This window comes from Lontra canadensis, unplaced genomic scaffold (genome assembly GCF_010015895.1).
Source record: "Lontra canadensis isolate GAN:19392208 unplaced genomic scaffold, GSC_riverotter_1.0 scaffold11, whole genome shotgun sequence".
Lineage (NCBI taxonomy): Eukaryota > Metazoa > Chordata > Mammalia > Carnivora > Mustelidae > Lontra > Lontra canadensis.
Genome location: NW_022631005.1, coordinates 10963470 through 11251827, shown reverse-complemented (window position 1 = coordinate 11251827; position 288358 = coordinate 10963470). Strand labels below are relative to the sequence as shown.

The following is a 288358-nucleotide window of genomic DNA, read 5'->3' as shown; positions in this document are numbered from 1 at the left end:
ATTATCCTTGGGGAAGGGGGTCAAGAATAAAACTTGGTAAGCTTTAGGCACCGGGATATGGAGCGTTACAGAGCACACTGGCCATATAGTGGGGATATTCGAATCTCGCTTCAGCTTTACACATGAAGAACAGTAATTAAGATTGTGGGGGAGATTTACCTAACCCTTAGGGAAGAGAAACTTAGACTTTTATCTTCTTGTTGCTGCTACTGATTCTGAAGGTAGGATTTATACAATTAATTGATTCCTTGTGGAGTAGCACTTCTTGACTCTGCCAAAGTACTGTTCTCAGAATAAAGTGAATGTCTAAATAATCAGACTTGTTACACTGTAGATATTCCATAATTGTTGAGTTAATTATATTAAAGATCATTTCAGGATAAATGCTATGTGTATATTAACAATGGAATATTACTCAGCCATGAAGAGAAGGGGAATTCTGGTACATGGTACAACATGCATGAACCTTGAAACCTTTTTGGCCTTGCTAGTTGTGGTTTGGCCTCCTATCCCCTGAGAGGTGCAGTAAGAAGCAGTATAGCAGACTCCCTACTACATATAGTGAGAGGCACTTCTAATTAATTACTTTCCCTCCTGACCCTTCAGTGTGAGTGATAAAGGATGCTTTAAGAACATACCCTAGGAAGGAAAGGTTAACCCCTTGGGAGAAATTTCTTAATAACAAGAAAATGCTAACACTCTTGAAGTGTGTATGTTATACTTTATATCTTCAAGTTAGTGTGATTGTGTCTCTTCATTGCTTTGGCCACTAGGATGCTCAGAACCTAATTTATGAACCACGTCAAGTAATACTTTAATACTTACAAAATGCATTTCTGTGGACTATTCCTCATGCTCTGGCCTCTTTTTTGTATTGTCTGCTTCACGTCATATATGTGTTTTATAAATTAACACATTCTTTTTTGATGTCAGATGGTGTATCAAGGTTCTCCAAAGAATCCTGACCCATAAGGTGTGTGTGTGTGTGTGTGTGTGTGTGTGTGTGTGTGTGTGTCTAGTGATTGACCAGTAGATAGATCAATTTTTTTTTTTTTTTACAGCTTTTATTTGAGAGAGAGAACACACACAAGAGCAAGAATGAGCAGGGGCAGAGGCAGAGGGAGAAGCAGGGAGCCTGACGTGGGACTCTGTCCTAGGCCCCTGGGATCATGGCCTGAGCCAAAGGCAGACCCTTAATAGACTGAGCCACTCAGGCACTTGATTTTTAAAGAATTGGTTCCTATGATTATGGAGGCTGGCAGGTTTAGAATTTACAGGGCAGGCCAACAGGCTGGAGACCAGGGAAGAGTTGATGTCACAGCCTTGAGTTCAAAGGCTGCATCAAGGCCGAATTCCATCTTCCTGAAGGAAACTCAGCCTTTCCTCTTAAGGCCTCAACTGGTCAGATGAAGCCTATGCACACTATGAGGGGTAATCTCCTTTACTCAAAGTCCACTGATTTAAATGTTAGTCACATTTAAAAATACCTCTACAACAATATCTGGACTTGGGTTTGACTGAACAACCGGGTACCATAGCCCCGTCAAGTTGATTAAACACAAAACCATCACAGATGAGGGCTATAAAAATACAATAGAATTTCCTTAAAACAGGCCATAATTGGGGTCTTTTACATGTGCTGCTTTGAGTGCATGTAGAAGAAGGTTGCATTTCCCTCCCACCCCCTCATCTAGGTTCAAGTCTCGTGTTGTCATCATTTCATCAGCTGGTAGGGCTGTCTTCCAAAGAGCAGGGTTAGTTCCATGGCATAGAGTCTTCATTGTGTGTGGATGTGTGGAGTGTGAGAATGTGTGAATGCTCTGACCTGCCGGCCTACACTGATGTATGTAAGTGTTACACAGAGTTCTGCCAGCTCCTTGGTAAACAGCCATTTTTGTTGAGGGACGTGATGAGGTAAATGATTTCACCAATTATTACCATTCCCAATTAGACGGCCCCAGGTGTGTGTGAAGAAATGTTAGCTCACTCTCTGCAGCTCGAACAGCCCCACCTGACTTGATTCCAGGGATTTCGTGCAGATGATATTGTGCAGTTGATTATGTTGCTGCTGTTGTAGTCTGAAAGGTCTTCAGACACCCGGAGACCTGCTTTGGACTAGGAAGCATTCCAGTTGTTTGAGGAATGTAATGCATCGCCTACTGTAGTTCTTACCTTATCTTTTTATCTCTGGTAGGCTGGTTACCTTGTGTGGGCAGAGACCTCTTCACGGTCAGTCGGAGAGAGGAGCCTGACTGCCGCGCTCTCTCTGGAGGTAAGGATGGAAGCAATTACGGACATTGGCTTTTCATTTGGGAGCTCTGGGTTAGGTGATCAGGGATCTGGGCAGACTCTGGGAATCTTGGGACTCTGTCCTTTACCTGTCTCCTGGGTGATTTGCCAGACTTTCTAGCCTATCTTCACCATGTACTGCTCACTCTGGTCCTGGGACTTGGGAGGCAGATTTTGGCTTAAGTTTTATTTCTGGTGAACCTAAGGAGAGAGTCCCTATGCCCAGGGAATGATCAGTGGGCGAAAGACTCCTCTGTTTCCGACATAATACACTAATTTGGTCAGTTACAAGAGAATGTTCCAGAGTTACTATCCCAGCGATGGGGGCAGGAATATGTGGGGGATACGGAGTAAAGCTCAGAGGTGTCTAGATCGGATGAAACACATTGCTGAGTCTACTTAGGAAGTGCATACACTAATTATTCAGCATTTGTAATTATAGGACATTTGAATATTAAGGATTAGAACATTTTTCCTGATCCAAAATAGAATGAAAGTGTTACTCCAACAGAGAAGAGGAAACAGCATCTATTTGGGCATGTTTAAAGTTGTATATTTTACTGATGACTGCTTTTCACTTCATTCATGTGGCCTTTCCATTTTAGGTGAGGTGCTTAATACACATGTTGACCAGATTCAGTTGTTGGACCTGTCTTTTTTTTCTCAGTGAAAAAACTGTATCTGAGGTCTGGTTTTCGCTGGTCAGGCTGCCACGGCTGGAGAATGTCTTTTTGAGGAATCAGGGACCTGAGTCTGGACTGCTAAGAAGTCTTCTTCCTGGTGTGGGCTATTGGCTCCCAGCCCAGAAGCCCTCTGCTTTGCAAACAGACCTCCCACCTTGCATCTAATGGGTGGGAGAGGCATCTTGTAAAGGAAGATGTCTGAGCTGATTGGGTTGTGAGATGATGGGCCCAGAAATCTTCTTGTTTCTTGTCTAAAGAGCAGGTAGAATTATTAGCACTCATGTTTGTTAAAGATAATTACCAGTTTCAAGCACAAAGCAGAATTCTGTAGGATATCTACTGAGATGGTTTATTGCTTGCCTTTTTTTTTTTTTTTTAAAGGATGACATTGTATTCTTCTAATGAGGCCTAAAAAAACAAGTAGGAATCTGTATGTTATCACCATTTCCCTTCAGGCATATTGGGTGGTATGCAAGCTGTTACTTCCACCCAAGAGTCTATTATTAATAAACCCAGAGAGTATGGAATTCAGAGAAGGGACGGTCCAGCAATGAGAGGTGTGGAGAGCACTGGGCTGTCTTCCAAAGCAAGGAATCTTAATGCCTTTTTAGTTACAGCGTTAAACACAGTGCTAGGAACATCCTAATACGGATAATCATAAGAATGATGATAACAGTGGCAATAAAAAATAATAACTGAAATTAGCCATCTCTATCACCATCATCGTGACAGCTATCATTTGCTGGCTCCTACTTTCTGCCAGGGACTGGATTAAACATTTCGTTTGCATTATTTTCAATCTGCATGGCATTCCTATGAATATCCACCTTTTAGGGTTGAGGAAACTGAGGTTTAAAGATTGATTTGTTTGAAATAGAGAAAGAGTGTACATAGGCATGTAAGTGAGTAAAAGTGGGGCAGGGGCAGAGGAGAAGAATGTCAGGCAGGCCCTCTGCTGAGCATGGAGTCCCATCTCACAATCCTGAGATCAGGACCTGGGCCGAAATCAAGAGTCAGGCACTTAACTGACTGAGCCACCCAGGCATTCCCAGGAACCTGAGGTTTTAAAAGAAAGAGTAGGTATGTTGCCTAAAATTGGATCGCCAAGACGAAAGGGGCAGATCTGGAATATGAAACGACTGAATAGCACAGAGCAGGGGCCAAGCACTGTGAGGTTTTGAGGCACATGCCGATATGCAGGGCCAGCACTCTACTTGACTTTCACACTTGCTCCTGCTCACATGCCCTCTGCCCTCTGACCACCATTGACATTGTCTCTTCTTCATCGATGTAGCCAAAACATTAAAAAATATGTAAGCAGTTCAAGAATGTTGAAGGATATTTGGCGTGTAGGGAACAGCAGAAAGAATGAAGAATAAAACTTACCTAGTGATGGGCGCTTGGGTGGCTCAGTCGGTTAAGTGTCTGCCTTCAGCTCAGGTCATGATCCCAGGGTTCTGGGATCGAGTCCTGCATCGGGCTCTCTGCTCACCAGGAAGCCTGCTTCTCCCTCTCCCCCTGCTTGGGCTTATGCATGCCCTCTTTCTCTCTGTCAAATAATAATGATGATAATAATAATAATAATTAAAAAATTCACTCAGTGTTAAAAAAAAATGCCAGCTTTATAGTCATGAACATGTTAGTGTGTTTTGCTGCTATTTTTACCTTTGTGTAGTTTGTTACTACAAACTTTTTATAGTTTGTGTAGTTACTACATATTTAAGTTTTGAAATTTAAATGTAACCTACATGTTTTCTTGTGCCTTTGTCTTATAAGCATGTTTTAATGGCTGCTTGAACACTCAAGTGTATATGGTTAGAGGGCTCTTAAGTTTTTTCCACAAGAAGTTGTATTCTTGAGTTGTTCCCATGTGACAAGTGCATAGTTGCTGTTGTTGTTGTTGTTGTTTTAAAATTTATTTATCTCAGAGAGAGGGAGAGAGAGTATGTGCGTGTGTGCATGCATCAGGGGAGGAGCAGAGGCAGAGGGAGTGAGAATCTCTAATAGACTTCCCACCGAGTGCAGAGCTTGATCCCACAACCCTGAGATCATGACTTGAGCCAAAACCAAGACTTGGAGGCCCAACCGATTGAGCCATCCAGGTGCCCCAAGCACAGAGTTTCTCCCCACTGTATTGGATGGTCAGTGACTGTCTACTACCAGAGGGGTTGGAATTGTGGGGTGTCTATGGCCCCTTACACTGTAAACACCTTGTATCTTGAGAGGGTCTCTATGGGGTTGGTCCAAGTCCTGCTGGCCTGGAACCCAGAAGACCCAGGTTTGGGGCTGCATTGAAACCGGTTGTTGAGTCCTTGTGTAAATTACTTCATTTTAGCATCTTCATCTGTGGGCCAGTTATATCTAGTTAGCTCTGTAATTCCATTCAAACAGGGTTTTCTGTAGCCTCTTCATTTATAACCGGATCAGTTCCAATTGATGTAGCAATTTGGGTGGGCTTAGCTGGGTTACTCTGAATTACTTCAAGCAGGGAATTTTGTTTTTCAAGTTGATGGGTTCTGTAATCTCTTGGGACATGAAATGTCTTGACTACCTTTATATAATCCTTGCTGTCTTCACTTCTCTGCTTTCCCCCTGCCCCCACTTTCTTATGCCTAGATACCCACAATACTAAATGGTACAAAGTATGTGCCCAACAAATATGGGATGAATAAACAAATACACGGACAGATGAAAGCTACTAATCTTCACCTAAGAAGCTTTAGCACTGTGGGTCATCCAGATGATCCAATTAAGAAGACTGTTTTCATTTAGCTGTGGTGGCTTTGCTTTTAAAGGACAGGAACTTAAGCTTCCAGAGCTTCTCATAATGTATTTCAGGCTGATTTTCCTACAAAGTTAATTATCACTTCTTCCCACATGTTACAGATGATAGAATACTGATCCATGGAACTTGGTATTTTTTTCCCCTTTGTGTTGTGGGTTGGGAGTGGTTTTTTTTGCTTAGGTCACAGCAAAATCAAAGCTTGGAATATAATCATTCGTTTGTTGTGAGCAGCAGAAAAAAATGAAGATGTTCTGGGCTCCCTGCTTTCTTGGAGCCACATAGCTAGACCACGGGGATCACATGGTTGGTTCTGACTGGCTCTCCCTGATTCTCACTTGGTGAGGTGGACCTTGAATTAGTTTGCTCTTGCCTTGAAGACATCTACCTACCTCACTGTGCAGTATTTAAGACACATGGTATAAAGCTACTACTTCCAAGGAAGCCAAATCTTGACATTTTAGGGCCTGGATTGTATTGGGGGCTAAAAGGAACAAAATCTTCTGTTCCCATACCTACTCCCCTCCACTTCCACAGAGACCTAATTTGGCACCTACCTTGGCACAGAAAGCTTGCCTCTATCTCCCCAGATTTGGTCATTAATCAGCCTTAGCTTTTCCCAAGTTTGTAGGCTGACTGTGGTGGCTTTAGTGGGCCTAGGTGAGTGGGATGAGAGCTTGGCAGCACCAGGTCGTTGTTGGAAAGCTGCTGACAGACAGACAAGTGGACTGGTTTCCTGTGTATGTGTGTGTTGGAAATGCTGTTGGTAATAAAGCCTCATTTGTTTGGGGTTCTGTAGCAGTTATCTGTTGCATAATAAGAAACCACCAGCAACTCAGTGGCTTAAAACAACCACTATTTTACTTGCTTATGATTCTGCGGATCAGCAGTTTGGGCTGGGCTGTGCCAGTCTTGCCTGGGATCCCTCATGCCAAATAGACTTCTCCTCCTAATGGAAGAGCTGCAAAGAACTCGTGGCCATGTGAAATTTACCCGAGGTTCTTAACTTTGGTACAAAACCAATCTGAAATTAATTTAGTTGACAATTATTTTGTCTCAAGCCATCCTGGAGTAGGGATGGTGTTGTCAGCCTATCTGAGAGAGTTCTGGAAAATGGAGGTCTGCTGTGTAACATGTTCAAGAATATAATGATAATAATAAAGTAACAATAATAACAGCAAATGTTAATATTGTTCTTACTAATATCAAACACTGTTTTAAATCCTTTACATGTGATAACACATTTGGTCATTATGCAGTCTTATGAATATGATTTTATCCCCATTTTTTAAAAAAGATTTTATTTATTTATTTGACAGAGAGAGAGATCACAAGTAGGCTGAGAGGCAGGCAGAGAGAGGAGGACGCAGGCTCCCCGCTGAGCAGAGAGCCTGACGCAGGGCTTGATTCTAGGACCCTGGGATCATGATCTGAGCTGAAGGCAGAGGCCTAACCCACTGAGCCACCCAGGCGCCCCTATCCCCATTTTATAGGTGAGAAAACCAAGACACAGAGAGGTTAAGTAACTCCCACCAAAGTTATCAGGCTACTAAGTGGCAGAACTGGGATTCTACCCAGGCCAACTGTCACCAGAGTCTGCATTAACCCCAAGTGCCTCTCAGGTTAACGGAAGTGAAATCCTCCTGACTCTTAGTTGAGTTCTCTCTTGGGCCACGTACTATTTCTAGAGGCAGGGGATTGGCTATTTGGAGAGGGACACAGCCTTTCTGGGTAGACCCATGTGGCCCTAAGTGGATCTGCTTACATTGTAGGAGACCCTAATTAGAGAAAGTAAAGACACTCAGATCCCACGGAACAGAGAGGGATTCTGAGTGCGCATGTGTGGAGGTGTCCGTAATGCTGGCACTCACGGCCATGGTGTCACTCTGTTCATTTTCTGGGGAGATGTTTGAAGAATGAGAATATTTAATAATGTTGCTGCTTCAGGTGATCAGAGAACATAAGCTCTAAAGAAAAAAAATATATTTAGCTTCTTGTTTAGGGATGACCTCAGGGAAAGGGTGGGCTCATAGCTCTTTTACATAGTGTTTGTGGAACAGCATTCAGTCCAGTCTCCAGGGGTCCCAGGTGGCACAAGGAAAGTAAGTGACAAGTCTCACCAACATTTATAAGGTTACCCTTGTTGCCACAGATGAAGTGGCCCATAGCCCCCTCCTTAGTCTGATAGGCATGGGGCACATTTAGGGGCCAGGACACGCAGTTGCCACTAGAATGGGAGAGAAACTCCCAGTCTAAGATGGGAGGGCAGTTATTCTAGCCATCTAGCATCTTCTCTCCATCAAATCTCCTTGTTGCCTCGGGGCTCCGCAGGTAGCCTCCTCCTTCTGATGTCCTTGTCCTCCTCCTAGGACTCAGTTAACTTCAGTGACTCTTTCCCTTGCTCAGGGGTATTTGCCAAAACTTCTGTGTATGTGAGAAGCTGCACGTTGGCCCTAATACGAACTCCAGCTAGAATCTAAGCTGGAATATGGGCAGTTGAAACAGGTACAGCACCACCAGGTAGGGCAGAACACAGGGTAGGGGATGAGGGAGAGGCTGCTGTTGGCTGCCCTCCCATTCCATCTCCCCTTCCCACACCAGGAACTTCCCAGAAGGCCAGATCTCTTGATTGTCAAACAGGAAATCCTAGGGATGCTTTCCCCATCCTGGTAGAAACTGTTACCCTTATAATCTTTTCCTTCCGCTAATCTTAAAGAGTTTATAATCCTGTCCTGCCTGGAGTACTTGCTCTTTTTTGGATACTTGCTTGCTTTTTTTCTGATTTGAACCAGCTGGGACAGTTTATCCCCTAGCATAGCAATGAAAACCTGACAGGCAGGTCTCTAAGCAGACCTTCTCTAAACAGTGCCTTACTGTCCGCTGTTGCAACTGAATAACAGCCTGCCTTTATGGCAGAATGAGTGAGCAGAACACAGGCAGGAAGCTTCTCTTGTTTCCAAGGCCTCTGGGGCTGTTCTTTCCTGGCTGTAAACTTAATTGCTTCCTGGGATGGTTCTGTCCAGCAGACCAGTACCCCTCCAGCTCCCACCTGTTTGGTCAATCAGGGCTACCAAAGCCTGCACTTCTGTTGTCCCATAGGCTTGGTGGATGAACATTACTTTGCCTTTGGCTCTGGCTAACATTGCCTGTGCCGGGGGACTGGCGGTGTCCGGGAGCGGGCGGTGGACACGGGGGATGGAGGAGGTGGTGAGAGGCGTCTGGGCCTTCTGTGCCGGTGGTGTTCATGATGAACCTTGTAGACTGGTTCACCACAGGGGCCTTGAGTGCCTGCAAAAGTCCTCGTGTTTCCTGAATGGGAGGTTAAGTCACCTTAGCCCCACAGAGGCCATTTCCGACCTGGTGTTTACTTGAATCCACTGCAGTTCTGACTCACCCTAGGACTGCTGGGTTTCATTGTTCCCCCTTCTCATCGGTTTTGTGACCAGTGTTGTAGGACAGCAATGCCTGCAAGTCTGTGTGAGCCCCTCCTTTCTCCCCCTCCCCAGCAGTGAGGAGGATTGCTTAATAATAAACACAGAAAGGGAATTTAAAAAAAGAAGAAAGGATTTTGCTCTAGGCTGGCTCTCGGCAAGGAAGTCTGAGCTGAGGAAGGCCTTTTAAATGATAAGAATGCGTGTTTACCCATCTGCACACGCATCCCTCAGCTTCTAATGCATGGCGCCAGGTGCTTCGGTGACTTTCTTATCCTCAGTGGCCCTTTCTTGGAAGGTTGTTATTAGCGAGCCAACTAAAGCACAGCTTTTCAAATGGAACCTTAAGCAGCTCTTGAAATTTCGTCTTCAAGAAGTCTTTCTAGAATAGACATGAAAACTTCCTCTATGTCTGAGCATGGCAAGCCCGTGCATGATTCTCCTGTTTTCACCATGATCACTTTCCATATTTATCCTGTGAATATCGAGTCCTGACTACTTATTAGCCAGGTCCCGCCCCCCCACCCCAAACCCCGCCACGACCTTTTCCCAAATGTGGATAACTGCTAAGAAAAGAAGGGCAGAGAAAGATGGTTACTCCAATGTGGGAGATCTGCACGAGCCACAGTGTGGTACCACCAGATGGGGGAGGAGCCAGTGTGTGTGGACAGTGACGTTACCTGCAACAGCCTGTACTTAGTTACAAGCCCTCGCTTCTCTCCCGCTAGTAACCTTCAACTATGCTTTGATCAGGTGTGTGGTCAAGCCTCAGATTATTACCAATCAGATCAGATTATTACCAAAATCATGCATAGTATAAATCTATTCAGCTATTATCCAGAGGAACTCTAAAATGAGGGAATAATGTGGAGGGTTACTTGCCGTCTATTTAATCAGTTTACTTTTTATCTTTCTTTAGTAGTAGCATTTCGTTTGGAACGAAATCATAATGTTAAGTTTTTTTTTAATTGAAATATGTTTGACATATAACATTGTATAAGTTGAAGGTACACAACATGTTGAGGCATTTGTATATTGTAATATCACCATTGTAGCGATAGTTAGCATCTCTTTCATGTCACATAATTACTGTTTCTTTTTAGGGGTTGGATTCAGATTTAGTCTTTTAGCAAGTTTGGTTATAATATAATATTGTTGTCTGTATTCACTCTACCATGCACTGGCTCCCCAGGACTTACTGCTGTACTAGTTGCAAGTAAACTGTACTTTTTTTTTTTTTTTAAGATTTTATTTTTCAGAGAGTGAGAGCACACAAGCCAGTGGGGAGCGGCAGGTAGAAGGAGAAGCAGGCTCCCTGCTGAGCAAGGAGCCCAGTGTGGGACTCAATCCCAGGACCCTGGCATCTTGACGTGGGCCGAAGGCAGATGCTTAACCGACTGAGCCACCTAGGCGTCCCACAAGTAAACCATATTTTGACATGTGTCCCCATAGGGTAAATAGGAGTAATGTGACATGGAAAATAGTGGGGTGATGCAGATAAATTAGGAAATGAGAATCCCTAGTGCAATTATGGATTTACTCCTGGTTTTACTCTGAAAGGGACACATTTTCAATTTTCAAGTCTTTAAATGAACTGCCATGTTAAAGGCTTTTATGTGTCAGCACGTGTGTTCCCCCTGTTAGAGTTAGGCATCGTATTAGTTTTATATAAAGGATCCCTAAAATAACTGAGGCAGTGACCAAGAGCAGAGAGCCAGGTGGTGTTTCTATAGGATTTTTCTCCACAAAGGTTACAAATGTCCTCTCTGCCACCTCTACCCTATCTCCTCAGTAAGGGAGAGGCCGAATGGATAATTCTGTGGATAGATTTTCTTGAACTGTGAGCTGAAATGCAGACTTTATAAATAGAGAGTTCTAAGGTGTTAGGGAGGAAAGTGACATTGATTTATTTGTTCTGTTTTTGGCCAGCTTGAGAAACCTGTCCTGTCAGGTAATGAACAAACTGCTTTTATCCTAACTAGTGACTTCAAGAGAACGATTACTCATCCCATCATTACCGTTCTCCTGAGTCATCCAGGCTGGCTCATATTGGTTCCAAATGAATAAGAATCCCAGGCAGTGGACTCCAGGGCCAAGGTAGCTGTTTAGTAATATTAGTTATCTAAATGTACCTTGGACAAGGAGTGGTGTTGCATCCTGGGAAAATACTTCATAAGTGTAGGTTTGCAGCCGTGCGTCTTTTTGAGGCCTTGGATTGTCTGGTAGGGTCAAAAGTGGCCATCCTGATGGTCAGTGTAAAATGATTCTGTGAATTACCAGATCTCCAGCCAGCCCAGTGTGGCTCTAAAGTGCAAAGATAGGGCGATGAAAATGGTGATTTGGGAGCACATTTTTTGGCCTGCTCCTTGTTCTTCTTCTTCTTCTTCTTCTTCTTTTTTAAGATTTTATTTATTTATTTGACAGAGAGAGAGAAATCACAAGTAGGCAGAGGCAGGCAGAGAGAGAAGGGGAAGCAGGTTCCCTGGTGAGCAGAGAGCCCAATGCGGAGCTTGATCCCAGGACCCTGAGATCATGACCTGAGCCGAAGGCAGAGGCTTAACCCACTGAGCCACCCAGGCACCTTTAGCCTGTTCCTTCTTAGTAGCGCTGCAGGTTAATCATATTCAGTGACAGTCTCAGTCAAGCCACTTTAAGGCCTTGTCCTTGTGATGGTGGAGAAAGCACCTTGACACTTAAGACTGGGGCATCCTAGATGGGTACCACTGCAAGGCAGCTGGAGTTGTTTCCAGTTTACAGATACTACTTGTCTCCCTACGGTGTCGCTGTTCTAGGCACTGCTCTCGGGTTCAGTTGTAGGTGATTCGGATGACAAACTTGAGACTGAATTGTCCCAGATCAAACTTGGATATATGTGTACTTGTGGAGATGAATATTGACTGGCATGCGTGTTTAGTTCCAGTTCACTCCGAAGTTCAGCTTATTTCTGAGTTCTTAGTATGAATATTCATTACAACTCTGGAAAAACTGAGTTTTGAGTCTTAACTTTAAAGACTTAGTGGAGCCATCACATGCTTATAGGAGCACTTGACATATAGAAGAGAGAAAGAAAATATTCAAGGTAAAAGGCTGAATGTCTGTGAGGTAGCTGAAAATCCTACCTCTTTTACAAATTCTTAACTAATCCTTCTGGGGTTTAAATAAAATCAATAGTTGCTTTTATAGTGGCTACTCTGTCACCTTTCTCAGCCTTTCAGGCACTTGAAATGCATCATTAAGCAATATCAGAATTCATCCAGGGCCCCTTAGACTGAGCTGCTTGGGGACGGAGCCTTGCCTTCTTCATCCTGAATTCCTAGGACCAAGAAAAATAAGGACACCCCCTCCAACCCTGTTTTATAAGTAGGTATATATGAAGTAATCAGTAGTCATGAAAATAAACCTGAGGCCCTGGCATTTGACAACATGTCCCGTAGCGTCCGTGTTCAATGGGAACCCGAGCTGAGGTGGGGCGCAGCTGCTTGGGGATCCTTGGACAGGACCAGCCTGGAAAGGCAATAATGCCTATGCATGCCCTGTGGCTGGCTGATGGACTTGAACCATTGCACCTGAGTCCTTTGTTGCAATAGGAAGGCTCAGCCTGACCAATGCTAAGGAAACAAACCCAGCTCTTTTATTACTCTCTACAACATTTATAGCCAAGTCCTATTCGATGCCCTTCTCCTTGAGGCATTCTGATAGTCATCTTAATGATTTATTTTCTTTTTCACAACCAAAAAACAAATAAAATATTTTATCACCTTTTGGGTAGACTTGATGTCTTTCTCTTCACTTCATCACTTTCTGGGTCTATAAAATTTCCCATACCTTTCAGTTTTTATAACTCAAGGATAGGAATCCTGTTTTTCTCATTTCTTATGTGAAGCCTCCCCTCGCTCCCCAGGCCTCAGATTTTTTTTTTCCCCTGGGAGGTTCTGTAGCCTCAAGCCTGTTGTTGTATGTGGTGGGGGTGGGGGCAGAGGATGGGAAAAGGGGGACTCAAGAAAGGCCGCATGTTTGCAGTAACACATGAATTGCACGGAAACATTTTAAATAGGAAAAAAGTATTTTTTCAGAGCTCCTCTCCTTTATTGAGAGGTATGAGAACATTAAAGCCATTGGTGAAGTGGTGGTTGTGCTGGTTTAAGAAGAAAATTCTCTACTACTGAAATTTGCTCTCTGATTTCTTCCCCAGATCTACAATAAAAACCAATGATGTGTGTGAGCACCCACAGCACTGTGATTACCCCTCTCTATTCTGAATCGCAGGCCCACACCCCAGCTCCCTTCTGTATAGCTGGCAGGCTCAGCTTTTATACTCTTTCCCCTTTTGCTCCTTCCTGCCTCATTTTCTATATGGCTGCTGACATTAAGGCGTCAGCAGCAGGATACTCAGACCAGTCATCATGAGCCACAAAAGCTACTGGACCACGTGTGGATTCCTAAGGGGCAGGCTCTTCTGGGGGAAGCAGTTTCCAGTCTCAGCAGACGCAGCATAGAGGGTGTTGAGTTTAGTGGAGTAACTGAGTGGTCTGAGATCTGTGTCTCTTGTCCCTTTGGTTCCTTCCCATCAGCTCCAGTAAGGACCAGAGAATTGGAATGCATTTCAGGGTCCTTGCTATCAAGGATCCTTCAAGGAGTTATGATTAGTTTTACAAGGAATGGAAGAGCACTCAAAGGAATAAGGCTTCCATTGATAAGTGTTTGGTGTCTCGATCCCAGATCCTGGTATGCATAGGCCCCTCTGTCTGCCACCATAACCTCTGGACTCCCACACCTGTGACTTGCACTTGGTCATATTAACTACTGCTTTTTTGCCCTTACTTTAGCTATTTGATTCACAGACTTCAAAGTATGTCTGATTCTTGGCTTTGGAGGGGCATTTAGGCTAATCAGGTGACTGGAGACAATTTCCAGGACTTGTCTGGTGGTTACTTATGTCCTAGCATGATGGCCAACCCATAGCTTCTACGGAAGGCAATACAATTATGACCCTGAGGGAGGTCACACCCAGTCCTGTAGGATCTGCACCCATTAGGATAGCACCTCTGCTTTAAACTAACAATAGCTCTTCTATGGGGAGACTTTGCTCTATACACACACACACTACCCCTGTGCCTTAAGACGCCCAACCATCTTCACTTTGAAATGTCTGCTCTGCTTTCATCCTCAATCGAATTGTTTGAGGAGATTTGAAGTGGATCAGTTGAGCTGTGTTTGTGTTTTTCTGGAGCATGAAAGATAACGTTTGCATTATTACGTGTGGAGAGAGGAGGGAGCAAATGGGCAGCCCAGTTTTTAGATTACAAGGTGGAATTGGCAGCATTGGTAGTTCGAGAAACAGCCCCCAAGCATGGGAGCTGTGTAAATGCATCCATACCATGTGGAGAGAATAAATTCAGGACCCCGCGACAGCAGTTTTCTTTACATGTATTTCTGACCCCTCCCCATTTGATGGGAAAGAGATTTCCTTTTTCTATTGTTGGGCCTCTGTTTTCATCCCATGTGTAGCCAACTGGCTAAGATAGCAACTTACAAAGCTGGCTGACCTCCTGTTTTTGGTGTGCTGGCAGGAGAGAGATGTTTGTTGTAATTGGGTACCTTAACTGGTCTTCCATCTGGCCATTTCCTCTTCCCTTTTACCCATTTTCACCTCATTTTTTTGGGAGTCCATCAGGTTGCCTTTTCTGTGATAAACCGATGTGAATGACCAAGGGCGATGAAACAGCACTTGCATTGCTTTTTGGCTTTGAGGGCAGACATTTTGGGAGACATTAGTAGCAGGAATCTTTGCCATGGGATCCGGGAGGGGTTGGGATAGATGGCTGATGGTCCGAACAAACCTTCCACCACGTCGGGCATGTCACGGTGCCTTCCCCGTGCTAAGATCCTTCAGCAGGAGGTACGCAGAGCCTGTTTGGAGGACTGAGAATGTGGTTCGGCCAAATCCGCCATCCCAGCAGGGAGAAAGCTCAGACGGTGTCAACTTCCTACACTGCCTGTCGCTCTCTCCTCCCTCCAAGAGTTTCTTGGACACCATCAAAACTGAAAACAAAACAAAACAAAACTGGAAGGGAACTAATGTTTATTGAGCACTTACTCTAGGCCAGGCATTGTGAAACACACTTTACAGTTAATTCACTTCCTTCTCTGTTTCTTACCGTTGACGTCTCACCACAGCCCTGCAATTTAAATTATGCCTTCGTGATTTACAGATGAGGAAACAGAGGCTCTAAGAAGTTTACCAACTCACTCAAGTTCATCCATTTCTCCCGGTGGTGAAGAGAACCTAAGCACAGGACCTGAACAAGGGTTCCCTGGCTCCAGTTAAATCCAGAACACACTGCGCCTTGAGAATGTCTCGTGCTTTGCTGGGAGCTAGGGATTTAAGTAACTCTGGCTGAGAAGCAACTGGGCTTCCAGCACAGGCTTTTAATGAAGCATGAAGTGTAGAGGCGGTGGTTCCTTGTTTTTCCCTTTCTCGCTAGGCAGTGACGTGGGAGCTTTATTTAAATTGTAGAGTAGTATAAAGACAGCGTCTTGTCCCCGCTGTGATCTAGAGGTCAGTGCAAAATTAACTCTGTTTCTGATCATTTTACCCTCTCCTGCCCTTCTCCAATGAGACCAAACAGGGCTCCCTCTAGGTCCTGTTCTTTAGCCCATGACGGACCCCATGAGTGAGGAAACAATGCAGAAGCTAACCCCTATTCACACAGCAGAGTCTGTCAAAGTTAAAGGCTCCGCATCTCCACTGTCTTCAGGCACTGGCAGCTAGCTTCCTTTGCTTTTGAAATTTTGTTTTCCTTTAAACTTGAGAAATGCCTTTAATGCTTTCCTCCTGATACTGATACATTGTAGACATGATCTTCTAAGCCCAGTGACTGTTTGATGAGGTCCCGGAAGCCCGTCGGTGGTGTACATTCCTCTTTCTCTCTGTACTTCCTGTAGCCAGTAAGTCTTGTCAATAAATCCATCAAAGGCCGGGCCATTCGGCATGAGGCAGGCTTCCCACCTTCCCCAGTGGGATAAAGGGCAACCCTTTAGAGCTCCCTGGGATGGAAATTACTTTTCCTATCCAACTCTAGAATAAAAGTATACATTTCGGGGTGTTCATTCTTGTCCGGCTATCTAGGGGTCGGGAGATGGTGATTTCTTCATTAGCCAGCTTGTAAATATCCAAGTTTGGAGGTCAGGAAAGAGAGTTCCAGCTGTGCCTTGTGATTCTGGAATCACTGACTGGTGACAGGTGAGAGAGGGGTGCAGGGGACCTACTTCCCCTTCCCACACAGATGCTCGGGGCTGTGGTTCAGAACAATTCAAAGGGAGATTTGTGCATCTAGTTACTGGACTGGGGTTCGGAGAGACTTACTTGATCCTGGGACAATTATGGGTCTTCGGTTGGGATTAGAAAGCTCTGCAGTTATGTGGCTGACTTTCAAAGGCACCAGGAGATATTTTACCAAGGCCACCCATCTCAGTAACTCTCCGTGAGCAGACCATGCCCATAACTGCTTCATATTGTACGGTCCAGAGCTTTCATGGCAAAGTGCTCATGAGGCACAGAGAGCTGCATTACATGTTCTAAGGAGATTTTATATTTTGGACAGGGGTGCATTAAAATAACAGGCTCTGTTGCTCAGATCAGCACACATGCCACCAATATCATTTTCTCCCCCCACATTTCCAACTGGGATCTACTTCTCTTTGGAGTGTTGGTGAGTGCTGGAAAGGTCATTTTGATTTGTTATTTTTTTAAGTGGGCATTCTGAGTATGGAGGCATTAATCAGTTCCCAGAGCACTCTTGTTAATTCATAACTTACAGCCCCTTTTGGAAATGTCTCTTGACACTAATGTCATTGCAAGCAAAGTCACAATCCTCTCAGGAGCCTCCACCCTGAAATGGTCCTGCAGGGGAAAGCTCCTCTAGCACTGCTGGATTATATACCATCTGTGTTTGCTCCAGTTTTCCTAAATTTACAATCAGTAGTATAGTTATTTTAGGGGTTCCTTTAGTTAGGTTAGGTAATACACAAAACTGGTAAGAAACAGTCGAACCTAAGTTAAAATGGAAACAGCTCTATCTTCAGTAGACATTTTCTACAAAATTCTGTCACCATTTTTTTTTTTTTTTAAAGTAGGCTCCACACCCAGCATGGAGCCCAGTGCAGGGCTTGAACTCATAACCCTGAGATCAAGCCCTGAGCTGAAATCAAGAGTTGGATGCTTAACTGACTGAGTCACCCAGGCGCCCCCAGTTCTATCACTTTTATTTATTTTCCTTGACAGTAAGAGAATTGTAACTACCAGAACTGTAAAGTCTGTCCTTTTGTGCCTGGCATGAAGGTGGATTCTGGTCTATTGAAGTTTTCTCTGGGAAGATTTAATCAGTGTGTGCTGTCAAAGAAGAGAAATGTTCCAGCTTTGGTGAAGACACTTGGTCTGTCTTGATGAACACAGTTAAGGTGACGTTAGGCCCTGTGTGAGAAAGTGAGGGGAATACTTTTTATGATTAGAAAACAAAAAGACAGATTTACTAGGGGCTTTGCTGGCCCTTCTGAACTTCCCGATCTAGCAAGCACTGCAGGAACGGGTACAGCGTTGTGTGCTGTTGTACATGTGAAAGCAGCGGGTTTAAGGATTCTCTGCTTCTGGATCATAATTCTTCTTAACCGTGGAAATTCCAAACCTATAGTCCTTCTTGATCATCCTTAGGGCACACACATCCCTTTTCTTAAGGTGGCTTTTTTTGGGTGGTGGTGGTCGGTTGGCTTTTTGTTGTGGGGTATGGAGGGGCGGCTAGCTTTAGATAGTCTTCAAAAGGTGACTAAAGGTAGGGTGCCCGGGTGGCTCAGTCTGTTGAGTGTCTGCCTTTGGCGCTGGTCATGATCTTAGGGTCCTGGGATTGAGCTCCGCATCGGGCTCCCCACACAGTGGTGAGTCTGCTTCTCCCTCTGTCTCTGTGATCTCTCTCCCTCTGTGATTTCTTTTGCGCTCTCTAAAATAAATAAAATCTCTTAAAAAAGGTGGGGGGGAACAGAAGGGAAGGAAAAGGAAAAGCAGCAAATATTGAAATATGAATGAGTTGGAGAAAAGTTATTAAGCAGGCCCTTTGCTTAAGTTTCATTCGTTGGTGGGAGGCTCTCCATGGGAACAAGCTGCTGCAGCTCTGGTTCAGCCTGGCCATGTGTGTCTCCACGTGTCCCTGTCACTGCCCTTGCTGCCTGGGCTGGCCTGCTGCGGGCCACGGGGACTGCTCTGCCATAGGCACAGTAAAGGGCCTGAGGGAAGCCTGGGTGTGAAAAGCCATGGAATGAGTTTTGTTTGCTGAGTTCTCAGTTGCCCCAATTCTTCTCCCCCACACCCTCAGCCTTATGAAGGTCAGATTAGCAAACGTAGTTGTGTGTAAAATTGACAAAATCGTGTCAAGGTGCACAGCGTGAATGTGATGTTTTGATATTTGTATCCGTCATGAGGTGATGACCACAATCTAGTCAGTTAATCCCTCCATTGTGACCTCACAGTTACTTTTTTTTTTTTCTTTTTTTTTGGTGAAAACAGTTAAAATCGACTCTTGGTCAGTATGCACTGCAGTATGATCAATTCTGGTCACCACACTCTACATTACAGTCCAGAACTTATTTCTCTTATCACTGGACGTTGGCGCCCTTGGACCAGCATCTCCCCATTTCCTTATCCAATCCCCCGCCCCCAGTTCTGGCAAACAACCACCATTCTATTCTCTGGTTCTATCATTTTGACTTTTTTAGGTTCCACGTGTAAGTGATGACATACAAGATTTGTCTATATTTCTGGCTTATTTCACTTAGCAGAATCCTTCCACTTCCATTCATGTTGTCACAAAGAGCAGGATTTCTTTTTTATGGGTGAATAATATTCCGTGCGCATACACCAAGAAAAACACATTTTTTTCCTCCATTCATCCATTGATGGACACTTTGGTTGTTTCCTGATCTTGGCTGGGGTGAATAATGCTGCAATAAACGTAGGAGAGCAGATGCCTCTTCAAGGAAATGATTTCATTTCTTTTGAATATATTCCCAGAAGGAGAATTACTGGATCCTATGGGAGTTCTATCTTTAATTTTTTGAGAAACCTCCATACTGCTTTCCATGGGGGCTGAGCCAATTTGCATTTCCACCAAGAGTACATAAGGGTTCCTTTTTCTGTATATCCTCATGACTCTGGTGATCTCTTATCTTTTTGATGAAAGCCACCCTAGCAGGTGCGAGGTGATATCTCATTATGGTTTTGATTTGTATTTCCCCAATGACCCACTTTCTTAATTGGAGTATTTGGTGTTTTGCTCTTGAGTTGTAGGAGTTGCTTATATATTTTGGATATTAATCCCTTAGCAGACATTGGTTTGCAAATGTTTTCTCCATTCTATAGACTGCCTTTTCATTTTGTTGATTGTTTTCTTTGCTGTGCAAAAATGCCCCTCAGGTGGCCTCCTTGACCTGTGACCTTGGAGAAGGCACTGCATGGGCCTTTTTCTGCTGCTTTCTCTGGGTTGAGATTAGACTAGATCAATGGCTTTTCAGATGTTTCAAGCTGTGGACCCCTTTACCCACATGCAGTGTTGTGATCTATCGATAAAAGCAATTTTGCAAAATCTGACCTATTCTCGTTTAAGTGTGTGTGAGGGACCCAGAGTTCCCCCTACCCCACTCAAATCCCCTTCATCTGCTGGAACTCCAACAGACCTGCGGTCCACCTCCAGCTCTCTTGATAACAGAATGCAGAAAGTCGCACTAATAGAAGGCCTAAAAATGGAGGTGATTTTACCTTTGTCAATCCTGAAGACAGCATATTTTACAAATTTTAAGTCAACCAGCCTAAAATGACTTAATCCATCATAAATTTGAAAGCATCAATCATTCTTCTCTTTTATATGCCCTGTTCCTTATAACCCAAGTATTTTTAGCTTTGCTGTTCTTCAGTGATGTGTAAACAAATGTGGATGATGAATTCTGGAAAGCATACCCACCTCAACATTTCAGAACTATGCTGGCCCTTTGCTACCCTCTCCTGGATTCCAGAAACCCTGACTCTCTGCTTCCCCTCCTCCCACCCCTCTAACCCTCAACTATACAAATACCATATCAACTTTCTTAACCTCTGTATTTATCATGTCCATCTCTTTCACAAAATAGCCCCATTGTTTGAAAGACCAAAACTCAGCTCCTGACACTGACTTTCTGAAAGTTCCATGATTATTTAATTTCCTTTTAAACCCTATTCCCTGCTTTGTTCTAATATAATTCCATTTCAGTAAGTTATTCTCTCCCTCATCTCTGCCTCCAAACCTGTGGTCATGCTCTTTGCCCATCTCTCTTCCTTTCCCCATAAAGACCCTTCATCCTTTCTGTTGCCTACCTGTATCCTCTATAGCTCACCCCTCATGTCCTTCCATGCTTCCTCTTCTCCCTCCCATGTGACTCGGCAAGGAGGCAATGTGGGGTGGCAACAAAATCACACAACAGGACTACTATCCTGGGATTTTCCCACTTATTTGCAAGATACCCTTGGCTAAGCTTCTTTGGGTCTCTGTTTCCTCATCTGTAAAGTGGGGTTAGTAAAATATTATCTCCCTTGCCTACCTCACCATGCAATTGTACAAATTAAGAGAAGAGTTATATGTGAATGCACTTTGTCTAATTAAAGACCTCATTTTTCAGGTTTTGCTCTTACATAGTAGTAAGGTGGTATTATTCCTTATTGTCTCCTCCTAGAGCACTTGTTTTCATTACTAATCAAACTCAGCCCTGTCCTCGCTGCAGTCATTTCACGTGTGATACCGAGTCTGGCCAGTTTAGGTTAAAGATATTTCCTAAATGTAAAAAGTTGACTTCAATACAATTTTACAGTGTTTCTCACAGTGTAATCCCATATTAGGTAGCTCGTGGGGATTTGTTTAATAGAATTTTGATCTCTGACGTTTTCTAAGAACTGACCATTTTTGGTGTGCTAGCTGTAGAGGTCACTTAATTATCAGAAGGGAGACTTGGCTTCTGGCATCCTCTCAAAATAAGACTAAAATTGTAAGAATTTCGAATGGATGTGGAAGGCCTTAGAAACAGGCTAACTATATTATCTGAGTGAGACATTCTCCTGAAGATTGATTTGAGGCAGAAGTCTGGTTCTGGGACCAGTTGTAGTGAGTCTGGCAGTCAGTCCTTGGTCAGCATAGCCTTTTAAAAACTCTGGATGTGAACTATGGAAAGAGTCAAGATGCCCTTCAACAGACAAATGGATAAAGAAGATATGGTCTATATATACATTGGAGTATTATACCTCCATCAGAAGGGATGAATACCCAACTTTTGTATCAACATGGACAGGACTGGAGGAGATTATGCTGAGTGAAATAAGTCAGGCAGAGAGAGTCAAATTATCATTTGGTTTCACATACTTGTGGAGCATAAGGAATAACACGGAGGTCATGGGGAGATGGAGAGGAGAAGTGAGTTGGGAGAAATCACAGGGGGAGACAAACCATGAGAGACTGTGGACTCTGAGAAACAAACTGCGAGTTTTGGAGAGGAGGGGGATGGGGAATTGGGTGAACCTGGTGGTGGGTATTAAGGAGGGCACATATTGCAGGGAGCACTGGGTGTGGTGCATAAACAACGAATCTTGGAACACTGAAAAAAAAAATTACCAAGAAACCCCCCAAAAAGCAAAAAACCAATCTCTGGATGCTCATAATGAGTAAGGAGAAGCTTCCAGTGAGTGAGGGACTTCAGAACCACACTGGGATTCACCGAGGAGGCCGTGTGTGTCCAAAATAGCAAAAGAGGGCGTTGCAGGCTTCAGATGATGTCTTTTAGCAACTCACATGACTTTGCAGCCAACTTTTTCCGAGTCAAGTATGTTCCAGGAAAGTAAGTTCTTATGTTATATTCATTGTTAAGAGTGAGTACTCTTACTGTCTCTGTAAGTGGATGGCAAATACTTCTTCATGTACGTAAAAATTACTTCATTTTGAATCCTAGGGAAAGATACCATTTTTTTAGATGACTAGAATGCCTTCAGGAAGATAAGGTGGGCATGCTGTGATAAACTCTCAGGGGGCAGGCGGGGGCATGCCAGGTAGCGCCGGGTGGATCTTACTACACTGGAGGCTTAATTTGGGCTAAACTGGCCATCGGTAAAACTTGATTTTCCCCCTTTCAGGCTTGACTTATCTAGGGTATCGAATGCTTCTGGAAGAACTGAACTTGTTGGCAGGTGAAATTGCTGAGCCAAGAATAGGGACATGGGAGCTCTAAATTTGTTGGAAATCCTCAAAGTACCAGGCTATCCAATTCCTAGTTTAGGCGGTGGAGACAGTGTTAATCTGCACCCATTCGTTTATTCTGGGGATATATGCAGAAAATCTTCTCCAGCCTGCTTTTTTTAAATTTTTTTTTTTTAAGAAAAAAAGTTTTTCCTGGGCATTTCCTCTACTTGGCCAAACTAAACGTACATAGATCTGTTCTTTTCAGATTTGCTTGTTTCTCGGGTCCTCCCTACATGGTTTCAGCATAAATAATATGCCTCCTTCCCTACTACAAGCTATAGGAATCACAAGCATTTTAGAAAAGTAAAGGTGGGGGGCTCCTGGGAGGCTCAGTCAGTTAAGTATCCAACTCTTGATTTTGGCTCTGGTTGTGATCTCAGGGTTATGAGATTGAGCCCTGGGTTGGGACTCTGGGCTCAGCAGGGAGTCTGCCTGAGTTCCTCTCACGAGCTCTCTGCTCTTCCACCACTCAGGCTTACACACGAACTCTCAAATAAATCTTAAAAGTAAAGGTGGTAGCGTTAGTAACACTTCATAATCCATTGTTTCCATAGCAACTGGCACATGTTTGCTGTCTGTACATGAGCAGCTTTTATCACTATATTCAGACCACTTTAGGGCATGGACCAAGTTTTAAATTTTTATTTCTGGTTCCTCGTATGGTACACAGTAGGTGTTCAAGAATGCTTATTAAATGAGTAAAAGGAGTGTACATATTTTTGTATGGATATACGTGTGTGTGTGTGTATGCATTTTCTTTTTTTTTTTTTAAGATTTTTATTTATTTGACAGATCACAAGTAGGCAGAGAGGCAGGCAGAGAGAGAGAGGAGGTGGAGGCAGGCTCCCTGCTGAGCAGAGAGCCGAATGTGAGGCTCGATCCCAGGACCCTGGGATCATGACCCGAGCTGAAGGCAAAGGCTTTAACCACTGAGCCACCCAGGTGCCCCTGCATTTTCCATTTAAAAAGTTTATTTGATTAATACTTTCTTAGCTAAGAAAAACCCCCCAAATAAATGTGGGTTGATGATATCAAACATGACACTTCTAACCCAGTGTTCAATGTAATTACCTACATGAAAGGAAACCTAATAAATGAGGACTCCATCATGCGGCTATGCTGCAGCTGCAGGACGTTGCCAGATTTTCGTAGATTTGTCTGCAGGGCCCAGTGAACCCAGACCCAGAGGAATTCTTGTGACAGCTCTCTCAACTCTCCATCATGAGTTACCATTGCTAAAAGCTATAGGAAGATAAGCAAAAGCCTAAGCAGGGTAGCAATATTTAAATATACAACCATCCTGTAGCTCTTATTTAGCTAGGAGACTCCTGAGGTTCTGGAATTTTCCTTGAAGGCGTTCATAAGCAAATCAAGCTTATTAGAATGTTGATTATTCTTGCCACTGCTTTTTTCCTGATGAAAGTTCCTGATTGGATGTCAATTTGGTCTTCTCTTTCTCATATATACTTGAACCCTTAACTGTTTCGAGTTCATGGTGAGAATCAGATGATGTTTGCTGTAAAGTATGTACAGAGCACTGGCCATGTCTTTTCTACATTCTCACTTTAGTGTAGCATATAAGGTACACATACCCTATGCAAGTATTTTTTTTCTTATCAAATCCATTGTCTCATGAAATGATCCTTAACATAAAATAGGACTCTCACACCTCCTTTCTCCATTCCACAATATTCAGCAAACATTTGAACACCTGCTCTGTCTACGCCCATTGCTGGAGATGGAAGATGACTCCTGCCTTCAGGGAGCTTGAATTTGGTGAGAGAGGGAGATAGGAACCTCCCTTTGCACACACATTCTTCTCCTTATTGAAGAATCTGATGTTGTGGTCTGAGTGGTTGCATGGGCTTCTGGAGCATTAAGGGATTAGCCAAGCATTTTTCAGTAGACCAATTAAAAGAAATCATTGAGAAGAATAATTAGGGTCCAAAGCCCCAAACTTAATCTCACATTAACCTGGAAAAATAGCCACAGTGATTGCCATCTGCTGACACACCACTGCCTGACAGGGAGTGAATGTTCTAGGCCAGCTGGGTCTCCCTCACACAGGGCCAGGGAAAGCACCCCTGATTACAGCAATTAGAGTGACTCCCTGAGCCGGTTCTTAATTTGTTTAATCACACTCACTTGACTGGACTATGCTTTTGGCTTAGGGAGTTTTAGAGGAAGAAAAAAAATGCAAGGTTTTGGGAAAAGGAAAAGAAGCAATTAGGGAGACAGAATCCAAATTCTCCTACTTAGTCAGTTTCGGGCTGGCAGGAAAGGAGAATGAAATCAATGTCCAGGTGTAAATACGAGGAAGCTGATTTGGGAAATGGGTCCTCTGCGTCTTGTTTGGGCGAGAATCATTGAGATCACAGAAAGAAGCAGCTGGTAAGTTCTGGAAACCTTTTTGTGTAAGCCCAGAATCTGAATAATGCACTAAATGGAGTGTAGTACATATATTTAAATATTTAGTATGATTGGCTGTTCTTACCTGTTCTGCCGTGTTCCCATGACTTGATAAAATTGCTTTTAAATGATCATTTTCTAGATGCTAGAAGGGGATTGTATAGAAGAGGCAAAGAATCGTAGCAAACCAAACACAGAAAATGCAGAGGAGACCATTTTAAGACAGAAATCCATCATAGAGAGCTATGTTTAGGAAGTTTTGAAGGCACGGTCGTGTAGGGATTAAAATGGAGGAGTTTGGAATTGGAACCTAATTTATATTCTATCCATGGTTTACTAACTTTGTAGTGTCAGGCAAGTTACTGATCCTCTTTTAAAACTCCAGATTCCTCATCTGTAAAGTGGGGGTGATAAGAGGACCCCCCTCACAGGGATGTTGTAAGAATTAAATGAACTGGTGATGTTATGTACCTTACACCCAGAAGCCTCTTATAAATGTTAGCTTAGGAAAGGATGTTATCCTGCATGAGGACACATGGAGAAAAGCCTCAGCAAGTCATTGGAAAGCCAGATCTCTGAGAGCAGGAACTTTATTCTAGGGACAGAAGCATGGCTGTGAACCAAGCCATGCCTGGCATTTGGCAGGTGCTCCATAAATATTGATTGAATAACTGAATAAACGTAGTTAGTCCAAGTAGAGTGTATAAATTGGATTATTTTATGAAATTAATGTGCATTTAAAGAAATAAAGTATAAGGAAAGAAATAATGGGTGAAAATTTCAAAAGTGGCAAAGATGTATTTTTGAGACCTGTAGCCGGGAAAATATTCACCCTCTCGTTGCCCATCAGGGACATAGAGTGAGATTCCGTTTTCTTCCCTAAGACCAAATGATTTGGGGGACCATTTTTGTAATGTTCTAGATTGTCTCTTCAGGGGAGCAGAGTCCCAGTTCTTCTGCTCTCGTATTTGGATAGTGTTAAGAGGAGACCCTATAGGAGAGAGAGAAAGAGAGGCACTACTGATTATAGACACACTTTTCTCCAATTTACTTCGGGAGCATGACTCTTGAGTATCCTCTTGTGATGGAGAACAGAGGCTCAGAGGGGCTAGATGCTGGGGGGAAGCCTTAACTGCATCACCGCTCTCTCGTTTGTAAATAGAGCGGGACCATGACTAGTTGGTTCTGCCCTTGTCTGTGGACAGTATCTTCCTCTGCTGCCCAGGGTTTCAGGCCCTGGCACAGAAGGTGGGGAAGGAGATTGGCATTCTCCTTCTAAGCCTAGCCTGCAGTTCTTTCTCAGACAAGGCGTGATGAACAAATAAATACTGCCTTTGGAGGAAGGTGTACACATTTGCCAAAGAAAGGAATGCAGTTCTGGGACCTCCTAGCTACAGGATTATGTAAATCATTCAACATGAGTAAAGTTGAAGTTATGAGAGTAATTTCCATTTGTACCACAACTATTTGGTTGAAGGGAAATGGTGACAGGGGATGTGTTCTGTAACTTCTCAGGAGGTAGCCTTGGAAGGCTGGCTCTAAAGAGTGAGTTTTAAACATAGCTCTAAGATGTAACATGTGAGTAGCTAATATTTACTAAGTTCTTACTATCTTCCAGACATTATTCTATGTGCTTGAAACATATTAACTCACTCATTGAGGTCATTATTGTTTGTCATCTCCTTTTTACAGTGAGGAAACTGAGGCACTGGGAGGTGAATTGACTTGCCCAATGTTAGCAGTAACTTTTAACATTTGATTACATCCAGAGAAATAGCCTAGGTATGGCAAGATACGTAGCTAGTCACTCAGCTAAATAGGGGCATTTCCCCCTTGCTGTAGGTACACAAGGAGCCATTGCTTCCTTTCCTGCAGGAGTGAGTCCTAGTCCCCTCTTACCATGAAGCCTTGACACTAGGGGTTAAGAGAAAGGCTTCCCAGGCTACTGCCCCTTTTCTACTTGAAAGTTGGAAATCTAGGATCTCAGAACCTCTAATGGAGTCACAGGAAATGAGCTTTTTCTAACATTTCAGAGAGCATAATAGAAATTGTTTGTCTAGTGGGACGCCTGGGTGGCTCAGTTGGTTAAGCCGCTGCCTTCGGCTCAGGTCATGATCCCAGAGTCCTGGGATGGAGTCCTGCATCGGGCTCCTTGCTCAGTGGGGAGCCTGCTTCTCTCTCTGCCTCTGCCTGCCGCTCTGCCTGCTTGTGTTCTCTCTCTCTCTCTCTCTGACAAATAAATAAATAATTAAAATCTTAAAAAAAAAAAGAAATTGTTCGTATAGAGAAAACAACATATAGGCTAATGAGTGTATAAAAACTTTTTTTATTTGTCAAAATTATATACTACATTGATGTAATTTATTTTGTGGCAGTTGCACATTTTTAATCTTAGAATAGGTAATGAATTATCTCCTACGTACAGTTTAGATAAATCCTTCTCAACATGGAATCTGGGGTCTGGAGTCAGGGCAAAATAGAAGTGGACTTTGTAGATGAAAACATTAGCCACTATTGGCCTGTCATGCAAAAAGATGGGTTGCTTACACTCAACAATCACACTATACTCAAATGGATAAAAAACACTTCTCATCTGAAGAATGCTTCTCTTCCTTGTCTGCATTCTCTGCTTTTACTGCAGACCACTGTGACTGTGTTCTCACCAAGATCTCAGGGTACTTTGCTGATGGAATTTGTAAAGTGTAATCAGGGTGGTGAATTATCTGGTGCCTCCTTTCCTACCACAAAATGATTCATTTCAAAGCCAAATTAAAAAAAAAAAATGCTGCTCTGTGTCATCTCTTCTTTCCAAGCCCTGGGTCAACAAGAGAGAACTTGAGCTTTAACTATATGGCACATGCTTAATCATAAACTATAGAGTCAATTGAACTTTTTTTTTAACTTTTAATTTTGAATAGAGGCACCTGGTTGACTCAGTTGGTTAAGTGTCCCACTCTTGATCTCAGCACAGGTTCTGATCTTACGGCTGTGAGATAGAGCCCCATGATATACTCTGTGCTGGGCATGGAGACTCTTAAGGCTCTCCCTCTCCCCACCTCCCTCTCTAAAATTTTTTTTTAATAAGTTATTATTTATGTAGGTCAAAAATCAAAACAACAAAATGAGGTGTACTCTGAGAAGTCTTCTTCCTACTTCTGTCCTCTTTTTACCATTTTTTGCCTTGTTCCTTCACCTACAGGTCCTCAGTTCTATTAGTTTCCTGTATATCGTTACTGAGTATATTTATACATATATAAGTAAATACATATAGTAATTTTTATTCTATATTCTCTCCAACATAAAAATTACATTATATTCATATCTCTGTATCTTTTCCCATTCATATATATATCTGTATTCTAGAGCTTTTTTCATAGCAGCATATAGGGAACATCCTCACTTTTTTAATGACTGTGTTATATTTCATTGTGTTTTGTGTGTGTGTACACACATACACACACTCCTTTTGATGGACTTGGATTATTTCCAGTCATTTGTTATTAATAGTGTTGTGATGACTATCATGGCAATGTATCATTGTGCATGTGTACAGGCTATCTGTTGAAAAAATTATAACAAGTGAGATTTTGGGTTAAGGGTAAACGCATTTGAAATTTTAATGTTACCAAATTGCTCCTAAGTGGTCACCTTTCCACCAGCAATATATGAAAACAATTGATTTCCTATGGTCTCCTTAAAAGACAGCATTAGAAAATATTTTTACCCGTCAGACTCATCAAAATCTGGAAACCATACAGTATACCTCAGTTTGCATTTCTCCTATTTGAAAAGATGCTTAACTTTTCTCCTGGTGTTTCAAGACTATTTATTTCCTATATCCTATGAAATGTCTATTAGTGTTCTTTGGGTATTTTTCTGTTAGGTTGCTGATAATTTTCTTATTGATTTCCAGTAGCTATTTCCTTGTTAGTGAGATTTCCATTATTTTGTCTGTGATATAAATTAAAAATATCTTTTTCTAGGTTGTTGTTCTTTGACTTTGCTTATGCTACTTTTTTTTTCATACAGAACTTATTGTTTAATGTAATTGAATTTATGAAATTTTAATTTTACAATTTCTCGGTTTTGAGTTATAATTGGAAAGGCCTCTCCCACTCCAAGGATGTCACTCATATTTTCTTCTGGTATTTAAAATAAACAACAACAACAAAAGCATTTTGTTATAGGAAATTTTAAGCATATACAAATTAGGGAAAATAGTATAATAAATCCCAACTGCCCATCCTCCAGCTTCATCAATTAGGAATATTTTGTAAATCTTTTATTTTACCTATTATCCCATCCATTTTGAGAATATTTATTTTTTATTAACATACAATGTATTATCATTTTGAGAATATTTAAAGCAAACCTCAGGTAACATATTTTCTTTTTTTGAAGATTTAATTTATTTATTTGACAGAGAGAGAGGGAGTGAGTGAGGACACAAGCAGGGGACATGGCAGGCAGAGGTGGAAGGAGAGGGAGAAGCAGGCTCCCCACTGAGCAGGGAGCCCTATGTGGGGCTCAAACCCAGGACCCTGGGATCATGACCTGAGCCCAAGGTCAATACTTAACCAACTGAGCCACCCAAGTATTCCAACATATATTCTTTTTATCAATATACATCAATAATATATAAGAACTTTTTAGAACATAACTCTTATGTGATTATTACACCAGTAATTCCTTATGATTATCTAATGTCATCCTGTGTTCAAAATTTTCTCTTGTGGAACTGTAATGGCTTTGATTTTTTTGTGTGTGTGGTATAAGATATGTATCCAGTCTTATGTTTTTCTTGGCTATCCAGTCGTCCCAACTCATTTTCTTTTTTTTAAAAGATTTTATTTATTTATTTGACAGAGAGAGAGAGAGATCCCAAGTAGGCAGAGAGGCAGGCAGAGAGAGGAGGAAGCAGGCTCACTGCTGAGCAGAGAGCCCGACGTGGGGCTCGATCCCAGGACCCCGAGATCATGACCCGAGACGAAGGCAGAGGCCTAACCCACTGAGCCACCCAGGCGCCACCCAACTCATTTTCTTAAAGTAAAATCTTACCTTACTGGTTCGAGGAGCCACCTTTACCATATAAGAAATTCACACATGTATTTGAGTCTGTTTCTGGACTTTCCGTTCCATTTGTCTGTCTACTCATGTACGACTACTCATGTTTTACTGTGGCCATAGCAAATGTTTTCATGTCTGTCAGGAGGAGTCATTCTCTAAAAGAAATAGTCATCTACTCCAACTCAAGCTATATAAAAATGGCAGAAAATTATAGTTGGTAGACCAGCCTCCTCAGGTCAGGGATGGGCCTGATTTAGAAACTGACAAGGAATGGGAGTTGAATGCGTGAGAGTGAATGTGGTCCCTAAGGAGAGTAGTAGTAATAACACACTATAGGGAGGTAAATAGTAATTACAGAAGAGCGTGAAACTCAAGGCAGGTCCTCATCTAGAAGGTGGGAGGAGGAAGATGAACCTACAAAGAGAAAAGGACATGATTCTGATGGTTGAAGCTTTGCCCTGGTAAATAGCCAATCCTGGTTCTCTTTGCAAAGTCACGAAGGCTGATAATTAAAAAGGTTGAGATGTGTGCTGTGTGCGTGCTCCGGGGAACTGATCAGAGACAAGAAATATGCTGTAGAGCAGCAAGAGCCCGGGTGAATGAAGCGTGGAGAGGAGACCATGCTGTCATTCTGCTGTGGGCACTTCAGAGACTCACAAGGGGAGCAACGTGAATGCCACAGCAGCCTGCACGCGGACCGAGGGTGAACCTCCCTGTGCATTTCCCAGGAAGAGCAGTGAGGATGTATCTTTCCAGCCTTCTTTCCAGGAGACAGTATGAAATCTATCTAACAACGTATTTTTGCTGGAAAAGATCTGAATGTGAGATGACTTCGGAGAGGCGTTCTCCTCAGAAAGATATCCAAAAGTATTTATTTAGCAGGGCCAAATCATGATTTTTTTCTCCCTCTGAAATGCACATATCTGCTAGATACAGTCTACACCTTCCTGAAAGCCCAGAGAATGAGAAGGTGGTCAAAGCACGGGGAAAAGGCCTGGATCCAGAGTGGGTGGAGGTGCTGAACCTGGATCCCTGCTTTGTGACTTCATTCCCCAGCAGACACCCTTAATAACCTTTGGCACAGCCCCAAACCTTCTCGTCTCCAATTTCCTCTTCATAACCTGCAGATGAACACAGGGCACTTACCTCACAAGAATGTGTGGGCAAGATTAACTCGTTTCAGATGGGAAAGTTCTTTGCCGATGAGTCATAGGGGATAGTTGCTAATTTGAGCTTACACAGCCACAAGCTGGGGTCATCGCCTGCTGCCCAAGCCCTGACACCAGAGGGGAAGGGGAAATAAGTCTTCCTCAGAGTCAAGGAAATGGACTTTAGAAACTGAAGGAATGGGTGAAGCCCATCTTAGGCATTTATTCAACAACTACTAACTGTCTACCCTGTGCACACATACAGGCAGTCGTGAGGGGTGCTGGGGTGTTGGATTACTGAGGAGTGGTTACTCTGAAGTGCAGGCACTGTGCTCACTGCTGGAGTGGTCATCACCCATGGTGGGATGTGGTAGCCCAGAGTTGTAACTCTGCGCTAGAAGTCCGTCATCTTTGCCATCAGAAGTGTGAGCTGGGCATCGTTATGGCAGGCTTCACGTTCTGGCAAACTCTGAATAGTAAGTAGGGGCATCAGCGCTTCCTTAGTCCATCACTTTCTGGTTGCCATCCTTAACTCATCCCTAAGCTAGTCTTCTCTCTCAGGTGCTTTCAGCGAAGGGAGTCTTTGGGTCCACTAACAAGAAAGTACTAGAAAAGAGAAGACTTCCTTACTTGGCCTCTTTTACTTCTTTTGTTATATGCCAGTGTTTTAAAATCTGCATTCAAGGTGTACTTTAAGTACAAGGTAAAAGGGACTCTTGTAGGCATCATCACAGAACACTTTCTCTGCCAATAAGGAGTTTTATGGTCTGGAAATTAGTACAGAATATGGATGAGATCTCAATGTACATTTCGAGCTGAACTTTTTTCTACCCTCTTTCAGTTGTCCTTGAGTGAGGGTAGCAGGGAATGGAAAGGGAGGAGGAAAGAAAATTAAGAAAGGTGGATATGAGTAACCTTGCAAGGTGAAGGGAAGTGTTTTTTGGGCAAATGAGGCTACCAAAAACATTATCTCTGTAGAAAGGTTTGGGACTGCACAAGATGAGAAGTAATCAGAAGCCTAACCAAAGTGGGGCGGGTTGAGAAAATTTCTTCAGTGAGAAGCCCATTGTCATGTAAAAATTCATGGTGTTTCTCAAAATATAAGATCTTAGGAAGGAGACTACAGGGCCAAGCACCATTGTATTAATACAGGATTCCAGTTTATAGTGGATTTATTATATTTAAATAAGCTTACATCTCTGTGCAGATATTTGTAGGTACTATAATGCAGTAAGAGGGTACAGCCTGAAAATAGCAAAGCTTCAGTGGGTTTCAGTACTATGTCCATAACAACACGTGTTCTGTTTTCTCAGCTCTTTTATTGACGTTCAAGAATTTGCCTATCTCTTTACTTATTTAATGTTACTTCTCAATGACAGTAGGAGCAGATAAAGCTAATTTTGATGGACTTGTGATATTTGCCTGAGATTGTAACATTCTTCAGATAGATTTATCTTCTATATAATATTCTCATTTTCTTTCTATAGCCTTCATTCTTACCTAGGTTTATAGAATAAATTTAAATGTTGCTTTATTATAAGCCAATGATAATACTTGCTCTTACTCTTACCTAGTAAAGGAGTAATGTTTATTCACAATAGCTGTTCCTATAAGAAGTATAATAAGTCCGAGGTGCCTGGGTACTCAGTGGGTTAAGCCTCTGCCTTCAGCTCAGGTCATGATGTCAGGGTCCTGGGATTGAGTCCCTCATTGGGCTCTCTGCTCGCTCTCTCTCTCTCTCTCTCTGCTTGCCTCTCTGCCTGCTTGTGATCTCTCTCTGTCAAATAAATAAATAAAATTAGAAAAAAAAGTATAATAAGTCCAGTATAATAATAAGCCATGATGCTTTGGTCCAAAGTGACTCCTGGTATTTTAGGACCAGATTCAAGGCTCAGTCAGGGTCCTGGCTGGGACTCGGCAGGCAGACATATTCAAGGGCATATTCAGACTGGTATAATTGGAGAGAATTAATAGGGTGCTGTTTATAATGGTATGGGTAGATTTAGGAAAACCAGCAAGAGGTAGTACCATGCTCCAGGGTCTGCAATAGAGAAGAGTTTATTCTATAGGCTCACAGGGCAAGGAGAGAGAATGGCTGTCAGAACCCAAGAGAAGGTGGCTGTGGAGTCAGCTATGAGACAGAAGCTAAGGGGTGTGATAACAACCAGGCAAAAGTGAATCAAGGGAATATGTACCCCACTCCCAACTTCTTCCTGTCCTCCAACCTGCCCGTGTCTGCCCTTAGTCAAACTAAACTAGAAGTCTGTGGAAAAAAGAACTGTGTGAGTGATCTTTATTTGGCTTTGCAGGGCACAGAGCAGAGTGGAGAGGGATAGAGGGTAGGTCTGGAAGGACAAAAGGTGAAAGCCTGGAGGGTTCCTTTCCCTTCCATCCTGCGAGCATAGCTTGGGAAGATGGTGTGGTCATAGCATTTTCTGAGCTTGCCATAGTGTGTGTCAAACAACACGTGAATACACTAGGCGTAGTTGGGTAGACTTACATTGCTGAAAAGAGAGTTCTCACAATGTCCACAGGGTTAGCCTAAAATCTGTAGAAACAGTTGAAATGGGAATTCTATGTTCGAGATGATGAAAAAGGTTTTTTTTTCCTCCCAATGTATTTGTATCAGTGATGCCTGCAATTGTGTGAGACATTTAGAAACTCTCAGCTCCTCTAAAAGCAAGGACTAAGAACTTGCTGTGCCCAATCCACTGCTAACCAAGGAGGGATATAGTCTTCTGTCCCCAAACGAACCCCAAGCCTTTTTCAGAGTAGAGCCTAACCCATGGGCGGGAGCAGATATAGTAAGGTTGAATGAATGAGAAATATTTGAACTAGGCCTTTATGATTTTATTTATTTATTTGACAGAGGAAGACACAGTGAGGGAGGGAACACAAGCAGGGGGACTAGAAGAGGGAAAGCAGGCTTCCCGCTGAGCAGGGAGCCCACTGCGGGATAAGGAATGTGATACAGGATGAGGGATGTGGGATGTGGGGTTCAATCCCGGGATGCTGGGATCAAAGGCAGAGCTTAACGACTGAGCCACCCAGGTGCCCCATGAACTAGGCCTTTAAAGACGAGTGGCAAGTACAGGTAAGGACCCATGTGGTGCACAGAGCTTGCTGCTTTTGAAAGCAAACTTTGTAAGAGCAACTGCCTATTGTGTAAGTAAAGGCTAAGAATATAGATTTATCTGAAAATAGATAAATGAAAATGCTAAACTTAGGCTTCTTGTTCCCACATATATTCTAGAGTAGTTTTCCTAAAATTGGTCTTCAGAGGAATTTTACACCCTTCTCTCATATATGCTCAGACAATCATAGAATTTGAGAGCTAAAAAAATGTATAATGAATTTCAGTCCTAATCAAGTAGGTGTTGCATGAATTTAGTGATATTTGCCAGCCTGTAATCTATAGAGGAACCAACCATAAATCTCTACATTTCACTTCCCATTGATAATTTGACAACAATGGCAATGGGTAAGGACTTATTTATTCTCCAATTTTCACAACTTTCTGCAAAACAGATATTTAGGGGGCGCCTGGGTGGCTCAGTGGGTTAAAGCCTCTGCCTTCGGCTCAGATCATGATCCCAGGGTCTTGGGATCGAGCCCCACATCGGGCTCTCTGCGCAGCGGGGAACCTGCTTCCTCCTCTCTCTCTCTCTCTCTCTCTCCGCCTGCCTCTCTGCCTACTTGTGACCTCTGTCTGTCAAATAAATAAATAAATAAATCTTAAAAAAACAAACCCAGGTATTTAGTATCTCTATTTTACTGATAAGGAAACTGAGTCTCAGAGAAATAGAGGGAATGGCTAGAGATAGTAGATCCAACAAGTGATGGGTCAGAATTCACATCCAGACTGGACTGCCTACAAAGGCCATTTTTCTGCCATTATACTTGGTAATATTTACACTTGACTTTACCCTTGTGCAATCATGAACTATTGCTTAAATGCAGTTTTTCATGTTGCAATTAAAACACTATTTAATGCACACAATTCTTCAGTTTCCTCTGGGAATATGAAATTATGCACATATATATCTTTATATATGTACATTTCCTTCTGCTCCAAGTGGTAATAGTGACAATTTATAGAGCAAGTGAAATGCTGTAACTTTGTTATATATGCAGAATGCAGATATTTTTTATTAGGATTGCTTTTATAAGCTTGTCAGCTTCCAGAGAGTTCTTTGACTTATCTGCCCCGGATTTTGTGACTATGCAAAAGTCAGCATGATATTCTTTTGCTATAGTGTGCAGTTTGTGGTTTTTTTAAAATGCCCTTCTGTTTTCAGAATGATATCCACAAACATGTTGTTTACTTGTGTGATCTATTTCAGCTGTAGAATCAAGAATGAAGTTGAGTTAGTGAGGGCTCTATAAACAACGGTCAGTGACATAAAACCCTAGTGCAGAAGAAAGATGACAGACCAGACATAGAGTAACAGTTTTGCATCCTAACCCTCTCCCAATTGGAAGATAACCGTGTGGGTGCTGAAAACAGCTGACATGATGGGTAATACAGTCTTTCATACAGAGTTCTAGGGACACTTTCACAACCTGGCATGTAGTTAACACTTAAACAATCAAATCATTCAATAAAATATATCTGTGTCTTTGGGGCGCCTGAGTGACCTAGTGGGTTAAGCCTCTGCCTTTGGCTTAGGTCATGATCCCAGGGTCCTGGGATCGAGCCCCGCATCTTGCTCTCTGCTCAGCGGGGAGCCTGCTTCCCTTCCTCTCTCTCTACCTGCCTCTCTGCCTACCTGTGATCTCTGTCTGTCAAACAAATAAATGAAATCTTAAAAAAATCTGTGTCTGTGTATATGCACACACGTACATGTATGTGTGTGGGAGTGCGTATATGCATGCACACATATCCAGATGAATTGATTGCCTAAGACTTCTGCTTTGTAAAGACATTCTCTCCTGTTAGAATAGATACAGAAAGATTCAAATGAGGAACACATCTCTATGCACACTTTGTTTTTATGGTCCCTTTTCTATGTCAGCTGAGACCAAATGAAGTCAGAAGTACTAGCCGTCATCTACACGCTGACCCTGAAAGCTACATTTTCTCAGTTGAGTTGTGTATGCGATATAATATGAGGATGTGCAATTGGCAAGAAACATCCCTCCAACAAATGTAGAATAATGGATTCTTAGCCAGCTGTTGGACATTTCAGCCTTGATTTCTATTATGAGAGCCTTGATTGGTTATTAAAAGAAACGGGTTCAGTAAAGCAAGCAAGGGTATGGGACATAAAAACAATGTCTTCCGTGCCCAGCCTGTGCTGCCGCTTAGTTTATGTCTGTGTAGTTCCGCCAGTGGAATTGCTCATTAACAGCACTAAACACCTGTGTGCCCGCAGCTCTCTTGCAGAACGCCTGTCTGCTGGTATCTTTCTCTCAAATTTAAAGACCCGCTTCTCTCATGGAAAAGAAAATAATCTCTCTCATTTGCCTCCCCAACAGCAGAAATATCACTATAGAATTATCTTTTAATATTATGCCCTTGGCTTTTTTTTTAGAAATGGCCAATTGAAGGATGCGTCTGGAGCTCTTTGAAATAAATTTCAGGCATCATCCATATGTTGTTTGGTGCTCTCTGTATGATGAGACATAGGGCCCATCAGTTTGAGAATTAAGTATCAGAAACAGTTTGCTTTTATCAAATAATGAAAATATGTGTCCCCCTTAGTCCCTAAGAAGTACAGAGTGGAAGGTAATGCACAGTAGATGAACAAAGTTTAGCGGTTAAGATCTTTCTCTCATCTAATAAGGTATTTACTCTGCATTTTGAGAACCTCAATGCATAAGTGATTTGGCATAAGCCTCCTAAAAATCATTTATGGATATAAACTGGGCAAAAATTATTTCACCTGTGTGAAGGATACTCTCGAATTTCATCAGTTAACATCTATTTATTAGGTTCCCACCATTTGTCCAAATAGTTCAATAAAACCCGGCAAACCAATCTTGATTCTTTTTAGAAGGAGCACATTATCCAATTCCTAATCATCTAAGCTTTTTAATCTTGTTCACATGGCATTCTTAACCATCTCTTTCAGTGTCATCAAAACCTTCTCAAAACATGTAAACTCATGTTTTTGACAAAAACTCAGTAGAAAAGCTATTACTTGGGAAGGTTTTTATTTTTTAGTTTTTTTTTTTCCTTAAAATTTGAATCACGTTCAGATAATTGTCTTTAAAATTGATTTGACTATTTTCCCACCCAAATTGCACACTTATTGCCTTGTATTAACTCATGATTAGATTTAAGGTTCATTTGCATAATGTTATTTTAATATTAGCCCTGTTTTAGACATTTTATCAGGTTGCATATAGTAGAAAAAACTTTTTAGCACTGTAAAATGTGCAGCCTGCTATTTAGAAATGAGATATTCATTTCTGTGAATTTTTGATCCTATGATGAGATTTAAAAAAGTTTTTATCCTTCTACATATTATAGCAGGAATCTGAAATATGGGAATTCTGTATTACATTTATGACTTTTTATGGTATAACTGGAAATTTCATTAGTATCCTTCTATAAAAATCATAAAATATTAGAAGTGGAAAGAACCTTGGATTCCTTCCAACTTTTCATTTGGTTGCAAGAAAGATAATTCCTAAATATCCTTTAGAAATTAGTGCAAAGAAATCAATACTGTTTACCAGATTTGGTCCAGCTAGTATGGAACAGAATTGGACAGTTCTATCCCTTAATCTTATCTCTGTTCTCCTGCTAATGATGTCTGAAGAAATGGGGAGGGAAGGTAAGGACCTAACATTTCTTCAACGCCATCTAAGTAAAAGCTGCTTTACCTGTGTGATTACACCCAATTCCTACAACAGCTTAAGAAATTTACCTACATGGCTCTAAGCCTCCCTCATCTTATTGACAAATGGGGACAGTATTTCTTAACTCTGTGGTCACCTGGTTAGTAAATGTAGAAGCAGAATTTATAGTTTTCATAAGAAATTGAACATGACACAAAGAAATGAAAATACATTCCATGCTCATGGATTGGAAGAACAAATATTGTTAAAATATCAATACTACATAATGCATTTAAAGCAACATACACAATTAATGCAATCTCTATCAAAATACAAATACCATTTTTCACAGAGCTAGAACGAACAATCCTACAATTTGTGTGGAATCACAAAAGACCCCAAATAGCCAAGCAACCTTGAAAAAGCAAAGCAAAGCTGGAGGCATCATAATTTCAGACTTTAAGTTTTATTACAAAGCTGTAATCATCAAGACAGTGTGGTACTGGCACAAGAGTAGACACACAGACCAATGGAACAGAATAGAAAACCCAGAAATTGAGCCCACAACTCTATGGTCAACTAATCTTTGGCAAAGCAGGAAAAAATCTTCAATGGGAAAATAACAGTTTCTTCAACAAATGGTTTTGGGAAAAGTGGACAGCTACATGCAAAAGAACGAAACTGGACCACTTTCTTAACCATACACAAAAATAAATTCAAAATGGATGAAACTCTAGATGTGAGACCTGAAACCATAAAAATCCTGGAAGAGAACAGAGGCAATGACTTGTCTGACATCAGCCATAGCAACTTCTTTCTACATAGGTCTCCTGAGGCAAGGGAAACAAAAGCAGAAATGAACTATCAGGACTTTATCAAGACAAAAAGCTTCTGCACAGTGAAGGAAACAGTCAACAAAACTAAAAGGCAGACTATGGAATAGGAGAAGATATTTGCAAATGACATATCAGATAAAGGGTTATTATCCAAAGTATACTATAAATAACTTAAAAGATCCAACACCCCAAAAGTGAATAATCCAGTTAAAAAATGGGCCAAAGACATGACTAGATTTTTCTCCAAAGAAGACATCCAAATGGCCAACAGATATATGAAAATATGCTTACATCACTGTCAACATCATCTGTCAGAGAAAGACAGATACCATATGATTTCACTCATACGTAAAGTTTAAAGAAACAATGATACGTAAAATACGTAAAGTTTAAGAAACAAATGAACAAAGGGGGGAAAATAAGAGGCAAACCAAGAAACAGACTCTTAACCATAGAGAACACACTGATGATTCCCAGGGGGGAGGTGGGTGAGAGGATGGGTTAAATAAGTGATGGGAATTAAGGAGGACATTTTGGGTGATGAGCACTGGGTGTTGTATGGAAGTGTTGAATCACGACATTGTACACCTGAAACTTATATTACACTGTATGTTAACTAACTGAAATTTAAAAACTTTTTAAAAATGCTGATCCCATTTAAAAAAAAAAAAAAGTAGAACCAGAATTTTATTCTGGGTGCCCTTTCTGAACCTAAAGTCTGTTGTTTTTCCTACTTTTTAAAATGATTATATTAACCCTTGACAGACACATCCCACATTGAGTTTTTGGCCCCAATGATATGTGTGAGTACTGGGATTATGTCTCTTATTTGTTATTTTCTAAGTGCTCAGCAGAGTACCTGGTATAAAAATATGACTTATAGTCCTACTACTTTTTAAGATTTGGACAAGCTGGTAATGAGAGGTTGAGTCATAACCCTATTTTTCCTTAGTGAATGTTGTTGTCCATGGAGATTTTGTATTTTCTGATGAAAATAATAGATTGGGCGTAAGGTTAATTTCTCTCCTGTATTTTGCTCCAGGCACATAAAAAGGCTAGACTAAATATCTTTGAAGAGATTTATGTATTTTTTTAAAGATTTCATTTATTCACTTGCGAGAGAAAGAGGGAGAGAACAAACAAGTGAGCATGGGTGGGGAGGGGCCGAGGGAGAGGGAGAAGCAGGGTCCCTGTGGAGCAGGGAGCCCAACGCGTGGCTTGGTCCCTGGACCCTGGGATCATGACCTGAGCCAAAGGCAGACACTTAACTGACTGAGCCACCCATGTGCCCCAAGAAATTTATATTTAAACTTAGGGGGAAGAAAGATTTTTCATGTACCAGAAATAGAATACTGATTAGAGAAGGTAGAAGCTCTCATCTTAGGAGTGGGGTTCTCAATGGCCAGGCAAGGTCAGCAGTTGAGAACTCAGTCCCCCTGCAAAGAAGGGAACTGGTACAGAGTCTGGCACAAGTCCCATGAAACACTGGTCTTGAATTTGATGGGAACCAGAGTATCTCCATTGGCCCACCTGACCCAACAGCCAGAAACAAGTAACATAACCTTTTTTGGGGATGGTAAAGTTTTCTGGCAAGTTTCTCCTCTTGAGAGCAGTGTTTTCATCGAGTCCATTCTTTCTGAGTAAAATTTCAGCACTCATTTTGAATCTCCACTTTGCCTTCCTTCTTTTTACAAGAGAAGCCAGGCCTATTAAAGTTTGTCATTAAAGTGTCTTACTGCGGGATAAGTGATGCTTTCAGGAAGGTGTGAATGTGAGTGTTGATGGGCATGTTGGACTTAGCAGAGCTGCCTCCTTTAAATTATCCATTTCATTTGTTTTATTGGCAGCTGGAGTTAGCCTTGGCTTGCTGACTCATTTTCAGCAACTGTGCAGGAAGTACCAGTATTTACCACATCTATCTGGACTCTTCTTTTTCATCTCTCCTTGTGAGTCCATTTCTTTATCTTTGGACACTCTACCAATTCCTTACTGCCCACAATCTCTGTCTTACTTGCTAAGGGAAGCGTTCCTTATAGGTCATAGCTAAGTGCTTGGTTCTATTCAAAAAGGTGTTTATAGGGTATTTACCATGCACTGAGCCTTGACCCAGGTAATTTTAAAATAACATAGGTCATGTTCCTGCCCCCAGATTATTAATGATGTCAAGGGCATGCTGCTTCTTGAAGCTCCCATCAGCTTTGCACATTTTCTGTGGATACATAAAATGCCACGTATAGGACATGATGATGATGACTACTCAGACCTGGGACATAATCATGCTTCTGGACCAAGTGCTGTGTAGGTCCTTTACTCTGGGCAGTAGTAGGCCAAAGTCTCAAGCAGGTTTTGTAAGTTTATAAATCTGGCTACCTACCATTTCCTGGAAGGCCTGAGAGTTGCCCATCCCTGTGGTATCCCTATAAAGGTGCTTTGCAGAAAGCACCTCATCTTTTGGCAAAGAAGCACACTGCCTTCTTCTGGAGCAAGAATTATCATACTTCCAGGGGCGCCTGGGTGGCTCAGTGGGTTAAAGCCTCTGCCTTCGGCTCAGGTCATGATCCCAGAGTCCTGGGATCGAGCCCCACATCGGGCTCTCTGCTCTGCAGGGAGTCTGCTTCCTCCTCTCTCTCTCTCTCTCTCTGCCTGCCTCTCTGCCTACTTGTGATCTCTGTCTGTCAAATAAATAAATAAAATCTTTAAAAAAAAAGAATTATCATACTTCCAAAGAGAAGATCATAAAACAAATGGAAGGCCAGCACCGCAGGTGAGGGGTTTCTGACCAGGCCTACTATCTGGGAAAATAGTATAAAAATAATGTGCTCTGTCTGGGAAGGAATGTTTTTGAGCTACCCTTGAACTTGAGGAGTGTATACCACATCCCTGATGTATGTACGGAATTTTCTTAGTGCCGAACATATAAACATCTAAGTCAAAGGAAGCCCAGTCATGACAGCTGTATCCTGAAACAGCATGCAGCCTCTCTTCACTATCATTTGGGTCTGATTCCTTTGAGATGCTCAGCCCAGGGGGAAAATATGTATAGACACAAAATTTTGCAAATAACCCTAAGAAGCTTATAGGTCACCCCTCCCCGCTATGAAGAACTCTGCTTTATATGATGGTTCTGGAGAAAGTAACAGAATGAAGATTTTTTTGTTTTCCTTTTGGAGCAAAATACAAGCTCTACTGTAACCTTGTTTTGTAACCGAGATGGCACTGAAAGCCTACTTAGCAGAGTCCCAGCAGATGATTTTTAGTTCAGAGTCTCTGTGAGATGATTCTAAATGTAAAACAACTTTCAGATACCATACTTAGTCATTTGCTTTTTCATTATCCTAATGTCTTTTGGTTGTGAAAGATAAAACAGTCATGTTAACAAAAACCCACCCACTGCCAAGCAGATAGAGATGGATCTGGGCACTTAGGGGAAAAGCAGGATAGGGGAATGGATTATAGAGCTGGCTCTGGAAAATAGGCGATGTTTTTATTTAGTGTTTTCCTCATTTGACAGGTAAAACTTCTGCAGTTCTAGAGAATTTTGATGGAATAAGGCTGTGCTGTTTTAGTTGAAAACAAAATGAAAAGACACCAGTCCATTTGGAAGCAATTTTCCTACAGTTTGTTTTTCACTACTGTTCAAGGGTAGCAGGCTAGAGGAAACTATGTGGGAATATTTTGAGGGGATGTTCCAGGCAGTGTGCTAGGGTCTTTATGCGCAGTCTCTGAACCTTTCTTGTATAATGGTAATGAAGCCACCTTTCCTATGGTGCTGTTTTGAAGAATAGAGAAACCCAAATACAAATCTAATCCTTGGGTGTGTTGTTCCTTTGGTTGATTTTAAGTCGTCTGCCATCCACCCTTTTATTCAGAGATGCCTTTGGGATTCCCAGATAGGTGAATTTTACATTCCTCTATATTCTCTATTATAGGCATCCCTTTATTCTGGGAGTTAGAAATAAGGCTAAGGATTTGGGACTTATCAGTCTGCAGAGACAAAGCATTTTTTTCAAAATTAGAGAAATCTAAAACCAAATCATTCCTTGATTTTCGTTAGATCCCAAATCCTTGCCATGGCCTGTAAGTGCTTGTATGATCTGGGCTCCCCTTCCGGGAACACGCTGGTCACACTGGCCACTTTCTGAGTTCCTCAACAAGGCACACTCCTTATCTTGGGACCGTGGTATCTTTTCTCTTGATTCTTTGCTTGGACGCTTTCTTCTCATCCTGGGCCCACCATATACGTAAAGTAGCTCCTCCTGTTCTAATACATCTCTTTATTGTACTTATCTCAGAATTAGGATTATCTGAAATTATGTTTTTCCCATATTTATTGCCTATCTTCTCCTTCTAAAATGCAGACATGATGAGAGCAAAGACCTTTTTGGAGATCCAGTAATAACAAGGTCTTTCTGTGCACTACAAAGTCTTTCTATGCAATAGCCACATTGAGTGAAGGAATGGGCTTCTGTCTCATATAGAGATTACTTGAGGCAAACCAGGGATTCTGGCTTGTGATTTCTGGTTCATCAGAGGGCATGTTTACCTGGGGAGTAGTAGGAAATGGCAAACATAGCTGATGAGATAGTTCAAGTGCTTCATAATATCAACTAATTCAATTCCCACAACCCTATGAGGTAAGTGTTATTACTTCCATTTTATAGATGCATAAGTTGTTGTATGGGAGGTTAAAGAACTTGCATGAGGCTCTATGTTTGGAAAGATGTATTTGAGCCAATGCTCTTTACTACCAGATAGAAAGTGCCCATGTGCCCAGCACTGGGTAAAGTAATTCATACACGTGGTGTCATTTAGTCTGTGCTTCAACGCCCTGGGGTAGGGACAGTTGTTATGCCTCTTCTACAGATGGGTAAGCTGAGGCTTGGGAAGTTTAATCGACTTGTCTGAAGTCCCACCTTTGCTTAGTGATGGAAAAGGGACTGAATGTAGACAATATGACTCTTCAATCTAGAATCATAGACATCGTACAGGGTGGCTATTGGAACACAGTAAATTTGAGGTTTTTGAAAGAGGGATTAGTCTCCCCTACTCAAAGACTCCCCACTGGTGTAAAGCAGGGGTCTTCATTCGTGGGCTCCAGATTCATAATGAATATGGAACTGTCCAACTCAGAGAAATGAATAGGAGAAGTAGAATTTGTACCAGTGTAATGACTTGTTTGTAAGGAGTAATACAGTTAGCTGTAAGAAATGTCTATTTCTTCAGAAAGAGCATATGAATAGGATTTGGAAATCTGGTAACTCTGAAAGGTCAATTTTGGTTTCTGAAGTAGAACCAGGAAAATATATATATATATTTTTTTTCTCATGTAAAAGATATATAAAAAATATATAGAAACAGTAGGTCTCATTCTGTCCTGAACTGAAATGAAATGCAGTATATAAAGTTTAGCACTATTGATTTTTGAAGCTTGCCAGGTTTTCCTTTACGCTGAGTACTTCCTTAGAGATTCAGTTCTCAGTGGCAGAAACTGTTTGTAGGGATGGGGGTGCTGTGGCTGTATGTTGTCTGTTATCCAGTTCCATCTCCATAGATAGACATTAGCCACACATGGAAAACCAATCTACTCCCAACACAAGAAAAGTAAAATCCCCAGATTCCATGCATTAGTAGCCTGGCTTCAGACAAAATCTCCATGTGAAGGATTATGCTCATATGTGCAGAGATCACACTTTTCTTCTTTGAAAAATTCCCTAAACCTACTGAGACCAGCTGATTCAGCAAGAAGAAAATGAACTCAGGCAATATTATTGAACTCTAAGATTCCAGCATTTTCACAGACTCGTATTACAAGTGCTGTTACTACACTATCCTATGTGAGTCTACCTGAGCCTATATTTGATGCTTACAATTACCCCGACATGTGGGCAGAACAGGTGTTATTAAGCCACATTATAGATGAGGAAATTGAGGTTAATAGAGCTTCCAGAGCTTGCCCAAGTTCAGGCAGCTAATAGAGAGCGAGCCAATACCTGAACCAAAGTCTTTGGACTCCAGTTATATTCTTTTCCACTTCCCACACCTCCCCCTTGCCAAAGAGAACAAGTTTGTGGTGACACAATAGGTTCTTAGCATCTCTCCTGAAGATCTTCTTACTACCAGGTTGCTTCTAGAGGGTAGGACCTCTGGGAACTTAAGATGAACCATCTTACTCAGTGCTCTGTGGACATCTGTTGTTTCATGGGTACCAAGCCTGCCTACTTTAAGTCTTTGAAAGCTGTGAGTAGTATTTGTGGGCTAGGACTAATATTATATGGTTTTCAGCTTTTCAAAGAACTTTTATTCTGCTTCCTCTAAAACCTACTGGCAGCTTCTTGCACCAGGTATGACAGACTCAGGTGGGGGATGGTATTCTTATTTATTTATTTATTTATTTATTTATTTATTTATTTAACAGAGAGGGAGAGAGATCACAAGTATGCAGAGAGAAAGGCGGGGTGGGGGTGGAGGGGAAGCAGGCTCCCCGCTGAGCAGAGAGCCTGATGCGGGGCTCAATCCCAGGACCCTGAGACCATGACCTGAGCTGAAGGCAGAGGCTTAACCCACTGAGCCACCCAGGTGCCCTGGGGATGGCATTTTTACAGTGAATCCTTTCTCTTCTCCATGACTTTGTGCTCTGGGATCCAGCAGAGACTCACTTTCTCAAATTCACTGTTCTTTTACGGACCGTGCTCCCCACTGCTCCAACTCTTATGATTCCTTCCAGGTTCTGAAAATGTTGCAAAATTTCTCAAACTCGAGTGTTTACTCAAGGAATGGTGTTGACAGAAAGGTGGCTTGGTAGAACTTCAGGGGACCATGCTCTGAACCCTGGCCAGTAAGAGATTGGGTGATTCAGCACAAAGAACCCCGGTTAGCCTCAGGCAGTGAGAGAATGGGGTGCAGCCACACCCCTGCAGCTGCTTGTTCTACTGGAGCCTAAAAGGCCTTTGGGTGTCTGGCCCCAGCTCTGCTGGCTGGTGTCAAGGCCTGACCAGTAGAAGGCAGTAATCACTTAATTTTCACCTGTGTGGGGGGCACGTTGGTGGCTCAGTCATTAAGAGTCTGCCTTCAGTTCAGGTTATGATCCCAGGGTCCTGGAATCGAGCCCTACCTCAGGCTCCCTGCTCTATGGGAAGCCTGCATCTGCCTCTCCCACTCCCCTGCTTGTGTCCTCTCTCTCACTGTGTCTCTCTTGGTCAAATAAATATATAAAATCATTTAAAAAAACAAAAACAGGGGCACCTGGGGGCTCAGTGGGTTAAGCTACTCCCTTCAGCTCAGGTCATGATCTCAGGGTCCTGGAATCGAGCTCCGCATTGGGCTCTCTGCTCGGCGGGGAGCCTGCTTCCTCTTCTCTCTCTGCCTGCCTCTCTGCCTGCTTGCGATCTCTTTCTGTGTCAAATAAATAAATAAAATCTTAAAAAAAAAAACTAAAAAAACCAAAAACAGCAGCAACAACAACAACAAAACCTTTCACTTGTATGGGAAGAATGCCGTTTACCACAGGTATGGGCCCTACAGAACAAGGAGATGTTGGAATATATTTGAATAATCAGGATTTCCAAAGGGAAGCAAAACATTCTCCTACTGATAAACAAAATGCAGATAACTGTGACCAGTCTCTCTCTTCATCGTAGATATGTGAGGCTGGGATTTTCCCACAGCCAAGGTCAGAATGCTGCCCCTCTGTCATGCTCTGGCTGTCGCTGCTGTCCAGGTCTTCATCTTGTCAGAAAATTGGGCGTTGGGCAAGAACATCAACTTCTACAACGTGAGGCCTCCTCTGGACCGTAAGTACTGGTCGAGTCAGAGTTCATGGCTGTGGGGTCAGGGTGACCTTCAGAGACCCTCTTTCCACCTATCGTAACTTTGCCTGCTCTGGAACGTTTGGTTTACACCTAGAATAAACCAGGAAGTCTTCCCTACTTCTGTGGGGAGGGGTAATTCATGGTGACAGAAGTTTGCTCTATTTCTTTACAATGGTTTGGCTTTCTGCTGAAGTTTCCAAGGGGTTCTTGTTTAAAATAAGCTCTTGAATATTGTTCCCAAGAATGGCTTAGCAGAGAAAATTCAGTGTTCTTTGTTGATCTGTTCCTTGTAGAAGAATATTGGCTATAGGAAATTTCTCCATATATGATACATTCTTTCAAATGGTCATTAACAATTTTGGAACAGGTTAGTTTGTTTGAAATTTAGAGGGAAAGATTACTTGGATTTTTATTGATAATGTGAAGTCACTATTAGAAAGAAAACTTTCCCACTAATTTCTTAAAAAAAAAAAGTATCAGTGAATATCATCTATAGGATAAAATAAATATATATATATTTTAAAAAGATGTTATTTATTTTAGAGCGAGAGCACACAAACACGGAGGGGTCAAGGGAGAGGAGGAGAGAATCTCAGGTAGACTCTGCACGTTACATACATATGTATATATATGTGCATATATGTGCTTGTATACAGATAGCCTCTGTCTTCCTTTCTCTTCAGACAAATAAAACTTCTCTGATATGTTTTAATAGGGAAAGATTGTTGTAGATAACAATTGTTTGGTAGAAACACCAATGCCTGGGGTTCCCACACCTGGAAGAGTATCAGAATCATGATAAAAGACTTTAAAACTACATATTCCCTGGTCCCTTCTGCAGAGATTCAGTCGTCAGAAGGGTGGATGCAGATTATTTTTTTCTTTTCTTTCTCTCCCCAACCCCCTCTCCTTTTTAGAAAAGCTTTCCTGATATTATTGATGCACAGCCAGGTTTAGGAACCACTGTATTTATACTACTACTTTTTTTTTTTTTAAGATTTATTTATTTATTTGAGAGAGAGCATGCATGCAAGCAGAGCGAGGGAAAAGGAGGGAATCTCAAGCAGAGTCCACGCTGAATGCAGAGCCTGATGCAGGGCTCGATCCCATGACCCCGAGACTATGAACTGAGCTCAAATGAAGAGTCAGACACGTAACTGACTGAGCCACCCAGGCACCCCTATACTACTTTTAAATGAAGCCTATATCATTACTTTACTTTGCTTTTTTATTATTTAGGACATTGTGTGTGCATGTGCATACACACATATATCACACACACATGTACACATGTGTACCACACACACACACACCTTGAACTATCATTTATTATACATTTCTAAATTGGTAATGATCATATTATGATTATATTACATTATGACATGGCACAGTTTTCATAAAATCTAAATTACACATTTTCAACTTTTTGGGTCTAATACAATTTTATGATAAGAAAAAAACACATTTAAAAAAATGAAAAAAAAAAAAACTGACCAATACGTAGTCAGGTTACTAGGATGGTTTGGGATTCTCCTTGATCTTTATCTGTTTTATTCCCCAGAAATGGAAGAATTGAAAGTTTTACACAAGGCTTTATATCATGGCTTGTAAAGACATGTCAAATTCATTATACTTTTGACTTCTTGCCCATTAAAACAATAAGGTACAAGGTAGGGGGCAAAAAGGATAGAGACAAAAAGGACATTCTAGTTGCTTTCAATGCAGATAGCCAGCAGTCATAATTCCTGCTTTCTGTAACACTCTAGCCTGAGTATTAGAGCCTGAGAATTACTCCCATCCCTATAGGAAATGTTACATTCCTGACTGAGGTCTAATGCTGTGATAATTGACATACACCAAGTGAGATTGCTGTAATAGAAGGGCATGTGGACAGAAACTAGCATGATTTGACAAGGGGGTAGGGTCTCTCCTAGATATTTTTATTGCAACCTCTTGTTTAATATTCAGGATTCCTCTGCATGTCCTGGGGATCTTCACTGTTAGTGTTGCTGTAAATATTATTATTCTTTGAAATATAAAAACCACACAGCTACTTCGTGGGAAGAGTAGAAATCAAGCTTACACTTACCTGACTCTAGTTCTTCTCAGGGGCCACTCTGTACCAAGTTATTGGTTCTGACGCCATCCCCACCCTTGCCCGTTCTCTCAATTTGCACTTATTCCCAAATTATAAATTGTAATGGAGCGATATTTCAGAGTGGCTTATGGAATCATTTTCCGTACTCTCTAGTAGATAAGTAGGCAAAGTATTTAAAGAAAAGGAAATAAAAAACATGCCTCGAAGTCTGGCAGTTACATCCAGCTCGCTAGCAACAACAGTTCTCAGGATGATGGCTTGTACGTTTTGTTTGATCTAACAAAAGTTGCTAATTTTGTGCCATCTTTGACGTTTGAAAGTTTGTCCTTTGTAACCTTTCTGTTTCACCATGCATTTTTCTTTAAAGCTACGCCATTTCCAAACAGCTTTAAGTGTTTTACTTGTGAAAATGCCGGAGATAATTATAACTGCAATCGATGGGCAGAAGACAAATGGTGTCCACAAAGTAAGTGTGCTGAATTTGGAAGACGCTCTTGTGATCCTACCTCATTTAGGTCTCTCATGTCTGGCCCTGAGCAGACATGCCATATATAATGGAATTAGCATATCAACAGGCTGATGATGCTCTGTATAAATCAGAGATTTAAGAGACTATGCAGATATTAGACTATTCTGACAGTATTTGGAAACTGATGGCATATCCTCAATTCGTCGATGTGTATGTGTCTCCAAGGAGAATTTCTTAAATAGTGTTTATCAGGCAGAACAAATAAACCACAATATTGTCTAAGGCATTCCAGGAATTTCAGAAATGCTTGATGATACCTCTAGGAAAGTCATACATACTGGCTGAAGCAAAGAAAGGTTTTTATACTCTTGAGATACATTGATGCTTTATTAACTCATCCATTCATTTGACAAACATTTGAGTATCTTCTTAGTTTGCTTAGTTCACTGACACATCCCTTGTGCCCGGTCCAGTTGCCTGGCCCATGCTAAGCACTCAGTAAATATTTGTTGATAGAATGAACACATGCCTTTGATTAGGTGGTCAGGAAAATCTCTGAGGAACTAACACCTGACTGACCAAAACAAGGCAGCCATGCGGAGATCTGTAGAAAGAACATGCTAGGAAGAGGGAATCCCAAATGCAAAGTCTGCAAGAGAACAAGATTTGGCCTCTTCAGTCAACAGGAAGAAGACTGGCCATGAAAACTTAGTGGGAGATAGAGAAGGGATCTCATGGAAATAAGGACCAGGGCACATAGGATCTTCTTTTTCTGGTCGAATTTGGATTTCATTATAAATGTGATGGGAAGGCAGGAGGGGGTTATATGCTAGGGAAGTACAGGATACTAGTTGTGTTCTAAAATACTGTTCTGCTGCTATGTGAAGAACGGATGGTTGAGGAAAAGAGTAGAAGTGGACACCAGATGGGGTCTTTCATTGTCTTCAGGCAAGAGAAGATGGCAACTGGGACTAGGGTGGTAGGAATCGAGGGACAAGAAGTTCAGTGATTTAATATATACAGACTTGGTGGTAAGGCAGACCGGATGTGCTGACAGGGGATTTGGAATTGGAAAGCTCTACTTAGAGCTATCAGAAGATCAGGTTATTCACATTTTTTAGGAGGTACTTTTTTTTTTTTAGGTTTTCAGACCTAAAAGCCCGAGAAAAACCAACCAGCCAACTGACAATCTCTTCCAGAGTTAAAGATGACCAGTTTTGTTGTTCTATTACCTTGACTCTTTTGGAAATTTCTGTATCGTATTCTACAAAGCAATGAAATAGCCTTACATCTTCCAGAGAAAGCCAGTGTGTGGCCCCAAGAAATAGTCCATACTGCAGACCTTTTTGGGGCCTGGGTCCCTGATTCTGTAAATTAGCACAAGTGGTTATGATATCTACTTGGACAGTATTTGTCATGATTTCTTTTCAAAAATAATTATTATAATTTTTTCTTGAGGTTCTTTTATGTTTCCGTAGAGTGACCCTCAATTGGGTACGTGCTTGTGAATACATGACTGTATGTTATGCATTTGGAGATTTCTACATTTTGCACAGAAATATATCTTAGTTATTTCACAGTTTTCAAGATTGACCAATCCTTGCTTTATTACCTTATTTCAGAAGGTGGGTATCATTCTTTTGCTATTTGCTTTAAATTCCCCTGAAACACTCGGTGGTAAGGATGAACACAGTAGTAAATTGGGGCATTGATGTCTAACTTCTTGTGCTTCATCTTCACAGACCGTATTATTTTGAATTGTATCAAAACACTATTCCCCCAGGTCTGTGCATAACACTCCAAATTGTCATTTATTCATCAAAGTCATTTTTAATGGGAACATGCATGGATATTTGGGGTTTTATCTCTGTTGAAACACGTGAACAAAAGAGGAATGCTGCAGCTTTCTACCACCAAGCAAATGTCAGAGATGGGAAAGCTAAGCCCGTGGACTCTTCCAGGTCCACCCTGAACACCTGCTGTTTAAAGAGCTCGCCATGAAATAACCCCATGTTCCAGTGTGCATGAGGGTGCAATCTTGATTGTTCTCCAGTCAAGCCCCAAAGATACTAACTAACCATCTGGAATTCTAACCGAGGGTATAATTTCATACAATTTACCATTATTTAGGGGAGTGATAGTCAACCATTTCTTGGGGCGAACAGGCCCACAACTATTATTGGATATCATCTCAGGTTTCCTTTTCACCTTTGAGTTTTCCTTCTGTGGTCTGTCAGTGTTGTTAAGAGCGGTTCTCTGTGTAACAGGATATGACAAGAATGACATTTCTTGTTTTATTTACCCTGGCTTCTGTTCTGACTTTCCAGGGCTGCTTTAGCACGGGTGACATTTTATATGAACAACACAGCTACCAGTTTTCAGCTCTCCTTTGTTTGAAGTCTAGGTTGAAATGCCTTTCCAAAACATTACAGTCATTCCTTTTCCTTCCGAATGCGGAAGTCAGCTACTCCTGTCGAGCGCCCCACACCATCATCTGGTTTCATACTGAGTATGTTGAGAGGCAGAATAGTGTTCTGGGGAAGAGTACAAAACCCTAGAAAATGGCCCAGGTTAGAATCCTACCTTCCACCACCTTCTACCCGATGTAACTGTGGGCCTTGGATTTGGGTTATTGTTGTTTTTAATCTGTACGATGGTATTAATATGACTTGTCTTAAGGCTTATCGTAAGGATTGGCTGGGTGAATACATGTTAGATTGTGTAGCTGCTGGTACCCACTTGGTAGGTGTTAGTATTATTTGAAGTTACAAGAACCCTATCGAAATGTCAGCATACTTTTTTTTTTTTTAAATATTTCATCTATCTACCTGACAGAGAGAGATCACAAGTAGGCAGAGAGGCAGGCAGAGAGAGAGAGAGAGAGGAAAGCAGGCTCCCCACTGAGCAGAGAGCCCGATGTGGGACTCGATCCCAGGACCCTGAGATCATGACCTGAGCCGAAGGCAGCGGCTTAGCCCACTGAGCCACCCAGGTGCCCCCAGCATACTTTTTATTTAACATCATTTTATTTAAAAGAGAGTGAGCTTGAAGGACCTGAAGGGGCTCACTTGTGACTGAGGCCGTTCTGTGAAGCTGGGTGTTCTCCGTATTCAACAAGTCTCCCCCTCCCCCCATCTTATGATATTGCCGCTGTCGTCCCTTCTCATTAACCTAAGGAGCATTGCAGTGACCTGAGATCACTACAGAGAGATGCGAAACCAAAGCGGAAGGTCCTCAGACAGTGAATGAGGTCACTTTCTTTCAAAGTAGTAAAACATGAGTCCTTAAAGCCCTAAGGAAAGTTGTAGAAATGAGCTAGGCACGTAGCAGGGAGGGGACAGAAGGAGTAAGTAAGAGTAAAGAAAGAGGAGAAAAATGGGACTGCTCGGGAAAAGTCAGACATGCTTGGGGGTATTAGAGCGTGGGTAGGAACTGGGTGCGTCAGGAAGCTGGTCTTGATGGATACTTTGAAGCATCTGCTTTTCGTTTCACCGCTTGCCTCTTGGTAGATAAGAAAAATGCTGAATAATACACCAAAGTGCTCTAGCCCATTGCATTTACACCGTTCACTTCATAGAGTCCTAGAACCTGTGTTTCGTGGGGGAGAGAGAGATACAGCCACTTTGATATGAAATAGCAGACCTAAGGTCAGCTTTAGCAGACACCAAAGGCGAGGCGTCTGCTCCTCCCACTAACGCTCTTGCCCGGAAACCTAAGGCTCGTCCTGAAGTTTAGTCCTTTCTGAAGTGATTTTCAAGCCTCTCTTTTGCAATGTGATACATGAGGTTGCTTTTTTTCTTCTTGCCTAGATACACAGTACTGTCTGACAGTCCACCACTTCACCAGCCCTGGAAGAAGTACGTCCATCACCAAAAAATGTGCCTCCAGAAGTGAATGTCATTTTGTTGGCTGCCACCGTAGCCGGGATTCTGAACATACAGTAAGGAGTGGTGTGTGTAAAGTTTCTGTCCCGAGGTTTTTTGTTCCTGATGGCGAGTTACACATAATGGAAAGGCAGGAAGGATGAATGAGATGGTGTATGTGTTTACTCTTTGGGGAAGGACTCCCTGACAGTGATGCAACGGAGACCACAGAGAAGTTGCAAACTCTCTGTCCTTCAAGGAAAAATAACATTACAAAAAACGACCAGCAATTCCCAGGCCACACAACTACACCCCAGACCTCGGACTTTGGGTAGATTGAAGTCTGCTCTGGAAGCCTGAGAGCAAACCAGCCATGAGAGAATGACAAACCCACAGAGCCCCGCTCACAGGTTTTGCTTTTGGCCAGGTATCACCAAGCACACTGCCCAGGGAAGCTGGAAGGTGAGGAGAGGGAAATGGGGACCCTTTGACTAAGGAGTCCTGGTCTTATCCCCTACCTCAGCTTAGATGAGGAAGCGAGAGTCTGAAAGAGTTCATCTCTTGAATAGGATGAACTATAGATAGATTTTGTATCACCCGATCTCGACTTTCCCGTCCTAAATGAGCAATTTTCCTCTTTTATCTGCCTGGAATTCTGAAATGTTTGTGAAAAAAAATTACTTGAAAAGTGTGTTAATTTCATGAGATTGTAGAGTTTGATTTAGTTGATGTGTATAGAAAGTCGTTCTGACACCAGTGGCTTCCGGCTCTGGCTCCATAGGATAGTCTCCCAGGGAACTTTCACAGCTATGTCGTGGGGGATGGGGATCCCAGATGGGCCAAAATGGAACTTCAGGCTGGGGTCCTGGGCATCAGCATCTTTCTTTTTTAAAGCTCCCCAAGGAGATTCTCCTGTACACCCAAGGTTGAAAGCTGCCAATAAAGGTATTTCAGAGCTGCTGCCTTTTTCTCCGCTCGCCAGGCTGGAAGCCTCTGTGAATGGCTGGCTAGCTTTATCAGGTTGAAGCATCGTTCCAGGTATTATGACAGGAGATTGCTTCCCCTGAAAACATCTTGTGCTGGGAGGGAGCAAGCCTTTTTCACCACCCAGCAGCTATAATTAGCAAGCCATTGCTGCTGTAATGATAGGAATCAGGTGTTAGTATAGACAATAGAGAGCCATTACTATCCCCTAACGAGTAGTACGGAGAAAGAAAATCAATGACCAGTCCAAAAGGTTCCTCGCTTTCATTTTTGTTTCAGTGTGTTTCCTTTCAAACCTTAGAGGGTTTGTTGACTCAGTCAGGCAGTCTTATTCAATTCCCCTTCGTCTTTTTTTCCAATGTGCTTATGCATGGCTCGCTGCAGATAAATCTCTGTTAAATGAGAAGATTTGTCCTTAATTCAAGATCATCCGTACTGCCAGGTCAGTCGGGGGGGAAGTTACTTCAGGGGGCCTGACGCTCTCGTAGACTGGATGAGCTGGTGAGCTCTAATTCTGTCCAGTCTCAGCGCTGAAGAAGCTTGCTTTGGTGGCTCTTTGCTTCAGCCTTTCCTCTCTTTCCCATTGCTCACTCTCTTTCCCCTGTCGTCTTGCTTTTGTGACAGGAGTGCAGGTCCTGCTGTGAAGGCATGATCTGTAACGTAGAGTTACCCACCAACCACACGAATGCGGTCTTCGCCGTGATGCACGCGCAGAGGACATCTGGCAGCGGCGCCCCCACGCCCTCCTTACCCGCGCTTGCCTGGGTCTCTGTGCTTCTGCTGATGCAAAGCCACTGTTCCTAGGAGAGCAGAAACCGCCTCCTGAAGCACAGGCCAAAAACTGCGTGAACTCTGAACATTTGAGTGAAGACCAGTTTCGCACTGGAAGACTGCAGTTTGGACCCCGAAGCGGAAGCCAGTTGTTTGCTGGGCTAGAGCACTCCTGCATCAGGCCACGGGATCAAGGAAGGGGACTGAGGAGATCATCTGGCTTCCCGGCTTCCTGGCCAGAGGGGCTGCATTTTGTCACTTGCAGCGGGAGGAGCCTGCCAGCATCTGTGACGGGTGGGTGGCGATAAGCCTGTGTTGCTCCTGCCTGCCCAGGCTGTTAGCTGAAGGGATTCGTCAACCCCAAGACTCTTTCGGAAGCTGCTGGGCCAGACCGTCTCCTTACTGTGCATGACGAGCTCAGAGTGTCTCTATGAAATCTCACCCTTCCCCCATGAGAATGCAGTTTTCCCACCAATGACATAGTCAATGAGAAAGACAACTAGCTATAGGAAGAAGACTTCTAGTTGAACTAATAAGAAACCCATTTGCTCGTGTTGGGAGGGAAATAAAAGCTTTTAAATTATACAATGTAGAATGCATGCTTGTGTGTTTCTTGACTGACCTGGTGACCTCAGATAAAACATTTACCAGTGTTGTAAAGGAGGTCACTGAAGTCATGTTTCCATGTACCATGGGTGATATATTCTGGCTTAAATTATAAAATTCCATGCCAAAGTGACCTAGCTTTTTTCTTTTTTGGAAAGGACACTTCTTGGGATGTTCAATGCAAATTAGTGAATTGAGAAGGTCGGGAAGCCTTTCCTCTCTCTTTTTTTTTTTTCTTAAAGATTTTATTTTATTTGATAGAGACACAGTGAGAGAGGGAACACAGCAGGGGGCGTTGGAGAGGGAGGGGGCTCGATCCCTGCCATGGGGCTCGATCCCAGGCTGAGCCACCCAAGCGCCCCAAGCCTTTCTGATGCAGAAGCAAAACAACTCCTTCTAGGAGGCCTCCTCCCCAGTAGCAGCTAAACTTCAAAGAAACTGTCAAGGGGCCCCCTCCCCCATAGAATCAACTTTTCTCTGAATGTCAGGATCACCGAGAGATCCTTTCTAAAAATGTGCTAAAATGTTTGGTCCCTTTGTCTCGTCTTTCCCTTTTTTAACAGTCTCAACAACTTCTATTTCCAGAATCCTGGATTTCCTGCCTTTGCAACTGGGGTGATCTTCAAACACTCTACCCTTGTGTGTTCAGGGGATGAGCAAATGGAGTTTTTTGGTTTTTGTTTTTGGTGTTTTACTGAGCATCCACCCTCAGAACACTGAGCACTCCATAGTATCCATTAATGATGCTATCCTTGCTGCGTGGGCTCAACAATGGTGGGAGTCAGCGAACTATTGTCCATGAACCAAACATGTCCTACCACTTTTTTTTTTTTTATTATTGTCCTACCACTTGTAGTCTGCTGGATTTCTGTAATAAATACATTGTTGATTATGTGGCTTAAAAACATTTAATCTTTATAGTTCTAGAGGTTGAAAAGTCCAAGATTAAGATGCTGGCAGGTCAGAGATCTGGTGAGGGCTCTCCTCCTGGTTTGAAGACCACCATCTACTTACATTCATCCAGGGCAGAGAGAGTCTGGTCTCTTCACTCCCTTATAAGGGCTCTGGTCCCATTCATGAGGACTCCACCTTCGTGATTTAACTAACTCCCAAAGACCACACATCCAGATACTATAAAATTGGGAATTGAAGTTTCAACATATGAATTTTGAATGGACTCAAGCATTCAGTTCACAGGAACCATGTATTTTTGTGAGTCAAGTTTTTTGGAAGACAGTCATGTCTTCATTTACAAAGTGTCTATGGCTATTTTCACACTCAACAGTAAGAATGAGTAGATGCAACAGAGAGTGTATGGTCTATAAAGTCTAAAAGATTCATTTTCTTGTCCTTCACAGTAGAAGTTTGCTGCTGACTAACCTAGGAAATGGCAGAACAACATCAAGAGAAATTTGCTTGCTTTGGAGGGACCATGGTACTAATGGTGGTTATGCAGGCTGTGTGGTGGTTTGAATTCTTTGTCTTCTGCATCAGTGAATTTTTCTTCTCTGTTTTGGTTTTGTTTCACTCATTCGATTCAGTTTCTTGGTTATGTGCTGATGTCAGGTGCTGGGCTGTATGTTTGTTTCTTCTCGTCCTTGATGCCCTGGGAGCATCTCCTCTTAAGGCTCTTCAGCTTCCAATAAAACAGGGAGGGAGCAGACATCATTATCTCCCTGTCTCTGTCTTAATCTTGGACTCACCTGGAAGCAACAGTTTTGAAGCTTGATGTAGATTTATCCCTCCTTTCACTCAGCACCTTGAAGTATTTGAGTTTTCATAGCTTATGTTTGTTTGAAATTAATTATATATGGCTTCACTTGGAACATTTTAATAGCATCTTTGGTGTCCTTTTATTCCCCAGGGTTTCTTTTGACTGTATAATTGACAAATCGTCTGGTAAAAAACCATTAGCAGACAGTAGTTTTTTTCCTGATTTTGTTTCTGCTGTCTAGATTAATGAAGTTTCGTCTGTGTGTGTGTGTGTGTGTGTGTGTTTCTTTCCTGAGGAAACATCTTAATTTTCTCTTCTTCACCCAGTACATCATGTTTGCATGGATTTCACTCCTTACCGCCACCCCCTTGAGCATTTAAAATGGGGTTGTGTTGAGCAAAAGATGGAACACACAGAGGAAATAAATTGTTCACAAATACAGCTGAGTAAGCGTGCAAGATGCACAATTGAAAATGCGGGATGCCCCATTAAAATTTAATTTCAGATAATTTTTAGTGTAAGTTAGTTTGGCTTGTCTAAGGCCATGTTCTCGAATCCATGTAATCAGAATCTTCTGGGTAACTTCAAAACAATATAAATTACCAGGGCATTCTGGAGACATTGATTCAGTAGTTCTGGGGTGAAGCATAAGCCTAATCCCAGTAATTGAATGTTAAATTAAAGAAAATAAAAGCTCCTGGGTGATTATGACGTTCAGCTGGGTGTGTTACCCTTGAACTGAAAGGATAATTCCTTCCTCTGAAGCCCAGTCCTTGGCTACATAATAAAAAAAAAAACCTAATGACTAATAAACATGTGTACAAGTAACCTGGTTTAGAGCTGTGGTTCTCCAGGTGTGGTCCCCAGACCTGCATCGGCATCACCCGGAAAGTTGTTAGAGAAGCACAGTTCTCAGGCTCCCTCCCAGATCTGTTGAACAAGAAACTTTGAGGGTTTAGTCCGTAGTTTCATAAGGCCTTCAGGTGATTCTGATGCACATGTAAGAACCACTAGGGCCAGAGAAGTGCTTCCCAAATGTCTTCAGTAAATGAATCCTTGGGTGGTTGCAATGAGATTCACTCAGGGAGCTTGCCAAAAAACAAAAAAATAAATAAAAATAAGAAGGAAGGGAGGGAAAAAGGAAGGAAGAAAGGGAGAAAATCAGATTTTTTATGTTAGACTTGTGTCAAAATCTATTTTGAACTAACTCCTCCAGTGATTCTGATTCACATCCACTTTGGGAACTACTAACCTAGAGAATAGAGATGGGAGTGACATCGGTGATCAGAAGGCCCAGATGTTGACACCTGAATTTGAGTTCTAACATGAAAGCTCTGTGTATTATCAATTAACTCTGGTGTTTGCAATGTAATTTAAAAACTAGAATCTAAGAACTCAGTTCAGGATTAGAATCCATTACATGAATTTTTTAGACCATTGCATAGGGCTCGGGAATGGTGGGCAAGTGTAACCTCAGACTGATTTGCCCCTAGTGAGCAAGAAAATGAAAAATAGTTTTGGTGTCAAAATATCTAAGGAGGAGGCACCTGGGTGGCTGAGTTTATTAACCACCAACTCTTGATTTCAGCTGAGGTCATGAGATCAAACCCCCGTGTGGGGCTCCCTGCCCAGTGGGGAGTTTGCTTGAGATTCTTTTCCCTCTGCCCCACCCCACTGCTCATTCCTTCCTCCCTCCCTCTCTGTCGTCGTCGTCGTCGTCTTCTTCTTCTTCTTCTTCTTCTTCTTCTTCTTCTTCTTCTTTTTAAGATTGTATTTATTTACTTGATAGAGAATACAAGCAGGCAGAGCAGCAGGCAAAGGTAGAGGGAGAAGCAGAAACTCCCATGGAGCAGGGAGCCCAATGTGGGACTTGATCCCAGGACCCTGGGATCATGACCTGAGTCAAAAACAGACACTTAACCAGCTGAGCCACCCAGGCACCACTGCCCCCCTTTCTTAAAAAATCTTTAAAATGAAAAATACCCAATGAGAACGGGAGTAGTAGGGGCAGAGAAGAGGATGTAGGTTTGTTATAAAGGAGAAAAGGGGATTAAATCTAGGTATGTGGAGAGTCTGAGAGAATGAACTGTAAAATATCTATTTTGAATAGACTCCAGAATAAACAGATTCTAGAATAGATTGTTTCAATTTCCATTCCATTATTTTCTGAAAAAGAAAAAATGGTGCTGAACACTTTCTTCCCAGGTGTGTCTACAGTCTCCCTAAAGCCAAATCTGAGTGAAGTTAGCAGTCCGAAGTTATAGGCATTATTCCCCATATAATATGCATTCTGTTGTGTCAGTCACTGTGTAAAATATATTTCATAAGAAAAAGGAAGGAAGTGGGTGGTCTTCCCTTTTTCACTGGAGAGAACTTAGAAAGCCACACAAAGCGTGAAATGAGCACTATGAACTGGTGCGGACTTGGGAAATGAGGTGTGCTGTGGGACTGGGAAATATATTTCACATCTGTGGAAGTACTAACTCTCATGCAAAACTTTTGTGACATGTAGATTGCCATTTTATAAAACTTCGCTTTGACCTTTCGGTCTTGGACATTTTATCCTTCACCTAGTTCTTTGTGATCAGCTCTACGATTTGTGGACAGATACATCATGATGCTGGGTATGTCTGGGTGCAAATCATGCCAGAAGCAAAAGCTAGTAGAGCATGCATGAAGGTCAGAGTCATGGAAGTTGTGAGGCAAATGACTGTCGTAATTTGCATCTGCCTCCAGGCACAGTTCCACTCCAAGTTTCCGAAATCATTTAGCACCTTCCCATCACACTTCCAGGTTGTCCCTTTGACTCCTAATTCTTTCCCCAGGTTCCTGCTCTCACTGCTGCGGTCTCTGTTTCATCAGATGCTGAGGCTGGAAGCTGAGCTGTCTTGGGGTAATGCAGAATGTGAGATAACGGTGGGCTAGGCTGTGAACCCAGGAATACTACTCAGCAATTCTGGGAACCTGCATTTCTAACAAGCATCTGATCATGAGACTGGCGATTTGGATACTGGTCATCTGAGGGAATTATGTTAGAAACAATAACTAAGGTGTAAGCAGAGACCACCACACAACTTCTAAAAAACCTCCAAACTTGTACTTTTTTGGTCTAAGAAAATTGGTCTCTGGTAAAGGGCTGGGAGTACTTGGACCCTGAGGCTTGGCAGAGCTGCTGTGCTGGGAATGGTCCTGGGAGGCTGGGATGAGTGGGAACTCTGGGAAAACTGGGGCCTCTTTCTTACAAGCAGGATGTCCGGGCTTCTGACTGCTGTCTGAGGCAGGAAGAAGTAAGGCAAAGTAAAGGACAAGGTGAGCTCATCCACAGTGGCTAAAGATTAAAAACAAAATCCAATGCAAATATTCTTTAAAGGAGGATAAGCAAGACAGCGTAAGTACGTCCTAGAGACAGATTCTGATAAGGTTGTTGAGGGTCCCCAAGGTGTGTAGCTTTTATAGAGTGTCTTATCTATCAGGATGACCTCAACTATGACCGGCAGGGTCCCAATCAAATTGTCATAAATACGTGTATTGGCTTACACAACTGAAGTCCAGAGGAAGAGTTTCAGACTGGGCTTAAACTGACAGTTCTAGCTCTGTTCTCTGCTGTGCCTTTTTTTTTTTTTTTTAAGATTTTATTTATTTATCTGACAGAGAAAGAGAGATCACAAGTAGGCAGAGAGGCAGGCAGAGAGAGAGGGGGAAGCAAGCTCCCTTCTGAGCAGAGAGCCCAATGCAGGACTCGATCCTGGGACCCTGAGATCATGACCTGAGCCGAAGGCAGAGGCTTAACCCACTGAGCCACCCAGGCGCCCCCTCTACTGTTCTTTTAACTCTCACATCCCACCTGTCTTCTAGCTCTTCCATACAGCCCTCCTGGTGTCCAGAGGAACAGTTGGAGGGAAATTAAAAGACAACTTCCAAGGAGAGAAGATGGTCTTCACCCAGGCTGCCAGCAAATTGCAAACAAGATATGATGACTCTTGGGTTAGTTCAGCTAAAGGGAGCTCAGTGGCCTGAGTCCTGTGTGCTGCCTGGCAGAGGGTAGCTCTCTGAACCAAACAGGAATTTAAAAGGAGGATCCGGTGGGCAGCCAGAAATGTCTGTTCCACAGTCAGGCTATGTCTGGAGGCAGTTGTTAAGGTGGTTGAGAAAATACCATCATGTCAGAGATGAGAGAGCTGAGCCCTCTAGAGCTGTGCAGACTTGCCCTAACCACACGGCCAGCTAGACAAAGACCCAGGCAGAGAAACTCTCCTACCTACTGCAATTTCCACCACAGTTTTGGTTAATGTACATTGTAAATCTGCAAGTAGTGGAGATCCTGAACTGTTCTGTGAGAGAAGCTTTTCTTGAGCAACTGGGTTCCATAGAACACATTTTGTTAAGTCAATAGTACTTTGCAAATGTAGAGAAAGAGGGGAGGAGCTGCAGACCATGGCAATGGGTAAGACATAACTCCTAAAATGTGTAGTACATCCTGGGGACTTAATGAATGTGTTTTCAGTGCAAGAACCTGGAACCCTTCAGAAACACCCATTTCTCCAAGATTTTGGGCTCTGTCCTGTACAGATGTTTCTAATATCCTTCGGTGAGCAGAAGCAGAAAATTGAGAAACCCACCTTAAAAGGGAGTAGCTTCAGATACTTTTTCTTTGGTATTGTTCTTAATATTTGTTGAGTGATTCAGTGTCCTGAATGGATTTTAATCCCACTCATGGCATTTCTCATTAGGTCTGAGGGCCTACTGCTCCTTGCTCCTTGGGACTCAACTCTAAATCAATCTAGAAGACAATGTTTTCTCAGGAGCATGCTTTCTTGTTTTTTTTTTCTTTCTATATGCCCTCTGAAGAGTCTAAAGTAGTCATTTGTTATTTCTAAATATTTTAAGACTTATTATGAAATCAATCTTGAGTTAGAGATGGTCTTGAATATTAATTATCTTCATTTCAACTAATTAAACTAGAATTCATCAGTGCTCCAAAGAGGCTTTTTGTCAGGGATATGATCAGATTCACAAGGAAAGTCTTTCCATATGTTATCCAACAAAAAAACATGAAGCTATAACTGAGTTGAAAAGTAAAGGAAGAACACAGTGTTTTGCCTCCCTTATATAAGCCTACATTCCTTTTGGTGGATCTTTTCTTGTAATTAATCAGAAATCCAAATGTCTGACATTGATTTTGGAAGATGTTTTTTAGCAGTGTTTGCGATCTGGGTCTTTTATACTTACTTGGCTTTAAAAATTCTGGAATTTGAAGAAAGATATGAGAGAGATTTTGATCAACAATGTCTCATCTTTAACTACCTGGGGGCAGGGAGCAATTATTTGATTGATATAATAGATTAGTAAAATAATTCTACGTGACATCTGTATTTTTCTTTTTAATACAAAGTTTCAAAGTGAAAAGTGAGTTTAATTAAGTGGAAAGATAATCCATGATTAAATAAGATAATGAAGCACATATTGCAAACAAAGGAACATGGTAAAAACTTAAGAGTTCTTGGTTAGGGAGAAGACAGTCAAATAGTTTGAGGCAAAACTTTCTTGATTTTTTTTTTTTTAACAGAAAGAATGCTAGAATTTATCTAGTTTGGAGCAAGGCAAGGGGCAAAGCCAAGCCTTCCCCATTTCAGTATCAAGTGCTCTGGAAACACAGTTACCTGAAGTGGTTGGGTGTTGCTTGTCAGACGTGGATGCGTGTGTGTGCTAACGATGCAAGGACAACACTGAGGCATGTGGGGTGCAGCTCTCAGTGCGCATGTGCAGAATCCTACTAAGGGCTTACCTCTTCTACTCAGCAACCTGCAGTGCCTTGAGGGAGGTACTGTCTGAGATTTGCACAGAAAACCCATGTGCAGAGGGACTTCACAGTACTTGCTCTCTTGGGATCTGTGCTGGCGTTCAGTGGCACCTGGCCCAAAAGGTTACACATGCCTGGGGAGCTGCAGCCATTGTGGCTCTGTTTGGAGAATTGAGCTCAATCGAGGAGCAGTCAGGGTCCGAATGACGTCGGCCCTAACATCCTAAACATACTCGGGACCAGGTGGTTGAATGAGGATGGCTCTTATTCCCTGTGGTTCTCTGTGACCAAGAGTGAGTGGATGGTATTGTGTGGGTTGATAGGTGTGAAGGTGAATTATTTATAAGACAGGAGTAAAAAATGACATTGCAATCTATTATCCCATTTGAGAATCAGATTCTTCCCACCCCTTGTTTTGCTCCATGAGACTGAAGTCCTGCTAGATTTTTATGATAAATTTCTAAGAACTCTGATATTGTATTCAACTTTTGATGTACTTGTCTTTGTTGAGAGCAGGGAGAAACCAACCTCTGGTAGAATCCTTAATAAAAATGAACAAGCAAGAAGGGAGGAAGAATAGAGGAAGAAGCCTAGAGCCCAACAGTCCTCAAAGCTTCTAACTTAGCTCTTAAAGAACTGAAGGTGGCCAGGGCGTGTGACAAGAGATATGATTTTAAACAAAAAAATGGACATAAGAAGGTCCTCAACTTCCTTCCCCTCCCCCACACTGGGTATTAATTCCCGTTAGAGCCAAAGGCAGGCAAACCATGGTGGGCCCAACACTAAACATCTATGGAAATGAATCCATGAAATCCTTTTCACATAGTACTTCATGTTACCAGTATTTAATGTCCCATTTGGGCTTATTACTTATTCCTCCCCCTCCTCCTGGGCATGGCAGGGAAATCAAGTTATGACCCTTAAGTACTGGTCATCAGCAAAGGGCTGTAAACAAATGTGGACTTAGTTATCTCCGTTTTATTTTCAGTCATTCAGTTACATTAAATACACTACTCTTTATATTTTCTGTGGTTTTAAAGTCACTAAGATGCTCTTTCTGTTTCCCCATCAAACTAGTTTCATCTTACTGGCAAAGGGATTCTCAGTTTTCAAGGACCGGTTGGATTTCCTGAAACTTCAAGTGCTTGTTTTCATTTTTAAAAACAGTAGGACATGTATGCTGTCTGTTACACAATGTGTGGGGCTTCCATATAATTAATTGTTTGGTGAATTTTCTTTTCGGCAAATAAGCAAATTAATTTATATAAGCTATTAATACCAATTATTAATGCTCTTCATTTGGTTGGTTTCAGCAATCTCTGCATGACACACATTGCAACAAAATGGAAATTGATTTCACCAAGTTTGGCATGACTGCAGTGTTTTGTAACCTTTGCAATGATGCTTATTTGAAAGGCTAGTTTTAATTATCCTTTTTTTTTTTTTTTTGGCCTTCATCTCAAGATGCTGATGGGTAATAGTTCTATCGCACTTGACAGTTAAAAGTAAATTCATCTCAAGTGTTCCTATACTGTCCTTGATGCTTGTCATATAAGGAGACTTTAATATGCCTACCACCAGAAGAGCATTAGCCTAACTCATCTGCTTCTTAGCTTTTAATATGTGGGGAAAAGAAAGCTTCTCACCTATAAGGAGTGTGGGAAGCAGGCCTCTTGGCAGAATATAACCTGGCTTAACCAGGTCTCTTTGAGACTGGAACTAAGGCCCACTGGGATTCAAGACCCTTGTAAAGCAGGAGAATTTGGATCTCCTCTCTACTATGTTGCCTTTTAATGTGACTTTCCAATTATACCACTTTTTGATGTCTTCTCATTCTGCCCCTCCTCCTAAGGACTGGCTCTCTGGCTTGGTCTGTTGTGTAGCTTCTGCTTTATTCAGACATTTGAAGCCTTCATGACTCTGGCTTTCTGGGCCCTTATCTCTTCTTGACCTCATGACCTTTCTGCATTGACTTCTACTGCACAATCTGAGTCATTCAGCACTTCCTTGCTCTGGAAGTCATTTCTCCGCCAGACTCCTACACAGGCCCTCATCCTTTTAAAGGTTGGCTACCCTGGTCCAGGAACGGCAGTCCAAGTGTGGGTAGGGGAACTGTGGCTCACAGTTGCAGGAGCAGTGCTCCCTGGGACTCTCTCTCTGTAATGCAGTGAGGCAGGGCTATTTCCCTCATAAGCTGGGTAGTCTAAGTACTCTGGTCAGGACCCCCAGAAATATGTGAGGACACACCTTGGAGGATCTTTATAAAGCTAAGTATAACAATACAGGGACCTCTTCCGCTCTTGATCTTTCTTCTTACCTCCACATCCCAACCCTTCCAACATCAAATTTATTCCACCAGCAGCTGGATTTCAATTAAGAAGACCATGACTTGCCAGCTACCACACTTCCAATGGCTTACAGTTTTGAAGTGGTGTGGGAAACATTCTGTGTCCTAATGTTCTGCCCAGGGAGGTTGTGTTTGTAAAAGGATAAAATCCACAGAGACACAAGGAAGATGATAGAGGTGACAGCTCAGAATGCTTGATTTTCATTTGGGCCTGACCCTTTTATTAGTTGTTCTCAGCTTTAAGATCAACACCTAGTCATGCAACAGAGTAAGAGGCTGTAAGCCCAGGATTACTCTGACTAAAGCAGGGAATTAGAATGTGTGAGATTATTTATATGCATAGCATTTAATTAAATCTCATGGAGGTGAAGTCCATCTTGAATGTATTCAAGCTGTAACTCACTGTTTGCTGATATTGCCGTTGTGATAATTGATTATAACATTTATTGGTCTCTCCAAGTATCCATACTAAATTGGGAGACAGATGCGGTTCTACTTTTGGAGACTTATGATCTAAATATTTTAATGCAGCATTTCCAATTTCCTGTTGATATTGCTGGTGGGTCTTTCTAACTGAGAACAAAAGCCAGACTGAAAAGGTTTGCTTTAAGAAAGAATATTAAAGTAAGGAACAAATAAGATAGCTTTGTTTGGTCAATATTCAATTAGGCCTTTTTGCCTCTATCCTGAATTTTTCGACAGTGGGGTTGCCTTTCTTTATTATGCTCAAGTAGGGTTTAGTTTTCCTAGAAGGAGATTTCTGAGAATTATCTGGCTACAAGATAACCAGATTTTTGAAGAACAAACCACAGGGATAAAGGTGTTCAGTAAAATGATAGAACTTATGAAAATCATAACCTGATTAAAAATGTAAATTCTTGTCTCTGCCTGACCCTGTGCTGTATGCTTCAGTAAAGCGTCGGGGCAAAGACCCGAGGAACAGCCTGGATTTTAGAAGTTAAGTTTGCACCAGAAAGGATCTAAATAGCATTTCTCATTTAAGGGGGGAGGGTCTCTTTCTACTCCCACCATGATATTATTACAAGGTCTCCATGTCACTTATCACCGGACATGCCTGGCTGGCCCTCTCCCCTTATTCTGCCTGGACTTGCTCTCCCTTATAATAGATGAGGGTCTTCCCTGTCTTCTGGATTTACCAGTGGGTATGGGGGGAGTGGCAGTTCAAGTGGAGGTCTCATATAATACCAGTTTTCTGGATCATTTGATTTATTTAAGTACCTACAATGCCAAGGCCCCTGGGCATTCATCCAACCAACTGCTTATGTTTCAATAAATAATGGCAGCTCTGGGACTCAACAGAATTAGGCCAAGTGCTGGCTAAAGGGTTGTCTCTTCTGCTCTCTGAAGTCCAAGAGATTTGGACTATCTGTGTATAGGACCTTTTTGAGAAAAACATTCCAAGATCAAAATTTCAGAAATGTTGTCTCATTCAATATTCAAATTCTAATGCATTTCAAAATCTATGTGTAGGTTTTGTTTTGGATGGTATAGAAAAAGAGGCTCTAGAAATTGATCAAGAAAATTAGAATTTGACACCCACTAACTAACCTTAACAGATGTAAATAAAAGGTAAAATCCAAGAAGTTGATGTCCAAATGGCAGTAAAGAATTCATGGATTGATGAATTACATTATCAAATGCCAAGGTCAAGGAGAAATTCAAGTCGATGTTTGAAAGTTCAAATTCCTTAATATTTGCTCCTGGACCATAATGGTTAATACAAACACATCATACTATTTAAATGAACAAATCATTAACCTTGGTCATTGCAATGAACCGGCACCATAATCAATAAATCATATTTGTTCTTTCTCACCAAATTATTGGGAGATGAGAAGTGTCTAGACAATATTTGCAATGGACACTCAAGAGAGAGAACAACCCCTTCTAGTTTGCCTGCTCCTGAAGGTTTCTCTTGAGTAATATTATGTTCACATTGCCATTCAAAACAAATCTGTGACTGCATGTAACCAAAGACATTCATGAAACGCTCAGCACACCCACTTGGAGGGGACTTGGGGACCAACCATGAGAGAACAATTTTAGCTATTTCCAAGAACTCTCCTAAAGTGCTATTTTCTGTAGGAACTGGTTCTCTAAGTCCTTCTGCTCTATCTCCCCTTTGTCCCCCACCCCCAAAACAGTCTGCTCAACTGCCTGATCCTCTTAACACCACTCAGGACTTAGCAGGGCATGGTCCCCCGACATGAATCCTCTCCCTTAATCCTCCAGAGCTAAGACCATACTAACAGGTGTGAACAAAACTTCATTGCAAGTTAGATGATCTTGGAGAAGAAGTACAACACAGAATAACTGACCACTGATACTCAAAGTGGCTGCATAGGGTCACACCATGGCGTCCCAACATGCCCCTGGCTTGCTTTCCTGGGCCAGCAGCCAGCTGATGGGTCACATCCCATTCTCTACCTGGCCCACAGCATCTCAGCCTCCAGAACTCCACTGGATATATCCGTGCTTGAATTATTTGAGGATCCATTTGTACCTGGCACAGAGAAAGGATGGAGTCTTTTCTTCTCTTTGGTTTATAGTCTGCTTCTTGGGACTCCATGCCTACTTCATTTAAGAGACTCTATCCCCACCTCCTCTGGCACATTATGGTTGACTTTAAAAGTAATTATATGAAACATAGTGTTAGCTAAGGCTGAAAAACCAAGAATGTACTGATGTTGGACCATTCTTTAACTTATTCCAGATGTTAATCTGGGAGAGTGGTAAAAAGAGAAAGACGCAAAAATGAGGAGAGCAGGAAGGGATAGAAATTATTTTTGGAGCTTTTTATTGTCTTTTAACACTGGGTCTGAGACATTTTCCACTCTGATAGCTGCCAGTCAATTGAGAGGGCAGGTATTACCTGCTAGAATATTCTCTCTGAGTGTCTTCCACCAGCCAGCATGGGCTTTGCTGAATGTTTCTGTATGAAATGAAAAGGCATTTTGCCTTAACTGTGTTGTACGTCTTTATTGCACGTATGGTGTTGTGTTGCCTTGTACATCACTGGAAGGTTGTGTGTGTGTGTGTGTGTGTGTGTGTGTGGTGCGAGAGTGTGTGTTGAATAATCCCTGAGGGAACTCTTGGTAGGCCCAGACTCTGAGGTCATCTTTGCTTTTCATTGTAAAAATCTAAGTGGATGTCTTTTTTCAAAGTAGCTACCACTTTTCATGGGCTGCAATAATTATCACCAGTTTGCTTTTACCCAATAATCTGAGCATTGTGCTTATCAGAAGGGAAGTATGATAGCTTATCCTTTCTTCTTCCAAGTTCAGAGGGAATCTTTATGACCATTTCTTTAAACTCTTTATTAGGTAAACTACTTATCTTCATTTCATTAAGTTTTCTTCCTGAGGTTTTGTCTTGTTTATTCATTTGGAGCATATTTCTGTGTTTTTTTTTTTTTTTCTCCTTTTGCTTGGCCCTTTGCTTGTTTCTGCACAGTAGAAGAAACAACCACCACTCCCAGTCTTGAAGTCTTGAAGGGGTGGCCTGGTGTCAGAGGTGAACCCTGTCGTTCAACCCACCTCAGTTCTTGGTTGTCTCTTGAATTTTTGTGATTGTCCAGGCAGCCTACTTTATTTTTAACAGCACATTCCCAATAGTTGAGGATACGCTAATACCTGTTGATGTATCCCTAGGGGAGGATCTCAGCACCTTGATTCAGGCTAGGTAGAAGCCAGATCCTCAGGAAGCAGGTTTTAAAGCCTGCAAATATATACATTCTTGTGGGGCCACAAGCATAAGTCCCTTTGGTAACCTGAGCCAGGTGATCTGGGGATGTCCCTTTGGGTGGCAGTCACAGAAATTGGGGCTGTGGATGAGTGTATAAACTTCTCTCTGGGAGATACAGGTGAGCTCTAGGAAGGCAGAGGATTATGGGAAGGTGCCGTCGACCAGCCTAAGTTCCCAGAGAGCAGCGAATTAGGCTCTTAGATGTGAGCCATGCTAGAGGCCTGCCCTATAGACCAAAGCTCCTGGACAAACAAATGGGCATCTTTCACAGAAAGACAGAGGGTGTGTTTCAGTCTCCTGTCTGCGCCCAGTGCCTTGGGGGTGGTAGCCTGCCAAAAACAGTCTGTAATAGATACAGCCCCTTGGGACCCAGAAGGCAAGTCCACCTGGCCCCCAGAGAGTGGCTTTAATAATGGGGTGTCCCTGGGTGGCTGCCGCAAAAACCAGGGCACCAGATACGTGTAAGAGGTTCTCTCCATGAGACACCGGCACTCTGGAGCACCATGAGAAATGAGGCCATGAGGGAAAGCCCGGCACTGGCTCCGAGGTCTCTGGAAAGGACTGCCACCAGCACTGAGATGAGGGGTTAATGAGAAGCCTGCCCCACAGGTGCAGGCCGAAGCCCTGAGGATCAGCTAACAGGCCTCCTTCCCAGGAAGGCCAAGCCCCTTGGACTGCGGCCTCTCACTGCGTCCTGGAGTGATAACTGTGTAAGAACTCTTTCTTCCTTTGTTATAGTCCTGTGGGACCTGCAAACAAACCATGCCAGCCTCTAGAACCAGGCTAGGTGGAGTGTTCCTGGTGGCAGCTGCGAAAAGTCCTGGTATCAGACAAGGGTGGAAGCTTCTTTCCCACTGATGCCGATTGTTATATTCCCGCAGACAGGCAATCTAGGGCTGTGCCCTGGCTGCAGCTGTAAATATTGGGACACCAGATGGGTGTCAGAGCTTTCTTCTGGGAGATACTGGTGCTCTGGAGCATGGCAGAGGGAGAGTATGAAGATGGCACCCACTGGAAAAAAAGAAAAAGAAAAGAAAAGGAGAGAAATGAAAAAAGAAAAAGAAAGTATTAAGGGGAAAAAGATGGTGCCCGCCAGTCTCTGACCTCCGGAGAGAACTCCAGCAGGCTCCTATAAACGTGAGTTAATTCAGCTGTCTGTCTCTTGGGCTTCGTGTTAATAATATAAGCAAATGAGCCTCTTTGTTGGGCTGACTCCTTTGTCGGAGTTGGGTGGGCCCTGGGGCAGGTTTCCCAGATGGCTACAGTCTTATGGGCCTTGCAGTTCTCGTGGATGAGAGCTCTGTTGGTTTTCAAAGCCAGATGTTTTGGTGGTTCATTTCTCTGGTGCAGGTCTTAAAAGTTGGGGTGCCTGAAATGGGGTTCAAACTTGGCTCCATAAGGAACAACTCCAGGTTTTGAGTTCCTTTCCAATTGAAGATTGCTGTGCCAGGGGTGAGGTTTATGCCAAGATTGTGTCCCAGCCTCTTCTCCCTTTTCAGTGGTCTTTAGATATTTTTGTTTGTTGTTGTTGTTGTCGTCGTTGTTTTTTCTCAGAGGAAACTTCTGTCTCTATCAACTCACTGTGTGTGTCTGTGGGAGGAGGTGAGTCAGGCTTCCAATGTCGTCTTCTTGAACCGGAACTTGAATTGGTTCTAGCTTAAATGGTTATTTTCTGGTACCTCATTCACTTATTCAGCAAATATTTAAGGACCTGACAAGTATGAGGTTATGGGAGGTGCAAGAAATACAGACATGGTTCCTTTCCCCAAAGACTGAAATCTTGTAGAGAGCTAGATGTATAGGGAGATTAAACAGATACATCCCTTTCTACTGTTAACAATTGTTTTAACAATTTAGCAATTGTTTTAAATTTTATTTCCCTAAGTTTTAATTGTTTTCCCAAAAGCAAACTCTGAAAAAGGAATTTGGGTGGTAGTCTCTCCTCTCTCCCTTACCAGCTAGTCCCAGGAAACACTGAGGGGGTGGGGAAGCAGGACAGGAAGAAGGCAAAGCCACCCAGGAGAACACAAAGAAGGAGGTTACCACTTGGGCGACTAGGGTGCAATCTCCCTGGAACCTTATGATAAATGGTGTGGGTCACACCTCAGAATGGTCTCTTTGAGGAGTGAGGAACCTGAGGCATTTTTCCAATAATTCCCACCCTTTGTTGGCTGAGGTCACCCTTGGATGTGAACTTGGGCCCTTCTGGGCTGCCCTGTGCACTGACTGAACATGTTCCTTCTCCTTCTGGAGAGAGCTGCCTGGAGCTCTGCTGTGGACAAGATTTGTCTGCACGTGACCTCTGGGCCAGCCAGGGGCTCTCGTCTGGGCAGCCGCAGCTTCAGCTCAGGCCATGGAATAGCAGCTCATTACTTTAAATATTCATATTAAATGCCATGGAGTCTCATTCTGTCTATCACAAATAATATCATTCTCTCTCACCTGCTCTCCTTCCTGGGATCTCTCCAAGAACTCCAGCCGTAGTCACTCTGCCCAGGATGTGAGCCTAATTTAATAATCTTTTTTTTTTTTTCTTGGATAATCTTCTATTTGACAGGAATTCACGAAACCTGTTTAGTCCACTAATATGCCTCTTATTTTGGGGGTAGTTGTTGCTGCTTTTACACTGCTGAAACACTGATGATCAGGCCACTTGTGTCATGCCAGCCATTGCTTGAAGCTGCAGTGACGTGGAGATGTGCGCAGAAATGAAGTCCAATAAGCTGGCCATCCGGGATGATAATTTCCCACTAAGGAAAGAGAGTTTGGGTGATCTAGGGCCACTGAGCATGTCTTCATCTTCATCCTATGTCATATCTTTTTCTGAAGTCTTCATTTTCAATTGTTTTCCTCATTTAAGGTCATTCCAAGCCTACCCAGAACTGGGGTCCAAAAGTGACCAGCTCTTTGGGGTTTTAAACACATGTTTCCTCAGGCATTGCTAAGGCGACCCGATAGGTAGGTAGTTCCAAGGGATTTCTAGTCTTGGCTACATGCAACATCTAGCATGAGCCCTTTTTTTCCCACCTTTATGAGAGCAGGTGTGATCCTTTGTTTTTCAGTCCGTGGCCTGAGACTCTTTTCCTGCCCTGGGGTGAATGGGGTTTTCAAACAAAACCACCATTTCCTCACAGGGCGGCACTGAAGAAGACCTGGCATTAAGGGACTCCTACCCCTCCTCTAAGATCAATTCTTGCTGTTCCTTCTGCATCAAATTCTTTTCCCTTAACCCAATAAAGTCTTCAGATTCTCAGAGCACTGGGAAGTTGACAGTGAGGATGAGGATCTGGTAGCAAATAGAGACAGGAATTAAGACAAGCTCTTTGGAAACTAAATAAAGAGAAAGTTAGAAGGCTGGAAAGACAAAGGAAAGGCAGAGACATAGAGGAAAGAGAAGAAAAGGAGGAAGCACATCTCCTCCTTTTGTAAATTGTTATGATAATGAGAAAAACAAGAGTCATGTATGTGAAAATATGGTGATGTCCACCAGGACACCAGGGAGTGCACAAATCAGTACAAAGTGCTAGGGCTGCAGAGGGCCACGTGGGGAAGTATTTGTGATGATAGTCGTGTGGTCAGGCACAGGTGGTGTTTTACCACAGTTCCTACGCGGAGCTGTATCATTTTTGGAGGTAAAGTCTGGATTTTGTCCTTTACAATTTCTGATACACTAATTTTTGTATGTTGACTACATTGCCAATTCACAACCTTTTTTCTTTTCTTTTCTTTCTTTATTTTTTTGGTCAGAGAGAGTGAACACAGGCAGACAGAGTGGCAGGCAGAGGCAGAGGGAGAAGCAGGCTTCCTGCTGAGCAAGGAGCCCAATGTGGGACTCTATCCCAAGACGCTGGGATCATGACCTGAGCCGAAGGCAGCTGCTTAACCAACTGAGCCACTTAGGCGTCCCAACATTTTTTGTTTTAAAAGTGTATGTTCATACACCAAATTCCTCCTTCCCTTTCAAATGAGATACAATGTGTCTCTTTTTGTTTTCTGTTGAAGTGGAAAAGCCATTAGTATGCGCAGCCTTATATGAAATGGCAGCCATGAAGAGAGGACTGAACCAGAAACTCCAAATGGTGCAGCTAGTGTCAACTGGGACATCTCAATTTTGTCATCCTTGACCAAATCTCTACAATATGCCAAGAGATCCTATGCTCAGTGTAGTGTCCCTAGAGAGAGTTATAGATTGAATATGTCCCCACCGCACCCCAGATTCATATGGTGAAATCCTAATGGCCAGTGTGATGGTGTTTAGAAGGGGCTTTTGGTGGATGATTGGTCATGAGGGTAGAATCCTCATGAATGGGGTTAGTTATAATTTATTAGTTATACTTAGTTATAAACCGGTAAGATTATTTATATGTTAGTTATTAGTTATTAAGGGAGCCCAGAAAGCTCTCTCACACTCTGCCATGATAGGATACAACAAGGATACAACCCCAATCTGAAGGGCCATTACCAGAACCTGACCATGTCAGCTCCTTGATGTTGGACTTCTAGATTCCAGAACTGTAAGAAATAAATGTCTGTGGTTTATAAGCCACCTAGCCAGTCTGTGGCCTTTTGTTATAGGAGCCTGAGCCAAGACAGAGACCATATTTCTACAAGTCCTGCAAGAACTCTTACAACATTTTGATCTAGTCAACACCTTAGCACATTGTTGGGAGTTAGTAAATTCTCTTCATTTTCTTTGTCCAGTAGCAGTAAGACTCTCTTTTTCAGGGCAGCGCTATTCAAAACTTAGTTTTAAGAGTGGAACTGACCGTTTTTCTTACTCATGGCATTATTTTAACTCTTACTTTTTATGAGAAACAGATGGAGGAGGCAAACTATTACTCTATCAGAGATCTTGGATTTAAGAGTTTATAGCTTTAGTTTCCTTCCCAGACATTAGTTGTCTTCTTTACTTGTCTACATTCATTCAGTCAACAAATACATGTTTACAAATACTTTCTTAAATGCATGTTATTGGTGAGACACTGAGACCATGAACAAGGTTTGATTAGTCTTTGTCACAACAGGTTCTGCCCTAAGGTGGCAGGGAAGATGAAAGAGAAAGAAAGAAAGAAAAGAAAAAAAAAAGGAAGAAAAGAAAGAAAGAGAGAAAGAGAGAGAAAGGAAGGAAGGGAGAGAGAGAGAACAAAAGAAGAACTCTAAATACAAATTGTCAAAAAAGTTGGAGTAATGGAATAAGCACCTATTTTATTATAAACGTGATTGGTTTCACTTTCAAAGCATTCTTTCAGGCAAATGAGATGATGAATTTATTGTTCTTTTGTGTAATAAAGAGATTTTTAAAAAGCATGCTGTAGTTTGCTTGTTTAGCATGCAAGCATGAAGGAAGCTGGGCTGTTTTCTTAAGGAGCTGCGCTGGACATGTTAAGTTCAAGTTCCAACATATATGTTCCTCTTTGATTTTACTTCATTGCTCCAAAATATGAGTACAGTAAGTTTCTCCAGACTATGTTTGAGTGCGATACTCTCTTTGTGATAGGGCTTCTGGGTACATGCTGCTGCTTTGTTCCTGAAAAAACCCAGATGTGTGCTGATTGATAAAAATAGTTCTAAGACTAATTTCTCCTTTATTTACATTTTTAAGATTTCATTTATTTATTTGACAGAACACAAACAGGGGGAGCTGCAGACAGAGGGAGGGGGAAAAGCAGGCCCCCCACTGAGCCAGGAGCCCAGTGCAGAGCTCAGTCCTGGGACCCTGGGATCATGACCTCAGCTGAAGGCAGATGCTTAACTGGCTGAGCCACTCAGGCACCCCTAATTTCTCCTTTAAATAGAAAAATCTCCATCTGTACATTTATTAAATTTATTATGTTACCTGGTTTAGGGGTGGTTGGGGAACCTCAAAACTATACACAGGCCATGAGTTTAAAAACAAAAACAAAAACAAAAAAAAACTTTTGGTAGATTAGCTATCACTATTGAAGTAGAGTTTATCATCAGCTTACTCAAGCCTGTGTCAGAGACCTTCAGAAGAATTGCTCATTTTTTCACAAATAATTTTCTGCCAGACTGCTTTTGAACAAAAGGAACAAAATGTTTAGGTATATAATTCTAGAAGTGAGTTCTCACCTTCTTAGGGACCTTCAAAACCTGTCCTGTCATGTTTCATCCCTATTTATATCAGATTTTTCCAGATGTCCCATTCTCTTTTTCAAGCATCCATTATAACCTGGACTCTTCTACACACTGTTTGGTACCTCTAGCATCTCTCCTCCACCCAATGTCCTTCTCTGGTACCCAGTTTACCTTTTGCCTCATAGTTCTACCTCCCCAAGCCCTATTATCCACATGCCCCCCAACAGCTCAGTTCTTTGATTTATTCCACCACAAATGCCTCTCATGTTCATAGCCTGAATGTCTCATCACTAAAAACTGTACCAAATTAAAATTCTCAGTTTTAAATACCCCATCCTTTGATGGCTCCCAAGGCTTCCTGGTGCCTCCACCCTCACCACCCCATGTCTTTGAACCCAGCATGAATTTCACTTCAGTGATCCTAACACTTACGTACAAGTGGAAAGTTCCTTTGTGTCTTCATTTTGCTCTCTCTCCATTTTTTAGTTTATCCCTATCCAGGGTAACAAGTGCACTCAAGCCTGTTGCCACTGTCTGTCTCTGTCACGCCTGTCTTCAAAACTTTCGATTCTCTCCATCCATGTAGTTCAGTACTGTGAGAAAATCATGAAAACAATCTCCGCATAGCAAACTGCACTCAAGTACCTAATAAAGAAAACTTTCTACAGTTGAAGATAGCAATTCATTACCATCTTCTATCTCAAGCTTCTCCCTTCATTTCTAGTTGACAACATGCTTCATATTTCACTGAAAAATCAGAAGCTATTGAACAGAGTTCTGAAATGTCCTCGTGATAGAAGCTAAAATTCAATTTTCATCTGTACCTGTCTCCTCTTCTTACTCTCTTTCATTTTGGAATTGCTAAAGGTAAATCTCTCCTCTTTTTCACTAGATCCCATTTCCCTTCTCTTCTGCACCTTCCATCTCTTCTTCTATATTATATAATTTTTGAAAATCTAGAACTAAAAAGTTATAATAATTTAAATAGAAAAATCATCAGGTGGAATTAATATCAGATTGAAGATAGCAGAATAGAGAGTCAGTGAGATTAAAGACAGATCAATAAAAAGTACTCAGTCTGGAGAACACAGAGAAAAAAAGATTGAAGTCAAATGAACATAGCCTTGGGGAGTACACAAAACATATCAAATGGTCTAATATATGTGTAATTGGAGTACAAAAAGGAGAAGAGTATGTGATAGAAAATTTTTTTTTTTAAATAATGGTCTAAATTTCTCAGATTTGATGAAAAACATCAACTTAGGTATTCAAGAAACTCCATGATTTCCAAGCAGATAAATACAAAGAAAATCACACCTAGGCATATCATGGTCAGAATGCTGAAACACAAAGATTAAGAGATAATCTTGAGAGCAGCCAGAGAGAAATGTCATATTCCAGAGGAAATGAGATAAGTGACAGCTGGTCTTCATCAAAAAACAATGCAGACTGCTGTATGATGAAATGCCACCTTGAAAGTTCTGAAAATGAGGAGGGGGGAAACCCCAAATTTTTCTCTCTCTCCCTTTTTTATTTTTTATTTTATTTTATTTTATTTTTTTAAGATTTTTGACAGAGAGATCACAAGTAGACAGAGAGGCAGGCGGAGAGAGAGGAGGGAGCAGGCTCCCTGCTGAGCAGAGAGCCCGACACGGGACTCGATCCCAGGACCCTGAGATCATGACCTGAGCCGAAGGCAGAGGCTTAACCCACTGAGCCACCCAGGCGCCCTCTCTCTCCCTTTTTTAAAAGATTTTTTATTTTAGAGAGTGAGTGAGTATGTGTGGGGGGAGGGGCAGAGGGAGAAGGAGAGAGAAACAGATTCCCCATTGAGTGTAGAGCCAGATGTGGGGCTCAATCCCAGAACCCCAAGATCCTGATCTGAGCTGAAGCTGTGAGTTGGAAGCCCAGCTGACTGAGCTACCCTGGCACCATACAACCCAAATTTTCTACTTTGTATCTTATATCTAGTGAATATATTTCTTAAAAATGTGAGTGGAATAAAGACATTCTCAGGTAATTGAAAGCTGAGAGAATACGTAGCCAGTAAATTGTATAATGAGAACAGCTTAATGTTTCTGACTGAAGAGAAATGGAAACATTTGGAAACTTGTGCATAGAAAGTAATGAGAAGCACACAAAATGGTAAATGTATACATATAAAAGAATATGACTTTTCTAATTTTCTTAAAGGACATTTGACTCTTGAAAGCAAAAATAGTAACATTTTAAGGTAGAGTTTTTGAAGAATGTAGAAGTAAAGGATGGGTTGACAATGGCACAAAGGGTATGGGCACAGGCCAATAGAATTATACTGATACAGAGTTCTACACGTATCAGAGCTGAGATGTGGCATGATGCAATATTAACTCTAATGAGCGGTTAAGTTTGAAAATGCTGTTCTCAAGTCTCTCCTCCCTGTTCTGATCTGTTTCCAAAGCTCTAATAGTCATCTCCATGTTGTTTTAATCCCAGATTTTTAACTCTGCTTCAGATCTTTCCTCTGAAACCTAAACTTGCATTTCCAGTTGTGTACTTGACATAGTATATGGCTCAATGGCTTTTCAAATGTAAACAAACTAAAATGGAATTCTTGATTCACTTCCTTTGGTCTCTCCTCAGTCTTATTCACCCCCTTCATTAAATGATGCCACCATCTCCTCAGCTCCAGCCAGAAAGGAAGAGTTACTGTTTGTTCTGCCTTGTTGCATTCTCTCCAATCTACTACGCCAGGAAGCCTTGTTTCTATCTCTGAATATACACTTCTACCACATCTAGCTAGGGCAATGCCTATGTAAGTTCCTCTCTAGTCAGTCACTCCACTTCTGCTCTTATACCCACAGCACATCTGATCTTGTAAAATGCCAACAGAAGCTTGGCATGCCTTTGCTTAAATCACTTCCTTGACTTCCATGGCTCCAGGAGTAAAATCCATACATCTGCAAGGGCCTGGAGCTTTTGGACCCTGCTTCCCTCCGCTTTCACTTATTACCCTCCAGTCCCACTTCCTTGCTTTTATTTCTCACTCCCAGGGCTGGGACTAGTGTGAGGTGAATGACTCATAAAATATCAAAAATTTAAAGATAGGATCAGTACCAGTGTTATGCCAAGTTCTATTGGAGCTTCTGGCAAAGGGAAGTCAGTAATACTCAACCTGTCTTTATTTCCCACACTGATATTTTGTTCCTTATGGTTTTTTTTTTTTTTTTGCATTAATTTTATTTTGAAAATATTGCATTAAAATCTCATTTATCTCAATTACTGAGGTTGTTGGCACTCCCTTTAATTCTATAACCTCGGTGAGTGTCTCATGCTAGTCCTTGCCCTGCTCAAACCACCAAGTTCATTCCTGCTTCGTGATCTTTGTTTATTCTTCTCCCTCTGCATGGAATCTCTTCCATCAGCTCACCGCATGGATGCTTCCTTTCTGTTCTTCAGGTCTCAGCCTATAGATCTGGCTATCCATCTATTTATATCTTTGAGGGAGTTTTTGAAGTTTTTGTTAAAGCAATAGTAGTAAACCAGATGACCTGTCCACAAATGGTTATGTGTCCTCATCTTCTCAGAGGCCCCACATCCATGAGAGAGAGAGAGAGAGAGAGAGAGAGAGACTGTGTGTGTGTGTGTGTGTGTGTGTGTCTTAAGGAAAGTCTTAAGGAAATAAAGTCTTAAGGAAAGTGATTATCGTGTTTTAACACTAATCCCACCCTAGCCCCATTTACTCTTCATCATAGATAGCACTCTAATTTTTTTCCTAAGAGGATTTTGCTTTGCTGACCTGTTAGCTTGTCTGTTCTCTGTCTCCCCTACTAACATATGCTCCACAGGAAGTAAGGAGTCCAGCATTATGCTCAGATCACAGGAGCTCCCAATGCATTATTTTAAATACATATTTTTAAAATGAATTAATGAATAGACCAAGTTCACATTGAATAACACTCCACCCTTCTCTTTCTGGCCATTGCTTTTCTTTTCTCTTATGATCTCCCTTTCTAGCCCAGGAGAGAATGAGATCTTCCTGAAACAAATACCCTTAGAGTTTTCTCTAAAAACAAAACAAAACACAAAGAGTTTACATGGAAGCCAGACAAAACTACAGAAGGGAAGGTGGATGATGGTCCTCTTAGGTCTGCCTCAGATTTTTATTTGTTCGGAATTTATGAATTAGTAATCATTTCCATGATTGCACAAAGGCTTATAGTCATAACTGTTGAATCCAATTAACTGCTGAGACGATTTGGTACACTCAGTGATTTTTTTTTTTAATTCAACCATAGAAAGAAACTCTTATTAAAATTTCAATATATGGAAACTGGCTTTTAGGTTTTTCCTTTATGTTTCGAAGATAATAAATCTAGCAATGGTTTATTCATTCAATAAATATTTATCAAATGCCTACTATATTCCAGGCATGCTCTCAGGTGCTGGGCGTACAGCAATGAACAAGTCATAGTCTTTGCTTTATGGAATTTATCTTCTAGTACAGGGAGACAGTAAGCAAGTGAACAATCCAGGAAGAGAGATTGTTAGGAAGAAAACTAAAGCAAACTGAGAGGGACGAAGATGGGCAGAGGAGGGGTGAGTGACAGAAGGAACCTATTCTGGGGAAGGGGGGTCAGCAAAGGCCTCTCTGAAGACCTGACATTTCTGCAGAAACTATAAAAGTGTTTGGCCTTGAAGTCTGCTTTGTCTTAGATTTTAGTTCCAGGCAGTTGTGGGTTGAATTCTCTGGAAGAGGGTGTTAAAACAAGCTTTGTGTACATGATGTTGATTTGGGGTCAACACCTGTGAAAGGAAGGGAGTGGAGCAGGACTGGGGCAGAGGGAGACATTGAAGTGTCACGCCGTGAGTAACCTGTGTCTATCAAACAGTGCTTTTTAAAAAAGTCTTTTCTTGTTACAGCTTTGTTTGTCCCAAAATGCAAATAATCAATACCACTGTGAAGTGAGTGATTGAACACATATTTAAGAATATCAGCTGTGCACTAAGCACGCTGATAAGGACTGGATGGGAAGGAGAAGCAAGGGTTCAGCCCTCATGAAGCCCTCATGTCCCAAGGGATAGATATCTGTGAATAATTTCAATTCAGTGTGGAAACTGTATTTAAAAGAGGCTCTTGGAATGCATCGAAAGGCAAATCATTGGCTAAATGATTTACCTGGAAGTACCTTTTGTAGCTAACTGATGTGGCAGCCTCGTTGGTATGCAGCCTCTCTCAGAAATAAGGTGTTGTATGGGAACACTATTAAAGTTATATTTTGGAAGAGGCAGAAAGTTGATAATCCCTGACCTCAGAATCTCACAGATCTAGAACATCTCTTCCATACTTTATCATTCAGGACTCTGGGGCTTCAGCTAATTAGTTTTTGGAACATTTGGACAGATAATGAATAAATAAAATTTCCAGGTAAGAGAATAGGACCTATATTATTTTTCCACATAAGCCCTCATAGTTACAGCTGCACACAGTGCATAGAGCAAATAATTCCCCTGCTTGCAAAACATAGATGCTTGGAAGATATTTATATGTTACAACACAGTATATATAATCTATTTGTATTCAGCTAATGTCTAAGAGTTCTGTTAAAGGGGCCCAAGGAGACAGCTCTTCCCAACCCAAAATAAAATTAATCTGGAAAATCTAAAGAAAAAAAGTGAAATAAGGAGCTGAGTAGAAAATTAACCTCCTGAAGGGAACTCCATAAGATTTGCATTAAGAAAAACCTAGACGCTTTATTTTAGAAAGAGACCATATCAACAATACAATTATTGTGACTATTAGTTTTCTGTGCATTTTTAGAAGATTTATTTATTTATTTACTTGAGAAAGAGCACATGTGCCCATGCGGGGGGAGGAGCAGAGGGAGAGAGAGAGAATCCCAACCTGACTCCCCAGTGAGATCAGAGCCCATGTAGGGGGGGGCTTGAACTCAGGACCCTGTGATCATGACCTCAGCTGAAATCAAGAGTTGGACTCTCAACCGACTGAGCCACCTAGATGCCCTAGTTTTCTGTGCCTGTTTTATGCAAATAATACACTTATTGAAGAACTCTAAGAATATTTGAAAAATAAGAGGAAATATAAATACCACCTATAGTTCTATAGCCAAGAATAACTACTCTTGTCTTATAGTGTTATTTCTATGTATCATATTTTTCATTTAATTAAAAAAACCCTGACTTTTTTCACTGTGTAATGGAGACATGAAAGAGGAACTCAAGTTCTGGGATGGAAGAGTCCCACAGCAGCAGAGGACACTGTGTTGGAAGGGTAACTTGGCTATGAAGCTCTTAAATTAAGTTTTGGCATTTCTAGCTCAAGACACCCCAATCTATGTTTAGTCTTCAATCCTGTAGGAGAGACTTGATTAAAAAGAGGACCAAGTGAGCTAGCATACTGAGCACAACTTATTTAGAGATTTTAGTTTTAATATATGGGTGTGGAGGAAGCTCAAGAAGGAAAGTCTCCTGGTTACTGGAATTGTTTTGTCTTCTAACCCCTGCCTCCTCAGGTGCGTTCCTGAGCCAGGCGTGCCTTTACGGAGAACCCCATAGAGCTGACTGCTGCCTGGGAAGCTTGAGGCAAATCCTCCATTGTCTGATGGAATTTGTCCTTGGGCTAAAATAATAGGCCTGTTTGCCAAGCAATGAACAGTTTTAGGCTAGGTCAATGGGGCATGTTAAAAGCATACTCACAGAGCATGTTCCTGTGACTTTCTGAGATCATTATTGAAGAAGAGGAAAGATTTTACCTGCAAATCTGTTTGACTGTCAACCTTCTAGTATGCTTGGACAGGATCCTAAGACTTCTTTTTACTTCTGTGCCCTTCCTGGGATGACACATTTGATGTGTGATCTTTGCATGAGGAACTACAAAGTACAGAAATCAACAAGGGTTTCCAAGCTACACGGTGGACTTTAGCTGGTAAGATTAGGGTTCTCTCTGGGACCTTAGCAAGAGACTATAATGAGTTCACTTTGTAATGTGCAAAATGAAACTCCTTTTGTCTGATATGTACAGAGTTGCCTTTCTTTTCTTTTCTTTTTTTTTTCTTTTTTTCCCACTTCGGCAAAGATTTAAGCCAAGAAAATCACTTTTCCTGGAAAGCACTTTCTAAATTACTATCTTTCTCTATATATCATTTCTTTGTTGTCCCATGAAAAAAATCAGCCACAAAGGGGATCACTATAACGGTACAGCTGTCTTTTTCTTCCTTTCATGAGGGATAGAAAGGCTTCTGATGTGTGAGTTGATTTTTTGTTGTTTCTGAGCAATGCAATATGGACAAAAATAATAATGAAGTAGTATAGCTTTGGTTAAAAATAGACTAGATTAATTAGAGTATATACACTATCATTTGGAAAGCACATTTATGATAGTACCAATTCCCCTTGGTAAATGGTCACAGGAGTCAAAGTAAAAATATAGTTAGGTCTGTCTTTTCCTGGATATTTTATACATTTGTGGAAAAGGAGTTTGTTTGTTTGTTTATTTATTTATTATTAGAATAATGGGATTATAATTCTGCCCCAAACCCAAGACTCTTGTCTGATTTCCATTGCCTTCTACTTAATTAGAGGTTTTCCATATTTCACAAGGGGAGAGCCTCAGCAGTTGACATATAGATTAATTTCCTCTGCTGGGAGATTTTGGAAAGGATGCTCGTAGAGGTGTGGAGATTAGGTCTAATTCTCCCCGAGTGACCATCATCATCCCCCCACCAACACATGCGTATATGTAAGCAACACAGCCCAAACCATTCTCCATCTCCATTTGCCCCAGCATCTGGTCTACGCTGTCTCAACTTCCTGAACAAAGTCAAGCATGAGACTTAGGCAACTCCAGGAACGCCTTAGTCCGTAAGCGCCTGCCTTGGGCTCAGGTCATGATCCCAGAGTCCTGGGACTGAGACCCCCCATTAGGCTCTCTGCTCAGTGGGGATCCTGCTTCTCCACCTCCCACTTCCCTTGCTGTGTTCCTTCTCTCGCTGTGTCTCTCTCTGTCAAATGGATAAATAAAATCTTGGGGGGAAACAAAAAGACTTAGGCAACTCTAAAAAAATTTCTCTTCATCCATACTTTTCATTGTCAATTATTCCAGATAGAAATGAAGATTAAATAAGAAATATAATAAGAGTTTAAAGGATGTTTTTTCATTCTGAATGACAAAGCCTTGGGTATTGGACCTTAGCCATCATTGTCAAAATCTGACAGTGAGTATTTCTTTTTTGGTTGTGAACATATTGAACTTGTACTAGGTCAGTGCCTCCAGCACTTAGTTTTTAGGGCAGGTTTCGTATGTGTTGCCGCCATAAAAACAAACGTCTTGGAACAGAATGTTGACTTTGTTTTTAGATGTTTCAGATGCTGTCAAAAAAGGATGACAAAGATTTTAATTGCACATCTATTTGACTGCTTGCCAATCTTCTGAATAACCTTTTGGGACTCTGAGGCATTTTGGTAAAAAGTGCATCAACTGATTTAAAAAATGGAATGGCTAGAGATTATGTAAGAGGCAATACTTCATTGTTATGACTTGGAGAATGAAACTAAAGTCTCAAGGTATTTATTCTGGAAATCTTGACTTTGAGAATATAAATGCCATTCAACCTGACACTCCATTTGAAATATGTCTCTTGGTGTGAGGATCCTCACCTGTATGTGGATGTCTGTGCTTTGGACTAAGGAAGGCCCACTTATCGAAAACCAATTCAATACTTGTGCCAAGTATGGGGCACTGCTCTGTGAGATTTGCAATACCAACTCAAGTGGGACAGTAGAGAGTTTTGTGTCTAATGATAGGATTTGTGAGGATGTAAGTCTGGAGGAAGAATGGTAACCACCAACAACAGCTCCACTTTCTACTGTAGCTGTGTTCTCAGAAAAGCGAGCCTCCTTTTCCATTTCTAAGATCTGAAGAAGAAATTCAGTTTTAGTATCATATACCTGGATTGATGACAGATATGCTTTGTTGCCTACTCAACAGCTAACCCACCTTCTTTCTTGCTCATGTAACAGAAGTCTATGTGGGTGGCAACATGCTCAGGAAAGGGGAGCTCCTTCCAGACTGCTGGGACTTCTGGGAAATGCTTTGGTCTCTAATTAAGTAGAACCAGCATACATCCCAGTTTTTCTGGTGGTGCTGGGATATGTGTATTATCCTAGCGAAATTATTAATAATGTTCTCTTTCACTTTGAAAAATTCTAGTTTAAGTGATAAACTATATGGTCTACCTATGAATATGAGAGAAATCTCTGCTCTCCTTTCCTCCAGTCTCTGGCTGCATAAACCGAGTGATGCTTGGAGGTGAGGCAGCCATTTTATGACTATGAGGATGAGAGCCAAGATAGAATCAGAGAATCAGATCCAAAACTACAACTGATGCTAGAGCTCCAGTGCCTCTGGATTTGGCAGTAAAAGTGAAATCTTGTTTTTCTCACTTAAAATACTGTGAAAAACGTGGTTACTTGTAGAGGAGAATATAGAAGAAGGGAGAAACAGGGATGAATTCTTTCCATGAAAAGGATTTTGAATCATTTTGGATAAGATTTCTGAGTTATATTTAATATTATTTTCTCCATTTCTCCTTAAGAATTCTGGAAATTATGTTCAGTCAAACAGTATGGTAGAGAATAGTCCCATGGTCTGCTGAGTGAAGAAGAATGGAAATTGAAAATGAGTAACTGTTCTTCTCACTCCTGGTGGGCCCCTCTCGGGACTACTGGAAATTGGTAGCAGTATGTTTAGGACAAAGGTTCTCACGGGATTGGACCACCATCAGCCCTGCTCCAAATGTCACCAACTAGATCTGGGGTCTAAAAAATTTGACTTGTGCATCATCAAAATGGCTATGTGCAGTATTTATATTTACTTTACAGATATGACATGCCTTGTACACTACTTCAGAGGAAGATATTTGTTGAGAAACTCTGAAAACTATTCTTGATTCTCTTTAACTATATGGAAAAGAGAACAGATTTCCATTCGCTTACTTGAGATTACTTTAGGCAAATGATGACGAAAACCCAAGAATTCCATATGGCTTGGATTGAGCACTGATTCATTGCATAACTAACCTGTGCTCACCCAAAGCAAACCAAAAGCCCATTTAAACGTTGTTTTAGTGTTGATACTAAACATCAAATTGTTCAGCTCTTCTCCAATATATATGTAGGTAAATGTCTATTATAACTTATAGAGCAAAGCTACTGAGTTTCAAGGGAGAAACTTGCAGGGAGAAGACCACTCACTCCATACACAATCTCTGGGACTATGGCTGGCCTCTAGTTTAATGGGGGCATTCCGATCTTACTCTCTACCATACCGTAGTGTGTGATTCCATGGGGTTTGGCTGGCAAGACCTGGATATTTACAGGCTGGTTTTCTTTGCATCCTTCTTAAACAGGACAATGTTCTTTTTGTTTCTCCTTCTCCAGATATCCACTGAGAATGCTGCACTTACAGTAAGTGGAAGAGTGCTATAGTGGGTCATTCCTAGGCTATCGATCTGTCTGAATGAGTTTAGCATTTTAAATATCTGTAGTGATCTGCAGCATCCAAAGAATTAATCTTCCCAGGACCATTTCCTACCTTTTCCTGGGTGCTATGGTTATCTTGGGCTAACCTCTGTGGCAGGACAGACCTCACAACTGAGAGTCTCCTCCAGAGATGAGACGGACTGAAAAGAATGTCTAAGATGTGACAGTCCCACTAGCAGCACATAAAAGTGTTCATTTCACTGTACGTGCCCCAAAATGGATATTCCTCTTCATATCCAAGTGGCAGAGATTTTAAAAAACTGGTATCTCATGACTATTTTCGATTTATTTCTTTAATCACCACAGAGAATATATGTTTGCTCTTTGTTATCTTTCCTTTTAATTGCCTATTCCTGTCTTCCCACTTGTTATCAGAATATATATTTTCTTTTTTTAGCTTGAATTTCTTTGCATAAGCAAAATTGTGTGTGTGTGTGTGTGTGTGTGTGTGTGTATGTGCGCATGCACATATGCACACGCAAGACAGTGCTTCTAAATTGGGCTCAGGCATGGGAAGTAATGTCAGCATCACCCCACCTCCACAACAGTATGTCTGATGGGTGAAAAAAAGCCCAGATAGTAACATTTTGAAAAAGCAAGATCTTTTGATACCCCAGCTATTAATTATTGAACCAATCAGCTTACCCATTGTCCTTCCACAAATCTACACTGAGGGCCTACTGTTCTAGGCACCATTTTAGAGGAGCTGGGGGCAGAGCTGCGATAAGATGGCACCCCTGCCGCATGGAGTTTACATTGCAGAGAGAAGATACATGGCAAATAGATAAATAATACATGCTAATTTCTAGAAATGGATGAGCACAGTGACAAAAATACAGCAAGCGTAAAAGGATAAAATATGGCAGTGGTGGGCATGTGTTAGACACTATACTCTGAGCCTCACCACAAACATCATAGTGTCTTTTGGACAAAGAAGGAAGAATTGTCGTTCTTTCTCTCTCTCCTCCCTCCCTCCCTCCCTCCCTCCCTTCTTTCCTCACTTCCTCTCATCCCTTTTTCCTCCCTCCGAACCCTCCTGCTCTCCCCTGCCTTCCCTCTTCCTTTTGGACAGACAAGGCAGACTGAGTGAGGACTTCTAGGATTATGTTCTTCTTTTCCTTCATGAAAAAGGTTATTTCTAATGAATACTTTGTTATCACTTCCAAGGAGATAGTTCAACCTTGGTGAAACTGGTGTATACTTGAAATGAATAAATATCCTTCAGGCCCCATCAGCCCTCTTCCTTCATTGCCCAATTCCCGAAGGTGAGTGAAGTCTTCACTGAGTATTACATGACCTCAGTGCTTTTGCATCAACACACTCAGCTAACAAGCCTTTCCAGGCCTATGCATATTGGCTCATCTCCATTTTTGAATATATGTGTAATTAATTTTCAAGTGGTCTTTTTTTTTCTTTTTTTTTCCCCAAGTGGTCTTGATTCAGTCACAGGGCTAATGATGTTGAGGATAAAAATATTTCTTCTAAAATGAAATTCCTGCCTGTTCACTTCTGTACAGTAGTTCTTCACAATCAGACTTCTTGCAGCTCATTTCAAATGAAGCCGTTTAAAATCTCCTTATGGTCATTTGAGCCTGTTTCAAAGGAGCAAATTGTAGTCACTCTCACAGTGACCCTAACTTACCCTTCCTGTTAAGTTTAAAGCTCCCGTTTAGTAGACTCTGTTTATATGTACGTGTATACATTAAAATAATGTTCTCAGTGACTCCTTGGACCTTAACTTTTTCTCCTTTCTTGAAATTGCTGCTGAGTCCTATCTATCTGGGCATTTATCATAGTCTTTTCAAATTAAAGCACAATCGATACTATTAACATTAAAAAATGTGGCTGGCACACTAATCTTGTTATCTTCTTACTTGAGACTAGAGAATAATAGGAAAAAAATAAAGTAAAAACATAATTGAAGGTACCTGAATATGTCTGCCTGCATATTTTTTGGCAAGCAGTAATGTCAGAGCAGGATCTCATGAGCTTGCAAGAGTGAAGTCGGACCAGAGGGGAGTCTTTTCTGTTCTTTTCTTTGCACCAAAACTTTGGGCCAAGTGTATTTTCCAGCTACTCTTTAAATTGCTACTGTTTACATTCAAACCTTGATTACCGAAACTAATGGTGGAAGAGTAATCTAAGAGTGGCCCCCAATCCAAAAAGAAGTTAAATTTAGCTTCAACATGCATTTTGGTGCTTTCATTTTAAGATAAGATAATTATGATTCATAATATTTCACACAATATGATGAATCTAGTTTAATTATTTAAGGAAATTAAATAGGCTTGGAGGGGGTAGTAATATGTTAAAGAGTATGGACAGTAGCAAGCACTCCTGGATTCATATCAAGTCTCTGCCATGGGAGAGGTAGGTGAACCCAGCCAGGTTGTGAAACTTGGAAAGGTGTTAGTACGTACCTCCTGGGATATTTGAAAGGATTAAATGAGACCTAAGCAGGTGATCACTTAACATGGTCCTTGATATGTGGTAAGCTCCTGATGTTATTGTTGTCCTTATGTGGATAGGTGTCAACTATTGGGCATATGTATTGGATTTTCAAAGGTCATAGACCAGGTTTCATGTACACTGGGTGTTATATGCAGCTAATGAATCATTGAACACTACATCATCAAAAACTAATGATGTACTATATAGTGGTTAACTGAACATTAAAAAACCCCCCAAAATAAACAATCAAACAAAATCTTGCTGCATATTTTCCCAGCACATATTCTACTCATAAAAGCATATATTCTAAATTTATAAAAAAAAACTTTAAGAAATATATTATTATGGACTTTGGAAATTATGTTATCAAGGAGGAGAAGCCAGACTAATGCCAGGAAGTGTAAACTTAGAATTATAGACTTATGTCTCTGGATCAATAGGGCTGAATGTGGGGTCATGTATGGAGTCAACGCTGGGCCCATGCATTTGAAGCCACTTTATAATGATTTTGAAGGCAGGGATACACACTGATGTTGTCAACTTTGCAAAAAGAGTTAAGAAACTCCAAGAATCTTTAGTAGTAGTTATTTTGGAAAGCTAATGGAAGGCTCTGTGAAAGTTCTAAAATAAGGTAGACAGACGAGCTTCAATGTGGCAAATCCAAATAATACATTTCCCCATAACATATATGGAAGGTGAGCTAAGAGGCCGGTCAGGCTGGCTGCCATTATCTTCCTTAAAACTGTCAAATGGGCATAAGGAAAAAGTGGGATGCTCACCTGCTCCAGGGCTCACCCACCTGCTATAGGAATATTGCATATTGGGACCTTAGGAAAGACATAATCTACTTGGAACAGGTCCAAAGAGGGCAGCTAAAATGCTCAGGAAGCCAGAAGGACATGTGTAAAAAGAAACTCCAAACATGAGGTCTAACAACAGAGACTAAAACCTTAGAACTGTTGACTCTGAAAATATGAATGTGGAAAGAATGTATCAAACACATTGATAAAATTATGAAATCTGAAAGTGAACATAATTGATACAAATTTTGGTCTACTAAGATGGGTGGGATACCACTTGAGGCTTAAAAGACATCATTTGATACATAGAGGGAAATATTTTTCATAGCAGTAATAAATATATGAAGCTTATTAAATCAGATAAATAAAAATAATTTAGCTTTAAGAAGTAATAGTAGATCATTATATTAGAGCTTCAGAACAGGTTATTTGGACAAAAGGAGGAGATTTAACTCACTGATGACACCATAGGTAGCAACTCCAACCCTCACCTCCTAATTTATTATAAGAAAGTTAGGTTAATTGTCCATCAGTCTGATCCAGTAAGGCAATTTCTCCATTCTTCATATTCGTCAATTTAGGAAAGATCTATTTTAATACATTTTTAAATTAAAGTACATTATGCATCTAGAAAAATGCCCAAATAAGAGTGGCAGTTTGATGAATTAGCACCAAGTTAACCCACCCATATAATGACATCCTAGGTCAAGAAATAGAACATTACCAGCTGGGCACTCTCCTAATGACTATCCCCTCCCTTCCCCATAAAGATGATCACTCTCATAATATCCAACATCATAGATGAAGCTTGCCAGTTTTTGAGCTGCCAGTAAAAGCAATCATAATGTATGTATTCTTTGACATCTGTCTTCTTGACTTACTGTATTTGTGAGATTCTTTCATATTATTGCATGCAGTGGTAGTTCAATCATTTTCATTGCTGATTATTATTCCTTTACATGAATATACCACAATTTATTTTTCCATTCCAATTATGGATATTTGGGTTGTTTCCACTTTGGGCTCTTATGAATGAAGCTATCTTGACTGTGTGGTATGTACTTTTGGTACTCATATGGATAACAGTATTAGGGATACGCCTAGGGTTTAAATTACTGGGGCATACATTATGTCCATAAAATTCAAATTTTGGAAAAACAGGGAAAATTGTATAAGCTTTCTTCCTGACATCGACTCCTTGATGTTTTCTATCTGTTGGAAACTGACTTTTGTGCCAAATGAAAACGAGGAGCCAACTGTGGCTCCTGGGTTGATACTAAGAGGAACCTGTATTTGGAAGCTGCCAGGTGTGAGGCATGTTGAGAAGTTTTAGACTCTTAGAATTTAGTTAACTGTGGGTTTCCTGCTGTTTTCATGCCACTTGCCTTCCTCGGAACCCGAGATTGGTTTTCACACTTGGATAAATCTACTTCTCATTAGCAGCTTTAGAAATATTTTCCATTCGTCTCGAATTTGTGATGTATGGATGTGGACTTCAGTATTTTCCTTCGCTAATAGATACTGCTATCTAATTAAAGATGAATTTCAAGGACCTGAGACTCCAGATAGGGTTGGTTGCTATACCGCTTTATTAATGCTAGAAGGTTGGCTTTTGGAAATTGTACATCCTTTACCTTGCACCCAGGAATCAGTCAAAGGTTTAGAGTAGGAGAGATGGGTGTCATCTTGCTACTGACTGAATGCAGCTTTCCTTTTTTAAAACGGCCGATGTCCTTATAAAGAAACTGAGTTGCTACTCCTCAGTTGCTGATGTCTGACCCTCACAGGGTTGCTATGCCTTGAGCACTCCACAGAGATGTCATTTAGCTTTACCACCATGCATGTTTAAGGTCTAGAAACACTGCTAAATTTAATTTTATGGGTATGATTTCTGAGTACTTGCTAAGTGCTTTATGTATATTATCTCATTTAATTTCTCAAGCCAACTTACGAGTTATAGAGACTACTGTCATCGCTTCTTATAGATGGGACAACAGAGACTTGTGGAGGCCAAGCATCCTTCCCAATGATAAGGAAGCAGTACTAACTGGTGGCAGAATCAGAACTCAGACCCATGTTGCAGAGATGCTGCTGGTCATGAGTCACTCTGCATGCTGTCTCCTACTCTGGGTTCCCTAGTCAACTCTTTCAGTCTTTCGCTCGTGATCCATTTAGCCTTGCTTCTCTGTTAATAACTTGGCAACACTGAGGTGTCTTTCCACAGGACTGTCATTCACCATGTTCAGCATTTCTGTTTCCCTCAAGGTATTTCCTCAGGATTCTCTCAGTCAAGAAGGTTCACTCCACCTCTGTTCCCACTTGCATCCGATTCTAGCCTGCCGCTTTTGTGCAAGGACATGGGTAGCACAGACATTAATCTTGAAAGGTTTCTGTGTCTTGGTCAATATTTTCAGACCAGGGCCTAGTGAGGAATGATGCTGCGAACTATAGCGTGTTAGTGGTTTGCGGTAACAGAGTTTACAGGGCATGTCAGTGCCTGAGAATGGGGTATGATGTGAAGTGAGAAAGCAGAACATCAAGTGGTATGCACGAGCTGATTCCAGTACAGAACTGTGTGTGCATTAGTCAAGATTGGAAGATAACTCGCATGAGATTGGTATTGTTTATTATAATCTTTGCCGTGTGCTAAATTGCTTAAGTTAATAGAACTACTAAATAACAGATTGACTTGGACAAGTCATGTAAAAATAATTGAAGGCAATATAAGCCAAGGATCATAAGTGGGAATTACACTGAATACCTTTTTTTTTTTTAAAGATTTTATTTATTTGTTTGACAGATCACAAGTAGGCAGAGAGGCAGACAGGAAGAGAGAGGAGGAAGCAGGCTCTCCGCGGAGCAGAGAGCCCGATGCGGGGTTCAATCCCAGGACCCTGGGATCATGACCTGAGCCAAAGGCAGAGGCTTTAACCCACTGAGCCACCCAGGTGTCCCTGAATACCTTTTTTGATCACATCTTATAGTTTATGACATGTATTTGCATATATATATATATATATATATATATATATATATATATGCTTCATAGCAACACTAGGAAATAGAGAAGAGCTATTATCTTCCCCAAGTACGTCTTATACATCTTGCCCTCCTGGGTCTGTTTGTCTTTGATTCGCCACCCTTCCCTCTGCTGTTTTCCACGTTCCCAGACCGGTTGGCTTCTGGCTCGGTTCAGCTGATGGGAGACACTGGCTGGAGGAAGAAAAAAGCAGGCGTGTTTCTTCCTGTTCTTTTCAGCCTTGGACAGTCTCTCCCCCACTTGTCTGCTTCAGACAGGGCTCTGAATCGACAGCCTTCCCTTAAAGAGTGAGTGGACTGAGGGGTCATCTTGCTCTGTTCTCTCCAAGGAGATTTTGGAAGAGTCACATCGTGGGACCCTCAGTGGCCAACTTAACCTCTTTACAGCCTAAGGCTGATGCCTGCCTCTCCCATTGTTCTTTTGGGAGGAGAGGATGTAGGATGGTCCTGGCAGCCTGAGAATGACAGCCCCGAGAGCCCCTGGGAGCCTGCTGCCGTGGCAGTGGCTCTGTGTGTTTAGCTGTGTGTGTCTAGGATAAGCAGGCTTTAGCGGTGTCCACAAGGCCTGGGCTTTGGGCAGGGGAGGCCCTGCTGGGAGACCAGCTGACGTCTGCCCCCAAGATCAGAGAGCAGGCCTGTATAGGTGAAGGTTTCAAAGCCCTGGCTTTGATTACATTTTAATGACCAGAGTCATAATTTATTCACAGAGCTCAAGCTGAGCACCCTGGAGTTAGCCAAACACAAGGCTTCCATTTTACCTTCAGGCCAGCCTGTGAAAAAGTATGAAATAGAAGGGAAATTTAGGGTTGGGTATCCTCATTAAAAACGAACATGAAGGATTTTTTGAGCATCCATAATAGCATATATGGGGTCACATTACTTATGAAGGCTTGGATAGTTCATGTGGACTGTGTCAGAAAGTTACATCTTTTTGGCTAGAGACCTAACCTCCTATGAATTTGTATTCTCAGACCTGCACAATACACGGGTGGTAGGATGTAGCTGTCCCTGAATTCCTCTCCCACTTTGAGTTTTGGAACAATCCGTGTTTTACCTTTTCCTTTTTGAGGGATAGAATGAGAGAGAGAAAGAGAGAGAGAGAGAGAGAGAGAAGTAGTGAGTTGTGATCTATTTTTACATAAAACGTGGAGAAGATTGAGTGAGGTCCTAATTCATTTTGTAAGAAAGAATGAAGAAGAATTTAATTTCCTCTTTACTCTGCTGCTAGATGCAAGCCATGATAGGGGGTGATTAACTTTTATGTTTCTGAAGCATTTTCACATGAAAGTCATTTTCAAAGAAACAGCAAGGAATCCTGGTAATTTAGGGTTTGTTTGAGGCACTTTCAAAGTGACCCCTGTGTTTGGGGGGAGATTAAGACAACACCCATGGGTGAGACTCTGATGGATAACTGGCATCTGGTTGGGAATGATTGGTGTGTAAATTCACCTTGGACTCTCTGGCTGGAAGACAATGCTGTAAGTGTGGCCAGTGTGGACTTTTGTCCTTCTTTGTCACTTTCTGTGTCTCTACTTAAAGATCAAAGGACGGCTCTGGAAGGAGACCCTGAGGTGAATGATGACAACAACTGCTCAACATCAATTCAGCATCACAGTTTTCCATGATCTACCTCTGCTGAGGGCCCGATTCCCAGGTACTTAACAGGTTCTGTAACAGGTTCTTAACAGGTTCGCAGAGTGAAAAAATGAACGAGCAGAGGAAAAGGGAATAGGAATGAAATACTTCCTAATAGCAGATAATCTAAAAGCCATTTCCTTGGACATTGCAAAGCATTATATGGTTTTTTTCTCAGTTGTAGATTTACTTCCTTAATTACCTTTTGCTTAAGTTAATACTGAAGTTCATGGTTTTGGTTTTTTTTTTTTGTGCTTTCACACTAATTATGTGAATTTAGAAGCCTAGAGGGTGCTGAATAGCAAGGAAGCATCAAGAGTAAATGAAAAATGTTCTAGTGATAACTCTTAAGTGGGTAAACCAGTGAAGTTTTCTCAATGCCGGCATATGTCACCTTTGTGTTTTCCAAGGGCTGCCCCTCCGAAATGTCTGGACTCCAGTGGAACCGCTTCATGTATGTGGCTTGCACATTGTCAGTGCTTGGCCTGAAAAAAGGAGACACTTAATTTCAAATGTTTTAAAATGATTTTTTTAGACTCCTTTATTCTCAAAACACCACAGTTCTGGGGATTCACCTTATTTGATGACAGTAGGACTCACTCTCAAGCTTCCGTTCTCTTATGTGTAAAATGGAAATAAATGGATCACTGCGAGGACTAAAAGAGGTAATCCGCATAAAGAGATTTGGACAGTTCGTGGCTCAACTACTGGGTATCTTTGTTATTACAGCCTGTCCCTGCTCAGAAGAATAAATTAGTATCTACTTTGGCTTCCCTATGAAACTGTAAGTGGTGGAGATATCTTCATTGATAGTGAGCACCCAGGCTAGTGGTTTGCAAACTTTTCATCACTAAGGCACTCCCCATGCCTTGCAATACACTAAATGAACGCCTTTAATGAAGTCATCAAAAAAAATTAGACAGGCTTAACTGCCAATTGGAGCTTCTGATCGCCATAACATAATCACTGCTATTATGGATTGATGGAATTCCAGCTTTTTAGCAAATTCATCTATACTTTCTTTTAGGCTTTACAAGCTGTGACTTACTAGCTCAAAGACCTTCATTTTTACCTCCTATAGACTATAGCCATATTTAAAGACCCTGATTTATCTGTTGGCTTGTATTTTTCTGGGGCTGAATGTTGGACAGAACAAGGGAGGGCAACCAGTAGTTCACCTACTCTAACAGATGGGCAAATCGGCCCAGAGTGGGCATGTGATCTCTAACGTTAGTTAGGGGTGGAATTGGAACTAGGACCAGATCTCCTAGTGCCAAGTGTTATGCTTTTCCCAATGTACTACACGCATACCTACATAAAGGGAAACTAAATCATCCTTTGATGTGTTGGCACATTTTTATCCAGAAGGAAGGGAACTAAGGTCCTTTGCCCATAATGGAGGTGATAGCCAAGAATTACTCAGCAGCTGCTAAGCATCATTCACAGTACTAAGTGCCTTGTAGGTATACTCTCATTAAATATTCCGAGCAACACTATAAGGTAGGTACTATTGTTATTCCTATCCCTATCTTATGGCTGGAAAAGTAAGGCTCAGAGAAGTTAAGAACTCAGATTGTAAACTGGGAGCCAGGATGAGGTAGCCCTAACTCTACAATAGTCTAGGGCCTCCTCTTTGTCCACATCACTGAACTGCCTCCACACATCTGATCCCTGCACCAGAGAGATGGAAGACAGTGTTTGGTGTCCATGGCTGCTTACCTCAGGAACTTGGGACAGGTATGTAAATGAGCACAAAATCATGGTTGCATAGTCTGCATTCTCAGCTCAAGCTATTTGTTTTGTAAGCGTAGTCTTGGCTTAATGGAAGCCCAGGGAAAATGTGGCTCCATCAGGGCAAATCATTCTATTTTCAGGAGCATATAGCTGGCAAACTCAACCATTCAAGAAGCAAGAAGGGAAGCTGGGAAGACTTAATTTGGGTCCTCAAATGACCCAAATAGCAGTCATAAGGTCTGCGTCCACTATGTCTCCTTTAGGAGAGTCCCTGTAATACTTCACTCTCGGCAGACACATTTCCTATGTGAATTGTTTTTGCAGGTTCTTTGTCCATTTTCCATTTTTGTAATTTTAAGTTGGTTGGCTGGATCTCATTACATACCAAACTTATCGGTCCTTTGGCTGTCATAAATATACAGCTATTTTTCTGTTGATTGCTTTATAATTTTATTCATTCTTTACATGTAAAATTATTGTAGTTTTACATATAAAATCAGCATTTTTCTTTATTATTTTTGCCTTGTATGATAGTATAATAGTAAGGGCCCTCCCATCCCAAGAATATATTAATATTCTTTATATATATGTAAAATATATATATAAGAATATATTAATATTCTTTTGTTTTTATAGTGTCTTTTTTAGTGTCTTTTGTTTTTATAGTGTTTTTATAGTGTCTTTTTTGTACTTTTAAAACTTGAATCAAATTGGAATTACTTGTGTGTTTGGTGTAGAATAGGGAGACTTCCTCGTTCCCCCCAACTTTTTAGTCTTTTAACCTAACCACTTGGTGAAAATCCACCCCTTTCCCACTTACCTGAAATATCCTAATTTCTGATATTTACAAATTTCTTTGGTGAGTTGTGTGATATTTCATCGATACACTTTTTCATCAGTATTATAGTAGTTTCGATTATTATTTGGTATGAACTTCATTTACACTTATTCATGTAATACTGGACTCAGCTTCTACTTTCCTAGAAGAGGCCCTTAGCAAATTCCAGATAGAACCACAAAGCTCTTAAAGGGAGCCTGGGGACAAGAAGAAGTGACTGTGGTCAGCCTGAGTGAAAGGTGGGGGGCGGAAAACACCACAAAGTAGTCTTGAAAACCTAATCAGTTATTTGGGAATATTTAATATAAGTCAAAATTCTTTAAAGATCTTGATAACCTCTGCGACTTTCCCTAAGTGACTGATATTCCTAAAGAACTCAAGTTATAAGAAATAAATATTCACATCTTCATTGCCACGTTTCCGTAGTGTAGTGGTTATCACGTTCGCCTCACACATCTTCATAGACTCAGAGCCAGTCTCTTGGACTGAACTGGGTCACCGTGAAGTATGGGGAAAACCCCGATGCTGCTCTGCCAACTGCCTGTCACGTAATAGATTTCAGCCCCTACTTACGATCTGTGCAAAATATAAAGAAATAAATATGAATTAAAATTTAAATCAGCTCACAAAATGCTCAAATCAATGATTTTGCCAGTGGACATTTTTCTCTTCAGAAACTACTCGTGTGAACATTCAAATTTTGTACAGATTAGACAATGCATAATGACTTACACCAGGTTATTTTAACATTGGGTGCAAGTGATATAGCCAGAGTCCTGGAAGAACCAACTCAGCCATGCTGTGTCCATAACAACTCTTTCTACCTTCTCTTAAAATTCTTCCTTCCTCTGCCTGCATCAGCACAAAGTCTAAGAATGAGTAGCAACACCCAATCAAGGGCTTGGGATGTTCACACTCAGCTTGTATAATTTTGATTGCTTTGAGGATAATCTTCTGATAGTGCTGAGAGAACAGAGAACTTTCAGTTTCTGTGGAAGAGGAAGAGGCTGACCCTGGCTGGTTTTATAGTTCTATTTTAAAATAAAGGAGTATTTTTCATTCCAGAAAATATGCAGATCTTTAGTGAAGAATTGGATGGATTTTGACAAGGACATTTATAGCCATGTAACCAATACCCAACTCAGGATATAGAACATTTTGTCACCTCAGAGAATCCCCTCATCATATGCAGTGACCTCTACCTCACTAGAGAGGCAATCACTCTGACTCTCTAACATCATAGACTAATTTTGCCAGTTTTTGTAATTCATGGAATTGGAATCGTAGTATGTACTTTTTTGGGAGGGCAGTCTGGCTTCTCTCAGTTCACAAGATATTTCTGATAGGCATCTGTGTGGTTGTGGGTGTCCATTTGTTCCTGTCTATCACCAAGTAGTATTTCGGTGTATGAATATGCCACCATTGGTTTATCCTTTCACACATTAGTGCAATTTTGAGTTGCTTCTAAGTTTGGCTGTTGCTAATCAGGCTGCTATGAATATCTTTATACTTGTCTTTTTGTGAACCTATATTTTCATTTTTCTTGAAAAAAATGTCTGAGAATGGAATTTCTTGGTTAAATGGAAGATGTATTATTAACTTAATAAACTATTGTCATGATTTCTTATAGTGGTTATCCACTATGGACATCTTCATGTCTCAGTGGAAATGTGTGAGAGTTCATGTTATTGCACATCCTTCCCAATATTCGGTATTATCAAATTTAATTTAATTTTAACCATTCTAATGGGTTTAAAGGAATGTCTCATGGGTCTTATTGCACTTTCCTGATGACTAATTCTGTTAATGACATTTTCAGGTGCTTATTGATTATTTTTATGTCTCTTTTTATGAAGTGATTGTTCGACTTTGGTCCATTTTGAAAATGGTGGGAGGGAGCACCTGGGTGGTTCAGTTGGTTACGTGTCTGCCTTTGTCTCAGGTCATGGTCCTGGGGTCCTGGATCAAGCCCCACATCAGGGCTCCCTCTCCTAGCATTCTCCCCACACACACCTCCCATGCTCTCTCTTGCTATCTCTTTGAAATACATAAATAAAATCTTTTTAAAAAATGAGTTATCATTCTTTTATTGATTGCAAATATTTTCTTCCATTCTGAAACTTGTTTTAAATTTTCATAATGGTTGTTTTAGGAGCAGAACTTAAAAATTTTGATGAAATTTAACTTATCAATCTCTTCTCGCTACCATAGGTGTTTTGTCTGTTTTTATTTTATTTTATTTTATGTATCCAATCTAAAAAATCTTTACCTACTTTAAGGTGGTGTAGATATTCTGCTATGTTTCTTCTAAAAGGTTTCAGTTTTAATTTTTACAATTAGTTATATGTTGCATCTCAGATAAATATATGGGCATGGTAATTGTTAGGAATACAGGTTTACTTTTTTTGCTCATAGATAACTACTTCGAGGAACATTTATTGAAAAGATTTTAATTTCCCTATTGAATTATTTTGTGCCTTTGTAAGAATTCACAGCTAATGTGAGGAGCTGTTTCTGAGATCTTTCTCCAGAGCTCCACACTCAAGATATTCAAATACTTACTTGACATTGTCATTTGAATGTCTAATAGAGATGTCAAATTCAACATATCCCCAAACTGAACTCCTTCTTCCCGGTTCAGACCTGTTCTACATAAGCTTTCCCCATCTCAGTTTATTATAACTTCATTCTTTTAACCAGGCAGGCCAAAAATCTTGGAGTCATTATGGATACTCTCTCTTGCAACTTACACTTCCAAAGTGTAGTTGGATCCAAAGATCCAACAACAAGACGACTTCCAAACTACATCCAGAATCTTACCACAATACTGATCTCTGCTTCCACCCTTGCCCCCTAGAGTCGACTTTCAAAGAGTTGAAGTTTCAAGAAATTTTGAAACTTTGGTCTAATCACTCTTCTGCTCAAAACACTCTAAGCATTTTCCTTTTGCGCAGAAGATAAGGCACAGTCCTGGAAATGACCTTCCTATCCTCCCAACCCTTTCTAGCCTCATTTCCTATCACTTCCTTCTCCTCTTACTCATCAACAGCCCCCCTGCCCTACTGCTGTTCCTTGTCTGTTGGTGGCCCTACCTCACAGCCTTATAGTTGCTGTTCTGTCTGCCCAAAATGCACTTTCCCAATAATTCTACGTAGTTCCCTCCTGCAGTGCCTTCATGGCATTCATCAAATGACACCTGACCAGTGAGAGCTCAGCTGACTATATATTTGAAAGCATAATCCCCCCAACACTTATTAATATATTTTTAATATCTAATAATTATTTTGTGTATTGCCTGAATTTAGCTCCAACCAGAATGCAAACTTTATGAGAGCAGGGATCTTGTCTATTTTGTCTCCTGCTCTTTATTCAACATGTAAAGAAATTCTGGACCTTAGTAAATGCCCAATAGATATTTGATAAATGGAAAAATTAATTCCTTCCCTCCAGGGCTTGCAAGATGTTTTAGGGGTATGGAAACAAAGACTCAGACTGAAACAAACATGGTATTAATTTTGAGATGCTTAGTTCCTGTCAGAGTCCTTTTGGGATCTAATTTCTAAAACATATGGCAACTAAAAATCTAGAGCTTAAAGTGCAAGTACAACATCCTTCCCACAGAGCTCCCTATGCTCTGTTCCTAGAACAGAACTTAACTCAACTTTAGGAAATTAAGAAGAAGACAGAAATTTATAGAGCACATTTTAGAGACATTTTCAATAAAGACAATAAAAAATTTGAGTTTTAACACAGAATTTAGTTACTTGCAAAATACACTATTATTTCCAAACAATGTTGCAAAAATGAGTTATTATATATCTTAACAATATATAGCTGTGAATATTAAAACACTCACTGGATGTCAGGCAATATGCTGAGGACTCTGCTTGAACAATCTCATTTAATCCTCACAAGAATATTGTAAGGCAGACTCTGACTGTAAGCACATGCATTTTAGAGTTGAGGAACCTGAAGCTTAAAGAGGTTGAATAATTTGACAGCTATGCCTATACATCTCCTCAGGGGCATCACACTGAAAATAAACTTGTGCTGAATTCCCAATTCTGGTCACAGATTCCAGAGTCTCTTCAAACCTTCAGTTCCAGGTTTGAGTGTGGCCAGACCTACAGTGGTTAAGATGTAGTATTTGCTGACAAACCTCTGACCCCAATGTCCCCTACCATAGAATATGTTGTGTAATCATATGAATAGCAATTTTAGGATTGCCTTATTACTGTACAACTACTCCTAAAGGAAAATCCTCTTGGCACTTTGGAGCCCATAGGAACATTAACTTCTACTCATGGATCTCCAGACTCACGTCAAATTGAACGAAAGATGCGTGAATTTCAAGAAAAAGAGAGGAAAGAATTCCCAAGACATGGGTCAAGCCTAGCTATGCTACCTTTAGGATTTATAATAACGAGCCCACCATTACCATCCCCACCACGCATACACATAAGTGGAGGTAAGTTGCATGTAAGCCTAGAACAGTTCCTGCAGTTACACAAAGATGCGGGGAATCATGAAATTGAGCAGATGTGCCCTCTATGAAAGGAGGAAGTAGTCTCATGTTCTGGCCTTTTTAAAAGCTGTTGAACCAATCCTGGGAGTTTCAGTGCTATGATGCTCTATTTGGTGTCCTGACAGTATCATTTTCTGAACTTTGCCGTCTGAGTTACTTCACCCACAGGTACCAGAAGACCACTCATCAGCATCTCTATGTCTACTTTCATGCGAGGAGACTAGAACTCTCTCTACTTGGTTCAGTGACTTCTGATGATCCCTAGTTACTTCTCAAAGTCCCAGAAATAGGCTTATGCTTTATTTTCCTAGGACCTCATCTCTCTCTTTCTCTCATCTTTGTTCCAATAATTCTAACACTGGTTTAACATTTTTGCATCAGTTTTTTCCTCCCCCACCCTCTTTCCAGTCCTCATCCCTTCTGGGCTTATCAGGTCCTATGGCATCACAAGTCCCATGGGTTTTCTTGGGCCTTCTTCAGGCTACCAGGTGTCTGGTCCTGAGGTCTTGCTATCCACCAACAGGTCATCCCATCGCCCACACATTCAGTTATGAAACGTGAGTGGGATGGCAGAAGCCACACAGCTGTACTGCAGAGCTGGGACCCAGGCTATGTAGCACAGGCTCCAGGGGAGACCAATGAAAGAACTGACCTTCCTGGGGTGGCAGTCTTGCTGGAGAATAGTGAGAAAGGTCTTTGATGGAGGCAGAGCTCAATTTCAGAGAAACCTGGCAATTAGACTGAGGAATTTTCTATCTGATAGAATAGACAATGCTCAGAAATGCCTGTGCAAGGGGGTAAAAGGATGAAAGCAAAGCTTTAAAGAAGAGTAGCCTGGCTATTATGGTGTATCAGATGCATTGAAGACAGAGAAAGTACATTTAGAAAGGGTTTAGAGCAAGAAAAAAAATGAAAAGCCATGGACTGGGTTTATAAGAATGGACAGGGAGAGGCAAAACCAAGGAATTCTTTGAAGGAAGAACAAACGAGAGATGATGACAGACAGCATTCATATTCCCAATGTTAAACAGCTGGAAGAAAATGGAGGCATGGGGTTGAAAATCCAGATGTTCTCAAATACATGTCCCGTTATTTAATGTCAGGTGAGCCACACATCTAAATTGTAAAAAGATTTTTTGCATTCTGATGGTTGCTAACTATTTCATAGACACCAATATCCTACGTACACTCAAAGTCAACAGTGGTCAAGAACAAGCGAATAAATTTTGACTAGATTTGGGAGCTGGTTAGAGATGATACTAAATTGCAAGGGGATAGTTTAGACAGAGGTGTAAACAAACTTTAAGAATTAAAGATAGAAAATGACTTTATAAAGTCTTTCTATCACGAACCCTCATGGATTGACTTACTTGCCTCCGCTCGCCTGGGAATAACATATGAAAGGACATTAACAAAGAATGTGAATTTTATTTTATTATTCCGACTGGCAGAGAAAGTGGGTTGGTAGGTCTTACTCTTCTGTTTGAAAAGGTAGAATTTGTTTAGAGACAGAATGATATGGTGTATTGTAGATAAAACAGCTATTTTTGAAATCAGGCCGACTTGGGTATTAATTCCACTGTTTAGCAACTATATAGTTTGGGCAAAGTCACTCCACCTGTGAGTTGATTGATTTCTTAATTGCAAAATCGGGATAATAGTACATAATTCATGAGACTGTTTGCAACGCTTAAATGAGTTAATGTGGTAATAATGACAGCTGCCTGAAAGGCACTCAGGAAATGTTAGGTTCCTTCCTTAAAAAACTTCAATGTAGGCCCATTGGCTTTGCCAAGGACTAGATGGTTTAGACTGATGAAACCTTAAAGAAGTAGTGCAGAATTTACTGGGGCTGGAAAAATGTATGTGTAACCAATGCTTCCTGACACTTACCGAATTGTTCTAGGGTGTTGACTCTAGTAGACAAGCAAGGACAAAGAGATAGTGTGTAAAGTCATCCTCTAGTCTTCAAGAAAAGTGAGAAACTAATCAAAGAAGTCAGCCAAAGGAATAAATTATAATTCCATCCCAAGTTTGAGCAGATTTATTTCCATTTCTGAAGGAAAGTAATTGTATCAGTGAGTACATGGAAGGGTCAACAACACAAAGATGAAGAAGGGACCAAATCATGGTAATGGGGCAATAAATCCAGAGCTGCTGAGGAAGCCAAAAACTAAAATATAAAAATCAACAAAAGTAATATGTCTGCCTTTGTTTTTGGAGACAGACGTTATTGTGGATAGATGGCAGATCCTTAACACAATGTGAATAATTGTGTCTTTTGCAGCACAGGAAATGCTGATTTGGGAGATTTTTACTAAGAAATTTAATCTAAGTTTGGTGGAAAACAAGGACAAGTGATTAATAATCAAACTGAAGGATGAAAAAGGAACAAAGCAAGTTTGAATAAAGGAAGAAAAATGAGGCAGAAACTTATTTAAGGAAGCTAGACTAAATTACGTCCTTCAAGCCTGCATAAGTAGCTCCAAACAAGAATAGCAATTAGTGAGGTAATGGTCTAGTATTTAGAAAACCAATAACTTTTTTTCTGTGTGTTTTCTGAGTGTAGACATACCAGCACTATGATACAAAATAGCTGTTACAACCTAATGAGTTTTACCTCACAATGAGGACAAAAGCCAAATAGCTTGTGAATATATATATATATATATATATATATATATATATATATAGTTTGTATCATCTAGTTTGTTCATGAATCCAGTTTAAGAGAAAGGAAGGAAGGAACAATATCAAATGACTATGGAAGTTTGTGGAAAACTAAAGAAGAAGCACATAAAAGGAACAGTGAAGACCGTAAAGAGATTTAAGAGGGAGCAGTTCTTTGAAGACATTTTAAGACTGAGATGAGAATCTCTGACCTCATACAGATCCAGGGAGGAAGCCAGTATCACCCTTTGAGAATGGCAAATGAGGGCTAAGGAATGGAAGGGGATGATTTTTGAAGACTCTTTTATAGAAAATTGTCCAATTATGTGTTCCTTGAGAGTAGAAATCATGTCTCTTTAATATGCATCAGTGATGCATTTGGAGTACTCATGTGGTGCTTTTTGAATGATCCTAATTACAGAAATTGAAACCTGAAAAGAGATGGTATGGATTTGGAACAATCCCAGTTCTCTATTTAAAATAATGCCCTCTAGGATGCCAATGACAAAATTAGGCCAAGTCTGAGAACTCAACTCTCATATTCCAGAGCCTTGCCCCATGCTATTGATCCATTTTTCTTTCTACTTTTTGTCCACTTGAGACTAAAAATTGATTAAGAAGTGCACTATGCAGTAAAATAGCTGTGGATTTGCCCACAGATACAGTGTTTTATCTGACAGATTTTATTTTTAGAATTTCAGTGTGGGATTAGTAGGGGAAGGGATCTGGAAAATACTAAGGAGTTCATCGTAAATGGACTTAGTAAATATTGAATGAATGGCTGGCAACATCTGGCTTGGCGCAGGTGCACACGCCAACCTCCAATGCCGTCCCGCTCTCCTCGCACCTCCTATCTGGTCTTCTTCTGCAGTTGGGCGGACTGCTCCATGGGCAGGTAGGAAGTGGGGCGCAGCCCCAGGTAAGCCCCTCCCAGGCAAGGGAGAATTGACTTTTACAATCAGAGTCCATTTCTAGCTCACAAAGTTTATGGATATTAACTTAGCTTGAGACCAAACCCTCCAAAGAACTGAGCTGAAATCATCTCGTAAATCCTTTAAGGTAAGTTAGGAAGCCAGGTCTGAAAAGGTTTCATGAGGAGCGATAAAACACAGGTGCCTGCCCTGCATGCCCCTGAGGAAAGACCGTGGAAGATGTGGCATGAGAATCGAACGTTGTGGGCACCTAAAGGATCACAGCAACAACCACCACCCCCGCCCATGACTCTGCGGTCATTGTTGTTTCTAATGGCTTGTTTATGGCGGCCCGTGTTCCTTATCATTAGGTACAGAAACTCGAAGACGCCTTCTTCTCAGTGAAGAAGCAAACTTCCTTGCTACAATGCTGTAGTTTTGCCTGTCATCGGGTTACCGAAACCAGTCATTATTTTCAGGGACTGCTGAAATTATTGAGGAATCCCCTGTCCCCGGGCAGATAGACCTGAAGTTTCCAGCTGACCTTCACTGCTTCTGCCATTAGAGCAGTAAATCTCCCTTGAAGGCAGACAGCACTTGGGTAATTTTAGAGAGGGCAAAGGAGCAGAATTATAGGTTGTCTGGGAAGGGTAGAAAGATTAGACCTCTAGAGGGAAAAAAATAAAATGAATCATCTTGAAGGGCAACTACTACTTAGGGTCAGAGTTTAAATGTCTATAACTAGTGTTTTAGTTTGACTTGCTGCTGGGATAATTAATGCACTCAGTTCTTGAAATAATTGAAAATAAAGCATCACATTTAGAATAGATGAATTGATTTCATCAAAGGGACATTCATTAGAACAAACAAACAAACCTGCCTATCAGTCATTGAAAATATGAAGACAAATACAAATGATCGAACTTTGCTATTCTGAAATTGGTAATTTCTTTTTTTTTAAACTATAAAAAGAAACGATGGATTTCTTTACAACAGGAATGGCGAAATAATATTGGGGTACGTCTTCAGCTTCTTTTAATGTGTCTCTCTGAGTATAGTTTAATTTGTATACTTTTTAAAGCTTTGATGAAAAGAGCCTCGGATTTTGAAAGGAATTAGAGGCATCTGATCCTGTTGTCTAGGGAGGTGGTTACAGACACCATGCTTGAGGCAACTTATTGTAAATGTATGTCATGTACTGTCTCGTGTACACATAGTTTAACCAACCAAGATGGTGCCTTAAAATCATGCTTCTTCTTAGTAGCAAGAAGCCTGGCATTGCATGTTTAACAGTTTACTTTGACAGACTTTAAATATTTCTTAAATTAAAATAACAATATGATGCCTGTTAATAGACAGTTTAATCCAGTTAAACTGTTAACTGGAGAGCAAGAATGCAAAATATTTGTTATCTCAGAAAAAACAAATTTTTCTGTAGTCTACCAATAATATGGGTATTTGGATCCTAGTGTTATCTGTGAGTCTGACTGAGTGATACTGGGAAGATAGATTTAACATTCAACCCTTAAGAATGGGAAACTTTTGAATCTTCCAGATATTCCATCCAGTATTCTCTAAGCATTTTAAATCAGTTTGATAATATATACATATAAAGTCTGAAATAGAAATCCATGACCCAGGAAGGTACTTGTAAGTCCCAGAGAGACTCACAAACATTAGTTGTCATTTTCAGGTGTTTGCTGAGAATCCATTTGATGACACAGTGTGCATCTTTGTGAGTGGCTGATCCCCAACTCTTCTGCTGACAAAGATGTACCATGGTACCTGGGATAGTTGGCTCTACCAGTTCTCTGATGTGGGACAAATAGCTCTTCAACTCTGCCTTAGTTTCCCCATCGTTCAACTTCTCAGAACAGTTATATTTTTCAGTGTCATGTGGGAAAGTGCAGTGAGAATGAAATCTCTTGTTATAAAGGCTTTCTCGGGGACTGTCACTCCCTGTAAGCCAGAATAGCAGAGGAATGTGTGGCTTTGGTCATAGTCAAAGTAGCTGCTGCCTTATCAACCCTGGGTTCTAATGAGTTCCCTCTGGACCCTAAGAAGGGACCCAGATGTCTGGTCTGTCACCACCAAGATCTGGGAGATGGAATCAGAAGCAATTATGCAGATAAAGCTAAAGATAATAAATAAAAAAACCCCATTCCTCATTTTTGCCAGTTAATTTCATCAGATAGCTTGAAAGGAAATATTGAAAAGTTTTTTCCTCCACTATTGCTCTATTGCATCAGTTCTTTCTTTCTTTCTTTCCTATTTTTTAACAATTTTCACAAATGTAAGCTAGGGGGAGTGCCCGTCTTTTAAGGGTCAGTAGCCGAAGTAGAGTTTTAGGGAGGCTGCCGAGAAGAGCTGTCATTCCCTGTGTTGAAGACCCATCTCTGGGGAAAGACGTGGCCAGCACAGTGATCCAAACCCAGCTGTCATGAAATGCCTGGACGATGACTGTGGTCTCAGCCCATCCACAGACTAACTCGTTGCTTGAATGTATGTGTCCGATTGGTAGCAGTGAACTTTCATCGTCTGGGACTCCGTGTGTGTTTCTTGTTCCATTCCAAATCTTTCTTCATCTTGTTACTGTAATAACCTTCCAAAGAGATTGTACCTTTCAACAATCTAATAGTTAGATCTCCAGCTCTGAGGGATGTGTGATCGACTTGCAAATTATGTTTGTTTGAAGCTTGCAGAGCTAAGCTCTCTACACGCTCATTAGAGCTAATTGTACACTGATACCTCACGTGTGTGGTGCCTGCAGCCCCATGCCAGGCATGGCATATTATTTAAATCCTTTGATAACATGATTATTGAGGATTAAAAAGTAATTAAAATGACAGCCCATGACTGTCAGCTCATCGACAACACCGAAGGAACCCTGCCTTCTTATAGGCACAGAACTGTGCAGCAGGAGCCCGCAACCACCTGATGTTAGGGATTTGCTGGAATGGCTAAACCCTCCTCCTTCCCAGAGCAGGGTGTAATGTCATTTGGCTGCAAGTGGATCTTTAATGATGGCGAGACTGCTCAGTGCACCCCAACAGCCTTAACTGCTTGCTCTTTCCCATTAATTTAAAAGTTGTAACCCAAGTCTGGAGTTGCTTCAATGTGACCCTGAGGTTACCTGAGTTTTCTATTTGAGTTTAAGTAAATAATTGGGATCAGTAATTTCCCTCTGGAACTCTTAGAGTATAGCAATTACATGAAATTTGCTTGACTCTTTCATGCATGCCAAGAGAGAAAAATAAATGCATAAGGCATTTGGAATGATAATTTCCAAGATATGCCTGAGCCTGTCAATAGCTCTGTGTTCCCTCTCTGGCTCATCAATATTCTCATTGTGACTCCTAACTGCACAAACTCAAGGAGATAAGGCAAATGGAGGGTATATTCTTTTAAGCCACAGAGAAAAGATGGTTTCTATTCTCTCCCACAAAGCTAAAATAATATATTTGCTCCAAGTAGAAAAGCTAAGCCTTAGGGCAATGTTTTCTTGTTTGACTTTTTTTTTTTTTTTTGGCTGAGAAAAACATATTGATATTTCTAAAGTAAATTATGCTGTAGTTAGCTAGGAGACAGGCTGGGTTTGGGAAATGAGTTAAATAAAGTGTTATGTCTGAGTACCCATTTGGAAGAGTTTCACATTCTCAACAGCTCTTAAGGAAAGACAATACATAATCAATAATGATGTACTGTTTGGTTTTTCCAAAAACCAAACTCTTTGTGAAGCGAATGCACAGTTTTCTGAGAAATCAATGGACATTAATTTTGCAGAACCACAAGTCAAATTTTGAATAAGTGGAGAGACATATCTTGACATATCAACTTCACAGAAATTAGGTAATGTTTAATTATGCGGCTTATTTTGTTCAGTATCTTGTAGAAATTCTAGAAAGTCTTGTATTCCAAAATACAAATTGTACTACAGGGTTTTATGATGACTAAGCCATAAACTGATGGTATAAACTCTAAAAACTTAGAAAATGACCAAACATGATAAAGTGGATAATATAGGCAAGAAAGCAGAAAAGCTTCAAATGTGCTAAAAAAAAAAAAAAAAAAAAAAAAAAAACCAACAAAACCTGTCAAATCTTCACTATGCACCTTAGTAACTATCAGACATTGATCAAGTTCCTTAATCTCCCTGAACTACAGTTTCTTCATTTATAAAACAGGGATCCCAATACTTTACTCAGGTCACTGGGTTACTGTGAAGACAAACTATTTTATGATAGTGTGTTATAAACTATTATGTGCAAAGCAAATATTATTGTACTAGTAGTTAATATCACATGGCCACATTTCGTTCAGGTCGTAACCTTAGAGTAGTAAAGAGGTTACTAATGTCTTTCTTGCTGTATTAACTTGCTCTGTGATTTCTGCTAAATCCCTTCTGATTCTCAGTTGCCTGTGAAGCTTGATGAAGACAGGGGGTCAGGGCTAGGGCGGTGTTCTTTAGGAAAAATTTAGGAAGAAAGTGAAGAGGGGAGATTGAGCCAGGATGTGGTTTCTGGTAGAGTTGAGCCTTGGCCTCATGTCTCTGGTGTAAACCATTACACCATGGGGGAGGGGTTTGGGGAGGTGTGAGAAGGGGCCCTTAGTAGACAACAACCACTTAAAGCAGCTGTGGTGGAATGTACCGGCCTGGTTAGGACATCGAGGTGGGGCACCAAACAGTACTTATGACAATTGGCCACATAGTTTCTTAATGAAAAGCTTTTTTTCTCTAACAGAAAGTCAAGTAAATGTCCATTATGAAAAAATTCTTCCTGAAAGTGACTTTCTTGCTTTCTGTCTCATGTTTTTCAAACCGCTATAGACTTTGCCTTAAAACCTGGTAAGTATGTGTATCTTCCTCAAGCACATCTACCCATGGTCATTTCAGATCATCTCACCTTATGGGGTAGAGGCTAAGAAAAGTCTATGCTGCAAGGAAAATGCTAAGTTGATTTAAGTGGCTTTGACAACTAAGATATTGCTTCTCCTTTTTCATGTTATCTTCCCATTACCCATTTTCCATAAATATCAGATTTATTCTCTGATTGACTGCCTAGGGCCCGCAGGGTGAAAGCTGTCATCAAAAACTAGGTATTAGGCATTTAATTATGTATATTTCAGATCAAAATATGCAACTGATAGTCAAGGAAAATCTTAGAGTGGACTCTCGGAAAGAGAGCCTTTCACTCCCTAAAAAATGTCTAGAAACAAAGATTCCCGAAGCTAAATACTTTTGTTTGAGACATGCTGTACATTTTAATCCTCATCTGGGAACTTCATTATAAACACGTTGTACTTAGTCAGCTTTTTGTTTACTGTTTATTGTTTGCTCTCCATTTGATTGCATATAATCTAAGTGTAGGTGTTTGTCCTGTTCGCCATTGTATCCCCAACACCCAGCCCGGTACCTGGCCCATCATAGCTCTCAACAATTATTTACTGAAAAACACGACAGACCTTGGTATACTGCAGCTTTGAAAACTTTTGGAGAGTGAAGCTTGTTTAAATGTGTTAATCCTGTGTTTCCCAAGTGAATTTATGCACAGACCTCCCCCACCACACATACACAGAGCCCCCATGTGGACTACATTTAGGAACAAGGATCTTGATAAGACCAAGAAAAGACAACTCAGTGGAGGTTGGTTTTTGGTCTAGATCTAGATGGTGATTGTGCTGGTCATTCACTTTTTGTCCTTCCCCAAATCCATTTTCCACCTTTCTCTATCCTGACCCCTATAGGCTACACCCTACGGGCTCTATTGACCTCTGGTTTCTGGTTGGATTTGGCCAATGGGGAGGCAATGTAAGAGATCAAAGGACAGGAAGAGGAGGAGGTCAGAGTTTGCTCACCCCACTCCCTCTACTTTTGCATTGTAGTTCTGTCTGGGCTACATTCCTCCATGATGACTGTTCCTTCCCTGTGGACACCTTTCCATTCTTTCAGCTTGCCCCCGCTCCAATACTATGCTCCCTTCCTCCTCTCAGGTATCATGGTGGTAATGACTTCCCCTGGTGCTGTCCTTAGAGCCCTTGAATTTGCCTGTAGGTTTCCTTAATCACACTCCAGCATCTATAAAGAGTCCTTTCGCTATAAACTCTCCAGAATCTACCCAGAGCATTCCTTCTCTTTTCTGTGAGCTACAGTGACAACCTCTTGAGTCTGGAATGGACTGCCAAGAGGAAATTAAACACGCTCTTGGCGGAGGCAGAGTTTCACTTTGTGGTTTTGTTATTTTGATTGAAGTTTTACAAATTCTCAGAATTTCATCCACACCTGAGCAGGTTAGTACAAAAATAAATCCCAGAAACAAAGTAAAGTACTCTTATGAGTTATCCATCTTTCTAGTTCACAGTTGATATGTGAACTATGTACTCAGTGGTTTTAATCTATTCCTTACCCAGATTCTAAGCTTCAAAGAAAATAGGACCTTATTCCTTGGGGCCATCACTCCTCAGTTTTAATATAGTTTGGGACACTGTAGGCACTCGCTGCACATTAATTTAATTCATATATTCACTTAGATGATGGTCACAGCTGCCGAGAGTAGACAAAGTAGAGGCTTTATCCATTAGCTTCAGACTATAGGAGAACATTTAGCAGCACTGTGAGCAAAGGGAAAATGGGACACATTTGTGAAAAGAAGGCACCAAAGTCCCAGGTGTGATGTTTAGTATCTTTTTATGTGGTACAAGGACTGGACCAATATACTTACTTTTTATTATAACAGACTTGGTGATAATTAGGATCTGTCCAGTGGGAGTAGATAATGAGAGTGTCTTTTGAGCCTAAGAACATATGCTCTGTAAGTTAGGGGTGATTATGTCACTGCATGACATAACTAGCTTTTTCTAATTAGTTTTAGTAGATGTATTTGCCTTGGAAATCAATGGATCTGGGATACAGCATATAAAAAAACAATGTTGCAAAATAAAGTTCCTTAAGAGGCATGGAGAGAAAATTTCCTATTCTGGTGTTGGGACTATAGCTGTCCCCACTGGATCTTGTAAGCAATAGAAGAAGGTTATGACTAGGGGAGCACCAGTCATAGATATGTCCCTCCAAACAAGAACCCAGGCTGGCTAGGTAGTAACTTATTGTTTAGTACTTTAGGAAGCCTCCAACAGCATCATTATAAATACATGACAGTAGATTAGAGTCAGTCTTATCAAAGATTTTGAGAGGAATAAACCCAATATAATCACTGCTTCTGTTTTGAATTCTTATACTCATTCTTTTTTCCTAGGCCTTAGCCCTAGTCTTCCTGGCATAGTTTCCATCACTTTGGACATTATTTTGCAGGACAAAGTGGTTGCTTTCTAGTTGTGTGCGTCCTTAATATGGGTTGTGTATTTCCCTTTTGTGAAACTGATTCATAGGATTTCAGGCTAAACCTGTTTGGGCAGCTGAATTGTAATAAAAATAATGATAACCCAGTTCTCCTGTTCTTACTTATAATTGCTTATTTTAATAATCACTTGTTTATATGCTTATCTCCTTTTCAAGGTATTAGTTTCTTGAAAGCCTGTCTCTTTAGTCTTTTTCTTGTCCTAAAGCTGGCTCTTTCCAGGACCACTGAGATTAGAAATGGCCAATTCTTCCCAAGGAAAGCCCTTATCCTGGTTTTTTATCTTCATCAAAAAAATATCAGAACCCACAACTATATTCCCCAAAGTCTGAGGTATTAAGTCTTAACACCATGTATAGAACAGCGACAGTCAAAATTATGCTTTATTCAGCCTGGTTCAGAGGTGACCACCATTACTCCTTCCAAGTGAGATTAGGATCTAGACTTGTACCATCCTCATTTCACATTTTCAGGTCTCAGGCCCATATCTCTTTGGTGTTCTCTGATTCCAACAGAGGTAACATTTTATAGTTTAGCAACATATAGTCAGAGACTCTCAAAACCCTTATTTCTAATAATAGTATCCATCATTTGTATGAATTAATGATCAATTCTGATATGATACCAATCATGCCAGTAGTCTAGTCATTAGAGAAAGGAGTTAGTAGAGTTCCTGATGCTGACATCTTGAGAGGATAGGGTTACTGCTATAACAGGAGGGCAGGGAGAAGTATATTTGAAACATGAGAGATTGACTGGGGAATCTCTTTGTTGCCCTCCAACACTTGTGACTCGATGAAAGGATGTTCCCTGCCATATCCCTAGGCATTCAACATTCCCTTAAAATCTTGTAGCTTTCTACTGCAAGATCTGCTGATTTTTGCTGAGGGTTTTCCTTGGTGAAAACATTCTTGGTCCATACATGGGGCTGGCCAAAATGTCAGAGAGTCAGTGCTTCTGGAGACAGATCTCAAGCCATGATGGATGGGGACTGGAGGATAAATACTCCAGCTTTCTCTCCAACAGAAAACAAATATTGCTTTTGACAGGAAACTGCTGTAAAAATTTAGAGTGGGAATGACCAAAGTGGGATGGACAGAAAAGGTTTCAAGGAAGAGGTTGGAATTTAACCTCCTGAAAGAAAGATTGGATTCTGAGAAGTGGCAAAGAGAAGGGAAAGGATTAAATAGGAGGAATGGCCCGGGCAAAAGTCAAAAAGAATACAGTAGCTTTATTTTATTCCAAGTAGGTAAAACAAGTACTTCCTATCCTCCCTTATGTGCTAGGTTCTTTATCTACTCTATTTGAGGAGAAGTAGATTTATTTGATTGAAATAGAGTATTTGAGTCAAGGAGCATTCAAAATGGTATTAGGAATAGGGCCTGGAAATGTGAATTCCTGCAACAAGATTTTGAGGTATATTGGTGGGGTTTGAGTAGTGGGAATGCAACACACACCATTTTAGGAGCTAATTAGGTAGCATAAGGAACGAAGACTGGAGTAAAACTATATTGGATGGTACAAGACCAGTCAAAGGATCCTTGCAATATGCTAGATAAGATATGACAGGACCTAGCCTCACTAGGGTAAATGCTGTGTGGAATGGGTAGGAATGGTAGAACATGAGACTGTCAAGGCTATGCACTAGAGAAGAGGAAGGAATCAAGGTTGGCCTCAAGGTTTCCTACCTGGTGTTAGAGAAAGTGGGGAGACAACAAATGATGGAGAAGGAACAGTCTGGACAGTGGAATAAATAATTAACTTGCTTTACCATGCTCCTCTTCCTTTTTCTGCAAATGCTCATGGTTAGAAGCTTCTGAAACCTAATATTAAATTCAATCTCTGTGGACTGGAATCACTAAGGGAAGAAATGTTGAACCAGATTCTAAGCATTTCTCAGCTCCTGCCTTTTGTGTTCTTCACGTATCATAGTATTTAGTAGAATGGGAGCTGTGCTATCTAATTCCCATTCCAATTTGCTGTCCTCATGGAGAATTTTACTTTCACAACACCAGGGATTGTAGACCTCCTAAATTTGGAATTTCCCAACTCCCAGTAGGATAAGTGATACTTTTAATATTTCTTAAATATAGTGTTCTGGGTATTTAATTATATTACGCAAAATTAGTAAATAGCTATTTCAAGATAGCGTTGATTAAAATGAATTGGCAAGGTATAGTATTTACTAATATTTTGTTTTCAGAACCAAGTGATATAGTGTCCTAGCTCTTGAAGTTGAAAGATGAGTGGCACCTAGAAAATGATGTAGCAGGGATGTTGGCTGGTGTTTAAATTTCAATAAAATAATTGTTTTGTTGATTTGTAATGGCACTGATTAGTTCCTTGAGGGGCAGACTGACACGAAGACACCTGTACTCTTAGCCTTCTTCTTTCTGTCATTCACATAGCCCCATGGGCATTCCTTACCTCTTCTAGACTTTTGCTCTTTTTCACATGGCTGGATGACATGTTAGATAAAGAGCTACTGACCTGGGAAAAATCCTAGCACTGTGGATGCTGTAGATGAAGGTGGCTGTAGACAAGATACTGGGGAATTGTGGAGGAAAGAGGAGTGGAAGTGCTGAAAATAAGATACATCTTTCTGTGGCTCCTCCAGCTAAAGCCATGGTGATCACCCTTCTGTCACATGATTATGGAAAACACAGTCTCATGGCTACCTGTGCCTTAGGGAATTCAACACATGTTACTATGTTATATTGTACGGGTTTCTTTGTGAAAATAAGATGTCAGTTGCAATATATTCTAAAATCTTTCTCTTGTTCTCTGTATGGCCTTCTGTATTGGCATGCCCGTTCTTATTTTTAAAGGGATTCAGAAGCAAAGACACTTATATGCTTCTACTAGATGGTTTATGGTTTATGAAATCTGCCTTGATTCCAGATATTAATCTGTATAACAGGATTCCACAGCCAGGTTGTCATCCCAGAGATCAGTTTTGATGGACCTAATCAGTTTTGATCAGTTGGACCTCATCAAAAACATTTGGTAAGATTTCTTCAGACTGTATCAAGATCATTACCAACATATAGATTGATTTTTTTTTTTCTGTCTTTAGCCATGCTGGGTATTGTATGTAAAACACTGTATTAGTTTAAGCATATATAGATCCCACTGGTAACCTACTTCAAAGAAAGTGGCCACTGTTGGCCTATTTCCCTTTGCCAGAACTCCTGTGATTATTTTAAAATACAGGTCCCCTGCATAGAAACTTAATTTATAGGAAATAACAGAGGACAAATCTAAAACCTGTGAATTTATTATGGCCACCTTTCCTCTTTGCATCTCAAAATGCAGTCTCTGAATGGCCTTCATTTCTCCCTTAAGACTGAAGGGGAGGATAATGTCTTGGGTTGTATATTCCAGGACCTCATGTCTGAGAATCATTTCTGTATCTTCAGGAAACCATGGGTACCTATACTACTTATGATGTATTCAACTGCATGATTGGCTCCTTGAAATCAACACATTTTCACCCCCCCTTTTTTTGCTTTTGTCATCCCCCCCTTTTTTTTTTACCTCTAGCATTTTTCCTTTCTTTCTAGTTCTTCCACTGTATTCCCTGTGCCTGCACATCCATGTATCTTCTCCATTTCCCACTAGTAAAGTGGGAAAAGTTAAGTTATTAGCTGATTATATACTATATTATATAGTTAAAGTTAAATTATATAATAATATATATTTATAATATATAAATTTATATATAATAATATATTTATATATTATAAACTTATATAAATTACTATATTACATATTATAAAGTTAAAGTTAAAGGAAAAGTTAAATTATTAGCTGATTATATACTATATTATATAGTTAAGTTAAATTATTATATACTATATTATATAGTTAAAGTTAAATTATTAGCTGATTATATGCTTTTCACTGAAAGGGACATAAGTTACTTTTTGTCACTTTAGCATCTTTTCCTTTCAGGAGCTAGCTGTCTTTCCCCTGTGTGGTGGAGCTGTTCAATCACATGGCCTTCACCTCCTCTGGTACCCAGCTCTGGCCACCCAAAATATCCTACCCCTTTAGCCTGAACCCTGATTGATTCAGGTGTGGGCATGTGACTCAAGCCAAGCCAATCATAGTCTTCTCTAGGATTTTTGTGAGAACTTTTGGAAAAGTGGCTCTTTCATCTCTTTCTTTCTTTCTTTCTTTCTTTCTTTCTTTCTTTCTTTCTCTCTTTCTTTTTTAAGATTATTTGTTTATTTATTTGACAGACAGAGATCACAAGCATGCAGAGAGGAGGGGGGGGCGGTGGGGATGCAGGCTCCCAGCTGAGCAGAGAGTCCGATGCGGGGCTTGATCCCAGGACCCTGAGATCATGACCTGAGCCGAAGACCTCTGTCTTCGGCTTAACCCACTGAGCCAACAAGGCACCCCAAAGTGGCCCTTTCTTATACTTCATTTGGGATTGCTAGCTGTAAGGGTTATAAAACACAGGACTGGCCAAGGACTGTCTTTGCTACAACATAGGGGAGTTTACCAAGGGTGAAGCCAGTAGAAAGAAAAGCAAAGCCAGGAGAAAGAGGATTGTATTGAGTCCTTAAGACATGTTTGAGCTCCAAGCTCTTAGCTACTTCTTTTCAGACACTGGGCCAGTAAGTTCCCTTTCTGCATACAGTAGTTTGAGTTGGGTTTCTGTCATAACACCTGAGTGATTTCCGGCTGAAATACAAACACAAAACACCAGTCATAAATCAAGGAATGCCACCTTAAACAAGAAAAGGTCTCACCAGCCTATGACTAGAAATATAATTTCACAGTTAATAAGTAATAAATTATGAACGAGAGGGGCTAGATTCTTGTCATCCTGGAGGTGAAGACAAAATGTCCTGTTAGGTTGGGTCCTCCAGTGTTCTCTCACCAGTGTTCAGAAACGGGTCCCTCAAGGAGGCCCCTAGTATTCTTTTTCTTTCTCATGCTGCCACACCAATGCTTCTGACACTTTTTTAAAGCACCAGGACTTTGTATCCCTCAGGTCACTGACTGAAACATCAGTCTGGTCTTATGAGGTGGGGCAGGTAGCTGCTCTTCTCTATCATTTTCTAAAAAACAAATTTCAACTGAATACATTTGAGGATCTAATTGGCTTTATTCAATGATTCATGAATTTGGTGGCATCCCATCTAGAAGCTAGAGAGGAACCCCACGGAGCTGCACAAATAGAAAGTTTTTATAGACAGAAATGGAGGAGGGGCAAGGAAAGAGCAGATTGTTTCAGGGCACATCTCTAGCCTGTGGGGGAGAGAAGGGGTCTTCTGGGGGGATTACCTCATTAGTTCTGACCAGGTAATTCCAGATTGACTGGTGGAAGGTTACATTTCTGGGACAGACTGAAACTGCAATTAGGTTAGGTATTACGTCTCTTGGTTTGCTTATGCAGGTCTTGGCACAACTTTGCTTGGGGTCTGTTGACCCTTTTATCATACATTCCTTCTCAAATTGGAGAGAAGTTTCTTCTCTTGATTTGGACGCCAAAACTGTGAGCAGAGCATAACTTAACTGTTCTGTTTCGACTGGCTGTACTCAGAGCCCACTGGCCCAGATGTAGAGAGGTAAAGGCGCTCCACATTCGCCAAGTCTGCCCAAGCCCTCAGAGCCAAGGCCCAGGGAATGGATAGACTTTCTAGCTTCTTCAGCCTAAGGTCCACCTCGCCAAACCTTATGTCCTGTTCTAGAAGCAACCTAGACAGTTGACCGTGGAAATGCACTCTCCATACAGGGAAAGCTTGCTTCACCCACAAGAGTGTTGCCCACTGGCACCAGCAGGGTAATGACTCAGCACGTATTGGCCAACACCAGTGATTTTGGTCTCCCGTGACACCTTGTGTGGGAGGGCCCCAGTCCAGTCCAGTCCTGCTGAATTGCTTCCTCTCGTGCATTTGTCCCAGCAAGAAGTGAAGATCACTGCTTCCCATGGTCCACCACATTAATGCTGCCTAGTTAAGACACACCCCTTGACACTGCCTGGAATTAACTTCACATTCTGACTCTGCTGCTAAGTAGCTGCACCCCATGTCAGAAATTACTTAATCACTCTGAGCCTCATTTTCTTCAAATGTAAGATGGAAACAAAGACAGATAACTGAGACAGTATACGTCAGGCTCTTAGCCCAGTGCCTGACTCACTTGTATAAGTTCTTGAGAATGGCAGCTGCTACTCTTTTAATTCCATCAGTCTTCAGGTCCCAGTGAGCTGTACATACCAAAATATTCCATGCATATTCCAAAGGACAAGAGTTAATGGCAGGTAAAGTGCAAGATAAGGTCTGCATGGTAACACAGTTTCCCTATCTATTAATGAAGGGGTGCAAAATACAAATATAGGATCTGCTAGTCAGTCGTTCAGATCACCCAGAGTGCTTCGCATCCAGACTAAAACATTTGCCTTTAGGTAAATGACCACTTCAAAGTTTATTCAAAGAGAACTTGGTAGGTACTTGTTTTTTGTTTGTTTGTTTGTTTGTTTGTTTGTTTTTAATGTCAAAACAAGGGCTCCTTTCTAACAGTTCTCTCAAATCAAGAAAACTGCCTTCCTCAAAGACTAAAACACTCTCTACCCCCTTGAGAAAAACATTTCTTGCAAATTTAAAGCATTCCCCCCAACTTCTATCTATACTGATTCCAAAAGTCTTTGCTCGGTCACTGTGTTTTTTTATATTTAAATTGTTGGTGATGGGGGGCATGTGTTAAGCAGTCCTTTTTTTGTTGGAAAGAAGATAGTTTGACAGGTAAGCTTGTTTACTACACACTTACTCTGTATCTGGCGCTGTGTGAGGTATCAGATTCATATCGGAAATAAAGCAGGCACAGTCTTGTAGCTGACCTTACAGTGGGTAGGCAGGAAAGTCAATATGCACATACAAATGCTATGAAATAAACAGGATGCAATGAAGAGACAGGAAAGGGACAGTACAGGGGGGTATTTAATATGGTGATCAAGGAAGGACTCACTGAAGAGGAGACATTTGATCTGGTCTTTGAAGGACTAGAAGGAGCCAGGAAGAGAAAACATGATGTTACCCTGATGTGCAAAAGACAACATTTTCAAGGAAGTAAGGCGAAGCTGAGTACAGAGGGAGAGAGAAGAAAGGCAGAGAGGTAGGAAGGAATCACATCCTGTGAACAGTTTACGGATATTTTCATTTTATTCTAAATGCAATAAGAATCCATCAAAGAATTCTAAACATGTCGGGTACTTAATCGGATTCATACTTTTAGAAGATGAGTTTGGTTTCCAAATGGAGAATAGGTTAGAGGAGGCAAGAATGAAAAGTAGGGAGCCCAGCTAAGAGGATTTTGTGGTGGTTCAAGTGAACAATGGTAGTGGCTTGGCTAAGATGGTTAAGGAGAGATGGAGACTGATTTGAGATGTATTTTGGAGACAAAGGAGAAAGCTTTATTGATTGTAGGGAGTGAGGGAAAGGGGCATGGAGAATGTCTCCTACGTCTCTGACTTACACCACTGGATGGAGGTGGTACCATTCACTGGGATGGAGAAGAATGAAGAAGGAAAAGCTTTTGATAAGAGGGGGTCAGAATCTAGAGTTCAGTTTTAAACATGTCAGCTTTGAGATATTTACAAGATAGCCACATGTAAGTATCACATAAGCAGATGAATGGACCAAACAGCAATTCAGAGCCTACAGATATACGCTTGGGGAACGTCAGCATTATGGTGATCTTCAAAGCCTTGCAATGGCAATGAGATCACCAGAGGATGTGGTCGGGAAGAGGTCCAGGATGAAGTCTTAAGAATCCCAATAATTAGTGGTGAGGTAAAGGGAGAGGAATTGGCCAAAACATAACTATGGAGGAGCCACTACGGAGGAAAGAGGAAAACCTGAAGAATGCAGGGTGGACAAGGCCAGTGTGAGAATCCCTACAGAAGGAGTGCTCATCAGTGAGAGATCTGAGAGAAGCGATCAGAGAAGTGAGCATTGGGTTTTGCTTCCTAGAGGTGATACATGACCTCCACACCAGCTGTTTTGGTGGAAGAGAGGAGAATAGAAGTGAGAAGGGATCAGTGAGTGAATAGGAGAGGAAGAAGTAGAGGCAGCCTTCATGGAAGACTGACCCAGAAACATGGTAAAGAAGGCAGGGAAAGGGAGTAGTTATTGCAAAAGAATGCGGATCTTAGACCATTTTGATCTTATCAGATAAGAAGTATTAGACTGTATTTGTTCTGATAGGCATTCATTATTATTGCATCAGTAGGAAAAATCAAATGAGGACTCAGGAGAAAGAACGACAAATGGAACAAAGTTCTTAAGAAGGGATAAAATCAAGAGTAGTACTTTTCAAATGTTAGTGTCCTTGCTCATGGAAAACCCCTGCAGGGCCTATCCCATGGCAGACTCTGGTTCAGTAGGTCTGGGGAAGGACCTGACACTCTGCATTTCTAACAGATCCCCAGTTGATGCTGATGCAGCTGGCCCAAAGACCACTGTGACTAGTAAGGATAGAACAAGAGGGGATCTACATTTAACTGGGGGTGGGGGGAGCTATTTCTTCGACTGTGGTAGGAGGTAGTCCTACCTGGACTGCTCCTTGACAATTGCTAGTTTCTGAGTAAATTATGAGAGTGAGGGAGAAGGTTGAATAGGAAACTTGAGAAGAGAACAGAGGGCATGGAAACCATCTCTGGAGTGGAAAAGTAAGCCCTAAAGAAATGTGGTTAGGTTTTTGGGCAGAGCTGAAGGCCCATTTGAGGTTTCCAGCTATGTGCTTAATGTCAAACCACTCTACAACACTGAGCAGCTTGGATGTCCACAAGCAGAATGGGGATAGTTGGATTTCTAGAGTGTTGGGGTTTTGTCAATTGAGTATGTGAGTGGGAATAGTGGTTAGAGAGGGGAAAGTCTTTTCAAAACTGATTGTAATGATCACCATGGACTCCAAGCTGGCCAGGAATGGAAGTGGACTTACTGTTCCTGCCAAATGTGTGTCAGTTGAGATAACAACATTCATTTCTTTGGAGAAACATATCAGGGCCATCCTGGAAAAAAGTGCTGGTTCATTATATGAGTACATGCTATTATCTTAAAAATGCAGATTCTAATTGAGAAATGAGAGCTATGGAAAAGATGTGGGTTTTCTGTGATTCCTGTGTATTTGTTAGGAACATACTTAGCTGTAAGAACAGATTACTCAAGGGACGCCTGGGTGGCTCAGTTGGTTAAGCAGCTGCCTTTGGCTCAGGTCATGATCCCAGCGTCCTGGGATCGAGTCCCACATTGGGCTCCTTGCTTGTCAGGGAGCCTGCTTATCCCTCTGCCTCTGCCTGCCATTCTGTCTGCCTGTGCTTGCTCTCTCTCCCTCTCTCTCTCTGATAGATAAATAAATAAAATCTTTAAAAAACAAACAAACAAACAGATTACTCAACAAACAGTAGCCTAAATAGTATCTAATATAGCAAGAAATCTAGAGTTAGAATCATGGTTATTCTTTAAACTGCTCAACTATGCCATTTTGGTTTCAGTCTCTTGGTATCCTTTTTGTCCTCAGAGTTATATCCTCTGGTTTACAAAATGGCTGCTGCTGCTCCAGACAGCCCTTTCATGTTAAAGTTAGGAAGAAAGGAGGAAGGGATGATGCCAACTGCAATTGCCCCTTTTTATCAGAAATGCAAAAGCTTTCCCAGAAACCCCTCGGCAGACATCCACTTACATTGCATTGGCCAGAATCTCATCACAGATCCTTCCTTTAAGGGAAGTGGGTAAAATGAATATTTCACTTTCCTACTCCCCATGATAGAAGTTCACAAAGGATAAAGGGGTTGGGAGTGGGTGTTGTCTCTGCCTACCTACAATATCTGTCTCATTCAGAGTTGGCCGGAGGGCTTATCCAGGTATCTCTGTTATTTATTTATTTATTTATTTATTTTTGGTATTTTATTCAACTGTAGTCTTGAATTTTTTAAAAAATTTTTTAAATTTTTAAAATTTCTTTTCAGTGTACCAAGATTCATTGTTTACATGGGGAGATGGACAGGTATCTCTGTTTTAGAGTAGTCAGTCCACCAGCAATAACCTATTATGTTAAATATGCTGTGCTCAATAGCAAAGAACTGTCTTCTCTTCCGCTTGATTCCCCTTCTAGTCTCCGAGGTCAGAGTTTGAGAAAGAATGAGAATGTACCCACCCCTGTATTCTCCGGGCTTGCAAACACTCTCACCTGGCTCATGTTCCTAGGTTAATTTGGTGGTTGGTTAGAGGAAAGATAAAGTGAAGAATAACAACTCTTTTTAATTCTAGGGGAACAGTCAGCTCTGGATCATCCACCAGCAGATGATTTGTTTAAGAATTTTCCACATCTAGAGGGGAACTACTTCCTTCACCTAAGTCCCATGTTTTCAATTCTAAGACTAATTCACGGGGTTTCTCAGCACAACACAGAGGGAGTTCTATTGCCTCTCAAGCAAGTTACTTGAAAGCTTTATTCTGTATTTCAGTGGGAGGGCAAGGCTTTTAATCCAAAGCCATGAATTATCGGAGATTCTGAAGAATTCTAAGGAAATCACCAGAAAGCCAAATACATAAACCCCAGTGGTATTAGCTGGGTCTGTGATAAGGTCGCTTATCCCTCTCCATAGCAGGAGGCTCCCTGCAGCCTGGCCCCTGAGAGCCTCTCCAGTTGCAGTCCCTCTCTCTTGGCTTCTTGCTTTCCACCCCCAGCCATTGGAGCCAGTGGCAGTTCCTGAAATGAGCTGGGCCATTTCCCATCTCCTCTGCACACACGATCCTCTTGCTGCAAGTGCTGGCTCACGCAGGGGCCCAACGAGGAACAGAGGTGCCCATGAAAAGTAGACAGTTCTAGAGGTGTAGACAGTAAGGGAGGGTAACTAGCCTGCCATCAGCAACAGCAGGAAGCTGCTAAACGCGCTCCTCTTGGTAACCGTTCCCTTCTGTGCCCAGAACTTGGTAGGGTGTTGTGGTCTTAGATGGAGGAACACAGCTCCGCCGAACCCTCCCAGGCAGAGTGGGAGCTGTCCTCCCATCTCTTGCTTAGCACAGAGAAGGAGGGAGGAGGCAATGTATAGAAGTCCAGCTCCCAGCCTACAGAGCAGAGAGAAGGACTAGAAATTACGCTGGGCATTCTCCATGTACTCCTACAGATGCAATGCCTTTCCTCCTATTTGTTGTCAAAGCAAACTCCTTGACTCTGTTGAGACCTGTGTAGTACATCCCTAACGCTGCTACCTTTCATTACCCCCAAGCCCTTCCTTTGAATCAGACTACACACAGCCGTACCTCTTCTGTGACGCTTCTCACTTACCATCATGTTTACGATTTAATAGGTCAATTCCCCCAGCAAACTGTGGTTTTGAGGTCAGAGACTCTAGCATATTTATTTTGGTGTATGTATTTTTGTATTCTCAGCCTCTGGCCTACTATCTGGCATACAGTCGACATGCAATAAAAGTTTGCCAGAGGTGCCTGTGCTCCTCAGTGGGTTAAGCGTCTGCTTTCGGCTCAGGTCATGGTCCCAGAGTCCTGGGATTGAGCCCTGCGTTGGGCTCCCTGCTCAGTGGGGAGCCTGTTTCTCCCTGTCCCTCTGCCTGCAGCTCCCCCTGCTTGTGTGTGTACTCTCTTTCTTTCTCTGTCAAATAAATAAATAAAACCTTAAAAAAAAATGTTTGCCAAATTAAGAAAGATGGCAGAGTATGAATTAGAGGCCTCTGAAAACCAGTCTACTGAAATATAACTCTATCAGTACTCCTTCCAAATAACAGAGACAGCACATTCGGTGTGGACAAGATGTCAAGCGTTATCTATGTAATTTGTAAGTCTCGGGCTTCACACAGTGATGATTATATGTGTGTCATATTTGCAATTGTAGCTGGAACCTCTGTGCTCCAAAGTCCCTGCCTGACTCACAGCAAGGTATCTGATCTTCTCCTATGATCCTCTCTCCCCTAGTGGCAGAGAATCTCTGAATATATTACAGGTGTCACCTGACTGTCCCTAGTTCCTGCCTTGCTCCTTCCTTACGATTTAAGGGCACAAAACAGAGTTACCCCTCCTCTGAAAGTTCCAGGCTGGAATTTGTCCACTGGGGATCAGAGACACTATGTGCTGCTTTGGGCTCCCTGCACTTCTGCTTTGACCCCTTCACATTCCTGCTGTCATTTGGCCAGCTGGACATAGCCCTTGCTGCTGCCCACACTGGTGCCAGTTCTCCTCAGGGCTGTCTACACCTACACCACCCCCAGAGCTGGGACTCTCCCACTGACCATGCCCAGCCTGCCCCAGAGACCACCGACCTGCCCGCTGCCCACGGGTCCTGTTCACACAGTTCTTGACTCCGTCTGACTCGCCAACATTATTGCTTCTCTTCCTCACTACTGATGAGGGAAGTACTTTCTGCCTTGCCTGACTGGGGCTTCCAGGAGGGCTTCCTAACTCAGAGCTGTGGGGCCTCTAAGGACAAGTTCTCTATTCCACATCCCTCTCTTTTACAAAGATCTCAGACATCCTGGGGTCATGATGGCTTGTACCTGGGTGGGCTTGTGAGGACGTTAACCCCTACTCAGAACCAAAGTCTCAGCCCTTCTTGCTCATTTGGCCAGAGTTAACTTCTTCCCTCAAGGGGATTTTTTTTTTTTTTTCTCCAAAGGTTTGGTTTTCATTTCCTATTGCTTTCTTCTTTTTAAAGAGGCCTAGTCCATCCAGTGGGTCTGTAATATCTAAGGCCTATTGCACATAGGATTCAAGTTCTTTAATGTGAGTCTCCAGGGTCCCATAAAAATCTGGGGAAATTAGTGGGCACCTGTTTTAAATATTTTCAAGTTCTCAGGTGATTAAGAAAGTCCCTGAATTTCTTCGACAGGAGGATTTATGTCCAGAAAACCTCAGTTAATTAAAACCCAGATTTTCAGGGAGAAGTGCTGTTTCACCCAACAGTCTATCCATGGTCTCACACCCAGCCCAGAAAAGATACCCAGTGACATCTGGAAGGGACAGCACTTTTGAAGCCTATGCAGGTGACTTTAGTGATTTTATCTGTTGGCACAGTAGGCCATGCCCAGGCCTGCTGCAGGCCCAGTGACACAGCAAGGGATAGAACTCAGAAGTAGGATTGGGGTTGCAAGAAAGTTCTTGCATAGTACCAGGATGGCACTTACCTGTGGATCTGGCCCAGCACACAGTACTGCTATATTATAAATCTACAAGCCTGTGGGTCCAGGTCCTTCAATGTGACGGATTCGAGTTGTACCACTGATTATCATGGAAAGAACTACTCATTTTGTTTTTTAATCACATGTATGTTATTTGCACTTCTTTTTTGCTAGTTTGATGGGAAAGAGAAGTGGAAACCAACTTAAACTGAGGCAGATTCATTATTCTTGCCCAGTTTCAAAACTGGCTCAGCCCTTCTGGTGTGACCCGGATTTGTCGTTTCCTGTTGGTTCCCACCAAGTCCCCAAAGCTGTGTTGCTCATTTTGATGAGTGAAAGAGATCATAAATATTCAGACATTCGGAATCTTCTGTGCAGGCCAGGGCTCAGGGGTTAGGATGAAGGAGTAGAAAACCACAGGCTTCGGAGTGCACAAGTCTCCAGCCTTGCCATGTTATCTCTTTCATGACATTATGATGTAGGGAGAGAAGCATCTACCTTCTTCCACGTTTCAGGCTTTCGACAAGCGATGGTCCCTAAGTGAAAGGCTATAGATATGCTTTCTCAAATATATACACAGGTATAAGGATTACCTGGGGATGTAAATCGTACAAAAGAAGGAAGTTGGAGAAAGGATTTCATGGCATTAATAACGCTAATCAGAGGTATCCATGAGCAACTTTGACCATCCCCCAAACAAGACTGGCAGCATAGGGAAAAGTGTTAGAACATGGTCTTGGTAGTGACCTGGGGTGTGAGTCCCAAGTGATACTTATCAGTTATAGATTGGTGAGCAAATTAACTAATTCCTCTAACCCACCCTTCTTTCATTGATTAAAAATATATACTCCAGAGACTTTGCTTGTGTGAGGTAGGGGGTAGGTGGGAAATCTCTGTGCTTTTCCCTCAATTTTCCTGTGAACCTAAAACTGATCTAAAGAAATTGTCTTAATGAGAAGAAAATCTACTCAGAAAGACTTATTAATGATATTGATGTATAAAATACCTAACAAAGAATAGGTATGTAGTGAATGATCTGGAAGGGAAAGATACAGTCTTCTCACATTGCCCACACTCCTTTATTAAGTTCCAAAAAGGAGAAGACTTTTGAAGCTCTAGGAGCAGAAACATCTCTTTTTCAGCATAGACAATAAGTTGAATGAAATTATGTTCATTCATCTTATTATCTATAAAGACACAGCACACAAAGCAAACATGCTCAAGGCACACATTCCTGAGACTGACTACATGGGTTCAAATCCCAGCTCTTCTATTTCTGGATATGTGACTTTGGGAAAATTACATAACCTCTATGTGCCTCAGTTTCTTCATCTATAACTTAGAAATAATGATCGTATCTTTCCTAGAATATTGTTTAGACAGATGAATGACTTAATAATACATATAAAGAGCTTCGGGCAGGGCCTGGCACTTAGTAATCCATATATAAGCATTTCCTGTTACTGCTAATACTACCATCTTTATTTATTATTTATTATTTGTATATTTTTAATGACTGACCAGACAGTGCCTTGGACATGGGAGGTATGCAATCAGTACACATCAGTTGACATGTTTTCTGAAGAAAGGAAGATGAAGGCAGTGAAATGGGAGGTGACAGAAGGTGACTTGTGGTATTTATTAAAAGCAATACTAATTTTGAGCCCAAGAAGCCAGAGTGAGTCAGAAGCCATACGTGAATATATTAGAGGGAATGTCTTCTTGCCCACTGACTTACACGATAGTCATCTGTATTCAGAGGAATTAAATCCCACGTTGCTACTTGCTGGATCACTAAAACCCTCTAGCGTGGTTAACGTCTATGCCTCCAGCTCTGCACCTGCTTGGACGCTTGTCTGGGCAGCTACTGTGGGGAGAGGAAGCCCTATGTGCAAGACTGACTGTCAGCCGCCTTACACATTGTGGTTCCACTGCCTTCAAAAGTTTTTTGGTTATTTGTTTGTGTTTTAAATTACCACAGTAGATGCATCAAGAGAAGAGGCAGCTACCATTTAGATTTCTAGTTCTGCTGCTGAGATCTAGCACACGATGCCATTTTCTGGTAGGTGTGACGTGTGAATTGCCCTGTGAATTGGAAGTCGAGTGAATGACATGCTTCTCTAATGACATGCTCCCTCTCCTAACTTTTTATTTCTTCCTGCTCTTTTGTCTACCAGTTATGCTATGCATTTTCTTTTTATGTTTTTATGGCTGCTGGGTTGCTTTCAGAGGGATACTATAAGACAGCAGAGAAATTAATGCATCAGGGGACCTCATGCAGAAAAATCCATCTGACCTGATGACAGTTGGTAAGCATTAGAGAAAATCTCATTTACTTGAGAACCATAAGTTTGGCAATTTCATTTGGCTTACTTCGCTGCCCTTCCCAAAGCTCCGGTTCAATCAAAGAGAAGAGGAAAAAGCAACCTCGCTGAATTTGGTCAGAGAGAGAACTTTGAAGTCTGCAGGACGGCTGTTCAAGAGGAAAGGAACTGTAAGAAAAATATCTCATTGTTGTTGGTCCAAATCCGACTTCCTGACGCCCTATTGCATTTTAATGAAAACTTTAAGCCATGTCCCAGATTTTCCTTTTCAGCTGATGGATGGGGAGTATTGCTCCATAAGAAGGCACACATTCTTTCTGCCTTTTTCTACTTCCAGCTGCTTTATTGGGTGCTTTATCTCAACCACTTACAATTGTTTTATGATGAAGGCTGCATTCCAGCTCATCTTGAAGTGGAATGTGCTCTTCCACATGGGCAGGGCTGAGGAAGAATGTCTTTCTCAAAAGAGGAAAAGTGGAATTTGTCAGTGATGCAAACCAGACAGGAAGGGAAGGGAAGGAAACTGGTTGTTCACAAAAGGATACTAGGACAAAGAAAAGCAAGCCCGACAGGTTCACTCAGCAACTGAGGTCATCTGCCTGTGGTTCAGCGATCTTGTCTCTGAAACACAGAGCAGATAGGACCGGGGACTTTGAAGGTAGTGACAGATACTAGGCTGTCAGTCTCATCAGGCTGAGTAATGAAGCCTCTGTCTCAGGAGGACCTTTGACTAGGGTCATGTTTTTTGTATCTGTAGTCTCCCGACTGCCCCAGATTCAACTCTTCCAAACAGGCCTGAGAAATGATTCTGTCTTTATGAATTTAATCAGTCTAATTCAAGAATTCAAATGAGAATGGGAACAGTTTCATTCCTGTGAGAAAGTCCATTTTAACTTCACCCTCCTATGATGTCACCATCTCTCTGGGATATCGTACTTTCCTGACCAGTGTTTTCCAAAAAACACTCTCAAAAGAATAAAAGAAGATTTTATATGAAATAATCTGTTATTTTGCAGGAACTGTGAGGCTATATCTAATCTGGGGTTTGGTTCTTTTTTTTTAATGTGTGGTTTAAACTGAAGAGTCAGTTAATGATTGATTGTATGATTGCGTAGGTCTTCAGATGGTACCTATTTTACTTCAGATGGTACCAAAAGTTTCAATATTTTTTGTTTGCAAGAAGTTTAACATTAAGTTGAGGAAAGAAAATAATCTCAAACAGTAATTAGTGAGAAGACAATGTGATAATTAACTATACTTTATGCTGACAAAATAAAGTGTAAAGGAATCAAGTGTAGAGAACAGAGTTGGGCAGAAGTGGTGTTAATTGCATAGTTTAGAATAAAAAGGCGAAACGCAGACAACCATGCACCTACTTTGTTAAGAGCTACTGAGGACACAGCTCTTTGGCAACATCGAAAAACTCTTTTTCTTGGTTGTATTGCATTGCTCTGAAGATAGTTCATGATTCTTGATATCAGATCCTATTAGTTACCCTAAAGTCTGGGAATAATAGAAAATACCAGTATTTCTATAATGCATTAGACTGAGTTTGAGTATTCTTGGAAAGGTTTACCATGGGAAAAGAGGTGCTAATTTAAGCTTTTGCCAGATTTTAAGCTTTTGTCCCATTTACTAAACTCTTATCTCTTAGAAATTTCCCTAGTTTCTCCTAAAAAGTCTAACTATATTCACAAGGACTCATGACAGGGGCTTTTAAAAAAAAAATTTTTTTAAAGATTTTATTTATTTGACACAGAGAGTGATCACAAGCAGGCAGAGAGACAGAGAGAGAGGGGGAAGCAGACTCCCCGCCAAGCAGAGAGCCCAATGCAGGCCTGGATCCCAGGACCCTGAGATCATGACCTGAGCCAAAGACAGAGGCTCAACACACTGAGGCACTCAGGTGCCCAACAGGGGCTTTTTTAAAGAGTAGATCTTATTACTTGATATCATTTGCCCTCCATCATATTACTTTAAGTGGCGTAAGGCTGAGCTGTAAGCCCTGAGGTGTGTTAATATCTCCATGTAAGTCACAAGGGCTATTTTTCAGTCTATTTAATAGTGGGGGAAACTGAAGAAAACAAAGATAACATTCTGAGTGACATTACTTGAGGAGGCTATTCCAGCCTTTGGGAAGAGTTCTCATTAGTTAATACTCAGTGCTACTGACCAGACTGCCAAGGACTTATTTCTTACATTAGTCTTTTCTTAGTTTCTATCTCTTTGCATTCCCTTTGGCTCCAGTCCTATCAGGAGCTTCTTGGTAGGCTTGGGTTTGTTATAAAGGATCTAATGGCATTTCTGTAAAAGTCATAATTGATCTGACATTTCCAATTTGTGAACTGGAAGAGAGCAGAGTTGGTGCAATGCTTTTGTCAGCTGAAATTGTTAAAGCACATGCCGATTATTTGATGGGCTACCTGGCACCGCCAGCGTTCTTTGGGTCTCATTACAAGAAACACTGCTCTGGGTCCATTGATAGAATGGGCGGCATTGTGTACAAGAACAAGCATGGGACCTGGTGCTCTGTGGGTGGAAGAAGAAAGAAGTCTGACCCTGCGGTATGGTTGGCTTCCCTGAAACTGGGCAAAGGAACGAAGTGGTTGCAATGCAATGTTCTGGAAATGGCAGAACCTTAGAGGGGAGTGACTCCATGTCTGCAGAACTAGGAGCCAAGCAGCATTGACGTCGGGGCCCAACAAAGTTTCCCTTAGCTGAGCTTGGTGAGGGTGTGAAGGATTGCTTGAGAGACTGTAAGCAGTATTAGTTTTTGTTTGTTTGTAGATCCTTAAGTCTGTGAGGTAAGGGAAAGCCTCCATCCCAACTGGGTTGTCCTCCATATTTCTGGATGACCTAAGCCTGGAATAATTCTAAGACCTGAAAATGGCAATGAAGTCTTGATAACCAAACTCTTTAACTATGATGAAGGAGTGTTGGAAACAGGTTAATTTTATTTAGAAAAATTAAGAAATATAAATGCTGTTGCATTTCAGAAGCAAAGGAGGCAATTCAGATCTGTTACAAGTCTTCAAAGGAAGATCATTGAAAAAAGACTGACTTCTGCTGGGATACAGATTTCACTGATCCTGTTTGAGAACTGGCTTCACAATTAACAAAAATGCAAACCAATTAGGAATTACCTAAGCCGAGCTCCCATTTGGGAAAATGAAAAACAAAAAACCCTAACTAAACCTGTATGTAGTGAGATTTATCACTATGTCTAAGCAAAGGTTACTAGCAACACTGAATGCTTCTCTGGAATTTCAGTAACTGAATCTGGACCATTTTAAAGTCTTTTAGTCCTTTTGACCCTAAGCACTCTTGTACACTTTCTACTCACATCATATCAAGCATATTAAAATGAAGTGACAACCCGCATTTAATTAAATGCAGACTGAAATACAGAGTTGAGTTGTAGTCACCGCTTCCAGTGTTACATTTTTAGAAATAAAAGCGTTAGTTTTAATTTTGTGATTTTCTTTTTTCTATTTGGAAGCAATCAATTTCTTTTTCCACATCTCAAATATTTCCACAGACCCTTGGAAATCTTGAACGTTTCAAGAGATTGTACCTATGGTGCCTAATGGATTAAAGGACCTGCCGAGATGGGGAGCTAGCGGTCAGGTGTATGCTTTCTATGACAACTGACTTGTCCTCCTGTTCCTCATGAAAACCATTTACAATCGGAGATGACTGAGGCCATTGTCAGATTCAGTCACTTAACATGATACAATCCTTTGCCTTTCCAGATGAACTGCAAAAGTATTTTATTTCAGTGGAAAGAATGTGAACAATTTTGTCCCTGAAGTGTCTATAAGGCTAAAAAAAGTTTTTACTAGTGTACAAATAAATGGAACCAGTGGTTGTTTTTTATGGCTTCTGAATGCAAAGGCATTACAATGTTTTTAGAGATTTTTTAAAAAATCTATTTGACAGAGAGTGCATGTGCACAAGCAGGGGGAACAGCAGGCAGAAGGAGAAGCAGGCTCCAAGGGAGCCCGATGTGGAGCTTGATCCCAGGACCCTGGGAGCAAGACCTGAGCCCAAGGCAGAGGCTGAACCCACTGAGCCACTCAGGTGCCCCACATGATGATTTGATCGGGTATATTTTATAAGAATATGATATTTCTCCTTTATAATAGGGAGGTTTGGGGGCAGTTTGAAACAGCAAAATGTAGGGGTGTCTGGGTGCCTCAGCCAATTTAGTGTCTGACTTCAGCTCAGGTCATGATCTCTGAGTCCTGGAATCGACACTCATGTCTGGCTCCATCCTCAGCGGGGAGTCTGCTTGTTCCTCTACCCGTCCTGCTGCTTGTGCTCTCTCTCTCAAAAATAATAAATAAAATAAAATAAAATAAAAACAGCAAGATATTGACAAGAATACTGCACACATTTGAGGAAAAGTGAATTTGGTTTTATTTCTCTCACTAAGGAGATACATGAATTTCATTACATCTCTTGCCTCAGTTACTTCCCCTGTGTAGTAAATGAGTTGGCATACACAGGCATTTTATAAACTTCAGTTACTTACAAAGCACTTTAATGGTTTTTGCCATATTCATGTGAAATCAGGCTAATAATTTTGTAATACTTTTGTTTATATAAATTCCATTTTTTGTTTTTTAAAAAGATTTTAAAAAATTTATGAGAGAGAGCATTGGGAAGAGCAGAATGAGAGGGACGAGCAGACTCCACGCTCAGCGCAGAGCCCAATGCAGGGCTTCATCTCATGATCCTGAGATCATGACCTGAGCCAAAACCAAGAGTCAGATGCTTAACTGACTAAGCCACTCAGGCACCCCGTAAATTCATTCTTTATACTAAAAATGTATTTGAGAAGACTTCTGCTTCTAGTCTAAATGGAATAGTAGGGGGCAGGTTTACCTCCCACCCGAAACAGCTAAATATACAAACAAAATATATGAAGTAAACCTTTTCAAGATGTTGGACATCAGGCAACAAAGACCAGTGATACCTGAGGGAGAGGAAAAAAGTGAAGAGAATCCTACAGTTGATCCAGCTTTTTGCCCAGAAAGAGTTTACAGATCTTTCTAAGCAACAAGTTGGGGGAAATTTTAGGGTTTGTTTTGTTTGTTTTCAGATGTGGTACAGCAAAGGAAAACCTCAATAGATCTTGGAATTCTCCTTAAGTTGAGTAAATAGAGCTGGGAGTCAGGAGGCCAGGAAATAGCTACAGAAAGAAAGTTCTAGAGATCTGAAGATTTACTTCCATTAGTCAACTGAGTATTGATCAGGGCATGCATGTGAGGCTGGGGAAAAAGCCATCTGAAAGTGTTAGAGGGAACATGAAGGGTGGGGAATAATGCCTCTTCTCACCACTCAGACCTCATTATTCACTAAGCTTCAGGTAGTCAGTTGGGTATTGCTTCAATAGTCAGAAAAGTTAGCTAGTAAGACTAGTAAAGCTAGTAAGACTAACTGCTCTGGTATCACCTAAAAAAGCTTAAAACCAGTATCTGATAGGATCGGTTATTCCCAAATAACTGCATCCCAGAACAAAATTCAATATAAGCACCAAATAAAGTAAAATTCTAATTTCTGGTACCCAATCAAAAATTACCAGGCATACAAAGAAGCATAATGAGAAGGGGAAAAAATCAATTAAAACCAACCCAGAACTGACACAGTATAGAATTTGCAGACAAGGACATTGAACCAGTTATTATTAATATTCCAAGTGCCAGTGAAAGTCTAAAGATTGTTGGTAGAGAAGTGAAAGAATGAAAGAGATGCAATTTGAACTCCTAGAGATGAAAACTACAATGTTCAAGGGAAAAAAACATGAGATATGATTAATGGCAGATTGGACATTACAGAAAAAAAAAAAAAAGAAAAAACCTGAAGACAGAAGGAGAATCAATTCTGAATGAAACATAGAGGGTAGGAAAAAAAGGAATTAAAGTAATAAACAGATCTAAAAGTAATTAATGAACAGAGGGTTATGGGAAAACTTTAAGCAGTCTAATATGTGTGGAATTGTAGTTCCTGAAAGGACAGAGGAGGAGACAGAAAAAAATATTTGAAGAGCTGAGAATTTTACAAATTTCATGAAAACAATAAGGCGACAGACATAAGAAGCCTAAAGAATCAAAAGCATAAGAAACAGAAATAGAACTAAGGCATATAATAGTCAAGATGCTTAAAACCAGGGATAAAAATATTAGAAACAGCCTGGGAATAAAGACACATTACACACAGAGGAATAAGGATAAATAAGGGTGACCACAGTTTTCTCATAGGAAACAATGAAAGTGAGAAGACAGTGGAGAAATGAAGTACTAACAGAAAACACTATTCACTTAGAATTCTATAGACAACAAAAACATCTTCCAAAAATAAAGACAGATATACATAGGTGTAAAGAATTCAGTAGTAGATCACCAGTAGTTGTACATTACAAAAAATACTGAAGCCTTTTTGATAGAAAGAAAATGATGGGCAGAAATGTGGATCTACACAAAAGAGTGATGAGAACCAGAAATGAGTTCTCCAAGGGTAAGAATATAACAGTTTTCTTATTCTTTACATACCTTTAATAAATAATAGGTTAGGTAAACAGAGTAATAATAAAGTAATATGGGGTCGTAAATGCATAGAGAAGCACATATAGAAGCACAACTGCAATAGCACAAAGCCTGGAAGGGGAAGATCTGAAACTGCTGTTTTTAACGTTCTCATCGGTAAAATGGTATTCTAGCAACTCAAGATAGACTTTGACAGGTTAAAGACACATACCGTAAACCCTAAACAAACTTCTTGAAAAACAAAGCATATATCCTTGTAAATGAACATGTAGATGAAGCGGGATCAAAAAAAATAATCCAAAAGAAGACAGAAAAAGAGGAAAAAGGGAAAATAGAAAACAAATAGTAAGACAGTACATTTTAAACCTAAGCATTATCAATCATCACCTTAAATAAAAATAAAGCTAAGCATTTCAATTAAAATGTAGAAATGATCAGATTGGATAAAACAAGCAAGGCCCAACTATATGCTATTTGCAAGAAAACAACTTTAAATATAAAGACACAAATACGTTAAAAGTAAAAGGGTAAAAAGATATGGCATGTTAATATGAAAGTAAAAGAAAGTTGGATTGACTGTTTTAATATTAGACAAAGTAGTTATCACAATAAAGAATATTATCAAGGATTTTAAAAAGGTCCATTTCAAAATTATAAAAGGGTCAATTCAAAAAGAGAATATATAAATCCTTAACTTTTATACATCTAATAACAGAGCTCCAAAATATAGAAAGTCAAAACTGATAGAACTACAAGAAGAAACAGACAAACCCACAATTATAGTTACAGATTTTGCTACCCTTCTCTCAATAATTGATAGATCAAGCAGGCAGAAATTCAGCAAGAATACTTGAATACCACTCCCAACCTACTTGATTTGATTGACATTTATTAGAACATTCCATTCATCTACAACAGAATACACAGTCTTCTCGAGGGCACAGAGAACATTTGCCAAGAGAGACTATATTCTGGGCTATAAAACAAGTCTTGATAAATTAAAAAGGATTCAAGTCATATACAGCATGTTCTCTGGCCACAAAGGAATTAAAATAGAAATCAATAACAGGATGATATCTGGACCATCTCCAAATATTTGGAAAATAAATAACATGCTTCTACATTACCCAGAGGTCAAAGAAGAATTCCAAAGGGAAATTAGAAAGTATTTTGTCTTGAATGAAAATGGAAACAGAGCATATTAGAATTTGTGAGATTACAGCAAAGCAGGACTTGAGAAGAAATTTATAGCAGTAAACCTCTGTATTAGAAAAGAAGAAAGGCCTCAAATCAGCAACTTTAAGGTTCTAAGAAATTAGAAAAGGAGGAGGGAATTAAACCCAAATTAAGCAGAAGAAAGAGCTGGGTTTTATTCCATTAACAGTTAGCTGTGTAACCAGCACAAGCATTGTTCCCCCTGGTCCCACCTGGCTTCATCACTTGAAAAACTGAGGATCATAAACAATATCAGAGTTTACCAAATTCTGGGCCTACAGCATTTGAATCACAAGGGAGCTTGTTAGAAACACTAAATTCTAAGGTCTGTGACAAATCTAGGGAATCAAAATTTCTGGGTAGAACTTGAGAGAACCTATGCATTTTAAGTACTGAAGTAATAGGAGTGTTCTAGAGTGGTAGGACCCATATCCCCAACCTTGGCAACATTCAAATCAAGCCAGTGACGTGACTTCTGAGGGCATGAAAGCTAGGAAGACCTGCCCTAGAGAGAAGGCTCTCAGCTTCAGCGCAATCTCTTTCCCCTTACACTTAAGTAGCTGAGTCATCATGGGGGACTCTTGGAGCCTGGACAATGAGGATATTAGCAATGACCAGAATGACTGACGAAGGCCATCTTCCATTTGTCTTATAATGTTATAGAAGCCTCAGAGGTGTAGCACTGCTTCCTAGGTTGCTGATGAAGTCTAATTATCTAATTATGACCGTGGTTGGACTTCCAGCCCTTCTAGCAATGTAGGAACTCAGGATGTGATTTAATGTGTTTCATTTTCTTTTCATTTCTGCCTTGTATTTCTTTGATCATAAACACCTTTATGTGTCTATGTATCTTTTTGAACCTCAACAAATTTATGTTGACATCTTTTCAGACTATTCTCTAAAATGAATTTCAGTTGGAATGAATTATCCTTTTCAAGTCTTTTGCTAATTGGCTGTCCTTTGAGAAATTAGTCCTCCTCCCTGTGTTTTGGAATTTTGGTTTGTAAGCTCATTTAGAGTATCCCCTCCAAACTTTTCCCTCCTTGACAGTTTGAGGGTTGTTTCTACTTAGCCCAGCCCAGAACCAGCCTTTACAATTGAGCTTGGGATATACTGCCCCTAGGGGCCATGAAGGACATGGCCGATCCATTTACAGAGTCTAGGCAGTTCCTGGCAGCCACACTTTGTCTTTGCCCTTTATCTCCCCCTGCTCGCAGCTTCATCTGAAGCCACAGTCCCAGTAGAGAAGGAGTCTTGTCTGTCCCTGGCATCAAACAGGAAGCCTGGCTCTGCTCCAAGTCCCATTCACATTTAAAGCTCCTTATCCCACAGGAACCAAGCTCCCAGTCACCAGTGCCTACTTCCAGAGCCCAGATAACACACAATTTATATTTTCCTTCTGTGTCTGGTCCATGGAGATTCTATCTTGTGCCAAAGCTTGATTGGGTCTTCCTGGTCTCATTCCTTCTTTTCTCTTTGTCTGTCTCTGTCTTTCTTTCTTCCTGTCTTTTAAATATTTCATCTGTCATTGCAATGTGTTCAGAGTGGAAAGTTGAACTCCCTGCCTTTTGACCATCATAAAAGCCTGAATTCATTTCCAAATGGCAAATAAATGACATTTCTTTCAACCCCAAGTCTCTGGAGTAAGATCCACATCCTCTACCATGATTGACTCTTCTTTATTTGTCCATTTGGCAGAACCTGAGCAGTTATTTCTTCTATTAATGCTTGTGTACATTATATAAGTTGGTAATTATATAACTTTAATGACTTACCATTAAAGTGTTCCCCAAATGACACATTCTCTTGTAGACACAGACACAGAGCTTCAACTATCAGATTGATTTACTCCACCTATCTCAAATTTCCTCAATTACTTCATCAAAGGAATGATGATGCTTAATAAAAATACCTATATATTCAAATGTGATGCTGAAGTACAAAAATGAATAGCTATATTCTTTTTTTTTTTTTTAAGATTTTATTTATTTATTTGACAGACAGAGATCACAAGTAGGCAGAGAGGCAGGCAGAGAGAAAGGAGGAAGCAGGCTCCCTGCTGAAGGCAGAGGCTTTAACCCACTGAGCCACCCAGGCGCCCTGAATAGCTATATTCTATTTACAAATATGTACAGATTTGACATTTTTAGTTTCTTTTTTTCTTTTTTTGCTACCAGGCTTGAGAATTAGTGTCTAATGACCTTTCAACTTAGAAAACATTGTGCAGTTGTCTTCTATCCATTTTCCAGTGCTGTGTAGAGAGAAGAATTCTCCGGCGAGAGGGCCTCCAGCCCTGCCCATCAGGAAGTCAGCTACCTGTGACCAGAGAGAGAGTACATTCTTTCTCGGAGCAGGTGTTAACCCACCCCAGCTAGTTAAGAGCCTGCAAGGCCTCTTCCTTTGAGGAATTAAAGAGGCAGCCTGTGTGGGGTCCCTTTTCCTCCCTGACAGAACCATTTGCTACTGGGGATACACCCCCTCCAGGAATCTTTCAATGCTCTTCAAACCCTGGGCATGCACAATGCACCTGACCTTGTTCAAAGACAAGGGCTTCATTGCCCCAGGCAAAGGGTGAAGAAATACAGAAAATTACACCTCTCTCTAGGGTTGTGGGTTTTTTTTTTTTTTTTTTAACTACATTCATTGCATAGAAAGACTCCTATGTCTGTCCACCAAAACACTTATTAGTTCTTCCTTTCTTTTTTCTTTTCCCTCCAGTAAATTAACTAATGCACACCATCAGTTGCTAATGATTTGGCAATAAGAATCTTCACTTTGATAAGGTGCAGCCAGTGTGAAACAAATGCAAAACTTTGTATCCTCTGCATTTTAGGTCATCCATTTACCTCTGAGAAGAATGCTTTTTATGCCCTCCTCATTGAATAGGGAATGGACTTTGTGTGAAGCATGTTTTATCCTGCAGAAGGGCTCTGTGGAAAGTGCCATTTCCTCAAAGGGAACAGATGCCTGCAGGGTGTGCTTACTGAGGTGGGGGTGGCTGGTGACAAGGTGTGACATCTGCAGAAGAAATATAGTCAAGCAGTTTAGCCACTCAGTACTTACCAGTGGACACAGGGCTATTCACAATATAATAGTGGAACTTTGGCTCATGTTCAAAAGGCTATTTACTCAGGCTTTGGCCCACCCAATGGTATCTACATTTTAATTATAAAACGGGAAAAAGGATGTGAAATCCTTATGAGGCCACCACACACTCAGGGACATATGTGCAATTCCTAGCTTGGAGCACAAAGGATATAATTGAAGAAATCCACAGTAAGACATGTGTGTCCATGTGCCTGCACGAGAAAATGAGGAATACTTAAGAAAAACATAATTTGCTAAGTAATTGAAAGATTAGCCTATACTCTAGGTTTTCTTTCAAGTTCCAGCTTTGGCTTATGAAGACAAAGCAGAAGGTTACTACGTTCCTAAATCGCTGTAAAATGGACTTAAAACTGATTGGCAGATTTTAAAGATGTGTGTGCATTAAGGTTGGAACACTGGGAAATGCTTTAAAGTTTTTTTTTTTTTCCAAGCGTGTACTCATAGATGAGATATTTTGACATATGTGCGCATAGTCCTAGAAAAGAGTACTGTTGGCTATGTTTGCCAGGAGATTTAGATTTTAAGAGGGGGAAGGCCTGAAAGGCAGGGGGCCAGTGCTGCTTGACTTGGGAAAAACTTGGGATTTGGAAGAGTTCAATGAAGCCCATTACCCGAGCTGCTACAACAGGGAGTGTTCTGGGTTAAATTTTGTCTGGAAAAAATGATATGTTGAAGTCCTGACCCTCAGAACTCCAGAATGTGACCTTATTTGGAAATACGGTATTTTGTAATTAGTTACAATGAGGTCATATTGGATTAGGGTGGGCATTATTCCAATGAGTTGTGTCCTGTCCTTTTACGGAAAACAGAGGAGAGGGAAGACACACAGGGAGGTTACCATGTGACAGTGGAGGCGGAGATGGGAGTGACACAAGACAATGGGTGGCAAATGTTGTGGGTGGCCACCAGAAACCAGGAGAGAAGCACAGAGCAGACTTGTCTTCAGAGCCTTCCAGAAGGTTGCCTTGACTTTGGACTTCTACCCTCCAACGCTGTGAAGAGTCCATGTTTCCATTGCTTTAAGCCACCCAGTTTGTGGTACTTTGCTCTGGAAGCCCTAGGAAGCCAATATGGGGGTATCCTGTCTCCCAGGCTTCTGATAACTGAGCAGGAAGAAGAGCTGAGATCTAAAGTCAGGATAGGGATGGTCATTTAACCCCTTGTTTTCAGCATGACAGCCTTTGCTTTTCTTCCCTTTCAGCTCTTCACAGAATTGAGGTGATGAGTACATGGGAGTGGGGAGAAGTGTTCACCATATTATTCTAAGTTTGTGTGTGTGTGTGTGTATATATATATATATACATATATATATATACACATATATGTGTATATATATATACATATATATATATACATATATGTGTATATATATATACATATATATATACACATATATGTATATATATGAGTTTTTTATAATCAAAAACCAAGTCAGTAAATATCCTTAGAGCAATAAGAAATCTTGTATCTGTGTAACAAAAACAGGCTACCATAAAATCAGAACAGAGGACTCAAAAGAGCTCTTAGAAATGAAAAGTAGGTTAGTAGAAGTTTTAAATATTCTAAAAGGACTCAAAGATAATGCTGAAGGAATTTCTCTGCAACTTGAACAAAGAAAGACATAGAAGGTGGAAAATTTGAGAAAAGAGATATGAAAATTAGAGGATAGATTTAGGAGGTCCAAAATCTAATAGGCATACCAGAAAGAAATAACATACAAAACAGAGGATAGGAAAATTTCAAATCAATATAATTTCCCTGAACTCGTAAACATGAGTTTCCAGATTGAGCTCTTACCACTCCCACCATTGTTACGAAGCATAGTATAATAAATGAAAAAAAATTAATAACAAGGCATCATTGCCAGGTGGTTTTATTTTATTTTATTAATTTTAAAAATTTCTTTTCAGTGTTCCAGAATTCATTGTTTATGCACCAGACCCAGTGCTCCATGCAATACGTGCCTTCCACAATACCCACCACCAGGCTCACCCAACCTCCCACCCTCCCCCCTCCAAAACCCTCAGTTTGTTTTTCAGAGTCCACAGTCTCTCATGGTTCATCTCCCCCTCCGATTTCCCCCAACTCCCTTCTCCTCTCCATCTCCCCATGTCCTCCATGTTATTCCTTATGCTCCACAAGTAAGTGAAACCATATGGTACTTAACTTTCTCTGCTTGATTTATTTCACTCAGCATAATCTCTTCCACTCCCGTCCATGTTGATACAAAAGTTGGGTATTTGTCCTTTCTGATGGAGGCGTAATACTCCATAGTATATATGGATCATATCTTCCTTATCCATTTGTTCGTTGAAGGGCATCTTGGTTCTTTCCACAGTTTGGTGACTGTGACCATTGCTGCTATGAACATTGGGGTACAGGTGGCCCTTCTTTCATTACATCTGTATCTTTGGGGTAAATACTCAGTAGTGCAATTGCAGGGTCATAGGGGAGCTCTATTTTTAATTTCTTAAGGAATCACCACACTGTTTTCCAAAGTGGCTGTACTAACTTGCATTCCCATCAAAAGTGTAAGAGGGTTCCCCTTTCTCCACATCCTCTCCAATACATGTTGTTTACCGTCTTGTTCATTTTGCTAGGTGGTTTTAAAACATGTTCTCAAATTCCTTGACACCTTTCCCATCAAATAGTGGAATCTGGTGATTCTAATTGTGCTGGATAGTTTGGGCAAATATGCTGGTGCATGACTCCTGAAGCTTAAGTTACAAAAGGTAGTATGTAACAAAGGGATTCCATATGGCTCTGTCTTGGGACAGCCACCCCTGGTAACCAGTCACCATACTGTGAGGAAGCCAGCAGCCACCGAGTGGACATGAGAGCAGATGTTTCCAGCTGCCAGTCCTCCTTCCAGTTGCCCCTGCTGAAGGCCAAGAGGACTAGAGACAAGCTGTCACTTCTTTGCTGTGCTCTATTTTCAATTTATTTTTGCATATTTTGCAAGACAAAAAGTCAGGGGGACAGGCAACACTGTGGAAGTGTTTTCATGTGTTCAGAAAAATAGGATGAATGATCTCATAGAAATACCTGAAATATCTGCTACCTTACTCCACTGGCATCTGAACTCGTCTTGGGTCCCTGTACAGTGACCTATTTGTACAGCTTTTAAGATAGCTTAGTCAACTTTCCATTTTTCCAGGAACTGATGTTTTAATTTCTGGATTTATTTAATTTCTGCTTGCTTCATTTTAAGGTCGTTAGGGTTTTCATTGGGTTTATAAAAATAAACCTTTGCTTATTTGTTTAATCCTTTGGATGATCTGGCAAACTGATGGAGTAAGCACAGTTTTCTCCTCTATCCCTTCTAAGTTATAATTTTTAAATTTTAAATTTTAAAACATGTTCAACCATTAGTGTCTTGACTCTGACCTCCCCCGTATATAGCTGGAGATATGTCTGGCTATCATGAAGCAGTGTAGAATCCCATGAACTGGCAGCAGCAGAGAAGGCCCAACCCAGCCCCAAGTGCCCAAGACCTTTAAACTAAGTGTGCTGTCGTCAAAGTTAGCAAGGACCCGATGACCCATCACACCTGGGATTCTTGGAGATTTGGAAGTAGCACAAGGAAAGATGATGTGACACACAGTCCAGTCTTTGATGATCTCATAGGTCCTGCCCTTCATTCTCTTCAACTTGCAAAAGCCCCACACGTCACCCTTCCTGGTGCATACTTTTTGGAAAATGGGGTCTAGTCCTTCATTTCTACAGAATCTTCCATAGAATAGCAATAGATCTTGGCAGGTCCCACTAAAAATCTGGCAAATAACGTTCTCTTCTCATCAAACCTTATGACTCTCCATGAAATTGAGGTAGAAGGTTACTGCAGAAACAGGAAAAGCATTTGAGATGGAAGGGCAAGATTCAAGAGGAGCTAGAAGTGAGCTCGGCCAGTGAGATAGCAAAGAGATTGTTGTGATAGAACAATCAAAGGACTCAGGAAGGAGAAGGCAGGCATCCTGCCTGCCATGTCGGAGTGTTGGACATGAGATGAGCATTTCCCAGACTCTGTGGGGGCCCTGTGTACCCCTGCAGAGCACAGCAGCCCCGCAATCTGCAAAGTGTCCCAGCACCCCCCACACAGGGCCAGGGGGCTCTTATTATCTCTTCCAGGGAACAGAAGCATGGAGGGCATTTTCTTTGGGGAATCTACATGGAGAGTTTATGTAGCTTCTCCTATTCTATTTTCTGCTTTTTAACGATTTAAAATAAATGTTAGTATAGAGTAAGTAGTACAATAAGTAAAAAGGATTTTGCTTACACATTTTCTTCATGTTTCTTATAGCAAAAGAAAATGATGTTAGCTGTAGGAGAGAAGTCATCCTTTTAAACTGATTGGACAGAGGGGAAGGTGACAGAAGTTGTTAGTTTGAAGAGAACACACTTCACATCTATTTACCTTGTTTGGTCTTTGCAGGGAAAAGCTCTATAACCGCCACCATCTCTTGAGGATGACTTAGCCCACTCTCCTGCAGTACCGTTAGGTTGGAAACGTGGTTTATGAAATAGCCACACTTAACAACTCTTGCATGTTAATTAACGAGTGAGCATGTTCTTAACTGACTCTTAACTCTTAGCTTTCAGCGCCACCACCTTCACTTCCATGCTCTGCATTATGGTGGTTGCTTTTGGAGCATGGCAATCCCAATCCCACCACAAACGCACGCATGCACACATGCTCACATGCATGTGCATACACGCTATGGCTCTGGCGAAGTACTCTAGCAGCAGTGCACCCTCAGTTGGGTGTTTGTAGTACACTAGTACAAATTCTTCTTGTACACAAGTCCTGGGAATAACGTATAAACACCTGCTTAGGTGCTTTGGTTCTAAAGCACTTCTCACATCTCTTATCTCATTTAATCCTTACAGTGATCCCACAGTGCAGGCATTGTTATTAGCACCATTTTATAAAGGAAGGAATTAAAACTCAGAGAAAGTAAAGTATTCGCTCAAGTTCAAGGTGGGAGGGTTGGAGCTCTTGAGCTAAGATATTCTTGCTTTTATTTATCATTGTATTATTTATATATAATAAAATAAATTATATATTATGTATTTCTTCTGATTTTATAGTTCTAATGTTTTACTGTTATTATTTATTTTAAAGTTCAAATTGTCCCAGATTAGGCCAATGGTAGCCACTTTTAGCTGGTTCCTGTGTCCTTTGACATGTCCCCTTCATTCCTTGAGCCATTTTGTCCTTTCTGTCATGGTTGGATGTTCTGAGTTCATCATGTACTTTTCATGCCTTAGCTTGGGAATCAGCCATTTTACTAAGGAGTCCTAGGTGCTTTGGTGGGGAATGGAAATTAGAAATCAACATCTGATGCTAAGGGTACTCACCGTCCATGTGTGCTGCTTGTAATCCAAGTGATTTCTTCTAGGCCCTCTCAAATAGAACCATGGGGCAAAGTCTATATCTATATTGATATGTATATCTGTATCTTTGTCTATATATAAAAAGAAACATACAACCATATACATATGTATCTTTTCTATATCCATCTGAATTTTAAAATAAATTTATATTAATATCTCAGATTCTCATCAGTTAACCTTAGAGTCCACTCTGTCCTTCCCTCTTTCCATATTTATAACTTCCATCCTCAATAGAGAGAAATCTGGCAAGTAAGTAAATATGCTGCGGTTAATATTTCCTGTCCCTCAGGGGTTGCTGTCCTTTGTTGTCTGGTGTTCAGTATCTTGCAAATGATTGTTTCATACAGATATTGTCAATTTATAGGTTGTTTCCAGTGGGAGGGTAAATTCAATCCCCATAGTACCATCTTAGCTGGAAGCAGAGATCCACTAAGGCCCTTTTTGATGAGATTTTAAATGTCTATTTATGAATACTTTCTGCTCAGGCACATTATATGATAAAGTAAATTTGGTGTTTAATCCCTTGAGATTCCTGAGTTTCCTAAATCCTCCTGTTAACATGCTCGTATTTCATATCTTCATGCTAGATTATTTGATCAAGACTTTGTCCCTCACTAGACTGAAAGCTCAATGAAACATGGCATCAGATATGTTTTGTTTTGCTCATCGTTGTCTTTCCAGATTCTAGGATGTACCTTTTGTTCAATATTTAATAAGTGAATGAATTTGTTCTGTCAGCCAAACCCACTGCTATTTTTTTTCCATATATAATTCCAGGGAATTTTAACACTTGCAGATTTGCTTATTCTATATACTTTCACAGTGTCACCCTTAGAATGTCTCTTCATTTACCCAATCTACCTGTCATGGAGAATGGTAGCAAAGAAGCACTTCTGTGTTAGACTTGAAAGACTGTGTCTTATGCCTTTCCACCAAAAAAGAAGGACTGACTGCTGCAATCCTGGGAGTTAGGTCTTAATAGCTTATGATATTCAAGGGTCTCCCAAGGTGTGACAGCCAAATCCAGCATGATGGCCCCTAGTCATAGATGTGTTGCTAGAGAACTCTACGATCTTATTGGAAAATCCTGTTTCCTTGTTGGAAATAATCTCTCATTGGGAAAAAGCAGGAGACAGATCATTATGACAACATCCAACATTTAGTACTAGGTATATGAACTGTTCACTGTTGACTCTTCAAAAGACTATCAGGAAAACCTGTAGATCAAGCAAAGTTAAATTTATTAGCTCTACTGAAGTATGGACACCTCCCGGACAGTCTTAATAGAGACTCAGAATTTGAAAATTAGGCTATGGTATGAGAGACTGAACATAACAAATGGGCAGTGGCCAGACCATATGTAACAATAGAACTGTGACCCACAACTTCTGCAGCAACTATCCCAGGAAGCCAAACCATAACCTCTGCAGCAACTGGCACAAAATGATCAGGACTGGTCCATGACTGACAGCTCCCCTTAATTCTGCCCCTGCTTCCCCAACTCAGGACCAACCGGGGAAAGCCACGTATGCTCTTCAAACCAGTCACATGGGATGCCCTGCTTCTTGTTGGCCCACCTCCAGCTTCTCCATGACAACAGCTTCCAATCACAGCATACTCAAATCATACCCCACACCCCCACTTTTTTTTTTTTTTTTAAACTATAAGGCTTTACCACTGCTCTGTCAGGGCGTAGTCTCTGTCAAATCCAAGCAATGGTGGCTGACTCTCTTGCTATCGCCAGCTGTGAATAAAAGCCACTGTTCTCATCTGGGTTCCCTTCATTTATTTCCACAGGTATTTATGAAAGTTTTAGAGTCTTGGCTGCGATTTCAAGGCAAGTCTTGAAAAGCAGGAACTGGTTAGAATGGGCAGCGTTTATGACATAATACTTTTGGAAGGCACAGTGAGGGGAGAATCTTGAAGTACTCACTCAATGAGAAGGTAACCTTGAAATGCAAGCAGTTTAATATGCTTTCCATCTTGTTTTCCAGGAGTGGTTAATCCCTGGAGCAAGAAGTTAGGCTATTTTTCTCTGGTCTCAGTAATGTTTAACACAGGGGGAGATAAGTATTTCTGGTCCAAGAATTGGTTAACATAAGGACATTGTTTTGGCTTAACTTCTTGGGGTGGACAAGAGAAAAGAAATATTTTTAAGTCCATCCTTGACTTTTTCTTTCTTTATCCAACCCAGACACATTGGTCAATCACTCGAATAATGCCCTTGTCATATAAACAACTTCCTGAGCTATTACCCTATTGTACTAGCCCACTGAGTGCTAAACCTGGATTAATCCTATACTTTGTGATGATCCTAAATTTTGAATCTTGTTCCTACAGCTATCTGTTGGTGGTGGCTATGAGTGATGAACTCAGAAGGGTGCCAAGGCCACATGTGGGCACATGACTGGTTCACAATGTCTGCTATGGACACAAGTGGACACAAGTGAGAGTTTAATTTTATATACAATGCTCAAAAATGTATATCTCTATTGAGTTTTGGACCTGCATATCCAGCCATCTACTGGGTAACCTTATCTGCATGTTTGCAACCCCCTCAATCTGCACATGGCTAAAATTGAAATTATAATTGCTCTCTTCCACCAAAGGTTTGCTAATGGAGCCATCAGATTGCTTTCATGATCCTTGTGAGAGTGTTTCCTGCAGCCATTACCATAGTTCAGATTAGCACTCAGTTCACAATAAACCCTCTTTGCCATCTGGCTAAGGAAATTTGCTCTGATTGTGGAATTATAGGTATCAGCAATGGGGATGAGAGAAGAAGTTGATAACATGATGGAAACCCAACCTCTTGAAATTTTACCTATCTCATTTTTTCTTGGCCCTACATACAGAATTAAGATCAGAGGCAAAAATTTAACCAGTAGTTGATTTTCTCAGGTATGGTGATAGGAACAGGGAAAAAAGGAGGTAATGAAACTTTTAGACCTTTCTGGATTCATTTTTACAATATCTTGTTTACAGATATCTGTCCATCTCACTCAACTTCCTCTCCTTAACCTCTAGTATTTTCATTGTCAGATGGTCATTAGGAGACAACCTTATTTATGTGAAGAATTACAGCATCGATTCCTTGTAGGATCTTTTCATGCTTATGCAAAAAGTGTTCCCTGATAGAAACAAGGTATAAAACTGATTGATGTCTTAAAACAACTGAGGGGGTCTCTGCTGGCAGCCAGGATTACTAGTTCCTGGTAGAAAAACTGGTAGAGAAAATTGAGTTCTTATAATAAATTCCATAACAGCAGCTTAGCTGTAAATGATTTTTTAAAAGTCACTTGACTGTGCAAACTGGTTAGAGCAGAAATATTTTAATGATATTTCAAGAGCTTAATGTCAACCATCAGTGTCCAATAAATGAAAATTACTTTTAGTGATACATCTGGAAATATGATGGTTTTTTGAGCCAAAATCTCTCAAGCTTTGCATAAAATCTGCGTTTTTATTTTTACTGTGTGCTTGTTATATAAATTTCTGATATTTGTGATAGAAGAAAAGAAGATAAATTAGCCACTGGGATATTGAAAAATGAGTAAAATGTTAAAACATGTTAAATTTATTGTTTGCTCATTGAGAGAGAGAAAGAGAGTGAATAATTTATTTAAGGAAAACAATTTTACTTAAAGAAAGGGCAATATTTTAATAAGCAGAAAGGGGAAAAGGAATATATTTTGAAATAAGAGCAGTGTCACTGGAATGAAAAATGCAATGCACCAAAGTAGCTACTTGGAGCGGGGGAAAACACTCATCTGAATGGAAAATTTTGTTACATTCCCATAAAATTGCAACTTTATCCTTATTCTTATCTGTTTATTTATTAAACCAATATTTATCTAGTACCCACTGTGTGTACTGGTATTGTGTGAGGCATTGGTGGTGTTTCAGTGACTAAGAGAGGCTACAGTTTCTTCTTGTACAAAGACCACATTTAGTGATATCTTCATTAATTGATTAATTCCTACACTCATTATATTAGGGAAAATGAGGCTTAGCTCCATGTGACAAGAAATGAGAAATAACAATGGTTTAAACAACCGCCTCATATAAAAGTAGATCATTCCAGATCTCCAACTGTGGCTCTGTCATCGTGAAAAACCTGTAGTGCTTTTATCTCACTGCTCTGCCATTCCTAACCAGTGTGTGCCTCAGCTTTTTGAGTCTGGTTTCTCTCACTTAGCATGATGTGTTGAGATAGACCATGTTTGTACCAATAGTCTGTACCTTTTATTATTGAGTGGTATTCTATTCTCAGGATGTCCTATGGTTTTATGTATTTCCCAGTTGAGGGACTTTGGGATTATTTTGAGATTTTAATAATAAAATTGCTATAACTATCTGTTAGGTTTTTGTATGAACATAGGTCTTTCATTTTACTTGGGTGAATACCTAGTATTGGGAAGATTGTGTTGTATGGCTAAGCATACAGCAAACTTTATAAAAGCTGTGAAACTGTTTTTAGAATGGCAGTACCATTTTGCATTCGCACCAGCAATGTACAAGAATTTCTCCGTGCTCGGCATCCTCATCAGTGTTTGGTATTATCAGTTGTGTGTGTGTGTTTTAAGCCATTCTATTAAGTGTATCTCATTGAGGTCTTAATTAGCATCTTATTAATGACTAGGGATATTGAGCGTCTTTTTGGTTACTATTTGTCATCTGTGTATCCTCTTTGGTAAAATGTCTGTCTACATCCTTTGGCCCTTTGAAAAATTTGGTTGGTTGTTTTTGTTGTTGTTTAGTTTTGAGAATTCTTTATATACATTGGCTATAAGTCCTGTGTCAGATACATGAGTTGCGAACATTTTCTCCCAGTCTTTCTTCTCATTCCCTCAATCGTGTTGTTTGTAGAGCAAATATTTTAAATTTTGACCAAGTTCAATTATTTATTCTTTTATGGATTACGCTTTGTGTCTTTTAGCTTTATGTTTTCAAGTTGGATTTTTATGTGTTAAAAGTCAAATTTATAAAAAACAAAAGAATAAATTTCTTCCAGCAAAAGTAGATTATCTACAAATAGTAAATTAGCTGTATCTTCTAAGGGTGACAACAAATGAGAAGAAATTAGATAATTTATGTTAGGGAGAACCAAATTAGAAAGATAAGGTAAGGACCTAATGAAATGAATTTTGAAAACTGAGAAATGAAGTCTTTCAGATTTTATACAAAAATAGCATGTGAATACATGAAATAAGACACTTCGCAGGGATTATTTATCTGTTTATGTAAAAAAATTTTACTAACCATATACTATGAGCCAGGCACTGTGTTCTAGATGGGGTTACATGGATGAATATGATGGGAGATAAAACTTTGGACAAACAAATCAACAGATTATAACACAATGTGGTAAGAGTTATGGTTGGCGTATGTACAAAGTAAACCACACACTTTTTTTTTTTTGCAGGTTTCATCACACTTATCTCAGTTTGCAATCATTTATCTATGCAACTTGATTTAATGTTTGTCTCTCTCATGGTGTGTTCCAGCAGTATAAATATGATTCGTGTTTGCTTCATTGTGGTTGGCACATAATAGGAGCCGCAGAAACAGTTGCTGGGTAAAGAAAGCACTTGCTATTGAAGTACAGAGAGGAGGAGCTGCTAAGTCTGCCCCTGAAAGTTTTGAGGGCTTCATTTAAAAAGTGATATTTGAAATGAGTCCTGAAGCAGATGTAGGAGCTGCTTGGGGGCCGGGAAGGGGGAAGAGAGGAGGAGAAGAGCAGTATTCCCACACTCTATAGTCTTAGCCATGGACACGCAAAGTCACCTAACACAGAAAACAGAAAGTTGTGGGGGGATAGGGTCATCCTGTGTGGTGAAGTGTGGGGGGCAGGAGATGAGGCCAACATGAAAGGCTGGGGTCAGGCTGGGAAGGAAGGGCTTTGCCAACCAGGCTAAGTTTGAACTTCATAGCAATGGAGGTGGGGGACAGGTGGATTTTCAGCCTTTTTTTTTTTTTGATAATTTTATTTATTTATTTATTTATTTATTTGGGGGGCGCAGAGGGAGAGGCAGAGAATCCCAGATGGACTCCATGCTGAGACTCAGAGAACATGACCTGAGCTGAAACCAAGGGTCTGATGCTCAACTTACTGGGAGACCCAGGTGCCCCAGATAGTAAACTTTTCAGTGACATGATCATCTTAAGGAGAGAAGGCAGTGTTGGGACTGACTGGGTAGTAGAGGAGTTAAGGCTGTTTGCTGAAACCAGTAAGAGATGACAGGGGTGCTGCAATGCTAGTGGGGAGGTGGAGAAGGACAGTTCTGAAAACTATTCGAGGAGACAGAATTTATGGGACTTAGTGATTGATAAGAGTCGAAGGGTAAAGTAGAAGGAGGATTTAATATTTTAGCTCTTAAGATGCATGAAGGGTATTGTGTGTTTGGAGTTAATATATTTAAGTTTTTTCCCTGATTAGTAAGTATTACATGTTCTTTAGAAAATATAGTGAAGTATAAGGAAAAAGACCTTTCAAAAATCCACTAGTATCCTAGCACACAGTGATAACCACTTGCTGACATTTCCGGGACATCTCTCTCATTCTTTTAAAACACATCTTTGAAAAGAGGTCTGAACGATTCCTTCTCCATCAGGAACTCGGTCTCATGAACTGCATGAATGCACTGAACTTCATTTTGAGTGCAAATATTAAGTTTTGACTAAACTAGGAGCTGTACCAGTTTTGTAAAAAATCAAGTGAGCTAGGTACATGGACAGGAACTCTGCAAGAAGGAATGTCTTTCCTGGAAACTAAGTAACTGACAGGAGTGACACCCAAGACATGCCCTTGTAAGTACCAGATTCTAACTTGCAGAGGTAATCTGCTTAGTTGCTGAGGGACATTACCAGTTTCAGTTTGATTAATTCATGTTCAGCTCATTCAGTGGGCGGAGCCTTGCAGGAAGGCAGCACCGCAGCAATCACCTCGTGTGTGCAAAGGTTCTAAAGGAGTGCTAATTATTTTTGCCCATCTGAACCCTGAGCTGTGTAAACCTGAGCACATAAACTAAGTAAGAGAAAAATTTTCTGAGGCCAGGAGCTGTGAATGAAGAACATCTTATCCAAGTTCCTTCCAAAGAGAGGGAATGGGAGGGAAGTTTAAAAAAAAAAAAAAAGATATTTTAGAAACAAAACAGATGAACATAGGGGAAGGGAAGGAAAAATAAAATAAGATGGAAACAGGGAGACAAACCATATGAGACTCTTAACTATAGGGAACAAACTGAGGGGTGGTTGGGGTGGGGGCTGGGGTGGGTGGGAGGAAAGGGGTAAATGGATGATGGACGTTAAGAAGAGCACTTGATGTAATGAGCACTGGGTATGATATGCAGCTGATGAATCACTAAATTCTACCTCTGAAACTAATAATGCACTATATGTCAATTCAATTGAATTAAAAAAAAAAAAAACTAAAAAGACATTTTTACGTTGAGAAGGAGCAGATTAAGGGGAAGAGCCAAGCCAGAAGATTCAGAACAGGCCTACCTGAAAAGAAGCTTGAAAAACAGAAAGTCCAAGGAGGAGAGAGAGGATCCTCATAGCGGGGCGAATGGACCTAAAGCGAAGGTTGTCCTGCAGACCAGGTACCAGGCAGAGGTGGGGCTGCTGTGGGAGACCTTCTGAGGATCTTCTCTAGTCACCGCCCCCACGCCCAGCTCCGGTAATGCTCAGAGGGGGAGAAGGGTTAGGCTGTGCTCCCTTTCCACTTTGAGGCTTTAGATTAAAAAGCACAGGAGAGTGAAACCTGATTTACAACAAGGAAGAGAAAAATCAATACCTCCTGAGAGATTGGCGGGGTCGGGGATTTGGAGGTGGCTTTACCTGGGAGAAAGGTTTGGCAGAGGGTGGGAGAACTATGCCTACCAAAATCACGATTAGATTCCCACTTTCTCAGAAAGACCTGCCTCCCGGGCTTTCTCCCACCGCTCCATCACCCACCCCGCGGTCTCTTCTTCTATTGCAAACGTCAAGCGGTCTAGATCTGCCCTGGGTTCGGAAAGGGACTTGATTTTCAGCTCTTAGGTGCTGAAAATGCAGCCTTGGGGGCGGCCAGGAGTACGATTTGGCTGGGGCCATTTCACATTGCCAGGTTTCCACCACTCAACTGCTAGCCAGGGTGCGGCGAGCCGCCTAGGGGGTCGCTCACAGGAAGGAATCGGTGCAACCTGAGCAAACACTGCTGGTTTGGAACGCTCACTGGGAACGGGCTTCAAGGGCAGGTCTCAAATCCTCTCTGTTCCGCCCGCCGAACGCGGACCCCCCTGCCCGCCAGAGCGCGGAGCCGGGAGCCCCACCTGCAACCGGCGGTCGGCTCCTGCGGGCTGGAGTTTGCAGACTTGGCGCTCAGGCCGACTCTCCCGGAGTTGGGTCGAGCGCGCCGGGCCAATGAGCGCGCCCGGCGGAGGGCTCGGCTCCCCCCGCGCGCGTTGATTGGTCCCGCGGCCCGCGAGGCAGGGCTGTCCGACCCCGGCTGCAGGCGAAGGCGAGTGCCGAGCGCGAGTGGGAGTGGCGCGCGCGCCCCCCGCCGACCCCCGCCCCTCCCCGCCGCGTTCTCTCTCCTTCCTCCTCCCTCCCTCACTTGCTTCCTCCCCGCACTCCACGGCTCCGGCCGTGCGCTGGTGGGGCTCCGCATTGCACACTCTGGGGGCGCCGCAGTGTTCGTGGGATGGGGAAGCGGGCTGCCGCTGGCGGCCGGAATCCGCGCTCAGCCCGGGTGAGTAGAGGCGGGCTTCCCGGGAGAGCACAAAAGGAGACTGGGTTGGTGCCAGCGGCCCTAACTAATGCGGATTCTGGGCGCCCCAGCAGAGGGCTTAGTCCCCGGAACTACCCAGTGCTAAGACACGCACCCCCACCCCTTCCCGGGGCCGGCGGAGCTGGGGTTCTCGCCTCTGCATCCCGCTCTGGTGTTCTGTCCCCGAGTGGGCAGCCAGTACTGAGCGCAGCCTGGGCAGGTCTAGAGGGGCGTGTGCGTGCGTGTGTGTAGTGCTGGCGCACAGGGGGTGGCATGGAAATGTCAGGAGCTGCCAAGTTCAACGCAGGAGGAATCTTTCCCAAGAGTAATTCAGCACCTTCTCAGGGCCAAGTGTACGTCCACCAGGAACTCCAGCTGGAGGGAGTTCATGCGGCGGAGTGGCAGCGCCCCACATGTTGCTGCGGGGGGTGGGGGGGTGTCGATGGCCTGGCTGCGCCCACCCGGGGCCGCTGCCCAAGATGCGGTAAGCTGGGGCGCCTCCAACCTTTGCGGGAATTCTCCAGGCCCTCCGACCACCCACCCAGGCGACCCGCAGAAGGGGCCGTCCACCCACAGAGCCAGGGCTTCGCCTGGGCTTGACTTGGCGATGTGTTTTTCTCTCTGGTAACAGCAGTTCAGTTGATATACATTTCGCTAAACAGTTTTAGCCTAGAGCTCTCTATCTGTGGGTCTATCTGACCCGTTCCGACCCCCACCACAATATCATTAGCTCTCCTCCCCTCCCCACTCCCCGCTCCACACCCCCCCCACCCCCGCATCTACCCCTCTCCTCACTTGGCGGTACAAAACTTGATGTTTCTACATGATGGCATCTGGCGTGGTCTCAGGTATCTTAAGTGTCACAATCATTTGCCATTTCCTTGGGGACTAGGAGCACTCGTATAATTTGGGGGGGGGTGCTGTTGAGCGGGCAGCAGATCTTAGGTAGCGATTTGTTGGTAGGATAGCACTGACCTCCCAGAGCATATGACAAAAAGAATGTCAAGCTTCTCCCTCTGGTAACCTACCCAAAGTGTGACCTCCAAAATTCAATTTTCTTTGTGGGAGACTAGGGAGTTTAGATTCTCCAGGGAGCAGCTTATTTCTTGTTAAATTGAACTATGGTGACATACACTCTGTTCGGCTCTGCTCTGGCCAGCCATTGCAGATGCCATGATATTATTAGAGCAATTCCCTTAAAGCCATTACATTTTCTTTCGAGTGAGAGGACTCAAGATAGCTGCTTAAAATTTTGGATCTGCACCTTATTTCTCTGGAAGACATTAATGGTTACTGTATGTGCTCACGTGTACCAAGTTTGCAAAAGATATTTGTGCAATCGTCCATAAAATGGCTTAATGCACATTTATGTTAAACCCATTTAAATGTAAAACATCTATCTGTTTTCAATTTTAGTTTCCACCTTGACCAAAGGCACCAGACTGAAACTGGACTTAGAAGAGGCTTCCTTGTTTAGACAGAGATTGTACAGAACTCTAGTCCTTAGAGCACACAGTAAGCTCTTTGAGCTTGTAGGTATACAAAGGCTGTAAAGGTTGTGAACTGGTTCTTTGGGTTAAAAATATCAAAAATGCATCCAGACCAAAAAAATGTAGATAGGATTCATGGGTCTACATTTTGAAGCTGTTGACAGTCTTTGAAGATGAATGTTTATATTACAGAATGTATAAATGGAGCTGATTACAGGCAAATAATATCAAGGTATCATGGTATACAGTTTACATAGCACATTGAGATCTGCTATTGAAGTGTCTGTGAGGAAGTTGTATTTTTGTCACCCCCATTTTACAGGTAGGGTAGCTGAGGCTCTTGGAGATTATGATTTTTCCAAGGTGAATAGTAGAGTTCAAGTTTTTTTCTACCTTCTTACTTCCATTGCTCCCTTCCTCCCTCCCTCCCTTCCTTCATGTGGGCTACTTCTTCAGTGTTTTCCTAGTCTAATTTCTGCACCTCTTTTTATTATTCAACCCATGGCTTCAGGACCATTGTGTACCATTCCCAAAAAACTTTGCTCTCTGCTAAATATCATTTAAATCCCACTAAGATGTAGGCTGATAAGGATTTAAGGAGAAAGCTAATGTTTTTAAGGAACTATCCTCTTCAAAGTGTTATATAATTTTTGTTAATGAATAGTTAAATATACAAGTAATCAAATCCCTAAAGAATGATGTCCTGATGGTAGTGTTTCAGGAAAATCATGGGACCGGTAGATGTTTGTAACAGTGACAGAAATATTTAAGTCTCCCACTTTATAAGCAGAAGCTCCTCATAAACTCTATAGACAATTATAAGGAAGCCCTAATAAATGATTATTTCATTAGTGCCATTCTTATGTTAAAAAGAATTGACTATACAGATTATTTAAATAAACCCAAAACCAGTCAGGGAAAAAAACCAAAAACGCATTTATCAAGAACTCCCCAAATCCTCATTAACTAGTGCACAAATGCAACAGAAGTATTGATTAGAGGGAAATCCTATTTTTAATTGCATGGTTAGCAATAAGGAACATACAGATACCTATCTGCCTATCTGATTATTTATTAAAAACCCATCTTTTTCAAATCTTTTTTTTTGGAAATTATTTATCACAATATTTATTTGTAACATTGTATAATATTTGTTAAGATAAATAGAATTAATTTTGTTTGCCTTAATGTAGAATGTAGGTAGGTATTGAGTTTCCAAGTAATAAGTCCTAGTTAAGTATCTGGGCTTTGGAAGCAAGTCTTGGCTTCACATACTCACTGTGGGACCTCAGAAAGCAATCGAACCTCTCTGTGCTTCAGAGAGGCACATAGGAAAATATACACGTTTTCTTATGTGTAAAGCATGTATAGTAATGACACCTATCTCATGCAGTTTTTGAGCTTATCTATATGGCAATATTCAGTGAGCATCTACTAAATGCCAACGCTGCTGTAGGTGCTAGGGATACATGGACAGACTCCTTGCCCTGTTTACAGTCTAATGCCTTAGAATTAATGACACGATGCTTGTCAAATACTTAGTGTGGAACAGGACACCCAGTAAATGCCCCATGATTATTACCTGTTGGTATCTTATGTTCATCCTGGAAATGTTCACTGAGTGAGTACCTTGCAGATGCAATGCAGATTGGAGCACATAATGAGGAATATATATATTTCAATTTAATTCGATACTCTCTAATGGGAGAGAGGACTCCAAAGAAAGACATCAAGTACATAATCAGTTCTCTGAAAGATAATTCAATGCAGACATGTAAGAGTTAAAAATGGAGATAAATACTTAATTAAATTACCCATAAGAAAGTGGGGAGTAGGGGCACCTGGGTGGCTCAGTGGGTTAAAGCCTCTGCCTTCGGCTCAGGTCATGATCCCAGGATCCTGGGTTCGAGCCCCACATTGCACTCTCTGCTCAGCGGGGAGCCTGCTTCCCTTCCTCTCTCTCTGCCTGCCTCTCTGCCTACTTGTGATCTCTGTCAAATAAATAAATAAAATCTTTAAAAAAAAGAAAAGAAAGTGGGGAGTATATGAATTTCTTTATGATAACTTATGATAAAAAAAAAGGCCTTATATTCAAGCTATTTGAAAAACTGATTACACGGGGAAAAAAAAAACTAAAATGAGCTCTTACTTAGATATATGTAATGAAAAAGAAAATTTTGAAGGGTCAGATTACTGATTCGAGATTGCAAAAGGTGACAGATCCCAGGCACACAAAAATAAGAGAGCCAATAATGAATTTGAAAAAAATCCTTGCAGTGGATTCCTAAAACAATAGCGGAAGAGTCTTAAATTCTGTGAAATGAGAGTTGTAGAAGCACCGGCTTACATCGTACCAAGTATATACTCACAGATTTAAAAAAAACAAAAAACAAAAAATGGTGTAAATGAATTCCTTGCTTCACCTTTCACTGAGTAATATTCTTACACCCAGGCTTTCCCAAGCAATAATCATATAGGAGGAAACAGACAAAATGATAAATGCTCAGGACATTACAGACCTAATCCACAGACTAGATAACGGGAAATCACTAAGACCAGGTGGCCGTTACCTTAGTGTGTTGATGAGCTTAGTGTGTAAGTGACAGCTCTCTGGGGCATTGGCTGGTAACCTTAGGGTTCCTGTCATTAGAAAGGTTGACTTTTTTTTTTTTTTTTAACCCGTATCAGGTTTCTACAAAAGAAGAGCTAGACGGATACTGGAAGTCAAATTCTCAGGCACACATTACACATAGAGTGAGCAGATTATTTTTCATGAAAGTGGAAACGTAGAACTAGAAAACATCTATTGGCATTTGAAAGCAAGAGAGTTTGGACAGAAAGTAATAAGCCCAAAGACTGTGTAATTCCCCTATCCCCACCCTGCCCTCCCACCTGCTCAGCCTCATTCTCTCTCTTGCCAAGAAGGCATGCAGGCTAAAATTAAAAATAGGTTCAAGAAATGTGTAGGTATATGTGTGAGTGATTACCACATAATAGGTTTTTAGGGGAGACAGAAGTACTAGGCAAGGAACTCTCATCTTTTGACAGACCTTTCAGAAGCCGTAGATGTAAGAGTTCTTAAACCCAGGATTGTCCTACCACCTCTGCCATGAAGAAGAAAATCAAGATTGTTACCTGAATTATCAAAACAAGTATCTTTAAGCAATTCTAAATGATTAAAAATATAGTTATTATGTTTGAGTGGCAGGATATTGGGTGACTATTTTCTTTCCTTTTTTTTTTTTTAAGATTATTTATTTATTTATTTGACAGACAGAGATCACAAGTAGGCAGAGAGGCAGGCAGAGAGAGAGATGGGGAAGGAGGCTCCCTGCCGAGTAGAGAGCCTGATGAGGGGCTCAATCCCAGGACCCTGAGACCACAATCTGAGCCGAAGGCAGAGGCCCAACCCACTGAACCACACAGGTGCCGCATGGGTGACCATTTTCAAAAATGTATTTCTTAATGTTTTTATGCACAAAAAGTAGGAGAAATAAAGATTGCATTAGTCTCATCTCACTTTTTCCTTTTCAGTACTGAATTGTATAGTAAGTTAGCAAACGTATTTAAGTTTCCATCAAGACATCTAGAAATACTAGTTCCTTTATGCCATTAAAGCAATTTAAATAATTATACATTTACTTGCACTTACAATAATGGCATTTATTACCCTCTACTTTTGTTTGTATGGCTTTTTATCTACAGCGCTCTATGTACTTGTGCAGGATTATGTTAATTGTCCATTGGCAGAGAAGCAGAGCCCAGTAAAGTTTAGGGGTCTAGGTTCTCCTGGGTTGTAATTCTGCCCTACCATTTTCCAACTCTGTGACCTTGGGCAAGTTAGTTTCCTCCAGTTTAACTGGTTGCCATTAACTAGCTGGGTGACCTTTAGCAAATTAGTCCCCCACTGTCTGGACTTCATTTGCTTCAACTATAAAATCAAGGGCCTGCACAAATTAAACTTTAAATTCCCAGGTGAGTAGGAACCAACACTTTTTTTTTTTTTTTGCCATTTAAAACTACCCATTAATGCTGACCTATTAAAATAGTTTTGAGCAACTGAAAGTGTGGCATAATGTTGATATTTAAACCAAACAAAGTTAAACAGAGTTTTTAGCTTCTGAGAGCTGAGATCTATAATCAATAATTTAAAAGATATAGCACATCTCCCTGGAATTTGTTCTTTTCTTGCTTTGTAGATCTTCACTGTTCTTTAACTTGATTATTCATGCGGAATACATTCAATTTATTAGAATTTTTCTATCTGGAAGAGGAAAAAATCCCACTTTCAAGTGTTCAAAAAATATTACTACTTAAAAATACTGGCTTTAATAGAAGTAATACTCTGCATTTACGTAGTATCTTTCCATCAGATCCATCAGATCAAAGGACTGGTATTAGAAGTACATGGTTTTTCTTTTATGTATAACTTCATTGAAGAATTTTCTTTTATAAAATTGTTTTGATTCATATTCCCAATCACCCAACTCAGTGAATTTCCAGAAACTTTTGTAGCAGTCTGACTCTTGGTCACACATGTCCTTGGTTAGGATGTCCTTATATCCATTATTTCCCAACTGACAATCTTTTCATCCTTCAGGTCCTAGTTCAATGCATCCTTCCAACAGAAGCCTTTTTTCCTGATTGTCCTCTCCTCAGTAAAAATTTTACTCTTTTACTTATGCTTGTATTTCCAAACCGACATGTTTGTTACATGTAGCTTATTATTTTCATAATGTCTTATTTCTCTTGAATGCCAGCATAAGTATATTGTCTTACACAGAGTAATCCCTCAATAAGTATGTGGAGGAGAATTAGGACTTTCATAGAGAAGAATCTGTAAAGATTGGATGGGAGCATCACAAAAGATTGGTTGAGATGGAAGGGATGGATTGGTTTGCTAACCTTTACTTGGCTTCACTTCTCTGCCAATGGAAAATCTAGTCTCTGGATGTCCATGAAGAACAAATACCACAAGCCATGACTGTTCTCTACAGAGACACTTCCCTACTTTTGTTTCCCAGAAACACCTTCTAGTATTGAGGTTTATATGGAACAGATTCCAAGGTGCTAGTCACCATGACTAAAGACTTGGGAAAGATAGGTATGCCATCTTCACAGGTGGATGTAAAAAACTGGCTGATCACACTTTCATACTAAGATGTACTGTGCTGTTCAAAGTACATAGATCATTTCAGTTCAACAAAAACAACAGAAATACAGAAGAAAATAATCATTCTCCTTCCTATCACCCAGATTTATTATCCATATGTCATTTCTTAACCTCTCAATAGTGTTGTCTCTAGGTTACATGGTGGCTCCGTAACTATGCATATTGCATATGTTCAGTGTGTTTGAGTCTTATTCTAGTAGAATGAACTAGGGGACAATATATCACATGTGCTATATATAGCTAAAGATATACAAAATCTTTCTAGGCTATTGAAAAACTCTTTTACAAACCATCTCCCATGTGGCCTGCTTCTCACCGGAGACAGTCACTTGCATAGTTAGGGCTGGCACTTTAACACGGAGACCTAGACAAGGCAAGATTTAATCTCTGATAGCCACTCTTCTTCTTTCCTGTTCCGTTGTCATAGATTGGAATCACAGCCAGCTGATTTACAATGTTGTTTTAAGGAGCCCCAGGTGAGATGTGGCAGGATCAACAACGACCCCACCCAGTTCTGAGAAAGGACTGTGGGTTCATCTTGCACTGTTGCTGGTGTTTGTTCTCTGGCATAGCCAAGCTGGGCAAGGGATGAGCAACAGGATGCAAAAGATATTTTTCCCACCAAAGCTATTTAGAGGCACCGCTTTCTAAATGAAGGCCAGTAGGTAGCATCTGATGGAATAGCATTAAAACAAAGATACATTTTGTAATGGTACTTTCTTCTCAGTGTGGGAACTCTCTGGGAAGGACCTTTGCCAGAAGGGGTTATTTCTAGCTAGGCTGAGCAAATTCAGGAAATGCAGAGTGCTATATAGCAGGCCTGTGGGGGAACTCATCTCCCCCGGGGTTGCTCTGACACAGCAGGAGGGTTGCTGAGCTCTCCAAGGTTGACCATGGAAGAGGAAAAACAAAGAGTGAAGAAAAGGAGCCAAAGGACTGAACAATAAGGAAAGGGTCACCTACTTTATGATCAGTTTGAGAAAACGTTCCCTAGCCTGTCTGATTCTAGTCTTATCTGGGGAATCCCTAGAATAAATGTGAATAAATTTGAGGAGAAACACAAAGCTCTATCTGCCTTAAATTATCTGCCATGTTCCTGCCACGGCCTCCATGAAAGCCGCTCCTGGTAAGTCTTTGTTAAAAGGCTTGGGTGGGGGGTTGGGAAGGACACACTCACTAATGAATGAATCTGAGCCTGTTAACAGCTATGCACAATGTTCAAGTAGACAAGTGGAAATTGAGGGAATGTGAGGGGAATCTGAGGGGAATGAGACAGAGACTCCGGAGAGGCGACCATTTTGCAGTGAGGTCTGAGTGGAAAGAAAAGGTGCTGGGCTCTGTGCTTGTTTCCCCTTATTACCTAGACTCCAGTCATGCTATTCTGACTTATCAACCACGAATTAATTACCGGATCTGGGCCAAACAAGTTAACTTTGAATGTCTGTTTCCTCATCTGTGAAATGATTATACAAGATCAGCACTTCTCGAACAGGATCTGCAAGAAGAGACGCCAGTTCTGTGGAATGTTGAAGGCAGAAATAGGTGTGTGATGGCCCACTATGTTTGGGAAACAGTGGGTTGAATAGTAATGTTTTTGTTTTTGTTTTTTTTTAAGTTGCAAGACTTCAGCACCTTTAGTGACTGAATATCATCCGAAATGTCTGAAAGGAGATTACTACTCAGTGAACCCCAAACCTCGTTGATAATAGCACCCCTTTTGAAGGCATATCTTGAGGGTCAGTGTTCGGTACGACATGCTCTATTGGGTTAGCTGATGTCTGAGCTTGTTCTGGGTTTTCTATTCTTTGAATCTATAGTTAGATAGTTTGTCTCTCTTCTGTTTCTTTTCTAGCTAGCCCCTTGCTTCTTATCTAGAAGAGTTTGCGTGTTGTTTATAAACCTTTTGATAAAAAATGTACTCTGTTAGAAAATCCCTGCATCTACTTTAAGAGAGGAGCACACTGAGGGAGTGCAAACCTGCAAGGTATGCAATTTCCTCTTTACTTTTATATTTTAGACTACATAAAATCACCAGCAGTCAAAACACAAATAACGAGTTTCCCAAACACACCCATACCTACACCCACACACCCTTAACAAAAATATTGAAACATTTATGCTAATAGAGGGGATAATATTTCAGAAAAGCACAATTTGCACAAGACCCAGATTTTATTCTGGCAGAGGAATTTCTGAACAAAGCGATGCAATTAATCACAGAGCTGTAACAGCAAGATGAAAAGACAAATACTGAATGTATACAAAATGTGCACTGCTCTTCCCTTCATCTTTGGGATTCCAGAAGATGTTTATCTTACCTTGCCCCACCAATACCAATCTTAGATTTGTTTTGTTTTTTTTTTTTGTTTTTTTTTTTTGGCTCCTGCCAGATTCACCCTTTGCTTGATGAGGACCTGATAAAGAAGCTGCAGTGTTCTGAGGAGGGTGGGGCAGTCCTTACAGCTGTCCACGGGATAGCATGGCTTGGCCTGGATTTCCGCCTTTCCCTACTGAAAAAGCTCCACCTGCAGAGGTGGTAGAGGGCGGGGAAATAGAGGGTGGCCATTGTAATCTCTTGTGTTAGAAGGAAGAGTAAGGATTCACACTGGCTGTTTTTCACATTGTAATCACTGCACTTTGTGAATTCTCTAACATTAGGCTAATCTGAATCTCTGTATGTTAGCCTCTAGGTAATTTACAGCAGACGACTTACAGGGGCCTATGCGTTTGATTTTTTTCGGATTTTTTTTTTTTTTAAGATTTTTTATTTATTTGTTAGATAGAGGGAACACAAGCAGGGAGAGTGGGAGAGGGAGAAGCAGGCTTCCCGATGAGCAGGGAGCCCGATGTGGGGCTTGATCCCAGGACTGGGATCACCACCTGAGCCAAAGCAGACGTTCAACCGACTGAGTCACCAAGGCACCCCTTCAGATGTTTTTTTAAAAAATAATTTATGAGGCAGTGTTAGGATACAAAGGCCAAAATCTGATACCGGTTTCACTTTACAATTGAATTTACATTTTCTGCTATTTCTAAGTGTTAGTTATCCTCCTCCATTCTAAATTTTTAAGAATCTTCATCAAATGTTCTGTTGTTTGAACTCAAGCTTATCTCTGAGGAATTATCGATATTCCCATTTAGTTATTCCTGTCTTGTTAAAAAAAATTGGGATTAGCTGTATCCATTTAATTATAGTTTTAAACTCTAAATCTAATTTTGAAATCGGGTGGACAATTGATAAGTATTTCTGTTCCCAAATGATAAAAGGCATATAACAATATTGGCTTAATGTGGAGGGCTCATGCTTCCTCACCTTGAGTTGTCTTGGCAAGGATTCCAAACCACACTGTGCTCTGGTTTTTTAATTCAACTCTCATTTTTTAGAAGCCACCTTTTCTGTTCGCTTAAACATATGCATGGCTCCTTATTTCATCAGTCACTGCAAGCCCTGGCACAAAGTACATAGATAGTCACTAGATTTTTGATGGGCAGAGACTCTCCCTACTCTGTTTGCCAAATAAATGAGCAGATCCGCTCATGAATAGTGCTCTCTGTAATTGTCACCACTGTCCCAGTCATGTGACTGTCCCATTACGTGACATACAACCCTGTGTTCGTTAACAATTGGAAGTACATTTTTATAACCTGCAAATAGGATACTAGTGTCTGATGTTTATTTTCTGTTTTTAAACAAATACACAGATAAGAGAATTCTACTTGGCGGTTCCCATAGAAAACAGAAGCGTTGTATCTGAGCAGTTGATTCTGTTCTTCAGCAGCTCAGTGAACTTTGGAGGAGATGCGGGTCCTCTCACATAGGGGTGAGACGCTCCCTATGGGCCTGAACCTCAGTGCCATAAAAACGCTAGGTAGGGTTTGTTTTGGCATGTGATAGCATTCCCCTTTCGGGATGCTCAATCATTTTATGGATGAAAGATTTCCGTAAAACTCTATGCTTAGTCTTCAAATTATCTTTTTTTTTTTTTTTAAGATTTTATTTATTTATTTGACAGAGATCACAAGTAGTCAGAGAGGCAGGCAGAGAGAGAGAGAGAAGGAAGCAGGCTTCCTGCTGAGCAGAGAGCCGATGCGGGACTCGATCCCAGGACTCCGGGATCATGACCTGCGCTGAAGGCAGAGGCCTTAACCCACTGAGCCACCCAGGTGCCCCAAGTCTTCAAATTATCTTATGTGAAAAAGAATCTAGTGTGTAGTTGGTCTGTAGTTGATTGTTGATGTTTTTATAGGAAACGCTTTGGATGTGTAGAAAGATTGAACCATTTCTGAGACTTACTGACTAGTCACTCTCCCTTGTTAAAGGCTAGTTGTTCAGGAGATGACAGGGTGTGTGCAGGGGAGGGGAAAGTCTCCTCCTTTCTCTGTTGCACTGACCCAGTTTTGTAATTCCTTAACAGTTCCTCTCGGTCATCACCATTCTCGTTGCTTGGCATTGTTGATTTATTAAAAGCTCCTGTCCATTTTAATAACCAACCTAAGGGGGAAAACCCCCCAAAACCAAATAGCTTGTTTTGGGTCTTGGCACTGAAATTTTATTTGCTGTAATTTACCTGATAAATTATAGCATTGCGATTTCTTCTTCCCATCTTTTTTGGGCGGGTAGTTGTATCTGTATTTTGGCAGCACTTAAGAAACTGTCTATTATTGGTGATTTTGAGAATTGTTCATACTTGAGTAGAGATTATGAGCTTAAGTTTAAACAGCTTTGAAATCTTCTAAAAATTGTTACATCTTTAATATCGGATCACCACTGTCTACATTTAACATGTCCAACAGTTTGAATGACCTAACATTTTACGTTTGCCAATGTAAACATAGCAGTAATCAGGCAACAAGTACTTTTCTCTGGGCCCTATCCAGGGATATAAAAAGGAACGGTAAGGCATGGCAACTGTCCTTACAGGACTTGTAATTGGTTTCTCTCTTTCGCTTTAAATATTTGAGGATCAATTTGTGTCAGTCACAGTTCAAGGTGGAAACACAATGGCAAATTAAACAGGCAAAATCTCTGGGGAGAAAGCAGTGACTAAAGCTCACAGAATCCGTGTCCCCTTAGAGCTTACATTCTACAAGGGCGGAGGCAGAAAGTAAGGAAATAAATAAGAAAATATGCAGTATGTTAGATGGTCATAAGAGCCTTGGAGAAACTAAAGAGGGGAAGAGGGAGTGTCTGAGGTGGACAGGAAGCAGTTGGTAACTTGAAATATCATGGTCATAGGAGACCTGATGGTGAAATCTTCACACAGCACCTGGAGCAGGGAAGGGAGGGAACCTTGGGCACCTCTGCAGGAAGAGCTTTCCAGGCAGAAATGCAAAAGTGCTGCCTTAGCATCATGCCTCACCCTCAAAACAGCAAGCAGACCTGTGTTAGGAATGAAGTAAGCCAGAGGGAGAGTAGTAAAAGCTCAAAAGCCTAAGGTGGCAGGCCGCCCATAATGCAGGGCCTTAGTGGTTATTGAAAGATGTTCCCTCCTTCCCTCCCTCCCTCTCTCCATCCCTTCCTTTCGTCTTTCTTTCTTTCTTTTTCTTTTTTTCTCTTTTGGGACTGAGTCAGTTGAGCCATTGGAAGAATTTACATCAAGGAATGACCTGATTAATTGTATGATTTTAAAAATCACTGGCTACTGTTGGAATAAATAATAGAAGGGAGGGAAGGCTGGAAGGAGGCTGTTGCAGTCCAGATGATGTTGGCTTAGATCCATGTGGTTGCAGTGGAGGTGGTGAAAGGGCCTTCTCTCTGTTTGGAAAGAGTGCAGGAGGTAGGATTTACTGTGGGTAGGATGCAGTGCATGAGTCAGAGTGCAGAGTCAGATGGCTGATACCTGGAAGGGCAAGGCTGTCATTTACTGAGATAGAAAACTTGAGGAGGAGCAGATTCCGAAAAGGATCGGGTCAGCTTTAGACATTTTACATTTGAGATACCTGTTAGGTTTCCAAGTGGAGATATGGAATAGGTGTTGGGAATATGGATGAGTTCTGGGGAGAGGTAACTTTGGGAGCATCACTATCTCTGTAAGAGCCATGAAATGGGAGCAGTTCCGTGGACATGAGGAGATTAGATCAGGGTGTCAGAGCAGAAGGAGGACAATTAAGTTGCAGATGTATGATCCTTTATTATTTGCTGTAAGTACAGAGAGAAGTAGGAATTTGTGGACTAGAAGACATGAAGCCACTGTCATAGAAAGTGTGAGAATTGAACTGATCTGTGAAGATGGGCAATATTTGGATGGATAGGAGAATGAGGGGAGGGCATTTTGGTTGAGTCTCCAGAATTAGCAAACTGAAACCACGACAAAATACCCCTTCCCACCAGTCACCATGGCTTGTATCAAAAAGATAGCAATTGTTGGCAAGGATGTGGAGAAAAGGGAACCCTTGTGCACTGTTGGTAGGAGGGTAAATTGGTACAGCCACCATGGGAAACAGTATGGAAGTTCCCCCCAAAATGAAAAATAGAAATAGCATGTCATCTAGTCATTCCACAACTGGGTATTTACCTAAAGAAAATGAAAACAGTAATTTGAAAAGATATATGCACCTCTCTGTTTATTGCAGCATTATTTACAATAGTCAAGATATGGAAGCAGCCTGTGTCCATCAATAGATGAATGGATAAAGAAGAAATTGCTATAGATAGATAGGTAGATATAAATATATCTATCTATATCCATCTGTATCTATTTACCTATGTATCTACCTATAAAATGGAATATTACTCAGCCATAAAAAATGAAATCTTGCCATTTGCAAGGACATGGATGGACCTAGAGGGTATTATGCTAAGTAAAATAAGTCAGAGAAAGACAAATACCATGTCTTTCAGATACCATGATTTCACTTACACGTGGAATGTAAAAAACAAAGACAAAGCAGAAACAGAGCCATAAATATAGAGAACAAACTGGTGGTTGCCAAAGGGGAATGGGGTAGGAGGGATGGGCAAAATGGATAAAGGGGAGTGGAAGGTACAGGCTTTAGGTTATGGAATGAATAAGTTACATGTATGAAAGGTACGGCACAAGAAATGTAACGGATGGTATTTTAACAGCGTTGTGTGCTGACAGATGGTAGCTATGCTAAAGGTGAGCACAGCATCACATATAAACTTGTCAAATCCTTAGGTTGTACACCTGAGACTAGTGTAACATTGTGTGTCAATTACACTTCAATTTAAAAAAAGGTACCAGAATTAAGAACATTGCAGTTCCTTAATAGGAATGTAATAAGGGAAAACATACCAAGATCACAGTAGGATTTTCTCTTGTGGAGAAAGTGGAAGGGGTAGGATTTCTAGTCTCTGGTCTGTTTCTTAGGATCATGATATGCAAATGGTAAAGAAACTTGGTCCCAATTAAAATCTTGAACATTTCCTGGCACTTTGCTAACAGCTTTACCTCCTTATCCCTGCAGCTGGTGCTGCCTTATATTTTGTAGTAACTTGAAACTGACATGTGGGGAATTTTAAGTACATATGTTATCAAAACAGATGTTCCCCAGACTTTATAGACTATCAGGAGGTCATCTCATCTTTCAGAAAGCAGCCTGGAATTTGAATTTAGTTACTCTCATAATTTTACATTCTCCAAAGTATGTGGGAAATTTAAAATTTATTAGCAACGTTCTCTTGTTCTTAGATTTTAGAGATATGGCAATTTCAGTAAACCTGAGAAAAATTATATGCCGTGCCAACCAGAGGCAGATTATTGACCAACTTCCCTTGCCTGGTGATAAATCTAAGGCACATAAGTATTTTAATGCTTTCTCAGGAAATTTGGAGTCCTACTTTATAAAGGAAAGAAGTCCCACTCTCTTTTCCATGCAAAATGATAATTAAAGCAAAAATGAACTTATAAAATAATACAAAGGATGCTGAGTTCAGAACAAGTAGAGACATTTTAACCCCAGTCCCTCTCCCCTACTTTTTACTAGACTCCAGATGAGACTCTGGCTTCTTTCTTATTCTGTATACAAGTTTCTCATGGATTGCAAAGGCTGGGGACTTTGGCAGAACTCTCTGAGATAAGAAAAATTATGTATTTCTTTTTATTTTTTATTTATTTTTTATTTTTGAAAAGATTTTATTTATTTATTTGACAGACAGAGATCACAAGTAGACAGAGAGGCAGGCAGAGAGAGAGGAAGAGAAGCAGGCTTTCCGCTGAGCAGAGAGCCCAATGCAGTGCTCGATCCCAGAACCCTGAGATCAAGACCTGAGCTGAAGGCAGAGGCTTTAACCCACTGAGCCACCCAGGCGCCCCATCTTTTTATTTTTAATTTTACTTAAATAATGCCTTTACAACAATGTGGTGTTAATTATTTGGCACTACCAGGTGTGATATTTCCATACCCCACTATTTCCTTTGGGTTTCAAGGAGGTACAGAGTACAGCTCCAGGAGGCCTTGACCGTTTACCAGCCAAGCCTCATAGATGTTGGCTGGAGAGCAGCAATCACTGAGAAGTGCACTAGGCCCACTAGTGCTGTCCGGTAGAACTCTCTAGTCTCTTCTGGGGTGACAGACATACTCTATATCTGCACTGGCCAACATGGTGGGTGCTAGCACATGTGGCTTCTGAGTACTTGAAAGGTAGCTAGTGTAGTTGAGGAACTAGGTTTTAAACTGTATTTATTTTTAATTAACTCAGATTTAAGTGGCCACAAATGGCTGGTGTCCACTCCAATACAGTAGACCTGATGGTTTGTCTTGGGCTTTCCAGAGCGTGGAATGGGTAGGTGCCTAGCGTCCCCTTGCTGTGGCGTCTCTACCCCTCAATGAGTGCCCCCAAGTTGGTCTTTCATGGAGAGACTCCACACCTGGGGTTACTGCTAAAGAGTGCACGTGGGACAGGACTTTGTGAAATATCTCCTTCCTGTTCTTCACAGGGATGGGGGGAAGGAACATGAAAAGGTAAAGTGACATTAAATGAAACAAGATATTTGTCCTGGTCTTAAAGACTCTTTTCTCACTGAGATATTTAGGGTGGTGGGTATTATGGAGGGCACGTCGTATTGCATGGAGCAGTGGGTGTGGTGCATAAACAATGAATTCTGAAACACTGAAAAGAAATTAAAAAAAGATAGCCTATTTGAATATTTTACGATTGATTGTGAAAAAGAGTGATCCTGGGGAGTAGAGTTTAGAGGTAACATAGTGAGAAACTCGTTTTACTTGTGCCTTGAAGAATTCTGTGAGGGACCCAGTTTCTTACCCTGAGGAGAATTGCTTGTTTATAAGAAGCACTCTCGAGATTCTTATTAATTTCTTGAGTTTGAGAGTGGAATACTGAAGGCCTACTGTGCGCTTTCGCATAAATACTGACAGTATAAGTGTGGCTCTGGGGTAGTGATTATTACGGAGAGGGATAAAAGCACAGGATATGAAAATGACTGAGATAAGGCTGCTGTAAGGTGGGGGACCGGGACAGACAGTGGGCCTGGTCTCCCAATGCTCAGCTGGGATGCTGGTGTTACAGTGTGCCACATTAAAAATTCACACCAGAATCCTGGTGGGTCATAGAAGGTAGAGAGAGGAGGCCTTCTGCCTCTCAGAGATCAGTCTTTACATCTGAGGAAGCTTGACACACCAGCAGTCTTGTGGCAGCTGTGGTGAGTGGGCCACCTCCTATAAGGGGAGCCGTCCCCGCTGAATTTGCGGAGAAAGGTGTTTAAAAAGATTTGTTGATTGATATTTCTGTGGTCATTCTGCCACTCTCACTCATAAAACTAAATGGAGCTTATGTGCCAGGGACTATGCTCCACTTGCCGTCTAAATGAAGAGGAGAAAATGTGTACATGGAAGAAGAAAACTAACAATAAAAGCCGCGGTGAGATGGATCCCACATGAGTGGGGCAGACGGTAAATGCTATATCCCACAGTTGCCTTCCAAAACATAAAGGCCCTTCAGGTGGGAGAGGTATTAGGCTTCCTCTCTGGGGCTCCAGAAGGCAACACTGATGGTATTGTCTTTAGTTAAAGAAAAGGGGTTTTGGAAGGTCTGTTTCTGCAGGGCACCGTGGGGCGGGAGAATGGTTGAGGAGTGGGCAGGGTGCCCAGAAGATGAAGGTGTGACGGTGACTGCTGGTTACGGAGGGATTCCTTGCAGCCAGTAGAAGGGAAAGCTTCACAAAAGTGGAAGAGGCTGCTATGAGGGGATTAGCCTTCTTCACGGGAGATGTCCCCAAAGAGGATCCTTGGACCCTGCGTGGGAATGAGGGGACTCATGCTGGTAGAACAGGGATCAGAGAATTACCGACTGTGGGTCAAACCCGGCTTCCTGCTTCCCTTCGTAAATATTTTTATCAGCACCCAGCCATGCCCATTTGCTTAAATCTGGTGCAGGCTGCTTTCCCACTACAGTGGTAGAGGTGGGTGGGTGTGATGACATCCTATGGCCCACAAAGCCCGAATTATTTACTATCTGGGCCTTGAAAGAAAAAGTTAGCAGGGCTCTAGAAAGGATTGGGTGCAGTGATACATAAATCCTTTCTAATTCTCTGACTGTAAGGGATTTGGATCAGAAGCAAGCCTCGTGGGAAGTGTGAAGGGTGCCTTGGAAGAGATGAACTTCAGTTGGACCTTGAAGAAAACTGGCAGGTCCTGGCAGAGGATGCCCGTCCAACATGACCCCAGGGCCAATCTCATGGGGATTGAGTCAGTGTTCCTTGGATGCCGAGGACAGACTCATTCCAACATTCACCCGTCCATTCATTTATTCTTCATGCCTTCAGTGTATCCTTGGCCAATATAGACAATGCTCTAAAACACTTCTCTGTCTGTTCTTGGTAAAGTAAGCCCAAATTCTGGCACGAGCTATTGGCACTTCGAGAATAACTTCGCTACTGTGGAAATGCTCCTTCAGTTCAATGTTTATAATTGAGTTTTATGGACTTATTTTATTTTAAGTATAATGGTCTCACCTAGACACAACTTAGAATTTATGCACGTGTTCAGCTTAATTGTAGGACATAAGAAATGATCGTTCCAAAATGAAAACCTCACTGTATTTGCGGGCGATGCAGCTCGCAGTGTTAAGGGTAGGATGCACATTACTATTCATGCCTTTTTAATTGATTAGCCTTTAAGGCTTCTGAAAGCCTTTAAAAGTTGTTTTGTCAACATTAGACCAGCTGCTGTGTAATTACGGTAGCTCTTCTTGCAGTTAAATTCTTTTAATAACGTGTTCCATCTGCCCATGCCGAAGTGCTTTGAACCTGTGATATATACTATGGAGAGCTTTTGTTTTTACTTACAGATGGTTGGTGCCGTTTTCTGGGCGACTCTGTAGAAATTTCACAGAAATTTTAAAGATGAATTACTTCAAAATGGGAGGCAAATGAATTTGAACATCAGGTTACTCCTCCTCCTATAAAAATTGTTCATATGTGACTTGAATTTTGAACTTGACTCATAACAGCCTAAATATGCTCATTAAAAAGGAAAAGAAATCTTCACCCTGAAACCATTTTAAGGCTCTTTTCTCTCACTCTCCAGCTTATACATCAAAACTTCCTGGCACTGGTCAGACGGTGGTGAAAGCAGTGGGGCTGTGATAAAGATCGCTGCTTAATGAGGAGCCGGACACGGTAGGTCTGCCCTCTGTGCAGGGGCGGCTGAAAGTCTGCTCGGAAAACTGAATGCGACCTTGGCGGTGTAGTTTGCTATTTTTCAAAGGAGATTTATCCTGAAGTCTGCCGTAAAAAATTATAACTAGGGACAGGGACTGGTGTCAGAAAGATGCAAACAGAAGATCCTGTCCTTCCTTCCTTCCCGTCTCCCCACTCCCCAAGCCCCTCCGTGTGTGCAGTCTTGTCTACACGCACAGTTGGCGCAGCATTTCTATGGACAGGCTGCACAGGTGATTAAGGTAGATAAGAGGTGGGAGTGGTGGCCATGGAGGCTGTGGAGGTTGCTCCTGGTAGCTGGGTGACTTAGCTGACTTCTTCCCTAGAACATTTTTTTTTCCCATTCTTTTTTTTTTTTTATTAATTTTTTATTTTTTCAGCGTAACAGTATTCATTGTTTTTGCACCATACCCAGTGCTCCATGCAATCCGTGCCTTCTCCAATACCCACCACCTGGATCCCCTGACCTCCCACCCCCCGCCCCTTCAAAACCCTCAGATTGTTTTTCAGAGTCCATAGTCTCTCATGGTTCACCACCCCTTCCAATTTCCCTCAACTCCCTTCTCCTCTCCATCTCCCCTTGTCCTCCGTGCTATTTGTTATGCTCCACAAATAAGTGAAACCATATGATAATTGACTCTCTCTGCTTGACTTATTTCACTCAGCATAATCTCTTCCAGTCCTGTCCATGTTGCTACAAAAGTTGGGTATTCATCCTTTCTGATGGAGGCATAATACTCCATAGTGTATATGGACCACATCTTCCTTATCCATTCGAACGTTGAAGGGCATCTTGGTTCTTTCCACAGTTTGGCGACTGTGGCCATTGCTGCTATAAACATTGGGGTATAGATGGCCCTTCTTTTCATTACATTTGTATCTTTGGGGTAAATACCCAAATACCAAATATCTTTGGGGTAAATACCCAAATACCCTGCAATGGCAGGGTCATAGGGTAGCTCTATTTTTAATTTCTTGAGGAATCTCCACACTGTTCTCCAAAGTGGCTGCACCAACTTGCATTCCCACCAACAGTGTAAGAGGGTTCCCCTTTCTCCACATCCTCTCCAACACATGTTGTTTCCTGTCTTGCTAATTTTGGCCATTCTAACTGGTGTAAGGTGGTATCTCAATGTGGCTTTAATTTGAATCTCCCTGATGGCTAGTGATGAACATTTTTTCATGTGTCTGATAGCCATTTGTATGTCTTCATTGGAGAAGTGTCTGTTCATATCTTCTGCCCATTTTTTTTATATGATTGTCTGTTTTGTGTGTGTTGAGTTGCAGGAGTTCTTTATAGATCCTGGATATCAACCTTTTGTCTGTACTGTCATTTGCAAATATCTTCTCCCATTCCGTGGGTTGCCTCTTAGTTTTTTTGACTGTTTCCTTTGCTATGCAGAAGCTTTTGATCTTGATGAAGTCCCAAAAGTTCATCTTCGCTTTTGTTTCCTTTGCTTTTGGAGACATATCTTGAAAGAAGTTGCTGTGGCTGATATCGAAGAGGTTACTGCCTATGTTCTCCTCTAGGACTCTGATGGATTCCTGTCTCACGTTGAGATCTTTTATCCATTTTGAGTTTATCTTTGTGTACGGTTTAAGAGAATGGGGTTGAGTTTCATTCTTCTGCATGTAGCTGTCCAGTTTTTCCAGCACCATTTATTGAAGAGACTGTCTTTTTTCCACTGTATATTTTTTCCTGTTTTGTCGAAGATTAATTGACCATAGAGTTGAGGGTCCATATCTGGGCTTTCTACTCTGTTCCACTGGTCTATGTGTCTGTTTTTATGCCAGTACCATGCTGTCTTGGTGATCACGGCTTTGTAGTAAAGCTTGAAATCAGGTAACGTGATGCCCCCAGTTTTATTTTTGTTTTTTAACATTTCCTTAGCGATTCGGGGTCTCTTCTGATTCCATACAAATTTTAGGATTATTTGCTCTTCCCTAGAGCATCTTAAGAGAGAAAGGCAAGGCCTTTCAAAGTAGAGGCACAGAACATGGGGCACCTGGAGGAGCAAGAGTCTAGATGGGGCCTCAGCGGGCTCTCTCTGTCCCTTGTCCAACTTGTAATTAAGAAATGCATCTATGTTGCTGGGAAACCATGAAGGGATACTGTCAACTGCTTGCACTCACCTTTGCTCTCCGTTTTGTGGCGTATAACGAGGCTGGGAGAGAAATGGACTTTTTCCTCGTGAGGAAGCCAATCTGTTTCAAGTTTGAATAGAAGTTCGAATATCAATGATCTGCAAAATCTGGGGAAGAAGCTAACCTTGACGGTGTTGGCAGGGCAGGCTGAAAACTGTGCCTCTTACACCTGCTCACTCCCAATGTACAATGTTCTGTGTGCCTTTGAAGATCTTGAGCCCTAAGAATTGGGCATTTGGGAGGAAACATGGACTTGTCGGCATCTACTTGTGGTATTTACTAAGTGGTCTTTAAGACATGGATATGAAGAGAATTAGAATTTATTTAAATAAAAGATAGCTAAATTAGTTAATATTTTATTCTAAAATATTATATAAAGTTATATAATTTATCTTAAAATTTATATGAAAATCTTCTACATAAAATTAATAGTATATTTTTCCCTGTGGGACAAACTTGTTCCTGGTAAATGGCTTAATCTTTACAAAGTTATACTGAATGTTAATTCAGATGTTTTTAATATTTCAGGCTGGTAGAACTGTCTACTTGGAGAAGGCCAAGAAAACTAGCATGAATCTCGGTGTTTGATAACTAAATATCAAAACCTGTTAATACTATCATACAATTCTTGGGACCATTACCTTTTGCTCAGGTGCATTCTTTACATTGATATGATAGAAATTTCTACCTTCAGATGTCAATTTTAAATGCTTGCATGAGACCTGGTCTTCTAATCAATCTTATAATATAAACTTTATATATACTTTCACATATAATGCTTATCATATTGGCATTTTATATGCTTTCTCAAAGTCTTGCATATAGTTTTAGAAGATTGGAAACTGTCAAAACTTCTCTGAGGGCTGCAAAATTGTCTTTATCACTCCCCCACAATAATCTCACGTTATCTTGAGATGCACTGAATCAGGAAGAGGACATACTGATCTTAACCTCTGGTGCTAAGCAAAGGCCCAATAGCCATAAACTAATGTATACATGTATGTACATATATCCATGTATATGAGGAATCAGTTTCCAAAGAACTCCAGGACCAACAAGGTGAAGGACTTGTGCACACTCAGATGGCCAAATGTCATGGAGGTCTTTGCTTCTCAAACAAATCATCAAACCCAATATAATAGGGACTCAAACAAGTCCCTATTATATTGGCAGGGACTTAGGCATAGCATCTTTTTTTTTTTAAAATCAAGTATTTAGATTTTCTTGTCTATAAACAGCCAAAACCCAACTCAAATTAACTTAGGAAAATTTATTTTTAAAGGATTATCTCATGTGTGGAACAGAATTGATCTTTTTCTTGCCCCTAGTTTATTCTTTATGTATTCTGTAAAGATTGGCCTTTGCATGCTGGGTCTGTGTACTTAACTAAGAGTAAATTCCTTTTTTAATTTTTAATTAATTTATTTTTTTTTTAAAGATTTTATTTATTTATTTGACAGACAGAGATCACAAGTAGGTAGAGAGACAGGCAGATAGAGAGGGCGAAGCAGGCTCCCTGCTGAGCAGAGAGCCCAATGCAGGGCTCGATCCCAGGACCCTGGGATCATGGCCTGAGCTAAAGGCAGAGGCTTTAACCCACTGAACCACCCAGGCGCCCCAAGAGTAAATTCTTATGGTGCTGGACTGTACCACCCCTCTCTTAAATGATTACATGTAGAATAATTGAAGGAAGAGTTAGACAGTAAACTGCTAGAAGACCAGGGTCATAGCTGGGCCTCACTACGAAGGACTTGAATGCATCTGATACTGTCTCCCTATCTCTTGATTTCTCTCAGCTTGTCAGTTTAATTTTTGCTTATTGCAGACCAGGTACAGATGAAATGAGGAAGATGACTTCCAATCCTCCTGAGACTTATACATCTTACAGTTTATGCCACTGCACAGGACTGACTCATGCTCTCTGGTCCCAAACCAACAGTCCTGGGAAAGAGAGCTGATTGACTCAGCCTGGGACAGATATCAGCTTGGACCAGTCAGTTGTGGTGAGGGTAGAACAACATGTACTTGTCTTGGTGGCCCTTTTTCTGGGTATCAGCAAAAGGAGAATTAGTGTGGGCTAGAGATACTGGTGAAATGTTTTTCTTCCTCATACATGAACACATCATGTCTCTCTTCCCAACCATGATTACCTGGCCTCTGCCAGACACCTTCTTTCTGCCCCTCCTTTCTACTTCGCTTGCTATTGCTTTTGATGGTTTGGTAAATAAATGTCTTGCCCCAAGTTGCTAGGTCAGCGATATAGAGCAGGTCACTTCTGGTCTTTTCCCTTGAACCCCAGTGATGCTCATTTTCCTTTTTATAATTTAGGGAGCGGTGGCAGCTCAAGAGAAGGCAAATGAAAAGGTCAAATGATGAAGCTCACAATCTGCTTTAGGACCGGGAGATAATGCCCTTTTCTAAAGGCTAAATATTTTCTTGGGATGAGTGGATTAGTCATGAGTCCAAAATTTCATGACCGCCTTAGGAGATATTTGATCCTTTATGTATGTATAACATGTATAATAGCTGGAGGAAATGCACTTTTTTTTTTTTTTTTAAAGATTTTATTCATTTATTTGACAGAGAGAGAGAGATCACAAGTAGGCAGAGAGCGAGAGAGGAAGCAGGCTCTCTGCTGAGCAGAGAGCCCGATGCGGGGCTCGATCCCAGGACCCTGAGATCATGACCTGAGCCGAAGGCAGAGGCTTAACCCACTGAGCCACCCAGGCGCCGCCGGAAATGCACTTTTGATTTTTCTTATTTTCTAATTTGTTTTCACTATCCAGACTCATTTACACATACTTTTTAGGTGAAGAAAGTTTTCCAAACTCATTTAACATGTAACTCTTCAAAGCTTTACTGGGATTCTATAGGTGGTTCAAAATGGCAGTGTAGGAAGATTATGAATTCCCCTCCTCCAAAGGACACAACAAATCTACAGCTACATGTGGGAATACTTTCCCTGGAAAAGGTCCTAAAAACTAGATGAACAGTGTCCCCACAACAAAGGATAAAAGAGCCATATCAAGATGGTTAGAAGAGGCAGAAATGTGCTCTTGCCAAAAACCCCTTCCCAGGCACAGCAGAACACAACCAGGAGGGATCTCCACAATATGAATTTTTTCCTGAGCAGTGAGTGATTTGTGCTCATATCAGGAACTCTAACTCTTGGTTCTGCACTGGAGAGACCAGCCCCCAAAACATAAAACCAATAGGGTTCCCTCACCCCTTCCCTCACCCCTGCACTAAACAAACAAACAAATAATTTTTTTTTTTTTTTTTTTAAAAGAGAGCATCTTAAAAGCAGCAAGAGGAAACCAAAGTTACCTACAAGGGAAAAACTCCCATAAGGCTATCAGTAGATTTTTTAGCAGAAACCTTAAAGGTCTGAGGGGAATGTTATGACATATTTAAAGTGCTGAAAGGAAAAAACTTTCAACTAAGACTATTCTACCCAGCAAGATTATCATTCAGAGTAAGAGTGGTAAAGAGTTTTTCAGATAAGCAAAAGCTAATGGAGTTAATCACCACTAAACCAGCCTTCCAAGAAATGTTAAAGGAACATCTTTAAGCTGAAAATAAGTAGCACTAATTAAAGATAAGAAAACATATGAAAATAAGAATCTCATTGGAAAAGGTAAATATTTAGTAATGGTAGTGGATTAATCACTTATAAACCTAGTATGAAGGTAAAAAAATATTTAATTACTAAAATAAACTAAAACTACAACAATTACTTAAGGGATCCATAAAATAAAAAGATATAAAATGTGACATCAAAAACAAAACATGGGGGGTCGCCTGGGTGGCTCAGTGGGTTAAGCCTCTGCCTTCAGCTCAGGTCACTATCTCAGGGTCCTGGGATCAAGCCCTGCATCAAGCCCTGCATCGAGCTCTCTGCTCAGCAGGGAGCCTGCTCCCCCCGCCCCCAGCCTGCTGCTCTGCCTACTTGTGATCTCTCTCTCTGTGTTGAATAATAAAAAACAAAAATCTTTTAAAAAATGGGGTGGGTGATTAAAAATGCAGAGTTTTATAATGTATTTAAATTTAAGTTGCTATCAACTTAAACTAGACTATTATATACAAAAGTTGCTATATGTGATCCTCATGGTAACCACAAAGCAAAAAATTATAATAAATACACAAAACAAAATGATAAAGAAATATAAAAAAACACTAAAGAAAATTATCAAACCACAAGGGAAGAGAGAAAGAAGAGAAAGTAATAGAGAGAAACTACAAAAACAACCAGAAAACAAAATGGCAAAAGTATATACCTATCAATATTACTTTAAATGCAAATGAATTAAATTCTCCAGTTGGAAGACAGAGTAGCTGTCTTTGGATAAAAAAAACAAGAGTCATGTATATGTTACCTAAAAGAAACTCATTTCAGAAGGACTCATACAGACTGAGAATGAAGGGATATAGAAAGATATTGCATGCAAATGGAAACAGAAAGAAAGCTGGTGTAGCTGTACTCATGTCAGGCAAAATAGATTTTAAAACAAAGATTATAATAAAAGACAAAGAAGGGCTGTACCTAATGATAAAGGGCTTATCCAGCAATATATGATATTTATAAATATCTATGCACTGAACATATAAGCACCAAAATATATCAAGCAGCTATTAACAGGTAGCAAGGGAGAAATTGACAACAACGCAAAAATAGTATGAGACTTTAACACCCTGCTTATATTAATGGGTAGATCATGCAGACAGAAAATTGATAAGGAAACATCAGCCTAAATGACACATTAGACCAGATGGATTTGATATATACAAAACATTCCATCCAAAGGCATCAAAATACATGTTCTTCTCAAGTGCACATGGAACATTCTCCATAATAGATCACATGTTGAGCCACAAAACAAGTTTTACTATGTTCAAGAAGATTGAAATCGTATCAAGCATGTTTTCTAACCACAATGTTATGACACTAGAACTCAATTACAAGGAAAAAACCTGGAGAAACCACAAAAATGTGTAAATTAAACAGCATGCTCTTGCTCCTGAACAACCAGTGGGTTAATGTAGATAATCAAAGAAGAAATAAAAAAAATTGAGACAAATAAAAATGGAAATATACCATACCAAAATTTATGGGATGCAGCAAAGACAATTCTAAGAAGGAAGTTCATAGAAATAAAAGCCTGCATCAAGAAACAAGAAAAACTCAGGGCACCTTGGTGGCTCAGTGGGTTAAGCCTCTGCCTTCGGCTCAGGTCATGGTCTCAGGGTCCTGGGATCAAGCCCCGCACTGGGCTCTCTGCTCAGCAGGGAGCCGGTTTCCTCCTCTCTCTTTGCCTGTCTCTCTGCCTACTTATGATCTCCATCAAATAAATAAATAAAAATCTTAAAAAAAAAGAAATAAGAAAAACTCAAACAACATAAATCTACATCTCAAGGAATAGAAAAAAGAACAAAAAAGTTAAAAGTTTGAGGAAGGAAGAAAATAACAGATCAGAATGGAAAGAAATACAGACTAAAAAGATAATAGAAAAGATCAATGCAGCTGAAGAGCTGGTTCTTTGAAAAGATCAACAAAATTGACAAAACTTTAGCTAGACTCACCTCACCAAGAAAAAAATGAAGACTCAACTAAATAAAATCAGAAATGAAGAGGAGACATTACAAGTGAAATCACAGAAATACAAAGGCTCTTGAGAGACTACCAGGAATGATTACATGCCAACAAATTTGACAACCTAGAAGAAATGGATAACTTACTAGAAACATACAACTTACCGAGACTGAATCATGAATAAAGAAAAAATCTGAACAAACTCATTACTGGTAGGGAGATTGAATCAGTAATCAAAACCTACCAATAAAAAAAGTTCAGGACCAGATTGTTTCACTGGTGAATTCTACCAAACATTCAAAGAAGAATTGAATCTTTTCAATTTCAATCCTTTTCAAACTCTTCCAAAAAAATAGAATATGAGGGAATGCTTTCAAATTCATTTTATGATGCCAGCATAACTCTGAAACCAAAACCAGACAAGGAAACCACAACAAAAGAAAATGATGGAACAATTCCCATGATGAACATAGATGGAAAAATCCTCAACAAAATATTAGCAAACTGAATTCAACATTACATTAAAAAGGTCACACACCTTAATCAAATGGGATTTGTTCTAGATATGAAAGGATGGCTCGAAATCCACAAATCAATCAATGTGATATACTACACAAAACAAGCAATAAAAAGCATATGATCGTCTCAGTAGACATAGGAAAAGCTCTTATCAAAATTCAATGTCCATTTATGATAAAAACCTAAATAAGTGTGATGAGAGGGAATGTACCTTGACATCATAAAGCCATGAGTGGCAACCCTATAACTAGCATCATACTTAGTGGTGAAAAGCTAAACACTTGTCCTTTAAATCAGGAAGAAGACAAGGATGTGTACTCTCTCACTTTTAGTCAACATAGTACTGGAAGTCCTAGCCACAGCAATTAGGGGGAAAAAAAGAAAAGTAAAGGGATAGAAAGCATCCAAATTGGAAAAGAAGTAAAACTGACACTCTGTGTAGATGACATGATACTATATATAGAAAACTTTAAAGACTCCATAAAAAAAAAAAGCCTGTTAGAACTATTAAAAAAAATACAGTAAAATTGCAAGATACAAAATCAATACACAAAAATTTGTTGTGTTTCCATATGCTGATAATGAACTACCAGAATGAGAAGTTAAGAAAACAATCCCACTTACCCTGCATTAAAATCTAGAAATAAATTTAACCAAGGAGGTGAAACTTAAAAATAGAAAACCGTAAGATATTAATGAAAGAAATTGAAAAAGACACCAATAAATGGAAGGATATTTCATGGTCCTACACTGAAAGAATTAATATTGTTAAAATATCCATACTACCCAAAGCTATCTAGAGATTCAGTGCAATCCCTATCAAAGTTCCAATGGCACTTTTTGCAGAACCAGAACAACCACTCCTAAAATGTATATGGAACCACAGAAATCCTGACTATAAAAGCAATCTTAAGAAAGAACAAAGCTGGAGGCATCATGCTCCCTGATTTCAAGCTGTATTGCAAAGCTATCATATTCAAAATAGTATGGTTTTAACATAAAACAGACACAAAGATCAATGGAACAGAAGAGAGCCTAGTAACAAACCCACACATGTATGGTCAGTTAATGTACTACAAAGAAGACAAAAATACACAATGGGGGAAGGACATTTTCTTCAATAAATGATGTTGGATAAACTGGACAGCTATATGTAAAAGAATTAAACTAGACCAGTGTCTTGTACCATATACAAAAATCAACTCGAATAGGATTAAAGACTTGAATTTAAGACCTGAAACCATAAAACTCCTAGAAGAAAACAAGTAGTAAGCTCCTTGACAATGGTTTTAGTGATTCTTTATTTTTTTGATCTGACTCCAAAGGCAAGGGCAACAAAAGCAAAAATAAACAAATGTGTATGTTAACCTAAAAAGCTTGTGTACAGTGAAGGAAACCATCAATGAAATGAAATGGCAACCTACTGAATGGGGAAGGCTTTGCAGATCATACATCTGATAAGGTGTTAATATTCAAAATATATAAAGAATTCATGCAATTCAACAACAATCTAACATATGAGCAGATCTGAATAGACATTTTTCCAAAGAAAACAGATGACCAACAGGCACATGAAAAGATGCCTGCCATCACTCATCATCAGGGAAATGCAAATCAAAACCACAATGAGATAGTACCTTATGCCCATCAGAATGAACTATTATCAGAAAGACAAAAAATACCAAGTGTTGGCAAGGATGTGGAGAAAAGGGAACCCTCCCACACTAGAGGTGGGAATGTGCATTGGCTCAATCGCTATGGAAAACAGTATGGAGGTTCCTCAAAAAATTAAAAATAGAACAAATATACCATGCAGCAATTCTAATTCTAAATCTGAAGAAAATGAAAATATTAACTTGAAAAGATACATGCACCCCCTATATTCACTATAGCATTATTTATAATAACCAAGATAAGGAAACAACTTTAGTGCACATTGAGTGGATAAATGTGTGTACACACACACACACACACACTGGACTACTTAACCATAAAAAGAATGAAATCTTGCCATTTCTGACAACATGGATGCATCTTGAAGGTATTATACTAAATGAAATAGGTAAAAGAAGACAAATATTATATGATTTCACTTATACATGAAATCTAAAAAACAAAAACAAAAAAGGAAAACAAAACCCAGGCTCATAGATACAGAGACCAGAGTATTGGTTGCCAGATGGGGTGGAAGTTGGAAGGCAAAATGGATAAAAGGGATTAAGAGTTACATACATACTTTTGGGGTGCCTGCGTGGCTCAGTCGGTTAATGTTAAGCTTTTGCCTTTGGCTCAGGTCATGATCCCAGGGTCCTGGGATCAAGCCCCACATCGGGCTCCCTGCTTAGTGGAGAGCTTGCTTCTCCTTCTTCCTCTGCCACTCCCTTGCTTGTGCTCTCTCTAGCTCTCGCTCTTGCTCGATCTCAAATAAATAAAATCTTTGAAAAAAAAGAATTACATACTTACAATTATAAAATAAATAAATCATGGGAATATAAAGGGCAGTGTGGGGAACATGGCCAGTAAAATTGCAACTTTGTATGGTTGCAGTAGGCAATTAGACATTGTGGCAATCAGTTTGCAGCATCTACAAGTGACAAGTCACTATGTTGTACACATGAAACTAATATAATATTGTATGTCAATTATTGTTCAGGAAAATAAACATAAAAATTTACTGGGATTCTGTGTTCACTGAAACAGGAGTCGTTCTTTTTTTCCCAAGTTAATGGTACTAACTCACTTACGTTCTGCTCTGACAGCCATTCAGTAGTAATGCATTCCCAAAGGAGTTGTGGTTGATTTTTAAAATCTTGTATTTTTCAGCTGCTGCCTCGTTATCCCACTCTGATTGGCATTTGACCATTGAGTTAGATTTTTCTCTCCTAAAGAGGGCTTTATGAGCTTTAACTTCAAGTGCCTGTATCACAGTCTGATGTTTGCATTATAATTGACATGAGTAAGCACTTTTTGCTGGAAAAGGCATTGTCTCCTAGGATTGAGGGAGGATTTGGGCAGAGTTACTGGACATTCTTTTTTAGGGTTCAATTCAGTGTCCTTCTGGGTGGCTGCATAGGTGGGCACATTTATAAGAACCTCACCTGGCTCATGTTAACATGCTTATTTTATTTCTGCCGTTAGTGGTGATTATATTCCCTAAGAGCTCTTTCTCTGGGCTTATTGACGGATATGGCCATAAATATATCCCTGAAGGGGAAAACTGTAGCTGCTTCAGCACAGATGGAACAAAAATAAATGTCCCACTGCTTTAGCATTACAAATGGTAATCCCACTGCAGCATGAAATTTAAGGTGGTGATAGTTCAATTTCTATTGTAGTTTTTTTTTCTTTTTTTTTGACATGATGGCAGAATAAATCGAATTTAAACAAAATTAATCAAGCAGTTTTTTGCTAAACATACTGTGTGATTGGTTCATCCGCTGGCGCCTTGGTTTATGTATTATATTTTGAAAATAGATCTGATATTCTTTTGTTATGTTCTTTAATTATTGAAAATAAAGAAACAAAAATGGTCATTTCTAGGACCCTGTGGGGGTGTCCAGGCCCAGAGGGAGAAGCAACTGGAGGAGAGTATAGCGGGCATGGTTCCTGGTGCATAGTAGGCATGCAGTCCTTGTTAATGCCCTTGCCCTTCCTTTTCTAGCTCTCGCCCTTTTGTTTGAAAATCAAGACCTGTCGGATTTTCTTTTAGTGGCTGGACGAAGCGATTGACACTTCTGAAAAGGAAATAATGACTCTGATATTAGACCCATGGGATGTTAGAATGGGAAAGGAATTTCATGATTATCTGATACCCCCTCCTTCTTGATTCACAGATGGGGAAACTAAGACCCCAAGGGGTTGAGCAACTTCTCCAACAGTCACAAAGCTAATAAATGTCAGAAAAGGACCTGAGCCCGGGTCTTCTGACTCCAGATATTAGTTCTATTTGGATTCTCAGACACACAGATGTCATTTTTGCATGCTTTTCCAATTTGCTGAACAATCAGAGTTAGTACCCTTAAGGGCTCTAATCAGCATATTCAAACACATCCCTCCCTAACCCGCCCCCGCGTTCTCTGTTCTGGGCATCAGTTAGTGGCATCAGTGGACACCAGTTGCCTGAGGTAGGCAGCTCAGCATCACTTTTGTCTCCCTCTTGTATTCAGTCAGTCACTTGGTCCCATTGATTCCACTTTGGAAATGTATCTCAAATCCATCTTTGTTTTTTCATTTCCTGCATTTCTTTCTCACTTTAGTCTTTCTTCCTTTTTTCCTTGCACTATTGAAGTAGCTCTTAAATTGGGTTCTGCCTTCTGCCATTCACTCTCCTCACTGCCTCTGGAGTTTTCTTGTAAGGCATAAATCTGAATGACGGGTTCAACAGTCTTTGGTGGCTTTTCAGTCTGTCAAGTCCGTCCGTCTCCCGTGTTGTGGTTCTTCATGATCTGGCCTTAATGTCCCTCTTCAACATTCTCTTCTGTCGTTGGCTCCTCCCTTTGTTTCCCTGGTTGTAGTCACAGCCACCCATTGGGTACTCCCAACCTCTCCTTATGCTTTCCCAGGTCAGCCTTCAACACCACCAGTTTAAGCACACACCAATGACCGGTTCTCTGCACATCATATCTTGTTCTTCATGAGGCTTCTATTCCTTTTCTGCTTGAGAGAAACGGATCCTTCCTCTGTTACCCTAGAGTACTTTGGTGACATTTCTCTAATAGCCCTGAGTGGTATAGTCTGATGTGCACTACAATTAGTTCTCTTAAAAAAAAAAAAAAGAAGAAGTCTATTTTACTCACTAGTCTGTGACCTTCTTGAGCTCAGTGGTTTTATCAAATTCATTTCTGTATCCTTGGCACCTGTGGGAGACTGCATTATGCCCCCCGCAAAGATGTCCATGTCCTAATCCCTGGAACCTACAAATATTACCTGAAATGGCAAAAGGGATTTTGTAGGTATGATTAAGTTAGGGAGATTATGGAGGATTGAGATGGAGATGGAGATTATTCTGATTATCCTGGTGGGCCCAGTGCAATCACCAGGGTCCTTTAAGAGGGAGGCAGAAGGGTCAGGGGCAGAGAACATGATGTGATGAGGGCAGCAGGGGGTGAGAGGAGATAATCCATAGATGAAGAGATTGGAATGATGTGCTTGAAGGGGGAGGAAGAGGTCGTCAGCCAAGGCCTAGCAGGGGGCCACAAGACACTAAAAAAAGGGAAAGATCCTCCCTCAGAGCATCCAGAAGGCACACACCTCTGCTGACACTTGATTTTAGCCCAGTAAGACCCATTTCAGACTTCCGACCTCCCGAACTATGAAATAATAGAGTTATGCCATTTGACGCTACTCAATTTGTGGTTTGTTACAATAGCAATGGGAAACTAATACAGCACCTAACACATGCCTGACACGAAGAAGGACTCAGTATGTCTGTGTCTTATCTTGATTAAGCAGAGAATTGCTCCCGATCTCAGTCAGTGCCCTTCATTATCATGGTGGCTAACATTTCTTGAACATTTTGCTATGTGCTGGTCACTGTGCTAGCACTTTATACATGAGCCTTGTGGTCACCCAATGGCGGAGTGCTGTGAGTATCCCTCCCTAGCAGGAAAGGAGACTGACGCACAGGGTGCTTTTATTAATCTGCCCCAAATCCGGCTGCCACAGATGATGGCGCTGGGACTTGAAGTGAGCAGCCAGGCTCCTGGGTCTTGGTTACACCACTCTATCTTGTCTGATCGTGTACTGAAATCACGTATGTAGCATCTGTGTGTGCTTGCCCCAGTGTGAGGAAAACTGGAAGAGCTAGATCTGAGCATCGGTGCCTTCAGCAGTCAGTTGGCTCTGTGAATGCGCTCAAGTCAGCTCGCCTAGAGCTGCCCCTTTTTCAAATCTTTGCTTTTCTGCTTACTTCCCGGAGTTAATGCAAGGATCAAATGATAAACCACATGTGAAAGTGCTCTGGGAAGTATCAGATGAGACAAGCACGCTACTTACCCACATATACAGTGTTGCTCGCCTACCACCAACAGATTCTCTGCACCAGGGCTACTTGGCTGATAAGCTATGATGTCTGACTCATTTGGTAAGTAGGTGCTTAATAATACCTGATAAATGCATTTGATAAAGATGCTCTTTGGCTGTCTTGGTTCTCATTCTTATATTTTGGATCACTGATGCTAAAAATCGGAGCTACAATTGGGTCTTCTGCATAGAACTTCACTTTCTCCCCTTTTATAATGAATTCTTTTCATTGCCCTCTGGAGAGAATATTTGTATCTTGTAGCTCTCAAAAAGGTAGGACTTGTAGTGGACTTGTAGTGATTTCAGCACCTTTTCAGTAGGGTTTTTTGGGATAAGGGAACAATTAGTCCCTTGAGAATGCTTGTTGTTTGTGGTGGAGACTTAGGCTGGTGATGAGTTACAAACCTGTGGTGGAGAGTCCCGACTAAGAAAGATAGGGAGTTTGAAAAGAAAGCCAGTAAGATGAGGTGTATTCTCTTTCTCCCTCCCCTGCCGTAGCCTGCAACGTTACTTCTTCCTTTAAGATGCTTTAATTGCTGATTGTCTGCCATTTTGATTTTGAGATTAGTTGAGATCACCAGGATGATGGGAGGCTAAGATCAGACATGACTGAACCTGAAATGGTTGGCAGGTTCTCAACTTTTTGAAATATTAATAAGCTGCAGGGTGGCTGGCTCTGGCTACGATGATACCTGATTTTTTTGTAGTATCTTGTTTTGATTTATTGTTTTCTTTTGTTTACTTGTCAGATATCCCCACCCATAACATACAGTCTACTGAGCACAAGTGTTTTAAGCCTGTTCAATGCAAGTGGAGCTATCTGGAATTGTATAACATCCAAACATAAAATGATACTGTGATAGGAATCCTTGTGGTAACGTTACTGTTTCTTGTTTGGATTATTTCCTTGGAATGGGTTCTCGGACATAGAATTAGGTGACCAAAGGCATGAACTTAAAACAAAAACAGAATTTTTTAATTTTTTATTTATTCGTTTGGGAGAGAGAGAGAACATGAGCGAGAGAGAGAGAAAACACAAGCAGTGGGGAGGTGCAGAGGCAAAGGGAGAAGCAGACTCCCCGCTGAGCAGGGATACTCCCCTCCCCAAGGGGAACTCAACCCTAGGACCCTGGGATCATGACCTGAGCTGAAGGCAGATGCTTCACCAACCGAGCCACCCAGGCGCCCAAAACAAAAACGAAATTAAAAACCAAACCAAACAAAAAATGGGGATACATATCAATAGACTGCTTTCTCTGAAGATGTACTAACTTCCACTCCCATAGTCATCTATGGGAATACTTACCTCACTGCAACCTTGTCTGTGCTCATTTATTCAATAAATATTTATGGAGTTCTCCCAATCTTCCAGGTTTAGATATTTTTCAGAAGTTTCTAAAAGCACACTGGGTGATTCAAAGTGTGGCTGGCTGAGAATCACTAGTTTAGTTGATGGGAGAAAGATAAGAAAAAAAGGTTTTCTCTCACACTACTTTTCTGTGGTCTGAGTATCTCTTATTATCCCCTTAAGATAGAATAGATAGTCACATTAGGTCACTCCTGTATTTTTTGTTTTATTTTGTTTTGTTTACATAGGATGCTCATTCTTAGTGAGCAGTCCCTTTATACTGAGCAGCCATTCATAGTAGTGTCAACTGTAGGCTTATTAAAGCAATCCTGTGCCCATGCAGTGTTTTCCAAGGTTCAAGTAATTCTGCCTGTGCTGTCACCTTTTAACTGAACAGTGTGTTCTTGTTTGCAAAGTTCTTAACTAGTATTATTTCATTTAACTATTGCAATAACCTTGAGAATCTGACATTTTCATTCTTTTTACAGAAAAGGAAAAAGAGAATAATAAATGACTTTTCTCTAAGGTTGCACAGGTAGTAATCAGGGATTGGGAGCTGACTCAGATCAGCTCTTCTGATTTCAAGGTCAAAGTTTCTAATTCTGTGTTGTAACCTGCCTTTGGGATTTCTCTAGTTCTGCTCCTGTTATAATACACAAGTGCATCCGGTTCTTAGATTGTTACTAAGGCTATTTCATTTAGTGTCTGCCGGTTTTACTGTGCCTCTCTTATGTTCATTTTATGCTCATCTAGAATTCTAACCACCGAGAACAGCATTTCTGAACTTTTTTTTTCATTATCTCTTCCTCCCCAAGGGGAAAAAATAATTTAATTTAAATTCTTCCTAATGAGAGAAATTAAATACAGAGGAATAAGATCTTGTCAAGTAGCATGAGCTTTGGGGAGTCACAAATTAGTGGTATGTATAAGATTTTTTTGTGTGTCCTAACAAGTGATTTTCATCTTGGGCCTCAAAAATACTGTTAATGGGCAAACCAGCTGAGGTGACCTTACCCCGTCAGTGCAGAGTTGGGTTGTAGAATTTACAGGTGGAGGTGGCACATATGTGTAGCTAGTGGTACGCATATGAAACTGACATTGCTCTTTAGGTGAAGGCTGTTTAGAAAGCCAGAAACCAATAGCTACTTGCAAAGAATCAGTGCTTTAATGTGAATTGCTAATCATTTAAATATGCATTCCACATGATTGAACCACTGGGAATTTCCACCTTATTTTTGTTTTCCTTATACTGTATGGGTCATATAGATTATGTCTTTCCCTTCTACCCACTGACTGTTTTTTTTTTGTTTGTTTGCTTATTTTATTTTATTTATTTTTTAAAAATGAGCTTTGTATGGAATCTTGTCTACTTGTCACAACTCTGGGCTGAACTTTTAGATTTACTAGTATCAGATTTGTGGCAATTATACATTTCCATTTATAATTTTAGAGAAATAAATGCTGGCATGTTGAGAGATAGAAAAACACTGCACTAGTAGATAAGCACTGTCCCATGCTGGGCTTGACTGGCTGCCACCAACTCTGACATCCTCTGACCCTTGGCACAGAAAGAATGTAAATGAGCAGGAATCAGGGGCCCCAGGTAGCTTCTGTTTGTTTTTGCAAGAGAGCCAGATATAAGTGATTTGAGAGGATGCCAGATTTTATGGATGTGGAGCCAAAGAAAAGAACAAGGATGACAGGAAGGGGCCCAGGAATTGGGGGGAGGGGAGTACTTTCAGGGAACAGAGGACAGTGGACAAGGAGGCTTTCATTCATTTCTATGGGTAGAATTTTTAAGATTAACATGCTAATTTCTTTATTGAAGTCAAACAAGATTTTAAGTCATTTATCAGGGCTCATAGAGTGCCTATTTATAGAAGTCAGAATAAAAGTAAATGAACCATGAATGCTAACATGCATCTAGCAAATTTAATAAGATTTAAAAGTTAAATAAATCAGTGGAGCCTGCAGTTTTCTTCAGAGCCCCTTTACGAGTTTTAACGTTGTTCCCTTCCCCACCCCCACTTCATTTTACACAGTGTTTTGTGTGGATTCTTTTAGCTTCATCTTATAGAATGCTAAAGCTTGTTTTTAGAGGGTATTTCAATTTTAGTTAAACATTTATTTGATGACGGCATTCTATTCAACCTGCTAATGAATAGAATTTTTTTCCCCCAGGTATCTGTATTTCAATAACGATAAAGAATATTGTATTAGTTATCCTTCATTTCATAACCATCTGTCACACGTGGGTAGCTTCAATCATTTTTTGTGGGGTATGACTTAGAAGGGTTTCAGGATCTCTTATGAGGCAGCTATCGATTGTTCAGCAGGGCTGGAATCTTATCAGAAGGCTCAGCTGGGGAGAGATCTACTTCTAAAGCTCACATAATTCAGGTTTTTCAGAATTTTTGGACTGAGAACTTCAGTTCCTACCTGCTTTGGAGGCAACCTTCAGTTCCTTATTACATGGGCCTCCCCAACTTTTCAATGTGTTTCATCAAAGCCAGCAAGAGATACATTCTACTAAAAAGACATCCCAGTACCTTTGTCATGTTTGGTTGGTTGGAAACACACCACTAGTGGGCCTGCCCACACTAAAGGGAAAGAGATTACACGGGGCATTAATAACGGATGGGGCCACCTAGGATACTCTGACAAGAGATATATGGCTCCATTCCAACAAGTCTTTAAGATCTTGGGTTCCTTTTTCTTGAGGGAAGGGACTTTGTCCTTTCTGAGTTAAACAGAGCCTTTACTAGGTGGTGACCAGTACTTTCTGCTGAACCAGGTTTTGCAGCCTTGGGCCAGCACTGTGCATGTATGACAAGACCACTCTTGAAATAAATGTATCTAGAGAACTACCCCCTTGAGATATCTCAAGCAGGGGAAAGAAAAAGCCCCATAGCTCTATCAAAAACAATGGCAGAAAACACCCTCATCTTTTCCATCTTCATTTCAAAGCTGTAACAGAAAGAAGACAATGTATTCTGGTTCTGGAGAATCTCTTTTTTTTTCTCTCTCAGTGATTCTCTGCTGGGTGCTCTAGAACAAGATACCCAGAAAGCATGACTTGAATGGCAGCACTGTGAATACAAATATAAGAAAGACATTGTCTCTTCTCTTAAGGAATTTATAGTGTTGTGGACAAGTTACAGATAGACCACCAGATTACCATTACAGATTACCAAATGGCCTATGGAAAAGTTATGCACAATGAACCATGGGAGCCCAGAGGCTGTAAACCTAATCCCACAGCACAAGTGGGTGGATATTAAGCAACATTCAAAGGAGGCTTCCTGGAAGAGGTGGGGCTGAACTGAATTAGTTGTTAGGCTTTGAAGAAATGTGGACAGGCTTTGCAGGGCAGGGGGCATTGGGTGTGAAGGCTTAGTGGTTGGGGGAAGTTTGGGACTTCAGGAAACTGTAAGTTACTCAGTGTAGACAGAGTTTAGGTGCCCACTGGAAAGTGATAAAAGATGTAGCTGACAAAGTAGGCAGGAGTAAAATCATCATTAGGGTTCTTGGAGGTTTTTTCAAGGAATTTGGACTTTACCTAAGGAATCAGGGTATAAACCAACCAGGTAGAGTATAAAAGGGATATTGGGAGACAAGAAGTCCAAATAGAATGAAGTATGGGAATCTAAAATACAGTGAAGTCAGAATGGAGGGAAAGGATATATTGGAAGAAATGCTAAGGGTATGGAATTACTAAACGATAGGGATTGAGTCAATTTAGAGGGTGACTCAGAGGGAGAAGTGGTTGCCTCCTCTTGCTGGCTTAGGTGACTGGGTGGTTGATGGAAGTGATTCATCAGTCTAGAAAAATTGAGAAAAGCCATAGGTTTGAGCTCAGTTTTATAATTATTCATTGTAAGGGGCCTATGGGATATTCCCCTGCTTCCCCTTGCCCCAGAGATGAGCAGTGTTTCAGGGTATATAGGTCAGGAACTCAGAAAAGAGGTCTAGCTGGGTGACAGATTTGAGAGTTATCTGCCCAGAGGTGGCGGTCTAAGCTGAGTGTATAGAGGAAATCACCAGGAGAGAGTATACAGACACAGAAGAGAGCTGAGAGTGGGATCCTTTGACACCTGCCATTAGGGGAAAGGGGAAACCATAAGAGAGGAGGATCAATAAGTTGTAGGGTAATGAAAGTTCACAGAAACCAGTACCACCTAGCTCAAGCAAGAGAAATGTATTTTTAGAATTTATTAGAAAACTTAATGAGTTATCCGAGGCATTCAAGGAGGTGGGGCTAGGGACCACAAAATTGCAAGGAGCCCAGCAGGACTCTGTCACTCTTAGTTTCTGGTATCTCAGCAAGGCTGTTTCTTTTTTCTATATAAACACCATCTTCCTCTGCTCTTTTGTGCACTTGAGAAATCCATAGCTCCCAAGGTTAATTAAACCTCCCGTAGAGAGGAGATCACCAATCTGATTAACTTCTCCTCACCCCCAGTGCCAGTTTTGTGGGAGAGTTAACCTAGTTTCTCTTTCTATCTGGGGAATGTATCCATGATGCAATAAGAGTACAAACATGGCTAACAAAGGCCCACTCCTGCTGGGACCAGCCTCTAGAGAAATGAGAGTGTGGTAAAAATGGTATGCATTGTGAAGTGCCCCAAAGACAGGAAGACGACTTGAAGAGGGTGGGGGCAGGAGGGCCACAATAGGACAAAGCTCTGAGGAGAAGTGGTGGTCCCTGGTGTTTGATGCCATTGATCCCATAAGAAAGGTGGAACTGAGGAAGAGTGAGGACAGGGAGTAGGTGACATTGAGAAGTTAAATTTGTGAAAATAAGGGATGAATTTTCTGTTGGCTGTCTGGTGTTTGTTTAGATGGGGAAGGTATAAATGTACTTATCCATGGAAGAAGAGGGAAAAGCCATCAATGGGGTTGAGAAGATACAGGTGAAAGAGGGTTGAGGTTCTTGAGGAAGTGGGAGCAGATGGAGCATTGAACCCAGACAGGGAGGAGGCCATAGTCTCACCAAAGTAGGAGGGAAAGAGGGGTACAATGTAGATAATTTGGATGGTGGGGGGAAGAGGATGAGATGCCAAGAAATTAAGTCCAGGAATTATTCACACTCTACAAAATAGGTTCTTCTCTCATGCCTTAAATATATAACAAAAATTTCGGTGTTCCATACACTAGGGGACTGACACAGGGAACTGCAGCTAAGACTGGGGTGCCTTATAGGAGTTTGCAGTTGGCTCCAGGGTCCCTGTCCAATGTAAATGCTTCTACATTCCTCTGCAAACCCAAGAACATCTTATGAGGAGCAAACATAAAAATGTGAGTCAACTAATGAACTATCAGTCAAGGGCCTATTGGAATTGTACAAGTTAAAAACCTAAAGTGTGTATTTCTCCTATCTCCACACCATGGTTTTCCTCCTCATTGGGCTGATTTGGGGTTGTGTGAGGGCAACTGAGGGTTGGGATCCTGTCTTAGGTGGCCTTGCTGAAGAACATAGCTGAGGATGTCTGCCCTGCCTGGGACCCCCACTCCACCTCCCAGTCATCACTTTATTTAGCAAAGGATCCTGGGAGGCTTTTTCCATGCATCTTCAACCAGGCTGGATGAAATTTACTACCATAGGGTTCAAGGAAAATTTAGGCAGATAAAGGAAGAGAAAGTAGGCTTATGCTATATGACATAACGTATTTTAAAGAAATATATATTTTTCATCCTCTGGGAAGTCTTCTGCTCATCAAAAAGAGAATGGGCTTATGGTGGTTTTACCAAGATTGTTTCCTTATCCTCTACCACCCTCCAACCTCCCAAGACTTCAACTGAAGAATGAGCAGCTCTTTTTCTCTTTTACGTTTAGGAAGCAAAACTATGGTTTGTAGGAATTCCTTCATGGGAACAGTCCCTGATATTTTTTAAGTGCCTTGCATGTGCCAGGAATCGCACCATCAAAAACCATGCCTGCCACGTGGCCAGCCAGCATCGACAAGTGTCACCGGCCAGTATGCTTAGCAGATGTCTAACTGTGTTGCCAAATGGTGCAGAGAGCAAGACTCTCTAGGAACAGAGATACTTAGTGAGACCTGTTTTGTGAATTCTTCCAGACTTTGGTAAAATCTCCCAGTTGATTCTAATTTTAGGTTTAGGATTTCTTTTCTTGATGCTAGGGAGGGGGTATTGGACCATCAAGGGAGCAGGATAAGTCCCTGGGCTTCTGTTTCTGTCCACCCCTACCCCCCCACCCCCATCAAGCCCCATGCCGCTGGCCCAACATAGGCTTCAGAAATTCCAAACCCTGGGGAGATGTCTGTCTGGATTTCAGGTAACAGAATAAGCTCTCAGGAACGGCTGATGCATTCCAGGGACTGGACTTCCTTGGGCTCTTTATTGGAACTGGCCCTTATTCTGGACATAGGGACATAATCAGGGACTGTACTTTGAAAATAGAGACTCAATGACCTTCTTCCAGGGTGAGGTTATAATGGTGAATGGGTGCAGGTGAGGCTTTATCCAGCTTTAAGCTGGTCCCCCACAGCCCATCATTAATTCCTAATACTTGCAACTCAACTCTCCTGGTAAGACCTTAATCCTCATAAAGTCTCATTCCTCTATTAAGTCGGTAACTATATACTTTGCTCACGCTGTCACTTCTTTGTCACCGTGAAGTCTTTGTTTGAATTGAAAGAGTCCTTTCCTTGAATTTGCCTGGAAGATTAGTTCTCCAGATTGGTTCAAAGTCTGTGGGTAGAAGTAGTAGTCCCTGTGTCCTCTTAAATATTTAGGGAAAATTCATGGGAACAACTTAATCTGGAGTGTTATGGGGATTTTTTTCTCACTTGTTAATTAACAAACTCTTTTGGGGAGTTGAGACCTGAACATCTGATTTCAGATGACTCCAGGATGTTATTAAACTTAAAGCTGGTTTAATCATTAATTTGCAGGAGCATTTGAAGAGTTTGGTTTCGTTAAAAAAAAGTATTCATTTCTATAAGCCAATTTATATGATGTTCAAGAACAGACAAAACTCATTCACTATAATAAAGTCCAGAAGAGTGGTTACCTCAGGAGAGGGTGGGTCAGGGCAGAGACATGGACTTCCAGGAGTACTAGAAATGTTTCATATCTTGTTCAGGGTAGGAGTTGCACAGGGGCAACATTCACAGAACTCTACATCCATAAGAAAGAAAAAAATTCTTATCTAGTTTATATTGTCATTTTTCAAGATCATAGACTTTGTTTTAAATCCTTAGTGTAAACCTCTGGAGGGTTTTAAGACAAAGTGGGGAATCACATAGTCAGATTCGAACTTTGAAGAGCTCTCTCTGGTGGTTACTAGAGAAAGGATGGGCAGGGACAGGACTGAGACAATGACAAGTGTTCCGGAGACTGATGCAGTGGTCCAGGGATAGAGAGTGTGCCCTTAGGAGAGAAGACAAAGGGTGGGTGGGCTATCGGAGAGGAGGTGTCGAGGATGACTCCCCAGAGTTCAGTTGTATGGTTGGAAGGGCCATTGCCTGGAGATCAAGAAGCCAGCTACAGACAAGGTAATTTTCAGATGCCTGTGAGCCAGCCTTAGTGATGACAGTGGGTAATTAAATTAATGAGTCTGGAGTTAAAAAATAGGTCTGGGCTGACCTTATAAATTTGGGAGTTGCTGGTGTGGTAGTTAAGGAAGTGGGAGTGCATGAGGTCACTTTGGGCGAGAGCATAGATGTGGAAGACGAGATATCCCAAGACTACCCCCAGGGAGGTGCCACATTTTGCTGTCAGGCAGGCAGAAGTCAAGAACAGGAGGCCACAAAGGAATGGAAGAGAGGTAGAAGGACAGCAAGGACACTGCAATGCCGTGATGCCACGGTGTCCAAGGGAAGAGGGGTTCTAGAAGCAGAGTACTCAACTGTGGTGAATGTTGCGGTAAGTCAAGTAAGGTGAGGACTGAAATCCTCAGGTGGATTGAACACCATGGAGGCCATTGGTCACCTTAGCCCGAATGGTTTATGTGGAGGTGTGATGGTAGAAACCACACCAGTGTGAGGCAAAAACAGATTTTTTTTTCCTCTGCAGGGTATTTATTGCTTTAGCTGTATATTCGGAACATCAGTTCTGTATGTAACTTTTAATTGTGTAACAACATTTAAATTGACGTTTAATTCTATAGCACAGTGCAAAAGGGATTAATTGGGGTCCCAGTTTCTTTGTTGTTCTCATCAAAGAAATGGAATTTAGAAAATGCTGTGGGAAATTATTTTCAAGTCCATATATTTACTCTGTAGGATTTTTAAAGAGATTGTTTTCATGGTCCCTTCCTGCTCCGATGCAGAAATGAACTGCCTGATACTTGATTCATGTTGCTTTAAAGGGCAAAGTATTGAATGAACTTTCTGGGGAAATTTAGAATTTCTCTAGCCAATATCGAGACTAAGTATCCCTCTAGGCTAAAAGACCAGCATCTTTTCTTAAGCCTATTACAGGAATCCCAATAATGGGCAGGCAGCGCTCATGTCATGTTTTTTCAGAAATCAAATATACTGTTTTTTGTTGACTTAAATACATAGGTTGGAAAAAGGTACTGGGGTGGGGGGACGTCTCACAATTATGCTCAGGTCTTTGGTGTATGAAGAGTTTTGTGATTATGATTCATCGTGTTGTTTTGGTCAATAATACTGGAAGTACACAGTGGAAGTGTGACTTTTATATGCTGGAGAGTAGTGGTGACCCCCAGATTCTGAGTGCTCCACTGTCCTGGGAATGAAGGGGCCATCTGAATCCTACCTAGAGCCCAGCAACTAGTGGATGCCCAAAGGATGTTAAATGTTGAGTAATACTATATTGAATGGAAAATCCATCCCTGATAATCTCCTTTTTCTTGCTTGCTTTCTGAGTCTCAGGCTCTTAAGGGAAATGATCTGTATTAAATTTCTTATTCCACTTAGGAGATTCTGCTGAGAATTGCAAGGTCAGATTCATAGTGAGGTTCTTTACACAGTCGTGTCAAGGGGAAGATGGTTAACATCCGCTTAATGGAAAGTGCGGTTAACATCCGCACACATGAGACTTTTATTATAGGAGGTTAATATTTTAGGATCAAATTTGATTGCATGACGTAGACATGTTTAAAAAATACTGTATATACATTTTTTTTTCTTTTTAGCAAGTACTGGGATGACCAAAGAGAGGAAATAATGAAGAGCTTCCTTATTTCTGGCACTCTGCCAAAGTCTGCGGGAAGGTTGGATATCCAGGTTGGTCCATGCCAACTGGAGGCTTCAAGGGTCTAGAGAGACTTGGGGGAGTGTTCACGACCCATTAGAGAGCTGTTTCCCAGACTGAATTTAGGGTTTGCTTTAGATTATCATCAGAGGGGTCCTTTGCACATCTTTTTTCTTTTTTTTTTTTTTAAATGGGGATGGGATAGGTGTGGATTTATTTTGGAGGTGGTCAAAACAGCACTTGCCTTGATTTCTTGAGAATTTTTCATCAGTGTGAACGAACCTTGTACATAAGTGCCCGTGTATTTAGCATGTGTATTTTCGTGTATTTTTTACATAGAGGTGGTATCAAACTGAATTTTTCTGAGACTTGCGAGGCTGAGTCCTGGAGCTATTGGAGGTAGAGATGTCTGTGAGTGGGGAGAAAGTTGAGTGAGAGTATTCTTTTCCTCTGAAGATTAGTTGATGAGGAGAATGAGGAGTCCTGGGTTTTGGGCACCTGCTGAAATGGGGGCCTGCTCTCTGTCTTGGCATGAGAAGCATCAAGCCCAGAAAATCCGTATGTGTTCTTTGACCCCAGGGTCCCAACAATCTCAAACGAGATGTAGATTGTATCTTTTCTAACCAGGATCAGGAAGGTGGAGTTCTCCTGTTTGTTTTCTTACGCTCTTTTGTTTCCCTGCCTCTTGCCCCATGCTTTCTTGTAGGCTAATGGTTGTAACTGAGACCAACACACTGAAATTTCCTCCCAAGTGCCCTGAAGGGACCATTTTGTTACTATTATTGCTGTTGTTATTATTACTATTACTATTGTTGCCGAGAGGCAAGGAATTAGCTTTGGCAGGTGGCAAGGGGGACCTCAACAAGAGAGTGTGGCTGGGCTGATGGGAAGCCCTTGCTCTGAGATACGAGAGCATTATATAGGATATTACTAATGAGAACAATGTCATAAACATGCAAAGCATGTGGAATTGGGTGTCTAGTTCCAAAAACGCTTCCACTGCAAAATTACAATGACAGCATTTTCTTAGTGCAGAAGCCTAGTGTTATTTTAGTCTGAGAGGAGGCAGCTGAGCTGGAGATACTGAGCACACCTAAACAAATGTGACCCTGGACAGAGCTGCAAAAACACAAAAGGGCTGCATGCAGGCATGGAAATCCCCTCAGGGCTGAAACAACAGAAACTGAGATTGAGCTCCGCCTGCCCTAGTGTGTGGCTTGCCCTGGGTCTGTTTTGGAGGCCTTGGGAAAACAGCCCTACAGACGGACTCCGGATTTGCGGATTTGCGATCCAAAACCCATAGAGAAGAAACAGCTCTCCTTAACATCACAACACTGAAGAGCTTTCTGGCTGTGAACTCACATTATCCAATCTAGTTGTATGCCCCGCCTCTCCTGTGAATACTAGCAAAATAAATAGAGGTAGTGGGTCCTCACCAACCCCCAACCCACCCCAGGGCTTTTTCCTCCACTGCCTTGAACCTTCTCCTTAGTTCGTGCAGCCCTTCTAATCTGGAAAAACCATTACAGGAATGGGGAGAGAACAAAACTTTGGGGCCTCAGAACCTACACACCCATCTGTAAAAGGCTGCTAGTCCTACTACTGGGCAATATTGTTGTAAGCAGTTAAGTGCAACTAATTTAAGTGCAATGTAAAAATGTATTAGTCTCAGATGCCATACATATGTAAAGAGTCTAATAACAATACATGACTCTACTTACTGTGTCCTACCTACTGTCCTGTGGGCCTTATATGCAGTATCTCGTTGAGGTAAGCAACTTGATCCAAGTTCACACAGTTCGTCAGGAGCAGAACTGAGATCTGAAACCCTTAGAAGTGACAGTAGAGCCTCTGTGTAACCAGTGCTACTGTCTCTAATATTTAATATCCCTGTTTGATAGGTGCAGTACTGAGTAAATTCATTTAATTAAATACAGAACAGTCTGTTCTTCTCTTGGTTTTATGCAAACTGTCCGCTGTGCTTACTTACTTACTCTCTTGGTTTTGTGCAAACCGTCCTTACCTTCCATCTCCTTTGTCACACTGGTGCCAGGAGGGGGCATTAAATCAGACCTCTCCTGTGCGTGGTCATGCAGGTAAGAGCCATCTACTCCAGGATTCCACTGTTTTAACCAGGTTTTAGACCACTGCTGCTAAGAGAAATGGTGGCCCCTGGTTTATGGCTTTGCCTACAAGAAAGATGAGGAGTCCATTCTGCTTCGATTTAGGCAAGTGATTTTTCTGTGGCAAAGTAGATGATTTGCTGTTGTCTTTCTTTGTTTTTTCCTTTTTTTGGGAAATGTGCTGAAACACGGGGGCTCTTGGCTCTGGTGTAATTTTCCGTGCACAGTGACATGCAGGATTCTGCTTCCTTTGCTTAATGACTTGAGAAAGCTGCAGTTTCTAACCAAGTCCTAGGCTGCAGTGGACACCATCAGACTTTGAGCTGCTCTCTCAGACTTTGAGGAGCCCAGCAGGAGGTGAGAGCATAGTTCTCAGGCTCTTTCCCAGGCTCTTTCTTTAAGGCTCTGACCTTGAAGGCACAGTTGTTCTCACGGGCCATGCAAGAATGTGAGTGTAGAAAAGCCACTCTTTTCTACACTCACAGTGCTAGGGCTCCTCTTATGCTTCCAGTCTTCACACCCTCATCATTGCTCACTGGCTCGGTCTTATTCTTGCCCCAGAGCCTCCCTCAGCCTCTGCCTCCATTCTTCACACATGCCCGAAGCCTCCCGTGTGCCAGGCCCTGGGCGGGACCCAGGGGATCTGGTAGCACACCGCTCCTGTCTACATGTACCGTGCACCTTCTGAAGCTGGTGATGCCTGTTTTACCCATTCTTGGAAATGACTCCCCTAGCTGGACCTAATTCATAGGCAGAATCAAGGGAGCTTCTATGATCAAACTTTCAATAATAGTACTTGTGCGGTCGCTTTGCTTTAGTTCTCTTGTTTTTAAGTACTCAGTTGAGCTTCATTCTTCTCTACTTTTTCTAGTAGTCACTAACTTATCAACAACTATTATTTGAAAGCCTATTATTATCTGCAAGATACACTATGGATCCCGTTATTGATGAGTGGTTATTTTCAGTGGCACAGATCCTTTTGCAGAAGGTAGAAGGGAAGTCTTACATTCGGCAACTTAATTTAATAAGCTGGCAGCTCTTCTGGGTTTCATAGCTCCTCAGCTCACCCCACAGCTGCAACACGAGACCATGTGGGATGAGCCCCATAGAGAGAGATGCAGCCGCCTCCATCCGTCAGACTTGCTCTCCCCACCTCTGCATTATTGGTTTGTCTTGCAGCATATGCGTGTCCTACGGCCTCATGTAAGAATCTTGTGCCTACGCTTGGTTTTCCCCACAGTATTTACCACGGTGTCTTGCAGAGAATATAGAGACACATAAAATACCGATTGCGTGATTAGTTGATTTTTGTAAGAGAGTGATTCTATTCGAGCATACTGGTTATCAGAAGACAGTTTTTCTGATCATCTTGGGCTATTTGAGGAAGATACTTGATCATTGAGTTGACGGAAACCCGCTCTTTCGGGAACCTTGGGGGTGTCACCAAGCAGTTTGTGTTGGGTTGCACAGGTGGGAGGACGAGCGAGTGTGGAACTGGGGCTCCTTCAGCTCAAGAGTCAGCATCATCAGAGAACATACTCAGGCTAGGGCTGGTTTGGTATCAGAGAAGCAGCTGGAAATCAGGAGTGGGTGGGAACTAGAGGACTCCAGCCTGAGAGGAAGAAGAGGGTGAATGAAGCAGAGACCATCGGAGATGCCTGGGACCTTCGGTGAACCATCAGAAACCTTGTCTTCACAAACTGATCACTGTAAATGTTTAGCAGTAACAGTATGGGAATAAAAAAATATCTTACCAAAGGCTGCCCAGTGCCTGGCGGGCTAGAATAGACCTCCATTTAAAAATTAATATTTGGCACCTGGGTGGCTCAGTTTGGCTCAGGTCATGATCTCAAGGTCCTGAGAGCAGCCCCCTGCTCAGCTGGGAGTCTGCTCCTCCCTCTCCCTCTGCCCCTTCCCCTGCTTGTGCTCTCTCACTTGCTTTCCTTCAAATAAATAAAATCTTTAAAAATTGTTTAAAAAGTAAAAATTGATATTCGAAAGAATTCTGGGTTGGCTTCATATCAGGCTTAACCCCAATCAGCGGCAGGAGAGTTTATGCTCATGTGCATGATTAAGCTTCCTTGTACTGCATGTCTGAATTTCCTTTATTTGAGGAGGACACCCCCCCGGCCCTCCCAAGGCCCCCACCCCCGTCAGCTGTGCTCCTTTAGAAGTAGGAGTACCCTCTTGGGGTCAGTTATGTCTTCTAGAATACAGGAATTCTGTCTTTTTACCTACCTCAAAGTAAGAGAATTGACCAGAAATTTATGGCTAATATCTGTGATTCAATAATTTATTAATTCAATACATATTTATCAAGCAGAGACTACAAAGTGCCAAATACTGTTTAAGTACCAGGTATGTAGCTGGAAACAGACTCCTTATCCTTGAGAAGCTTATATTATATGCAGGATAAGGGGAGACAGACAATAAGCAAAATAAATCTATAAATGATACTGTATAATAGAAGGTGAAAAATAAGTAATATGAGGTATACCTAGAAATAAAGCAGAGCAAGGGAATGGGGAGAGATTTGCAGTTTTAAATAATGTCAGAGAAGACATCACTGGAAAGGGGACTGAACAAATACTTGGTAGAGGTGAGGAGCAAACTGTATGGATCTCTGGGAAAGAGCATGCCTCACAGAGGAAGGAGCTAGTGCAAACGTCCTGAGGCAGGAGTTGTTGGCAGCTTTGAGAGATAGCAAGCAGTGGCGTGATCAGGGGAGAGTGACAGGAGATGATATAAGATCAGAAAAGTAATGGGAGTTTTTGCAACACCTCTGGATTTTACTCTGAGTGAGAAAGAGAGCCACAGAAGGCTCTAAACAGAGGGGAGGACTTTAAGCGATGTATCTTTTATAAGAATCACTGCCTTTTGTGCTGAGAAGAAACTAGAGGGGCCAGAGAGGAAGTAGGGAGAACTGGTGGGAGGTTATTGCAATATTCCAGGTAAGAGGTGAGGGGGCACTGGAGTCCTGAGAAGAGGTCAGGATCTGGATGTATTTTGAAGATTTATAGATGGATAAGGTCTAAGTATGAGACCAAGAGTGGGGTCAAGGCAGCACAGAGTCTAGCTGGTGGGTAGAGGTGGTGGGAGAGTGTGTGGAAGTTCTTTTCTGATTTCTTCAGATTTCTCAGTGCAGTGAGAAAACAGATCACCAACAGAGAGTGACGCTAGGGTAGAGAATGGTAGAAGTTTGAGGAGAAAAGAAAAGGAAGATATAATCTCGTCATCCAGGAAAACAGGAGCATGAATGACTTAATGTCTTGGACCAATGTCTAAGCTGCTGTTGGTCTTTATTATTGGTAGTCATGTCCCTTCGTCAGTGCTATTCCATTTATTAAGTGCTTTCTTGTAGGCTGATGGTTCCAGCAACCCTGCAAGGTGTCAGAGAGTGGATGTTCTAAAATCCCATGGCTTGAAGTCAAAGTGTGGTTCTCAAATCCAGGCCTCTGGACTGCAGTCTAGAATTATCTCTGTCAGGCTTCTCTGTTTTAATGAGCGTTAATTAGCAAGATTTCCAGGTATGGAAGTACTTCACGGATTCTCTCTTTATCTTCCCATGTTTTGCTGCTCTGAATAGTCCCACAGAGAGATCAGACTCCGTGCTCCTTTCCTATCAAGTGTTGAGTTCTATCGTTTTAGGTCACAGTCCAGGGGAAAGCAAGTTTAATGGTGAGAAAATCCTTGCAGAGCTTAAAAATGAAATCTACTTAACTTAATAGGAAAAACATGGCCTTGTTAATGGAAATTCTGGTTGTTTTCCAGACCATAAATACATTTTTAGAAATACTTTTGTTAACATGGGAAATTATAATTTCCTTAAGTGTACAATATTATTATAAATAGGAATTAGGTATGAAATTATTCTTCTTACTCTGCAGTCACATCTCCTATGATCCTAATTGTACCATATGCATAGTAATATTAGGGTAAAATATCTCTTTCCCTTAGGTATGGATAGAATTTCTAAGGTTGAATTGATTATTGTCCTATTGTATTAGAAATGGCTTAATCATTTTCAATTGCTATATCTCCTCCTTAAAAATGCCAACTCTTCCAAGGAATACTTCACCATACTGTACCTTCTGAATTTTACTCATTGATTTTCACCCTCCTTGAGACCCGATTCTGTGGCCCTGAATTGTGTCTGTGAAACTCACGCCAACAGCAGTCAGCATCTCGGTTAGGTGTTACTGACTATACCATAAATCGCTGGAGTTTCTAAATCTTTCAACAACTTGATTCAAATCTTGTATAAAATTTAGTTAGTGTCAGAACAACTTAAGTATGCACAAATTTTGGCCACACATAAAAGCTGTAGGAACTGGAATCATTTCAGAATGTCTACAGAAAAGTAGTAGATACTCAAATCGATAGATAGCCTGGTGTAATGCTGCTACTTCGTTAGTTTAAGAGGAAGGTATAGAAATGTTGTGGAATGACCTCCTTTAGAAGTCTTTAAGATATACTGCTAACATTTTACACATGGTTTTGCCTGGATACGAGGCAATGGCTTTAACTAGAGAGTCTGTGATGATCTTTCAGGATATTTTCAAGGAAATGGTAAGAATAAAAAAGTTTGAATGTTAATATCTGGTTTACAAAGAAAATATTCTAGTGAGTGCTTTGGGGATGCTTTTTATTGTGGTAAAATATGCATAACAAGAAATTGACCATTTTAACCATTGTAAAGTGAACAATTTAGTAACATTAATTACATCTACAGTGTTGTACAATCATTGCTACTATTCAATTTCCAAAGTTTATTATTATCCCCCAAGCCCAATAAGTGCTTTTTAAATTGTGTGAAAGTACTAAAAATTTTCTGTACCAGCTGACTCACCTTGAATATTGCCTCAAGTTTTAATAGGTCAGTAAGTGAGTTTTGGGTCAGAAACTGTCCAATCTGAGTGTTCATTTTGTAATATGATCATTTTTATTAGGCTGAACTTAACCACATCTTTGGCCTCATTGATAATTGTTAAAATTCAGTTTCTCAAGTAAGGTGATTGCTTTCATGAGCATTCCCTTAATCCTTTTATCAAAGTACCACAAAATTAAACTCGACATCTGTTAGTTTCACATCAAAGAGATTTGATGATCATGTGTATTGCCGCATGTACAGTCCAAAGATTAAAGTCAGTTCAGTTTAAAGAGACCCCAAATAAGAGGACTAAAGGAAGCCATACAGGGAAACTAGAATGAAAGAGAACTAATTTCACTAAGGCATTGTGCGTCAGAGCCTTCCATGAGCTGCATAACACCATAGGAAGGAACAGTTTGGCAAGCTACGATGAACTGAGTATACTTTTAGCAAATTTAGAACTTTTCTATTTAAAGCCTTGATGCATTTGATTTTAGGTAACGGTGGTAATGATTTGGTCCTGGGACCTAATGATGTACATCAGTAAATAATACAACTGAGTTTCCCTGCTTATGTTGTGTTTACTCTGACCTGGTACTTCTTTCTCCATCTATAAAACATGTATTCATCTTTAAGGATTTAAATTAAATGCCATCTCTTTTGTGAAGACTTTCCAGCTCCCATAGACAGTCATTGAATCTTCCTTTATGGCCCAGTGATAATCACCAAAAAAACAAAAAACAAAAATCCATATTATAGCAAACATGACTTTGAATTCTCATTTCTTCTACCCCGTAAGCTTCTTGGGGATAGGGGCTGTGTGTTATTCCTACTTGTATTTCGACTGCAGTTCCCAGCATAAAATGGAAACCTGTTAAATATTTGTTAACTAAATGTATGAAGTAACCAATCTAAATGTATGACTAAATGTATGAACAACTCAATCGAAGCATCCATACTAGAATTTTCATTTCTTGACGGCACCTCAATTATAAGATATGTGCATTTTATTTACTGAAGAAATTGACAAGATATATGTGGGGTCCAATTTGATTCACTGAAGTAGCAGACATTGCCATTTGTGACATAAACTGAAGACGAAGCATCCTGATCACAAACTCTTGGACATTTGCCCATGGCTGTAGAAAACTCAAGATGACATTCCCTATAGGAATTCCTAGATGATTGTGTTCATTTGTCATGGGAACTGAGAAGGCTGGGGGACATGTCTCCTTCAAGTCCTTTGTGCCAGAGTGTGAAATCTCCATCATCTGCTTTGTTCTGTGTAAAGGCCCAACACTGGTCCCAATCACGGGTGTTGGTTGGAGAAACATTCCACTTGACATGGCACTTGCCAAAATTGGGTGTTGGGGTTGGCGTTGCAGAGGGAAGAGCACAAAGAGAACAGCCTCTCTCCAGGTGTCATTATGGATTTCTGTGAGGAGACTAAGGGACTTCCCTCATCCCTTATATACCTCTGTCCAGGTGCAAATGCAGTGACCTTCCACCTTCAAGTGGCTTCCTAGGACCCATCCTTTAATTTTCTCTCCCCTTTGCTTCTCTTTTGATTCCTCTGCTCTCTGAAGGAGAGCTCATGACATTCTAGGTGGCAAAGTATGAATAATACCTCATTTTATTCCCCCTGCATAAACTCAAGTGACTGATCTCCCTGGCCCTTTCTGCATGCAACATTCAGAGCAGAAGCATCTGAAAGGCGCATTTCTTTCCCTAAGCCCCCAGGAGGACATACCCAGCAAGGACATGTTGGATTTATCTGAGTTCAACAGTCTTCATCAGAGATAAGCCCTGACGTGCAAAAGAAATTGGCAATTTGGATAACTAGCAACAGAGTCCTAATATCAGTCATGTCTGCATAGGGCTACCTTGGTGACCTGCTGGTTAACAATTCGGGGACTTAGCTGGTCTTCTCAGCCGGGCAATTGAGGAGATTTATTTTCTTAGACTGAAATGCCCAGCGAATTCAGTGAAAGCAATTAGACTGGGTCTGTACAGAAATTGAAATTTTTCCTTTTCTCTGATTATCAAATGGAGAAATCAAAGCTTATTTGTTTGTGCTCTTTCCAGAACAGCTACAGGAAAGGGGGAGGGAAAAGGGTTGATTTTTCTCTGGCACTTAAAAAAAAAAAAAAAAAAGGACACATTTGTCTTTATCTGTACAGAGGAGGCAGGGGAGAGGGAAAGAACAGCACTACCTGCTTTGGAGAGTGGGGTGAGGTTCAGCTCCCTTTCCAGGAGTTGGACAGTTAAGGCAGTGCTTTGGTCTAGAACATCACCACTATTCCCCAAGTTACTCTTTGCCAGGTACAGCGGAATGCCTATGTTTTGGCAAAGGATCAAGAATTTCTTCCCAAACCTGTAATTAACCATTATAATTGCCTATGTTTTCCAAAATGAAAATGTCCTTAAAACCTAATCCATATATTTTAACCTTTTGAATCTTCTGTAAAAAAATAAATAGCATGTGGGCAAACTTACCTCCTCTTGAAGAATGAAGACTAACCTGAATTTCGTTGTAATTATAAGGAAAGGAGAGTCTTCAGAACAGTAATGGGAGGGTAAGAGCGTTTGCTTCCTGTTGCACTTAGATCTGGAGTATTTTTGTTTCCACTGCAGCTGCCTAGAATTTCCCCCTCTTTGTAAGATGATTTTCCAGATTTCTCATCTACCATGTGCTTTAAATTTTAATAATGCTTACTGACACGGAAGGGGCTGATTCTCTGCTTCTCACTGGATGTCATCCTCTTTTCTTCAGCTGCTAGAAACTCATGTCTCTTGCAATATATGGCCTTGAGCAGCGAGGGTAGAAACAGGTCCTTTATGATCAGATGCAGAGTTGGACTTGAATACCTGCTTTCCAGGTGGAAACTGTGGGGTTGCATGTGGACCTATTCTGGTGCAAACAAGGAGGCAGATAATGCAGAACCCTGCCTTCTCTTTTAGCAGAGAGCAACAACTCAGAAAATAGACATCTTAGACCACATTTGAAGCCCAGTGGAATTTCTGAAAAGGGAGAGAATGGATGTAAGGTGCACTGTAGTCAGCCGTGAATGGAGGGTTCTGGGGGACCAACACTAACGCCCCTCTCTGTAGGGCTGTGTGCAGTCCTGCTGCACTGTGGCTGCCTGTCGAGAATGAGCAATGAAATGCATTGAGAATGTGGGCAGATGTGTTTTCTCAAGACTTAGTCTCTTCTAATCACCTTCACATATAATGCACAAAATGGAGGCTTTTCTTGCTTCAGGAACTTATGTGTCCTGGCAAAGTTGGGACTGCAGTGGTGACAGATGAGACCAAGTGGAAAAGTCTCAGTAGACCCAGCATGACAGTGACACTGTCCCTTTAGCAACATTGAAGTGCTCTTCCAGAAAGCCAACCAGTTCTTTAGAGATTCTCTATTTGAAAAAAAATTTAATTCCAATACAGCTAACATAGAATATTATATTAGTTTCATGTGTACAATATAGTAATTCAACAATTCTGTACATTACTCAGTGCTTGTCATGGTAAGTGTACTCTTAATCCCCATCACCTCTACCATTTCTCCCATCCGCCTACCAGCCTCCCCTTTGGTAACCATCAGTTTGTGCTCTATAGTTAGGAATCTGTTTTTCGGCTGGTCTCTTTTTTTCTTTGTTCATTTGTTTTGTTTTTTGAACTCCATATACAACTAAAATCATATGGTATTGGCCTTTCTCTGACTGACTTATTTTACATGGCATTGTACTCTCTAGCTCTATCCACATTGTTGCAAGTGGCAAGATTTCACTCTTTATTTTTTATGTCTGAATAATATTCTGTTGTATATCTACATACATCTTTTTTTAATTAAGTTTCAAAATTTTAATTTTAACATGACATACAGTGTTATGTTAGTTTCAGGTATACAATATAGTGACAACTATTCTATACATTGCTCAGTGCTCATCATGATAAGTACACTCTTAATCTCCTTCTATTTTAACCATCTCCCGAACCCATCTCCTCTCTGGTAACCATCAATTTGTTTTCTATAGTTAAGAGTCTGTTTCTTGGTTTGTGTCCCCCCACCTCTTTTTTTTTTTTCTTTGCTCATTTGTTTTGTTTCTTCTACTTATGAATGAAATCATATGGTATTTGTCTTCCTCTACCTGGCTTATTTCACTTAGCATTATCCTCTTTAGCTCCATCCATGTTGTGGCTAATGGTTAAGATTTCATTCCTTTTTAATGGCTGAATAATATTACATTGTATATATACCACTTCTTTATCCGTTTATCTATGGATGAACACTTGGGTTGTTTCCATAATTTCGCTATTGTAAATAACACTGCAATAAACATGGATTTCATGTATCCCTTTGAATTAATGTATTTGTATCCTTTAGGTATACCCTGTAATAGAATTACTGGCTCATATGATAATTCTATTTTTTGAGACACCTTCATACTGTTTTCCACAGTGCCTGCACAAGTTTGCATTCCTATCAACAGTGCACAAGGGGTCTTTTTTCTGCACATCCTCACCAGCCCTTATTGTTTCTTATGTTTCTGATTTTGGCAATTCTGACAAGTGTGAGGTGATATCTCCTTGCGGTTTGGATTTGCTTTTCCCTGATGATTAGTGACATTGAGCAGAGATTCTCTATTTTTGCATTAACTTTCAGTTCCCATAGGAGCACCTGAACAAAATGTCTCTTCAAAGGAATTGAAACAAGGACCGATATTTGGATTAAGTGTGGATAGGGGCAGCGGGAAGAAAATATTTTAATACTTCTGTGAATTTAGTCTTCTCCATGCTCCTCCCTTAGGCCAAATCATTTTGAGTAATAGAGGTTTTTGATTGGGTTGCAGATGGAAGGAAACCAACTGGTATCCATTTCCATTCCTTTTCTCACCTTGCCCTTTATTCAGATAGCTCCGACTAGTTTAATTTCACTAATTCATTCTTTCAATTCCTCAATAAATATTCACTTCAGATTTACTACCTGGGAGGCACTGTGTTAGATGCTGGTGATGCCGACATAAATAGGCCAGGCTTCAGGCTAGAGGAGCTTCTGGTTGGGTGCTGAGGCAGGCATGCCCACAGGGACTCAGCACTGCCTCTCTGAGAATGGTCCTCAGGAAGCTAGCAGGAGGTGAGCAAATCAATGGGAAAGGAGTAAAGGAGAGTTCTCTTGTGGGAACCTGCTAGGGCTGAGATACAGGATGAACATTCACCAGGCGAATAATAAGAGGAGATACTCCCAGCAAGGGGAACAGGTCAGATAGTAGTAGGTAGATAGAGAATAAAGAGGGAGCTATAAGTACAAGTGATGAAGTAAATTGAGAAAACGAGAAGACATCATTTTTCAAGCATCTTTGAAGTGTCTTCCTAGTCATCTTTGCATGCAGTGTACAAGACCGAGGCTCATCCTTTAGTTACCCTTGACCCATGGAAGGTGGGGTCTAGATGGCAGATGGCCTGGGTGCTACACCAAAGAATTTGGATTCCTTCTCAGTATTTGATAGGCAGTGTTGAACGATATGGAGTGAAATCACATGTCCATATTTTCATTTTGGAAACTCTTAAGTTATAGATGGCTGAACCTAACTTGAACTACCTTATGCCCAAAGAGGACTTTTTCCCTCTCTCATAAGTGGGAAGTCCGAGGGGGGCGTTCTGGCTTCAGGTACAGTGAAATCTAGGGGTTAAAGTGGTGTCATCAGGGCACTGTCTCTCTGTGCCTTTCTCTCCACATTTCTCCTTTTGATTCTCTTTGAGCACCTCTTATACAAATTGGCTTGATTCTTAGGCACCTTCTTTGTGTGTTAACAAAGACGGACACTGATTTCTTCAGGTATTTCATATATATACACATATAGTGGCAATATAGGGGAAAGAACTCTGAGCAGAAGTGCTGGGGAGTTCTCTGGCTTGGCTGAGATGCCCATTCCTAAACCAATCTTTGTAGCTAAGGAGGTGTGTATTCCATGTAGGTCTGGGACAGATGTCACCCCTTTTACAGGCAGGGGGGCAAGTAACCTGTAATTCCCTAAACTACTTGGAATGGGCTTCCCATTTGGCATAGGAATCTGTTAGCTACAGGAAAAAAAAAAGGCAGTAGGACAGTAGCAAAAATTCTACCTACTGCATTCCCCTAGAATAAGGAGGAAGAATGGAAGAGGAAAGTGGGAAAAGAATAATATTGAAATACTCTTTCTTCTAGATGTTTCTAAACAATGACTTCAATTTTATTCAAATAATTAAATATGCCAAATTACTTTTCTCTCATCCCCTTGTTTTTAAGCTGCTACACAAAGACAAAGGGGATTAAAAGTTTGAGTGAACTTCTTCGGAAATAGAGGGCATGTAAATTGACAGTGCACCAAACACACAAATAGGATTAACCTGGTGCAGCTCCCTGCAGTATTTGTTTCACATGAATTCAAACAACACACTGGCTTGATATGAAAACAGAGGAATATATTAAAGAGTAGAATGAAGTTGACACTTAAAAAAATGAAACGTGATATCAAGGGAATTTAGACTCTCTACTTTGTTCTGGATCACAGCCCCCTTGTGTAGGCATTTGCTTACTCTACAGTTGAGTTAGTTAAGAGGACAAGGTTGAGAAGTTCTGGATTCAGGAAAGCCACCCGCAGTGGATGAAGTCCTCATGCAAATGATGTGTTGGGAGAACATGTCTGGGAGTTGGGTAAAGCGCATGGAAATTTCACAGCTCAACGGGGAAGGGATTAGGGGGTGGGGAGGTGGAGGAGTCAGGGATGTGATAGGAGGGAGAAGGGAGGGAGAGTCCTGTAATTCTTGCCTGAATGTCTGGGTATCTTTTTATAAGATGATTGGCTACATTTAAAGTCAAATACTTTTTCTCCTTGTCTGTGTTGTTATTTAATGAGCAGCTCAACTGTATCTGTTTTCAGTAACATTCAAGTTAATGGTGCTATGATTTACTTTAAAAGAAAGATTAAAAATTCTCAACAACCTGGTGATTGAGAAAGTTCCAGAAATTTCCTTGCCCAACAGGAAGGGTTAGCACTCTACTGCTCACTTTGTTAAGCTTTACAGTGGACCTTGTCAGATCAAGTTACGGCATAGGACTTACAGGTCAATTATGCCATGATTTTAGGGGGAAGGGAGAGTGGCTGAGAGGTTAAAAAAAGAATACCCAAAGCCTTAGCTTTTAAAGACTTAAGAAATTGTAGTTGCCTTGTGACATTTGATCCATCACTCTTCTTAATTTTCATTCTGATAACAATCTCCCTAGGCTTTTCCTAAGAAACACTGTCATGGCAGAAACACTGTCCTGTGTATGCCTGAGAGAGGCAGAGCCAGTTATCCAGGCTGGGGGACAGTGATGGGTACCCCTGTCTCTTTGAGTTGACTTGCTAATATTTTCCTGGGTTTACTGAAATCAAGATACCTGAAGTTAAAATTTTAGGACATAAGAATGTTACAATCACAGCTAGGCATGGAACTGGCTTCAGAAAGAAAGATTGAGTCAGACTTTTGGAAGATAAGAACCAAATTAGAGAAATATGAAAATTAGAAAGAGAAAAGCCAAAATGGCCCCATGCATTAATGAATGGCCCGAGGGAACATCTGTGATTGTCTGCTTCTTGGTTTACAAACTGAATCCAGGCACATTTTCATTACAGTGGTTTCATTTGAAAGCAGTGGAGGTCACCAGGATTAGGGGTTTTGACCTGTCACTGCAATGGGGTTTCGGTTTGGTGTCTTTAGTTTTGGTCTATAAAGTCTTTTGTTCAATGCAAAATTGATCTTTCTCTGAGATGGCCTGGAGTGGAGGTGGACCAGCTTCATGTTTCCAGTGAGTCCCTCATCTTGTTCCTGACTGCCTCTGTCCTGTCACGATGGGAGCTGGAAACCCTCTCTCCCAGGCTGCAGTGCGGGGTACCCTCCAGTACTGGGTGGGTGTATTTTCGAGGGTAGCATCATGGTGCGCTCTCTTGGCATCAAGCTAATGGACCCCCTGCCTATCCTGGGCTCTTGACCATTGAGTATTGAACCTCCTAGCGTTTTCCCAAATGGAATAGTATATATGTGAATACTCTGAAAGCATTATATCCTGCTTGTTGATTAAATGCAATTGATTAAGATTATTTTGCTTTGAATTCCTTGTCAGGAGTATTCTATCCAGGTAGTTTACGAGTAATATGTTGGACCTTGTGTAATTTTCAAAATGCTCTATACTGGAGATTTGTAAGAAGCTATGGCCAATTTTGAAAATCGGCACCCTTGTAGTCCTACTGTTTAGTCTAGCTTTCTGACCTCTTTCTCGCATCACCTTCTTACTTCATTTCTACTTTGAATACCCTCTTGTCCAATTCATGGAAAGGGAAAGAATACCCTTGTCCCTCAGGAGAGACCCACACCCATGCTGTAGCCATGAAGCTATATGCTGTCGCTTCTCACTGCTGTGGGATACTCAGGGCTTCCTGGCTTGTCCTCTCTTCTTGTCTTCAACTCATCTAGTGCTTCCTGTGGCTCTGTTTCATTGCACATTTTCATGTTGGCTTGTTCTTACCTTGCTTGGAGGTCCTCTGCCCTAGTCAGAGACGACTTCCTTCTTTTGCCTTTCTGGAGAATCTTGGGGATGTTGCTACTTGGAATTGTTGCAAGAATGTCCACCCCCTCAGCCAGGCAGGCCCTGTCCCTACTGCTCGACCCAGGACAGCAGGGCATATGTCCCAGCTTATGCTTTAAAATCTCAGGATCTGAAGTCTTATGAAAGCCAATTCTGTCTTCTAAATACTATGGCTTATTGATATCCAGCAAAAAGTATTACAGTCCCTTAGGTCAGTGGGCAGTAGTTGGATGGAAGTATTGATAGAATGGTTTATAGATGTTGAGGGGGTGTGACAGGATGTAGTGAATGTAGTTGTATTCATACATAGACTCCTGTTTGGAGATATTCGTCAGTGATAACTACCTTTATTTGCTGAGCACATACAACATATTAGACAGTGCTTTAACTGCCTTAGGTGTATTTTCTCTAACATTCATAGGAAGCCTGTATGGTAAGCATCAGTATTCCCATTTCACAGATGAAAGAATTGAGACACTGGCCCAATGTGAGTGGCAGAATTAGTATCCTTGTGTAGGTGCAACTGATTTCAAAGCCAGAGCTTTCCATTAGGCTGTACTGCTATGTACTGACAAAGAAGAATTCTGGGGTGATCGTTAGTAACCCACTCTCAGCAGGAGAAAACACTTTCAAAGATTCTCTTGAGTGTGGCACCACATTGGTTCACTGAATGATTGATTGATTGATTTTTTTCTTTCTTGCTATGTGTCAGGCAACAGAATGGACTCTGGAGTTTTAAAAGTGAGTGAAACTTGACTCTTGTCCCTGAGGATCCCACAGTTTAGTGGGGGAACCTCTTGTTCAATGTCACTGAATTTGTGTCTGGTATAGAAACTGTCTTTGAGCTTTCTCTTGTTTCAAACCATTTTTTTCCCTGATAATGAAGAAAGGTTCTTGCCCTGATGTAACTTAAGTTAGGGGATGGCATAGGCTATTATGGATCTTTGTATGTTTGTATGGGGCTTTATAAACTAATTTTGTTACTGGAGCTGTTACTGGCTTTTTGCAAATGATCTGGAAGTTTCATTCCCCAAAATGTGCTAAGACAGCATGATATGTTCTATATATTTATATGGTCCCTCACAGTCTATAAAATACTTTCCAGGTACATTGATTTGATTCATCCTTATAAGGGTAGGGTTTTGATTCCTGTTTCATAGAAGTGATTCTCAGAAGCCACTCCTAGTGTGTGATGAGCCTGATATGACCCTGTGTTCTCTGCCTGTGCCTACCACTTTGCAAGGGGGAGGAAGAGATTTGCTGGTAGAAAGCTTTCTAAAAGAAGAGAAGGTATGTCAAACAGAAGGAAATGCGGTTATAAATAGCCTAACTTGTTTGTGGGGAAGTAGAGAACAAGGAATGTGCATTTAGCAGGACAACAACGGGAATTAGTCAGCAGTTTGACAGACTGTAGTCAAGCAACTGAGCAGAGGGAAGTCCTGGGAGGAGGGTGTCCTGTCAGCTTGGGGCTGCCACCACAAAATATCACAGCCTGGGTGGCTGAACTCACAGAAATGTATCTCTCAAAGTCAGGGCTCAGTGTGTGAGTGTGTAATGTGGACATAAAAGGCACCGTCAATGTGGCTGTGGAAAACAATTTCTTGATGGTCGTCTGGACTGAAGTGGGGGGGAAGAAGAATCTCTGAGTGCTCAGCATACCTCAGCCTTTCTTTCAACATCTTGGGAATTCACGCAGTGATTATTAGTCCCCCTGAGGAAAAGGGAAGTTGTGATTGCATAGCAGTGAGTGTCGTTCCCATTTATATAGGCAGGATGCTGCCATACAGAGGTGGTATCTTCCTTCCTTCCTTCCTTCCTTCCTTCCTTCCTTCCTTCCTTCCTCCCTTTCTTCCTTTCTTCTATACAAAAGTCTTGAATATCTATTTTTTGAAATCCTTCAGATCCAAATTTGACCCCCGGGAAGGTTCTCTGTCAATGAAGACTATCATTCTATGTAGGACCCCCCTAGAAAATATACTCCTTGCACATTGGCTCCAGTGCGTGATGAAAGGTGTAGGGTCTTATGTTCTTTCACTAGGTCTGCCTCAGTCAGGTATAGCTGTGTGTAAGTCTTTTTTTCCTTCTGAAGTTTGGATGATTCAGAGATGACTATAAAGCCCTTTTTCGTGGTAATTATAATCAGAGTTCTGAGTACATTTATGCATCTATAGCTTTTCAGTTTTACACTTAAATGGATGCCATCCAAAGTATTTTGAGGGCTGATTTAGCTTGAAGAGTTTCCATTTAAAACCTATTCTTGTGTTTCTAGCATTTTCAGCAGCAAGGTGCGGGAGTTGATCTGGTCAAAATGTCTGTGGTGAGCGGACGAATTCAAAGCTCTTCACTGTGTGAAGACAGTATTATTTCCTCTTCTCCACTATAGAAGCATAGATTTTCACAATAAATAGCCTCATACTTGCTCCTTGTAGGATATTAGATGGTACTACATAACCAGTGTATCAGGAATGAAGGCTCGCTGAGTTAGCCGGCATGAGGTTGGAGGGTGGGCAGGGAAGGCTCACCGGGAAGAGGTTAGAGCCCAGTGTGGTCCCGGTTGCCTTCTGTGGGCGGCTGGCAGGCTGCAGGCCCAGGGGTGCAGCAGGGAGCCGTCTTTTTGGACACAGCATTACTTAAATATCAGAGGGCATTACGTGCAAATCTGAGCAAGATTAAGGGATCGGGGTTGCACTGTATCGTGAGAGAAGATGAGATTAGCTTTCCCCAGCTAGAAAGACTGGATACATTTTAAAAAGTATTTTAACCGCAGGGATTTCTAAGTTCTCCTGGAATCTATTACCATCTATTAGCTCCTGGGGCTTTGAAGCACTGACTGCTTGAAGATACGGCAGGAACAGGGTGACCTGCTTTCCTTTGTGGTGGGGTTTGAAGACCAAGGTGCTAAAGGGGCCTGGAAAGCCTCCTCCAGACCTGATGATGGAGGCAGGGAGGTATTGCCCAAAGCCTCTTGCAAATCAGGTGGCTCGGAGGTCTAGAATAAGAAGTGCTGTAATCAGCTTACACTGTCACGTTTCTACCAGGATGACAAGAGCACTTAAGACCTTCTGTTTGGAAAATCAGAAGCAAATGTTTCTGCTTCAGCTCTTAATTCACGATGACGTCATCTCTCCTCCATATGCAGTTGTATTGAGGAAATCAGCTGATATTCTTTTTCTGCCTGCATGAAGGTGATGTTAGAGCCATTAGTGATTCTATGAGCTTCCCTTCACTTGGGTCATACTTTTGCTACAAGACAGAGTTGTCAATGGGTGACCTCTAAGTGGAAATAATGACAGTAGCGGTCATTATTCCGTATGTCACCCATGTGTTATGGGCTTTCATTCTCCCCCTTATTTAAAATTCACACGCAATAATATGAGGACCTTCTGACTTGACATCCATTGAAACTATATTTTAAAACTAAATTTATACTGTAAATTTGTATTTCACAATTTGAACTTTTTTTCTTTAATAATGAAAATTACTTTTTCCTGATTATATAAAGGAAAAATCACCTGAAATTCATGCCTTTGTGATAACCACCAATAACATTTGGATGCCTATCCTTTCATCTCTCTCTCTCTCTTTCTCTCTCTCTGTGTATCTCTTCCTCTATACAAACACAGTGGGGTGTGTGTGTGTGTATGCAAATAATTCTTCATAAATTAGATCCTTATAAGCATTCTGCATTTATTGTGGATACCTTTTAAAAAATATTGTTTGTTTCTGCCCTCCCTTCACATCCACGACTCCCCCACTCTACTGTTGAAACTAGATGTTGAACAACCTAGTTTATTTATGTATCTCCTCATTTCTCTTCATATGTTATATAGACATTTACAAATATATATATTTATGTTTTGTTTTTTAAAAAGAGGCATCCTCCAAAGCAGTGTTAGTCATCAAAATCCACATTATCCCCAGCTCTAAATAGTAGACAAGACATTCCGCAGAAGGCTTGCTGTAATATACTTTGGATCTTCCTTCTCTTACTGAGCAGTACCTCACAGACTTCATTGTTGAGATGGCTTATCTCACTCATTCTCTTTAGTGACTTCATAAGATGGGGGGTAGCAGCTCCACCTCATTCTTATTTTCCATTTGCATGATATCCCATTGTGCATGTGCCATTTATCAGTGAGATGTTCTCTCCACAATGGATCACAATACTCACTTTGTCAAATAGAAGCTTCTCTCTATGAATATTGCCAGTGATCAATGGTTGGAGGTTTTCCTCCAGAAATGATGCTGGGATTCCTTTCTGGGCTCCCAGTCTATTCTGTTCTGTTATTCAGTCCCATGCCATGTTTTTTTTGTTGTTGTTGTTTGTCTGTTTGCTTTGTTTTGTTTTTTAAGATTTTATTTATTTATTAAAAAGCAAGAGAAAGGGGGAAGGGGCAGAGGGAGAAGAAGACTCCTTGCTTAGCAGGGAGACTGACACAGGGCTTGATCCCAGGATCCTGAGATCATGACCTGAGCCCAAAGCAGATGCTTAACCAACTGGGCCACGCAGGTGCCCATCCATGCCAGGTTTTGATTTTAGTGGATTTAAGTCTGGTATGGCCCTTCCCTCATTATTCTTCCTCAAAAATTTCTTGCCAGTCTTTGGACATTTAATCTTGCCTAAACAGATACTATATCTACTTTAAAAAATTGGGGACTCTAACTGACATTGCATTAGATGGCTGTATGAATTTTGAATTTCTGTTCTTATCTCTAATCTTTCTTTGCTTTTTGGATGCTATTATAATGCTATTATATTTTCATTGCAAATATGGAGAAAAGCTCTAAACTTCCAGCCACCTGATCAATCTCCTTCATTGATTCTAGTAGTTTTTATTTTTGAACCAGAGTAGGAATTTCTGGGTATATAAACGTATCTTTGGCAAAAAAGGAAAATTTTATCTCCCCATCTACTCTGTTTATATGGACTATTTTCTTCTCCTCGGTGTACTGCTGAAGTATAGTGGTAAGAGCAGATATCCCATCTTATTCCTGGCATTGTTTAGAATGATGTTTGCAGTTGATTTTTGATAAATAGATATTTTCATACTCAAAAGGTTTCTTTCTATTTACATTTTACTCAGAATTTTATTAAAAATGGCCGTTAAATTTTACCAACTGTTTTTTAGAAGCTGTTGATGTAACCAGCCACTTTTCCTCCAGCGTTTGTTGCTATCATGAAGGATGTGGTTGGATTTGCTGGTGGAAACTCTACTTGATCACTGGTGGTATTCATTTCATCTACTTTGGGATGTGCTTGCTAATATTTTACTTAGAATTTTTATAAGTAGGATAACAAATAAGCAAATATCTCTAAGTGGGATTGCTCTGTGGTTTTCTTGTACTGCTTTTATCAATTTTGGTTTAAAGGCTAAACTAGTTTTATAAAATGGATCTAAGGGCTTTCTCTAGGTTTCTATAGTCTTGAATAATTTAAATAACATTTTTATTCTTTGTAAGTTATCTGGAATTGACTATAAAATCATCTGTTTCTGCTCTCTTTCTTAATATTAGGAATTTAACCACTTTCCCAATTTCTCCTATGATAATTAGTCTATTTGATTTTCTACATGAATCAGTTTTGTTGATTTATGTCTTGCAGAAATTCATATCAAGAACTGCAGGATGCATTTCCTTTTTTTCCCCCCTTTCTTTCTTTCTTTCTTTCTTTCTTTCTTTTTTTCTTTTTCTTTCTTTCTTTCTTGTTTTCTTTTATAAAGGGAGAGAGAGAGAGAGGGAGGGAGAAGGAGAGGGAGAGAGACAGGTAGGGGCAGAGGAAGAGGGAAAGGGAGACTCTTTAGCAGGCTCCATGCTCAGCGTAAGCTTGGTGCGGGGCTTGATCTCACAACCCCAATATCATGACCCAAACCAAAATCAAGAGTCGTAGGTCTAATGGACTGAGCCACCCAGGTGTCCCCTCTTCTTTTTCTTTTTCCTGCCTCCAGCCTTGCTCCTTCCCAACTCCTGCGTTTCCTTTCCTTCTTGACTATGACCGTTACCCTTGCAGTCTGTCTGTTCTTTCAGAAGGCTTTCCCATCTAGTTAACATGCTCTCAGTTACGGTATCCATAGTATCTTAAATTTCACAATATATTTGCAAGATATACTTCTTGTCGCTATTCTTTCTACTTTCCCTTTTCCTCTCTCTGGAGGTCTCTGCTCTGCTGCATTTTTGTTGCATTGGAGTCCTTCCCAATATTTTTTACATATGAAGCATGGGGTTTATTTATTTTTGAAACGTTGCAATTCTACAAGAATTTTCTATCTGTGTAAGCTTTAGAAAGTTTAACTTACCTGGGACTTTTATCTCCTTATCTGTAAAATGGCAGTACGAATAACAGTAGGAATATTGTAAAGATTAAGCACGTTAGTGTTAGTATTCTGGTCATATACTGTTATATAATGAACTACCCCAAAACAGCAGTACAAACAACAACTTATTATCTTTTTTTAAGATTTTATTTATTTATCTGAGAGAGAGAGAGCAAGTGAGAGAAAGAGAGAGCATGAGCAGGGGAAGGGACAGAGGGAGAAGAGGCTCTCACTGAGCAGGAAGCCCAACCCTGGGCTTGATCCTGGGACTCCAGGATCACGACCTGAGCCTAAGGCAGACATTTAACTGCCTGAGCCACCTGGGCACCCCAACAACAACATATTATTATCTCTTGTGGTTCTGCAGGTTGGGCTTGGCTTAGCCATTCTTGTGTGGTCAAAATCAAATAGCAGCAGGGGCTGGAATGGTCTGAAGATTCAGCTCTGCTTGGTGTCCAACATGGCTTTTCTCACCCACATGCCTGTTTTCCTCATACAACTGCTCCCTTCATCAGAGAAGCCTGGCTTTCCTACATGGAAACTCCAGGAGGCAGAAAGTGCCAGTGTTCATGTTTCAGCTCAGAGCTGGTTCAGTGACACTTCTATCAGATTCTGTGAGATGGGAGACTAGACCCCATCCTGAACTGGCATGAATGAGAGGGAGGCAAGGAATTAATGGGAGCCACCACGTAGACAAACTATCATGGTAAGTGAAATGCATAGAATTGAACCTGGGACTGGATAAGTGCTATATGAATATTAACTCAATGGTATTGTTGTTGTGGTTATTAAATTAATGTCAATATTTCCTGTTACTGTGGGAGGTAAAAAGATATCTTCGATGGTCACAGAATTCAGGGAATGTGATTCTTACCTCTCAGTAGTGTGCAGATGAAGTCTGGTGTTAATCCAATTCTCTTTCCTTCATAGGTAACTTGTTATTTTTGTCTAGAAGCTTCCAATATTTTTCATTAAGATCAGAAATAAGACAGCTATTACCACTTTTTTTTTTTTTAGATTTTATTTATTTATTTGACAGAGAAAGATCACAAGTAGGCAGAGAGGCAGGCAGAGAGAGAGGAGGAAGCAGGCTCTCTGCTGAGCAGAGAGCCCGATGTGGGACTTGATCCCAGGACCCTGAGATCATGACCTGAGCCGAAAGGCAGAGGCTTTAACCCACTGAGCCACCCAGGTGCCCAGCTATTACCACTTTTTAACAGACTTTTGGAGGTTTTAGAAAATATGAGATAAGAAATGACAGGAGGAAATATTAAAAAGGAAAAATAAAATTTCCTCTTTGAGCTCATGATTATTTTTAGAAAACCCAGAAGGCTCTATTAAGAAACACTAACTAGAATTAAAGGGGGAATATAGTAAGATGAGTGATTATGAGAGAAACACATAAAAACCATAGCTTTTCTTTATTCTAGCAAGTACCAGGGTTTGCATTGAAATGTGTCTTTTGTAATCATCCTTAACTTGGGACTGGACAAGCTCTTCCAACCTGCCAACTGCTCTTTTTGCAAGGTAGGGGCATTTTCCTCTAAGATTTCTTCAGTGTTTGCCTTTCCTCCATCTGCTCCTTTTTCTCTGCATGTTCTTGTGATTTGTATGACTATGATATGCCAACTTCCTTTTCTTGGGGGTAGATTTGCCCTTTTACTATGAGGTTCTGAGCTTCCTGTTTTGGAAGACTGTCCTCTATTTTATTATAGGATGGGGATGGCTGTGGGTCTGTGTGTGTTGGGGGTGGGGCAGGGGTGTTACTTTGTCTCACGGCTCTCCTAGAAGTGCTACCAGTGGAAGAGAGAGAGGCTGCTTTCTTCTACCTTGCTACCTGGGAGGCTGGAGAAGGAGTGTGCAGGGAGGTTCTTCTGGGGACCTCAATGGAGGACAGAGAGGTGGTGTCAGCCCACTGGACAAGCCTCAGGCTCATCAAGTTGTAGCTGTTCAAAATGTCCTATAGTTGGACCTATACTTTGAGGGGTAATAAAGCAATGAATAAGCCATAGACAATCAAGATAAAAGGACCCAGGCACCAAAGAATAATAAGCAGAAGATTAGTGAAATTTGTCAAATAGAAGGATGGAGGAGAAAAATTAAGGATGGAGGAGAATCCCACTGCAAAATAAAGTTATCTAGGATTTAAAGAAAATGTCTTGTAAATGAACGATTCTATAGACATCAAGGAATTGTTGGCAGTTTTTGCCTCTGGAGAGGGGTCAGGGGGATGGCTGGAAGACCAGGGTGAGATCACTTCCTTTTCCTTGATGCTTAGCTCCAATCACTTTGACACATCCTGTATTAATGTAGTTACACAGTTGGGTGTGGAATGGAGTGGGCTATTAAAAAAAAAAAAAGTAGTGGTGTTGGGGTAGGCTGGAAATTTTCTGTTTCCAAATTATAGGAGAATATAACATTCAATTTGGAAGAAAAAATGCACCTTTATTTTTATTATCTTCTAATGAAACCACAAGAGGATTAGTGGTGCCTGTGACTTTGTCATTGGTAGAAATCTAAAATATTTTCAGATAGCATTAGAGTGGTTGCACACATCTTAAAATATCATTTACGCTCATCACTGCTTGAAATTATGATCACTTTTAGCATCTCCACTAGAGCTTGATATGTAATGTCATAATAAAGAAGCATATATATTGCTGTATCACAAGTATGTGTATTTTAATATTTTATATTGATATTTAAATATAATTGGTTTGCTTTGTGATGCTATGTATTTCACTTTATGCATTTAAAAATACTGCCTTGAGGGGTATCTGGGTGGCTCAGTCGGTTAAGCATCTCCCTTTGGCTCAGGTCCTGATCCCAGGGTCCTGGAATCAAGCCCCACATAGGGCTCCCTGCTCAGCAGGAAGTCGGCTTCTCCCTCTGCTCCCCCCCCCCAAATAAATAAATAAAATCTTAAAAAAAAATAAAAATACTGCTATGGGAATAGGTCTGTTGGTTTTCACTAGAGTGATGAAGGGATCTATTTCCCAAAAAAATTCAAGAACTTTTGGAATTGGGACTGTTGGGATAAACTGGTCTGGACAATCAAGGGGAAAAAACATTTCAAAATACAGAGCAAAATATGTAAATAAAAGGTAAAAAATCATTAGGAAGATACTAAGAGACTGGGCAGATAGCCTGCCACTTACAAAATGGGCAGAATGGAATCCTTCACCAAAAAAGGATCCATCTTCCCAATAAAGTGTGGTTGGGAACATTATGTCTGTTTTGACTTTTGTTGTTGCTTTATTTGTTATGGTCTTATAAAAAAAAATGCAACATTGGCAAAGCATTGTTGCAATGTAGTTTTTTATTCTCAAGTTAAATTTTACTGGTCCACAAAACCCCCTAGGTTTACTGCCCGTGAGATTGTCCATGGGGAACAGCGACTTCAGGAAAAAGCCAGGACTGGAGCATCAGCACCCCACACCTTCAGGCCAGTCCCTATCCTCTTCAGCTGAAGAGGGCCTGGAGGTGCTGATAGGGAAGTCCCAGGACAACCACCCCATGCATTTAGACCCAAAGGAACGTGGAGTGATCTGTGCCCGGGGGGGTGGGGGGGGGTGGAGGGGGGAGGTGGGTAGGCAGTTGGTGGGGGGCTGTGGTTACTCTGCTTACTCCACCCTCAAAGGGTATCTGGCTCTTAATATATTCCTCCCCTCCCACCCGTAACAAAGAAACAGCCTTTAAAATGTTGCATGGTTTTCTGCTGATGATAGATCTCAGCTGCTGTTTCTGTAGCAAAAGGAAAGCAACGTCTATGGTCTATGCTTGAGACTATGAATTATGTGATTGTGATTGTGTGTAAGAAACCAACAAAAGGCAGTGTGTGTGTGTGTATGTGTGAAAGAGAGAGAGAGAGAAGGAGGACAGGGAGGGAGGGAGAAAAATTTCATAGTTCTTTTTCTGGAGGATAAAAGGAAAAAGTCTTGTCTAAACAAATTGTATTTAAGCCCTGGGATTATGTCTTCATGTGATTTTTTTCAAAGGAAACTGCACATGTTATTGGCCATTGAAATCCTGTTTTATTAGCTCTGGATTTAATATTATATTTAAACTTTCTGCTAACACAATTGTTTTTGTTTTTGTTTTTAGAAGGATAGGTTTTTTTGCTTTGCTTTTCTTTTCTTTTTTTTAAGATTTTATTTATTTATTTGACAAAGATCACAAGTAGGCAGAGAGGCAGGCAGAGAGAGAGAGAGCTGAGCAGGGAGCTGAGCAGGGAGCCCGATGCAGGGCTCCATCCCAGGACCCTGGGATCATGATCCGAGCTGAAGGCAGAGGCTTTGACCCACTGAGCCACCCAGGCACCCCTGCTAACAAAATTGTTAATAGTGTTTGCTGCTTCATTATAACAGCACTTTTTTAAAGTGCCAGGACATCCTTAATTTCATGTTTTGGTAAAAGTGAAGGATTCAGGAAGGTTGCTTTTGAATGTTAGCGTTTGCTCTAAGATTTGCAAGCAAAACAAATAGTAATGCGTCAAGAGTCCTGCCTATGTTTATAAAATTGGGTTCTGTTTGCATCCATCTGGATGCATCCACACTCCAGAGGCTACACCTAAGAGGCACTGCCTTTTCTCATTAAGAAGAAGACTGGAAGCTGGCAATCCAGGGCAGATGTGACAGCTCTGAGAGACCAGTTTTGTTCCATCTTCCTACTCATTCCCCAAATGACACTCACACCTCTGGGCTTCTCATCTGTATTACAGGCAGCTAGAAGACCACAGGTGAGGTATCAGCTTTCCTCCAAGCCCTACTGTGGCTGTCATTTGCATCTCATTAGCCCAGACTGTGTCACATGATCACCGTGGCTGTAGGAAATTCTGGGAAGTGTATTTCCAGTCAGGCCAGATGCCACCCTGAACAAAATTGGATTTCTGTTTGTAACAAAGAAGGAGTGATTGGATTTTGGGTATGTAACCTTCAGCCTAGCCCAGGGTCGTTGGCCATACCCCTCTGTCTTCATTCCACCTGTCTCCTGCTCTCCTGTCAGGTCTCTGTCTGTATCTTCTCCCCCAGGAAGCCCCCTGGGACCCCCCAGGAGGGGTAAAGTGACCATTCATTCTCTGTGCACTGTTTAGTTATACAGTTAATATTACACCTAAACTATCCCTGTCATCTGGAATGATCTGTTTTATGACAGATCTTGTAAGTATTGTCAGAGTAGGGTTTGTATACAACTTTTAATCCCAATTCCTGGAAACAGTACTTGGTGCACAGTATTGAAAACACCTGAACTGTTGAAAACAAGCTTACTGAAATTTGGGGATCTCAGAGAATTTTTAGTTTTTTAAAAAGTCTTCTTTTTAAAAAAAATTTTTCCCTGGTTGAGGTATAATGTATACATTTATAGGAGAATCTGTTGGATATATTTTTAGATGTTTTTAATCTTGTCAAACATATTGGTTGTTGGTATCAGTGTATATGCAAATGTCTGTGCGTGTGTGTGTGTGTGTGTGTGTGTGTGTGATCTTTAACTGAGTGCAGCTGGTAAGTACACCAATTATTTCCTAAGGCACTGAGTGCTTTGGGATCCATGAACCAAGTAGGGATCAGAGACAGTGGCCTCAGACATAGAAATCCAGTGCTATAATGAACGCACAGCTTACACACCACTGCTACCTGCACTGCCCCCCCACCCAAGGATAGTGGAAGATAAATAAGGTTGTTTATCCGAAAAGTATTTTGAACTCTTACCTCTCCAGGAGAAAGGTCCTATGTTAATTCCTGGTACAGTTAATCCTCTATTCCCTGTGTCAATAGGAAAAAAAAAAAAGAGTGCAGATTGTCTAAAGGTCATTGATTCTTGATTTTGGAATTGAATGATAATATATTTTGGATGTTGGCAGGAGACCAGTCTCCTGTGTGGATAAAATGAGACTATTGCTAATGCCAGTCATGAACTTGCATTATGAATTCCTGTCTAAACCCTATCAGGGGCAGGTGATGTGGAATGAAGTTGTATTTAGAAGGCCCAAGTCATGTGAAATACATTTATGTCTACAGCTGTCTTGAGTTCCATCTTTGTTTTCTGATTAGATCATAAGAAACTGGGTGACATTTCAAACTTCCACTGGAATGCTTATGTGAAGAGCATCTCCAGATCCTCGGTAGAACTACTGATGAAGTCATTAACCATTAAGGGCTAATGAATGAAGCGTTGGTCAAAGATCTCTGTGTCCCAAAGTACAGTCTTGGAGTTAGCAGCGTCAGCATCACCTAGGAAACCTGTTAGAAATGAAAAGTCCCAGGCCCCACCCATACTTACTCAATCAGAAACCCTGTGAGTGAAACCCAGAAATCTGTGTTTTCACAAGTCCTCTGGGTGATTTTGATGCATGGTCAAATCTGAGAAACTAAGGCCATAAAATCCAGATGTTTTCAAAGTGCCTTGGATCGTGGCTCTTAAAATTCAGCACTAAGTAAAAAAAAAAATCTTTGACAAACAGGCATGAAATCTTTTTCCAGGCAATAAGAATGACATCAACCATCGTGTTTCTACTTTGGCCTTTTTCTTTAGGAAATTTGGAGCCATGCTGACTGCTCAATCATAGTCAATACATTTGCTTGGGCTTTTTATTTCCTCTTCCTTCCCATGAATTTTATTTGCTTCTTTTATTTAATAGCCTTACTATGAGTCTTTTATTATAGGCCTTCTCAAATCCATTTTTCTAGTAAGTGGGTTGGCAGCGTGGGTGGGATATAATCTGAAATAAATTGACTCACTCACATAGTGATTGACAGAAGTATTTGACTAAGATAGGTGCTAGAGAGTGAGGGAAGCCAGCATGGAATTAAACTGATCTTGCAGAAAACATCATGCATGCCCTTGATTCTCTGTACGTGGTGAGAAAATACAAACAGTATAGAAACATATAAAATGGAAGTAAAAACTTCCCTCACTTCTCCGGTGGAGGCCCTCTCCCCAAAGATAATTATCAATAATTTTTTAGGTATCTTTTCAGAAAACAAAGACTACATGTAGAGCTCGTGTGTGTGTGTGTGTGTATTTATTCATTTCCTTTTCTGAAAACACAAAAAGGATCACCGTGTACATTCTTGTGTGCATTGTCTTTTTTTTCTTCATAATATATCATGTAGATCTTCTATTTTTAAAAGTTACACAATATTCCTTTGTATGGTATTACTTTAACTTATAAACCTCCCTGTTATTATTAGATATTTAGGTTATTATGAACATTCTCCCCTATATTATCTTGGCACCCTTGAAATATATCTGCTGGGTAAATTATTGGAAATGGAATTTTTGGATTAAAGAGGACAAAAAAATTGATAGATACTTTTTAATTACCTTCCAAAAAAAGATAAACTAATTTACTTCTCAAATGAGACTGTCCTTTTCCCACACACCCATTAATATAGGGTATTATTAAATGAAAGTATTTTTGCCAGTTTTATAGGTGAATGAATTATATTGTTTTGAATCATTGTTTTGATTCACTTTTCTTTAAGTCTGGTAAGGTTAAACATTTTAAAAAGATGTATTAGTCCATTTTTATTTCAATTTTTGGGCACTGCTATTTAGGGATGATGTTTATCCATATTTTTCTTTTTTTTTAAGATTTTATTTATTTATTTGATAGAGAGACAGAATAAGAGAGGAAACACAGGCAGGGGGAGTGGGAGAGGGAGTAGCAGGCTTCTTGCTGAGCAGGGAGCCCCAATGTGGAGCTCCATCCCAGGACCCTGGGATCATGACCTGAGCCGAAGGCAGACATTGAACAATTAAGCCACCCAGGGACCCTATGCATGTTTTTCTTGATCTAATCCCAAGATTTCTATACCTGGAAATCTTTAAATCACCACGGAATTTGTATTTGTTGTTGTTGTTGTTTTAATACAGATTTTCTGATTTTACCTTAGGCTTCCTGAGTTGTTTCTACAATAGTCTACTTTTTCAGATAATGTTGATGATTGGTCACATTGGGATTGTGGTCTGTAAATGCTATAAACACACTACAGTGTCCAGGAGAGATCTCTTAAACCAGCAGTGTCTCTTTTCTTTTTATCAAGTTAACAGGGAATAAATAATCAAGACTGCATTGTGAGCACTGTGATAATTAGGAGCCAAAATATTGTCAACTTTTTCCATTTTTAATCTAAAAAATTGTGGATAAAAATTCATTTCATATTAGGATCCAAACTGTCTCATGTGGTGGGAATGAAAATGAAAGGTAGATAATAAATACTTCCAGGAGAATTTCTATTTGTGAATTACATGCCAGTGAAATTTACTTCTTTCATAAGCATGAACTCATGCTCCCCTTTGATCCAGAAAGCCCAGAACTAAATTTTAAGATGAAACATAGTAACAATATTTTGCTAGGTTTCTGGTATTCTTAATTTCCCTTGCATTTCATTGTTTTTGACAATGTCACACTCATCTCCAAAGATCTCTCCTGTGGCTTACATTTTCCTTTCTCTCTAACTTTATAAAAGTTTAACATATCGTTAAGCATCATCAAACAGTTGGTTTTCTCTTCACACAAGGCAAACTGAGAATATTTAGGAGATTGTCCAGCAAGGACCTCCAGATATCCCCTGGTGCCCAGTAATTCTGAACCCAGCATCCTTGCCTGCCCCCTTTCCTTGCTCAGGTGAGCCTGGACTAAGGGAAGGAAGAGGTCAAATTTGTAAGTTCCTGGTACATTTCCTAACCCCTCATTTATCACATTATACAGGAAAATAGATGAAGAAAATAAACCTGCCCAAATTTTATCACGTATAAAGAAAAATGAAACCTGACTTAAAAAAAAAAAAAAGAATCAGGAAGAAAAAAGGATTTCATCTTCCTACTGTGTTACAGACTTACCAAACCATGGTTTCTGTGGCCTGAATTCTTTCAGTTGTTCTAGCCCACTTATTTTATTCTCCTTTCCCACTCGTTTCTCCGAGATTTGCACCTTCCATTTGTTCTTGAAATCAGCTAACAGTTAATCTATTCTCTGGCATGAACGTTTCCCCTGGGAGTTTACCATTTGATTGGCCTTTTAATCCAGTTGTTAAAATTCTCCCGGTACTCAGAGACACAGAGCAGCTTCAATTTGTGAGTTTCAAAGTGCTGGCCAGGGTTATTAAGAAAGTGAAGTTCAGAGATCTGCTTTGTGGCACTGGAATGGTACAAGGCAATTGATTTGCAGTGTGATTGGGGCCTTGAGGGAAAGATGGAAAGAAGTATTTGGAACAATCTCCAGGTTCACTCTAATTTGGGGCTCCATCCATACACCACACCTACCACATGATGAGAACACAATTTGGACTAGCTGAGTGCAGGTGTGCTTAAGTTAGGGACAGGGCCAAGGGTAGCTAGTTTTATCTTTACAATGTGTAGTTAGGTCTTCAGCAATCTCAGAATCCATGGCCAAGTCTCCCTGGAACTAGCTGTTGTATTCATGTTTCTTTACAAATTTACATCATTAGAAATAGGACTTAATAAGCAATGGAAACTTGGTAGTGTAGATATTCAGTTAAGAAAATTGTATTATACTTTTTGTCTTCTTCCCCAAATTAATTTATATTTTATGCCGCTATTCAGAAAAGTAAATTTCAGAACATAAGTGAGAAACAGTTTTGAAGTGATTTTATTAAAGCATTTTCTACCAGATATTTATTAATATTTTCTAAATCCTCATTTAGCTTATAAAACTTTAAAATGAAAAGATTTCTCGCCCATTAAAATCTTTCAAATAGCCAAGTTATGGTTTAAGGTGTTTCTTGAAACACCTTATATACATGTATACATATATATACATATATATGTGTATATGTGTGTGTGTGTATATATATATCTATATATAGTTTATTTATATATATATTTTAAAAACATATTTAAAATATATAATTTGTTTAATTATATATGTAATTTAATTTTTTAAAAAATTTATTTGACAGACAGAGATCACAAGTAGGCAGAGAGGCAGGCAGAGAGAGAGGAAGGGAAGCAGGCTCCCTGCGGAGCAGAGAACCGGATGTGGGGCTTGATCCCAGGAACCTGGGATCATGACCTGAGCCGAAGGCAGAGGCTTTAACCCACTGAGCCACCCAGGTGCCCCTATTTTTAATTTTAAATATATATAATTTGAGCCACCCAGGTGCCCCTATTTTTAATTTTAAATATATATAATTTATTTGAAAATATATGTTTTAAATATATATTTATTTATTATTATATTAAATATATATTTAAGTATATATATTTTTATATATTTTCTATTTTATTTTTTATTTGAAAGATACTAATATTCTTTGAAAGATCAAGATATTTGCCTTTTTTTTTTAGATATTTGCCTTTAGTAGAGAATACATATATTAATAAAATCTCAAACAACAGAACATTGTATCCTCTACATCTCTGTCTCTTCTACTTAATTGTGATTTTTCTCAATGAGAAGGGCTTGATTATTCAGGTCTGAGCCTCCAGGCATAGCACAGGGTTTGCCCATGTTAAGTCCTCAAATATTGATAGAGCAAGACAATTAATTAGTTGCCTCTCTTGTGAGGCTAATACAGTCTGCAGTAGCATGGGGTTATGAAATACTTCAGGAATTAAGAGGACAAAATCTAAAATGTTCTGGTGAAGTTCCTTAAGAGAGTACTGCAGCTCTTGGAGACATCACTGTGCACTGAGCCTCCAGCAGTCAGACCTACGGGGACCATCCGTAAGGGTGATGGTCGCAGTTGTTCTTGTGTTTAAGAGTGGTGGGCAGAAGCTGGCAGGAATAACCATAGTAGTCAGTGGATAGTCTGTGTGTGACCTCCTGTTGGGTTTTGTTTAAATTTTGAATCATTTATAACTTTTAAAATACAGCACTCACAATGAAAATCTGAATTTCAAAGGTTTTTCAGAAATGCAACACATCTTGCCTTACTAGGCCTCATGTCAGCATTCGGCTGGAGCTGAGTAGTGACTGTTCCTTACCGATGGACGCACTCTGGATTCGATCACTGTCCAGCAGGAGAGACACTTTGTGGGACGCATGCCATATGGGATAAATATATGAGGCCCTCCAACTTGGTATAGGATAGGAAGGAAGCTATATTCTGTAGTCAGGCAGATCCCCTTGAACTGGTCATGCAAAAACAGAAGTAGTGAAAACAGGGCCAGGCCAAGGAGTATTCCTTATACTGGCTGCCAAACCTTAGTCCCCTGAGAGAAAGAAAACAGGGAAAGGCAATCTAGACAAAGAGAGTCGAATAGATTTTCCCAGGTTTGGATGAAGAAAGCAGCATGTTCATTAGTGGTGTCTGTGGAGTCCACAGCGGGCTGGGGGTTGCTGGGAGCAGGACGAGGTGAGCCTAGAGAGATGGTAGAGGCAGATCATGAAGACAGTGAAGCAGATGCAGAGATGGGATTAGATGTGTAAGAGATTTATTACACACCTGTGAGGGAAAGAGGGAGGGACTGGGGAGGCTGGGAGAGTTGGCAGAAGCAGTTGAAAGGCCCAAGCCTTGGGAAGGAGGGAGAGAGGGAAAGAAGGAGGGCCTTAGCCTATAGTCAATTCCCAGAAAGTTTAGCAAGGAAGATGGGGCACCCTCCAGCCAAAGTCACTTAATGGAGGAGTCTCCTGTATTCCCAGAATATGAGCCAGCTTTAGGATCCCTGCTATGCTCATTGGCTAGGAGGAACCTTCTGGAAGTGTGCCCTCAGTATGAACGTGGTGATAGATTTGGGAGTGCAGCTAGGGCTGTAGGTTAATTGTGCTCCCTACAGTCAGAGATTATGAGGTTTATTCTCACGCTGCTACAGTCTGCCTTTCATGCCCCACAGACCTCCTTCTCCATGTAAGTTCAAGGAGGAGCACCCTCTGGTTCCTGTATGCTGCTCTTCCTGAGAGGAAACAGAAGATGAAGGTTGGTTGGACAAATGATACCCCATTCTCACTGCAATTGATTTGGGGATTGCAATGGGTGCTTACCCTCTCCCTCCTACAATATCCATTCTGAGTTTCTCACATCCTTGATTATCTCTTTGGTAGGTCTTGATGGTTTTCCTAATGGTGTAACCCAAATCTTCATTCGTGGGGGTTTGGAACCTTGATAATCATCCCCTTTTCAGACTGGGACTGCTGCATGTGTATTTTCACAGCCACACTGGGGTAAGGGAGTACCAGGAAACACCTCTAGGAATCACGTAGGTTTCCTACATTCCTCTCTGCCTTCATAGTGTAAAAGTAGCCTTGCCTCCTCCTCCTATGTGGGACCAGTTATCCCTGCCAGTATGGCATTCTGTTGGTCTCTGGACACAGAGTCCCAGGTGCCCAGGTGTGAGCTGAAACTTGTGGTTTAGTGGGACCTTGCCATGTCCTTTGATAAAATTGTGCCCTTTTGTAAATGAGGACTTCCAAGATCACAAAGCTCAGAGTTGCAGGGGGCAACAGTCAGAGAGACTGCTCGCTTGTGCTTTTACCCCTTGGTCTTTGGACTCATGTATTCTTCCTAATCAGAACACAGCATCATATGGAGGACCCTGTATATGTATATGCTGCCTCCTGAGGCTGGCACCCCATGCTTTCAAAGTATTGCCTCTGAGCTGGTGCTTCAGCTCCACCTTCAGCATTTGGTGGGACCAGCTCCATAGTCTTGGGCTCCGTGCCACACCCCTTTTCTGGGAAGTGGGTTCTGGTTAGATGCTGGGTTGTGCAGGATTCCATGTGTGTGCATCAGGCGTTTCTTAAGCCCTCAGGTGATGATGCTGGCTGAGGTTCTGGTAGATTCGAATGCCTTTATGAATGATTAGATCTAATAGAACCCAGTTTATAACAGGCAGTTCTGAATGCATGATCACTTGCTAGCAGACGCAAGCATTCTGCCTCTAGCAGGTCTCAGCAATATGCCAGGGGCTGTTTTTCAGAAGGGGTGCACTTCTCTGGTACAGATGGCCTTAAGGCAAAATCCTGGGGCCTATTTTCTCATTTTCCCACTAGAATACTGTATCTCCTCGTATGTACTGATAAAAAAAATTCAACTATATCCTGCAAGCAGTGAGAACCATTCAAGGTTTCTAACTCTAGAACTGTATGCTCAGATCTCTGTTTTGGAAAACTGTAAGACAGAAATATTGGAATGAAAAGAGACTGGAGACAGGCAGACCAGCTTAGAAGCTATGGCAACAGTCCAACCAAAAATTAAGGACCTGAACTGAAGTTTTGGCCACAGGCATGATGAAGAAGATGGGACTGATTTGAAAAGTATTTTGTAAGTAGGCTCAAAAAGCCTGGAAAGATGTTACATATCAGAAAGAGAAAAATGTCCAGAACAATTCTGGGATTTCAGGACCTGGTGAGTAACAAAAACAAAGAAAGTTCATGTGTTATATTTTTGTTGTTTCCTTTTGGAGTAGAGAGTCCCCAAGCACTATATTACTAAAAGAAACTTGAACTGTGCTGAGCTGACAATGTTAATGAGCTACCTTTAATGAGCTGGATCTTAAATTGAACCTCAATATTAATTTTTCTTGAATCAGTTTCTTCTTCCAAAAATACTGAGATGGAATAAATCAGAAATATATTGGGCCAGAATATCAAATATTGTTTTCATCTGTTTTGTTTACTCTATAATCCCAGAATGTAGAATACCCAATAAATATTAGACACAGTAAGTATATATTAAATAAATGAATTCTCCCAAATAAACCAGTAATTAATTTGGAGTTTATGACGCTTTCTTTGGCCATATTTAGAGCATGCATTATTAGTGGGAGATGTTGAATTTGCAGTGTAAATTAAGGATCTTGTTCACAAGTCTCACATGGTAAAAAGAGATGGGTTGTATTTTCATGGGAAACTCAAATGTTTCCTCATTTTATCTGGACTTGATATTTTTGGCTTAATCAGTCCTGCAGGAGGGAAGGACCAAGAGAGATTCTTTTCTTTCCCTCTTGAGAAAAACAAAGGATCCCAGGAAATACTTACATCATAACTTTATGACACAATTCTAGGGAAAGGAAAACCCCAACATTCTTCCTGGGCTACCCAGTGGAAGACAGGATCTTTTCATTTTCTTTTTTCCCCACGTCTGAGTTTATTCTAAGAAAATAATGGGGAATAGACCATGTACTATAGTAGCAAGGATGCTACTATACGGCATTATTTAGAATACAGAAATCTGGAACCCTATGGAATGAGTAATAATGGGGATTAAAAGTGGGGGATAGCCCATTACAATTACCTACATTTGATTTACAAGGTTAAGATTTTATAGTTCAAGCAAACTGAGTTAGAGACTCTCAACGTATAATAGAAGCAGTTTTTTCCTCTAATTCTTTCAAGACTTGCACTATGTTTTACACCCCTGTCTGCAGTCTTGCCATTAGCTTTAATGACTTGAAAAGAAATCAGTACATCCAGAGAAGGTCTGAGGGAGAGTGGTTGGCAAAGTGAGTCTTGCAAAGCCCCTGGTTTCCCTGTTTGCATCTGTCTCTTCACCTTCTTCCTTCAGCGTCCGTGTTCCCACACTTCCTGTATACTTCTCAAAGTTGAAATGACCACTTCCCCTAAAGTGTCACAGTCTTAGGATGTCTGGGATACATTGAGCAAGGCTGCTTCCTTTCAAAGGCATTTCTTCTAGTCGCTCTAGCTTCTAAATTACAGATGCCTCTTTGAAACATGATGTATGAAGCCAGGTGACTGAATTCAAATGTCCACTCCTGTGCTTTCTACCCAGGGGATCTTGGAGCAGTTGACTTATCCCTTCTCTCCCAAACTGGGATTAAAAATAATAATAATAAAAAAATAATAAAGATGGGCAAAACACTTCTGTGCAAAGAAATAGCGAGGGAATGGAGATTAGAGACTTCTTCTTGTCTGCTTCATGATATTCGTAACCCAAAGCTTTAAAGCAGTGTTAACTAAGCAAAATGTATATATCCTGCTGCAATCTAATGTTGAATGCGTGTTTAGTGAGAATGTGGCAAGCAAGATTAGAAGAATTTGGACTTTGGCCTCTGCGTTGTTTTGTTTTGTGAAGTACATAGTGCTGATAAGAGAACAACAAAAAGCAATACTGACCTCATAAAATAATTGACAGGATCAAATATGAAGTGTATAGGATGGGCTCCTGGGTGGCTCCGTCAGTTAAGCGTCTGCCTTTGGCTCAGGTCATGATCCCAGGGTCCTGGGCTCCAGCTCTACATCAGGTTCATCGCTCAGAAAGTAGTGTGCTTCTCCCTCTGCCCCTCTCCATGGCTCATGCTCTCTCTCTCTCTCAAATAAATAAATCTTTTTAAAAAAGCATGTAGGATGATTCTTGTCACATATAATAAGCTAACATTTTCAGGCATCAACTAAAAACAAAATAAAGGTAGGGGCAGAGTGATTGTTTGTGGAACTTCTAAAAATGATACCTCAGTGTAGTTAGTTTCCTTTTTATCTCCTTTCCCCCCAGCAATGATGAGCAGGCTGAGTACCTTCCACAGAAGCAGTTGCATGATATTTTCTGGCTTGATTTAATTAACACTGATGTGTTGGTATTTAGCTGGGTAATAATCATGCTACGTCTCCCTAGCCCTAATTGGTCCTGGGGTCATAAGTTGGACTGTTTTCCGTTCACTTATCATTAACGTAGAACTCCACTATCCAGAACTGTAGCCAATGTTCATGTGTCTATTTAGTTTAAATTACAGTTAAGTAAAACTGAATTCAGTTCCTCAGTCACCTATGTCCTTCGCTTAATAGCCACATGTGGCTAGTGGCCCCCAGATTGGACAGTGCCAATGTAGAACATCCTGTCATTGCAGAAAGAACTAACTGACAGTGTGGGTTTAGACCCTTATGTTTGCTGTGTACATAGAATCATTGCAGCATTTTCATCACTATTGACAGGACTCCTGTGCACACACAGGCTGGCCAGAAACTCCAGATCCTTACAAACATGAAAACAGGAAATGGAGCAACCAGTCCTCCTGTATCAAATCCCAGTCCTTTTAAGATCTTTGGTTCAGTTCCTTTGTCTCTTGTAGGATTATTTTCTATTATATATGCATGTTTTCATTTTCATTTTTGTTTTGTAACTTCTATGAAAAACACCTGGCAGGAGCCAATGCAACTGCATAAATTATATGGTTTTGATATTGGAACTATGTTACTGTAACTTTACAAAGTGAAATCAGGATGAATGTTACTACCTTTTCTGTTTAATCCCAACGATTCTTTTCTTTTTGCTTTGTTCTCAGCCCAGCTTTCCTTCTATGAATAACATCAGAATGAGTGACTAGAAAGTCAGTTAAGATGGAAAATTTGCCAGCTTTAAAGGGATGGAGAGGGTGCCTTCTTGATCAAGGCTCGGCTTCACAATTGTAGTCACTTAGAGTAGAAATGGCGGTGTGAGGGTTCCGATGAATTGAAGGCATCCCTGTGTGTCAGAGCAGACAAAGAGACCGAGCCACGGGGAGTGTAGTGTTCTAGTTCACATGGGTCTTTGTAGCAGAGCGAGAGTTCAAGCTCAAGTCTATAGTCTGCAAAAGCCATTCCCCTCCCAACACTCCACGCTGCCTCTGAAAATGTTGGTCTGTTTCCCTTCTCAAAAATGTATCCTTCTTTCTGGCTACCTGAAGAGTAATAGTTGTAAGCATTTATTTGTCCCCGGAGAGGCCTCAAGACATTTTCTCTTTTGTTGTTGTAAAATTAAGTGTGCAGGTCGGAAAGGTAGAGTGCACTTTACCCTTGAGTCTTTCTTTCAAGGGCAACATGGGACAATCACTTCATCAAAGGATGAAAACCATTTTTGGGAAGTCATTACCAAAGTGGCCAAGAGAAGCCTATCAGGTTTGGAGCCAGAGTATTGGAGAAGCCAGCTTGGAAGTTGTGGTCGTTTTATAGATCACAGTCCACTCATTTCCTTTCCCGGGTACTCTACGGAGCCCAGGAAAGATAGAGAGGAGACCTAGCGGAATACATAACATTGATTATTTTGGGCTGCTTACTAGTTCCTTAATTGAATTCTCTGGGGAACTTTCAGCCCAGTTTGCCTATGCCTTAGAAGAATGGAATTCACCTCAGAGCTGTTTCCTTCCACTAGCACTTGCAAAGGTAGGATAAAGCTTTCCAAATACTGCTGCAAATGAGAATCACCAGGAGTGATTTTTTGAGCCTCACTACTGAGGTCACACCCCATACCATTGCCCCTGTAATGCGTGAGAGCCATCGTCAGTCGGATCTTAGGATCCCAACTGATACTAATGTACGGCAAATTTGGCAATCTTGGCCCTTCTTTGACTCCCTCCTTCTCTCTTCCTTACCCTCTCTCCACCTATCTTTCCCCTGCTTCTCCTCTCTCCAGGTTTGCACCTGGACTCTTGCTCCCTAGGGGGGCCAGGACCTCTTTTCCTTGGAGTCCCACCCAGCAAGGCCCTTCTTCTGCCACACCCAGAACACACACCAAAGGGCACCCAGTCAAGGTGGTCTTCTGTGGGTGGCACCTGCACTTCAGCATCCCCATCTTGGTGTCCTTCCAGTGCTCTCTGGCTGCTCCAAACCTTTTCTGGGGCTGGCTCTTCCTCCATCACCCCATCCCCAGGTGCTATATGCCTTGTAGGTCTAGGCTTCCCCAAGTGGTGTCTGCTCACTCCTGAGCACCCGCCAGTTATGTAGAAGATTAAAAATGTGTGTTTTCATTGGTTGGTGCCCCAGTTTTCTCATCTGTAAAATGGGGTAATCATAGTGCCTACTTCACAGTACTGTGCGGGGTGAGGGGGTGTTCAAGAAAGGACTTAAGAGTGTGCTTTGCACCTGGTGGATTGAACCATACAAGACTGCCATTTCTGTAGGTCAAAAATGGTAAAAAAATGATCATACTGTTCAGCCCTATAGTAAGTGCTCAATAAGTGCTAGTCATTACTGTTGTTTTTCATTTTATTTATTAGTATATTTAATTTGAATGTAATTTGATTTATATTTGGTAATTTTGTTTAGCTTTAAAGCTATTATGTGGGTTTTAAGCAAGGGAGCTTAGTCTAGTTTTCTGGGTGTATATAAGAAGCATTATAATTATTATAATTAGGATTAATTATTTGAGAGTAGGGATAAATGAGATGCTGTCCTTGAGACTTTTTTCTCTTTAAAGGAGAATGCGTTTTTCAAATTTGAGAAATCCCTGTCTTGGGCCTTCCGGATCTGGCTCACTTAATTCACTTGTCCTGTATTATTATCCCCACCTGAGGCTGCTGCTCTTAGTTGGGATCAGCTAGAAAATCTGGCAAGCAACCTGGGATTTTGATTTCTCCCAGTAGAACACAGGATTCCATAGAAGATTCCTTCCTGGACTGGGGAGCAGAAGGTTCTGAGCCAGCATCTTGCCCGCAACTAACTCGTTGCCTTGTTAGGACCCTCGGGGCTTGTTTTGAGAGTTATCTCAGTTAGCAGGCATGTGCTAGGTATGGTTCAAAGTGCCTTGTGTGTATTAGCTCCTTTAGTCCTCCTAAGGGCCCTATGGCATAGGTGGTATGATTGCCCCTATTTTGCAGATGAGGAAACTGAGGCACTGGGATTAAGAAATGGGCCCAAGGTTATGCAACTCTAATGACAGAGTCAGAATGAGAGCCTGGGCTGGCTCCAGAACCTGCGCTCCTCAGTCTTTCCAGGCAGTATCTGTTTGCTCTCATAGTAATCCTAGGAGGTAAGTAAAAGGGTCTGGGATTGCCTGGCCCTGGAGCTGGTACTTAATGCCCTTTCTCCTCGATGAGCTGGGGCCTGAACAGCACTGCCGGGACTGCTGGGTGTGATCTTGTTGCTCCCTTTATAGTGGTCTCCTCTCCAGTCCAGTGATAAGATAAAGTGGCTTCTTTGGCTCTTCTTAAAATAATTAAAAAAAAAACAAGCAAACAAAAACCACATGTTATCTGAAGGTTGGGGTTTTCTCTCAGCCTTAATTTCTCCTTTGCCTTAGGGGCGCCCTACATTCCTTCTCCATTCAGGGGTCCTGGGAGATTTGCTCACAGGTGGTGCTGGAGGGGGTCCTAAGGAATGGAGTTATTTGGTTGGTGGATTGTTTTCTCCAGCTATAATTCCGCTTCCCCAGTTTGGATGTTGGCCTTTGTGTTAATGTGCTTCTTATCTACTTTTTTTTCCTCCCTTTCCATGAGAGTAGAATAACAGCATGCATTTCTGTTTATTAACCTAATGCCTTTTGGAGAAAAGGCAAGAATATTATTACTCATAACAAAAATTGTTTTTGCATTACTGTGGCTAGGGGTGGCTGATCCAGGTTTTTAGGGAGGAGCTCCTTAAGGAAATCCTGAAGGAATTAACAATCCTAAAGTGAGGAACAGAGCCTTGGGAGGGGCCCCTACAGTCGGGGACCCTGAAGCTTACCTTTCACTACATAGTACCTCCAGCTCTGGCTGTGATACTTTGGAATTTAAACTTCTCTTGTTTCCCCTAATCCCTCGTATCCCTGTCTTATTACTGGTGTAATTATTTGCTAAGTCATAGGAACCTAGATGTTTACTGGGCCTCTATGAAACATAATGGGTCCTCCCTGTCTCCACTTCTCCTTTTCTTCCTTCTTCCAGGTAAGCTGCCCTGGTTGACAGCAAGAACTGTGGCCCTCAGGTTGGGTTTTTTTGGCAACATCTGGTGACCTCCTTGAGGGCCTGGGTAGGGCTGGTGCAGCCCTGTGTTATCTGCCTCTTCTACCTGGCGTCTAGCAAGTGTGTGGCCTTAGTTGTAAGGGCAGGAGGTCAGCATCGCCCCGCGATCACTCTTGACTAAATGATTCAATGATGTGTCATCTCTCCCTTGCATACAAGGCAAATCAGCCTTTCCTCCCATGTACTTAGCAACCTCAAGGGGATTTTAAAGAATTACATCAATGATTTTAGTTATAGGGTTCAATAATTTGAGCTTCCAGCTGGCACTCTTAATGACAGCATGTATAACAGATAACACTATCTATACCTGCCCTGTAGAGGATGATGAATGAATGAATGAGCTAGTAAGATACACAACAAGGAGGACAACCGGGGAACAGAGATAGGAAAACTCAGTAATGAAGAAGGGAGAGGAATAGACCAATCTCCTGTTGGCTCTTTCAGTATCAGCAGTCAGGGAGTGGAGTCTACTTAGATATCTACATTTCCTTATCCACAAGAAGCTATTCAGTATTTTGTCTCTAAGAAGGCAGTTAATTTAGATGCAAGAATAAAAAGTTTCTATTATCAAGGAAAATGTTCTTTTATTAATAACTCCTACATCTTTTTCTGCCTGGATGAATACTACTACATGAAATCTTATTATATTCTGTTTTGCTACAATAATAGACTTCTTTAATAACCATTATTTATGGGGGCTTGTAAATGAAGATGGTGCACTACAAAAAGAATTCACACCCCAGTGATACTGAGTCAGGAGGTCATCTGAAACATTCCTCTGCCTTCCACCCAGGGTGAGGAAATAGTCAAATTATAGTTTAGACCATGAGTTTTCACAGACCTCTGTACTCTTTCATCAAAATGAAACTGTAATGGCCTTTGCACTCTGAGGAGACATGTTGTGTGTAGCTCAAGGTATTGGTTGATCAGAAATTTGGAGGGTGAGTGCATGGACAGATTTGTTTCAGGAAACATATTCTTTATTAAATGAGAAAAATCAGTTAAGATTTAGTACTTAGCTAATAAGGAACCCAGTGATTTGAAAAATGATAGCCATAGAATTTTTACCTAAGCCACTGTTTTGATGTTAGCTATTTGATCTTAATTTTTCATTTTTCTCACAAGAAGAGAGCGTATAGGCTGGCTTTCCAACCCTGGAAGAAATTTGGAAAGGGATCTCCATACCTATAAAACTAGCAACTACAGATTTCTTGAATTTGAGTTATAAATGGCTAACTGGAAACAACTTGAAAGGCCTTTGGACAAAAACTTGGTTAGGATTCTTGAAACCATGAGCAAAACCCTACTCCATGCAAAATAAGAAATAATATTTAATGTGAATTTGTTCTTCTCAGCCTGGGTGAGAATCAAGATTAGGTGAAGTGATTGTTAATAAGTTGGAAATGGGAATTAATAATAATATATTCAAACATTTTGAACTTCCAATTCTTTTGGAAGGTCTCTAGGATGATAATTCCTAGAAAAAATAAAATGAAAATACGACCTTCTTGATCCTATAGAAACATTTAGTAAAAGACACTGAAGCAAAATTTTCTCCAAGCCACCACTCCCTTCCAGGTAAATAAAAATGGCAGGCTGGAACCAGAATGTACCTAGTGTTCCATTCCAGCCTGGAGAGTTCTTTAACTCCATCCCCTTGTGGGTCTTTGTACTTCAGAAAGCCTTCTCATCAGTTCTCTAGAAACTTCAAATTGATTGAGGAAGCAAACAAGCAAACAGCCAACAAGCAGAAGAGAGTTAATATAACATCTTTTAGAAATGGAAATATACTGCTGGGCATACTTGGCCAGACATCATTAATCCTTCAGGAATTGAAGCCTTTTTGATGCAATTGACCTTTAAATCAGATTGGGAAAGGTACAAAGGCAGCTTTTCCCTATAACTCTAGCCTTGCCAAGGGGTTCCAGAAAAAGAAATACACATTTTTTTAAAGCATTGATTTTTATGCAAGTAGATCCTCAATTCATATTGGAATATGATCATATAACTCCCTATAACTTATGGAAATGCAACATCAGTGTCTAAGAAGTCTAAAAGAGGTAATCTCTGAGTAGTTCTCTATTACTGATATCTTTTAAAACTTTTTTTTTTCAAGTAGGTTCCACACCCACCATGGAGCCTAGCACAGGGCTTGAACTCATGACCCTGATCTCAAGACCTGCATGAGATCAAGAGTCAGATGCTTAACCAACTGATCCTATTATTTTTAAAAACCAGCTCTAACCTTTTTGTTAGATACTTAAAGAAGTATTAATGTCAAAAGCATATATGTTACAAAGAAAAATTTATGCTGGTGACTGGCTTCTTTTAGAAGACTCTTGAACTGGACAGAACTCCTGGTTGCAAGGGGCAGAAAGCCACCTCAGACTAACTTGGGCAAAAATGTTTATTGGAGGCGCCTTACGTTTTGATCTGTAAAGTTGTAACGGCATGGCATTCTAGTTTTAGAGAAGGGAATCGTGTCAACAGGAACTTCCCCACCTTCTGGCATTTGCAGAAATACTCATTTTGGTATCATTAGCTTCATTTTGCACTTTCAGTTTAATGAGGTTTCTAGAAGTTAGTATTGTTAATTGTAGGGACATCTGTGTGATTTTGCTGGTCCAGCATTCAGTTCTTCGCCTTCACATGACAATAATACCTAGATTTTCCTTTGGGAAACCAATACCTCCCCTATTCTCAAACCATGTGATTTACATGAAGTTGACACTGTGTGTTTGTCCAAGAGACATGCTAATGACCCAGCTCTGGCCAGTTCGAATGCCACATTCCAATGCATTCCAAGCATTGGCCAGTTGTGGTCCAAGGATGGAACACATTCCCCACCCCACCGAAACTGTTGGGAAACAGCTTGGGAATGCTTCTGAAGCATTGTGGGAATGCTTCAGTGTGGGAAGACCTGAATTAGAATAAAGGCAAATGAGAGGAGTAGAGTTGAGGGCTAGAAGTTCCTGAAGAGGATTTAAAGTCCAGCCATGTCCAAGCTGGACTGTCAGATGAGACAGTAAAATTCTTTCCCTTCTCCCCTTACCCCTATTTTGGTTACAGTCTGTTTGATTTGGATTTCTGTACCTTGCAACCAATGTGAAAAATGGCATCATCTTCATGAGTGGTGTTATAATTCCTAGTGAGCTCTCCTGCACCAGTCCCTCATATTCCGGATGTCTATTGCTACATAACAGATCACCACAAAATGTAGTAACATAAAGTAGTTATGATTTTATTTATCTCTCATTGTTTAAGGGGGGGCCAGAATTGGGAAGGGCTTGGCTAGGCAGATCTCACTTGGAGTCTCAATGCAGTTGTAACCAGACCGTGGGCTGGAGCTGGAAGGGAGCAGGCAGTGGGGCAGGAGGAGCCGGGGGCTAGCAGCACAGCATTGTCTCTTCATGAAGTCTGGGGAGCTCTGTGTTGACTACTTGGGCTTCCTCACTCAAAGTACTCAGATTGCTTACATGGCTGAGTTCCAAAACACTGGGTGTAAGTTGAAGTACCTTCTATGACCTAGCTTTAAAAACCACCATACTCTGCTCAACTGGTCAGTAAGGCTAGGGAGAGGCTATAGACCCTACCTCTCAATGGAGACATGTTAATGAATTTGCAGACATGTTTGTAAACCACCACCATGTTATAAGCAATTCTCACATTGTGAGAAGTTACTATAATAGGAATGATGCATGTAAGTAGTCTTAGTTTTGTGAAGACGTGTCTTTAATTTGTACTTTTGGGAGCTAGATTAACTTTCTCAAGTCATTAAGGTACCACTAAGCCTAGATTATACGTATTTAAAATTAAGTCAAGATTTCTCGTGATTTCAGGCTTCAGAATTTCATTTTGTTCCCATATTAGGCACTTCAAACTTCAACATGAATAGCATTGGAAAATGCTTAGATTTGTGTTAATTCTCTACTTCATCATTGTATATTGATTTAGTACTGAGGTGTGGTCATTTGGTAACTGGTAACCTCAGTCAATGTGGCTTCCAGAAGTGCTTAATTGTCTTAGTGACAGTTTAAGGAGTTGGGAGTATCTTATTTTATGGACTCTATATGAAATAGCAATTGGGGTGTGGATTTGTAAAACTTGACCCGGGTTATGGGTCGATCACTTTGCCTCCCTGACCAGTATTAGAAATCCTCCTCTATGCCAAGTGTTACCATGGAATAAAAAATTAGAATACAACTCTTTTCAACTTTCTCCCAAGTGGAAGAAGTCAAATAGATCTCAAACTAATTTTTTTTTTTTTTTCTGTTTCAGAATGTAGCAAGTAATCCTTCGGAATAAAACCGGCAGTTGAGTAACTCATGCAAAGGTAATTTAGAGCACAAATTAAATCTGTCAGAGTGGTATTAGATTTGCAAAAGCTCATAAATAACAAATGAAAGGTCACAGAGCTGTGAAAATGAGAGTGTACTTCTTCATAAAGAGAACTGTAGTCAGGGATGGGGTCCTCAGTGCGTATTCAAATAGCGGCATATAAAATGGAAACGCAACATCTTTTCTAAATGTCTAGGACAGTCCAAAGGCACAGTGGACTCCAGAGAAAAGTGTCAAAGTCCTAAAAAAGACCCTTAATATTATCCAAGCATGTCCAGCCTCATATCTGGGAGGCTTAGGGATTAAAGCTTCATTGCCTGCTGAGAATCTGTACAGGGAAAATACATCCCTGTCAGCAGAGCCTGTATTTCAGTAATGGTTAGACTAATTGTGAATGCATGTAACTCATCTTTCATATTTTAGTTCCTAGAATATACTAATAGAGTGAGTAGTTTTTCATGATTTATTGCAAGAATGTAAGCAATTGGTGGTGATATTAATAAATAGTTCTGCCCATTCTGTTTTTCTTATGGGAAAGAGAGGTGGAAAATATAGCCCTGGCTACTATAAAGTAAACAAACTCTTTTACAGTGCACTGTATGCAGAATTTTTTTTTTTTTTAGTGCTATGTTGGGCCTGACTTGTGTAAGGGAAACAAAATATAGATTTATAAAAAGCAATGTGTGGGCTGCATCAAAATTAAAAATTTTTTATGTTGAAGGACACCATCAAGAAAGTGAAAAGTCAACACAGAGAAAGGGAGAAGATATTTGCAAATCATTTATCTGAAAAGTATCCAGAATCCAGAATATAGAAAGAACTCTTAAAACTCAACAATAAAAAGACAGTAACCCATTAAAAAATGAGCAAAGGATTTGAATTGATGTTACGCCCAAGAAGATCTACAAATGGTCAGTAAATACATGAAAAGATGTTCAGCATCATATCACTTGCGAAATGCAAAACAAAATCATAATGAGATACCACTTCATGCTCACTCAGGTATAATTCAAAAAATTAATCAAAATAAGGATTGGTAAGGATGTGGAGAAATTGGAACACTGGTATTTTGCCAATGAGAATGTAGTGTGGTGCAGCCACAGTGGAAAACTTCAGCAGTTCCTCAAAAAGTTAAACTCAGAGTTACCCTGAAACCCAGCAATCCCACTCTTAGGTGTATATCCAAGAAAACTGAAGACTTATATTCACACAAAAGTTGAACATGAATGTTACAGCAGCATTATTCCTAGTAGTCAAAAAGTGGAAGCCACCCAAATGTTCGTCAACCAATGAATGGATAAAGAAATGTGTTATATCCATATCATGAAGTATTACTCAGCAGCAAAAAGGAAAGCTGTACCCATCCATGCTACCACATGGATGACTCTTAAAAATGTTATACCAACTGAAAAAAGCCAGACACAGGAGGCTATATGTTGTATGATTCTGTTGACACAAAATGTTCCCAATAGGCAAATCCACAGAGACAGGAAGTAGATCAGTGGTTGCAGGTGTGAGGGAGAGAAGGGCATTGGGAATTGCTGCTAATCATACAAGCGTTCTGGAGGAGTGCTGGAGAAGTTCTGGACAAAGGGCTGGGTTCTTTTTGAGCCTAGAAGGGAAGCAAAAAGAGGAACTTTAAAATTATCAGGAATCCTGGACGCCTGGGTGGCTCAGTGGGTTAAGCCTCTGCCTTCAGCTCAGGTCATGATCTCAGGGTTCTGGGATTGAGCCTCCCATCGGGCTTCCTGCCTGCCGAGCACTGCTTCCCCTCCCCCGCCCCCGCTCTGCCTGCCTCTCTGCCTACTTGTGATCTGTCAAATAAATAAATAAAAATCTTAAAAAGAAATTATCAGAAATCCTAAACCATTTTGGTATCTATCCTTTCAGTCCTTCTTCTAATTATATATAAGCCTAGGAAATACATATTTCCTTTTTTCTTTTTTTTTCATATTTCCTTTTTTCTAAAGAAGAAACAATTTCATGAGTAAAATGTGTTGGAGTCTTATAGTTTTAGCTACTTTAAGAATTCAGAAATTGTACATTAAACACATGTGTGAGGAAACATCTACGGAGACATGCGGCTTCAGAGAGATATAAGATGGTGTGCTCATGACCTGTGCTCTCTCAACATCTTCTTCATAAGTAAAATCTAACGGATTTTGTAAATCCGTTATATAAATAGTACGTGGATATATAAAGGTAATGGAGATGGAGCACAGGCCTTCCAGGATAGGTTGGGGATGACATGGAGAGAGTGTGGATGGACATCAGCCATCTGGTTGCTTCATTGCCTAAGGATGGCAGGAAGTCACCCAGGTCTGCAGGAGCCTCTGCAACATGAAAATGGCAGTGGCAGGAGGTACCCCCGCCCTGTCCCCCTCCTGATTTACCCCTGCCTGGCTAGCCATGGGCCAGCTGTTGGGGTCAAAATGTGTGGATTTCCAGTAGTTCTAGAAATTGTTATATTTTTTCTGATTTAAGGAAGGGGAGCTGGGTGTTGGACCTGAATTCATGGCACCATATTCACTTTCACTTAGAACACAACATTTACATCATAGTTACCCTGACTTAGAAAACTATATTGACTCTAAAACTGTATTTTGAACAAAATGATAGTAGTAAAAATATTCGGAAATATTATACAGTATTTCCTCTGCGACAGACACTGTTCTTAGCGCTTCACTCTGTTACCTCACATCATTCTCATAATAAACTTTTGAGATAGGAAGTATTATGATCCTCTTTTGCAGATGAGAAAACTGAGGCACAGAGTGGTTAAGTAACTGGCTCAAGTTTGCATAGCAAAAGAGTGTTGGAGCAAGGTTTCAAATCCAGGCATGTAGCCATTATCTCTGTCCATTACTTACATATAGTAGTACACACGTGCTATGCAATGAAGGCTGGGGATGTTTAATTTCAGGGGACGTTAAATAACGTGTACTGCTTAGTGCAAGTACCATGCAGAGGGAGCTCTTTCGATTGGTAACTAGAAGAAATACCGTGGTTCACAGAGGCTTTGATAAAAACATGCCCCTTGGATTGTTTGGTGCATGGGAAGTATTGGTGCTGACAGTGTATTTCACATTACAAAGAACTTCGGTATTTAACTCGATATTTAATGTTAGGTTGTATCAAAAGAAAACCAGATGGCATCCCTCTCACCCTGGGCAGGGCTGCAGACTGTGAGGGGCTAGGGGCTGCAGAAGCAGGGCAGAGTCCTTCCTCAGCTGTGTGTAAAACATAGCACCACTGCATTCACTGAAGATGAGATCATGTTTCTCTCTGTCCCCTGGCAAATGAAAAATATCTTTAATATTGGTCTGTTTCTTCATCATAGTTTTTAAACAAGTGCCTAGTACAGTGCCTGGCAGTCCCTTGTTAAGGGAACAAGCAGCTCTTTCCCTTCTCGAATGCACATTTGCCTGGGGAACCAAATGTAAACAGAAGATGGGGAATGAGCGTGAAATTGGCCAGGCTGGCATCAGCAAGCTGCTACTGGGTGATAAGAATTCCACTCTTATTTCCTAATAGTTTGTCTATTTAAAAAAAATAATGAATGCATCAGTCTATCTGGAGTTAATTGCAGTGTATTGTACATTGTTTGGTTTTGCTTAATCTTTCCAGTTCTTAATTAAGTAATCAGAATACTATTCAGTTAATATTTTCCTGTTCTATAATTTTGAAAAATTATTTATATCATGTCAATATTTGTGTGTATTTCTGAGCTCCTTAGAGTGTTCTATCTTCTGTATTCATTTTTATACTTTCTATCCTGCTGTCATAAATATTAATTAATATCTGATCCATTCATATTGATTTTCTCTATCAATTTTGTTTTGTAATCTATTCTTGATCTATTTATTTTGAAAATAATTTTATAATTATAAATTAATCGCATTAATTTATAAAATTAAATATACTATTAATTAACTAATAATTATAAAATGATTTTGCCATGATTTAAAAAAATCTCTTTGAATATTCATATTAAAATTTGTAAACAAAATGTCCAACTGGAGTTTTTTTCTGCCAGTTTAAAATAAAGTGACTATCTAATGTGACCCCTTGTGTGGGCAATAGAATGATGGTATTTGCAAAAGAGTAGAACATGAGGAACAGATTCTATGGGAAAGCAGTAAGATGGCAAGCAAATAGCACGTATAAATTAAGATATATATCCACATTCTTAGTGAGCTGGACAGTTCAACCCTAGTAAAAGATTTTACTGCTCTGGATTTTAATTGAAAAGGAGAGAACCAGAATGAAGGAAACAATGATGATTGGTTAGTGCTACGGTGATACTTTTACCTCATTTTATCAGTTTAAGTTGATAAACTTTGAATCAGTCTTTGGAAGAACAGAGTAACACCTAGCATTTACAAATGTGGATTTAGTGGCCAGACTGTCTTGGTTTGAACCAGCTCCTCTCCTTATTTGCTGGACTTCAGTTTACTCAAATGGGATGGTAATAGTGCTACCTCATAGGGTTGTTGGGGGAATTAATTGACATGTGGAAAGGGCTTCAACAGCACCCAGCCAATACTGTTAGTTATGTAAAGGAGATTTTGAACTGCAAAGATCCTTTTTGTTTCGGGAGAGGCTAAGTTACCTACATTCATTTCTTTCTTTCTTCCTCCTTCCCTCCCCTCCCCACCCCTCCCCTCTCCTCCCTTCCCCTCCCGTCCCTTTCCCTTTCCTCCCTTCCTCCGTCTTTCTCTCTTTCTCTCTTTCTCTCCTTCCTTCCTTCCTTCCTTCCTTCCTTCCTTCCTTCTTCCTCTCTCTCTCTTTTTCTTTTTTTCCCAAATCTGAAAGTCTACACTGTATAGGTTTTTTTGGGCACCATGACCCAGGAAGGCTGCACTCTCATTCCTGGCCTTCACCATTATCAAGGAAATGCTCTTGAACTCTTGTACCTGACTTGCTCATTGTTGCATTCTGGCAGACATCCCCTGGCCTCCTGGCAAAAGTACCTGGGATTTCATTAAAATCCAATCTCTCTTGATACCATCCCTGCTGTGTATGAGAAAAAACTCCAACCCATGGAGCTTTAGCTACTTGATTAAGAATAGCTTGGGACTGGACCATTCTAAGTGCTCTAAAATTACCGTGTACACTGTTTCTCTCCATGTCTACCCACTTCCCAGTGCCTTTGGCTCCCTGTCTGCCCCGAGTCCATCCTCCCAGCACAGGAGCTCTGCCAAGTCTCCCATGGTTTCCTGGAGTTGGACACTGAGACGAGTCTTGCTTCATATTTCAGGTGCGAATTCCCTCCGGTGGTCCCAAGTTCTGGCTCCCAGGCCCTCTGTATGAGTGACGCTTCAGTCTGCCATGGAACCTGGCCCTGCCCTGGCCTGGCTCCTGCTCCTGAGCCTGCTGGCAGATTGTCTGAAAGCCGCTCAGTCAAGAGAGTTCACAGTGAAAGACATTGTCTACCTCCATCCTTCAAGTAAGACTCTGTTCTCTTTGCTGCAGAAATGTCATTTTACTTTGAATAAGATGTGAGTTGAGAAATGGACAGGAGAACTCAGCCTTCTGCAGGAGAAATACTGGCTGACTTAATTGGGGGGTACAGGTGCTCCCAAAGATGTTGTATGTTTTACCCTCCCCTTTTTATAGGGTGTTTGTTTTTTATTTCTAGGCAAATCGTTAAGGCTTGTTTTCTCTGTTCCCAAAACAGTCGCTCTGATTCTGAACACCTTTCCCTTTAACTCATGCCAGCTCTCAAATCAGTTATCAAAGTGAACCGGCATGTCCCAGGACGGAGGTGTTTGTCAAAGATCAGTCCTTTGTAGGCAAGATAATAGCTGGTCTTCCTGTCTGTGCATCTGATTCTCCATTTCAGCGTGATTGGCCTCCCACAACTTCCTATTCCCTATCCCTTTTGGTTACCTGTGTTCAAGAATTATCTAGGGAGTGCATAATAATGTCGGTGCCCAGATACCTTCCCCGGTGTGTCTGATTGCACATATCTGGCACTGTACTCATGAATTTTTGCTTTCAGCAAGAATTTCAGCTGCTCCTGTTACTGGTGGTGTTCTGAGGATCACACTTGGGGAAAACACAGCAGTTTTACTTCCTCTTTTGAGCTCTGTCTCTGTATTTATCTTCTCTCTTTTATATCTGTTTGAGTTGTATTCTGCAGGGCCCCTGTGGAGGTGAGAGCTGGGTCTATTGGGTATATTTTGACCATTAACATTTGTCCTGAGGTATGTAACTCTTTGGAAATGTTCTGTTCAGCAAACATTTTTTGAGTGTCTATTATGTGTCAAGCACTGTGATAGGAGGTATTAAGGCAAATAAAACATAGTTCTTGCTTTGAGGATCTCGATAGCCCAAGTGGAGGCAGACACACGGACTCCTTCAGCTCCACACAGTTACGGTATTTAATGTGTCTGTGTTGTGCTTTAGATGAGAGGTGTTCCGCGGAATGCACAAAGGCTTGGATCTTGGGTGAGTGGCTAGTTCAACTGCTTTGTAGCCTTCTGTCTTACAATAAATTCCCTAATTTTGTGAAGGCTAAATAAAGGAAAGTGTGCAAAGCACTTAGAGTAAATGCTCAATGAATGGTAGAGGCATCTTGTTAAGTGTTGAGTTCTACATTTCTAGAATGGATAAGATAATACACACCCTGTTGCATTATTTTGTGGACTAGAAAGAATAGCCATAAGATACTAGGCACATATATAGTAGGCATTTGGATGTTCATTGCTTATGATGTTGTGGTAATTGGCTTAGGTGGTCAACTGAGGTTGCTGAAAATATGTCACTCTAATTTTTGAATTCCAAATATATGTTTTACAGGCAGCAGATAGTTCTTGGACTTAATGCTTTTGTACATTCTTACCAGTAAAGGCTGGTGCCTACTGGTTAATTGTGTGGAAAGATTATCTGGCTCCTTGTTTTTGTAGGACTGTTGATTTTTGTAATCATGAAAAGAAGGTGCTTGGATACTTGCTGTGTTTTCTAGGATTGCATTTTGTTCTTTTCCCCAAAGAGCCATGCTTTTTTATTAGACTTGGTGAACAAAAACCTAGATTTCAGTCTCGGTTGTGATTGCTAAAACCTTTGGTTTCTATGGGATTCTTTGTTCGCATCAGTGATAGACTCAGTAGTCACTAGGCCAAAAAGTAGGCCTCCCCTGAGGCTGTCATTGTCCACACAGGGTGGGGAGGAAAATCAAGGGGATTGGATTTAAGTGTGCAAGAATAAAACACACACACCACTCCTGTGCCAGTGCTGTGGTGGGTCAGTGCCTGGGCTGAGTGGACCCCTATCTGAAAAGGCCATTTCAGAATGGGATCTCTGAAGGATGAGCTCTGCCAGGCCAGAGAAGCAATCACTCCCACTCTCTGGAAGTTGGAGAGAAAGTTCCGCTCATGTGGCCTGTTTTAAGTAAATAAGGCCATGGCCTGATTAGAAAGAATTCACCATAGTGAGGTGCCAGAGTGGCTCAGTCGGTTGAGCAGCCAATTCCTGGTTTCGGCTCAGCCCTTGATCTCAGGGTCACGAGATTGAGCCCCATGTTGGGCTCTGTGCTCAACATGGAGTCTGCCTCAGATTCACTCCCTCTGCCCCTCCCCCGAATCATGCTCTCTCTTTCTCTAAAATAAATAAGTCTTAAGAGAAAAGAATTCCCCATATAGAAAGAATTGGTAGCATTTTCTGATTTGATCTTCAGGTATGGAGGCTAGAAGATGTCATTTCTAAGCTATATTATACATCAGTGATTTACCAACAGCTCTGAGTTGAGTTCTCAGAGTCTCTGCGACTGGTCACAGAAAGTAAAAATTCTTGCTGGATTGAAGTTACTGCCAACAGTTCCCACTTCACAATTCTCTGCACCATTTCGGAAGTTTTTGATGTTTGTTTGCTTGTTTTTACACTTTTTTTTTAAGATTTTATTTATTTATTTGACAGACAGAGATCACATGAAGGCAGAGAGGCAGGCAGAGAGAGAGAGAGAGAGAGGAGGAAGCAGCCTCTCCACTGAGCAGAGAGCCCGATGCGGGGCTCCATCCCAGGACCCTGAGATCATGACCTGAGCGGAAGGCAGAGGCTTTAACCCACTGAGCCACCCAGGTGCCCCTATACTTTGGTTTTTTAAAAGGTCATGTTCCTCTGCCCCTGAGCAGTACCCACTCGACCAGGTTTAGATAGAGTGATCTCTCTACAAATAAGCTGGTATCTGTAGAACATAGAGCATAAAAAATAGAAGGAAGAGTGGGATTATTTTGACTTTGAATTATTAATATAATCACCTCACTTTGTAGATGGAGGCACAAACAGCTTTCCTGGGGTCAGCGAGTGAGCCAGATTCCATCAATGTTAGATACCGCTCAGAACCTATCCAAGGAGAAATCAGTGATGCCAGAGATGTTGAGAAGACACATGAATTTCCTGCACTGGGCAAACAAACTCATTTCCCATGGGCTGTGAACAGCCCTCAGAGATCCTAAGTGGGGTGAGATTGAAACCTGGTGGGGAAAGTTCAGCATCCCATGACTAATCTCCTTTGATCTCTGGTTCTCTAATTTTTCTGTTTTCTGTTTGTTTGTTTTTAAAGATTTTATTTTTGAATAATCTCTAAACCCAGTGTGGGGCTAGAACTTGCAGCCCTGAGATCAAGAATTGCATGGTCTACCAGCTGAACTAGCCAGGCACCCCCTGGTTCCCTAATTTTTAAAGTTTCTAACCTTTGAGGAAAAAAATCAACTTTATGGCTTTCAAACTTGAGGCACTGTCCTCAATAACATTCTTTTCTATAATTTGTATGCTTTTCTTTTCTTTTTCATTTAAAAAATGTTGAATTTCTTCCCACCCTATGATTAAAATACCAAAGACCAATAAAACCTTCAAAACAGGAGTTAGCATTCAGAGAAATGGAGTGACTTATTTGGGTTCCAGATGTCAGAAGAGTTAACATCCTAAGTGGTTGCAACCTGTTCTTGGCCTCCATTTCTTTACTCATAATAGAAACCTTTCCTGAGAAATCCAGTTTCCCCTCTGGTTGCATATTCTGAGTCTTAATCACATGGAACAAAAAGTTGTATCTCTGAAGGGGGCTTGTTTATGCCCAGATAGTGAGCCAACCAAGTTTCTTCATAATTCTATGCTATGTAGGTCTTAGGGAGTAAGGGAACTCTCAAGAAAGGTATCAGAAAATGCATTTCTGTCAGAAATATGTTCATAGTCTTCAAGTGATACTGGCAAAATTTTGTGGCTAGATGGACTCAGAAGGAAGATCGATTTATTAGAGTTCTAGAAATTTTAAGTTTGCATCCAGTTTCCAAAAACAATGGGAATTGATTTGCAAGAATAACACAAGTTTGGATGCATTTCGTAGCAGCATGCCTCTTACAAGATTCTCTTCTCACCACAGTTTTGATAACTGAAGGCCTTTGTCCAGGCAAAAGTTCCAAGAGATGGAAACAAAGATGAAATCTCTTCCATTGCCTTACGAATGTATTATAGTCGGTTGAACCACATCTGACCATGGGACTCTAATGGACAGATTAAATTACAGGAAGTAACTAGGCACTTTGACGTTTCTTTTTTTCTTTACAATCACCTACTCTTGAGGGACCAAGGACTTATGCCCTGAAATACAGAATACTAAGCTTATTAACTCTGTGATCAAGAGCCAAATTAGATTCATTCACAGCTGAGCCCACAACGATTTGAAACTCTACTTGCCCTGCAATGCTTTGAAGTAACAAAGAGGAAAATAACACATCTCTTAGGAATCTTTTTCCTTCCTTTTAAAAAAAGAACTTCTTTATCAGATGCAGTATCAGTTAGCAAGTTACTGGAGACAGTTGCTCATCTGTAGACCTTAGTTTGGGTTAAATATTTCCAGAGGGAAGAATTTAACCATTTACTTGGCACTGTGCTATAATTAGCCACTTAAAAAACGGAGGCCCTTTGAAAAGATTTGTCACTGAAAAGAGTTTGATTATTCACTGATCAGTACTACCAACCAAGATGCAAACACAAGTTCCTATAAGCAAACATTAGTGGTTGAGACACACACAGAAATGAACTTGCAGATTTAAAAGTAAAACTCGCTGAAAAGGAGATCATTTAGTTAATCGTCAGTGGTATGTGCTGATAAACATGTTTAGAGATAAATGATGTGAAACAAAGCGTCCTTTTGCTACCATAGTGTGTTAGCTCATATTCCCATTTAGATTTTGATACACTCTGGGTTAACTTCAGAGTCCAGACCTCCTTGTGTAAGTTATTCCTAATAACTTAGTATTTAATGTCATATGTCACTAGTCTTACAAAAGGTCATTTTGAAGAGTCTATTAAATAATCCAGATTTGGGAACACTACAACTTACTAGTGCGAGGTTCTCAATAAGTTTATTCTTGCAATGGCTCGATCACTAATCTTCATTCAGAGTTCTTAATTTATCTCTTTGATGGGAAAGTTTCCAGGAATAACTAATCCAGCATTCCGGTGAAAAGTTTTACTGGCTGTAGTGACAGATAAAATTGGATGCTCTCGTGAATTAATCATGCAGTTTGAAGGGGAACGGCTAGCTTGCAGTTATAAACCTAGGTGCATATGATGATAATTTTTTGAGAAATACTTTCTGTGACAAATCATTTACATCTTTTCCCCCCAAAACACTTACTTTGATAATTCCTCAAATTTTACAAGCTGTTTTAAAGTTTTTTTTTTTTCAAATACTTTTTAAAAAAAAATATTTTATTTATTTATTTGACACAGAGAGAGAAACACAGAGAAAGAGGGAACACAGCAGGGGGAGTGGTGAGGGAGAAGTAGGCTCCCTGCTGAGCAGGGAGCCCGATGGGGAGCTCCATCCCAGGACCCTGGTATCATGACCTGAGCTGAAGGCAGACGCTTAACTGAGCCACCCAGGTGCCTCTTAAAGTTCTTCTTTTAAACTGACTTATAGATTACACATTTTTAAATTGATAGTGAAGCTAGTTTTTCCATGTACCCAATCAGACAATTTCCTAAAATACTATGTATGGGTTTTCTCATAACAGTATATGTCCAAATAAGCTAATTTGAGTGTCCATAAGAATATGGAGTGGCTTTGGAATTTAAGAACCTGTTTGTCAGGGAGCCTGGGTGGCTCAGTTGGATAAGCGGCTGCCTTCAGTGCTGGTCATGATCTCAGGGTCCTGGGATTGAGCCCTGCGTGGGGCTCCCTGCTCAGCCAGAGTATCTGGTTCTCCCTCTCCCTCTATTCCTCTCTCCACTCATGCACGCTCTCTCTCTCTCAAATAAATAAATAAAATCTTAAAAAAAAAAAGAACCTGCTTGTTTTAAATTCTTCAGGCATGTACTTACCTAAGTAGCATCTTTCAATTCAAATGTAACTCACCTATCTAGACGGCAAGATGTGGAGATATAAACATTATTTGTGTGTAGTTTTACGAAATAGTGTACTTCTCTTTTATAATAACTGTACGATGGGGAGAGTGTGTCTCCTCGTGGTGAAATTTCCATGGTGAAGTGCGGCTGTCCGTTGTAAAGTAGTTCACGCACTCACAATCATTGTTTCGGAATTTGAGTCACCAACTACCTGAAGGAATGTGGTTAGCTTCTAAAGAGGTCCAGTTCCTTGTCTTTTTTAGACAGTTGTGAGTTTGGGTCCTGTCAGGTTCTTGGATATTGTCAGTCAGCTCTGTGACATGTCTCAAGCAAGTACAAGGATGGTAGCCATTCCACGCAAGGTGAAAATCAAAGTTAGAGCTGGCCCATAATTTTGGCCTTAAGCTGCTGCCTCCTCCTTCATTTATTTTTGATAACATACTTAATTGGTTCCATGTGGGCAAAGCAATTTACCCTGAGATGATGATTTCCACCAGGGGGTTACGCAGGCTCAGCCATCTGCGAGGGAGAACAGTTGGTCCTGCAGATGAACTGTTTGAGCGTCTGTAGTTTTCAAAGAGGCCAGGTAATTTTACAAATTAAAAAAAAAATGCAAAAGTTCTGTTTATGCAAGGCAAAACTCTGAGTTGATAAGCAGCAAGTTAAAGCACATCAGTGAAACGGACAGAGACACCCTGGCGTTCCGGGCACCCTGACACTGGGGAGCTCGTCCTTAGATGTCCGCTGGGCTCTTCGTGTGCAGGGTACAGTCTGCAGCATGACTCTCACCAGGCACTTCACTGCCTGAGCGAGCTAAGTGAAGGCAAAGATACTCGTACCCAGAGGACAGTCTCTTCAGAAGGTAGGAGGGGGCAGTTCAAGGGGGAGGGGAGAGGAAAGGCTAGGAAGGGCTTCCTGGAATCACCCATTCCTCAGGTTCGAGCTAGAGGCCTTTAGTGGCTCCACATCCACCAGGTGCCCTCAGCAGGTTGCCCCATGGATGCTGGAAATGGGCCGAGACAGCCCTTGGGAGCATCACCTCTGCACAGCATAGATTTTAGTAAAGAAGACTTTTTTCTTAGCTGATACTTACCATCTCTAAGGGTTCTTTTTTTTTTTTTTTAACAAGAATTTATTTGATAGAGACAAAGAGAATGAGTGGTGGCAAGGGGCAGAGGTAGAGAGAGAAAGAGAGAGAGAGAGAAGCAGACTCCCCGCTGAGTAGGGAGCCTGATGCAGGACTGATCTCAGAACTCTGGGATCATGACCTGAGCTGAAGGCAGTCGCTTAACCTACTGAGCCTCCCCGTTTCCCTGTCCATCTCTAGTGATTCTTAATCATGTCAAGTCAACTAGATAAAAATATCAGATTGAACCAGAGATATGGCCAGTTTTATAGTTCAAAAATGGTCAAACCTAAAGAAATTTTTAATGATTCAACCTAATATTTATATATACATATTGACATGTCTATGTAATTGAAACCGAAAAGTGAATCATTGGAAATCTAGAGCAGCTAGTTTTTAAAAAAATTTTTTTTATTAACATATAATATATTATTAGCCCCAGGGGTACAGGTCTGTGAATAGCCAGGTTTACACCCTTCACAGCACTCACCATAGCACATACCCTCCCCAATGTCCATAATCCCACCACCCTCTCCCTACCGCCCTCCCATGGGCAACCCTCAGTTTGTTTTGTGAGATTAAGAGTCTTTTATGGTTTTTCTCCCTCCCAATCCCATCTTGTTTCATTTATTCTTTTCCTACCCCCCCAAACCCCCCACGTTGCCTCTCAACTTCCTCCTATCAGGGAGATCATATGATAATTGTCTTTCTCTGATTGACTTATTTTAGAGCGGCTATTTTTAATTGGAATTTTTTGGGGGATAATTGTACATTTATAAGCAGTTCTAAGAAGTAACACAGGGAGATCCCATGTTCACTTCACTCACTTTCCCCCAATGGTAACATTTTGAAAAACTATAGAATAAAATCACAACCGGGTCGTTAACATCGATATAATCAAGCCACCTGTCTTATTCAGATTTCCCCAATTTTATTTGTGTTCAGGTGTATGTGTGTGTATTTCGTTCTGCACAGTTTTCTCACATGTGTAACTTTGTGTGTCCGCCACCAAGTCAAGACACTGCACAGTTTCAGTAGCACAAGAATTCCTCCTGTTGGCCTCCCCTCTAGCTTCCTCTCACCCTGGCCCCAACCACTCCCATCCCTAACTCCTGGCAATCACCAATCTTTCCTCCTTTTCTAAAATGCTGGCATTTTTAAAATGTTCTATAAATGGAATCATACAGTATATAACCTTTGGGGATTTTTTTTTTTTCGCTTTGCAAAATTCCCTGGAAGTTCATACAAGTTGTCGAATGAATTAATAGTTCACTCTTATTGCTAGTATTCCATAATATGGAGGTACCACCGTGTGTTTAACCGTGCATTCATTGAAGGACATCTGAATTGTTTCCAGTTTTCGGCTATCACAATCGAAGTTGCTGTGAACATTTTCATACGGGTGTTGTGTGAATATTAGTTTTCATTTCTCAGAGATAAATGCCCAAGAGTGCAATTGCTGAGTAATGGTAGTTACATGCTTAGTTTTTTTAAGAAACTGCCAGGCAGGCTGTTTTGAGAATACTTTCTGAAAAATAAAAATGTCTAGTTTCAGGATTCCGTACTCAGTCTAAGAAAAAATTAATCATTTTTCTTGATCCTTTTTCTAGCCACACCATATCCTGGTGGATTTAAGTGTTTCACCTGTGAAAAGGCAGCAGACAATTACGAGTGCAACCGATGGGCTCCAGACATCTACTGTCCTCGAGGTAAACTCTCAGTACACAGACTGGGGTGCCCCAAGCTGTCCATGAGTGAACAGCCTTGCTGACTTTGACGTATAGATAGAGGCATGCTTGCAATTTCAACCACTTCTCTTGTCTAAGGCTATTAGTAGATCTTTCCTCATCAACTTATCATCAGAGGTTTTAGAGACAAAAACTAATCATAGACTTGTCCCCTTTCTCATGAAGCATCACTGGAGTGCCGAAAGAGGTAAGAGATCCTTCCCACCCCCAGGCTCAGCCAAATGCAGGACAAGAAGAGAACAACCAGCCTGTTGGCCACTCTTTGAAGCATTAGTCATTGCATAGTAACTTCTTTTATGTAAAGTATGAATTGATGTTCATATAAAGATCCCATTTATTACATATCTTGCCAGAGGCACCTATCCTGAGAGTGTATGAAAGCTAGAATTCTAAATGCCATCATTGCACAAAAAAACCTGAGCTTTTTAAACTATTAAGTTCTTTTTGAAGGATGAGATGGATGCCCAATTAAAGCATGAAATTTTGACCCAGAGGCCCATTTCAAAAGGAAGTGGAGGCTTCACATTCACATTCCTATCTCTTTTATTCTCTCGAATAAAAAAAGACAGTTATATTTGACTATGGAGTTACTATTAATCGGCTGTTTTAATTTTGGAGGAAAGTTCATTTGATGGGGAGATGATGAGAACAGAGCATTTTATTGACAAATGTTTGAGAAGTTAGATGGGTTTCGCGGAGACTTAATCCAGTTGTTAAAATGACTGAATACACCAACATCAAATCTGTTATTTTTTAACATGATGCAGGAGTTCTCATGCTCATCCTAGGGAAAGGCCCTCTTTCTCCTATGGAGGACTGGACATCAGGAGAAGGTAGAAAATGAAATTAAGACACAGGTGCCCGCTGTGTAAGACAGTACTATTTAACCCATCAACTTTCACCTAAGCTGCCCAGTAGAAACACCTGTGGATCTCTTCAAAATCACTGGAACCTGTGTCCTCCCTAGGCCAGTGGTCCTCAAGCTCTATCATGATCAGCATCCCCTGGAGGGCTTATTAAAACATAGATTTCTGTGTCCACCCATGCCCCATTCCTGATTCAGTAAGTCTGTGATGGGGGCTGAGAATTTGCATTTCTAAACAATTCCCAGGTGATACAGATGCTGCTGGGCTGGAGACCACACGATAAGAAATGCAAGTTTTACAGAACTTGAGCCAGCATCCCTGAGATCGGGGCGCTGCACTGCTAGATTCAAATACTGTAGTTGATACTAATGACCAGTCAGGGGCAAGAACAACTGGGAGCTCCTCCCCGCACTAACAGAAAGTGAAATGTACTGTTGTCATTTCCAACCAAGTTCCTCTTGTTTACTTTTACGTAGAGATGCTAATGGGGTCCCAAATGACCGTAGGGAAGAGAAAAGCGTGGAGATGCTGAAGATTAGCTTAATCACAAGCTAGATATCCCACCATCCTGGTAATCAGAGCTAAAAAGTTCTGTCTGCAGTGCCTTCTGCAGTCACGTGCTTATTTTGGACTAAGCCAGTGTTTTTCTAACATCACCCCTACATTTGGGTAGGCTGCTTCTCAAGCTTGGTGGCACATTGAAATCACAGAGGGAGATTTTAAAACACTGAGGCCTGGGTTCGATCTCAGGGATTCATATTTAAATTGTGTGGGGTGTGGCTGAGCACAAGGATTTTTGAAATTGCCCCAGGTCATTCTACTAGGTAGCAAAATTTGAGACCCACTGTAAACAGTGACTCTGGACAAAAACAGGATGGTTTGCTTGTGTAGCCAATAACCTTTGGGATGGTTCCAGCAGGGACAAAGCTGGCAGGTTAGCTTTTGAAACAGTTGCCACGAGTCGGATGTACCACAGGACACGTGGGGGTGCTTTCTCAGCATTGCTCTAGCAGAGAGAATGCAGAGGACAAGGAGGGATTGTGAGCTGGGCCAGATTTCACAGAGGCCCAGTCCAAGTCTGAGGGTGGGCAAGTATATCCCTGCCACAAAGGAAAAACAGGTGACCGGTAGCACTCTGCTTGAATTCCTCTCAGGAAAGGAGAACAATCCCTTTTGATGCTTTCTTCAAAGGTCAAAATCTATTCTTCCAATGTACAGATATTGGAGAGAATCGCAGTGTTCACACAATTTCTTTTTCCCTTCTTTCCTCCCACTTTTATCTTTTTGTCCTTAAATTTATAAGGATAAGTGGAAAGTGATGCCCTGAGTTCATGACACAGAACCACCCTGCCAGGCTTTTTAGGGGATTAGCCAGTGAAAGATAGGAATCTGGTTTCTTCTTTCCGGGAGCACCCAGTTAGCTGGGGAGATCAGATCTGAATGCATCAAATGTCAAAAATATCGGGACAAAAGCAAGTTGCCAAGTGAAGCATGGCATTCAGTGCTCTGAGAGCTCCTGGGAACAACTGCTATTTGGAGGCTGAGGTGGCTAGGGACCGCACTGTGGACCAGGAAGAGGCGAAAGCCTACAAGTGGGCAGCCTAAGCGCAGTGTGGAGGAGGGCGTGGCTTCTGGAAAATCACTCATAGCAAAGATGTGGAGAGGGGATTCCCAGGTGTGCTCACTGGACAGCAAGAGACCGAAACTGGGCAGAGCAACTAGTTCATGTCGGAGAATAGTGGGACCAAAGAAACGCAGCTTGATTATTTTTGTGGGGCCTTGACCCTTTCAGGGAAGGAGTAGAGACTGAAGCTGTAACCGGAGAAGAGACGGAGCCACACCTAGCTTCCTTCTTGACCAACCCAACTTCCCAGGAGCCATTCTCTTTCCTCCTGGGTTTTCTCCAAATTTTTCTCACGATGGAAACAGCGTCATAATTCTTAAATTAAAATCTGAGTGTGTCTGACGACTAAAAACAACTGACTAACCCTGGACTTATTTTTTCTGTTGTTTATTAGTTGGAAGCAGCTGAAGGACTACCAAGAGGCTTAGTCAGGGAAGGCCAGTAGCCGCCTTGGAAGAACATCCTGGCTTTCTGTGATAGTCCTGGGTTTTTGTTTGTTTCATCGCATGTTTAGCTAGGTTTTAATTATCACATGATGTGAAAATAACTTGTTGAAAGTGAAAAAAACCATTTCATGTAAGTATTTAATCTTATCTCTATGGAACAACCCCCCCATTCCAAATAGCTTAGGGGACCACCTGGGTTTCAAGAATCTTTGAAAACCGAACTCGGTCAAATGGATATACACAGAGACTATTGTATTTTAGCAGTTGAGGTAAGCTTGCTCATAATTAAGCAGACTTGTTATGAATCATCATTTGGCAAAAATAAGCATCAAGAAAGCCTTGTCCTAACTAGAAACACTCTGTCAGGCAATGGTGGCATCAGCCAGTGACCTCTAGCTAACTCAGGTTCCCTATCACTCTTACTTTTGACATGTGTGTTATGTCAGGATTTTCTTCTCTGTCAGTTTGTTATTGCCTCTGGCTCTAACAGATTCCTGCTACCATACAGGAGAATTTAAGAGCCCTCCATGGCTGGCTTCTGTTTAGTCTTTGGTCTCTGAGCACTTCCTGGGCAATAACTAGAGTTGGAAAGAATCTTGAAATCATATTATATGAGGGCCAGTTAAAGGAACTGGTGAAACCAGTTAAAGGAACAAGAGTTAATGGTATGCATTCAGATCCAAAGGTTTTGCCTGTGTGCAAGGTTAAAAACTCTTTGAGAGAGGGGCTGTCTTGGTGTTTATTAAGAGTCTATGGAATTGAATGTCAAATCAAAAACATGACTGTTTTCAAAAAGGCACGTTCTTTAGAGGATGTCTAAGCACCAAAGGCCCTTAGGTTTCTTCTTGAATATGAAGAGCCAATGCCTCCCTTTAAGGTGAAATCTTTACTTGAAATTACCACCAATGCAAAATCAGACCAGGAGAAATATTGAGATGGAGGAACACATATCCTTTAGGGGCAAGCTTCTACGCTGCTCATGGTTTTTCTGTGGAAGTGAAGAAAAAGCTGCGCATGACACTGAGTGACTCTTTTTATATGCATTACCTGGTATAAGCAGGAAATATACCTGTGGTCCCCAGCATAACTGAAGACAAGCTCCATGGTTACAAATTTTCAGGAAAGACTTCTTTATCATTGACTTCTTTCAGATGGAACCCAGGCTGAGACAGACAGCCTTTCTGTGTTACTTCACCTATGGTGGATTCTTTTTTTCTCTTTTAGGGAATGTTAGGATATAGCCCTTTAAGGTTTCTACCGTTCTAAAGGGGTCTTTATTCTAGCTCTAAACCCCATCACGACCCCAGGCTTCACATCTTCTTATGGCCTATCTATTAACATCTCCCAGCCCCCACCTCTATCCTGGGTAGAGAACTTAGAACCGAGCGTTGGCCCTTAGAATTTCTCTTAAGTTCAGCAGAGTTCATTTGTATGTCTACAGACAGTATTGGCTATGTCTGTATTGGCTATGTTATCTGACATTCCTGGCTTCTGTGTAATGAAGTGGTGTTTAGGCAACCTATCTTGGCATATTGCTAAATGGAAGTTTTAGACTTCCTTTTTTTAAAGTAGAAATTTTAAAATTAAAGTGTAACATCCATGCCAGAAAGTGTATAGATCACAGGTGCTGAGCTCTTTGAAATTTTACCAAGTGAACAGGCTATGTGTCTGTCACCCATGTTAAGTAACAGAACTTCAGAAGGCCACTAGGGTCCCCCAGTCGCTACACCCCATCTCCCGGAGGTAACACAATTGTGACTACGGTCACTGAGCTGTATATAAGTGGAATCACAGAATGTATTCCTTTCTTTTTCACATTTTCTATGTGAGAGTCATCCATGTATTTGAGCCACAGAGTTAGTCTCACGGATGTATATGTACTGAAATTCATCCATTCCACTCTTTTTTAAAAAAATATTTTTATTTATTTATTTGACAGAGATCACAAGTAGGCAGAGAGGCAGGCAGAGAGAGAAGGAGGGGAAGCAGGCTCCCTGCCAAGCAGAGAGCCCGATGTGGGGCTTGATCCCAGGACCGTGGGATTATGACCTGAGCCCAAGGAGGGGCTTTAACCCACTAAGCCACCCAGGCGCCCCCATCCATTCCACTCTTGATGGACTTTTGGATTGTCTCCAGGTTTTGACTGTCGTGAGCATTCTTGTACATGCGTTTTGGTACATGTATGTCTTTATTTCTGCTAGGTCTAGCCCATGTTGGGGGTTGCTGGGCACATGATATGTGTGCTTTGGCCTTACCAGATTCTGTGTGGCAGTTTTCCAGACTGACTGGACCAATGTATGCTCTCCCCATCGGTGCCTAAGAGTGCCAGCTGCTGCACAACCCTGTCAATGCTTAGTGTTGACAGAAACAGTAGAAGCTCGAGGTTAATGGAATGATATTTTTAAGGCACTGAAAGTAAATACCGCCAGCCTTAGAATTCTGTACTCAGACTGCAGCCTAACTTCTCTGCATTTCCCTTCTCTCCTGGCTACCCTGCTGCCTCTGATTTTCTGTTCATGCCTCCCAGTTCCCTTGAGAATAACCAAGGTTCTGTGTAGCTTCTCTACCCCTTCACAGTGTTTTCTGCTTGGTTTCTCAGCTTCTGCGTGTGCAACTTTGGAGTCCATAAGTGCCTTGAGGGGAGAACAGGTGTAGAATGTCAGGCCCAACTCAACGTGTAGTTCATTTCACTGGTTTTGCTCTTCAAATCCTATCTGCCTTGGTAGCACATCGATGCTTCCACATGGATTTCTATTGTTTTAGTTCCATCTGGCTATTGTAATTTTATTTTATTGTTTTTTGGTAAGAAGGTACAAGCTAGTTCATTTCAGCTGACATTTTAATTCCCAGATCTATTCTTTAATTAGAACTTTTCCAGCAATTTTTAACCCTCATTCTAATAGCCTAAACAAGATGGGTTTTCTTTTGACACCCTGGATTCATCTAACCTGCTCCATTTCACAGTGGTTTAGCCCAAGTATTTTCTATTAACATAATTGCCTCAGATAGGAAGCATCTGTTTGATGCTTCTTTCTTATCACTTTTATTTTAACTACTGTTCACAGGAAGGTCCTCTTTATCCTCATTACTTTGACATACCTTCCCAACCACATTTTTTGCCTTTTGCCTAATAAGCACATAGCTTTCTGAATTTCAGTGATTTGCCTTAAAAGAGAGTTTCCTCAACTTAACAAGTCACCTGTCCTTAGGAGGTATGGATGATGTTTTGTTTTGTTTTGTTTTGTTTTGTTTAAGACAAGACAAAAACAAAAACCAGGAAAGTATCTGTTTGGCAGTTTCTTCAGGTGGTGTCAACTGTAGGGTAAAGGAGGACAGTTATGACTCAGTGAAGTTAGTAAGTATTCATTTATTTTTAATTTCTGCCTTGAAGAATTTTTTACTTGGGGCAAGAAAAGAAAAGAGTGTCTTTTAGAGGTCTGTGGAGAGTGATTGATAGGACCAGGAAAGCCAAGAGATTAATCAGATGTCTGGGTATCAGAGACCATGTGATAATTTCTAATTGGGATACACTTTAAATAATTGAGCTTATCTGAGACTCAGTTTGTAGCTCGTTCTTTTCATAAGCCTATTTTCTTTTATCTTGGATTCTTTTTTCTTTCACTTTCCATTTCACTGGAACTTGTAATTGAGATGTAACATACACAGAATAGTGAACAGCGTGATGAATTTCCGCAAATTGAACACATTATGGAAGCAGCACCTTGATTAAGAAATTGATTATTTTCAACAGCCCAGAGTCTTCCTACATGACTGTAAGTTACATGACATGTAACTTACATGATAATTTGGTTACTATCTCTTCCACCAAAGATCCTGTTATAGGCAGCTCAGTTGTGTCCTCCCAAAATTCACATGTGAAGTCCTAACATCCAGTACTTCTGAATGTGATTGTGTTTGAAGATAGGATCCTTAAAGTGGTAAGTCAGGTTCGGTGATAAAGGGGAGATTAGGACATAGACACACACAGAGGAAGGAACATGTAAAGATGTTCACAGATGGAAAGTTGCCCATCTGTGAGCCAAGGAGAGAGGTCTCAGAAGAAATCAACCCTGCTGACACCTTGAACTTGGACTTTCAGCCTCCAGAATTGTGAGAAAATAAATTTCTGCTGTTTAAGCCACCTAATCTAAGGTATTCTGTTGTGCAGTTTATCTAGAATCTATAATTACCCTGAATCTAAAACCAGACTAAGTACCAAAAACAATAACAACAACAAAAACCTGCAGTCTAATATTCCTTATGAATATAGTCTCAAACATCCTTACTGTAATATTAAACGAATAGAATTTAGCAATATTTAAAAATAAGCCTGACCAAGTGTGACTCATTTCAGGGATGCAGGGCTGGTTCAATATTTAAAATCAATCAGTATAATCCACAGTATTAACAGGCTAAAGATAATAAAGTCACGTGTTAATATCAACTGAGGCAGAAAAAGCATTTGGCAAAATTCAATACCATTCATGTTCAAAAACTTTCAGAAAAAAACAGCATGTGAGAAACTTCCTCAACCTGATAAAGAATATTTATTTTAAAAAACTGTAGCAAACATTATACTTACTAGTGAAAGACAAAATACTTTTCTGGTAAGATCAAGGTCTGGGCAAGAATGTCTCTTTCACCACTCTTATCCAACATCATGCTGAAAGTTCTACCCAGTGCAATAAAGCAAGAAACGGAAATAAAAGGTGTGCAGATTGGAAAGGAAGAAATAAAACTGTCCCATCTCACAGACGACATGATTTTCTAAGTAGGAAATCCCAGCAAATCTACACAAAACTCCTAGAACTAATAAGTTCAGCTAGATTACAAGATACTAAGACTAACACATAAAATTCAATTTTGGAAAAATTCAACTTATATATACTATCAATTAACATGTGGTCATTGGATTTAAAAATATAATACCATTTACAATTGTTCAAAAGAATTAAATACTTCAATGTAAATCTAATAAAACATTTAAAGACTTGTATGCTAAAATCATAAATGCTAATGAAAGAATTCAGAGAAAATTTAAGTAAATAGATACCATGTTCATGAATTGAAAACTCAACATAGTAAAGATGTCATTTCTCTCCAAACTTATGTGCAGGTTTTACACAATTCCTATCAAAATTCTAACAAAATCGTTTGTAGTTATAGACAAGATTATTGTATAATTTATATGGAAAGATAAGAAACTAGAATAGCTAAAATAATTTTGATAAAAAAATAAAGTGGGAGGAACCAATCTACCCTCTTTCAAGATTTCTCATATAGTTACAGAAATCAAGACAGTAGTATCGTCAGAGGGATAGCAACACAGATCAATAGAACAAACAGAGATCTCAGAAAGAGACTCTCAAAAATATGCCCAACTTATTTTTGACAAGGATATAAAATCTGATTCACTAGAGGAAAGAGCCTTTTCAACAAATGTCCTGGAGAATTTGGACATCCATGAGCAAAAAATGAACCTTAACCTAAGTATAATAACCTTTACAAAAGTTAACTCAAAATTAATCACAGACTTAAATGCCAAATATAAAACTACATGACATTTAGGAAAAAAACGCAGGAGAAAATCTCTGAAATCTAGGGGTAGGCAAAGAGTTCTTAGACTTGCTATAAGAAGTGTGATCTATAAAAGGAAAAAGTGGTAAACAGGACTTTATCAAAATTAAAAACCTTTGTTCTACATAAGACCCTATAAAGAGGACAAAAAGACAAACAAGAAACTGACATACAATATTTACTAATCAAATATCTGACAAAGGACTAGGACTAAAATATATAAAGAATTCTCAAAATACAATAGTAAAAAAACAAAATAATTAAGAAAAGGACAAAAAACATGAATAAATATTTCACCAAGGAAGATAAATAGATGGCAAATAAGCACATGTTCAACATCATTAGCCATCAGGAAAATGCAAATTAAAAACATGAGTTATCACTGTACATCTATCAGAATGGCTAAACTTAAAAAAGAAAAATAGGAACACCATCAAGTGCCAGTAAGAATTAGGAGAAACTGCATCATGTATATATTGCTAGTGGGAGTATAAAATGGCACAGCTACTCTTGAAAATAGTATGGCAGTTCCTTAAACAACTAAATAGGCACGTACCATATAACCTAGTAATTCCACTGCTGAACATTTATCCCAGAGAAATGAAAACCTATGTTCACACAAAAGCCTTAATACAAGTGTTGATTGCAGCTTTACTAATAATATCCCAAACCTAGATAGCCTTTCAATGGGTGAATGGTTAAACCAACCTTGATACATCCATGGCATGGAATACTACTCATGGAATACAAAAATTAGCAAACTGTTGATACAACAATCTGGATAACTTTCAAGTGAATAAGGCTGAGTGAATATGCCTAATCCTAAAAGTTTACATACTGTATGAGTTCATTTATACAACATGCTTAAAAGAACAAAGTTATAGAAATGGAGTGCAGATTAGTAGTTGCCAAGGATTAAGGAGCGGTTGGAGGAAGGTGGGATGAGGATGTGAGAATGAAAAGTTGACATGAGTGATCCTTGTGAGATAGAAATGTTCTGTATCTTGACTGTATCAATGTCAACATCCTGATTGTGACACTGTACCATAATTTTGCATCATGTTGCCATTTGGGGAAAAGTATGTGAAGGGGTCCCTCTGTATTATTTCTTACAAGCTCATGTGAATCTATAATTATCTCAAAATAATAAAACATCAATTTAAAAAAATCAGTCAGTAAAAACAAACAAACAAACAAACAAACAAACTTCAATTGTGCTCATGTTGAGAAACTGATTAGAAGGAAAGCCAGACATACCAAATGAGGAAGCTAAGAAGGTCTGTGAACCTGGTTGGGAGGAAAATCAAGGAAGGTTCCACAGAATTCATCACATTTAGATTGAATCCTGAAGAACAGGTTTCCAGGAGCAGAAGATAGGGGGAAATTTTTTGTTGTGAAAAATGATCAAAAGCTGTAACGTCATGTCTCAACCAACTGAGCCACCCAGGTGTCCTGTAATGTCGTGTCTCAAATATCCAGCAAGCAATCATGAGGTAGTCTGGGCCTAGATCAAGTGGAATATTGAATAATAAGAAGTGCTGAGTTTCAAGATGTGAGTTATAAATGTAATCGGTTCCTTTAGCAGTGAAGCAAAGTTACTCTTACACTCTTGACACAGCTTTAGGAGCAGGGAGAAAACAGTGGACCACCTACTGGCCACTCCAGTAGGCTAAATAAACCTGGCAGTAGGCAGCAGAGGCTCCTCGACAGGTAGGGTTGACTTAGGCTCTCATAGGCAGTGAGAGGCATTATCCGACCTTGGTTCCAGTAATATATCTGGTGGTTGTCCAGCATCTGCGTTAGAAAGGAGAGAAGTCATAGACAAAGAAGATAGGAAATGATGAGGTCCCGCACTGGGAAAATGGAAAATGGAACAGAAAGATTAAAAGGATAATTGAGATATTTCAGGGAACTTGAAGAAGAGTTTGGGAAGAGAATTCTGAGCTGATTCTGAATTTCCAAGTCCAGGGTGGAGGTGCCACATCTCAGGATGTCCCTTCCTAAGATAGAAACACAAGAAGACAAACGGGGAATTTGATTTGTTTGAGATACATGAGGTGTGAGGTTCTGCTGGCCATGTGCAGGAGATCGCTGGAGATTAGTTCTCTAGTTTGCGAGAGAGTATCAGACTGAAGATAATGTCATCAGAGGTTGAATGAAGTCACTTAAGTGAGAAGAGGTTCAAGAACAGAACATGGAAGAATATCAACGTTCAGGTTAAGGAAAGTATAGGGAAAAAAGAGACCAGAGATGCAGGTGAAAATCTAGAAGACAAAACTCTGAAGCCCAGGGAAATCATGCAGAGGACATTATACACAGTAGATGCCAGATCTACATTATACAAAGTAGATCCTTTGGGGTCACACATGGGAAAAGGGCAAACAATGGGACACTTAGGCAAACAGTCATTGCAGAGGAGGGCCTGGGAGGAGCAGAGCCAGATGTGAAGGGCTGAGGGCACAGTCAGCAATCAGGCTGGGAGTGCCTGGCAGCTGCCACTAGACTTTTATTTTTTCAATATAATTTGTAATACTATGATTAAAACTATATTCCTCCCGTTAATTTTCTCACACATGGTGAGTGGTTCTCTGGCATCACTTTAATCATTATATATGTTTGTAAAAAAACAAAACAAAACAAAAAAACTAGTGGACCCATAGGGAATAACTGAGTAGTGAGGAAGTCTTTTACCAAAGAGTTGGTTATTTTTAATTCAAATCATTTGCTGTATATTTTGTTTAAATACAGCTTCTGTTATTAGAAACTGAATATTGGTGGGTAAAATGGAATTGGTAATTTACATTTTAGCTTTGAACATTTTTTTAAATTTCAGAACTAGGTTATGGAACTTCTGTGTGTGTGTGTGTGTGTATGTGTGTGTATTTCATAAAAAATTATATATTTTGTGTTTTCTACTAGTTGATTAAGCCCTCTTATACCCAGTTCTGCTTTCAGTTGCATGCCTGTGAGTCTTAAAGTGAAAGACTTTTGTTTCACAGCCTCTGGGAATACCTTGCAGTTGCAGAATATGAGATTTTAGAGGCTGAAACTAACCTGGTAGAAATTCAAATCCATCTTTTATCTTTTAGATAAAAGCCTTTGAAATCCTTTTAGTGTGAAGTTATCAGCAGGCTTGATTCTCCTGTAACCTCATTACTAACCCAAGGATTATTCAGAATGCGTGGAGAGCAATGCTTTGTGGCTGAAACTCCTTTTTTATCAATCCTACAGCCCCGTGATAAGCCACATGTGGTCCACCTTGTCCTGCTTGGGAAATGCTGCCTGTGTGCCCCCCCCCCTCGCCTTGGAGATCACCATACACATTCAAGGCTCTCCTAAGTTGTGTTCTAAAGAAATCTGTTCAATTTTATTTGAATATTTCCAAAACTTATTTCACTGTAGAAGATTTTTTTTTTAACGTTAACATTTCATAACTCACCTAGGGGTTTTTGTAAGATAAGAAGTAGAATGGATTAATGCTTCAGATCTAAGGTAGCTGCTGCTAGAAGTAATGGGGTGTTCTTAAAATATCTTTGTTTCATGGGTTAGATATGGCAAGTGTAAGAAAATTTTTTATCTAGCCTCATCGCTGATCATTTTTCTCTCCCCAGGATGGCAAGAATTAGCTTATTAGGTACCGGGCTTTGCATATTTCCCTGAAAAAAAAAAAAAGCTATCTCTGCAGTGGAATAAATTTCCAATTAATAAATTAAAAGAGAGTTTATTATGGACACAAAAGTAAGAACAAAAAGTAGTTATATCAAGTTCACCAATTCTTATTCAGGGCTTACTGAAGACAGGAGAATTTAATGCTTGGGGGACAAACCCAGTTTCCAAAACTGAAAACATGTAGTGGTTTACTTACTCCATAAATGTTTGATCTTATCTGCTCAGATTTACCTTTGGAGCAATAAAACCTCTGGCAGCTCCTCCTGGTTATCTGCGTGAAGAGGAGACAGGAAATAGGGGCATTCCTGTCTTTAATGGTTTCATGAACATCTGAAGGTGCTCCCGGTGGGAAAGGTGTACTTGTCATGACGGTAAATGTCCAAGTCTGGTACCAAAGAGGTCAACTAGTCCTCTTTGGGAAATGTGGTAAATCTCTCAGGCTACTGGTCTCCATTTGCTAAAACCTGTCACAGGCTTAAAAAATCAGAGATCTGCCACCTCCTTGGCATCAAAAAAACAGTCACTCCAATTTTAAAATATTTTAGGACTTTGGGAGAATCATTGCCTGGTGCAAAACTTCCAACCTTTCCTGTGAGCTCATAGGGTTGCCTTACATACTGCACTCGCAAAGAGCTCCCCAGGACCCTGAGCTAGCTAGGGCTCCTTGACCTGATTCCCACTGACAAAATTCTGGTCAGGGTGCACTGTGGGGATAGCATTTGGGGGAGGGCATTGACTAAACTCAGCCCAGGCACACTCCCCAATAGTGTACCCATCACTGTCCTTGGCAAGACTCAGTCAGAGGTCACTCAGGTTCCTGTCAGGTGGGAGTGTTTGGGAAGATTGTTAAGAACCCTGAATTTTCCTAACTTATCTCAAGATGTATCAATGTGGTCTGTATTAGCTCATTCTCAAGGCCTGAAATTCTTAAGCTTCTTTCTTTGGACTTTAGTACTTTGGTTCAAAGCTGCCAAAATTGTGACAGAATCTGGTGGGGGGAATTTTTATTGCCTAATAAATAATATCATAGAAGGTCATAATTCCACATTAGCCACTAAATATCCAAAATGTATAAAGCATGCAAAATTGAGTCCAAGATATGGATGAAAAACAGCTCGGTGACATTTCTTAAGAATTATTCATTTTCTTTTTCAATCTGAAAGTGGAGCAGGAACATTTTCCTAAATCCCAGGCTTAGAAAGCTGAACACTGCCTAGAGGCCTTAAAGAATTACTTTGACAAAGCCATTTTTCTTTGGTCTTTAAATTAGAAGTAGAAAAATTCTCCATGGTAGTTTGGGAAAAACCTTAAGTTTTTGGATTCCTAAGACTTTAAGGGATGTCTAGAAACTTACATCATGATCCGTCTACATCTGCCATCCTAGAAATCATACTAGGGAGAAATGATTCTCCTTCATTTCCACACCTTCATTGTGGGGTTAAATTCTAGGATCCAGCTATACTTATTGTCAAGAAGTTCTTTCTTTTGGATAAAGTCATTTTCTCAAGATACAATGAATCTACTTTTAATTGTTCAGCCCTTACATGGAAATAGCTATTTCCAAAACACACACACACATACACACAACACACACACCCAGCTTCTGCTATAGCCTTTTAATTCCTTGAAGACCATTGTTACCTGCCTAACTTCTTTATTCTTTAACCTGTATTCATTGAACTTTTTCACCCCTTTAATCTTCCTGAAAATTGCGGACTCTCGCATCCTAATCATCCCTCCAAGCCTCTCATCCCCCAAAATAAAAATCAATACAGTGGGAAAATTTTTTTGAAAGACAAAGAATGACACCATTATATCTTGACTTATGGGGATGATGACAGGCAGAGAGACCAGTGTTCTTCAGAAGGCTCTCCTCCTACCGTGCAGAAGTGCATCTCTCCAAGGACGTCTTTGGGATTGGACAGAAACTCAACACAGTGTCCGTCTCATGTGCTGTTAAATCTCTTCAAGACTTGTAGTGTTGATACTCCTGTTGTTTCCATTCCAGGCAGGTTGGGCTAACATTTCCCATCTCAATTGAAACATATTTTTTCTGTTGACAGAGACCAGATACTGCTACACTCAGCATACAATGGAAGTCACAGGAAACAGTATCTCTGTCACCAAACGCTGCGTCCCACTGGAAGAGTGCTTGTCCACTGGCTGCAGAGATTCTGAACATGAAGGCCACAAGGTCTGGGCAACAAAGCAAGTGATGGGTACAGCACAGTCAGCCTTCCTCTGCTGCAGATGTGTGCCAGTGCTCATGAGCAAATTCTCACTCCCTGATATAGCCTGGCTTTTGACAGTCTTTATACCAATGATGGGACAATTCTCCTTTCCTGTTTGCTCTAAGAGGATAAATTTATATCGGAGCAGAGGAAAGCCCATATAAATTATCCAAACACAACACCAAGAGGGTATTGAAAATTACCGTAAGCCCTTTCTTTACGCAGAAGAAAGTAATCAAGCCACCAGAAGGATGAGGAATTAGGGAAGTGTTATTTCCTCAATGGTAATGCAGACGTAGCAACAATTCATTCTGCTGAGGATGGCCACAGCAGTTTAGCTTTGACAACTATCTGTGAAGTGAGGCTCCTGTCTTCATTGGAATGCTGACTGGGGGAAGGCATCCCTTGGGTCCTGAATCATTTGAGTAGGTGATCAGAGAACCATCTCCTTGTGGGTTTACTCCCATCTGGTGCCTATACAGAAGCACTGAGTGTTAAATGAACTTCAAGTGCAGCCTTGAAAGAGAATATGAAGGACCAGAGGAAGGCAGCCTGACGGTGGTTGGAATGGGGAATGCCCCTGACTCTTCCTGCTGGCTGTCCAGATCTGGCTCCACATATAATCTTGTATATCAGGCCTTCGCCTTTATTTGGAGTTGGCTCACTTCTCCCCTTCTGGCTGCCTTCCTGGTGCTCAGAGGCAACTTCTGCTCTCAAAACTCTGGAACGCCATGTTTAGTAGCATTTAGTAGAAGACACCTGATTTTCAAGCAACTTGTGAAATACACTAGGAATTCAGATTTAAAATATAATCTGCTGACTTGATCCTGGTTTGAAATGTAAAAGGTAAACCAAGGGTTTTATCTCACTCTCCACCCCACCACCAGCAAGCTAGGCTCTCAGGCTTTATTGTGGCTAGTTTATCATGGAAAAATTTAAAGATCAGAGAAGTGACATCATATGCTCAGGTCACAGAGCTGGTAATTCTGTCTGACAGCATTCAGGCTCACTTCTGACCTTCAGTTTCTCTCCTCAAGATTATCAGTTTCTCTCCTCAAGATGTCCTCCTAGCCCATGTCAACTGTGACCAGCCTCAGATCCTTGCAGGATAATGACTAAATAGGATATTGACCATCAGAGAATTTTTTGAGTACTACTGTGCATACGGATCAGTTGGGGATCTTGTTAAAATGCAGATTCTGATTCACTAAATTTGGAGTGAGGTTTGAGATTCTGCATTTCTAAGAGACTCCCAGGTGATGCTGAAGCTACTGGTCTGTACTTCGTGTAGTCATGGCCCCAAATAATTTCAGCCAACAATCCTTTAGGTTTCTTTCTTTCCTACAGTCTACGAATAAGGTAGTATAAAGCAGGAATAATTCCATTAATGAAAACCCTCCAAATTTTAACTCACGCACAAGAATGAGAGTAGTTATATAGACAATTCTAATGAAAGTAAATAGTTAATTTTAAATTGGATTGTTTTCACTTCACTTACACTGTGGAAATTTGGCAAGTGAAAGTTTATTTACCCTCTGAATGGTGTCTTCAAGTAGTCAGAAGGGGTTTCTTTGAGATAGTAGAGTATTATAATTCCTATTTCACAGATGGAAAAGCTGAGACTTAGGAAGGTTGTAGAACCATGTAATAACCACCTGGTGGGATGTCAAAAACAGAACTCTTGTTCCTTGAAGCTTAGTCCAGAGGGTTTCCACGTTGATCAAATTGCTTCCAGATGAAATTTCATCCCACTTCCTTAAATGCAGGGTTGGTGCCTCTTTTGTGGAACATGTAGTTCTCATTTCAGTCTGACTGTGAGGGAGACCATTCCTTCTAAAAATCCTTACCTCCTTCCAAGATCTGCCAGCTTCTCATCAGCCTTCTGTTTCTCTTCCTTTCTTTCAGGTCTGCACTTCCTGTTGTGAAGGAAATATCTGTAACTTGCCACTCCCCCGAAATGAAACTGATGCCACATTTGCCACAACGTCACCCATAAATCAGACAAATGGGCACCCACACTTCATGTCAGTGATGGTGTCCTGTTTGTGGATGTGGTTGGGACTCACATTATAGCAGCTCCAAGGTGCCATGTATAGTAGCAGTCCATGGAGATTTCCATGGTCCATGGTCCATGGTCATTGCATGAGTCATTGGCTTGACAATAGTTAGACATGTGAAAACATGACACTCACATGTGTCTTCACAGCCAAACATTTCCACCTACCATGAGGAACAAGCATTGCTTCAGTGCAGTCATTCCAAGCCCAAGACCTCATCAAAGCCAGCCTGCCCCCAAACAAACCCTGAGTTGTATACCACAAACCTTTCTTTTCACTCCAGGAAATAAGTCTGCATTTATTGAGATCTGAGGCTCTTAATGTGGAATACATGCATGATCCATAGGGGGTCCTGGGATCCTCTGAGATATTAGACAGTATGTTATACAGACATGCATAGATATGTGTTCTTCAGGAGAAAGGTAAAGGACCACTGGTTTAAATATAATCATGAATTTATTTATAGCTTTAGAATTGTAAAACTTTGATTCTGAAATGAATGGACTATTTCCTTGGAGATTCTGACTCAGTCAGAATCTCTGGAAAAGTAGTAAGCAGTTGTCCAACTTAATTTTCCCAACATTCTTCTCCCAATGGTGGGAATCAAAGTCCCTCTGCTCTGTGCAAGAAATAAAAACCAATCATAAGTTTGTTGCATAGGGGGAGGGGTAGCTGGAGAAGGATCTTTCCCAACTTAATGGAACTAGCATCCACAAAGTAGCTGTGTATCCTTTCATTATAATTGGTGAGATTGGCCTTGATTTGGAACCTCATTGTGCTCCATGAGATCCTGAATTCTACCTGGGCCAAAGGGTATCCTAAGAGTCCTAAAGCAGGAAGGGGTTTTCTCCACTCATGGGGTTCTATTCAGGCATAGCTAGAATAGACACAGGATTTCAGAATGAAAGGATAGAGATATGTGGAGGTTGACCCAAGTTCGCTATGAGGGCCCAGTCAGTGGCTTAGCCAGATCTCCCATCTGCACTTCATATTGCCAGAGAGCACTCCCGGGTTCTTCCTCTTTCAAATCCCCAGTGACTTTAGGGAGAAGGTTCTGCATCACATTATCTCAAGATTGATAGGGAAAGAAGACAATATCCTAAGACAAGAAATAGGTGGCAAGTCGGGTGATGGTGAGACTAGTAAGAAGATCCAGTGGGAATTTTTCTTTCATTTGGGTGATTGCTTTTGAAGTAGATGGTAAACTTTTGCCATCCTTCCTATACTTTTTGCCTGAGTTACAACTTGTTCTTCTTCCTTGTAAATCATTTATACAATATTTATTTTTGTATGGCATAACTAGAAACTTAAATATATTGTAAAATATTCTTTATTATGAATGAAATGACCAAATGAGAATACTTATTTTCAACAGTGGTAGAGCCTATGATATATGTTTTTTCAAAGTTATCTATAATACTTGCACCAGTGTTGAAAAACAATTAACTTATGTTTGAGTGAGAGGAATGCATTGGCCTTAAGGGTTTTTGCTCATGGTTTCTTCCATGGTATTGTCCCAGAAGTATTCAGGTGGTGATCATCACTGGTATGAGTTTCTCTGCAGGGTTATGGAGTATATCTGCATGAAATTTGGTGGAGCCATCATTGTCGGGGTCCATCTGCCCTACACAGGAAAATGTGTGTGGCTTATAATATGAGACCCCCTCAGGGATTACCAGATATAAACTGACAATGGTAACTCTGATATAAAATAATCTAAATTGCATCAAATGGCCTTAAATCAGAGTTTGGTAGGCTTATCAATACATTGCTTGTAATTGGGGTGAGGGAAGTAGAGGGAGAGAAAATAAGACACTTACTAAGCACCTTTTATGTGGCAGGCACTATGCTAAGCACTATACATATATAGTGCATATATATATATATATATATATATATATATATATTCATATAAAACCTGCAAGCACCCTCTAGGGAATATTACTAGTATTTTCGCGCTACAGATGAAGGTACTAAGGCTCTAAGAAGCTTAAAAAAAGGAAGCATTTTCCTTCCAATTTAGGTCTTACAGGTTGAGGTGGGGTTGAAGAGGGAGGGGAAGATGGAATTACCACCCCTAGGAAAACTTCCAGACCTGACCACAGGAATGTCCATCTGCTCATGTGGAGTTTGCCCAGTCCTGCTTCTAAAGGACACCATTTGTGTGTGTCCTCTAGATGGTGTTTTTTCTTCCAGGGGTGGAGGGTACAGCTTCCTAGTTCATTCCTCTTGCTAAAAGAGGTGGCAGGTTAACTGCTGTAAATGCTCTAAGACAGTGAAACTTGACATTATACATATCTACAAGTACCATTTTTGCACATGGCCACTCTCCACTGATAACTGCCAAGTACTGCATGCAATGTGGGTAAGAGACAAAGGCCAAATGTTGGTTCTTAATGAGAAAGCGACCATGCCAGAGCCTTCCTGTCTGGTGTGAAGGACCAGGTCCCCAGTGATGCGAACTCATCTGCCACCCTCGGGTGCCACCTGAGGGAATCACTACAAACTCTACACAGATGTGGCCACGCGCACCTCGTGTGCCTATCACAATGGCTGGTGTTTCATTCTCTTGAAAGAAAGTGGTTTGCTCACCATCCCCAGCCTCAAGGAGTCAAGCAAGGGCCATTCATGTGGAAGGCCCAGGACTGGTCATCCGTGTAACTTTTCTACTACATTAAACTTTCCATTAAATCCCACGGTTGGTGACGGCTTGAAGTGCAAACAGCCGTGATATGTACATTAACCTATGTGCCACTTATTTATTTTCAGACTCCCCATTGCATTTGTGTCAATATGGGATGAATGCCTAAACTTTGTAAATATTGTACATTTTGTAAATCAATGAATAAAGGTTTTAAGTGTATCTCACCAGGCTCCTCCCTGCAAATGTTCATGTCAGCCAGTGATTAAGGCACTCGGGTTATGTATAAGACGTAGGGCTCGGGATCACAGGGAACTTCCTTCCAAGAGTTCATTTTCATCTTGTGTAGGCAAGAAATACATGCGTGAGAAGATACAAGACAATTCACTCACACCAAATGATACATGTAGGCACTAAGTGCCCCAGAAAATCAAAGAGGGAAAGATTACCAGACTTTTTAATCAGGTCTACAGTTCCCCTAGAGCATTTTCTTTGTTAAATCAGGAAAAATAAAAGTGTGTGCGCATGTATGTTTCTAAATACTGTCCCATTAACTCTTAATTTTTAAATCTCCTTCCGTTCTGTTAGTGATGATAAAAATAGAAAGTATTTTCTGTTGATGGTTTCTTCTGCAACAGGAAACAAACATCTGAATAGTATAAATGTTTATACAGTGAATTCATTTTATTTTTCATAGTAAAATTATAGATATTGAAAGTGACTTTGAAAAACCTCAGTTTGTGATCTCTGGTCATTCTCATTTATTTATTTATTTATTATTTTTAAATTGGGGCATATTGACATATAACATTTTATTAGTATCGTGTCTGTAATATCAGATTTGACATTTTATGCATCGTGTAATGACCACCATAATTCTAGTTAACATCTGTCGCCTTACATAGTTAGAAGTGCTTTTTTCTTCTAATAGGAATTTTTAAGATTTTCTCTCTTAGTATCTTTCAAATATGCAGTACAATATTATTAGCTATAGTCACTATGCTGTACAACCCCATGACTTACTTATTCTATAACTAGAATTTTGACCCCCTCCACCCATTTCCCCATGCCCCTCCACTTTTGGCAACCACAAGTCTATTCACTGTATCTATGGGCTTGGTTTTTTACTTGCGTGTTTTTCAGATTCCACATATAAGTGAAATCATATGGTATTTGTCTTTCTCTAACTTATTTCACTTAGCATAATGCCCTCAAGTTCCTATCATGTTGTCACAAATGGTAAGATTTCATTATTTTTATGGGTGAATAATATATATATATTATATTTATGGGTGAATAATAATATATATTATATATGTATCTTCTTTATCCAATTACACATTAATGGGCACTGAAGTTGTTTCCATATTTTGGCTATTATAAATACGGTTTCAGTGATCATGGTGGTGGCAGAGGGAGGAGGCACATAAGTCTTTTGGAGTTAGTGTTTTTATTTTCTTTAGATAAATACCCAAAAGTCTAATTGCTGAGTCATGGCATTTCTATTTTTAAGTTTTTGAGGAAATTATATACTGTTTTTCCACATGGCTGTACCAATTTACCTTCCTACCAACAGTGCACAAGGGTTCCCTTTTCTCTACATCCTTGCCAACATGTGTTATTTCTTGTCTTTTTGATAATAGCCATTCTGACATTTACAAGTTGATATCTCATTGTGCTTTTGATTGGCATTTCCCTAGTGATTAATGATGTTGAGCATCTTTTCATGTGTTGGTTGATCATCAGTATATTTTTTATGTAAAAATGTCTTTTCAGGTCCCACCATGCCCCATTTTTAATCAGGTTTTTTGGGATTAAGTTGTATAAATTCTTTTATATTTTAGATATTGATACTCCTGATTGGAAGTATCCTTTGCAAGTAACTTCTCCCATTCTGTAGTCTGCCTTTTTATATTTTGATGGTTTTCTTCACTGTGCAGAAGCTTCCTTGTTTGATATAGTCCCAACTGTTTATTTTTGCTTTTATTGCCCTTGCCTGAAGAGACCGATCCAAAAATATATTGCTTAGACTGTTGTATAAGAGTTTATTGGCTATGTTTTCTTTTAGGATTTTTATGGTTTGGTGTCTTACATTAGGTCTTTAATCCATTTTGAGTTTATTTTTGTGTATGGTGTGAAGCAGTGATCCAGTTCCATTCTTTTGCATGTAGCTGTTCAGTTTTCCCCGTACCATTTATTGAAGAGACTGTCTTTTCCCTAGTGTATAGTCTCACCTCCTCTGTTGTAGATTAATTGACCATATGGGCATGCATTTGTTTCTGGGCTGTCTGTTTTGTTCCATTGATTTATGTGTGTATTTTTGTGCCCATACTATACGATTTTGATTACTATAGCTTTGAAATCAGGGGGCATGATGCCTTCAGCTTTGTTCTCCTTTCTCAAGATTGCTTTTGCTACTCAGGGTCTTTTGTGGTTCCATATAAATTTTAGGATTGCATGTTCTATTTCTATGAAGAACGCCACTAGAATTTTGATAGGAATTGCACTGGGTTTCTAGCTTGTTTTGGGTAATATAGACATTTTAACAATATTGATTTTTCCAATCCATGAGCACAGAATATCTTTTCTTTTTTGTGTGTGTATTCAATTTCTTTTATTAATGTCTTGTAGTTTTCTCTGTATGGGTCTTTTACCTCCTTGGTTAAGTTTATTCCTAGGTATTTTATTCTTTTTGATGCAGTTATAAGTGGGATTGTTTTCTTAATTTTTCTTTCTGATAGTTCTTTATTAGTGTATGGAAATGTAATAGATTTTCATATGTTGATTTTGTATCCTGCAACTCTATTGTTTTATTCTAAAAGTTTTTTGTTTTTGTTTTTGTTTTTGTTTTGGTGGAGTCTTTAAGGTTTTCAATATAGTATCATGTCATCTGCAAATAGTGACAATTTTATTTCTTCCTCACCAATTTGAGTGCCTTTTATTTCTTTATCTTGCCTAATTGCTCTAGCTAGGACTTCCAGTACTATGTTGAATAAAAGTGGGGAGAGTGCACGTCCCTTTCTTGTTCCCGATCTTAGAAGAAAACCTTTAAGCTTTTCACCAGTGAGTATAATTTTAGCTATTAACTTGTCATATATGGCCCTTATTATGTCAAATTACATTCCCTCTCTACACACTTATTTGAGAGTTATCATAAATGGATATTAAGTTTTATCAAAAGCTTTTTCTGCATCTATTGAGATGGTTGTATGAGTTTTATTGTTTATTTATTAATGTGGTATATCACATTGATTGATTTGTGGATATTGAATCATCCATGCATCCTCTGAATAAATCCCACTCAATTGTGGTGTATGTTCCTTTTATTGTATTGCTGAATTTGGTTTGCTAAAACTTTGTTGAGAAGTTTTGTATCTCTGGTTCTTCAGAGAAATTGGTCTGTAATTTTCTCTTCTTGTGGTATCCTTGGATCTGATATCTGGATCTGATATTGGGGTAATGCTGGCCTCATAAAATGATTTGAAAGCATTTTTTCTTCTATTCTTTGGAAGAGTTTGAGAAGGATTGGTATCAGTTCTTTGAATATTTGGTGGACTTTCCCAGTGAAACTACCTGGTTCTAGACTTTTGTTTGTTGGTAGGGTTCTGATTATTGATTTACTTTCCTTACTATTAATTGATCTGTTCAGGTTTTCTCTTTCTTTATGATACAGTCTTGGTAGGTCATATGTTTCTAGTAATTTCTCTTTTTCTTGTAGATTGTCAAATCTGTATAATTATTCATAGTAGTCTCTTATGATCCCTTGTATTTATGTGATATCAGTTGTAACTTCTCTTCGTTTCTGAATTTATTTGAATCCTTTCTTTTTTCTTGGTGAGTCTAGCTAAAGTTTTGTCCATTTTGTTTATCTTTCCAAGGGACAGCTCTTGAATTTATTGATCTGTTCTATTGTCCTATTACTCTCAACTTCATTTATTTCTCACTGATCTTTTTAATTTCCTTTATTTTCCCAATTTTGGCCTTTTTTGGTTCTTCTTTTTCTAGTTCTTTGAGGTATAGAGTTTTTATTTTTTCTTGTTTCTTGAAGTAATCACTTATTTCTATGAGTATCCCTTTTAAAACTGCTTTTCTGCATCCCATAAATTTTGGTATATTGTATTTCCATTTTAATTTGTCTTAAGGTATTTTTGATTTCTCCTTTGATTCCTTCTTTGACACATTGGTTGCCCAGTAGCATGTTGTTTAATATATACATTTTTGTGGTCTAACATATGATATATCCTGGAGAATGTTCCATGGGCACTTGAGAAGAATGTATATTCTGTTGCTTTTGGATGAAATGTTCTGGATGTATCTGTTAAGTCTATCTGGTCTAACATGTTTTTTAAGGCCAATGTTTCCTTATTGATTTTGTCTGAATGATTTATCCATTGATGTAAGTGGAGTATATTACAGCCCCTACTATTACTTTGTCATTGTATATTTCTCCCTTTAGGTCTATTGATATTTGTTTTATATATTTAGGAGCTCTTATGTTGAGTGCATAAATATTTACAAATGTCATATCCTCTTGTTGGATTGACCCCTTCATCATTATGACATGCCCTTCTTTGTCTCTTATTACAGCCTTTGTTTTAAAGCCTGTTTCGCCTGATAGAGATACTGCTACCCTAGGTTTCTTCTGGTTTCCATTTGCATGGAATACCTTTTCCATCTCTTCCTTTTTAGTCTGTGCATTCTCACCTGTGAAGTGAATCTCCTGTAGGTAACATAGAGATGGGTCTTGTTTCTTTGTTCATTATTTTTTATGATTATTCATTCTACCATTCTATGTCCTTTGATTTCAGAATTTAGTTCATTTACATTTAAAGTAATTATCGATAAGTATGTGCTTCCTGCCATTTAGTTAATTGCTTTCCAGCTGTTTTATAGTTACTTTCTGTAGTTTCTTCTTCTCTTGCTCCCTTCCATTGTAGTTTGTGATTTTGTTTAGTGGTAGCTTAGAATCCTTTCTCTTTATGTTTCATGTATCTACAATAGGATTTTGCTTTGTGGTTACCATGAGGCTTACATATTAAAAATTTATATCTATAACTGTATTTTAAGTTGGTGACAACATAAGTTTGATCACATTCTGAAGTTCTACATTTTTACTCCCCTTCACACCATATTTTGTGTTTATTTTTGGTGTCACATTTTACATTTTTTCTTGTGTATCCCTTAACTAATTTTTGTAGTTATAGTTAATTTTACTACTCTGATCTTTTAACTTTTATACTAGCTTATAAGTGATTAATCCATTACCTGTACCATATATTTATCTTTCCAGTAAGTTATTCTTCATATATATTCATGTTACTAATTTGTTTCTGCTGAAAAATATGCTGATAATCTTATGGATGTTCCTTGTATATAACAAGTTGTTTTTCTCCTGCTGGTTTTAAAATTCTTTCCTTGTTTTTAACTTTTGACATTTTAATTACAACATTTCCTGATGTGGGTCTTTTTGGATTTATCTTGTTTAAAAGCTCTGGTTTTCCTGGATCTGGATGTCTGTTTTTTTACCCAGGTTAGGGAATTTTACAGACATGATTTCTTTGAATAATTTTCTGCCTCCTTTTCTCTCTCTTCTCCTTCTGAGAACTTTGTAATACAAATATTAGTGAGCTTGATGTGTCATAAGTCCCTTAAGCTATCTTCAAAATTTTTTCCCCTGTTCTGATTAGGTGAATTCTACTACCTTGTTTTCTAGTTCATTAATCCTTCCTTCTGATTCATCCGGTCTCTTGTTCAACCTCTCTAGTGTATTTTTCCAGTTCAATGATTGTATTCTTTGGCTCTGTGATTTCTGCTTGGTACTTTTTGTTTATTTGTTTTAGTACTTTCTTATATTTTCTGTTTCTGTTGAAGTTCTCACTGGGTTTATCCATTCTTCACCCTTGTTCAGTGACCATCTTTATGACAATTACTTTGAACTGTTTGTCAGATAAATTACTTTTCTCTGTTTTCTTAAGCTTTTTTTCCCCCTGAGGCTTTATCTTATTCTTTCGTCTGGGACATATTTCTCTGTTTCTTCATTTTGCTTGACTCTGTGTTGATATTTATGCATTAAATGAAATAACCACCTCTCTTAGTCTTGAAGTAGTGGCCTTGTGTAGGAGATGAACCTTGTTCAACTCTGTTCTAGCTCTTGGCTGTCTCTCCAGCCTCTGATTGTCCACATATTTTAAATATCTCCCACTTGTTGAGGGTATGCCAAGACTTGTCAGTATCCTAAAGGAGAGGATCTCTGTTAGCATTTAGCTTCCAGCTAATTGGAAGCCAGACCCTCTGGGAGCAGCTTTTATAGTATGATAATATATACACTTCTGTGGGACTACAAGCATAAACCCTACTGTCCCCCAGAGACAGGTAATCTGGAAGTTTCCCCTGGGTGACAGTCACAAAAATCAGGGAGCGAGGGAAATGCATAAGTTTGTTTCTGGGAAATACCAGTGAGCAGGAACAAGGTAGGGAGAGCACAGAGATGGCATCCCCTGATCCACATTCCTAGCAAGCACCTCTGTAGCCTCTAGATATGTGCAATCTTGATGCCTTCCCCTTAAGCCAAAATCCAGGACAAGCAAAGAGGTCTCCACAAAAAACTGGGTGGGGATGCCTCAGTTTGCTGTCCATACATTGCTCTTGTGGTGTTAGCCTGCCAAGAATGGTATTTCTGATTGTTGCACTGCTATGGGATCCAGGAATACAAGCTGTGTTGGCCACCAGAGCAAGGTGGTTAAGGGGTGTTCCCTGGGTGGCAGCCCACAAAAACTGGGATACCAGGCATGAATCTTTGTTCTTTTTTAATACCCCGTATTTTGACATTTTCAGGGAAATACATGTTTTCCTTAAAGTTAGAGATTTTCTATTAGGTTCTGGATCAGTGACATGGTTGACACTTTTAAGGTGTCATACTTCCATGAAAATAACCCTTATCACTAACCTCTGTGAATAGCCCTTGGTGTTTAATGTAAACAGAACTGCAAGTAGACTGTACTTTTAGAAAATCTGATTTTAATAACATAGACTAACATGATAAGGCAACTTAGTGGTTTAAAAGCGTTCTTCACTTTATAAAGGCATTTTATATGTCTAACTCATTTATTAGATTTTATTTACAAACAACATTTAGGGCATACCAGGTATGAAAAGCCAGATGTTGTACCTTGGCCACATTATGGTAACTTTTATCTAAAATACCTAAAGTACTTTTACAAATGTTTTTAATAAATTACCTTTAACTTACCTACTAGGAGTGAAATGTACAAAAGCTCCTTGAGCATGTAGTATTAATCTACACTGTAACTGGGAGAGCTTAACCTTAGACATTCAGCCATTTTCCCAAGCTTGCATAGCAACTTGGAAGCACTACTAAGACATGAATATGAAGTATCATGGGTTTAGCCTAGAATGTTCTCCACTAGAATCTACTAGAAAATAGGTCTCATATTTTTTTAAATATGAAAATTTCTAACCTAATTTGGTATTGAAAAGCCAATGCAGATTTCCAAAATGTCTTTCAAATCAAGCCTTTATTTTCAGCAGTTGCTCTCCTTAGCTAATTTCAAAAGCATGGATTTTCCCATTAGCAAATTACTATTGTCTTGCTGTTCCTTTGGCAAATTTTAACTCCACTGCAGTTGCTGAAGTTGGATGCGGGGTGGGAGTGGCATCTCTGTGTAGCTATATTTTAAGTTGATTGGGGACCTAAAATCCAGAGTCTGGGAAACAATTTCTGAAGGACCCTCTTTGCAGGTCTCCTAATAGCAACCCCTGATTCTTATATTTGATTTTATTTTCAAAGTACTTTCACATACATTGCTTCAGTTGATCAACATGATCCCATTTATAGTTTTCACAGCTGAAGCTTTGAAGTGGATCCAGGACTCTGTTCCACCCCCACCAAGGTGACATGCATGGTGACTCCACATTTCTTTGGCACTTTTATTAAAAAGGCATTTCTCAAGCCACAGAGTTAGAGGTTAATGGGAACTTAGAAAACTTCTAGTCCATCTCCTTTATTTTGTACATAAGGAAAAGGAACCTCAGAGAACCCAGGCCATTTGTCTCTGAGAAAGCTACATTGTTTGTGTTAAGAAAAGGCAGAACCATCAAACTCTCCCTTCTTTGATGCTCTACAACATCAGAAATGGACAAGAGTTTACAGGTTTCCTCTTTGCGCTCATTGTGTGCTTAGCAGTATCACACAGACTGTAGTATAGGACACACAATAAATGTGGAGAAAGCAAGCCAAGAAAGGATGCTAGCCTTCAGGGAACATAGTTGTTCATTCTAATTTGAGAAAATCATTCAGGGAAATAAAAATTATCAGAATCATGGTCTAGAAAGAGCAGAATGATTTGTCTAAGTTAGAGATTATAAACTATTCAGAAATAGTTTTCTCAGGGTTTATGGCTTGTCCATTCTCAGAAGCCAACCTCAAAAGCCAAGTTCATACCTGGAATTCAGGCTTCCATTTGAAGTCCTCCTGTGGAAGTGACAGGGATCATTTTGTCAAAGTCTGGAAGGTATGTATGAAAAGTAACTCTGTTGAGTTAGGCAAAATGAATAAAATATCACCAGAATATACCCATGATGCAAAAGGAAGGACTAAAAGTAAGTCGTACCCTCGTAAATCCATTCATCTTTGAGAAGAATTCAAACTGACTCACTGTCTGATCCCTATACTCTCTACAGTGAAACCTGACTATTTGGCTCATGGAAGGTGTACCCACCCCATTCTGTCTGTCTTCCCCCTGGTGTTCACTGGGTGATGGCTACCGGTCCAGCCTCACAGCTACCCAGCAGCTTAGCTGCTTCTCCACCCTAGCCACTCCCAGCAATAAAACAGGACAGAGTGAGCAACTACGGACCTTCATCACACAGTGATATATGAAAATGAATCGTTTAAAGACAGGGATCATGCTTGCAGTGTTTAGAGTGAAAAGGTGCTGTGTACTCCATGGTCTGAGAGAACATATTTGGGCTCACTTGGGACTCATTCAGTCTGGCTTGTTCCTGACACCTGTCAGAACTGGGCTTATCCCTACCTTTAAAGACTTTCTAAATGTTTAAAGAGTTGGGTCCAGCTCGACTTTAATATCATAATTAATTAATTAATTACTCTGTGTGTGTTTTGCCACTAACCTGAATACCACATGTGTTGCATAGAGACACACCCTTCTTCATGTGAGACAGGCCAAGACCAATATGAAAATGTGATCAGACCTCCCAGGAACTATCTCTTAAAAATCTATTCAGAGTATTGAAAGTCTGGGAGAAAAGCATAGCTGGTGTGTTTAGGCCACCCTGGGGTAGAACATGTTGAGAATAGTCAGCTTGAGTATCTAGTCAAATAGCTGGCCCATGGTCACCTTCATTTTATGGGAAGGGGACAGTGAGGACCTCTCTGTGTGTCTACCTCAGGAGCTCCAAGCTTTTCAGACTGGTAGCTGGGACACTTTATTCCTGGTACTTACACAAAAGGAATGACAAAGTTGAAGGAACGGAGCAAAGTTTGGAAGGCCTAAGAGAATAGGTTGCATGAAAGACTGTAGATCACTGTAAATAACAAAACTCTTTCAACTTAGGGAGCAGTGGAGAAAGCATCAGCAAGAGAACAGCTGAGGACATACCACCCACCCACTGGGTGGCAAAGGAGACAGTGACAAAGGTCTCTGCAGGGAAGGGAGGAGAGGGGAGGGGTGGAAGGATGGTTGGAGTTCCTATAAATCATGCAGGCAAGGAAATAAGGCCAAAATTACTGAGATTAGTGCAAATCTCACACACAGGAAAAAATCTTTCAAACTCAACATATGTAAGAATTAAATCTCTCAGACCTGGTGGAAGCAGAAATGTACTTGAGGGAAGAAGGTAGAGTTGAAAGAGGCAAATGATCCCATTCTAATTCTGCACCCTAACTCTGAGACCTGAGATCCGATGTCCTGAGAACAAACCCCCAACACCCTCGTGACTCCCAGAGCCCCACAGCAGTGAGTGTCCACACCAAGTACTTATTAGAACCACCTGGGAGCTTTCTAAAACTAATAATGACTAGGTTCCATGTCCAGCAATTCTAATCTAGTATTTCTGGGTGCTTTAAAACACTAGACAGTTAGTAAAACTCCTCCTATCCCAGGTGACTCTAATGGATAGCCATTGAGTAACAAACATGGAAGTCTATACATGTATCAGGGATGATCAGTAATAATCACAGACACAACCTTAGTGAAGACCAATCTAGAAAAATAAATCATGAACCAGTCCATTGGCACCCAACTTTTCAGTTACAGTCACCTACAGCTAATTACCAACTTCTCCCAAAACTGACTTCATAGCTTTCCCAAAATTCGACATTCACAACCCTTTGATACCATTATACACTAGTTCTTTTCATTAGCCAAATACTTGCCCAGTTTTCATGTTTGGATTGCATTCATTTTCCCAAGGGAGTCTTTGCTCACCTGTAAAATAAAGTGGAGCCCTCTTACTATTAACTGCTACAGAATTCTAAACTTCTCCTTCATGATTATCACTTATAATTATTTAATTATTTTTATGACTCCCTACTATGCCAAAGCTCTGTGAAGATGGGTAATATCTTTTTTCATCTCTGCTTTATTCTAAGTATCTGGTACACAGAGGACACAGAATAAACATTTATTAACTTACAAGACCAAACTAATAGAACAGGACCTTGACTATGTAATATTCCCTGTGGGTATAATTCCTCCAAAAATACTAATGTTGGCCAGATTATGCATGAGAGCTGGAGAGCTATCCTCCACTAGCTGATCCTGTCCTGTGATTATACTGTGACCAGAAAGAAGAAGTAACTCATTTAAGCTGAGTTGTTGAACAATAGGTCTAAAAATTAGGCTGGGAATGGCGAGCGGATTAGAAATCTTAATTTCTCTCTACTGCAAACATCTTGACCAAGAGGTCTTTTCCTTACCAGGACCATTCTGAAAACCCATCTCCGTCCTCAGTTTTCACCAGCACTGCTTTATTAGTGCCTTGAACTTGGAAACTGAAGGCACTTTGTTCTGGAGCACTTTACACAGTATTTGATCAAACCCCTTAACTTCACTGTCTTCAAAACTGGCAAGCCTTCAAATTTTCCCTTCATTCTCCACAAATGGCACTCCTTCTATTTACATGAGATGAGAAATAAGCAACAGAGAACACTTCAACTTTCTTCCACCAAACCATGTGCCTTCTTCCATCTGTGCTAATGCTGTCTCTCTCGTGACATGGGTGAGGTTGCTCCCTCCTGTGCACAGGATCCCTTTCCTTCTGAGGGACCTCACGGTACAGAAGGCTTCCCACCTCTACATATTCAGCTTCTTCCACTGTACTCTATCTCTCTCACCCACATTCAAATACCATAAAAACAAAGCAAAGCAAAACGGACTTGACCCCTAGTTTTCCCCTCCAGCTACCCCCTCTTTACTGCACTCTGCAACCAAACTTGAAAGATATCTATGCTCACTATCCTCATTTCCTCACCACCCACTCACTTCCCACCCACTCTGCTCTGCTAAGCCCACAGAAAATTTCCTGAATTCACTAATGACAGACAGGCTGCTCAGCCCAGTGTCACTACTCTGTCCTCCTTTCACCTAACTTGTCATTGTTGGTCGGTACTTTGACTAATCCCTCCATGCTGAATCACTAACCTTGGCTTCTATGAACCACCCTCTCCCTTATTACCCTTGCTTTTTCAATTCCCTTGGGTGGATTATCCTTCGCTATGAAATTTAAATGTCAAGGTTTCTCAAGGTTTGTCACTAGCCTCTTTCTCACTCTGTAATCTCTCTTAGTTGATATCTTCATGCCCATTATTTAAATTTCCAGCCATTTCCCCGTAGCTGTCAAATGTCTATCACAGACTCCTGTGAATTTTAGAGAGCTTGCCGCAGATTACCTTCTCAAGATATCATTTGTGTGTCACTTCAAATTCAAGAGAGACTAAAACCAAACATGCCTTCTGCCTCCCTCCAGTGTCTTCTCCATCTCAGTGAACATCAGCAATGCCTTTCAGCTGTATAGGCCAAAAACCTAAGGTCATTTTTCACACTCCCTCTACTTTACCTCCCAAATTGAATCCACTGCCAAGTCCTATTAATTTTATCTCTTTCAAGTTCTGTCTGCTTCTTTCCATGTCCACTTGCACTACTATGGCCCAAGCTATGATCCTAATTTGTCTCTCCCATTCATCCCCCCCCATTTTAATCCACTTATCACAACCAGAAATACTTCTAAAATATAAATCTGATTATGTCACCCATGTTCTTAATACTCTTCAAAGATTTCATATTGTTAATGGTGTGGAAAAACAATATCTTCTCCGTGGCCTAGAAAGTGTCCCTGAGCTAGTCCTAGCCTTCCCCCTGCCCTCATTCAGGTCTCATTCCCTTTGACTCCCTGTCCATCAGCCACTCTGATTTTCTTTTCATTCTTCAAAACATGTGCTCCCTCCAGGTTCAGCTCTTTGCACAATGTTCTTTCCTCTAACACATGCACTCTTCCCTTTCTTTCTGTCCTCCATATCTCAGCTATATATTACTTACTTAAGGGTTCTCTTCCTTGAAACCCCCAGATGAGATTAAGTCTCCTTGCTCTCCACAGTCATGGGACACTGAACTTTTCTGTCACAGTGCCTTTCAGTTTGTCCTTGTGTGAGTTTGTGTGTAATATCAATGTCTATTTATCTCTCCTTCATGGGGCAAGGACAGTTATGTTTTTCTCACCGCTTGTAGTAGTGTTGTGATGCACCACGCTGATTTCCCTATAGGGGATAAAGACTTATATCCCCAACTACTGGGAGCATTGCCACCCACAGCCCTCAGCTTGCACTCCTCCTCGGGAACTGACAGGGCTGAAGACAGTTGCTCCACCCAAGGTCATGCCTGCTTCCTCATGCAACCAGCATTCAGTCTCTGAATAAAGTGAGGACATAAAGACCCAACACTTCACCCCAATTTGGGATACTTTTGAAGGCATATCTCATCTTCACAGCTGCACATGTGGTTAGCTGTGGCTTCACTGAGACTTTGTGGCAGCCCTCCTCCTCCCTCTGCCCTATCTTGCATTTGTCATCTCCTTTCCATATATGTTGATCCGAAAGCACTCTGTTATCACTCTCTTGCATTGCACTCTCTTGCAATGCACTAATTTCCCATTTCAGAGTCTGCTTCTCAGGGATCCCAACCTACAACATCACTATACTCCCAGCCTGAGCACAGTGCCTGGATCCCAGGAGGTATTCAATAAGAATTTGTTGAATAAATGCAAGAAACAATGAAGAAAGTTTAAGGGAAAAATCTCAGAAGTCACTGCTAGTTAGTGACAGAATAAGAGTTAAAATCAAACTTTCCCTTCTGCCAGCCCTGGCCTACTTCTGATACATTTTTCATATATTAAATTTGCAACCAAAAATTTATAATGTCAAATGCTGCAAAACTAGGATCTCTTGCTGATTGCAGCATATATGGTTAAAGCTTTTTAGCAAAGCAGTTTGGCATTACCAGTTGAAGGCTATGAGCATGGACATATCTTGACCCATAACCCCACTCTTGTAAATGGCCTGAAATATGGAAACACTGCTATGAGCACATTTCTTCCCTGCAGCAGTATTTGTAATTAAAAAAAAAAAAAACCTTAAAATAAATAAAAATTCAAAACGACTTAAAGGTACAAGCATAGGAGAGCAGTTAAATCAATAACAGCATATCTACTTGGTACAGTTTCATAAAAAATGATTGCTCTGAAGACATTTACAATGTCAAATGAAAATAGTACTAAAGTCATATGTTCAATGTGTCATACTATCTAGGAAGTGAATATATACATTAAAAAATGCTTGGAGGAAATAGACTAAAATGCTCTTATTGCCTATGTTACAGTAATAACTTTTTCTTTTAAAAATATTTCCCAATTTTTACATAATGTGCTTATATTGCTTTATAATGAAAATCATAAATAAACAGTTGAGATGATAGATGGTTAG

General features: G+C 40.7%; 2 protein-coding genes across 7 annotated transcripts; both read left to right on the top strand.

Annotated features, from left to right (window-relative positions):
- Positions 1 to 38862: 38862 nt before the first annotated feature.
- Positions 38863 to 55317, top strand: LYPD6B (LY6/PLAUR domain containing 6B). 3 transcript variants are annotated; one of them, XM_032856093.1, is made up of 5 exons: positions 38863 to 38874; positions 46370 to 46522; positions 49006 to 49104; positions 52917 to 53047; positions 54579 to 55317. In XM_032856093.1, the coding sequence occupies exons 2-5, from the start codon at positions 46408 to 46410 to the stop codon at positions 54756 to 54758; spliced, it is 525 nt and encodes a 174-aa protein (XP_032711984.1). In that variant the 5' UTR covers positions 38863 to 38874; positions 46370 to 46407; the 3' UTR covers positions 54759 to 55317. The 3 variants fall into 3 exon arrangements, with proteins under 3 accessions (XP_032711984.1, XP_032711983.1, XP_032711986.1); XM_032856092.1 differs by lacking the exon at positions 38863 to 38874 and adding an exon at positions 45013 to 45073; XM_032856095.1 differs by lacking the exons at positions 38863 to 38874; positions 49006 to 49104 and adding an exon at positions 45013 to 45073.
- A 96583-nt stretch (positions 55318 to 151900) lies between these two features.
- On the top strand, positions 151901 to 274173 carry LYPD6 (LY6/PLAUR domain containing 6). Of its 4 annotated transcripts, XM_032856088.1 has the most exons (7): positions 151901 to 152017; positions 170207 to 170298; positions 240948 to 241002; positions 246268 to 246456; positions 255096 to 255194; positions 269479 to 269609; positions 271552 to 274173. In XM_032856088.1, exons 4-7 carry the CDS (start codon positions 246339 to 246341, stop codon positions 271717 to 271719), a joined length of 516 nt encoding a protein of 171 aa, XP_032711979.1. In that variant the 5' UTR covers positions 151901 to 152017; positions 170207 to 170298; positions 240948 to 241002; positions 246268 to 246338; the 3' UTR covers positions 271720 to 274173. The 4 variants fall into 4 exon arrangements, with proteins under 4 accessions (XP_032711979.1, XP_032711980.1, XP_032711982.1 ...); XM_032856089.1 differs by lacking the exon at positions 170207 to 170298; XM_032856090.1 differs by lacking the exons at positions 151901 to 152017; positions 170207 to 170298 and adding an exon at positions 218564 to 218582.
- The last annotated feature ends 14185 nt before the right edge of the window (positions 274174 to 288358 follow it).

What these genes read in the sequence shown, in the direction of transcription:
- LYPD6B (XM_032856093.1), top strand. Translation starts at nt 46,408, where the DNA reads ATGCTGCCCCTCTGTCATGCTCTGGCTGTCGCTGCTGTCCAGGTCTTC. An exon ending in CGTGAGGCCTCCTCTGGACC is followed by an intron (nt 46,523 to 49,005) that starts GTAAGTACTGGT and finishes TTTTCTTTAAAG; the next exon opens with CTACGCCATTTCCAAACAGC. An exon ending in GCCGGGATTCTGAACATACA is followed by an intron (nt 53,048 to 54,578) that starts GTAAGGAGTGGT and finishes CTTTTGTGACAG; the next exon opens with GAGTGCAGGTCCTGCTGTGA.
- LYPD6 (XM_032856091.1), top strand. Translation starts at nt 246,339, where the DNA reads ATGGAACCTGGCCCTGCCCTGGCCTGGCTCCTGCTCCTGAGCCTGCTG. An exon ending in AGACATCTACTGTCCTCGAG is followed by an intron (nt 255,195 to 269,478) that starts GTAAACTCTCAG and finishes TTCTGTTGACAG; the next exon opens with AGACCAGATACTGCTACACT. An exon ending in CTGAACATGAAGGCCACAAG is followed by an intron (nt 269,610 to 271,551) that starts GTCTGGGCAACA and finishes CCTTTCTTTCAG; the next exon opens with GTCTGCACTTCCTGTTGTGA.